The sequence below is a fragment of the Vulpes lagopus genome, chromosome 23 (genome assembly GCF_018345385.1).
Source record: "Vulpes lagopus strain Blue_001 chromosome 23, ASM1834538v1, whole genome shotgun sequence".
Lineage (NCBI taxonomy): Eukaryota > Metazoa > Chordata > Mammalia > Carnivora > Canidae > Vulpes > Vulpes lagopus.
This window is the reverse complement of record NC_054846.1, coordinates 38,772,036-39,060,393: the sequence shown is the minus strand read 5'-3', so window position 1 is coordinate 39,060,393 and position 288,358 is coordinate 38,772,036.

Sequence of the window (288,358 nt, the reverse complement as noted above, 5' to 3'; positions counted from 1 at the left end):
AATTCTGCATATAATAATAATAATAAAGCATATTGTTAAACAAAATGGTATAAAAGCTTACATTTCAGCCGAATATGCTGAAGCTGCAGGAAAGTATTACTACATGTTATGATAAAACAAAATATTATCAAATACCATTTTTTCTCTGGGTATAAAAGTTCTTTATTTTTAACATAGCACACTGTGTGTTTGAGAGCAGGACCTGGTTATGGGTAATCGCGAAGAAGGTACCATTAAAAAAACCAAATTGATTTTGCTTTGTAAAATATTCTTGATTTTGATTTCTGTAATAAATTTATCTTGCTATATTCTTTTCAGGGGTATCATTTCTAACAATATTACATTGTTTGGGCATATGCCAACTGAAATACTTGATTACCCATGGAATGACCAAGTTATGATTCCCGAGTAGGCCTCTTTTCTCACCAAGACCCTTTTTCAGTTCTTCAGCTGAACTCCGTAACTTCTGAGTTACTAACGGCTTTCAAACTTGAGCAAGCATCAAAATCACCTGAGAGCTCGTTAAGACACAGAAGGTGGGGGGCGGACAGCAGGAACAGCTGATTTAGTAGATGAGAGGAAGAGCCCTGTGATTTGACGCTCTCTCAGTTCTCAGGTGATGCTGATAAAGTATCTTTGAGGACCATTGATTTTTGTAGCTTGCTTGGCTTCTAGAATCTGCTTTTTTCTCTCTCTCTTCAGAGCTGAAGGTGCCTGCTTCTGAACCTAATGGTTTGAAGTTTCTTCACATTTCCATCTTCAGGATGAATGTAAATCCAAGCAGAACCAATCCAGTCCTTGGGAAGCCAACAGCAAGTTCACCACACTTCTAAATGTTGCTGAATGGTTCCTATTTCAAAGGTAACTTTAAAATTCTCAATTCCTCTTGAGGGTACTAGCCTTCTTCCTTTGCAGTCTTCTTTTGGTGTCTTTTACTTTGTTTCAAGTAATACAACTCCTACATCTTTTCCCTTCTCTTTCCTTAGATTTTGTAAGTTCTACCCAGACAAGTGTTCCAAAACACTGTTTTGCCTATACCATTCCTTCCTGATGATTAAGTGAAATAACATATATGAATGTTTTAAATGTTTTAAATATTTTAATGTATCATTTAAGTTGCTATTATGCTTACCATCTTGCAATTGTTCCTAATGCCTAGAATATTTCCTAGCTGTTGACCTATAAGCTAGCAAGGTAGCTTCTTCCTTTACAATATCTCTCAGATCTGTGGTAGCTCAGATTCTCCATCACCCTCACATCCATGCTAAGGACTTTAGATTACTTAGTTCTTGAGAGAAGAACTAAGATTTGGAAATGTGGGTGAGAAAAAACCTCCATATCCTAAATATGAAATTTGAGTCTCCATTCATTTTGCCTTTTGCATCTCAATTTGTCTCCTATTTTCTAGAGGCTGGGTCTATGTTCTCTACCAGGCACACTTCTAAATCATTTTGTGCCACATTTCTGCTGCATTAAGTTCATTCTTGAATTTTGTTCCTAATTTGCCTATGTTCCACTCTTCCCTTAAAGTAGGAATTTTACACAGTCTTCTATACCATAGATGATGTGGAGTTTTTCTTGAGCCTCTCCAAACTCCTAACATGTTTCCCTCCACAGCTGTGCTGTGATCTTCTCTCACAATCCTTCAGAATTTCACATTTTAGATATTTCTTTCTATTCTTTGCACCCAGTAGAGTGAAACTTTGCACCCTATCCAAGTTAAAGCTCTGCACGTGCTGTTGTAGTAGACGTGTGTTTACAAATAACTTTGGGGCTATTTTCTTAAAGTTTCCTAAGAAAATAAAGCAGCAAGGATGCAGCAACAAAATTTGGGGTTCCTGTATTTAAAGCTAGTTTTCAATCAGTGCTGCAGTAATTTTGAAATGGAGGAAGTCTAAAAGAGAATAGCCAGTGCCAATAGCCTTTCATCATCTCAGGAGAATGAGTTAATATTAGTGTGGTTGACCATCCTGATAGCAAGGTGGTAATATAGGACACAGCCACGATGTCTTACCACAACTTCCTCCTGATTTTCTCAGCCTGATGTTTTAGGAATTACAATTTATGAAAATATCCTGTGAAACTTCTTGTAATATAACAAAGAGTTTTACTTGAGGTTTGCCTATGGTTTTTCTTATTCTATCCCCGTCCTTCTGATTGGGGAACTGCTAATTTTACTTAAATGAGTATTTTTCATTTTTAGTGCTTACATTCTTAAAAATGTATATATCATTAGGACATTAAAAACTCAATACATATTTACTTAATTTTAAACCAATGTGTAAATCTTAAGATCTTAGTGAATTCTTTTTTCTCCATTTTGCACCTATCCTTTTTATTTTCTTTCAATTTAGCATTGACTCCTTATGTTTTTCATTAGTATTTTCACTATAAAATTTCTCTATTTTTGATAATGGTAAGAATGAGTTGGTTGCTTAAGTGTGGATGATTGTTTTATTACCTTTACCTCATTAAACTGTATTGAGATAGAAGAGGTAGATGAAAGAGAAATTGGGCAATAACTTAGAGTCTGGGCAAATCAAGCTTTAATAGTATATTTTGGGAGGTATCCGTATTGGCAAATGGCTTAAGTAGCTTAATTGACTAGTCAAATTAGTGGTAAAAGAATGAAGCAAGTGGGATCCCTGGGTGGCGCAGCGGTTAAGCGCCTGCCTTTAGCCCAGGGCGCGATCCTGGAGACCCGGGATCGAATCCCACGTCAGGCTCCCGGTGCATGGAGCCTGCTTCTCTCTCTGCCTGTGTCTCTGCCCCTCTCTCTCTCTGTGTGACTATCATAATTAAAAAAAAAAAAGAATGAAGCAAGTTTCAGAAGGGGTTGGTTTGAATATTTTTTCTTGGTCGTCAATCCAAACTGCAAAGCTCAGTGGCTATGGATGCAGCACATTCAGGAATATACATGACCAATATGCACATTCAGAAACATGTGATTGGTGTGGCACCATGACCATATTTATGGGTTTCCTCTTGTATCTCGATGTAAGAAAATCAGTTGTTAGCTAACTTGCCCTCTTGTTCCCATACTAACTCAGTCTCTCAAAAGCATTTCACATTGTGTGGAAAGAATGAGTTTTGGCACCAACTGGCATGATCAATCTGTTATTGGCCTGATTTTTATTCTTCCTGAATCTTGAGCATTCTGAAGGAGTATGTGCCACTCTTAATCAAAGCTCTTAGTCCTGTAAGGGCACTCAGAAAATGACAGAAGTAGTACTGCCAAATTTGCCTCACAACCCAGCATTTTAGAACCTCCTCTTAAAGTCGGCCATAAGCAGAGAAGATGTGATATTCCACAATTCTTTATTTCCTTCGATATAAATAGAAATGCTTAACGTTTTCATGATTGTTTCAAGTGCATTGGAATATCTAAGTAGACTGCAGTAGATCAGTGTTACTTCTTTAACCAGCTGTATCCTTTGAGTACTGTCTGTCCCATTCACCAGGACTGTAACTTCTTGGCGAGTGTTGGTAGGCACAGTATAAAAGGAATGGCCAACATATGACCAGTGTTCATGGACTTAAACTTTGTAGCATCTTTTATAGATAGTTCTGACCTATTAAAACCTGGCTTGCTAGATTCACTGACACCTGCACGTTGAAACAAAATATTAGCTCAAGTTGAAACAAAGTACCAGTGAGCCCATTTTCTATACATCCTTTCTAAGTAATTTCCTACTTTCTACTGTAGATTCTTTTCTTTTCTTTTTCTTTTCTTTTTTTCCTGTATGGCCGCCATACTTCCTATTGAATAAATGAAAATATAGGGAAGAAAATTAGAGGGAAATTCTGGAAAAAGCACAGAGAAGAGGAAAAAGAGAGGGTTATAGGGCTATAAGACTTTCTTTTTGTCCTTTTTATGAACAAAGAGAAGGATTAGAAAATACAATATATTTTTGTTTTCCTATTCTGAAGTTCTGTGATTTTGAGACCTCATATGTCTTGTGAAAGATGTTCTGAATATTAAAAAATCAGCTTTGAAAAAAATTTATTCAAGCAGAAAGACTGATTGACTCATGAATATAAAGAGTGACCTGTGAATGTGAATGGAATTTTGTATTTTCCAGGAGATCTTCAATTCTTAGTTTGAAAATTCAAGTAGTTTTTGATCTTGTTGAATGAATCCATTTCAGTTAACTATAAAGTGAATGCATCTAAATATATTGATATTATTTCTTTACCTTCCTATTGATATAGGAATGAGTTAGGGGCAGATGGGGCTAGACAGGGAAAGATTAGGGAAAGGCCCAGAGTCAGGCTCCTGTTCATCCCAAGAAACAGAGTTAAGACAGTAAAAGCAAAAAATAAACCTGGCTCCCTAGCTCCAAAATGTTGGGAAGTATCCCTTTTAATGGCTACTAAGTAATCACAGAAACCCCAGATGTAGGAAATCTTGTGGAGCAGATATTAACCAGAGAGAAAGGAGCACCTTGTTTGTGCTCATGATATTGACAAAACATCTTCCTTGGTATTATGATGGTGACAAGTCCACCATGTTTGTTCTAAATAGCCACCCTGGTATTGACAAGAAATTTACCAAGTTTACCAATTTACCTGGTCAGTTTCCTACAAAAGACAGACCAAAAAAGCCCTCAGTGGCAACCCTGTCAGGACCCCTCTCCTCTCATTTTTGAGAGCTTTCTCTGTTTCTCTGCTTAATAAACTTCTATCACTTTGCTCACTCTGCTGTTGACAAGATTAATTCTTCAACTTCATGAGACAAGAAGCAAGCTCTCCTGTGTCACTATATTATATGCTTTAGTAAGCTATAAGGATAAACACGCAATAAATATTCACAATACATTTGCTTCTTTTTCCAAATGAGTTTCATTACAATGACAGGAATATTAGTCTGTTCATACAGAAAATATTCCCCAAGGGATTTATCTAAAAATTTCTCTAGACAAAAAAGAATAAATTGACTCATTGACCTGGCATAAGGTTTGGCTGAGTAGCTAAATCATAGGAATACATTTTCTAAACTTCCACCTCCATAAGGTACCCATGTGAATCTGATTTCTTGCTTGGGCCCATAATTCTTTACCTCCTACCTTTGTTCCTTTTCCTTCTGTATTAGTGCTCAGGGTATCAGGAAAAAATACCTTAGACTGGGCAGCTGAAGCAACATACTTGTTTTCTCACTGTTCTAGAGGCTAGAAGTCCAAGACAAAAATTCTTCCTCACTTAGTTTCTGGTGAAAGCTCTCCTCCTGGCTTGCAGAGGGCCAGCTTCTGTGTCCTCCCATGGCTCCTCATTGGAGGATGTGTAGAGGTACAGAGAAAAAGAAAGCAAGAGATATCTGGTGTGTCTTCTTGTAAGGTCACTAATCTTATTTAATGACCTCATTTAACCTTAATTACTTAGAGGCACCATCACTAAAATAACTACACTGGTGGTTAGGAATCCGACATATGAATTTTTTTTGGAGGGGGGGCATAAATCTTCAGTCTATAACCTCTTTATTTCCCCTTTCCAAGATAATAGGTCTTCCTTGTAAGCTGTGACCATTTAATTTCACTTTGCAGTGATACGCGGTATGTTTCTTCTTTCCGTTTAGTGTTTCTGCTATTGCACCAGACTGCAACTCACACTCTAAATGTACATATGTTGCTTTAAATGGCACCTTCAATACCTCTAATGTTCTTAGGAGCCTCCTCTCACTTTTTTTTAAAAAAAGACTTTTGTTTATTTCCAAGAGACACACAGAGAGAAGCAGAGACCTAGGCAGAGGGAGAAGCAGGCTCCCCATGGGGAGGCTGATGCAGGATTCCATCCCAGGACCTGGGATCATGCCAATTCAATGATGGATTCCTCCTCCCCTCCAAGATGTCCAGGTCTCAAGAACGTGTGGCTATGTTATGTTACATGGCAATGGAGAATTAAACTTCAGATGAAATTAAAGTTGTTCATCATCTGACTTTTAAATTAAGGAGATTAACCTGGATTGTCTGGCTGGGATGAGGGTTATCATATGATCCCTTTAAAGTAGAAGAGGGGACAGAAGAGAAGGTCAGAGTCAGATGTGAAGACACTGTGCTGCTGGCTTGTAGATAGCAGAGGAGCCACAGAAGTGTAGATGACCTCTAGAAGTTGGAAGAGTCAAGGGAATTGATAATCCTTTAATATGTTCCCAGAAGGAACATATCCCTATTGAGACCTTCATGTTAGCCCAGTGAGACTCATTTCAGACTTCGGACTTCTAGATCTGTAGAATTAGTTATTTGACATTTTAAGTCCAAAAAATTTGTGGCTTTTTTTTTTCCTACAGAAGAAATAGGAAATAGAGTGGGAAACCTAGCAAGCCAATAGATATAGTTGCTAAATGATGGGGACCTAGATTACTATAAATCTGGATAGGAGCAGCTTCTTAATCTCTAATTCTTAAACACAGAACTTCCCAGAAATATCCCTCTCTTGAGAGCCATATTCCATCCTGCAAGGTAACCGGTTTTATTTTTAACTCTTATTCCTGGTTGTTGACTATCCTTGTCCAGTAGATTCCATTTTCTGCTTCTCAGATGCTCCTTGCAATTTGTTTCAATACAGGACATATATGTAATTATTGCTTTAGTTGAGAATTTCTCATGTGTAGTTCTGGGACTATATTCATGGGAATAACTTGGGGTGCTCCCCCTACGACTTACTGAATCAGTATTTCTGTTTGGGACTCTGACATCAACATATTTAATGAGCATTTCGAGTGCTTTTAATATACACTAACATTTGATATCAGTTGCTATAGTTTACCATGCTGTGTATGAAAAGACTTTTTACAGATTTCTTAGATGCTAAAATATTATGTTTAACAGTAAAATGATTCTATGCAGATGTGTACTGAGCAACAAAAAGTACTTCTAACTTCCAAATGATTGTAAACTAGTAACTACATGCTTCTAAAACTCTTTCCATCAAGCCTTTATCTTTAACCTCAATGAGATCACAGTCTAGCAAGGTGACTGTATATGTAAATAGTTGCCATGTTGTGACAAGTGCTGTACTTAGTAAAGCATAGTTGAGATCCAATGGATGAAAAAGTTAATTATACTTGTTATGGAGATGGTCAGGGGAGGTATACAGAGGAGAAGAATTTACTATGAGTCTTGAAGTATAAACAAAGGCCTAACACTAATTGGATATTTAAGGGAAAAAACAATTTAAGTTGGGGCAATAGTATGTACAAAGCATGAAAAGAGAGCAACATACTAAAGGAAAGATAAGACATTTAGGTTGTCTGCAGTATAGCAGTTGGGGAGATTTGGAAAGGGAGCCTAGATATACAAGCTAAGGATAGCTTATGGAAAAATAAGAGACACAAGAGTTTAGATTTTTGTCCTGTAGGTAATGAGGTATATTGAAAGGTGTTTATTTCTTTAATTGAATTTTACATTGTAGTGTTTTTTAAAGGAATTTTGGAATCCTGTTAGAATTTTTCATGGTAATTGTGACAATAGCTGCAATTATGTTGTTGGCATTCTATATACTCAATCTGAAACTTTACAACACTTCTTATAAATAAGCATTATTTTCCTCTTTGAGCCTCAGCTAACTTAAAGGTCCAAAGTAACACAATCAAGTAAGTGAAAAAGTAAGGACACATACTAAGATTGTTTATTTCAACTTGCTATTTTCATCACTACATGTTGTGCTTTTTCTAAGAATAGTCTATCTTCAATTTATAGGCTAGAAAAGAGATGAGATGGGGGCAATCAGGACAGAGAGCTGTTGAGAAGTTGTTACAATGTCATGAAAAAGAAAGGCTTCTTCTGCCTTCCCATTTCCTCTTTTACCGTCTGCTATTTCCTGGCAGTTAGTGCAGCTGGCAAAAGTATGGGTCAAGGAGGTAGGGTGGTAAAAATATATGAAGAATCAGTCCAAATTTGAGGATCCCCATGGAGACATGAGATGATAGACCTGGAAAAAGATGACATGGGGCCAGGTGGGATTGCAGAGGTAGCCACAGGAAGAGATGGTTTATGTGCTGGGAGATGGGGAGAAACAGACAAGTAAGTAAATTTAGTAAATAAATAAATATGGGTAAAGTTTCTCCACTGGAGGAGATATAATAAAATTATAGATATGGGGAAGACTTCAAAGAATCCTCAGATGTTAGACAATAATATGAAGCAGGAATGTGAACTCATAGATGTAATTGTATAGATGTAATACATATGTTTCCTAGCTCTGAGAGGGCCTAGAAACAATGACGTCTAGAAGCAATGAAGGCCCCAAGTACCCAAAGTTTGCTTTTTAAATATCATCCTTCCTTAAAAGAGAAATGGCTCACTCCAGGAAGAGAGCAGGGAAGGTAGGATAGCAGGATGTGCCATAAACATTTTGTGCAAAAAAGTCCTCAAATAATAAAGATGTCCCTAAAGGACAAAATGTAACCAGTCTGAGTGGACTCCCAATGGACAAATAGAGAGTGGCTTGGGTATCAAATTAATGATTATAATAGATTACCACCCATTTAACAAAATTGAATATATACTAATGTACATTAATAAGTAAGAAATTAAGTAAATAACAGAAATAGGAAAGCTATTCCTCATAGAGTTTCAGTAAATGTTGGAAGTGAAGCATCACCATTTGACAGCCATCAGATGAAGTTGATTCAGTAGGAAATTACCCACAAATGCTAAGGCTAGTAGGTGGAATTGGAGAAATTACTATAATCTTGGAATTCCTCTCCACTAAAAACTAATTATTGGACAAAAAATGTGAGTTTAAGATGTAGAAAGCTGTTAGACACCACCAAAATTAGCAACCAGATCACCAAAATTGATATCCCTAGTGCTGGGATAAGTTGACATTGTGTGAGTCCTGATATGACACAACACAAAGAACATAACATAATTTCTGTGGTTTTCCTGCTAAAAATGCATGATCTGAGTCTGATTATGAGAATTCTTTAGATGAACCCGGGTTAAAAAAACATCCTACATACTCTAAGGCCTGTTTTAGTCAAGATGGTATGAATACAGAAGACAGAAAAAACCCTCAAGAATTGTCCGAGGTTGAAGGAGTCTATAAAAATGATAACCCAATGTAAGCATATTTCTAAGGTACTGAACTAGAAAGAGAAGTGAGACTTTGTGCAGTATTTTGACTATTTCTGGGCAAAATGATACCTCAGTGACACAAAGTAATAGACATTGTAGTAGATCTCATGTTTTTTTAGGTCAGAAACTTGGGCCAGACTTACTTGAAAAATTGCTCTGTGCAGTGTGGTATTAAACATTGGTAAGTGGACAGGTATAGAGAACCCAGTATGGCCTAAACCTCATTTCTAAAGACTTGGCAGGGATGGTTGGGAGTCTGGGTTCAGCTGGGACTGTCAAAGGGAGTGTTTACCTGTGGCCACTCCAGCTTGATGATCTTGGGGAAATCAGACTTCGTGCATTGCAACTCAGTTTCATGCATCATATTGGTAAGCAGTCATTAATGTCAGTCCTGGTTCAAGAGGGGAGACATTTGATACCGCATCTCAATGAAGAGATAGCAAAGCTTTATATCCATCTTTGATCTTGGGTTATATGGTCCTTATGCAGATGTATATTCTAGTTTTGGAGAAATATACACTGGAATTTTTGGAGTATTTGGGAGAATACTGCAGATTACATCTGCAGCTTGTTCTGGAAAGGTTCTGAAAAAAATTAAGAGGTGTGTGTATGTATACATATGTGTATATATATATATACACACATTGTGCATGTGTGTGTGTGTATATATATATATATATGAAGAGACAATGGAGCAATGGGGCAAAAGTCATAAAATGTTAATTAAATATTCTGAAGGGGATATGGGAGTTTTGATTACTTTTCTATGTGTTTGGAATTCAAAATACGAAACATTTAAAAGAAAGGGGGAAATGATGGGAAGCTGAAGTAAAACAGCTGCAGTGGACATGAAAAGCAGAGAATGAATTGATGGTAAGACTTTATCAGTCTAATGTCCATTTAGCCACTAGAGATGGGTTGCTTGGAACACTATCATAAGCACAGAAGTTCCTTTGGCTGCTCATTTACAGAGAGAAGCAAACAAGCAAAACTTGCCAGTAATGCTGTAGCTCTAACATTCTGCTTTGTCCTTTAATGATCACCCTGGAAAACAAACAATCAGCCAAGTTCAATTTTATAAAACATTGAGACCATTTAAGCAATCAGATTTACTCAGACATATAATGGTTTTCTTAGTTCAAAACAAAATCTGTGGCTCTTATTATATGACGGAAAATTATTCTACATAAGCATATTCCAAATGGATAGACTACGTGTGAGTCATGTGGTTTATTTTGTGCATAGTACACACTTTCACAAGAGAAGAAATTATTCTATGATAAAAGTGTATCTTACTGAAATGGAAGTAAAGAATTTTTTAGGATTAAAAAAAATCTTATTGTATCAAATGCAGTGTAAAATGATGATGGTAGACTCTATGAACTACTCAAATGTCAAAAGGAAAAAAGTATAAAGCAATGACTTTTAGAGCAAGGAAATTGAGAACAATGTTATAAAGAAGTACAAATACATGAATAAGTCAAACCATTCTTAAGTGAAAAATATATGTGGTATGAATGTTGCCTCACAATATTTTGAAACCTTAAAAAAGGAAATAGCCCAATAATTTCCAGTATCTCTGCTCAGGTTATAATACTGATATCTATCTCCATGGGAGGTGTTGACATTTTGCTGAAACCTTCCAAGACGGGAACTCCTGCTGTGGATAGGAGATGCCATTTCATTGAAAATGAGAAATCAGAAGTCAAATATACTGTAAGCAAAGTTCTTACCAGCTTTATTAACCTGTAGTCATTTTAACTGACTAAATTCTTAAGATGACAGATATGTAATTATATTTCATAGGTTAAAAAGTAGATGGAATCCTGGCGGGAATTATTTAGATTCATTTTCATAAGCCAGGGTTGTTACAGGAAGCGATCACAAAAGATGGTATTTTTTCCTAAGCTTGAAATTTAATGGAAATCATCTCAAATGCTTCATACAGCACCTAACCTACACCCGACGACAATAGTAAATCTGGCTAGTGGTATAACCTGTTTCTCCAGTGTGTGTGCCCATATGCTCACGGTATCTGCAGTTGGGGGGTGGGGAGCAAAAGTGAAAGTGTAGACCAGAGGGGAATGAACTGAACATGAGAAAAGGTGACCATAACTGGGAATTGGAAAGCCTTATCAGAGTCCACCTGTTTGAATTAATTCTGTTTTGTGTATGTACATGTGCGTCTATATATCAAAATCATAACATTTCTGATGTTGAGTCTTAAGAGCTACACTAGTCTTTTGCATCTTACTTGACAATAGAAAGCACTTACAGTATTAGACAATCATGTTTGCAGCAATCCATTACAGCATACCAAATTACCCCAGAATCTGCCAGCTTAAATCAACAAACTTTCATTATCTCACAGTTTCCGGGGTCAGAAATCTATGCACTTAGCTGTGCACCTCTGACACCGAGAGTCTCACATGGCTGCAGCCAAATGATGGGCTAAGGCTGTAAGTATCCCAGTAGGGGAGTCTCCAAGCTGACTCACATTGCTGTTTGGTGATGGGAGACCTCCATTGTTTGCCAGGAAGGCCTCAGCATACGGCTACTCACAACATTGAAGCTTGTTTCCTCCAAAGTAAGGTAGATGTGTGTGTGAGAGAGGCACAGGGTGACAGAAACTGAAGTCACTCTTTTTTAATCTAATCTTGGAAATGACATGTAACCAATTTTGTAGCACTATTTGTTAGAAGCAAATCACTAGGTCTAGTATACATTCAAAGGGATGCCACTACACAAGAACTTAAATACCGCGAGGTGAGGATCATTGGGAGCCATCTCAGAAGCCTAACACAATGATGTTCAAAGTTTGTTGGTCATCCGTCTATCATGAATTTTTCCCTGTGCAGCTTTAGAGGAGGCTCCAGCCAACCACCAAGTTATGTCACTGCTTCTTCTTACTTCCCTTCTCTCCCCTCTTTTTTTTTTTTTAAGATTCTATCCATTCCTAAAGTTTATGGTCAAATTAGTGGTCATCAAACTGAGAATTCAAAGAGCTACAAAGGTATTTTTACAATGTCAGCTTCCCATGTTCTCTTTCCTAAAATAACCGTGCCTTAGATTTTCCTGGGGGTCACAATGGCACTTTCCCTTTATAAAAGAAGGATGACCCTCAGTCCTCTATTTATTTTGTTGAACCCCAATCTTGCTACGTGGCATTTCTCCTGTGTCAACCTCTGGGATGCCAATAAATGGTAAATATTTTTTATAGTGGTTAATTAAGGATCCTAAAACCTGAGTGCTTCTCGATTTTCCCTTGTCTTGTATATATTTCTTTTTTAAAAGTAAAGCATGATTTTTGAAAATTGGAATCCGTTATCAAAAGCCTCTCAACAAAGAAAAGCTCAGGACTAGATGGCTTCACTAGTCAATTTTGCCAATCCCTCTCAAATTCTTCAAAAAAATGGAGAGGAGGGAGTCATTCCAAACTCATTTTATGAGGCCAGCATTAATTACTCTCATGCTAAAGCCAGACAAAGACATGACTAGAGAACTAACCCTGAAATGCATAGATTCAAAAATTGATCATACACCATGACCACGTGGGATTTATTTCTGGAATACAAAATTGGTTCAACATATGAAAATCAACTGTGATCTACCACCATGAGAGAATAAGAAATAACATTATATAATCATTTCAGCAGATACAGAAAAGGCATCTGACATGATAAAAACTTTCAAACGAGGACTGGAAGGAAATTACTTCACCATAATAAAGGCAATACATGAAAATCCCAATGTTAAAATCATACTCAAGATGAAAAGCTGAGAGCTTTTCTCTAAGATCATGAACAAGACAAGGATATCCTTCTCACCACTTCTATTCAACACAGAACTGATATCCCTAGTCAGAGCAACCAGACAAGAAAAAGAAATAAAAAGCATCCAAATTGAAAAGAAGAGCAATTGTACTATTGGGCATTTACCCAAAGACTACAAAAATACTAATCCAGAGGGATGCATGCACCCTTATTTTTATAGCAGCACTATCTAAAATAGCCAAATTATGGAAACAGCCCAAGTGCCCATCAGTGGAGGTCTCCCATCACCAAAGAGCAAGACCTGAGACCCACCAATAGGCATGTGAGTCAACTTGGAGACTCCTCTACTGGGAGACTTACAGCCTTAACCCATCTCTTGACTGCAGCCATGTGAGAGACTCAGTGTCCGAGGTACATGGCTAAGTGCATAGATTTCTGACACAGAGACTGTGAGATAATAAATAAAGTTTGTTGATTTAAGCTGCTAAATTTTGGGGTAATTTAGTTTGCTATAATGGCTTACTGGAAACATGGTTACCAATCCAAGACATACAAATGGCTTAAAGTTCTATGAAAAAAAAAAAAAAGTTCAACATCATTAGTCAACTGGGAAATACAAATTAAAGGCACAATGAGATATTACCTTATACCTGTCAGGATGGAGGTTATTAGAAAAACACAAGTGTTGGTGAGGATGGGTAATTGGAACCCATGCACACTGTTAGAGATGATTCAAAATGGTGCGACTGCTGTAGAAGGCAGTAAAGAGTCCCCACAAAAGGTTAAAAAGAGAACTACCACACAATTCAGCTATCCCATTTCTATGTATTTATCCAAAAGAATTGAAATTAGGATCCTGAAAAACCCTCGTACTCCCATGTTCACTTCAGCACTATTCAAAAAAAGCCGAGAGACAGAAACAATCTAAATGTCTACAGATAGACTAAAGGATAAAGAAAATCTGGTGTATACATGTAATATCATTCAGTCTTTGAAAGGAAGGAATTCCGATACGTTCCACAACCTTGATGAACCTTGAGGGCATTATGTTAAGTGAAATAAACAAATCCTAGGAAGACAAATACTGCATGATTCCATTTATATGAGATTTGAAAACTAGTCAAATTAATAGAATCAAATAGAATAGTGGTGGTCAGGGGCTGGGTGGAGGGGCAAATCAAGGTGCATAAAGGGTCAGGGAAATAGGAGTAAATTCTAGAGCTTGCAGACAACATTGTATCCATGGTCAACAATAACATATTGTATACTTAAACATTTTAAGAGAATAGATCTCATAAGTGTTTTTACTGCAATAAAATAAAAAAAAAATAGAAAAATACAATCATTTTATAGAATGAAATTGATAATTTTTGTTCTTGTTTCCTTTTAGTTATTCATAAAAGCTGAACTCAAGACTTTTGGGAAATAACGTGTATGTGCAAACAAATACATACTCCAGAGAAATTCCTCATCTCAGAAATAACCTTTATTATTAGTTACTAATTGTATTGACTTATTCTATAACAAGAAGTACAAAATAACATATTGATGTATTATTTTTCTAAATTACAAAAATAGATTCACTATTAGGTCTGTAATACTTTTGACACATAACTTTTAGTAATATATTTTGTTTAGTTGACTATTTATAGTTATCTTGGTGTGTCTTATACAATTCATGACATTAGAATTGAAAACGGAAGTTAGAAATTTTTTTCTGATATAAAGTAAGATTTGATTGATTTGAGATGTGGACTGGTTTTGCTCACTATCTTCTGTGATAAATATTTATTAAAAATGAGCTAAATCTGCCGAGGCAAAGTTATGATTAAAATGTGTTTAAGTTATATTAAAAATAAGGATTCCTATGCAATGCTTGTTTCCTCTGTCAATTGTTAAGTTTATCATGGGTAAGTCGCAATCATTATATTGCTATTTTCAGTGCATAGTATGATATTGAGTACATATTTAGCATTTAATAAATATGTAATGATGGAAATGTAAATACTTGAATATTGCTAAATAGAAGAACATTTTCTTTCTAATTAGAGGTCAAATCAGGATTAAAAAGCTCCTTATGTTGGATTCTTTTGATATTATTTGTTGATAGGGGTCTATGGCCTCAATTTTCTTTTTAAATTAATACACTTTGTTTTTTGAGTTGTTTTAGGCTCACAGCAAAATCAAATGAAAAGTACAGAAGGTTCCCATCTATGCCCTGTCTTCACACACAAATAGCCTACCCCCACTATCACCATGTTACACATCACAGTGGTACCAAGACTTACTTTTTGACCATTTGAGTATTTGTGGCACAGCTAGATTTTGAATCTGTTTGGACTCAGATACGTGTGTGCATTTCAGTACTTTCAGAACTACTAGTGTAAACAGTGAAAATAGAGTGGAAAGGCCGGATCCATCCACATGGGGTGTAGTCATAGTAAACCTCTCAGATCTCAATTCCTGCTTCACAAAGCAGCTATCCTATAACTTTTAAAATCTGGTTTCACCAATTTCCTGGTAAAAGTTACTCTGCTCTGTGATGTTTGAATTTTGTGTATATTTCTATTAATATGCCTGCTATATTTTAGTTAAATTTAACTTGTTTATTGCTGGATGGTATCCCCCAAAGAAGGAACTGTGTTGTCTTCATCTCTAGTGCAAAGCTCAATGCCTGGCAGATTGAAAATATTAATACATTAACTTGGATTTAATAAGTATCTTCTATGTGTGAGACATTTAAATAAGTATTTAATGCATAGTGGTGTTTAGTCCTCCTACCAACCATGTATAGACTATTTAGTCTTATTTTAGAAATGAGAGAATAAGAATTTACACAAGGTCACATATATATCCAAGCCAGTATACCCAATAAACACTATAAATCCCATATTTGGAGCTACAGATTATCAAAGTATCTGAAATGTAAAAAACAAAAAATTGGTGTCCAAAATCTAAAACTCTTCAAAATTAAAACAAATATTTAAATGATCGCTAAATTTAACAGCCTCAGTAAGTGTTATGTTAAGTACTCATAAAAACCTCATTTAGAATTTATGGTGAGGTTTCTCACTTTACACAAAGATTACTGAGAAATTATAGCCAGTGGCAAATTAAATGTGATTCACAACCAAAGGGATCAAAAATAAATTTAAAATTTCAAAATTTTATAGCTAATATATTTAACATGGCATGTCCTCACTTTTAAATATATCTGTTATGATATGAAGGGGATGGGTCTCGATTGTAAGAATGCACAGCACTATTGAGCTAAAATATGACACTGAAGCAAGTGGTAGGCTGACATTCCCAGTTTCATTTTTCTAGTCTGCCTTCTGTGATGACCATGTTTATAGGTTAAATTAATAAGTGTTTTTGTAATTAAAACTATGTGGAATTTAGTGTCAAAATACATTTTTTCTTAGAACACATACATTTGTTCTATTATCCCCATTTACAGCCCACCATTCTTCATAGCTTGGTTAAAATTCAGATATTTCTAATGAGAACATCACTTTACATTGATACTTTCTGTATTTTTAACACTTAACTTTCTATTTAAGATTCTATTTAATTATTAAATGCTGTGATTAAAATGTCTTGATAATTGAATTCATCTGTCTAATAAATATAGCTTTTCATGACTATTAATCTTTATTTGCATTGCCTAGTGATACAGATTATATTGTGATACTAGTAATTTCCATTTTTTACAGCTTTCATAAGACATATTTCATATGCTATAAATTCACCCACTTAAAGTTTGCAGATAGATTTTGTTTTAAGAGTTTTGCAACCATCCCCACAATAGAATTTTAGCCAAATAGAAACCGTACATGCAGCCTAATAGAAAATGTACATTAGTGATTCCCAACCTTACCATCTCCCCACCCTTTGGCAACCACTAATTAACTTCCTGCCTCCATGGAGCTACTTATTCTGGATATTTCAGATAAGTAGAAGGATATCTAGTCTTTTTGAATCACTTCATTCACTCAGCCTAATAATATCAAGGCTCATTCATACTGCAGTATGCACCACCACTTCATTCTCTCTTATTGCTAAATAATAATCCATTGCATGGGTATACCACATATGTTTATTGTTTCAATAGTCAATGGATGTGTAGCTTATTTTTCCATTTTTTAGCTACTGCGACTGATACTGCTCTAAATGCTTGCATATAAGTTTCTGGTGGGAATACGTTGGCTCTTGTCTTGAGTACATAGCTAGGAGTGGAATTGCTGGGTCATATTGTAACTCTATGTCTAAATTTTGGAGGACCTGCCTAAGTGGGGGCATTATTTTACATTTCCAGCAGCAATGTGTGCAAGTTCCAATTTCACCACAATCTCAAAACCTCAACAATGCTTGTTATTGTCTGTATTTTTTTTTTTTTTTTGAGAGAGAGAGAGAATGAGCGAGCTTGGGAGTGGGGCAAGGATGTCAGAGGGAGAGAATCTTAAGCAGGTTCCATGCCCAATGCAGAGCCTGAGTTAGGGCTCAGAGTCACGACTCTGACATCATGACCTGAGCTGAAATCAAGAGTTGGATGCTTAACCCACAGAGTCACCCAGGTGCCCCTTTTTTTTTTCTGTCTATCATTTTTATGTTAGCCATTTCAGTGGGTGTAAAGTGATATCTCATTATAATTTTGATTTTCATTTTCCTAGTGACTAATAATATTTAGCATCTTTTCTTGGAATTATTGGCTATGTATAGATCTTCTTCAGAGAAATGCCTATGCAAATCTTTTGCCCTTCTAAAAATTGGATCACTTGTCTTTTTTAGTGTCAAGTTGTTTAGAATATATATATATTCATACATATATGTATTCATACATATATATACACATATATATATTCTGTATAAAAGTCCCTTATTACATATGATTTGCTAACCTTTTCCCCATTTTATATGCTGTGTTTTCACTCTGTTGATAGTATCCTTTGCACAAAATTTTCATTACAATCATCTCCAATTTGTCTATTCTTTTTTTTGTTGCTTTTACAGTATCATATCATGGTATCACATCCATATGCAAAAGAATGGAGTCAGAAAACTACCTTATATTCACAGATACTAACTTAAAATGAACAATAGATGTAAATGTCACAGGTAAAATTATAAAACTCTTAGAAAACAGAAGTAAACTTGTGACCTGGATATATGTTGGCTTTTCTTTTACCAATCCAAGGTCATTGCCTAATCCAAGGTACTATTGCTGCCTATGAGGATTGGTAATTGATGGTTGTTTACTTACTTTTTTTTTTTACATACATAAAGTTTATGGGATTCTGTCACTGAAACAACCAGAAACCTAGTTTGCCAGATATTATTCTTAGGGACTTGATACACAAGTAGAAAATAAAATTTATTCAAGAATATTGAGTATATATCATATTCAACTCAGTGGTTGCCCAAGGATACAGGAATTACACACACACAATATATATATATATAATATACACATACATATATAATATATATATATATACACATACATACACACACACACATATATATGTGAATTTTAACAAATATTAAAGATTCATTTTATTTAAAGTTTACATTATTTAATTTTTAAATATTAGATTACTTTAAATTAGTCTTTATCTAGCTCACAACCTGATAATCAGTAAGGGATAGTGAGGAAATGGGCAAAATTGGCTGAAAATGTCAAGGTTTCAACTTACATTTATTACTCTTAGGGAGGTTGAAATTCAGATCTATGAATTCTATTATTAATTATACTTTAAAAAGTCTGGATTTCTATAGTATTTCTCTAGAATATAAGGTCCAGTGATACAGCGACTGTGTCTCTCTGGCACTAGTGCCTCCTATATCGTCTAGCAGAGTTGGTATTCAGTGTATTATTCATTGAATGAATTCTTGGGGCTGTCTATCTGAAGCAGGCAGAGTCATTTTTTCTCTCATTAAAGAGCTTGTAAAATGGGGTAATCAGGAATAATGTAGAAGACAACTGAAGTCTTCTTTAAAGTTTTCAATATAATTCACAAATTACTGTGAACATTTTCTGTCCATCCCATATTTTGCAGTACTTATTAGTTTTTTTTTTTTTTAATGTAAAGACCACTTTGAGAGTTTAATGAGTAATGTGTGGAACCTCTCTCCCAAGTGGGTGAAGGAAGAATATGTTTTTATATTTATCCATCCATTTATACATACAGTCTTTGTAAAGCTCTTATTTAAATTTCAGTTACCATACAGTTTAACATTAGTGTCAAGGTGTACAGTATAGTGATTCAGCACTTCCATACAACACCTGATGCTCCTCACAAGTGTCCTTCTTAATCCCATCACCTATTTCACTACCGGCCCCCCCACCTCCTTTCTCACAACCATTAGTTCTCAATAGTTAATAGTCTATTTCTTGGTTGCCTTCCCCCCCCCACCTCTTCCCCACTCCCCACCTCTTTTTTTCCCTTTTATCCCCTTGGTTGCTTTCCGCCCCCCACCTCTTTTTTCCCCCACCTCTTTTTTCCCCTTTGCTCATTTGTTTTGTTTCTTAAATTCCACATGTGAGTGAAGCCATACTGTATTTGTCTTCCTCTCCCTGACAAATTTCACTTAGCATAAGGCAAGATTTCATTCTTTCATTGCAAATGGCAAGATTTCATTCATTCTTTTTTTTTTTTTTAATAAAATTTTTTGGGGATGGAGGAAGGCATTAGTTCAATAACCCATTAAGACAATAGCAGTCCATGAAGGCTAGTTTACCATAGTAATGGAAGTTGCAAAATCAATAAAATAAGCAAGGCTTATCTTGTATTCACATTTATGTTCAGTGTTTATGAATTAGTCACAGCTCTAGTTCTTGTAGCTCTTCACTTAGTGGTTCAGTATGAAGGAACTCTTTCTGTGATGTGTTTGCTATTCATACATGTGGCAGAGGGAAAACAGTATATGTTTGCAAATGGCATAGGTCATATTCACTCACCTGTTGTTGACCAAAGCAAGTCACATAGGCCAGCTTTATTTATTTTTTATTTTTAAAAAATATGTTATGTAATCATGAGAGACACACACAGAGAGAGGCAGAGACACAGGCAGAGGAGAAGAAGGCTCCATGCAGGGAGCCCGATGTGGGACTCGATTCTGGAAAATCGGGATTTCTCTCTGAGCTGAAGGCAGACGCTCAACCACTGAGCCACCCAGGCGTCCCAGGCCAGCTTTATGTTAATTGAGCGGGCAAGCAGAATTCTGCTGTGGGAAAGGATCACACTAGGTACACAGCCACGCCTGATGTTGAAAGCCTTTCCAAAGGGAGAGGTAGCAATAATAGAGATTCCTACAAAGCCTATCCATGACCCCAGTGAAAGAACTATTTTATTATTTCCCTTGTGTGTATTAGTCAGGGTTCCCCAGGGAGATGGAATCAATGGAGTGCATACACACGTGTGTGTGTGGCTTTTAAGGAATTGTTTCATGGAATTATAGACTGACGTATCCAGAATCTGCCATTCAAGTCCAAAGGTCATCACACTGAGCCAGGGAAGAGCCCCTGTTGCAGTTCAAGTTCAAGGGTCCTCTGATGGAGGAATCTTCTCAGGCTTGGAGAAGGTTAGTTTCTTGTTCTACTCAGGTCTTCGACTGATTGGGCGAAGCCCACCACATTATGGAGCACAATATCCTTTATTCAAAGTCCACTGGTTTAAATTTTAATCTCACCTAAAAATATTTGTACCCAAACATCCAGAATAATATCTGGGTACTATAGCCCAAACAAATTGACAAATAAAACTAACTGTTATAGTATGTATATAGATATTTGAGCTCATTTATCTATATCCTATCATGAGCATAAGTCAGCCTTCTCAAAAGATTTATTGAGCATTTACATCACTTACGATATTATACTCAGTACTGAAAGAGGCTCAAGATAAATGAGATGGTCCTCTCTAGTATTTTGTTTCCTGCTGCATTCCTAGTACCTAAAATGGTACCTTGTGGCATAGAACATGTTCATTAACATTTGGTTAATGGGTGAAAAATTAAGAAAAATAGCTGAAATATCCCAAGGAATATGCAAATAGCTGTTTAAGAAAAAAAAACAAACAAAAAACCCCCCTGGGCAATATTAAGTGTCAAAATAAAAGGTCAATCATATTCTGAGGAAAGTAGAAAAAAATACAATTAGAGTGTCAGAGATGAGTAATATTTGAGATACCTTGTATGACATTTAGATAGAAGTTTAATCAGGTAAAGAAGCAAAGGGAAGGAATATTAAGTGTCATGTGCTTAGAAAAGCAGATGCAAGGATATTCACTATAGCATTGTTGATAAACAAGCATTTGAAATGAATCAGTGTCCAGCGATAAGTGAATGATTAACTTTGATATATGCATTCATCCTATGGATTACGATATAAGGGTTGAAAAGAAAGAGGTAATGTGACCAATTTCTAAGACATTATAATTTTTAAAACCTTACATAATAATACTACATATTTTTCTTTGGGCAGATATACAGATGTAAATGTACAGAAATACATACAATATAGTACTTAAAAATAATGATTATACCTGAGGAGTGGAATCAGTAATGACATGAAGGTGACTTTAGCTTTTTCTGTAACACTTCAATTTTTACAAAAATTATATTCACATATTGTATACTTAAAAAGATTAATTGCACAGAAGGAAAACTGGTAACCGGTACAGTAAGAAGAATAATGTTAATCTTGTATGAGCCTTGTAAAACAGGAAAATAAACTGAATTTGAAGCTTTTAGGCTGTTATTAGAGGCAGTCTTTATTGTCACTTTGTATTGAGTGTTTAAAAAAATCATGTGAAAGGGCAGTGATGAAATCAAAATGAAATCAAATTTCAAACAGCGAAGAGAGTTGAAAGAAATGGTAAATTAGTGGCAAATGCAAATGTGAATTTTTGAGTTGTAATTGGGCAGAGTAATTGACTAGTTCAATTAGTTGTCATGGTTTTTGGAAAGAAGAATTATATTATTCATGCTAAGTAAAAAAAAAATCCTACACCTGCCCTTTTTTTGTGGGGGTACATAGAATTAAAAAATCACACAAAAAGATTTAATGATGAGAGAAAAAATTTGTTCCACTGTCTGCCAGGTTTTGCCTTAGGAACTCTATGATTCATGAAACAATTTTAACTTTCTTGGAAACATGTTAATGTTCTTTATATTTGAGACATTGCATTTATTTTTAAATGGAATGAAGGTCAGAAATACAATATTCAAAGTTACTGTATAAGAAAACACATAGGGGTACCTGGGTGGCTCAGTTCGTTAAGTGTCTGTCTCTTGATTTTAGTTCAGGTCATGATCTCAGGGTCATGAGATTGAGCCCTGCTTTGTGGTCTGTACTGGGCATGGAGCCTGCTTAAGATTCTCTCTCTCTCCCTTTGCCCCTCCCCACTGCTCCCCCAAAATACACACATGGCACAGAATCTAGTTTCCTAGGAAAGAGTTAAGCATTTATTATATGAGATATATAACAAAATTGCATACTATAGTTACCCTTTCCCCCCTTTTTTATTTTGTTTTGTTTGTATTAGTGCTGTACTCTTGTGAAAGAAGTAGGGGGCTGTAGAGACAATAGGGATAATTTAATAGAATCACAAACTTGCAGAACAATAGAGGTAACATGCATACATTGGTGACCAACACACGTTGCTACTTTGCTCTTCTTCTCCTTCCACTCTTCCATCTTGGATACTTTGGGTTAATCTGCAGTATATGCTTGAATTGCTCCAGTTAGTCCTGGGGGAATTTAGTCTCAGTTGTGATAGTTCTATCTTTGAATTCTGTCTTCAAGTAATCTATGATGTCATGAGCATTTTATTTAGTTTTCTCATGCCTTGGTTTTTACTGAGGAAATTGTGAGGTAATCTTAATTTTCTTGGAATATTTTTGTAGGCTTTGGTGAATAAGATGTTAAGTAATGATATATATTAAAGATTTTATTTATTTATTCATGAGAGACACTTGTAGAGAAGCAGAGACACAGGCAGAGGGAGAAGCAAGGTCCCCACAAGGAGCCTGATGTGGGACTCAATCCCGGATCTTGGAATCACAACCTAAGCCAAAGGCAGACACTCAACCACTGAGCCACCCAGGTGCCCTTAATATATATAAGCATAATTTCAAGTCCCTGTTGACATTTTAAGTGTAAATAAATCTTTAGGACTAGATGTATTTTATTCAGTATAAAGTCATGCTGAAAACACAAATAAATATGACCTTCTGTTGGGAAGCAAACCTGGTTTTTGTAAAGGAAAAACATGCTTGCCTATTGTAGGTCTTTGAGTGGGTAGCTAAAATAACTAACTAGAGTTGGGGAATATATGTTATCCAGACTTCATTTAGATTTAGGCAAAGTTCCTCATCCAAGGCTATTTTCTAAGTATGTGAATTACTGTGAAATTCAGGTGGGGACAGGGAAGGCTTGTTGAGTCATGAGTAGGGAATGTAGCTTAGTTGTGGAAAACAAAGATGAACAGGCATTTTCCTGCCAAGATAAGAATAAATAGTAGAGTCTTCCTCGGGTGCTACTGGACCCAGATTAGTTTACACTAGTCTGGGAAAAGGGCAACACCAGAAAACCCTCCCAATCTCCATGTGTTCTGGAGTTCCTGCTTAACAAAATGCAATTTAAATAGGTATACAGCTGCAGAAAGAGCTCCCAAGGCAGGTTGTGTATAGACAAGTTATAGCTTTAAATATGAGAAAGGTCAAGAAAAAATAAACTCTGTATGTATTTACAAGAGAGTAGGCCACAAACTAGTTTTATGGTTGGGGGTTGGGATTTGCCCTCCTCCGTGTAGAAACAAAGGCATTGTTCCCTACTCACTGTGGTCATCACGACTGAGGGCATCATCAGCAAGAGTAATGGAAACAAAACAGAGATGAGGGGTCTAAATTTATCTCTAGTAAACTCTATATCCTCCTAAAAAATTGTGAGGGTTTTCACTTCTTTAAAAAAAGCAATCAGAGTTTAAGATTAATAATTTATTTGATCACGGAGACAGATGAGGGAAGATAAATGAGGATAAACTGATAGAACTCATCAATAGCCATAAACATTATGTATAGATTTAAAGCTTACATACTAGGCACCTAAACTTCTCTTGAAGCTTAAAAAACAAGTTGAGGAAGAAAGGAAAAGAAAAAATGGTAGGTAAATTTACAAAACTCACTTTTTTTTTTTTTTTTTAAAGCACAGGTAGAGTGTATTGAGAAACTATTTTCTCCAGACTGCTTGTGGGGCAGGAAGCCAGGGCAATTGTAGATTTGATCATTCATGTTTTCATTAGTATTTCAAAGGAAAATCACGCCTTTATCTAAACTTCCTTTAGTGCAGTTGTTAGACACTTATGGATGACTATTTTTAAAAAATTACATGGAAGCTACTAAGAGAGGAGGAGGAGAAAGGCTCTATAATAAAACAGTTTTGCAGTAGCCTCCATATGGAAAAAAATTATGAAATTTCCACATATGTTATCAGCTGCATATAACATCAGACTTTCAGGGTAAAAAGATACTAGCTTCATTTTGAATTTGAAAAAAAAAAAAACAATACTATTATCTTAAAGCTTCTGCCAAGTGTTGTTACAGAAGATTCTGGTGATGATTTAATTTGTTCTTATAGACAGGCACCACAGCCACAGAGTAGCTTACAAGAAAGTTTATACAAAGTGATGCACTGGGATGAATGGTGTTACCCTCACCCCATCCAATTCATTTCTTCCCCAGAATTTCAGAATGCGCTTTTATTTGAACATAGTTGTTGTAGATATAGTTAAGATGTGGTCCTTCTAGATAGAGTAGGGTGGGCCCTTTATCCAATGCGACAGGTGTCCTTATAAAAGAGGGAAAAAGACACAAAGACAAATGCACACAGAGGGAGGAACACTATGTGACAACAGGGATTGGAGTGGTGAACCTGCAAATCAAGGAATATCAAAGATTGCCAACCACTACCAGAATCTAGGAAGGATCCTTCCCCTAGAACCTCCAGAAAGAGCATCGCCTTGCTCATACCTTGATTTCAGATGTTTAGCTTCTAGAAATTTGAGAGAATAAATCCTGTTGTTTTAAACCACCCAGTCTGTGGTGGTTAGGGCTGCTGCAACAAACCCAGGAGGGTAGCGGTGGCGTCCGACTTCTTCTGTATAACACAATAGCGATATTGCCCTTGTTGCCATTGGTATTCAGGTTTGCTTTCCTTTCCTCTTTAATATAGACCTTGACTGTTTAACCTCTGGAATCTGGGGGAAAATGCTTCTCAGGGCACCTGGGTGGCTCAGTCAGTTAAGTGTCTGCTTTTGGGTCAGGTCATGATCTAGGGTCCTGGGATTGAGCCCCACATCAGGCTCCCTGCTCAGTGGGGAGTCTGCTTCTCCCTCGCCCTCTGTGCCTCTGGCTTATGTGCACATGCTAGCTCTCTCTCAAATAAAATCTGAGAGAGAGACAGAGATTGAGAAAGAGAAATGATTTTCTTTATGAGATATGTGGTGTGTGTATGAAGGAGATAGAGGGAGACAAGGCAGCAGGAAGAGGGAGACAGGGTTCTGGAAGGAAACTAGTTTCAGATTACCAAAGCCCATTCTTCTACCCCTTCTTGTGCCTGTAGACCATATAATGGACTTTGGAAAATGAACTACTTATTATTGACCTACACAAGGGCTGGTGAGATAAGGGGACAGACATCAAACAGTATAAAAGATATGGTTTACTTAGAGGGTAGTAGATATTTGGGCTCAGTGGGTTTGAAGATAATGGGTGAAGAGAGGTGAACAAAGTCAAATAAATGGGGGTATATTCGCATACAATTCCCCTTTGAAAGGCTTCATACTTTTGTCTGCCTGTCCTTTAGATCAAAGCAACCACAGTATCAAGTCTACCATTTTTCCCCCCTTTTCAAGACTATGTGTGATATTTGTGGCAGGACAAATGTATCCTTCTCTGCCCTAACCCCTCAGAAGTAAAAGTACTGTTACTGGATCCAGGGGCTGTAAACAAAAGAAGACCCTAAAGTAGACATGAATTATGTTTTCTGCATATATTAGTGGTGGGTGACATTTTCAAAAGGAAAGAAAGCTGGTATTTGAGTTGAAAATGAATCATTCTTTTATTTTTCAAATGTTTATCGAGTGCCTGCTAATTGCTAGAATTGTTCTAGGCTAAGGGGTGCAGCCAGAATAATACAGGCTAGACTTCTTCCTTTTGGAACTTTAGCTATTTCAACAGCACAGTAACTTACTAAAATTTGCCAAAATGGATATTTTCAAAATGTCTTTTTCCAAGTGGTCTTTAGAGAGGGAACAGAAAAGAGTTATAAAAATAACTGTTTCATGTCAGTCAGAACTTGCTTAATCAACACAGGTTTAAACATTGTGTTAGATCCTGGAGTCAGAAAACAAATCTAGTTAGGAATATACTAACTAGTAGAAGGACAAATGTATGTACACAATTAAATATATTTAAATGGTCTATGTACAATGGTAGAAACCTATGCTAGGTTTAATGTACACACAAGCAGGAATGATGGACTTTATCGAACAGGCTGGAATTTCACAAATTCCTTCATAGATGGAATGACATGAACTTAAAAAATGAACAAAGGGCAAAGGAAGCAGAGATGCTTAGTGGACAAAGTACAGTAGAGTGAAACAGGTAGCTCAATCACTTTCTTTTACTTTTACTTCTGTACTATGGCCCTTCCACATTTGTTCTGGCAAAAATTGTCCATATTGTAGCAAGAACACACTTTTCCAAATGCAAATATAATGGATGGCTTCCCTTAGCCTTAGAATAAAGCCCCAATTCTTTATAATGTTTCCACAGCACTATGAAGTTATGTGAAGTATGCAGTTTAAGATATTTGTGTATCTATGCTGTAGTTTTCTTTAATTATTCTCAACCCTTGAGTAAAGTTTTTGCTCAGTCTTTGTGTAGAGGAATGCTAATTCATGAAATAGAGCTACACGGTCACATAAAGTAAAAATTCCAAGTCAGTTTTTCCCTGAAATACATAAATAATGGGGCAGAAAGATTTACGTTTTTGAGCTTTAGTTATCCAGATAATTACTTCAACTTTCCATTTCATTCTGGCAGCTTTTATGCACAACATTGATTTGATTTAAAAAAAAATTTAGTTGTCAGTTTTTCTACTTGGTTGGTTTTCATTTCCTAAATTCTACTAGTCACTGTCTGTTCCTCCATTATTATCATTTAGAAAATGGCTTTAAAGTTTTTCTTGGCTTAGTTCTATTCATCCTATGGATATGGCTTTTAAGATTCTTTAAGGCAGTTGATGTGATTATTATATACTTCTTGATAGGTTTTGTTAGACAAACATGAGGTTTATTTTCTTAAGGCAATTTTCTGGTATGTTTTGCTTTTATAAGATCAATAACCTTTCTGTATATTTTTGCATACATATTGATATTTTTCTTGCTGTTTAGGTTTAGTCCAAGCTTGGAAACTTTTGACCTCTGACTCTGTTACCATTGTGGAAAGAATTGTTCAAATCCCTCAACTACCAGGGCAGACAATCCAAGAAAAAGAAAACATATACAAGCTGCAAGAAAAATAAATTCCCAATCAACATTTTTTGCCACAGTTACTAAAAAGTCTGAGAGGCTATATTTATATGAACTCTACTAGAGAAAAATATTTCATATAAAAATATGTCTTTATGTGGGACTCTGTGTGTGGGTTGACTTGATTAAAATCCATTCACAATTGGAAAGGATTTCATTTTACATTTTAAAATCAGCGTTTAAGTATGTATAAGGTTCAGTAAACATTAGAGGAAACACATTTGGAATGTATCTATATATATATTTTGTTGTTGCATTTAAGGAAGAAAATTTAGACGTTAGGTAAGCAAACACAATTCCCTTCGTAATCACTGAGAGCTTCACCTATGCATCTTAGGATAGAATATCTCACTAAATTTGTGTTATTTAGAAATCAAGGATTGGAATTATATTAAATGCTTTATATCTAGACCAAACTTCTCACATCTACCTTTGGTATGATACACATTTGCTTTGTTCCCCGCCATAATTTTTTTTTTTTTTTTTTTTTTTTTACTATATGTTATGTACTTTTTTTTGTGGTGGAAAACACCAAGACTTTGTGTTTTGGGCTGTAAGTTACATGGAAAATAGTCCGTGTTGAATTTCATTTTATGCCAAGAATTAGCATAGCATGTTTTGGTTTCATAGTCCTGACAGAAAAACACAATTTGTCTTTGGTGTCCTCTCTCTCTCTTTCTCTCTCTCTCTCTCTCTCTTTTGCTATTTATATCCCATTTTAATATACTAGAACTTAAAAATATTTAGTTTTCTTATCCTGATAGGCTTCAAATATGCCTGTAATGAATATTATTTTTAATTTAAAAATATAGACAAGAGTCGCAAAATTTTACATGGATGTTAGAATTCAGGTCTTGTTTTATCAGTATTAGCTTTCAACACTTCGTAACAAATTACCACAAATGTGTGGCACTAAACAACACACACTCATTATCTCAGTTTCTTTGTGTTGAAGGCCGGGCATGGCTTAAATAGTTCTCATCTGAAGATTCTACTGAGAAATAATCAGATTCCAAGCTCCTTCAGGTTGTTGGTAAAATTCATTTCCTTCTGATTGTAGGATTTGTGTTAGCTTGCTTTTTCAAAACCAAGGACAGGAGGGAGTATCTGAGACTCTAGAGCAAGTGGACCACCAAGACTGAATCTTCTCTGATGTTATCATGGAAGTGATATTTGACCACTTTATCCATATGACATAATCATGGGAATGACATCTCATTACATCTGCCATATTCTATTGGTTAGAAACAAGTCATACTCAAGGGAATGAACACCAAGGATGGAATCATGGGGACCTCTATAAAGTCTGTCCACCACAACACAGCAATTATATTGACTACATTAAGAAAAGTATGTTTTGGCTTGATGCATAGACCCATTTCCTCTTTCTGTTTGATGCTGCATCATAGTCAAAACTGTATGATATATACGCCATTAATTTCTAAGCAAACAAATAAATAGTAGATCTTCTTCCCTCTTCTGTAGTAGAAGACTGACTTGACTTTGAATAAAGCTAGAAAGAAAAAATACTACTTTTATATTTTGCTGCTTATATGACTTTTTTATGCAATAATTATTATAAATATAACTACATGTTCTTGGCAGAATATTCAAATAGAATGGGTGAGTGTAAAATAAATATGAAATTAAATGAAAAATCATGAAGGTAACCACTACTCACTACTCCAGCAATTTTCTATACATATACAAGCTTATGCATATATTGTATATGTACATATACATATACTTTTAGATTCTTAAGTAGCTACATTTTTTTCTAGAACTTTCTTATATCCTTGATGTCTGTCTATAGAAATAACAATAGCTATCTTTTATTCTCCTTAATCGATGTTTAGTATTCCTTTCAAGTATGTATCATAATTTACTATGATTAAAGTTCTCTACAGAGATGACTTTTTTTCATTTGTGTGCTAAAATACCATCTTTCTATTAATTGGGCTTCTTTTGGCTTTAAAATGTCATAAGACCCAATTAAAATCAGCTTATGCAGAAAAGGAAATTTGCCATCACAGTTCAAAAAAATTAGGAATACAACTGATTTCCAGTATGATAGATTCCATGCCCTGAATTAATGTTATCTGAACTGGTTTCTACCCATCTTTGGGCTTGCCTATCCTCTGGCTGATTCTCTCATTAGGCTAGCTTTCCTGTCAAAGATGTCAGAATTGTTGCCAGCAGCTCCAAACTTACAGCTTTGTCTCCGGAAACTAGCAGAAAAAAGTGATCTTGCCTTCTGTTTCCTCATCAAGAGGTATAGGAACAATTCTCATTGAGTCTGGTTGGTTCAAAACTCTTTCTCTTGACCAATTGTTGGGGTCATGGGAGGTGATGTCCTGAGTGTTCAACTTTGGGTCATATGCTACTTTGGAGCATGGGTATCAGCTCTACTGGAATAATGTAAACTAGGAATTGGGAGCTGGGAGGTGGAACATGCTTACTATTTCTTTGTGAACGTATCTTTGTCAATTTGTGTACTTTATTTGCTGTTTGCTAGGTAAATTATTAGAGGTATAAATGCTTCAGCTACTAATGTCTACTTATGTCCATTCTAGACTTAATAAAACTTAATATTTTCTAACCAAATATGAGCAAAATAAAATTCCAGTGTTCAATAGGTATTTCATAATGACTACAGATAAGCATATTTTTATTTTTCTATTTACAATAGAAATATTTGTGTTTTGTGTTTACGATGACCTCCCTGTATATATGGATTTCTAATTGTGTCAGAACAAGTAACATAATGGAAGTACTAAAAATAAGTGTAAATATCTCTAAATTTTATTTAACTTGAAGATAATTTTACCCTTGCAAGGGTGAGATTTATGACTTGGTAAATTGGATGGGGCAAGGAGAAGTTATAGAGGAGGAAATAAGTTATATCTAGGTTCACTTTTTTTTTTTAACATTCCACACAACTCCTAATATATTACTTTATCAAATGAGAACTAAGGAGAGAATGGAGCAATATAATGTTACAGTCTGAGCAGACCTGATGAATCACCAAGAGGCTTAAAGTAAGTTTTTCACGGCATGGCAAAGAGGGAGTGTAGCCAATGTTTTCATACAGCCTGGAGGAAGATAGGTCACGCGATGGACATAAAGCTAAGAGTTCAGTGTTTTGAAGACTGGGAACCTTCAGACCTGTCTAAGGATAGGAGCTGGTCAAAGACAAGCTTCAAAGTAAATACAGAAGAAAACAAAGAATAAGAAAACCCTGTGATCTAATGCCTAAAACATTGTTTTTGCAGAGCTCAAATATGCAGAGGTCAAGAGACAGTGTTGCAATTTCAACAGTGACAGCAGTAACAGAATTTTTGTCTGATAAGTTTTGTTGGCTTTTAAGCTATAATGTTGGTGTCTCCAAAAGTTCAGATGTCATATGGAAGCCTACAAGGAAAGCCTGTGATGCTATGGAAAATGCAAAGCCTCATGTTAAAAGATAAGGTTTTTTGAAGAAAAGAGTAGAGAATAAAGAGAAAATGATCCATCTGGCAACTCATAGCTAAAGTGTTTGTTTAGTAAGAGTGAATTGAGGATTAAAAACAAGAGCCTAGTTATATAGCAAAGTATAATTCTTTACATGTATAGGTATATTAGCAGTGAATGATGAAAACATATGATTAAAGCAATTAATTTCGTTTTTTCCTATAGCTTAAGGAAAAACAATAACTGGATGTATCTTTAAGTAAGAGTTTTTAATCCATTCAAAAATAATTTCTTGATTTAATAGTTTATTGAACATCTACTATGTGCTGGACATTGTATTTGTTCCTGAGTTTACAATGATATAAAAAGAAAACACATATAAATCTACCCTGTTTAACAAAGTTCTTAGTCCTCTAGGGGACACTGACTGCAAACATGAACAGAATCAAGCAAACTGGTACATGAGTAAATGCAAATTATGAAGCACTGTAAAGAAAATTATTAATATTGAGCAAGGGTAGATCAAGGCCAGAACTAGTTCTATGTGTTTGCTCATTAATTAAAATTCTCAATATTCTATGAGATACTATTGGTTTTTGTGCTTAAAAAATGAGGAAATAGGCACCAAAGAAATGAGTTGTCCAGTGTTCTTTGGTAGAAAGAGGCAAAGCGGGGATATGAGCTTGGGTAGAGCCTCTACTCTTAATGCTTAAGCTTATATGACCAGAGAATGGTAGTAGAGTCAGTCATATTGATGAAGTGACTGAGCTTTGAAGGATATGGCAAAGGCAACCATGTTCACAGTCTAGGGAACAACAGCATTTCAGGTAGCATGAAAAACGTGTATTATGTCCTTAAATTGGGACAAAGACTGGCATTATGTAGGATATGAAATGATGTTAATAGTAATTGAGAGAATATAGACATTTGGAGATATAATCAAGAGTCTGACTTTGCAAGGAATTGTAGACGAACACTGGGATATTTGTTCAATGGGGAAACGTTAAAGGATTTGACAAAGAGGCCTTATCTCATGTGGTTCATGCTGTGTGGCAATAGGATGAAGGAAGAACATAGGAAAAGCAAGAACAATTGTGGGCTATCATAGTAACCTGGAAATGGTTTTGACAAAGATGGTGGAAGATGAGATGAAAAGGAGTAGACATATTCCAGATATATTTTTGAGGCAGAAATCATGGATCATGGGATATGCTGAAAAATTGAAGGCGGATGGTGAGGAAGAGGAAGGAATTTTGGATTACTCCCAGTTTTCTAGTAGTGAAACCTATGTGGTATTGCTTTCAGCAATTTGGATATATGATGGTATTCTACATACTGAGAAAAGACTGGGAAAAAACAACTTGTAGAAGGCCAGGAGGTGAGTTCTGTTTGAGACTTATTTAATTTGAGATTCCTGTGAAAGATTAAGTTAATATACTAAATAGGAAACTAGATATGAGTGCCTGGATCCAAGTAGAAGTCTGCGTAGAAGACAGAGTTTTGGAGTTGTCAGTATAGAGATAATACTCAAAGCTCCTGGGAACAGGTACAACATGCAGGTAGAGGGTTCAATACCAAAGACAGGGAAACTCAGTAATGAGAGATGGTAGAGGAGACATAACCACTAAAGGAGAAACAAACAAAAACAAGACAAAAGAGAGAAAATAGAAAATAGAAAACAAGAGGAAAGAGTTATTTCAGGGAGTAGAGATTAGTTATTAGACTCAAACAGTTTTGAGACCTCTCATAGGCTGAGAACACAATAGTCTACATATATTCTTGATACCTACATGGTAATCATCTATCTTATATCTTTTCAAATCATAGATTATAAACCAACATGCAGCAAATTATGGTATGCCCTTGTATTCATATACTTCAGCTTGTTTAATAGCCAATTGGTTATCTGATACATTTAATGTCTTTGTCCTATAATTCACTGTAATTCTCTCTCTCTCTCAAAAAAAAAAGTCAAACCCGCAAAAATTTTGAAGCATTTGTGATCAATGTAAAGCTAATACTATCAAAATGTATTTCATTGAATAGTAAGTCCAAAAGTGCAAATATTTAAAATCCCTTTGAGAAGCGGCCAGAGTATTGGCTTAGAGCCTTAGGATTCACATTCAAGGACGATACTAATGGAATCAAACAAAAGAGGCCCAGCACTTTTGAGCTAATTGTTTAAAACTAGATTTTTGTTCCAATTGCTATGAATTGGAAAATGGATGATGTGAGAATTTGTAACTTAAAACTTCATGAACCATGAAACTTTCTGGAGACTTTGGTCAGTCAGTTGATTTACTAGAAATGATGAGACCACCATTATCCATAAACTGTCTATTTTCCCACCAGCATGGCAATGAAATAGAGGAGAAAAACATGCAAATTGCTCATTTATGGTTTTTTTTTATTTTGCTTTCCTAAATTACTTCTAAGCTCACTGAGTCAGATTTCTATAACATCTTTAATTATGATGAAGTCTTGGCTTAAAAAAAGAAAAGTTGTTTAGTTAGAACTTCATAATTGGCAATGAAACATTTAACCAAAGTGCCAGCTCTCAAATTTATTATGTTGTTTTTATTTGGACTATGGGAACAGCATTATGGAGACTTGCAGAATTTGATATTACTTAAAATGTTAGTGTGGAGATTTGTAAAATAATTCCGAACAAAACCAAGCATTATGCATAACTTGAAAAAAATTATAAAACATGGAAAAAGTTCGAATGTATTTGGATGTTACAACAAATCATAAAATAGAACAGGAACAGATTATACTAGTTCTACTCTCTTAATGGGAGAGACGGTGTGATCGTTGATGGAAAATCAGCTATTTGGTAAGATTCAGAGACTAAGAACTTTCAAGTCTGTCAAGTAAGGGGAATTCAGGGAACTTTTTTTGAGAAACTGAATTAACTAGCACATGGCACACGTGGTCTTAAAGCATTTTCATTTCTGAAATTTTCTAATAGTAGTCTTAAAGATATTAATGAAAAATTAGCATTTCCAATAATGTTCTAGTAGTTAATTTTGATATAATTGATTTTTCTTTACTTTTTTAAAAAAACATACATTAAGAATTTAGGTTCTAGAAGAAATAATTCTGATGAGAAGTCCAATTGTTCAACAGGGGCCATAGTAAAATTAAAAGAATTGTTTCATATTTCTTGTTCAAAATTTGCCCTACAAAGATATACTGGAACTAAGGATTCAAAAGCTGTAAATGAATATTACACTTTGAAATATTCTTGTTCAATCTTCTGTGATTAAAGATGGCATAAATTCCTTATAATTCTTTCTATTTAAGTAGACTTCTTTTCCCCAATCCAAGATGATTCACGCCATGCTGGTTTCTGGAACTTTAATCTTGCTCCCAAGGAGAGTTATGTCAGTGTTTTGATGACTTGGTATTGCCACAGATGATTAGGGGCCAATTTGAGATTCAAAGTAACTTGTGACGCTTTTATTCTCATCTTCTCTCCCTCATTTTTTCTCTCTCTCCTTCATTCCTCCCTGACCCATTCATTCTTGCTGGGTTCTTAAAAATATTTGTTTTATATAAGAGTGCTTGGGCAAGTGTGCACTGGGGGAGGGGCAGGGGGGAGAGAATCTCAAGTAGACTCCCTGCTGAGCATAGAGCCCATCTTGGGGCTCCATCTCATGCTCCCCCTCCATTCCAAACTGAACTGAAACCAAGAGTCAGACACTCGATCCATTAAGCCATGAAGGTGCCCCATCTTCTTACTGTTTTTTTTTTTTTTTAAACAAAACCAATGGTTGATATCTGAATCATAAGCTGAGGGATAGATAGTTCATGGTTTTTAATTACATATTGATAATAAAGGCAGAGTAAATTGTTTTAAAAAGAAATTATTAAGATACATATCAATTGCCTTAGAGGCTTGGCAGCATTAATCTTGTTATTTTAAAAAAGGGTCATGAAATTAATATTCTTTCTCTAAAAAATAGTTTCTTTGACTCCTGGTCTTTCTAAAAGTACCTTTCTTCAAGTACTATCATAACTTGCTGACACAGGAGACCTTTTACAAGAGGTAGTATCTTTGATCTCGTATTTATCAAGGTACAGAACTCTAGGCAGATCCTCTTATCTCGTTTGTACAAGGCCTATAGTTCAAAGCCTAAGAGCTGTTCTGGAAGTAATTTGATTGTAGAGGTAAATCCAGATACAGTCAAACATAACAGTATTTCAAGTTTATACTTAATAAGAGTTTGTAATCTTAGGGAGTTTTTTTTGCTTTTTTAGAAAATCCAGGTTTTATTTTTTTTAGAAAATTATTTAATAGTTCTAGAAATGTTTAACAGAACATCCTTTTGTACCCCGGATGAAAGTTCACTGTAATGCTCTGATTTGTGGGTAAGTGGTAAGTCTTCAGTATGTTTAATTCCTTCCCTGCATACTGACTTTTTAAATCTATTTTTTCTTATTGTTATTTTAATGGTTCATTGGTATTCCCTGAATTGATCTATTCTTCTTTTCATCAATATGACCTCATATAATGAGAATATAAACCTTTCTATCATTTATTGGACTTTATGGTTTTCACAAAGATTAAAATAAATAACAGATTGTATATATACAACAGATATGTATAAAATCTAATATTGTGAATTATAACAGATACCACAATTTTATCTTAAAGGAGATTGGTGGCTTTTTATATATGTCATTTTATGCCACACTCTTATGTAGAAAAGACAGAAAATGATTGCTGGCTGTTTGTAATTAAAAATCAGTAATGAAGAATCCTCAAGACATGCCTGATCTTGGAAAAGTCATGAATGTCGAGTATGGTAAATTACTTTATTCATCCCAAAACTAGGACAAATTACTCTTGAATTATAAAAGGCTTCTGACATATATGGATCTAATAGTTTTAAGTGCATGCTTATAATCTAGAGTGATCAGCGTCAAAATCTAATTTTGTAGTAAAAACAAAATCATTGTAAAAGATGAAAATCAGATGTTTATTATCAGATTTATTGTTTCACAATCTGTACAGATATAGATCTATATTTTGGTAAAATGCAATCATATTTTAGAAATCCTGTGAATGTTGACTTTTAAAATAGATTGAGGTGGCTATCTGAATATGACAAACATGTAAATATAAATAGATGTAAATAAGTAGAATTACATATATAAATATATAAGAAATATATATATTATGTATAGAAATATAATATATATATTTCTCAAACAGTGATTACTAACTTGGAAAGAAGCCAAAATTAATAAAAACAGATTTTACAAATAATGGTTACAGATATTGACTAATCTGAAACCTGGCTCTTTTAAAAGACCCATGACCAAAACAAATCACTTATTAACTTGGTTCATCAGTTATGAAAGAAATGAGAAAGTCTAGGAATGAGCAGAAAAACATAACTCCTGAATACAGAGAAGCTGAGAAGAATTAGATGAGGTTACTACAGAGAAATTTATTTTGTGACCCAGTAGAAATGGGTGATCACACAGCAAGGAAGAAAATGCAAAACTGGTGAAGATGAGGGGCACTTCAGTAAACAGGTCAGTGTGGAAGATAATTGATAGAGGATTCAAGGTCCGTCAACGGAAGGACTAAGTACGTTCACTGCTGAGTTTACCTAACTTTAAGTAACTGAGGAAGTCATTTGTGGGCCCCCACATACCCATGGATAGTCTTAGTGTTCATGTTGTGTATAGTGATTCCAACAAGAGAGCTATGGAATGATGCACACTGGAAAAGTCTCTGGAGAGAGAGATTATTACAGGAAGAGGGAGAGAAGAAATATGAACACGTAAAAATTAACACATAAAAATTCAAGGTAATTTCAGATGGTAATAAAATAAGTAGGGGATCCCCTACTTATTTTACTTAGGGAGTTTTTTTTTTTTTTTGCTTTTTTAGAAAAGTTTATTTATTTATTTTTAGAAAAAAAGGATTATATTCTCATTATATGAGGTCATATTGATGAAAAGAAGAATAGACAAGTTCAGGGAATACCAGTGAACCATTAAGATGATATAACAACAACAAAAATAGATTTAAAAAACTCCTGGGTGGCTCAGCGGTTTAGCGCCTGCCTTTGGCCCAGGGCGTGATCCTGGGGTGCCGGGATCGAGTCCTACGTGGGGCTCCCTGCATGGAGCCTGCTTCTCCCTCTGCCTGTGTCTCTGCCTCTCTCCTTCTGTGTCCTTCATGAATAAATAAATAAAATGTTTAAAAAATAAAATAAAATAAGTACCACACAGACACCAAATGGAAGAGAGAGGAAAAGGTAACACAACATTTGGAAGTAATGTGACTTTTCCTGGCATATGCTTATTTAAAATTATTTTTATGTCCGAGGCTTGTGAACAATGGAAGATAAACAAGGAAAAGCAAGAAGGGAGGACAAAAGGAGTAAACAAAAACATGACTGGAGGAGCACCTCTTTCCCCAGAATACCGCCCACATGAGATTTTCTCTTTTATGGTGTCAAGAGAGCAAAGCAAAAGATGTCCTGTTTTGTAAAGTGATCTCGAGATGTGAAACGTCTGAGATTCACTTGTACATTTGAGCTGATCACATTCTCCCTTTGAGTAGGACTTACCCTCAACTGTTCAAAAGATTACTGGAGGTGATCTGAGTCCTCTGCCTTTTCTAAAATTCCTTTTTTTTTTAAAGTTTTTATTTATTAGAATGAACAAGCACGTGTGCGCAATCAGGGGGAGTGGCAGGCTCACCGCTGAGCAGGGGGTCCAACGTGGGGCTCCATCCTGGGACCCTGAGGTCATTACCTGAGCTGAAGGCAGATGCTTAACCATTGAACTACCCAGGTGCCCCCTAACATTTCCTGATTCACGCTTACACAGGTGGGCATTGGGAAGGAGAATGTATGATTCATGTATGTCACCATAATTCTAACCTGTAGCTCTAGTGACATGGTCCCTTCTCTGGCCTTATGGCTTTCATCCTCTTAAAATTTTGATCTCTAAATCTTCACTGACAATCATGGACAGTCTCATAAAAAGACAAATGTCCATTAAAAATTAATATCTCAAATCAACCATCACAATTTCTTAAATTATAGCATACCTTTAAAGCCAAATTGTATTATAGATTATAACTTGTGAAAGGCGGGCAAAAGTCACTTGTAAGTAAAGATAATGAAGTTTATTTCATACCAGAAGACAGAAAAATATATTTCTGACATTTGGGAATCCCTGCAGGAGAAAAATCTCTAAATAGCCTAAAAATTGTGAATCATACGAATATCTTGTTAATGGATTCTGATCTTAGCATCAAAGAATTCATTTCATTTTGGAGAACATATTGGTGATGAAGTAAGCATAGCAAAAGAAAACTAAGTGAATTAAGAGAGTACCTTATAAGTTTTTTATTTAATATTAAGAGTTTGACATGAGTAGTAGGTTGATTCTGTCTCCTGAGAGCTAATATTGTCACAAAATAATTTGGACAAAATGAACTTTTCCTGGAATTTTGTACACTGTTACTTTTTTTCCTTCATAGCTGATCTTTCAATTGAGAAGACTTGTCCAATGTCACTTGATTGAGGACAAAGTCTTGGATAACCCACTGGTGTTAATGTTTAAATGAAAGCAGTACTTTCATTTCCTCATTTCTGTGAAGGTTAATATAATTTTACATCAATATAGTTTTATACCTTAATAGTAAATTTTCAATTAATTTTTTTTGAGAGGGAGGGGGGAAGAGAGAGAGAGAGAGAGAGAAAGAAAGAGAGACAATGAGTACACACTTGTGTAGGGGTAGAGACAGAGGAAGAGGAAGAGAATTTTAAGCAGGCTCCATGCCCAGCATGGAGACCAATGCAGGGCTCAATCCCAGGACATTGAGATCATGACCCAGCTGAAATCAAGAGTCAGAGGCTTAACTGACTGAGCCACCCAGCTGCCCCTACATAACTATTTTTTTAAATACTCATTACATATAGGCATTGATCTAAGAACTTTATTAACTTATTTAATTCTCATACAACCGTATGAGTTATTACCTATTTTATGGGTGAGGAGACTGAAGTAACTTGCTAGTAAATTACAGGGCTGTAATTAATGTGCAGCCAGAACCAGGCTTTAATCTTATCCTTTCTCTCATCAAAATGATGCTGACATTCCATATGTTATTTAAATACACATGCATTTCTCTAAAAATATGGTCACAGCACTTATATTTAGATGTCAATAGGCAGATAGAGTCATCATTTAACATCTTAAGATGTTTCTCAACTGACTTAGAGTCATGATTCTGGTTTTCTTCCCCCAATGTACTTAAAGGTATTAGAATACCTAAAAAGTGAGTGTGAACAAAAGATGTTTAATTCAACTGTATAGAACGTCAAGGGCTGCTTGTAAATCATATTTAAGGACTGTTAGGATCACAGACATTTCCAAAAGTTTTCAACACTAACAAATGAGTTTAGATCTCAATTCACTAAAAATTTGAATACAGCCTTTTAAACAACCATTTTTAAGTTGAGTTGTTGAATAAAGTAAGAGTTTTGTATATTTTAACTAGATCTTTTTTTTTCTTTTAAAGATTTTAAATATTCTTCGCTCTATCAGCAACAGACCATTTCATGGATGAATTCTAGTATATCACAAGAAATTATGAATAAAAATTATCATTTTGCATTTAAAAAGCACATTTTCCTTGAGTGTGCGTGTGTGTCTATGTGTGACATGCATGTTGTAATGCAGAGAGTTAGTGCCTAAAGGCAAAAATAAATTAGCTATGTCTTTCAAAAAAAAAAGGTCCTCATAGTATATAAGGCAAGGAGAAAAGTTTAATCCAACAGCAGAATTTCTATTAAGGACAGAAATATCACTTAAGAAAAAAAACCTGAGCTACTCTTGCAATATGGCAAAGGGGACAGTTGATTTGGAGTTTTCTGTGACAATTCCAAGAGAAGGGCTAAGGTAATAGAAGAGAAATAGAGCCGTCAGGCAATGTGCAACATCTTTAAAGCAGAGAGGACAGTAGGAACATCCCTCCTCCCAGGTGGGAATGGCCAGTGTCCTCTGTGACAGGGATGGCCATCATTAACTTTGAAATCATTGCTATGTAAGTCATGTTTCTCTCTTCCAATTATGTGTGACTGTTGGGGGGGAGGATGTTAGGAGTGCACTGGGAAGAAAATAAAAGCAGAGGACAAATATAACTGAGATTAAAATTTAGCAGATGCAGTAAATTAGGACTCACAAACTCTGATGGTTCTCAGGAAAGGGTGTGAAGAAAAGGAAAGATCCGAGTTTCTTCCATTACAGATTGGACACAGGCATCTTTTTATGAAAGAATATGTGTTCTATTTATACCCTTAGGGGAAGAATGGTTGTATAGGACTAGTGAAGTTGGGAACATTTGGGGAGTTTCCCATTACAACTTTCTCTTTAATCACAATTTTATATTTGATGAAAAGTATTGTACCCAAACAGACCAATTTGATGAAGCTCAGTTTGAACGGATCATCTGTATGTTTTATAGTTTCAAAATAAGATTGTGATTTTTAAGTACTTATATTAACAGCTAGACCTTTAAAAAGGTGAATGATCTGCCCCCTGCCCCTCTCTGAACTCATCTAGTACCTTTCTCCCCACTGGTCATGTTTTACTCAAATAAGTTGCCAGAACATTCCAAACTAATTCCTACTCCCACAGATACTTTTATTTTTAAATTTTTTTTTATTATTTATTTATGATAGTCACAGAGAGAGAGAGAGAGAGGCAGAGACACAGGCAGAGGGAGAAGCAGGCTCCATGCACCGGGAGCCCGACGTGGGATTCGATCCCGGGTCTCCAGCATCGCGCCCTGGGCCAAAGGCAGGCGCCAAACCGCTGCGCCACCCAGGGATCCCTTATTTTTAAATTTTAATTTAAATACCAGTTAGTTAACCTTACAGTCTAATGCTAGTATCTTACTATAGTGTTACTACAATTCAACGTTTCCATACAGCACCTGGTGGTCATCACAACAAGTGCCCTTCTTAATCCCCATTACCTATTTCCCCCATCCCCCACCCTCCTCCCCTCTGGTAACCCTCAGTTTATTCTCTATGCTTAAGAGTCTGTTTCTTGGTTTGCCTCTCTCTCTCTCTTTCCCCTCTGCTCTTTTTTTTTTTAAATCCCACATATGAGCAAAATCATCTGGTATTTGTCTTTATCTGACTTATTTATTTTGCTTAGTATAATACCCTCTAGCTACATCTATGTCATTGCAAATGACAAGATTTCATTCTTTTTTTTTTAAAGACTAATATTTTATTGTATATATTCCACATCTTCTTTATCCATTTATCAGTCAATGGACATTTAATGAAGCAACAGAAAGAGAAATGAAGGAGTCCATTTTATTTACAATTGCACCAAAATTAGTAAGATACTTAGGAAGAAACCAAAGAGGTGAAAGCCCTGTACTCTGAAAACAGTAAAACACTGATGAAAGAAATTGAAGAGGACACAAAGAAATGGAAAGACCTTCCATGCTCATGGATTGGAAGAACAAATATTGTTAAAATGTCTACACAAAGCAATCTATGCATTTAATGCAATCCCTATTAGAATACCAACAGCATTTTTCTCAGAGCTATTAAAAATGATTCTTAAATTTGTATGGATCCACAAAAGACCTTGAACAGCCCAAAAAACATTGAAAAAAGACAAAGCTGGAGGCATCACAATTTCAGACTATATTCTGCTACTGCACCTTCTTCCTGGAAAGCCTAAATCCTACCGCCTTAGAGAGACCTCCTTTAGACTGATAAGCAGTCTGAAATAGAGTAACCTTCTGCCCATGCAGTCATTTGGACTTTATCACATGACCCTGTTTCACCATTTTAAAGGACCTTGATTTTCAATGTGCTTATTTATTGCTGGTTGCCCATGGCACAAGGCCCTGAACCATGCTGAATAGTACTGTATCCTCAGCCCTTGAAATTGTGAAGACATAAATATTTGTGAAATGAACAGGTTGAGGAGGGTATATACTAATAGAGTAAAAGAAAATTTAAAATATATGTGTGTGTATATATATGTGTGTGTGTATGCAAAGTAATTTATATGTAAAGGCAAATGCAAGTTGTATAATCATAATTATGTTTGTACCATGACATGCTTCAAAGTTTCTTCAGAATTATTTTTAAAAAATGATAGTTAAGTCATGTGTATTTGTCATGTTTTCTAAATTAGACAATCCCGGAGCAGTATTATTTAATATCTGTTTGTGGTAGACAGAATAAGTCCCTGAAATGCCCTGCCCTAATCACTGGAACTGATGGATATGTTATGTTTCATGTCAGAAGGGACTGTGCCAATGTAATTAAGGTTACATACCTAAAGATTATTCTAGATTATCTGGGTGGGTCCAAATTAATCACATGAGCCTTGGAAACAGGTGATTTTCTCTGGCTAGAGACAGAGATGTGGAAGAGAAGGCAGGTAAGATGCTGCAGAAGGGGAGGGCAGAGATTCCAAGGAAGAATTTGATACATCATTGCTGGTTCTGAGACATAAGGGGCCAACCACAAGACCCAGAGAGAACTCTAGGAGACATCAACAACCCATAGCTAGCAGTGAGCAAGAACAGAGAGACTTTTCCTACAGGCACAAAGAGCTGAATTCTGCTAACAGTCTAAGTAAAATTTGATGTGCCTCCAAGATGTGCCTTTAGACAGGAATACAGCCCTGCCAACATCTTGTTTTGGTTCTTGAGATCTGGACCATAGGGAGAAGCTGAGCCACACTGTCCCCACACTTCTGACCCATGGAAACTGTGAGATAATAACTGGATGTTATTTAGCTTCTTAAGTTTGTGCTCATTTGTTGTGGTGAGAGAAAAATAGTATAATATCTAATAATGATTATAAAAACAATGAGTAACATGAATCCTTGCTGTATTTTGCTAAGAATTTTATGAGCGTTTCAATTAATTTTTATGATAATTGATGAAGTGGCCCATTTTGAGTAATCTATTTAACCCAAACCTCTTATCTTTGAGAACCACACCTCCTTACACATAGGAAGGGGCCGTTGGCAATGATGCTAGTATTTTTGTGATCCCGTTCTTTTGGCCCAAGAGGACCAAAGGTGAACATTTAACTTAATATGGCTTAAATAGATCATATCCTGTGGATTCAAAATCGCAGTTGAGAGATCTTACTTTCTTGAACATCAGGTGTGTAAAATCAGAAATTGTGGAGTGGCATTTTACATGGAAAGGAAAAATGGAATAGTGAAAACATAGAGAAAAAAATAGTTGCCAGAGATTATTGGGCCAGAGTGCATGTATGTGTGTGCGTGCATGTGTGTGTGTGTGTGTGTGTGTGTGTGTAAGAAAGAGAGATTTAAAAAGTGACTTCTTAGGTGGCTTTTCTGTTTGTCTCTGTTGCCTCCTGAGGCCCAGATGTGTTTCTGCACTGCTGCTTCATTATGGAAAATTTCTCCATTCAGCTTAGACTAGGTTGAGTGAAGTTTTGCTAGTCCTAACCAAAAGAATGTTAATTGAGGCAGGCAATATTATTAAACTTTCATTTAAAGAGATGTTGTATTCATTAAGCTTTGTTACTGATGTAATAAGCAGGCTGGCTGAGGCTCAAAGACAGTGCACTAGAGTAAAAGTCAAAGAGATGGCTCCTATCTGCCAGAGACTCAGCTCTACTGGTGATTTAAGGAACCCGGCTTCTTTCAGTTTGTTGCCCCACCATTCCTTAGGGTTTTTATTGTTTGCATCCAGTTTGCATTTCAGAAAGGGAATGGAGGAGAAATATTGGCTTCTTAAAATACTTAGCCCCAAAGCAGCATCCATTGCTTTTCCATTCTTGTTCCATTGGCAAAAACTGGTTAAATGGCTACAACTTACTGTAAGAAATGTTGAGAGACAACAATCCAGCCAGGAACCTGGGAGCAGTAAAAGTAGTTGTGATGATCAGCTAGTGGCCTCTGTCAACAGATGTGTAGAAACTTGTTCAATATTACACCACTGATACACTGATTGAAACACAGATCTCTGACTTGGGAAATGGAACCATTTTTCTCTAGTACAGTTTTGCTTTACCAGATGGCTTCCATCTGTTTCATTAGTTGATTTAAAGTTCCACTAAACCTGTTCGCTGGCCAGCTCACATGTTCTATCACTGTCAACTTGCTTTTAATTTAGATAATATCAGAAAGAAGAAATCCAGTACTCAGCGTATTAGGAGAGGGTCAGTGACAAATTACACAAGAGCAGGGGAGACCTCAATTAGGCTGCTCACTGCAAAGCACTGAAATATGACCACCTGCTAGACTATTTAATGACACAATATCCACTCCCCCCACCAAAAAAAAAAAAAAACCTGAGACCCTTTAACCTCTTTCCTATTAGTCTTTGATAGCGTAAAAACAAATGATTTCATGTTATTAAACTATTAGTATGAAAAAAAAAGTGGTAGTAGGTAATCAGCTTAATTTGAATTGGCCTGAAATATGAAAAAGATTGAATATATTCTAGCATTCTTGATTTTGTCCTGCTATTTTTCAGGATTCTTTGCATTGGCGGGATAACCAGGATCAGGGTCTGGCACTAAACCTGTAGGTATGGGGCTTGGGTCGATCATGCAGTAAGACTAGGGGTGATGATGTGAATGATCTGCTTACATGGGGAAGTTTACTTATGCAGGCATTCTGTCGGTATTGGAGTGGATTGCACAACCTATAACTTAGTCATAGTTGAGGTAAAATAACTGGCAAAAAGGTTCCAGGATAAAGAAATGGAGTAGGAAGAAAAGAATCATGGGTAATTGAGATAAGTATAGAGGAGCTTGTTTTGTCTGCTCATGCCAACAAAGAGCGTGCATCTCTTCCAACTCTGCATTCAGTAACAATATATTGGTAGCTTGAACCTGGCCACAGTAGGAGTATTTACAGACATTTTTATAAACTACAATTCATGATGCTCCCCCTCCACCCATGGCAAAGCTGATTGCTGAGCACTTACTTGCTATATTAATCAGGGCTTTTCCTCTCTATAAGGTGTATAAGTAGACATTAAGGGACTTAGTATGAGAGATTGGCTCATATGATTACGGAGACTGGGAAGTCCCATGATCTGCCTTCTGCCAGCTGGAGGCCAAGGAAAGTCTGTGATGTGATTCTAGTCCAATCTCAAAGGCTTAAAGACCCATAGTGCCAATGTCAAAGGACAGGAGAACAGGATGCCCTAGCTCAAGCAGAGAACAAATTTGCCCTTTTTCTGCCTTTTTGTCCTATTCAGGATCTCCATGGATTGGATAATGCCCCCATCCAAATTTGTTGAGGGTAATCCTCTTTGCTCATTCAACCAATTCGAATGTTAATCTCTTCCAAAAACACCCTCATAGATTCACCTAAAAATTGTTTTGCCAGCTATCTGGGCATCCCTGAGCACATAAAATTAACCATCAAACCTGCACATGACTGGTGATACCTATAATCAAGGAAGATTAACACCATCTAAGTAGCCCCCCCCTCCCCACCCCCACCTCCCTAAATAGTTACTGCCTGGGCCAGGGTTCAGTGGCAGACTTGCTGATCTTAGAGTAGGGGCCTGACAAAAGCAAGTCTTAGTGGATGGGTTACTAGAATGCAAACTGATAATCAGCATGGCATTAGAAATTCTCAACCACTGGGGGAGGATGACTTAAGAACCCCATTGTCAGAATGAAGCATCTACAGTGTGTGGTAGAGGAGAAGCACTACATATGGGCAGATGCTACGGGGATCTTAGAACCTGTGATATTCCATTACCCCAGAGGAATGGTGATTTGATGTTAAATTCTATCTTAGGTACGATTTAGAAAATGTATAGAGAAAGTAAATTCACCTGTACATGGTGGCATGAAAAGAAATCTTATTCTAACTAGGAAATTGTCTAAGAGCTGAGTTAGCACTGTCCTCACTAATCTGGGGGGGGGGGGCTTCCATGATACACAGATATAACCTTGCCATTAGTCATGTAAAACCGGTCAGCTCTGTCTCCCTTTCTCCTTCCTTCTTTTTCATAGGTGATTTACACCTCTGCTCACCTTTGAATGTAGTAAATCCTGAGTGAAACCTGAACTGCTTTATAGGCAAAAATAGTACCTCTAAGCTAGAGTTAAATCTCTCCTGCTTCTTAAGCACCAGGTTAGTAGAGGAACAATGTATAGAGATAAAGATTGACTTGATGCTCATATTTTTGATGATAAGATAATGACTATCTGGGAACAGGACCTATGGGATGTGAAAAAAATCATTAAAATACTAATAGACATGGGTACCTTGGATGGGTGTACCAAAGGGTGTGGCTTCTATGCAATTAATTATCTACTTTGTGTGCTAGCCTGCGAACAGAGAGTTTGTTAGGAACTAGTCTGGCATCCAATAAAAATGATCAGGTTTTCTTCCTGATGCATCCTTTAAAAAGGAGAGAGACAGAGACAGAGACAAAGAAATAAAGAGCCTGATGGCCAAATAATGTTGGAGGAGTTAGAAAATACTTTTTTGGCCTCATAAATGTATCTCTACATCAAGACACTTATTTTCTCTTTTACTGGTAGAAACCATTATCAAAAGCTGGGATTATTTTCAGAAAATACTGTGCTAGCATGAGGTCAGGTACCTTCTGAACTGTGACCCAGGTGTCCTACTGAATTGTTGATAGATACAGAAGCATCAGGCCTGAAAACTCTGTACTTGAGTACTCCAGGCCAAGCCACCCAAGTCAGTGACTGTCAGAGTATCCAAATACTTTCAAGTGGGCATTTTGGTGAATAGAGAACTAAAGGGCAGTTTCTACTTTTTCTTTTCTCTCTTCTTTTTATCACCTTCCAGAATGCTAGAGGAAAAGGTACCTTTACAACCTGAAAATCTATGGAATCTGGAAATGAGTTCAAATATTTTTTGGACCAGTTTCAAGTTCAAGCTTTTCTGAGTAAATTGCTCTATCTGTGATTAGAGTATGATTGATTCCCATCTCCTCGCAACTTCTTTTAGTTATTAAAGCTGATCCAAAAAGGGAAAGTAGAAGCTGAAGGTAAGAGAGAATAAAACAATATTCCCCAGAAGGACACAGGAAATGACACTGCCCAAGGTTCAAACCTACTAGTGCCAATGAGATTATATCAAAACAGATATGTTTCAAAAGTAACGTTAAATGCCTTCAGATAGCCTAGGGGAGACACTCAAGGTATGCCACCAGGGTTAGCTGTCATGGACCTAGCAGTGAAGCAATATGGTGACAGGGAGGAAACTGTGGTCTCAGAGAGCAGTGTTAGTTATTTGGCTCTATTTTGTTTCCTTTCTTTCTCTCTTCCTTTCTCCCCCTTTTCCCTTTATCCACCTCCCTTCGCTGCTCCTCTCTCTAATTCCCTTTTGCTTTCTTTCTTTCCCTCCTTCCCCACTCCCTGCCTTTTCTTTCTGCCGAGGTTCTGAAATCTAACCATATCTAGATAACAGTATCACTTAATTGGAATTTTCTTGATGGATAATACCAATATTCAGTAGGTAGATATTGCCACATTTACATGCCTAGATTTGGAAAGAGTTCAGAAAAGTAAACACCTCTGATTGCAATGAATTCTAATATTTTTGAGTTCTGGTTCAAAATTGTCAGCAGCAGATATCCAAAAACTGGATAGCTTTCCTTCTTACTTTCTGTGTACTGATACAAAAGAGACAGATAGGCTAGTCATTATTTCCCTTTCATCGGGGGTGATACCTAGAGTAGTCCCTGTATTAAGGCCTAAAACCCGATTTAGGAGCCTCCTCCATATGTTCAAAGTGGAAGGAAAAATCTGTGGAACACACACACACACACAATGAGTGTGAGGAATAAACTTATAAGAATTTGCTCACAGGGGGATCCCTGGGTGGCGCAGCGGTTTGGCTCCTGCCTTTGGCCCAGGGTGCGATCCTGGAGACCCAGGATCGAATCCCACGTCAGGCTCCCGGTGCCTGGAGCCTGCTTCTCCCTCTGCCTATGTCTCTGCCTTGTCTCTGCCACTCTCTCTCTGTATGACTATCATAAATAAATAATAAAAAAAAATTTAAAAAAAAAAGAATTTGCTCACATATAATATCCATATCAATTCAGATAAAGTTTGGTGATTAATGGCCATGACAGCAACTTTAATTTCAATATTCATTACAGACCATATCTTAGCAAACAAGATTCATATGGCATTTTGTCCTATTATTTGAGAAGAGGGCTCAAGTTATATGTGTACCCACAAAAAAGCAGAATGCTTGTCCTTGTATTCTCAGCAAAGAAAAAAAAAGGGGGAGTCATGATGGAAGAGGCATGTCCAGAAGCAATACCCTGATAGATGTCAATTAAATGGAAGGGGAGAGATGGACCAGAAAGATCAGAGATCCTCCTTCAGCACTGAGCTCACCATGAATGAAGAATACTAGCCACCAAGGCCTTCAGGGCCTGCGTAGTCATCTTCTTCCATTTCTGATTGACATACGATTTGTAAGCCATTATCTTATCCACGAGCTGGATGAAGGAAGCTCCACTGGCATGGCATGCTTGGGTGAGATTGGAAAGGCTCAACACTACCTCACAAAATCGGGCTGAACAGGGTCAGAGGGAGGTGCTCTAAGAGTGGAGGCAGCAGTGTGCACGTAGCTACTGGTACATCCTCCTCCTCGCCAACAACTGTTTTCAAACAAGTGAGCAATCCAGTTCCAAAATACTCTCCCAAGTTTCAGTTTTACATAGCCATTCTGGTCAATGAAGTCTAAAATAAAAATGAAAGTAGTGACAGGTATTTGGGAAGTGCAAGTCCCGAGTACTGATGCTAAGGAAAGTAGAGTCACTAAAAGGAAGGTTTTATGCATTACTGCCTGCTACTGTTTAACAATGAGCTGGAGAGAGAGGCAGCTGGGCACCTGCTGTGCATATCTGCTTGGCAGTCAACTTCAGAAGGTAAGGAGAAACTGCGACTCAGAGTAGTCATCAGGAGGGAAGATCTCCTTTCATTTCCTGTGGTCAATATTTTCTCTTTCTCCCTCCAGGAGTGAAAGTTAAACCAGAAAGCCAGATGCTATAACCCACGGGTGTGATGCTTCATCCAAGTCCAGTGTGGTTCCTATGGGAAGAAGAAGGAGGAAGTTGATGGACCCTGAGAGCATTAAGTAGTATTTGTGTCCCAATACAGGGACCATAAACACATCAATTATCTCAGTGCCCCTAGATCCCAGGGACGTTTGACAACTTTGCATCTACTTGTCCTCATCTGTTTTTATACTGGCCCAGAAATCTTTTGTAAGAGCTTCTGCCCAGAGAAGATCAGTTGTTTCTTAGAAAGGGAAAAAAAGAGTTGGTACAGACGCATCCATGCAAGCTTCAGCACACGCCTAGCAATGAAGATTAAGCAGTATACTCACAGCTCTTGTTTCACTGAGTTACTTGACGTGAAGGGGCAGAAAGGCAATGCAGTGAAGTGGGTAAGGGCAAGAGATCTGGGATCAGAGACCCTTGAGTTTGCATATTGGCATAATTCTTTTTTCTGCCCTTTGATGCCTCAGTTTCTTTAGATGTATAATGAAGAAACTATACCACACAAGTGAGTTTCTGAAAGGATTAGCATGGTGCCTACCCCGTAGGTGTGGGAGAGCAAGACCTCAGCAGGTAAAAAAGCATAAGAACAGGGACACACACAAATGGCAACAGCTCTATGCATGTGGCAAAAGCCACTTATTCCTACCATGGGTCCCTACTGAAGACAGTACGTGCTGAATACAGCAACGGTGGTGGACAGACAGCCAGGCCTGCTGAGGTCAGTTCTCCAATCTCTCGCCGCCCTCCAGTTAATGCTCCCCTGAGGCCCGTGCAGATGGTCACGGATGCAGTTCCCTGCTGCCCCTCTCAGGACTGGTTTCTTGAGCTGTTTTTTCTTCTTGCTTCCACACATTTATGTTCTGTAATAAAACTGAGAGCCAACCCACACTCGGGCTTCCCCTTGGCACCTGCGCTTCTTGGCGATGCCTGATGGTGTAGCTCCTTCATTCCAAGAATATTAGACTCTGAGTAATCATTTTGCCTCTCATCAGAAGGCAGCACGTAGAAATGTTACTTCTTTTAATTTTTATTTATTTATTTTTTTAAGATTATATTTATTTGAGAGAGAGCAAGAAAGAGCACAAGTGAGGTTATGGGGGCAGAGGGAGAGGGAGAAGCAGACTCCCCGCTGAGCAGGGAGCCCATGGGGGTGCTGGATTCCAGGACTCTGAGATCTGACCTGAGCTGAAGGCAGATTCTTAACCGACTGAGCCACCCAGGTGCCCCCAAATTGTTACTTATTTATAAGGAAGGGTCCTAATCCCACTAGAAGATCAAAGGTCGTCTTATTCATTTGCAGTCTCAAACCTTCCAAATTCTGACATTCAGCATCTCCCAAACTTACAGTGGCCCCATCAGAAGCCAAATTATATTTTGCAATGACCAGTGATTATTGTATTTGCCAATATTTGCATTGACTCTCCTCTTGTTTTCCATAAAAGCTTTCTTCCCTGCAATCTGCTTTGTAAAATACTGACTTCCTGCTCTTTACTTGTTAACCACAGAAACGGATTCGCTCTGCTGACTCTGTTCTCTGTCACTGAGTAGCAAAGGAAAGCTTTTATTTTTGCTTTTTCTCAAGGAAGAGAAATTTCTTTGGAGCCCAGAGGCAGAAAGCATGCCTCCTACGGAGCTGCACGGGCACGCTTCTGCACCGTTTTGAATGTTCCCTAGGTAGCAGTAGCTCAGGAATGTTACTTTTTGAGTATATTAAGCTTGCTGTTAGGTGTAGTACCCTAAGACCACATAAAATCAAAGGTTTAATCAATTAAGATTCTAATAACAGTCAATAGCAAGGGTTCAAAGTAAAATGGCCCAGAACCTCAGCAAGGAGTATAAATGAATGAAATTGGAAAAAAAGATTTCTTTTTCTTCTTTCAGAAAAATAACAGCATGACTGATGGTAGATGGCAACTTATGCCCATGAAAGAGGTTCAGTGTTCATTGCAGAGCTGGCCAGTAAGAGCTTCTTAGTGGGAAAAGTGAAAAACGTGTTTCCCTGAGAGAAAATGTGTCTAGCATTGCCAGAGAGACACATTTTTTAGAAACAAGGCAGAATAATAAAAAACAACCAGAAGTCTATCATGTTATGTAAAATCTGTCTTTCTATGTGAAATAGCTAATTGTAGAGAAACTAATTGTAATAATTAGGATAGATTAGAGAAAAATGAATAGCCCTACAACTGTATGGATCTATGGTTCCTAACTGGTCAGCAGTTAATAAGCTTATGAGTAGTAAATAAGATTTATAGTTGAGAAAGGTCTCACTTCCTTTGTGAAGATTTCATTAACCATCACTATATATATATTTTTAAAACTTTATTTTGTCTGTTAAATTTGTTATATTTTGGCATGATTTCTCTCGCATTTTCACAGATATATTGAGGTATAGCTCACATACAACAAACTGCACACATTTCGAGCATGTAATTTGATTAAATTGACATGTACACAGATCTAAAATCATCACCACAATCAACATAGTGCCCCCATCCCCCTAAAAATTTTCTTCATTCACCCTTGTGAACCCTTCCTAATGCACCTGCTCTCCACTATTCCTATCCTCTGGCAACTGTTGATCTGCTTCACTTTCTGTCCATATATTAATTAATATTCCCTTATCCTTTTAGTCTCTCTAGTATTGGTAGTTATGTCATCTCTCTCTTTCCTGATATTTTTATTTCCTGGTTAGTCTAGTGAGATTTTGCTCACTTGTACTGATATTTTCAGTATTCAAGTTTGTTTGTTTGTTTCTTTTTTAGTATTCAAGTTTCATTGATTTTTCTCTTTTTTCATTTTCACTTGCATTGATTTGTTTCCTTTTTTTTTTCTGCTGACTTTGGGTTTAGTATGATCTTGTGTTTGTTTGTTTTTTCAGTATTTTAAGGTAAAAACTGAGGTAATTGATTTGAAATTTCTTTTTTTTTTTTTTACATAGTCACTTAGTGCTAGAAATTTGCCAGCAAATTGTACTTAGCAACATCCCCCAAATTAAGATGTTGTGTTTTTATTTTCATTTAGCTCAAAATAGCTTCTAATTTCCTTTGTGATTTCTTCCTTGCCACATGGGTTATTTAGAAATGAGTTATTAGTCTCCAAATATTTAGGGGTTTTCCAGATGTCCCTCTGTTATGGATTTTAAATTTAATTATACTGTGGTAAAAAAACACATTTTGTAAAAATGGATCATTTTACATTTTGAGACTTTTTTATGGTGTAGAATGTGGTCTATAATGTTCTGTATGCACATGAAAAGAGGGTGCATACTGTTTTTTTTGTGGGTGGAGCATTCTATAAATATCAAATGAGATCCAGTTGGTTGATACTGTTGTTGAAATCTTGTATGTTCTTAAAGGTTTTTGTCTACTTGTTCTATCATTTATTGAGGGAGCAGTATTAAAGTCTCCAACTATAATTCCAGATTTTTTTTTTTTTCTCCTTGAAGTTCTAGTTCATGCTTCCTACATTTCAAAGCTCTGTTGCTGGGTACATAAATATTTAGTATTGTTAAGTTCTTCTGATGAACTGACCCCTTTTCCATTTTGAAATGACTTTCTTTATCCTTGATAATATCCTTAGCTCTGATCTACTGAGCTAATATTGAGACTCTACTTTATTGGATTATTTTATCTTGTTATAATTGTATACATTCTTATACTTTTAACCTATATGTGTCTTTATGTTTAAAGAGGATTATGTATAGTTGGATTTTTTCTTTTATCCAGCCTGACAATCTCTGCCTTTATTTGGAGATACTTAGATCACTTAGTTTAATGTGATAATGATATGTCTATGGTTTTTCCTGCCATTTTACGGTTTTAGTTAATCCATGAAATTCAACATACTATTAGTTAAAATATAATCCACATACTCATAAATAAAGTATAAGATATCATGTTCTTCATAAGGACCTTCAAAATTCAGTGAATATTTCACAGCTCTGATACGTGCAACTAGGAAATTAAGTTTGATCAGATATACCACAGATGTACTTAAATTTCATAGGTTTTACAGCTGTAAGAAAAGATTTAATCAAGTTGCCCGAACTTTCTTTAAAATTTTTCCAATAACTTAAGTAACCAGTCCTATTTTTTTATTAACTTTTTTAAAAAAGATTTTATATATTTATTCATGAGAGACATGGGCAGAGGGAGAAGAAGGCTCCATGCAGGGAGCCCGATGCAGGACTTGATCCCAGGGCCCCAGCATCATGACCTGAGCCAAAGGCAGATGCTCGACCTCTGAGCCACCCAGGTGTCCTTTTTTTAATTAACTTTTGAAATAAAAATTATATTTAAGATGTACAACATGTTATATATATAATTGAAACAAATGAAATTGCTATAGTCAAACTAGTTAGCATATTCTCTTCACGTAGTTGTCATTTGTGTGCATGTGTGTGTCTGATGAAAGCACCTGCAATCTACTCTCTTGTCAGATTTCTAATATTCAGTTCAGTATAATTAACCATAGTTACCACACTGTATATTAGATACCTCCACTTATTCACCCTACATAACTGCCACTTTGTACTCTGACCAGTATCTATTTTCTCCTCCTCACTATCCCTTTAGCCCCCATTCTACTCTCTGCTTCTATGTAATCAACTTTTTTAGGTTTCATATACAAGACCATGCAGCTTTTTTCCCTTTTTCTTTCTGAATTCTTAGGATAATATCTTCCAGATTCACTCACATTATTGCAAATGGCAGGTCTCCTACTATTTTTTTTTAAAGGCTGAGTGACACACACACATATATGTATATACCTACACACACACACACACACACACACAATTTCTTTATCCATTAGTCCATCAACAGACACTTAGGTTGTTTCTTTATCTTTACTATTGTGAATAATGCTGCAATAAACATGGGAATGCAGGTTCCTCTTCAAGGTACCAATCTTACTTCCTTTGGGAATGTTCCCAGAAGAGAGATTGCTGGATTGTATAGTAGTTCTACTTTTGGTTTGTTGACCTCTGTATTATTTTACATAATGTCTGTACCAATTAATATTCCCAGTAACAGTGCAAGAGGGTTCCTTTTTTCTCCACATTCTGTCCAATGCTAGTTATCTTTTTTTTTTAAATAGTAATAGCCATTCTGACAGGCATGGGGTGATATCATCTCCTTGCGGTTTTGATTTGTTTTTTCCCTGATGACAAGTGATATTGATTTGCATATCCTTGATGACTGGTGACATTGAGCATTCTTCTCATGTACCTGTGGGCCATCTGTATGTCTTTGGAGAAATGTCTATTTAGGTCCTTTGCGTTTTTGAAATCAAGTTGTTTGTTTTTTCCTGTTGAATGGTACATGGTCTTTACATATTTTGAAAATTAACCTGTTATCAGGTATATTATTTGCACGTATTTTCTCCTATTTGCTAGGTTGCCTTTTCACTCTGTTGATCATTTTTTTTGTTGTATGGAAGATTTGCAGTCTGATTTAGCCCTACTTATTTATTTTTACTTTTGTTTGTTTTAAAGAATTTATTTATTCATGAGACACACACACACACACACACACACACACACACACAGAGAGAGAGAGAGAGAGGCAGAGACATAGGCAGAGGGAGGAGAAACAGGCTCCATGCAAGGAGCCTGATGGGGGACTTGATGCTGGGACTCTGAGATCATGCCCTGAGCCAAAGGCAAACACTCAACCACTGAGCCACGCAGGTGTCCCTTTTTTGACTTTTGTTAATTCCTTTGGTGTCTGTCCAAGAAATCATTGTCAAGGCCAATGTCAAGGAGCTTTTATTCTGTGTGTTTTTTTTTTTTTTGGAGTTTTATGGATTCAGGTCTTATGTATAAGATGGGTGTTCAACCCACTTTGAGTTGTTTTTTGTGTATGGCATAAGATAAGGGTCCAGTTTCATTATTTTGCATATGTTTATCCAGTTTCTTCAGCATATTTTTACTGAAGATACGGTCCTTTCCACATCATGAACTTTTGTTGGAAATTAGTTGTTGAATACGGTAGGGCTTATTTCTGGGCTCTCTATTCTATTCCATTCTTCTGTGTGTCTATTTTTATGCATCTTGTTTTGATTACTATATTGTTTTGATTACTGTAGCTTTTATTTAATTTTATTTTATTTTATTTTTTACTGTAGCTTTTAAACAATTTGTAATCAGGAAGTATGATTCCTTTATTTCTGTTCTTTCTCAAGATTGCTTTGACTAGTTGGGGTCTTGTGTGGTTCGATACAGATGTTAGAATTATTCTTATATTTCTATGAAAAAAATCCACTGAAATTTTGATAGGAATCACACTGAAGCTATGGTATCACTTTGAGTGGAATGGACATTATAACTGTATTCTTCCAATCCAGGAATATCCAGTCCAAGATGTCTGTCCATTTGTTTGTGTCTTCTTCATTTTTTTTCAATAGTGTTTTGTTGTTTTCAGTGTAGATCTTTTACCTCCTTGGTTACAAGTATTTTATTCTTTTTGATGCTATCATAAATGGTATTGTTTTCTTGATTTCCTTTTTGGGTAGATCATTGTTAATATAAAGAAATGCAAATGATTTTTGTATGTATCTTGCAACTGTTTGAAATTTATTAGTTCTAAAAGATTTTTTAAAAGAGTGTTTAGGATTTTCAACAAATAGGATCATGTTACCTACAAATTGAAATAATTTTACTTCTTTTCTGATTTAGGTGCATTATTATTTCCTTTTCTTGTCTTATTGCTCTTTTAGGATGTATGGTACTATGTTGAGCAGAAGCAGCAGAAGTAGGAATCTTTGTCTTGTATCAGATCCTATAGGAAAAGATTTCAGTTTTTTTCCTCCATTGATTACGCTGCTGTGAACTTTTGATAAGCAACCTTTACTATATTTAGTAAGATTTCTTCTATCTCTGTTTTTTGAAAATTATTTTTGTCATAAATGGATGTTGAACATTGTCAGATTCTTTTTCCTACATCTGTTGAGATGATCATATGGTTTTTCTTTCATTCTATTAACATGGTGTCTTATATTGATTTTGTATATGTTAAACCAGTATTGTATCCTAGGGATAAATCTCACCTGTCCATGGTGTATAATCTCTTCAATGTGTTATTTGATTTGATAGTATTTTGTTAAAATTTCTTGCACCGATGTTCATCAGAGATATTGGCCTGTAGTTTTCTTGTGTCTTTGGCTTTGGTATGAGAGTAATACTGGTCTCATTAAATGAGTTTGGAAGTATTCCCTTTATTTCTCATTTCTCTATCATTGTTTTTAAGTTTTTTCTTTGTCTTTAGTTTTTAGAAGTTTGATTATGATGTGTTAGTATGAATTTCTCTTGGTTTATCTTGGGTTTTGAGGTTTGCTCTGCTTCTTGAAAATGTAGGTTTGTGTCTTTTGCTAAATTTACAGTTGTGTCATTAAATCTTTGGATAATTTTCCAATCTTGCCTTTTTTTTCTCTCTCTCTTTCTGTTGTTTCAGTAACACAGATGTTAGATCTCTCCTTGTAGTCCCACAAGTCCCCTGAGTTTTGTATATAACTTTTTCAGTCTATTTTCTTGTTGTTAATATTAGATAATTTCTATTCTATGTTCAATATCACTGATTCTTTATCAACTTGATTGTTGATCCCATCCATTGAGTTTTTTCTTATTGTATTTTTTTAGTTCTACAATTATTTGCTTTTTTAAAATCTTATGTTGTTTCTATTTTTTTCTGATAATTTTTACATCATTACTGACAATTTCTTTTTCTTCAGTTGTTTTTAAGCATGTTTGCATTTGCCCACTGAAGCATTTTTGTGATGTCTGCTTTAAGTCTTTGACAGATAATTTGAAATTATCTCTTCTATTGGTCTTGACATCCTTTGTCTTTTTTTTTTTAATTCGAATTGAAATTTTCCTGGTTTTTGTGTGATAAGTAATTTTAATTGGAATCTGGATTGTTTTAATGTTATGAGTATCTGAATCTTATTCAGAACTTCCATTTTGGCTTTTTTCTCTAACCCCACTTCAGCAGGTGAGGTTGGCAGGCTTGACATCGCATCGTTACTGCATGGAGGGCCTGAAAGTGAAGGTTCCCTATGCAGCCTCTATTGACACAAAAAAGAATGTCTCCTCATTATTGCTAAGTGGAGTGAGAGTTCTGGCTCCCCATTTGGACTCCACTGATATCACCTTCACTGATGAAACACAAATTTCTTGTTTTTGTCCCCTTGGAAATTTTCATTTATATCACACGGGGTAAGGCTTATTACCACCTAAAAGGGATAAAAGTCCTGGTTTCCTCCTTGGGATTCTCTGATACCACCCTGACAATCATGGAGGGGGCAGATGGGATGACTCATTGCATGCTGGGAGGTTAGATGTCTAAACTCTGAACTCAGCGTCTCCTGGAATCAATGAATATGTGGCTGCAGTTTTGTTTTTGTTTTTGTTTTTCCTGTGGTGTTGGCTGGAGTAAAGCAGTTGCTATATAAGACTTTTCTGTCTGTCTAGGCTGCCCCTTTCCCTGTCCTGTCATTAGAGAACACAGGCTATCTTTGGGTTGTTTGTGTGTGTGTGTGTTTACATGCCTTTGTCACATGATACCTAATATCTAAGAGTCACTCTTTCCTACATTTTGCCCATTTTTCATGTGGTTTTAGGCAGGGGAGTGAATCCAGTACCTGGTACTCCAAATTTGCCAGAGACATGAATCTCATTTTTTTCAAAAATAGTAACTTTCTACATAAATATTCTTTCTGTAGTTTGCTGGCTTCTCTAGCATCATGTTTGTAATAATATAAGGCTAAAAAAAACCCAGCAAAATTACTACCATGTAATTACTTCAATCTCTATTTCCATAGCAAGACTGACTTTTCCTCTCTACTTTTCAAGTCTTTTTATACTTGTTTTATATATGTTCAGAGTTTTTGAACTATATTTAGCAAAATAATAGGGAAAATTACTTCATCTTCTTGAGAGCAAAAGTCCTTTTTTTTAAAAGTAAATTTGGATAATGGGAAAAAGAGAGTTACCAACATAGTATTTCTTATGTTTTTCAATATATTGTTTAGATACAGACATTGTGATTTTTCCCATGTTGGGTGCTGGTATATATATATACATACATACACACACACACACACACACACACACATATACATACCTATAAGTATTCTTGAGCATTGTTCTAGTACATACTTGAGTTACTTGGAAAACTGATAATTTTTAGATTTTTGTTTTTAGTATTTATTAGGTAAGTTCAAAGCAGTGTGTAGTATATGGCTACTTATTTATCCCCCACTCCTGAGGCAAAATTTTCTGAGCACTTTCCCCAATGCCCTATTAATTAGAGGTCATTCTAGCTAAGAGACACACATTATTTCTGTCTGTGTGTGTGCTTTGAACAGTTTCCTCTAATTCTTTTGAGTGGCTTTTTTCTGGCTTTAGGTAATTTCCTCACACCCATGTGTTGCTTAGTACTCTGCTGATTATTGGAGGAGGAACCTCTGCAGATCTCTCGTGTTCTTACCCTCTGCACCCTTTCCTCACTGGTACCATGCTCTGTGAATACCGGCTACTGTGATCTTCCTGGCTCTCACCTCCCCTTCAATTTAGGGAGACTGTGGATTCCATCTGGATCACCTTCGTTTTGTCATGGCCTGGAAAGTCTCTGAAGATGATATATAGCTAAAGTCTCAGGGTTTACCTCATTTATTTAAAAAAAAAATTTTTTTTTTTAGAAATTTATTTATTCATGAGAGACACAGAGAGACAGAGAGAGACAGAGACACAGGCAGAGGGAGAAGCAGGCTCCATGCAGGGAGCCCGACGTGGGACTTGATCCCAGGACTCCAGGATCACGCCCTGGGCCAAAGGCAGGCACTAAACTGCTGAGCCACCCAGGGATCCCAGCTTACCTCATTTATTGCTTGTGACTCAGAAACAGGTGTCCTTTGTTACTTCACATCCAATGTCTTTTCACTGTTTCCTATATTATTCTTGTTTTTCATGTTTTTTTGGGAATGAGGGTGAATATAGTCCTTCATACTTTAAATTAATCAGAAGTATAAATCCCACTTAAAAATAAGTTTCTATGTAAATGTTCTTTCTTCTCGAACTGACTCTATATAATTTGTGAAGTAGCAGCTATTTCTTATAAATTGTCTTGTATGTTATACATACATCAGCAGGTATTTGTTGTTGAACTTGAATATTAGAGGATATTTATTTTTACTTTTTTAGTTTTTTGAATATTAGAGAATACTTATTGACCATTTAAGCATTTAAATAATGCTATGTCAAGATGTTAAAGTCTACTTTTCTATTGGCTCTTTTATTAACTTTTCTCTTGAGAAAATTTTATATTATTTGACTGAAAATATGTTTTAAGAGTTTATTATGTTCAGGGACACTGGGTGGCTCAGTTGGTTAAGGTTTGCCTTAGGCTCAGGTCATGATCCCAGGGTTCTGGGAATGAGCCTCACATTAGGCTCCCTGCTCATCAGGGAGCCTGCTTCTTCCTCTCATTCTGCTGCTCCCCCTGCTTGGGCTCTCTTACTCTCTCTGTCAAATAAATGAATAAAATGTTAAAAAATATTTTATTATGTTCAAAGTATAACATGATGCAAAATTTAAAGTGTAATGAAGGAATTTAACTAATTGAGCCTCAGGACAGTTATGTCTCTGTCATCCTTTTTAAATCTTTGAGAATTCAACTTCTGTGCCATTTTCAAGTATATTTTTATTTTTTATGTAAAAAATAATTTGACCTTCTATAAATCATTATCATTCAATTATTAGGACTTTAACATTTTTCTCTATTATTCTTCTAGGTATGATAGTTCTTTGTTTCTTATTTCTATTTTCCTTCCTTTTTCCTTTCTTCCTTCTCCCCTTCCCCTACTAAGTATCATTTTTGGGGTCCCTTCCAATGCTTATATTCTGTAATTCTCAGAAAGTTGAGAAACTTTTTATAAAATTGTTTACTTATAATTCCTGAAAAAGGACTTAAAATTGGTTAACTTCCAGAAAATTAATACTGGAAAAACACTTTTTCTCCCCTAGATTATTAAGCTAGCTTTAATATGTAATATAAATCAGAGTATACATTTTAATTATTTTACAGTTGTAAAACATTTTAAGACAGATTCTTATCACTCCCTTTTGAGATGGATAGTTTACGATTTCCCTTTTACAAGTGAGGAAATCAGTGCTAACTAAGGAAATTCAGCCAAAGTTGCCTCCAACCCAAGAGCTCATCCTCAACTTCCTGTTAAAGAATACTTTTTCTGTTGCTGGCAAGTGGATATAAAATCAAGGATACATCTTGTCTTTCATTGAAAGATAAATAAGAGAGGGATGGAAAGAATTAAAGAACTGGTTGAGATAAAAGATAAGAAAAAAGAAAAAAAAAGATAAGAGAAAAGCAAGGGATAGAGGGAAAATCACAGAACAGTTGATCTACTTTCCTCCTGTTGATTGAGGAGACTTTCTGAAAAGAGATAAATATTCATGAGAAATGGAATCACAAGGGAAAAGCTATTCATTGGTTGGCCTGTATTATTATTGAAGCTTAAACACATTTAATAGTGAAAGGGAACATGATTAATATTCTGGTAGAGTATTCATTAATTATGATTCAGTTAATTCAGAATGCGTAGTAACAATTGATAACAACCAGGAAGAGTTTGATCTAAGTGAATTAAAGGAGTAGATTTTGCTGTCACTATGGGACTTCACTCATAATCTTTCAAAGGCATTCCTCTGTTGGGAAGACTTAGGTGTAAATAATTTTGGAAAGCCAAGTCAAGAGTGTTCTCTCTCCTCCTCCTTCCTTTCTCCCTCCCAACCTTTCCATCCCCACTGTCTCTTTCTCTCCCTCACTCCCTTCCCTCCTTACTTAAGTAAAAAAAAAAAAAAATATGGAGCACTTATTGGAAAGTCAGTGGAAAAGAATGTGGGTTAATAATTGGCTGCTACCGTGTATTACAGTCATAGGAGAACTAAAGAGTGATCAAGGAATTCGAAAATTCTGAGTACATTGGTGACATATTAGGGACTGATCAAACTATTTTGTAAATGATTCATGAGAAAAGCTATGTTTAACTTCTGATTTTTATTGCTCAACTTTGTGTCAATCACACCAATTGGAAATTTGTCAGATTTTTTTCTTTTCCTTTTCACATTACATACAGTCTCTTTTAGGGGAGAAGAAAATACAATTCCTGTGAATGTTACAAGGGATAATGAGTTAATGAGTTAATGTCAAAAGAATTAATGGCAAAGTCAATACTGTGCCCTAAGAATAGAACAACAGATACAATAATTATTTTCCCTCTTTTAGAAGGTAACTAATGGGTTAAAATCAGTTATGTTCAAATATATGATATCTAGTATTCTCTAGCGTCTACTAGTCCTAAATCATTTATAAAGAATTCTTAACTCCATTTCAAATGTTTATGTTTTTAAATTGAATTTATATAACATCACCCAACTGTGGCATCTTTTCAAAGTAGAGAGTAGAATGGAGGGAATTTCCTTACATATTTAAAAAATAAATACACAATTGTTGATATTAGACCAAGTCAAATAGATAACCACTTCAACACTACATTTTGTTATATGGATATATATATGCTTAAAGGTACTATTCTTTATCAAACAGACCTAAATCATGTTTCAAAAAAAGAATAAATTGGAAAGCTGGATGATTTAATCAATGAAGACAGCCCATCTAAAATTTTTAAACCTCAAACTTCTACTTTTTCTTAATAGTAGTGTTTGGGAATTATTAGCCAGATAATTATCTCAACTCTCCATTTAATTTAGAACTATTCATACAAAGCCTCAATGTTGAAGAATCCGTATATTTCACTTAAAAGCAGAATACACCGAGCAAGGTATTAGTCCAATAATCAAGGATCATGGACAGACACCACTATAATAAAGCTTGCCACATGTACAAAAGGAACATTAAAAACATTTCAACTATTAGGCTGCTCAGTAGAAGTTGCCAAAATCTTGAGCATTCAATATATACACATACACATAGCTTGAGAGACTATAGGAAGAATATTGAAAGCTTTTTATGTTAAGCTGTCCCAAGAGCTATTGTGTAACTAAAACTAGTTCTTGGTTCCAGAAAATCAGAAGAGCAGACGCTTAGGGGAAAAAAGTGGAAGTAAATTTGAAAAAAAAAAAAAAAAAAAAAAAAGCACTTCAGGTGAATTATATTTAAAGTAGCATTATATTTTTCTCATTTTTTAGAAATCTTCATTTCTTTGTTTTTCAAATTCTACAATTTTTAGACACCCCATTTCCATAAGGGTTATCTATTTCTCTGTAAAGATCTATCCCATACTTAGTGGTTTCAAACAACAGTGATTTATTGTTTCTCTGTATTATGGTGAGGTTAGTAAGAGTTTCCTTTGTGGGTTTCCCGTAAGCTCATTATGCAGCTGAAGGTCAGGTGCGCTACAAGGTACAAGGTGGCCTGACTCATAGGTCTCTTAATGGATGCTACTTGTGGACTAGGACATCTTAGTTCTTTTCTTCAGTTACTACTTTGGGCTATCTATATGCCTTACATGTATAATTTACAGCTTTATATACTGATATTCTACAATTACGTATGCCAATATGATCCAGAATGTAAAAATAATTAATAGCATTATTATTAACAAATATAGCCCAGAAACACATTGTTTAAAAAATTATATTTAAGTAGGATTTAACAGAATTCTTTCAAAGTGAATGCAGATTATATACATTTAAATTTTGTTTTTGTTTTGTTTTGTTTAAAGGTGTTATTCATTTATTCATGAGAGACACAGAGAGAGCAGCAAAGACAGGCAGAGGGGAGAAGTAGGCTCCCTCCTAGGAGCCTGATGTGGGACTCAATCCCAGGATGATGGGGATCATGCCCTGAGCTGAAGGCAGACACTCAACCACTGAGCCACCCAGGCGTCCGTACATTTAAATTTTGAACAATAGTAACAAACTATAAATCATAATTTTCGTATCAAGTTAAGGCCTTGTCACTTTAAAGGTATTTTGTATTTTAATTTCAGAATGATCGTTTTAGAAGAAACATAACTATGAATCCCAGTTTATAGGTGAAAAAGAAGACTTTGAGAAGTGAAATAGTTGCCTAAGTTCATGTTACAAGCATTTATACTTAATCCTATATTTTAATTTTGTTCATAGGCAATCATATTTTTATTGCTAATCGTTCATGTAAATAATCTTGGACATTTCTGCTATAACTGTATTGTTTTGATTGCTAGCATATTCTCCTCTTTGGGACAGAGTAACTTCATCTTAACATTAGCTTACAGTTCAAATTGGAACCAACATATTTTCCATGGCATTTGCTCCCTGGCCACAGCAGTTGTTTGAGAATTGGTCACTAACTCCAGCCCAGCCAGGTATACGTACCTCTTTCCTGGGAGATTTTAAACTTTTGGTGGAGGGAGAGCTTCTTCAGTTCTGTTATTAAGCTATGAAAGGTTGAGCCCAGTAGTTATTGATACCATGCCCCAACTAGCAGATCTGTTTTAGCAGCAAGAGGGAATTAGGCCAGCATGCAAAGAAATGTAGAGTTGAGAATGGAAGAGACAGTCTTGATGGTTTCAAGGGCCTGAGGACTGCAAACTTGCCCTAGGCCTCTGCCTTGTCAATATCCAATATTTTGAAATTTTTTATCAAACCAAATCATTACACACCACATATAATTTTATTTTGAGGTATGGCTTTATGTAAAGGTTTAAAATATATGTATTTCAAATTCTCACTTAATTTTTCTAGAATTATTTGAGGCATGATCCTTCTCTTCATGAGCAATGATTTGTAGTAGCTCTTTCTGTATTCAGTTCAAATATATAGTTCAGACTTTCTATTCAGATGCCAAAGTGGATATTTTAACCTAGTTTATACAAAAATGGAAGACAAGTGATAAAGAATTATCGCAAGGCATAAACTGAATTGCTAATGATGGTAGTGGAAAAAAAATGATGGTAGTGGAAATACCTTTCTACAAGATGTGTAAGAACATTAAAATACTAATTTTGGAAGGAAATATCAGGATTAGGTAATGGGTATTTCAGGAAGTCAGGAATGGAAGTAAATTGAAGTTGATGTGTTATGTGTAGATCTCAGACTTTGACAATTGGAGCAAAGCATATTGCATTCTCTGTACTTTTTTCAGGCCTTGTATTTTTCAAAGATAGTCTACTGATTTTTTTTTTCTTTGATAGAAGAACTGAGTGGTTTAACATTGATGATTGATGCACTTGTCTCTTTCTTTTGAATTTTTTCCAGAGTTAAAATCCAAAATTTAAAACATTTCCCTATCAGGATTTTAAAAAGCATTTTGTAATCTTGGATCATTTTACTGTAGCGTTGGTGACTTTTATAAGACTAAATAACATGTTTGCATCACATTGCACAATATCTTTTATTACAGAGTTTTCTAATTCAAACCTCTTAATGACTCCTATAATTACCTCTTGTACAATTTCTCTATTTTAAAAATGAGTATGGTGACTGGCTAAGATCCTTAGAGGGATTAAAAAACATATTTAGAAGAGTTTGAGAATTCTGACATATGCATACATGTTCTGCAAGCAAATACATTTGGTACTATCAATAGAGGTTGGTAACTAAATCCACAATTAGAAACAACACTGATAGAATGGTAGTATCTTTCTTGCTTAATTTAGATATTAAGAATCAAGGGGAAAATTACACATCACAAATAATTACTATATAACATAAAGTTCTGTTTCCCAACATCCCAGTGACTGTGTTGTAATTTTAACAATATATTAAAGGCATAAATGTGCTATATGTAGATGCCTTTTCTTTTTCTCCAAGTACATTTTATAGTTTCAGACAGGTCAGGATCTAAAATCCTGACCTAAAATCCTTACTTCTAAAAATCTCTAATTCACATATTCAATCATTTATTCATTAACACTTTCATTTTTACCATATTCAAGCGATATATATTTACTCCCTTCATGTATCAACTACTGGACTGGGCTCTGAACCAATGTGTTAGATTTCATATTTGAATAAAATATTTTTTTCCTGCATAGTGCTCAGATAAAGTTAAAATAATTATTCTAGAATTTATAAATTGTCCTAAGCTTATTAGCATTTGAATGAAAATGCCTCATGTAAAATACATTTTCTTTGTTCCTTAGGATAACAGGAAACTCTCTTTTTCCCCTTAAAAATATAAATATCTCAAATTGTTTCAGCATGCTAACATTTTTGCAAAATCTATGGTTAAAGGCAAGGAGAGAAATTATATAAGATGTGGTTTTAATTTTAAATGGAATCTATAATTTATAATTAATTTTTCTTATCAGTGTTCTAAATGTTCTTAGCACAATAGTATTTTGTAGTCTTTTATATATGATAGGTACAAAAGATTCCGCATGAAAATAGGTGGAAAATTGTACTCAACAGTACTTCATCCCACATGGTTACTCATGTTGGCCCAATATAAGTTGAAGTTGACCAGTAATTTTGAGGATTCAGTTAAAATTATAATCACAATAACTTGGTTGGTACCAGATGTCTAGGTATTCAAAGGGTCCAAATTCAGAAAAAAAAATGATAATGAGATGATTTTTAGCACATGCACATCAGAGACCATTCGAAGTTAATGTTTTTAAGCTAACCCTTTCTGGGTGACCGAAGGCTGTGGGAAATCATGTTAACAGCAAAGTGAAGCAATTTTACCTACATTATGATAAATCAACATCTTAACAATTGTTCTTGATTTTTATAGTAGACCATAATAATAGTTTCTAAACAGAGTCATTTACTTGTCTAAATGGCAAAGTCCTTCAAACCAATATAGAAGGATCACAGCTTCCTGGGGTATTTAGCTTTCAGAGTTCAACTTTTATATCCATACAAAAATTGAGCTGAACTTGTTGACAAGTTACAAAGAATGATGGCTTTGGGGAATGTCACATTTGTTTTGGAATAGGAATACCCCTGTGATTTTCTTTGCCTTTGAGGGCTTTAGTGAACTAGAATAAGAATCATAAGACCTGAAATAGCCAAATTTACTAGAATAAAAACCAAATAAATACTTTGATGTATGTTGAGAAAAAGCTGATATCTTTTCGTATTATTTTTTAAGATTTTATTTATTTATTCACAAGAGACATAGAGAAAGAGAGGCAGAGAGACATAGGCAGGGGTAGAATCAGGCTTCCAGCAGAGGGCCTGATGTGGGACTCGATCCTGAGACTCCAGGATCACGCCCTGAACAGAATGGCAGACGCTTAACCACTGAGCCACCCAGGAGTTCCTCATATTAAACTGATAAGAAAAAAACTGGGAATGTAGTATGTTTTTCTTTTGTTAAAATATAGGCAAAATGTGGATTTATCTATACATGTTATTTCATTTAAGAAATATCTTAGTAAATCTTTTACCTTGCTTAAAATATAACTCAAGTGTTTAAATATTAAATAATTATTTTCATAAATATTTCCTGACAGCTTATTGTGTGTAGGGCACAGTGTTCTGTTCTGTGGGGGACACATAGGTTTGCAAAGCTTGGATCTTGCCTTAAGGAGAGATTTATTGGGATCCCTGGGTGGCGCAGCGGTTTGGCGCCTGCCTTTGGCCCAGGGCGCGATCCTGGAGACCGGGGATCGAATCCCACATCGGGCTCCCGGTGCATGGAGCCTGCTTCTCCTTCCGCCTGTGTCTCTGCCTCTCTCTCTCTCTCTCTGTGACTATCATAAATAAATAAATAAATAAATAAAAAGGAGAGATTTATTTCTCTGGTGAATTAACCAATATCACCTCATCTCTTTGAAAATACGCTGATTTATGTCTGAGATGTACTAGTTGCCCATGGTGACTCTTAAATATCCATGTACATTTGCTCTCACTAATTGACGAGTATGCTTCCTAAAAATCAGTTAAATATGTTCCAAAATTTGCTTTAATGACATGGCATTTTTATTTAGAATCATGTTGTGTGCTGGGTCCCCAAGATTGCTCTCACACTGGGTGTTTTTCCAGAAGGACTCATTATAGTTGTAATCACACTTAGTTGTAATCACAACTAAGATTTATTACAGTGAAAGTATATAAAGCAAAGTCAGCAAATGGAAAAGGTATATAGCAAAAAGTTAGGAGGAGGCCTGGCACAAATTTCCAAGAGTCTTCTCCCAATAGAACCACACAGGATACACTCAATTCCACTAACAGTTATGACAACTCATGTAAAGTGTTGTCTGCCAGAGAAGTTCAGGAGAACCAGGGACAACAGGGTTTTTGAGAGTCAATCACCTTGGCATTCTCGACCTAGCACATAACAAAATTCCAGACCCTTAGAAGGACAGCAGGTACTCGATTTATACTGTTTGCACAGATTTGGCACAGGGAGCCATGTTTACCATTTAGAGACAACTTTATACCAGTCTTAGGAAGTTGCCTATCAAGTTTCCTAACACCAGCCAACGGCCAACTTTGCAAGTATAATTTTCTGAGAATAATAGTCTCAGGCTGCTAGGATAAGTGTTTTCCGCATATACATGTATCACTGAAACATAAAATGGGTGAAGAAGAAAGATCAAGTGAAAAAATTGTTGTTTAAATGAAAATGGAGTTCAATATTTTGAAGAGACAAAAAAAAAATAATTGCAGGGGCACCTGGGTGGCTCTGTGGTTGAGCATCTCCCTTTGGGTCAGGTCATGATCCCGGGGTCCTGGGTTTGAGTGTGGCATCAGGCTCCCCACAGGGAGCCTGCTTCTCTCTCTGCCTATGTCTCTGTCTCTCTCTCGTGTCTCTCATGAATAAACAAAATCCTTAAAAAATAAAATAACTGCAGTTGAATTAGTTATGTGCTAGATCATTATTTATCCAATTTTTATGTTTACAAGAATCACTTGGAGATTTTATTAAAGTGTGAATTCATACTGAATTAACTCTGGTATAGAGCCTAAGGCTATATTTCTAATTAGTTCCAAGGTATAATGATGAAGATGATGGTCCATCAATTATACCTTGAGAAGCAAGATTCTAGAGGAGACCAAAAGACAACAAAATAATTTAAAAATCAAGAATTTTTACCTTGACATTTATCACTGTACAGGTTTCTGTAAGTTGCTGCTCAATATTTATTAAATTGAGATCAGTAGGCAAAGTATTATGAGCATGGTTTAGTGGAGACCATTATGCAGAGTCTAATCAATAGACTCACACTCAAAAGATCTTGGCTCTATACTAAAATATTCATGAATGTATAATTACATATTTTAATTTAATATAAAATATTCATGATGTGAATTTCTCAGTGTTAACAATTCTCCATTTTTATATATATCTTTTCAAGTATTTGATTAACTGGACAGTTGTGTTGAATAGCAGGGCTTCTAGGGAATAACAGAAATAAAGACTCAGAGAGAGAACAAAAGGATATAGAGATTAAGGATGGAGAAATTGCTCCAAGCAGAAATGCTCTTTTGTAAAAGAGGTGGCATTTGAACCTTGGAGGCCTTGAAAGATAAGTAGATTTGATAAGCAGTGACAGAAGTACTTGGAAATAATGACAATCCAGATCTTTTCCTAGAGAATTCAGATTTACGGAAAAATGTAGATAAGTCTGGAAGGTAGATTGATTGGTTCCAGATTGTAGAGCTTTGATGGACAGAGAAAAAAACATGCATTAATAATAATAATGGGCTAACTATTATTCTCTTAGACCCTTATTCCAAACTTCCCATGGCTTTTCCTAACACTTAGGATCAAATCCCAAATTTTGACAAGGCCTCTGATGGATTCCCTACTTGATCTGGATGCAGACTACTCTGATAGACTGGTCTTCTTTGTATTCTTAAATAGGTCAAACATACTAGCACTTTAAAGCTTTTGTATCTGCTGTTATCTCTGCCTTGGTAGAGTCTTTCCCTAGATATTTTCTTGATTTTTTTTCTCTCCCTTTAAAATTTTTACTTTGCTCAGGTATCCTCTCATCAAAGACATCATCCTCAATAGCCCTACTACCTAAAATAGCATCTACCTATCCCAGTTTATTCTTTCAGTCTGCTTAACCTTATCTACATAGCATATTTATACTAGTAACTTGGTGTTATTTTTTGTGTGTTTTCTTGTTTGTAACTACTACTCAAACATGAGTGCAGTGAAGTATCTCTAGAGCCTAGAAGAGTGAATGAAACATAATAGGCACTCAATAAATATTAGATGAATAAACAAGTATCATAATTTATTATGCATTGAATTTTCCTTATGTCAGAGCTGATTTAATGTGATATAATGAAAAGTCCCATGAAATGGATGGTTTTAGTGAGATAAGGTTTCTCCTTAGAGCTAGAATAATCCTTGTTGTATAGTAAGTGCTCAATAAATATTAGATGAATGAATATATATTCTCACTTATTATGCATTGACCTTTCCATTTCCATGCCATAGCTAATTTTATGCATTAAGATGTGGCCACATGATCCAAGAGTTATGCATCTCTCCAGTGATATTCTGGGCTTTCATATCTCAGATCATTGAACTGTTCCTTGGAGTGTTGAGTATCAGAAGATGTGGTCTACCAGAAGAGGTGAAGACATTGGTTGTTTTTAAAAGAAGGTAGAATCAGAGAGTAAAGAAGGAGGTTGTATTAAGGAGCCAACATTTTAGTTTACCAGTATGTAGAGCAAATATGTATGTTGTGTGTTCCTATGTATATACCTAAATATCTTCACCTCAGTGCCCATTAAAAGACATTTTATTTCTATCACTGTTAAACATATGCACCAGTCATTTCCTTGGGCACCCTTTAGACTCTCTAGGTCTTGGCTTGAGATAGCATCCTGAAAGCCCACAATTGCTGTTGAAAGAAGGAACTCCAGGTTGAAGACATAAATGAAAAATGTAAAAATCCTGCAGTTGTTGCATTTGTGGGTGGTAGACCAGGGCTTCCTTTAGCTTTCCAGTGGGTATGATCGGTGGACAAGTATCTTCAGATGTGAAGATGAATGCCTGCCCACTCTATTTCTGCGCTCAATTATGTGATTTATTTTGGCCAATAGAATGAAGTAGAAACAAAGCTGTTCAGTTTCAAGCCCAGGCTTCAAGAAGCCTTAGGTATTTTTAATTGCCCTCTTGTATCTCTGGCATTGACATAAAGAGAACGTGTTGGGTGCACCTACTGATTCCAAGAGGAAAATGAGAGACATGTGGAGCAAAACTCACCCACAGATACATGAGTAAATAAGCAATGATCAGTTAAGTTCTGTACAGATTAACCAAATGGCACAGTTATAAGAAATGCATACTTACTGTTTTAAGTCCTTGCCAGCTAGGGTGATCTATTCAGTGAAGGCCAAATAAAGGGGAAAAGAGAATGAGTGGGAAATATCAGAAAGGGAGACAGAACATGAGAAACTCCTAACTATGAGAAATGAACTAGGGGTGGTAGAAGGGGAGGTGGGCGGAGGTGGGGATGACTGGGTGATGGGCACTGAGGGGGGCACTTGATGGGATGAGCACTGGGTGTTATTCTATATGTTGGCAAATTGAACACTAATAAAAAATAAATTTATAAAAAAAAGCCAATTGGTACAGGCATCATACTACTAAATACCCTCTTCATGTTGAAATTTCTTATTCCTTTTATATTTATCGTCCTTCTGTCTCTCTACTTCAGTTATGTACACAACTTCTTTTTGTTTTATTTTCAATTCATGTAACTATCACCTTCAATTTAGGTATTTTCTCAATTTTATGCCTTTATTTTTTCTTCTGCCTCTTTCTTCTTACTGTTTTATAAGATGCTGGAAGGAACATAGTAATATAGTGTTCTAAAAAAATAAAATAGTTTGACTTAAATAAAAAAAATTAAATTTTATTCTCTAGTGGTATTCCAAAAGATTTTAATATGCCATGATGGGTTGAATTGTGTCCCCTAAAAATTTATTTGTTGATACTCTATGCCCCAGTACCTCAGAATGCCCTTATTTGGAAATAGGGTCATTGCAGATGTAATTAAATAAATGGAATATGGTTACCATAAAGCAGTAAGGATCCCTAATCCAGTATGACTGGTGACCTTGTAAAAGAGAAATTTTGGACACAGCCATCCATCATGTGAGGACTGGAGTTACACTATCACTAGCCATGGGACTCCCAAAAGCTAGGAAAGAGGCCTGAAACAGCCACAGCTGTACACCTTCAGAAATAATAGGGCCTTGACCACACCCTGATTTCAGACTTCTGGACTTTTGAACTGTGAGACAATACATCTCTATTGTACTAAGACACTCAGCTTGTGGTACTCTGTAATAGCAGCTCTAGCAAAGTAATACCTTTGCAAATAAGCATTTCGGTCTTGAGGAAAGAAGTGTGAAATTTCTTAAGCTTATTTCATCAGCTACTGGTCCCCCTACAATGCTCTTTTAATAGTATCTTCAGGAGAAGTATTAAGTAGAATTCCAAGTTCAGCAAAGATGGCCTAGAAACCTAGCTCTCTTTCCCAAGATTTTCCATTAAATGTTTGCTTGATGGTATATATAGTTCCTTGTGATAATTCTTGAGTGATATTTGGCAAAAACCATGATTCTGGGACCAAGATTAAAGAGTGGTTAAGAGTGAAGCATTTTTCCAAAACTCTTTTAATATTAAATATCTGTCCTCTGTTTTTTTTTTTTTAATATAAAAACATATTCGATGCCTTTCAAAAATTAATCACAAAGTTCAAAGTCTTTCACATAATGTTTTTTTCATGGCACTCTCAGAAAAATTATCTTTTATTTGAGCTAAATTTCTCACCATCATTCCCCATTGATGCCTTGGTGCATGCAGCCTATTAGGAAAGAGAAAATAGATGCGACTCTTGGCCTTTCTATAAAGGGAGAATTTTATTAGCTTTACCCCTGCTTGGCTGAAAATGAATTTTAGAGAGTGGGATAAAGTCCCCTGTAGTGTATTTTATATAACTTTTTTTCTTTATCATTAACCATGAAGCCTATGCTGATAGAACACCCAGAATTTATACTGTCCTTTGTGTTTAATAGGATTCCATGTAGGTATGACCAGTAACTGACAATCGTTTTAAGTTATTATTCTACAGAAATTGTTTGTATAACACTAATATATTCTTTTCAAGCATGCAGTGTTTGGAGATAATCATAAATTTCAATGCTTGATATTCAATTGTCCATGAGACTGTGGTTCTCAAGGGCTGAGGCAGCTTTTTATACATTCCCATTTTTCCTGTAGCCCAACCACAGAGAAAGCATCCAATAGTATCTTTCAAAGCTTGTTTCAAGGCCTTGAATATTTTTATTTGGAAGATTCTGCATGTGTTATTTGGAAAGATAATTTCTGGAGGCAAAGGTAAAATAATTTTAAAAGGATTAAAAGTAAGTTGGTAGAGTCTTATGGGAAGATAAATGGATTACAAGTTGGGAATGCATGTGCTCCAATTCTGACACTAGAGTAAACTTTGAACATCTCAACCTTTAGTTTTCTTATCTGTAAAAAAAAAAAAAAATGAGGATCAGACAAGATAATTTCCAGCTGTAAAATGTTACAGTTTGAGCCTAAGTGAAGCCTGTGGTTAAGTCTGAGGCATGTCTGAATATATCTAACAAAGAGGTAACACAAGCCCATTAAAAATATATCACCCGAGCTTATTCAATGGGTTGGGGCAGAGTCCTCATGGGAAATGTTTGAATACAGAACCTTAAGGAAAAGACAGTTGGTGAACACTGTGCCATCTAGTCCTCAGGTCAATTGAATAAACTGGTTTTCAATGCTTTGTGAGAGGTGCAGTAGGCACAACTTAAAGATATTGTTTTTAGAAGATATTGCAATATCTCTTTCATCTTAAGAAGCCATTCTTCATTACATGCACCATCAATAACAGATTTTCACAGAAAACAATGTAAAAGGATGCACTGTATTAAATTTACCTGGCAATGTAATATACATCTTGATTTCAGGAGACTTAAAATATGAAGGCTTCTTGTGACTCAGATTGAAAGAAATAAGGCATTTGAAATATGGAGCACAGGCTGTGCTTATTACTATTAAAAATCATAAATTTGTCGAATACTTATCATCTCCCCTCCCACCTACATGTAAATGCCTTAAGAGATACCTCTGCTCTCTTGGTCATTGTTTTAAGTTTACTATTTTGGTCCTTATTTGATCTCCAGTGGCTTGAAAGTACTTAGCACAAAAAAGACTTTCAACACATATTTGTTAATGGAATAGATGAATTAATGAGGACAATGTTCGTATTGGGAGATAATATAGTCCCCCTTTTTACAGAAAACAGTGTTGCAAATGAACAATATTAACTGTAGGGAACCCAGGACTGCTTTGGCAGCTCAAGGTACAGCTTTGGGAAATTAATGCCCTAAGTAAGAAGACTGTCATTGTAAATGGTATTCAGAGCTACTAAGAATATGTGGCTTCCATCTCGAATAGTTTTGCAGAGAAGGCAACAGCAGCACCGTTTATGAGCCCATGTAAGTCTCCACCATATATAATCACACTCCATAACACAAAGCTGGAATTCCTGTAGTATGTGAGTAAATAAAGCAGGTCAGTGGCATTTGGGTTCTGACCCTGAATGCAATCTAACTGGGGAGAGCCAGGTTAAAATCCTACCATTTTATAAAATAATTTGTTAAGTATTGAGAATACAAAATGAACAAGAAATAATTTCTGTACATTGTACTTCACCTACCCCTGCCAAAATTTCAGTTTCCTTTGCGAAAGGATAAATTTCTTTTAAAAATAATATTTAAAAAAATATACACAATGTTTTATTGAACCATAGAGAGATAGGGACTTTATCTTATCTTTTAGGCAGAAAAAAAAAAAGGCAAAGAAAAACTGGCTTTCTTGCTACTCAAAGAATGTATGTGTTCAATTACCTTCCAAAAGTTAAGCCTGAGTAGATTATCTATTAGAAAACTGACTAGTGAAGCTCACAGTCCTCAGGAAAAGTAAAATATTGGTATTACATGTAACTATAAACTATATGTGTGTGTATAAGTATGTATGTGTATATATATTATATATATTTTTCTGAAATGAGAAATACATTAAAATGATTATAAAAAGAAACTGCAACTCCTAGAGGCAAAAACTCTTCAACAGGGCCTATCGTGCCACAGCTTCTGTGTAATCTTCAGGAGTAAGGAGGTGCATCTTTGATGGCACAGTATTTGAGGAATCTCATAAGTGCACTATTATTGAGAACCAACCTAATATGTATTAGAAAAAGCAAGAGAAATTTGAGAGAACATAGTGCATGCAAATGTGAGTCAGTTCCACTAATAATTTCCTTACTTTGATATAAAAAATGGATACTGGCTTCAAGGAATTACTAAATTTGAAAAGAAAATAATTTAGTTATGTTTCTAAATGTAGTAGAAATGACAATGCTTTGTATTCTTTTCTTAGTTGGTATAAAGTTTGTTCCTGATTCTAAAAGCATTTATTTTCATCTGCACTGAGGAAAGAAAAGAGGTGTCAAAACACATACATCAAGATTAGCTTAAATGTTCTGCAATGGAAATGTGATGAATGAAGGATGACATAATTGACTAAACCCTGGGAAATTTCTATATGATTAGAGCCCTTGTTTTAGAAAGCCACTGAGTGGTACAGCAAGCAATCTCATAATAATATATGCTTAACTGGGAAAACCTGAAATAGACCAATAGTCCTGCTGAAGAGGAATGAAACAAAGATAATTATCTACTGGTTTGTATAACGCACCTCTTCTCTATCATTGTATTACTTTTATATATCAGAGTACAGTTGACCCTTGAACAATGTGAAGGTTAGGGACACTGACCCCTGCATTGTTGAAAATCCACATGCAACTTCTGATTCCTCAAAATCTTTACTAATAGCCGACTATTGACTGAAAACCTTGCTGATCACAGTTAACACGTATTTTGCATGCAATATGTATTATATACTCTTTAAGTTAGAGAAAAAGTTAAAATCACAAGGAAGAGAAAAAATTCGTTTATAGTACCAAAAAATCTGAATGTAAGTAGACTCACGTAGTTCAAACCTGTGTGCTCAAGGGTAAGATGCATAGTGTCAAATAGCAGATTTCTTTACAAAAGGTTAGGTTTCCAATAACATAATTAATTTCTAAAAATTGTCATTATAATAAAATACCAATCAATAGATGGTAAGTATCAAATAATAAGCATGAAGAGGGGAGCTAGGGGAGCTTCTCTCTAATGTGGGAACTTTTGGGGTACATATACTCAAGAGCTGTGACCAAATAAACATATTTTGTGCATCGTACCTTCCTATGTCCAAATATATAAGAAAACAGGGTTTATCCCAGAGGTAAGCCTAGCTATACCCTTCTCCATTTCTTCTCTTTCACATGTGGCTAAACATACTCAACCCTCTCTACTTGGAAACTAGTTGAAGGGTTGGCTTCATAATTTGTGGAGTCCAGTACAAAATTAAAATGCAGAGCCCTGTGTTCGAAAAGGAGGAAAAATATCATTAAAGATTACAAAATGTAAAGCTTTTTCCTTTCTCCCACACTCTCGCTCAATTTGCCACTGTTTTCTGCTTGTTATTTAATGTCATAATAAGAAAAATGTAAGTATTAGCATAAATTTTACTATTCATGTTTATATCACGCAACACCAGTTTATAATGCAAATATAGGAACATTTCACTCGTATGCATAACTACCCAAATTAATTTATGTTTCATACATATGGAAGTGCTGCACAAAACCACCTCAGCTATTCCTAGTTCACATCTTGATATGCATACATTCTACCAACACCCTACCTTCAGCACTCAGATGAGTAAGGAAACGAAAAGGAACTCTAGGTTGCTCTTTGTTTTCCTTTCCTTCTATGTCATCATGTTCGGTGTAAGTGCTTAGCTAACGTAGGAAAGTAATGCAAATATGAAAGCATATGGTAGGATTCCTTGGTTGCTCATGTCTCTTAGAATGCCTTTACCTTCTGTTTGCATTCGAAGCAACTTCTGGTTCTCTAGAAAGTGTGACCTCTCAGAGCTGGCATGTTCTGCTTATTCGGTTGCAGACGAACACATTTACTTTTTGCTCACTCTGCATCTCATAGGACCCACATGCATGTGCCCTCCAGAATTCTGTTTTCAAAAGGTATCGCAAACACTGTATGGGAGTGGGGTGATGGGCAGCAGTGATCAACAAGCATATTGTGCCTATCTTTTCTACTATCATGCACGCTTCATTGTCCCGTTAGTCTTCATCAGGAAAATGCAAGTTAAAAAATAAAATTATTAAGAATTTGAAGAAGGCAGGGGCACCTAGGTGGCTAGGTTGGTTAAGCGTCTGCCTTCAGCTGGGGTCATGATCTCAGGGTTCTGAGACTGAGTCCCACATCAGGCTTCCTACCAATGGGGAATCCGCTCCTCCTTCTGCTCCTTTCCCTTGATCATGAACTTTCTCTCTCACTCACCCTCTCTCTCAAATAAATAAATAAAATCTTAAAAAAAAATTAAAGAAGGCAACATGAGCATTAAACCAAGCTGAGGCCCTTAAGAGGATAAGACTGTGTGATGTCCCAGATCACATACTATGAAGCTAGCCCTGATTGGTTGTGTATATTATTTTTACCTAGGGAAATGTGAGGCTCTGTTGTGTCTTGAGCCCAAGTCAGTCATACCTTGTTTTAGTTGTCATCATAACATACATAATTTGAACATTGTATATCTTTAACGAAGAGGCATGGCTATACCGGCATTTTTTCCTGAACCGTAGGCTGTATAATAAGATCCCAGCCTATACCATTAATAACATTCAGTTCATAAATGACTTCAATAGCTCCAGTACTTTGTTGCTGTTGATATACACATGAGAATCACCAGAAACCATAGCCCACTTGAGAAATAAATGTGCTAGCATATGCTAAAGCTTTCTAACAGGTCAATTAAAAATCATAGAGGCCCAGAATTTATTTTGCTGCTGCTATGTGTGTTCATCTTTCCCTGTTTTATAATAATGAATATTTTTTGCCAGTTATCTTGGCCCCATCCATTTATGGGGATTTGGAAGTATGTTTTGCTTTGTGTGTTCTTTTGGCATATTTTAGCTGATCCTCCAGAGAAATATGATGAGAATTTGATTGAAATGTATGTCTGTGATAAAGAGGTTGACAAAATAACTGGGTGAAATAGAGAGTTGAGGATAATAGAAATAAGTAGAGGGATGAGGCATCATGGTGAAGACCAGATTCTGTAACACTGAAGAATTGGTAAAGGGGAAAGACAAGAATTTGTGCTTGAAAGAGGAAAAAGAGGTTACAGGAGTTCACCGTGAAGATGTGATGGGAGATGTGACAATGTGGGTGTGTTGGCTGACCTGGACCAAAAGGTTGAACATGAATAGGACAAAAAAGTTTTATTGTGTTTGATTATTAGAGAATTGAGAATGCTTGTCAGAGGTTTTAATAATCACGACCGGTTCTTCAAATCTTGAAATGTTTTTCTTCAAGCACTCCAAAGGTAATTTCATGCTTAAAAGCTGCCCCATTAAGGGAGCTATTATTTTACCTTCTCAATGCCCTAATCACCCATAAATTAAATTAAAAGCACTGGTTGCCAGGTTTTCTTTTGGATTAATCATAATTACCCAGCAAATAGTTTTCAGAAATCATCATGCTGCAAAAAAAATAGTATTTGGTTCATACAGTTTGCTTTAATCTCATCTACATTTATCAAGTAGTCCTATCCCCTGCTGACCCCTTTTGTATTTTAGAGAAACCTTATATAATTAGACATAGATCAAGAACATCTCACAGCATCACTGTGCCCATGTTTTTGTGACATCATAGGAACTGTGTAGAAAAGGTAAAAAAAAAAAATCCACTCTTGTTTGAACGTTAAGTTTTCAAATAATCAATTTTCTTGATTGTTCTAATCTAGCAGTTCTTTTATTTATGATTTTCCCTGGAAATAATTTTCTATGAAGGCTAATAGGACAGCAAATATTATAAATGGAGTGTTTTGTCTTACTGGGTTGGTCTGCTTCTATTTCAGTGGTAAACTTTCAGATTTTTTTTTGTTTTTTGGAACATAACATTTTTTTTTTCTCCCTGAAGGATCAATTCAGGAAAAATAAAGGTGTTTGCTGGACACACTTTAAAAGTTCACATACAATTATATTTTAGTGAATCTCATGGAAAATGCAAGAATGTAACATAAAAATTTACATAGATTCATAGAATCATTGTTTACTGAATAGAGGAATGTCATTTTGAAAGGTAGCATTATATTTGAGCCACTAACATTTTTAATATCTGGGCCAATTTGATAAATAATATTAGAGCTATTTTCTAATTTGGAGTCATTTGTATTTTTTAACACCTTAAAATAATTTTTAAAGAATCTGTTCACCTAGGGCATTTCAGTTCAACTTTGCAATAACCCTAAAATGCTGATATTGTTTTCAATCCTAGGTGAATAAATTAATTAGAATAGCAAAATAACTTCACTTAAAATAGTTTGAAATAGACTTAAAATAGTTGATTTCATTACATGATTTTGTCGGGAAGGGATACTGAGCCAGAGATATAAATTTAGGAGTTAGGAAGACATAGATGTTATAAAATCCTGGAACAAGAGGTGCCCAGAAGGTACACCCAGGGGAACTCCAAAATTTAGAGTTTGAAAAGATAAGGAGAATCCCACAGATTAAACTCTCAAGGACTCTCTGTGAAGTAGAAGTTGAACCATGAGGAGGTGACATCAGGGAGGCTAAGTGGAGGGACTATTATTAGGAGACTGTGATTAAACGGTATCAAGTGCTGCTGTCAAGACAAATAGGAAGATGACTGAAAGAAAAAAAAAAGCCATAGCATTTAGCAACAATGGAGATAACTATTGTCAACTCTTGTTTTGGTGGAATAGCAAAGATGAAAGCCTGACTAGGAAGTAAAACAGAGATGAACATCATGTTTTGGTTTTGCCCGTTTGTTTGCTAAAAGAGGTGCTCAGGTATTGGATGCAAGCTGAAGACTAATGTGAACATCACAGGAGAGTTTTTGTTTTGTTTTGAGATGGGAGATATTTTAGGCTGTTTGTCTGATGGGATGATTCCAGACAGAGGAAGCATTTATGAACAAGAAGAGAGAACACATGAATGCAGGAAGGTGTGGAAGTAAAATACAGCATAAAGGTGTGGCATAGGCACTCCAATGTTTGTAGAAGCTGGTGGGCCCTGTGATTATCTGGGCTTGAGCAGGGGACAGATGATGGGGGTGATGGGAAAGTGTAGTGTGGCAAACAGGATCAACACAACTCCATGTAGAATTTACTCAATGTTTTGACTTGATCGTGACTGTATTCTGGAGTGGCATTTTGCCACTGATGAGGAAGCAGCACTACCTGGTACACTGTCATCTGTATCTGTTGTGCTTTTCCTGCTGAACCTCTCCTGGATGACACTGGAGCTCAGGAGCCTTTATGTAGAGTCCTTGTGTTCTGTCCATGCCAGCTCATCGTGTGTAAATTTAGCTAGCTCTAAGTTGAAGTGAGACTCTTTGATCAGAGGATTTTCCCAAATTCTTGTCATTCTCTATTTTGGGGGATATACATTTTTCTGTTATTTTCATTGCCTGGCGTACATGAGATGGGTAAGGGAAATGTCTGAAGAAGGTGACCTTTTGTGATTCATCTGAGGCTGCCAGTATGATTTTTTTTATTTCAGGTTTTTTAGCTTACTGAAGTCTGTGTCCTTTGTCACAGGAGCCTGTGTTGCCTTGAACTAACACATGCTCCAGGCCCTAACGATGACCTTGATGGCGATAGGGTCTGGGTCTACATGTGTGACTTCATGCACATTAAGGCCAACTTCATGGAAGAGTAATTTCCAAGACAAAGATTATTTGGTGTATGGTTCTGGGTCAGTGGGATGGTGGGTATGGGAGATGGTGGTATCACATGGTGTTGGGGGATTTGGTTAGTTTTGCCTACAATTTGCCCAGCAGGGTGGGAATGAGGGGAAGAAGAGCAAATCAAGCTGATGAAATCATACAGATCTGCAGTCACTGATAAGACCAGGTCTGTGCCCCACCCTCACCCCTCCTCCTTGAGTGAAGTATTTTTCTGGGGGAAGTCTGATTACAAAAATCAAAATAGATAAATATGGAACGGATTGATGCCATCCTGTATCAGTTACACTATCATAATAAATTATTAGAAAATGAAGATGTTATATTCTGAGGCTTACCCAGAACTTCTGATATTTTATTGAGCCTCAGAAGCCTGCATGACCTCAGAGTCCTCAAGCCCACATTTCATCCACACTGAGGTGAAGGAAATGTTGCAGTATGCCATCAAGGACTTCTTGGGTAGGGTCTGTGGGGGGATATTGCATCTCAGGTACCTATTATCCCTGAGTGTAAATGAGGTGAATTCATTCAGTTTAGCTCCCTAAGTTAAATTTGTGAGAATTCCTCCCCAGCATCTTGCTCATTTCCATGAGTCACTTTAGGGATTACAGTTTCTCTAAAGGCATTTTAGAAAAGTTTGAGTTAGGATGAATAATATAGGGTCAGAACAAAGTTTCACGACATGACACAGCATTTTCCCTATTGGGTGGATATGAAAAAGTGTGTGAGGAAGGGGCCAATTTCCTTTCTCCATGAAGACCAAAAGTTCTACCTCTCCTGAATATAACCATAACCGGTGACAGAGTCTCACCCAAGTAGAGTTGAGCTGTCAGCTGCTAAGAACTTTGATGCAATGTGTTTTCCAGCATGGTGTTCGTTATGAGGGACCTTCTCTGAGTCAATGCCATCACATCTAGGCTCAAATTCCTTTTTTCCATTATAAGCACAAACACATACACAGATACACACTGACACCTTCCAGACAATACCTCTTAGATTCCTTCCCGTTGCTCCCCTATATCTGGAATGCCAGCTAGTAACCCTTCCGCTAGGTCCTCCTAACTCTGATATTACCCAAGATCCTTTTTATCCCTCTACAAAGATCTTAGCCTCAATTTTTTTTTATTATTGATCTTAATAAATCAGTAATCCAGAGCCCGAACTATTAGCAACCAAAACCAAGTTTCTTCTTCTTTGAGGGCAAGAGGCAAATCTCCAAATTTTCAAATATTTGCTAGAAGCGCGATGACGTATTTTCATATCATTTTACAACAAGTCATGTAGGGATTGGCTATTCACCTTGTCCTTTCTTCCTTTCAGAACGGGTTTAGCCATCCTAAGGCAGTCTGACAAAACACAAATGGTTAAATTCCATACATCTAAACCAGCTGCATATTTACAGCTTGCTCTATTTTTGTCACCCATCTAGAACAGGAGATTTCAGATGCCGTTCTGGGTGACCGACAAAGTATTGCTCAAACCAGATGCACCTTGATGCAACCAAACATATTTAAAATTGTTTGAAAAAACCTGCACCCACTCAGGTCTAATAAAAAGAAATGGAAGCAGGTAGAGGAGACGATAGAGGAGGAATGGAGGGAAAGAGGGAGAAAGAGAAGAAGGCAGAAAGGTGAGAAGGGACGGGATAGACACAAAAGTCAACACAACCTTTTGTACTCCAGGGACCTTGTGGTAAGGAATCAAGGGGTGCACTCACAGTATAAGACCTTGAAATCTCTGGCAAAAGAGAAGTTCTCTCATTTGCTCAAGTTGCCATTTTACAATGGGCACAAGGGCTTCTATGGGGGAAGGTCTGGTGAACCCCTGATGAAAGGTACTGACAGAGGTTAAATACCTTAGGTCGGAGAGTAATCTTGTTCAGGAGGAATGAGACTCTCTTACCAGAGAGGTTAGGTGGTAATGCTAGGCTTCCCCAGCTGCAAACACTTTAGGCTGGATAGCCTATTAGCCTGTGATTTCATGCAGCTGGGGTGTCACATTTGGGTAAATGGCAGCAGGAGGAAAGGGACAGCCTGTATAGCTGAAACCAGGTGTACAAAAGAAGTGTTCTTTTTTTTTTTTTTTTTTTTTTTATGAGGAGGGTGGAACATATGTCTGCAACCAAGAAAGGGAGAACACTGGGAAACCGAGTGAGAGACCGTAGGAAGGGTCAACAAGCTCAGAAAAGGAAGAATAAAACCTAATGATCCTGACAATACGTGGATAATCATAGCAATAATGATATCAGCTCCCATAATGCATGCTTACTAGATTCAGGTTACCTGCATTATTGTGATCTTTACAAAAATCTGAGTGAGGACACTGTCAGGATCCCTATTGTATGGAGAAGGGAACCAAGGCTGGGTGAGGTTGTTTGCTCAAAATTAAAGTGATGGAGCTGGGCCTCAGGTGTTTAATTCCAAACCTGTGGTCCCAGCAGCTGCTTTCAACTGTGGAAGCCAGGAAAAATAGTGATGCCATTAAGACAAACTGAAAAATAAATGACCACTCTGTGTGGGGAGGCTAGAAAAATGGGAGGAGGGGGCCTACGTTGTTTTTGTCATTACCAGAGTGATGCATGCACCTTTTACAGACCACTGCCTTCATGTTAAAAATAAGATTTGAATATGCCTTTGCAAGTACTTTTATATATACAGAATAACCAGCAATCCTTCCAAGAAAGCTTAAACACCAAACCTAAAAGTCCTTCAACTAAAACCATCCATTCTTATTTATTTCTCTGAGCATAAATTAGTGGCCAGCCATAGCTGACATCTGTAGAAAATCACTATGAAGAAATGTCTTGTCCTCTGTGTGATTTGGTAGTATTTGTTACTTTTCCTAACACATTGGCAAAATATGTTTTTCCACGTGGCATATCTTTACTTTTTCCTTTGATGCTTATTTTTATAGTACATTGTTTTGCTCTACACCTAACCCATTGTTCTTTTCCTTCAGTGTTTCTTCCAAATAAACAATATCGCTTTTCTGAAATAGTAGTTTCAAATCTAAAAATAACCTTCCATGTGTTTAAAAGGGGTACCCTTTAAAAAATATGCCTCCTTTGAGATATTTTCAGCAGATGCTTATTTGGTTGTCTAGTTCTTTATCTTTTGACTGTCACTAAAATGGATAGGGAGACCTGTGCTGGTCATAGTCCTATGTTTAAGTGATTTAAGAAAAAAAAATAACATAGAAGCATCTGGAAAAGTTGAAATAGTGATTAAGGGGGATCCCTGGGTGGCTCAGTGGTTTGGTGCCTGCCTTTGGCTCAGGGCGCGATCCTGGAGTCCCAGGATCGAGTCCCGCGTCGGGCTCCCTGCATGGAGTCTGCTTCTCCCTCTGCCTGTGTCTCTGCTTCTCTCTCTCTCTCTCTCTCTATCATGAATAAATAAATAAATCTTTAAAAAAGAAAAAAAAGTGATTAGGATAGTATCCTGGGTTAACTATTATGAAAGCAAGGCCCACATTTCATTAGTAGAATTTATTCTGTGTCATCTCCTAGAATAAAAATTAAAATAATTATTTTGAACTTTTAATTTAAAAGATAGAGCCATTTGGTTAAAAAATAATGCCCAAAATAGACTTGAAATGATCCACATAGTCCCATATGAACATTATATTTTTATCAGGACCATAATTATATCTTGATTGTCATTGAAAAATCACACTGAATCTGTTGCAATGACCATATTTCTAATTGTGTTTAAAAAGTAATGAGCAATATTTTATCCTCCCTCACTCCCCATCCAGCTACACATTACTACTTGAAGCACACCTATGGTTTCTACCATTTTGTGACATGTGTCATGCTTGTTATGAACTGTTCAGTGCTTCCTGAAAGCAGTGAACACTTATGTCTAGTTCATTATTGTTGACCTACTATTGGTTAGAACAATGTCAGAAATGTAAGTAACTATTCAGAATATGTGTAGAATGTATTAATGAATGTGAGGCATTATTTGAGAAGGACATATATATAAACACAGTGGCTTTGAGTGCAGTTAAATAGAAGATAAAACTCCTATAAGCCACTTAAGCTGTGGGCTTGAAATATATGGTTATGTTTCTCATAGAAGTTAGAGCTTAACAGGAAATGAAGTTTCCATTCTGAATTACTTGGTGTTTATTTTGACACAAAACCTTGCTAAATCTTCTAACAGATATTTTTTAAGAAAGGGGTCATGACCAATATTTCATGACAATTTAATATTGAGGATAGTTTATGGATTTGAGTTTGTGATTTATGATTACAAGTATTTTCTACCTCTAATAACCACAATTTACTTTTTAAAATAATTTTAATACAGCATTTCTAGGAGTTGCTCTTCCATGTATGGAAATTGAACTGCATGTCCTTCTGGTTCTTTCTGCACAGGAAAATATTATTTAAGACAAATATCAAAATTTCTCTGTATATTCATGTGATTGGTCACAATAGGGCTATTAGAATTCATTTTATTTCTTGTTTAATAAATATAAACTAGTATGCTTAATAAATTCTGATTTACACAAATGGCAATTTCATCAGTCTAGTATTATATCACTTTGAACACAGAGTTGTATAATTTTACTAAATACCAGGGGTCTACCATTGTCTGAAATTTGGGTTCAGATGGGTTTCAGAATTCATAGGATCTTTAGATTTTTTATTTGGATTTTTGGACGTAATTGAGCACATATTATATATATATATATATGTATATATGTGGCTCTGGATTATATATATATATATATTATATATATATATATATATATCTGTGGCTCTGGATTACAAAGCTCTCTGATTTATATATTGGGAGTACCTTTGGTTATGAAAAAAGCTGTTTTAATTTTAATGGCAGCTATGATTTCTGGCTTAGAATTGCATTTCATAGAGAAATTTCAGTCGTCTGATGAAACTTCTAGGTAATAGGTGAACAATAGATGGAAGATACACCATATTCTGGCCAACACATCTTTGTAACTCAGCAATGTTATATCCTCATAAGACGTCCTTCATAAATTTATTTCATTTCACACCGCCTTAACAATTGATCCCACCCTCCAATATGTGAACACACTGAATTATAAAGTTGTAAGAAATTGTGTTAGATTTTAGAGGCTTAATATTAAAGTAAAATGAGCAAGGATATTTCATAGTTTTCAATCTGCCCCTCATTTGTTACTAGGAATTTTGATCACTAAAGTCCTATTTGAATTTTTTAGCTGCTACACCTAGATTTTCCTCTAACTATAGGAAATAGTGCTAGTTTCTTGTGCTAGCTTAATCTCTCTCAAATTGTAGTACACAGAATCATTACACTATAGAAGTGCACACAGAGGATATGTATGTTGTTAATTCATGGCTGAGTGAATTAAAAAAATGCAGGGTAATTTTGACCTACATGTGGTTTTCACTTAAGGCTTCAATTTAGAAAATGACCCCTGTCCATACCTAAGAGTTGGCGTGACAGTGACAGGACCCCTAAGTGCAATACAATTAAAGATTGATTAGTGAGGACTTGAATGGCAATTCCTCTTTGTTAAGTAGATCTAAGCAGCTGCTTCTCACTGACCTGTAGCTTGTCCTGTGGGTGTACTCTAAGCAAGACCACCCGTTCAGCTGTATCTCATTACACTTGGCGTTGTAGGACTTCACTTAACCTACTTTCTTCTTTATACTTTCTGTAAACAGAAACTATATAAACTTTGGAAACTCTTTAATATGGGAGCAGGTGATCCATGGACAAAAGACCATTGTCAGGCATTTAAGAAGCCAGTTTCATGTGTCTACCACTGTTTGTGGTCAGATCTTGAGCAAATCACTTAAAGGTGCTCTGCCTTTTTTCCAGAAAATGGAGCTAACTGAAAGCAATGGTAATGGCTTAGATTTGTATGGTGTTTTGCTTCTAAGAATTACATTCACTAAACTTTATTTGATTCTCATAGTATCCCTGTGAGATAAAAACCTGAACAGAATTATCCATATTTGGCAGGCAGAGCTAATATACAAAAAGGTGAGATATCTCACCCAAAGCCATACAACGTGTTTGGACAGTTCTCGCAATATGTTCTGGATTTACATCTAGAATCTAGATTTTAAACTCCAAATACAGTTGTTTTCATCCCATTCCCTCACTCCAGTTACAGCAATTTTTTTTAAACTTCAGTCAGATGGTATCATAAGTTACTTTTTTTTTAGTCTGTATTTCAATTGTTCTTATTTCCTAAATATGTTTTAATTGACTCCCTTTCAAACTAAATTTATATAAAGTAAAATGATATGGTTATTACAAATGGATAATCAGTAACATTTGCCATAAATGAGAGGTGTCTATAAAACACATGCACAGAACAAAACCCAAACTAAATCAATGTCATTAAATTCTAGCAAGAAAATCTAGCTAAGGATTGAATCCTGAGGTTTTGCTCTTTCTTTGTAAAAAAAAAAAAAAAAAAAAAATAGCAAGCCATAGACAGAGGTTGAAGATATACTGGTATCAGACTGAGAACTTTCCTTAATGAAATCAAAAGCTTTGAAACAGGACAATTTTCTCTCTTTTTTTTTTTTCAGGACAATTTTCTCATTGTGTGATTCAACATTATGTAAGGTCATGTCTATAGGCCACCTGAAATCAATTTGTGTGCCACCAGTGAATATTTGTCCCATGTTGTGGAGAACACCACACTATGTCTCACATAGCATGACTTCCTCTTAGGGTTTATAGCGAATTTCAGATAATACATGTAAAAGCACTTCAATAACAGCTAATTCTGGAGAGTTTGCATATGAACACAATGCTGTGTATATGGTTCACGTTTACTATTACATGAAAACTAAAAACACATTGTGCTTTCATTTTGTTTTTTTTTACACTGGTGGATAGATTTTTATTATCTGAACACAACCATTGAGCAGATCAAGAAAGAGATGATTGGTAGCACCCTAGAAACTCCCTCCTGTCCCTTGCTGTTTCCTACCTTCCTGAGAGTAACTCATAGGTTGACTTCTAACAACTCAGGTTAAGTTGTACCTGCAACTAGTTTGCAGTTTGGTACTCTTTAGTATCTTGCTTCTTTAAACAAATTATTTGTGAAATTCACCTGTTATTTCATGTAGTGTTTACCCATTTTACTATTAATGGACATTTAGGTAATTTCCAGTATTTCCTAACCAAAAATATTACTCTGTATATTCTGTACATATCTTTTAGGAATCTATATGTGTATATGCATTTTGTTTTTGGTGACTATCTAGGAGTGGTATTGTTGGGTAGTGAGTTTAGGGGAAAAATTGTTTTATTTACTTTTCTCATTGTTTGCCAACCAACAGTGATTTATAACAGCATCTTGATTTCCTTTTGGGGAAATTTTGATGTAATATATCAAGTTTTTCTACTCCACAAGCAGAAGGGTCCTTGGAGGCTTCTTTTACTAGAACCTTCCTAGAATTCTCCTTTCTCCAGCAAGAATATAGAGGCCTAAGATCTATTCAGTCAGATTCCCTTTTGGGGGGAAAGGGGTTGGGATTTGAAACTTGAATAGAACAATTCAAAACAGAACAAATGATTAGCATTCAGTCTTGGTAGCAGTAGAGGTGACTTGGAAAGCCTAGTAAGATGTGTGTTGCCTGTTTCTTATCAGACTTAAGCCTGGTTGTTTTGCCTTCCCTGCATCCTATGAGTTCCTATATCCCCTTCTAACCCATTCCTTATTTGATTAAAATATCCATGCTGGTATCCATTGCTTGCAACCTAAGAAACCTGTGTCATGGATAAACTCATATACCATACACATCAATAACTTCTCTCTTGCTATGCTACAATGTTCCACTGTACTTTGTTGAATGGGATAAACTTCTAAATAAGCTTGATGTCTACATATAGATGAAGATATCTCTTAAAAAGTAGGCATTCATGGCTTCTGAACAGAGTGGAAATGCTTCCTACAAATGAGGTGTAGAGGAAAACAGCCCTTCTTCCTTAACTGCGTGGGAGAGGTGAATATTTGAAAAGATGGGATTTGGTGGCACAGAAAATTTTGTGTCCTATAGTTGATATTTACCAATTCTAATAATAATTATACATTTTTATGAATATTGTATTACAGTTCAGACTAAGTGCATTAAATGGTAATGTTCACAGTATCAGTTTTCATCTGGAGTGATGAGAAGAGGTATCACTTGCCATGAAATTAATGGCTTGGGAAGAATTTCTAGTATTTCACTTGTCCAAATTATCTTACATCTGCTTAAGGATATCATGTTGTATGTTTTACTTAATTATTCAGTTTTAACCCTGACTACTAAAATTTGGAGTTGATTGTACACAAACTGGTATTGTGAGACTCTGCCCTTGGTTTGCAGTTGTTTGTAAGCTTCGGTTTCTTTGGAGTGTGCATTTATGGAGCTGGGTAAAGCTTGCTTCAATTCCTGTGTTGAATCTTGGGTTTCAGAAGAAAAGGAATTTCAGGTCACATTTCACAGGATTATAAGGACAGAGATGATGACTACTTGAGTCGACCTAGTTTAAACTGTTTCTCGGCTGACTAACCGTGCCATCAATTGCCAGTACTCTTCTGTTCTGCTTTCCCTAATTCTGTCTCAGTTCACAAAGAAAAGGGCTTATTTGAAAAACCCTAGGGATTTTTATATATTATATATATATACATATATTATATATATAATATATATATTATATATATAATTTTTATAAATTTATTTTATTTTATTTTTATTTTTATTTTTTATAATTTTTATTTTTATTTTATTTATTTTATTTATTTATTTTTTTGAGATTTGTATCCTAGGGCTGTGGGTGTTAGCCCTGGAGTTCTAGGCCATGCAGCATAAATCAAAGCCAAGCCTTTGAAAGCAACATAAACAATGACTGAAAGCATAGGTACTAGAGGAAGACTGCTGGAGTCCAATTCTGCTATAATATCTCTGCTTTGTCTTCTTTGGCGAGTTGCTCAGCCCATCGGGATTCAGTTCCTGAGAAGTAAAAGGGAGACCAGAGTAGTGTCTACTTGGCTGTGATTTAAATGTGTAAAACACTTAGTTAGTTACATTGGATATTAACCATTATTACAGGTTCCTCCATTATAGTCCTAAAATGCCTCAAAGAATCTGGATTCCTGATTACAAAATCAGACAAGATCTTTCTGGTGTGCTCTTTTAGAGCCTCTTGTACCTCTTCCTTAATGGACCTATCACAATGTTTACACTTAAAATGTTGTGAGGGTTATTTGTTTTGACGTATGTTTCCCTGATTGAGGTTTAAATTTCATTAGAGCATTATGTTTCTTTTGATAATGAATTTATTTGTAAAACCTGGGCAAATACCTGGTATCTATTAAGTGCCAAATAAATATTTGTAGAAGGAATGAATGGATGAGCTGATAGATGGATTGAAAATAGTCATCCAGGGGATCTATAGAGATACTAAAAGACCATTAAAACAGAAGAGGATTAATTTACTTACAGACTCTAATTTTCTTCACATTATATCCTCAGTGTCTATCTCAAACACAGAAATGATTGAATAAACATTAAGTCGAACAATATGAAACTGCCAATATCCAATTACTTCTGCCCTACAAAAATGGCAATTTCACATAGATCAATGTGATATTTGTTGAACAGATTAGTAAATAAATGTTTGAATACTACAGTAATTGCCCATTGTGGCTTTAATTTAAAATATATGCTTATGTGTATTTGTGTGTCTTTGTTTTGCAGCACAAACAATTGGGAGTTGTATAATACACATTAAAGAGCTCCATCCCATATTTATAACTTTAACATTTCTAGTATTAAATGCTAAAAATTGATATTTTAAGTAAAGCTTTCTAAGAAAAATCATCAGATACTTGTCAAATATGGGAACTACTAATACTAATTTTGTAATTTGTGGATCAAAACATAATCAAGCCTCCTTAAGATGGTCTTCTTAGAGTGTATCGCTTTTTTATTTTTATTCCTTTAAGGCCAGGCTGTATTTTGGAACAGATAATCTAGCTCATGGAATTATGTATAGCAACATTTGAAGAGTATATATATTTTTTCTTTTTAAGCTTAGAGTTTATTAAAGATGCCAAAAAGATTTGTTGGCAATGACTGACCCCATTAAGAAATGAGCAATATGCACGTTTTCTACTCTGTCATAATGATGAACAACTATGCATTTATGGATTGGGTTTCTGATAGCAACTTCAGTTTCCTCTCACCTAGAAAGCACTCGCTATTATTAATCTTAGCTCTAAGAGACTAGTCCCTCTTCTAGTGTGTTGAGATTATTCTTCTAAATTTTACTTTTCCTCCTCTAAGTCTCCTACTTTTTACTTTTTGCTCCTCTAAGTCTCAACAACAATGATTTTCTGGACTGGGATATCTGCTTTTGAATTTGGTCCATTGTTAATAATTATGTGTAATTTTTTAAATCTTATGTATTTGAAAATATAGTCATAAAATAATGAGACATTATTTATGATTTATATGGAAGACTTTGTGTCCCTCCATCAATATGCATGTCACAAAGGCTGAGAGCTGGGTTTTTTTAAGTGTTTAAATGTGTATGTATATATTTTTAATAAGGGTAATGGAGGGATCCCTGGGTGGCGCAACGGTTTGGCGCCTGCCTTTGGCCCAGGGCGTGATCCTGGAGACCCGGGATCGAATCCCACATCAGGCTCCCGGTGCATGGAGCCTGCTTCTTCCTCAGCCTGTGTCTCTGCCTCTCTCTCTCTCTCTCTGTGACTATCATAAATAAATTTAAAAAAAAAAAAAGGGTAATGGATGTAGTTTCTTGGATGTGTATGTGTATATGTATGTATCCTTATTCTCCTTATTCTTTCTTCTCACTAACAAATAACCTTATTTCTTGATACTGTGACCATGTGGAGTGAGAAGAAACACTAAGTCAGCTAGAATTCAGAATTAGTTTCTTATTTTAAATCTTGGGGGTTTTTTTTTGTTTTGTTTTGTTTTGTTTTGTTTTTGAATTCTAAGACATATTCTGATCTCATTGAAACTGGCCAACTACAATTTAAAATAGATAATAGTCAAAAGAGTTTTTATTAAGTGCCAACTAGAGTGTCTGGTTTATTTTTTAATAATTATGTTTGGGAGATTACCTTATAGTGAGCATCTAGTGAACATCTTAGTGAAGCCCTAGCCTGTGTTAAAAACTCTCTAAGCAAATAACTTCACAACTTTCCTAAAGTCAGTCTGATATTTACCCATTTTTATTGTCAAAGTATTTGACTTTATGATTAAGCTTATCTTGTGTTGCTCCTTAATCTTCTATCTTGTTCAATCTGCAACATACTTTGGGAATAATCATTCATGATTTTTCTGATATTAAGAGTTTCTAGTATCCCAAACTCTTATTCTAGATCTTTCCTCTGATTCCTTCCTAACCCTTGCATATCTTTCTTCACTTAGGTAATTTAGAAAGCTTCATTTTTCATCTGTCTGCTATTCTAATATAAAAGCACCATAGTAACTCATTAGCTTTAATAGCAGAATCGCACCACTGATTTAAATTTATTTAGCATGTTAATCAGCATGACCTTCAGTTTGCAATTTCATTTTGGGAGACTTACAACACAGTATTCACCTTAATTATTTGCTTGACTGTTGTATTTTTATTCATTCATTTTCATTCCTATTGTTTATTTGTACCTTGTTTGTTAGTCCAGTTAAAGTACAAAATGCCTGCATTTTCACACTATAATTTAGCACTATTATGGTATTAAATCTTAGCATAAAATATATGACTTTTTATTTTATTTTTATTTACTTTTTATTTACTTTAAATTTTATTCTTTTCACTCTTAATACTTACATTACCTTTTTGACCTTCCAACTTATAAATATGTAAACAAGTTTAAAATTTAGAGACAGGCATCAGTGGGCATTTTATATATTAGAATGGATATGCTAAAATCAAGGTTTTTTTTTTTAATTTTCAAGTAATATGCTCAAACATAAGAAAATAGCTGAGCATATTTATTGCTTATTTATAATCTTGTTCTAACTGAATGTTTTAAATCAGTCCAATAAGATAGAGTTGTTGAACTTCAAGAGTAGCAATAAAAATATATTTTGGAACACTGCATTTTTAATTTAGTAAATGATCTATAACTATTTGTTTTGATTCTAAGAATTTAAATCAAGAAGTGTAACATAATACTTTCTACTATGTTATGGGATGAACTAGTTAGTTCCTGTGAATAACTGCCCTCTCATAAAATAGTTTTGAAATATAAAATAAAACTCATTTTAATAGAAAAATCAATTTGATTAAGTCATGTAGATTATTCATTGTATTCAATAAAGATCATTAGTTTCAGAGATCTATAGAGAAATAAAATATATGTAAAGAGGAAAAAATTATCTGAAAAGTAAGGAAAACTAACAATATGGATGTTTACATGAGTTTAAATTCAGTGATTATTCTCTCGACTAAGTCCCCACAAGGACAAGGAGCATAAATTTAAAAATATATATGCTAAGTATGGCAGATTAATCTATAAAAATAAATATGTAAACTTGTAATGAAATAGTCAGAAATGGGTTAGGATCAGACAATAGCAACCAGAAATAAAACTTACAAATTTGTTGCAGAGAGATAAAGGTATCAGATTTAAGAGGTATAAAGATCTGTCAAGTGGCAGGCAGTGCTATTTGACTATCAAATAAGAAGTTAAGAGAGAGGAAGGTAGGCAAATTCTGGGAGGGTACCTAGATAGGGAGAGACTTGCAGATCTCTGAAGTCTGGGAAGACAAGCAGAACTCAGAATCTGAGGGTCAGATATTCATGAGTAATATCATGACTAAGTAGGGCAGGTAAGTTCTCATCTTAGAACGCCTGACTCTAAAAGCAAAAAACAAAAAAATCTTGTTTACCACATATGTTCACAAAATAATTTATAGTGAGAACAAAATCAATGTTCCTAGAAATATTTTACCTTTTGTTAAGTCAAGGACAAAGCAGTTAGTACTTTCTGAAGTTCACAGAGGAGCTGACAATTTTTAAGTGGAAGTTGGGAAGCAGGTACCATATGCTTTACATGAGAAGTGTTATAATCAGATTTTTAAAAAATTGAATCACCCCAGCCTCTGTAGAGGTAATGCCTTAGACTAAGGTGCTAGCATTGAAGGTAAAGACAAGTAGTCAGACTGATATATTTTAAAGCAGAGCATAATATAATTGCTCATGATTTAGGATTTGAAGTTTGGATGTTAAAAAAAAAGAATATTTCAAATGTTTTAGCCTGTACAATTGGATGAATGGTGGTACCAGTTTTGATGGGATAGAAATAATCATTTTAGAAACACCTAATGTTAAATGTCAGTGTCTATTAAGGATCCAAATGAGGATAGAGATTTGGCAATCAGATCAACAGTCAAGAGACAGTGGGGGTGTTCTAAGATAAGCATACAAATTTATGTAGATGGTTTCCAAAGCCTTAAGACTGGATGGCATTGGCTAAGAATCAGGATGGATAGAGAAAGCAGAGAGGTAATGACTGAGTTCTGGGTCATTCCAGTACTTAATCAGGAAGAGGAAAGAAATGCAGAAAATGAATTTGAAAGGAAATATTAAAATAAAATCCAAGAATAGGTAGTGTCTTAGAATTGAAAAGAAGAAAATGTTTCTAGAAGTAGGGAATGTCTGTGTCAAATGCTGCTTGGAAGTTGAGTAAATTAGGACTAAATATAGACCATATAACCATAGAATTTACCAACATGGAAATTGTCATTATCCTTGAGTAAAACAATTTCAAAGGAATGGTTGTGATCAAAGCCCTAAGAAATCAAATGGAGGCAGCACACATAAACAAACCCTTTGAGGAATTTTGCCAAAATGCAAACAGAGAAATTGGGCAGTAACTAAGCACATAAGGTATAGTTTTCTTTTTTCTTTACTGAAAGCTATTATAGAATGTTATATCCAAATGGGAATAGAAATGATCTGATAATCAGAAAAAAAATGAAATTCATTTTGAAAAAGAAAAATGGAAAAACAAAATTCTTGAGATAGAGAGGAGGATGAAATGCATATAAGTGTATGGGTTTGCCTTAGGTAGATGTAGGGACTTTTCATTCACTGTAGCAGAAAGGAAATTCTGTACACAGGTACAGATGCAAACATGATGGTAGATGATGCGAAAAGAGAAGTTCTATTTTGGTTCTCTCAGTTTGCTCAGTGAACTAATAATATGGTCATCATTTGAGAGTGAGGTGGGGAGGTGAGAGCTGGAAATTTGAGAAAATTCAAGATAGTGTGAAATAATATTCTTTGTAATTGGGAGACTAAACTCCCTCTGATGTGTATTATCATAGAGCACTGCTGAGGTCCCAATTGAGATAAGTGGTCCCAAATGTAAAGTGAGAGTAGCTAGCATGGTTATGTGTACCTTCACCATCCTGTTGAAAGTGTGGGTGCATGGTGTGATAAGATATTTGGATTTAATTAGGATTGAGTATTATGTTTTGTTTGTTCAAATAAGTTCAATAAATGAAAGTTGTGGGCCGGAATCTAAACGGATATTTTAAATTAGTAATTAAGGGGCTGACTGTCAATATGAAAGTGACAGATTAATGGATTAGTGGTCTTAATGGTTTGAAGAGTTATTAGAGTAGGACTAATGCTTTGAGTCAGAAGTTGGAAAGATAGGAACTGGCATTTAGACATCTGACCCTATCTAAGATATTTAAAATAAAAAGAGAATGTTAGCTATTATAGGCTACTGAAGTCACAAGCAGCTGGACTTGTAAAGAATAATTTAGAAAGATGAATATGTAATTCACATGTCATATGACCTACAATTCACATGTCATAGGGAAAAATTGAACCTCGTTTTTGAAACGGTGTTTGTACACCCCAAAATAATAAAGGTAGAATTAACACTCTTGTGCTAATCATCAGGGAAATACAAATCAAAACCACAATGAGGTACCATCATACACCTTCCATAATGGCTAGCATCAAAAAGACAAGAAATAACAAGTGTTGGCAAGGATATGGACAAAAAGAGAACCCTTATGCTCTGTTGGTGGGAATGGAAATTGGTGAAGCTACTGTGGAAAGCTTCAGTCTGGAGTCCCTCAAAATATTAAATCTAGAATTAACATATGTTCTAGTAATTCCACTAAAGGATATTTATCAAAAGAAAACAAAAAACACTAATTCAAAAAGATATATACCCCTCTATGTTTATTGAAGCATTATTCACAATAGTCAATATATGGAAGCATCTGAAGGGTCCATCCATAGATGAATGCATAAAGATTTTATATATATATATATATATATATATATATATATATATATATATGATGAAATATTACTTAGATGTAGAGAAGAGTAAGATGCTACCATTTTCAACAACATGGATGGACCTAGAGGGTATAATGCTAAGTGAAATAAATTAGAGAAAGACAAATACCTTATGATTTTACTCATGTGGAATTTGAGAAAAAAAAAAAAGAACAAAAAATAAAGAGATAAACAAAAAAAATACCAGATTCTTAAATATAAGCTGATAGTTGTCAGGTGGGAGGTAGGTGAGGTATGAATGAAATAAAGGGGAGTAAGAGTACACTTACTTGATAAACACTGAGTAATAGATAGAATTGTTAAATTATTATATTGTACATCTGAAATTAATATAATGCTATGCTAATTATACTTAAAAGATAACACTCCTGTAAATCACCCTTTCTTGAGATTCCGTATTAATGTGATTTTTAAAAAAAATCTCTGTAACTTAATTCTGAATTATTTTTACTGAAGTTATAAAAATTTGGAGGATATTATACAATGTAGCAAAGTTGTCTTTGTATATCGGACCACACAAAATAATTGACACACCTGAATTCAATGCAGTGAGAGATGATTTAACAAATTTCTATAATTTTGAGACAATGGTTTAGTCAGTATCTTATCAATACAAAATTATTCTTGTAGTCTGATTTCTTCTACTTTATATAATCTTCGTGATTTTCATAAATTACCCTTTGCCCTGGGATATAATTTTTAGGCATTTTTAAACTCCAAAAGTAGTACATTAAAAATATATTTGCTGTATCTCTTGAGTTTTTTCTCTAAAATACGTTCTTAGTACATGGAAATACTAAATTATTGATGAAATATTAAGTTATAGGAGTTTGATAAACATGTTAGAGTGTTATCACTTATTTTACCTATATGTGCATACATACATAAACATAATATAGTGGTACTTTTTTTGCAGAAACTAAGTGGCAAATTCATTGAACTTAGTTATTTTGGAAAAAGGCTATATACATCTCTTTTTGATACTAAACAAAATGGCTTATTTCTATTCCAGAGATTTAAAAACAAACATTTAATATAAATACACATTTATTACAATTTCCAAAAAGGCATGTACTTTGTTTAAAATAATTTTAAATATTTGAGAATCATAACAAGTTCTTGGCACTAGATTGCCCTTGTGATTTAAAACATATTTTTTATACAAGTAATGTATCGGATGTTTTTGTGTGATTGCTTTCCTAGCAATCATATGGTTGGATATAGTTTATCAAGTAAATCAAATCTTAACATTGGCAACTAGTACCTTGTGAATGCCTTTTGACTTCAATGGATTCTAAGATAGTTTCCAGAATGTGTGTGTGTGTGTGTGTGTGTACACATACATTTAATATATATCCACACTTACATATACAAATTAAATCTTTTCTTTCTGACATTCTCAATGATAGTCTCACATGAAAATTTGAGGCCCAAATGGCACATCTGGGGAATTTGGAATGAGATTATTGGTACAGAAGCCTACATTTCTCTTCTATGAGGACATTGGCATTCTTTTCAATCCTGATTTGTTTAGGTAACCTACTATTAGTGCTTCTGTATACTTCTTAGTATTAAGAATTTTGTGTTTGAATCACAGAATTTTAAAGGTTGAAGGATGAAATTAGAATCCTTCTGCTTTCCAGCAGGAAAACTGTAGCCCAGATAGATTGAAACTTGCTCAAGGGCCACAGAACTAACAAGAGGCAGATTCTGAATTCGAGTTTTCTGACTTTAAATCCTGTGCACTTTTCATGTTGGGCTGGAGCAGGCCTCAAAGGAATTAAGAGTATTGTGAAGTAGCCTAAGCCAAAGGAAGTTATTCTGGGAGAAGAAAGCAAGATTTTTAAGATGTTCTGTTAGGGAAAAGCAAAATAAAATGCAGTTGTTACTTGAGGTTTGGAGGGAAAAAAAGAATGAATAAAATATGGATAACTTTAAAAGAACATCATATAAGCTGTTAGTACATCAATCCAGTGTTTATTTTGAGCAGTTGGTGACATTTAGAAAGAAGTGAGGTTTCCAGACATTTTCAGTAGGTGGTCAGTTTGACATTTCTATATAATGCCTCTCTGGGCTAACAAAACTTGTCTATTCCTGCTGGTTCCATTTTCATTTTATTCTTTCTGTTCATTTAAAGCAACAATTTAGTAAATCACAGTAAATAGGCAAATGCTGAAAGTCAAGTGTTTATACATGCTAAAATTTTTTTTTAAGCCTGGACTTTTTCTTTCTTTCTTTTTATTTTTTAAATTTTTTTGCATAACAGATGGGAGAAATTTCACTGAATTCTGTAGCCTTATTTAAAAAAATCATTTAGTGGCATTTAAATATTCAGTTTATGTCTAATAAAACAAATCATATTTTTAAATAAGCCCCACAATTATTATCAAAACAGATTCATGTGGCTTGGCAACTGCAAATAACATGGACATCTGTTACTGAGAAAATAAGTTAAACCAAAATAAATTGAACCATAGTGAATGTTGCTGTAATTTGGTAATTATTATTTTAAACTACAAATTTATCCTACCTACCATCAGCTGGACTTTTATAATAATGTCCTATTTACAGTGTGTCACACCATCCATAAATCTGTTTCAAAAATTGCCCAAATTTCCCAAACCCTAAAACATAGACCCACTACTGTACCCAGTACCATATTCTCATAAATGATCTAGTCTCCTATATTTATGTGAATATCATTACAATCCAGAGAGTTCCCTCGCTTATCTTATTTTCTCCCCTATATTTTAATTCACCTTGATTCCTTCTCACCTCCAAAGCAGAAAGTGTTCCCACTTCCTGTTATGAGACTGGGCATATATCTTTGCTCTTCGGTACACTGTGTCTCCTAAGACTCGCGCAGAGGAAGAAGCTCCGCGCGGAGGGGGCTGCGCGGCTCCGGGAACAGCTCGGAGGGGCTCGGGCGGCGGCTCCGCGGAGGGGGCTGCGCGGCTCCGGGAACAGCTCGGAGGGGCTCGGGCGGAGGCTCCGCGGAGGGGGCTGCGCGGCTCCGGGAACAGCTCGGAGGGGCTCGGGCGGCGGCTCCGCGGAGGGGGCTGCGCGGCTCCGGGAACAGCTCAGCGGCGGCGGCTTGCGCAGAGGAAGAAGCTCCGCGCGGAGGGGGCTGCGCGGCTCCGGGAACAGCTCGGAGGGGCTCGGGCGGCGGCTCCGCGGAGGGGGCTGCGCGGCTCCGGGAACAGCTCGGAGGGGCTCGGGCGGCGGCTCCGCGGAGGGGGCTGCGCGGCTCCGGGAACAGCTCGGAGGGGCTCGGGCGGCGGCTCCGCGGAGGGGGCTGCGCGGCTCCGGGAACAGCTCGGAGGGGCTCGGGCGGCGGCTCCGCGGAGGGGGCTGCGCGGCTCCGGGAACAGCTCGGAGGGGCTCGGGCGGCGGCTCCGCGGAGGGGGCTGCGCGGCTCCGGGAACAGCTCAGCGGCGGCGGCTCGCGCAGAGGAAGAAGCTCCGCGCGGAGGGGGCTGCGCGGCTCCGGGAACAGCTCGGAGGGGCTCGGGCGGCGGCTCCGCGGAGGGGGCTGCGCGGCTCCGGGAACAGCTCAGCGGCGGCGGCTCGCGCAGAGGAAGAAGCTCCGCGCGGAGGGGGCTGCGCGGCTCCGGGAACAGCTCAGCGGCGGCGGCTCGCGCAGAGGAAGAAGCTCCGCGCGGAGGGGGCTGCGCGGCTCCGGGAACAGCTCGGAGGGGCTCGGGCGGCGGCTCCGCGGAGGGGGCTGCGCGGCTCCGGGAACAGCTCAGCGGCGGCGGCTCGCGCAGAGGAAGAAGCTCCGCGCGGAGGGGGCTGCGCGGCTCCGGGAACAGCTCGGAGGGGCTCGGGCGGCGGCTCCGCGGAGGGGGCTGCGCGGCTCCGGGAACAGCTCAGCGGCGGCGGCTCGCGCAGAGGAAGAAGCTCCGCGCGGAGGGGGCTGCGCGGCTCCGGGAACAGCTCAGCGGCGGCGGCTCGCGCAGAGGAAGAAGCTCCGCGCGGAGGGGGCTGCGCGGCTCCGGGAACAGCGCGGAGGGGCTCGGGCGGCGGCTCCGCGGAGGGGGCTGCGCGGCTCCGGGAACAGCTCGGAGGGGCTCGGGCGGCGGCTCCGCGGAGGGGGCTGCGCGGCTCCGGGAACAGCTCGGAGGGGCTCGGGCGGCGGCTCCGCGGAGGGGGCTGCGCGGCTCCGGGAACAGCTCGGAGGGGCTCGGGCGGCGGCTCCGCGGAGGGGGCTGCGCGGCTCCGGGAACAGCTCAGCGGCGGCGGCTCGCGCAGAGGAAGAAGCTCCGCGCGGAGGGGGCTGCGCGGCTCCGGGAACAGCTCGGAGGGGCTCGGGCGGCGGCTCCGCGGAGGGGGCTGCGCGGCTCCGGGAACAGCTCGGAGGGGCTCGGGCGGCGGCTCCGCGGAGGGGGCTGCGCGGCTCCGGGAACAGCTCAGCGGCGGCGGCTCGCGCAGAGGAAGAAGCTCCGCGCGGAGGGGGCTGCGCGGCTCCGGGAACAGCTCGGAGGGGCTCGGGCGGCGGCTCCGCGGAGGGGGCTGCGCGGCTCCGGGAACAGCTCAGCGGCGGCGGCTCGCGCAGAGGAAGAAGCTCCGCGCGGAGGGGGCTGCGCGGCTCCGGGAACAGCTCGGAGGGGCTCGGGCGGCGGCTCCGCGGAGGGGGCTGCGCGGCTCCGGGAACAGCTCAGCGGCGGCGGCTCGCGCAGAGGAAGAAGCTCCGCGCGGAGGGGGCTGCGCGGCTCCGGGAACAGCTCGGAGGGGCTCGGGCGGCGGCTCCGCGGAGGGGGCTGCGCGGCTCCGGGAACAGCTCAGCGGCGGCGGCTCGCGCAGAGGAAGAAGCTCCGCGCGGAGGGGGCTGCGCGGCTCCGGGAACAGCTCGGAGGGGCGGGGGGCTCGGGCGCGGCTCCGCGGAGGGGGCTGCGGGGCTCCGGGAACAGCTCAGCGGCGGCGGCTCGCGCAGAGGAAGAAGCTCCGCGCGGAGGGGGCTGCGCGGCTCCGGGAACAGCTCGGAGGGGCTCGGGCGGCGGCTCCGCGGAGGGGGCTGCGCGGCTCCGGGAACAGCTCAGCGGCGGCGGCTCGCGCAGAGGAAGAAGCTCCGCGCGGAGCGGAGGGGGCTGCGCGGCTCCGGGAACAGCTCGGAGAGGCTCGGGCGGCGGCTCCGCGGAGGGGGCTGCACCGCCGGGAGCGCGAATCCAACAGCGCAGGCCCCGGAGCACAGGGCGCCGGAACACAGCCCAGGATCCGGCCTCCCCCGGGACAGGCAGAGGCCGGGAGGGCCCAGGACAGCGAGGACGCTCCTGCCTGGAACTGAGCAGATCAGCGGCCCCGCCCCGGAGCCCCCAGGCCCTGCAGAAGGAGAGCCCCGGAGCTACTGCGGGGGCTGGATCCAGGGTCCCAGAGCTGCCCCCGCCACTGTGGCTTCCTCCCGGGGCCTCACGGGGTCAACAACCCCCACCGAGCCCTGCACCAGGCAGGGGCAGAGCAGCTCCCCCAAGTGCCAACACCTGAGAATCAGCACAGCAGGCCCCTCCCCCAGAAGACCAGCGAGACGGACCAGTTCCAAGGGAAGTCAAGGGACTTAAACTACACAGAATCGGAAGATACTCCCCCGTGGTTTTTTTTGTTTTTTGTTTTTTTGTTTTTGTTTTTTTTTTTTTTTTTTTTTTTTGTTTTGTGCTTTTTTTTTTTCTCTCTTTCTTCTTGATTTCTGATTGCTTCCCCCACCCCCCCTTTTTTCTTTTTTCTCCTTTCTTTCTTTTTCTTTCTTTTTCTTCTCTTTTTCCCCTATTTTTTTCTTCTTTCTCTTTTTTCTTTTTCTCTTTTCTTTCCTTCTCTCTCTTTTTCTCCTTTTCCCAATACAACTTGTTTTTGGCCACTCTGCACTGAGCAAAATGACTAGAAGGAAAACCCCTCAAAAAAAAGAATCAGAAACAGCCCACTCTCCCACAGAGTTACAAAATATGGATTACAATTCAATGTCAGAAAGCCAATTCAGAAGCACTATTTTACAGCTACTGGTGGCTCTAGAAAAAACCATAAAGGACTCAAGAGACTTCATGACTGCAGAATTTAGATCTAATCAGGCAGAAATTAAAAATCAATTAAATGAGATGCAATCCAAGCTAGAAGTCCTAACGACGAGGCTTGACGAGGTGGAAGAACGAGTGAGTGACATAGAAGACAAGTTGATGGCAAAGAGGGAAACTGAGGAAAAAAGAGACAGGCAATTAAAAGACCATGAGGATAGATTAAGGGAAATAAATGATAGCCTGAGGAAGAAAAACCTACGTTTAATTGGGGTTCCCGAGGGCGCGGAAAGGGCCAGAGGGCCAGAATATGTATTTGAACAAATCCTAGCTGAAAACTTTCCGAATCTGGGAAGGGAAACAGGCATTCAGATCCAGGAAATAGAGAGATCCCCCCCTAAAATCAACAAAAACCGTTCAACACCTCGACATTTAATAGTGAAGCTTGCAAATTCCAAAGATAAGGAGAAGATCCTTAAAGCAGCAAGAGAAAAAAAGTCCCTGACTTTTATGGGGAGGAATATTAGGGTAACAGCAGACCTCTCCACAGAGACCTGGCAGGCCAGAAAGGGCTGGCAGGATATATTCAGGGTCCTAAATGAAAAGAACATGCAACCAAGAATACTTTACCCCGCAAGGCTTTCATTCAAAATGGAAGGAGAGATAAAGAGCTTCCAAGACAGGCAGGAACTGAAAGAATATGTAACCTCCAAACCAGCTCTGCAAGAAATTTTAAGGGGGACTCTTAAAATTCCCCTTTAAGAAGAAGTTCAGTGGAACAATCCACAAAAACAAGGACTGAATAGATATGATGACACTAAACTCATATCTATCAATAGTAACTCTGAATGTGAACGGGCTTAATGACCCCATCAAAAGGCGCAGGGTTTCAGACTGGATAAAAAAGCAGGACCCATCTATTTGCTGTCTACAAGAGACTCATTTTAGACAGAAGGACACTTACAACCTGAAAATAAAAGGTTGGAGAACCATTTACCATTCAAATGGTCCTCAAAAGAAAGCAGGGGTTGCCATCCTTATATCAGATAAATTAAAATTTACCCCGAAGACTATAGTGAGAGATGAAGAGGGACACTATCTCATACTCAAAGGATCTATCCAACAAGAGGACTTAACACTCCTCAATATATATGCCCCGAATGTGGGAGCTGCCAAATATTTAAACCAATTAATAACCAAACTCAAGAAATACCTTGATAATAATACACTTATACTTGGTGACTTCAATCTAGCTCTTTCTACCCTGGATAGGTCTTCTAAGCATAATATCTCCAAAGAAACGAGAGCTTTAAATGATACACTGGACCAGATGGATTTCACAGATATCTACAGAACTTTACATCCAAACTCAACTGAATACACATTCTTCTCAAGTGCACATGGAACTTTCTCCAGAATAGACCACATACTGGGTCACAAATCGGGTCTGAACCGATACCAAAAGATCGGGATAGTCCCCTGTATATTCTCAGACCATAATGCCTTGAAATTAGAACTTAATCACAACAAGAAATATGGAAGGACCACAAACACGTGGAGGTTAAGGACCATCCTGCTAAAAGATGAAAAGGTCAACCAGGAAATTAAGGAAGAATTAAAAAGATTCATGGAAACTAATGAAAATGAAGATACAACCGTTCAAAATCTTTGGGATGCAGCAAAAGCAGTCCTGAGGGGGAAATACATCGCAATACAAGCATACATTCAAAAACTGGAAAGATCTCAAATTCAAAAGCTCACCTTACACATAAAGGAACTAGAGAAAAAGCAACAAATAGACCCCACCCCCAGCAGAAGACGAGAGTTAATTAAAATTCGAGCAGAACTCAATGATATCGAGACCAAAAGAACTGTGGAACAGATCAACAGAACCAGGAGTTGGTTCTTTGAAAGAATTAATAAGATAGATAAACCATTAGCCAACCTTATTAAAAAGAAGAGAGAGAAGACTCAAATTAATAAAATCATGAATGAGAAAGGGGACATCACTACCAACACCAAGGAAATACAAACGATTTTAAAAACATATTATGAACAGCTGTACGCCAATAAATTAGGAAATCTAGAAGAAATGGACGCATTCCTGGAAAGCCACAAACTACCAAAACTGGAGCAGGAAGAAATAGAAAACCTGAACAGGCCAATAACCAGGGAGGAAATTGAAGCAGTCATCAAAAACCTCCCAAGACACAAGAGTCCAGGGCCAGATGGCTTCCCAGGGGAATTCTATCAAACGTTTAAAGAAGAAATCATACCTATTCTACTAAAGCTGTTTGGAAAGATAGAAAGAGATGGAGTACTTCCAAATTCGTTCTATGAGGCCAGCATCACCTTAATTCCGAAACCAGACAAAGACCCCACCAAAAAGGAGAATTACAGACCAATATCCCTGATGAACATGGATGCAAAAATTCTCAACAAGATATTAGCCAATAGGATCCAACAACACATTAAGAAAATTATTCACCATGACCAAGTAGGATTTATCCCTGGGACACAAGGCTGGTTCAACACTCGTAAAACCATCAATGTGATTCATCATATCAGCAAGAGAAAAACCAAGAACCATATGATACTCTCATTAGATGCAGAGAAAGCATTTGACAAAATACAGCATCCATTCCTGATCAAAACCCTTCAGAGTGTTGGGATAGAGGGAACTTTCCTCGACATCTTAAAAGCCATCTACGAAAAGCCCACAGCAAATATCATTCTCAATGGGGAAGCACTGGGAGCCTTTCCCCTAAGATCAGGAACAAGACAGGGATGTCCACTCTCACCACTGCTGTTCAACATAGTTCTGGAAGTCCTCGCCTCAGCAATCAGACAACAAAAAGACATTAAAGGCATTCAAATTGGCAAAGAAGAAGTCAAACTCTCCCTCTTCGCCGATGACATGATACTCTACATAGAAAACCCAAAAGCCTCCACTCCCAGATTGCTAGAACTCATACAGCAATTTGGTAGCGTGGCAGGATACAAAATCAATGCCCAGAAATCAATGGCATTTCTATACACTAACAATGAGACTGAAGAAAGAGAAATTAAGGAGTCAATCCCATTTACAATTGCACCCAAAAGCATAAGATACCTAGGAATAAACCTAACCAAAGAGGTAAAAGATCTATACCCTAAAAACTATAGAACACTTCTGAAAGAAATTGAGGAAGACACAAAGAGATGGAAAAATATTCCATGCTCATGGATTGGCAGAATTAATATTGTAAAAATGTCAATGTTACCCAGGGCAATTTATACGTTTAATGCAATCCCTATCAAAATACCATGGACTTTCTTCAGAGAGTTAGAACAAATTATTTTAAGATTTGTGTGGAATCAGAAAAGACCCCGAATAGCCAGGGGAATTTTAAAAAAGAAAACCTTAGCTGGGGGCATCACAATGCCAGATTTCAGGTTGTATTACAAAGCTGTGGTCATCAAGACAGTGTGGTACTGGCACAAAAACAGACACATAGATCAATGGAACAGAATAGAGAACCCAGAAGTGGACCCTGAAATGTACGGCCATCTAATATTCGATAAAGGAGGAAAGACTATCCATTGGAAGAAAGACAGTCTCTTCAATAAATGGTGCTGGGAAAATTGGACATCCACATGCAGAAGAATGAAACTGGACCACTCTCTTTCACCATACACAAAGATAAACTCAAAATGGATGAGAGATCTAAATGTGAGACAAGATTCCATCAAAATCCTAGAGGAGAACACAGGCAACACCCTTTTTGAACTTGGCCACAGTAACTTCTTGCAAGATACATCCACGAAGGCAAAAGAAACAAAAGCAAAAATGAACTATTGGGACTTCATCAAGATAAGAAGCTTTTGCACAGCAAAGGATACAGTCAACAAAACTAAAAGACAACCTACAGAATGGGAGAAGATATTTGCAAATGACATATCAGATAAAGGGCTAGTTTCCAAAATCTATAAAGAACTTATTAAACTCAACACCAAAGAAACAAACAATCCAATCATGAAATGGGCAAAAGACATGAAGAGAAATCTCACAGAGGAAGACATGGACATGGCCAACATGCACATGAGAAAATGCTCTGCATCACTTGCCATCAGGGAAATACAAATCAAAACCACAATGAGATACCACCTCACACCAGTGAGAATGGGGAAAATTAACAAGGCAGGAAACAACAAATGTTGGAGAGGATGCGGAGAAAAGGGAACCCTCTTACACTGTTGGTGGGAATGTGAACTGGTGCAGCCACTCTGGAAAACTGTGTGGAGGTTCCTCAAAGAGTTAAAAATAGACCTGCCCTACGACCCAGCAATTGCACTGTTGGGGATTTACCCCAAAGATTCAGATGCAATGAAACGTCGGGACACCTGCACCCCGATGTTTCTATCAGCAATGGCCACAATAGCCAAACTGTGGAAGGAGCCTCGGTGTCCATCGAAAGATGAATGGATAAAGAAGATGTGGTTTATGTATACAATGGAATATTACTCAGCAATTAGAAACGACAAATACCCACCATTTGCTTCTACGTGGATGGAACTGGAGGGTATTATGCTGAGTGAAATAAGTCAATCGGAGAAGGACAAACAGTGTATGTTCTCATTCATTTGGGGAATATGAATAATAGTGAAAGGGAATATAAAGGAAGGGAAAAGAAATGTTGGGAAATATCAGGAAGGGAGACAGAACATAAAGACTCCTAACTCGGGGAAACGAACTAGGGGTGGTGGAAGGGGAGGAGGAGGGCGGGTGTTGGAGGGGAATGGGTGACGGGCACTGAGGTGGTCACTTGACGGGATGAGCACTGGGTGTTTTTCTGTATGTTGGTAAATTAAACACCAATAAAAGTTAATTAAAAAAAAAAAAAAATAAATGTCACTGCAATAATAGGTGTGACTTTTCTCTGAATTCATCTATCACCATTTCTGCAAGGAAACATTCAAATCCATTCACACTGAAATGTTCCCTATGCAGGTGAGTTATTTCTCCTAGTCAAGGTTAATTTCTGCATTTATCCTTTGGCTCCCATGACCAGTACCCTTTCTTCTCCATCTCCAAGACATTCCTGAATCAATGATTGTTTTTTTTTTTTTTTTTTCTCTTCATTATCAAACTCTTTGGCCCTCTCTGCTGGTTCATTAGTTTTGTCTCCTTTCCTGTCTGTTGTTTTGTTGGACCCCCAAATAGTAGTGTTCCCCAAATTTCTCCTCTCACTGCTGTTCTCACCTTGCTTTTTCAGTCTAAGAGTTTACAGTTGCTTTCAAGGCTTCAATAACCACTTTCTTAGTTGGTTACTCCCAAATCTAAATCTAAAATAATAATATTTCAATGATATTATTTTACCATTACTTTAGTAGTTATACTAAAGTGTCTATAGATGTTAAGAGATCATAAAGAAAGTACACCCAAAACCCATATATTATGCAAAATTTATTTTCTCCCTTGGAGCAAAATAATTTGCTGAGGCACTCAGTAGCACAATGTTTTAATTTTGCATTTATGTTTTTGTATTCTCTAGTTTGAAAATCAAGCACACGTTAACTCTGGATTTTAATATGACTTACAGTAATATGTGGTATAAAATGCTTCTTGAGCTGTTTCTGAGCACAGCATGAAAGTTTGTTATTGACTTTTTGCTCACTATGAATGAGACAGACCTTTCTAAATTATTAAAGTGCAAGTGATTTCTTCAAGGTACTATTTTAGGATATTTCTTGACTTGGGACTATTTTCTTTTTACCTCATTCTTTTCACACAAAGTTAGATCTAGAGTTTTCTTACTTGTGGAATTGGTGTAACGAATCTCATTATTATTTTTAATTCAAGCATTAGAATGTGAAAAAATAAATTTCATATCTTTACACGCATAGGAGAAATAATTTTTACTCTTGGACTATTGAATAAGTGTTAAGTATTTTCCAGCACTGAGAAAAGCAAATATATTTCTGATTTGCGTAATGTTTTCCAGGGCCTAACTTAATTATGATTTCAACGATATCAAAACTGTTAAGTTAATCTTTTTATTAATTGAAAATATTGAAATTGAGGTAAATAGATATGAACTAACTCACCTTAATTTTAATGGGATTTGTAGGCTTCAATTGTTGCATATGTAGGAACATGGGTAGGATTGTCAGATGAGAGAGCAAATTGTAAAATTCTCTTCATGAGAGAATATGAATTGTTTAACTTTGAAAAGCATACCAACTTCCTAAGTTAAATATTAAAATTTCCCCTACTTATTTCTCTTAAAAATAATAATAATTTGGCAACTATTTCAAGAAGGAATAATTATTAAGCAATATGCTAGATTCAGTTTGCTTAATTTCCTCTAAGGGAAAGAATAGTTACTCAAAGTTCTGTCTATAGATGTGCAATGAGCTAATGTCAAGAATTTTACTGCACAAAGACAACAGTTTTGTCAATAGAATTACACATTTTACAATATGCTCTTCAAAATACAAGGGATGATAAGAATGAAAACATTTCAGAGTACATATTTCTTTGTCTTCTATGTTTCTAGCAATGTTTAGTTAAAAAATTTATAGTTTTTTTTAAACTTTTTTGTTTCCATGTATTATTCCTAGAAGAAACAAACTAAGTCATAAATTTAATTATAATTATAAAACTTTATTTGATTTTGGGGGAAGTGGGGAGGTAAAAGCAAAACAATGAAATAAGCAATTTTCACACGAAAACTGTTTGGTGCTTTTAGAGAAAACAACATTCATCTCTCAAACAACAGACAAAAGGACCGTTAGCAGGAATTGAATGGCAGGAACTTTGAGACAGAGCTGGTAAATTGAATGAATGTTTGAAAATGCACATTTAAAACCATAGTAATTTCTTAAAATAAAAAATTGCTGTTTTAAAAAAACTCTATTCCAACAAAACAACAAAAAAAGGATTTTATTTTTTTAAAAGATTTTATTTATTCATGAGAGACAGAAAGAGAGGCAGAGACACAGGCAGAGGGAGAAGCAGGTTCCATGCAGGGAGCCCAATGTGGGACTGGATCCTGGGACTCCAGGATCACACCCTGGGCTGAAGGTGGTGCTAAACCGCTGAGCCACCCAGGGATCCCCCAAAAAAAGGATTTTAAAAGTAAAATCAGGCTATTGTTCCATACCCTAGAAATCAGTTTAAATTATTTAAATTGATGGGGGAAATATAAAATCTCTATAACAATAGGAAACAGTATTCTGAATCCCACAGACTAAGGAATCTATTGTTGACACTAGGGGTTGCTCAGAAATTAAGCCACATTATTTGATACTTGGCTACATCAGCATCAGTAGATCATGGATCCTTTTATATCTATGGTGGCAATATCTCAGGTATTGGTTTCTAGAGGACCACATTCACAGGTTCTGATTCAGTAGCTGCAATGTACACATAAAAATTCCTCAAGGAGGGACTATTCCCCAGGTGATAGTAGTTTTCATTGGGGCCAATGATGACATATATATATTATACATTTATTATGAATTTAGATTACAGGATGTCCATAAGTATATATTCACATATAGTTTACTTTTTAGTATAAATTCATTTAGCAATTCACAAGTGGGTTTGCTATGTTTTAGGTGATTTACTAGATGATACAGGTAGTAGAGTGTTGAGTAGATCATAAGAATTTTGTAATATAAGAGGAACTGGACAGCAACAATATATCCATAAATAGAACACAATAGTCATTTTGTTCAACATTTTTTTCATTATTGACTGAAACAATGTCTATCATATAGTAGTACACATAGAGTAGTACAGTGTGTGTGTGTGTGTGTGTGTGTCTATATATGTGTGTGTTGGATGAGTGGATATGATAAATATCATGAGAATATAAGTGTTCCAGGTGTTCAAAACATGGGAAGTAGTGTATGATATTTCCAGAGTGCTTTATGAGTCACATTCTTGGATATTGCTCAATGCTGTGTTGGGTGGTGCTGGACCTGAAACCTTGTGATGCATAGTAAGCAGAAGTGAGGCACTGCATTTCTTTCTTTCCTTCCATTCATTTATTCATTCATCATTCAGTAGTTTACTGAACATCTCTCAGTGACAAGACCAGAACACGGAAATAACACAGATCTAATATCAGTGAGATCACTGGGTATTGGAGGTGACAGTCAAATAAATAGGCAATTAGAATAGTTCATGATAGGGACACCTGGGTGGCTTAGCTGTTGAGCGTCTGCCTTCAGCTCAGGGTGTGATCCGGGGGATTGAGTCCCACATGGGGCTCCCTTCAAAAAGCCTACTTCTCCCTCTGTCTATGTCTCTGCCTCTATCTCTGTATCTCTTATAAATAAATAAAATATTAAAAAATTAAAATAGTTCATGACAAATGCTATGATAGGTTCTATGGGAGAGAGAAAGAGGGGGAGAGAGAGTATATGTAATGTGTCAGGGTTGGTGCATCTGATTTTTTCTGTCTTCAGAACTGAATTAGGATGAATAAGAACTAGTCTGTTTAAATTCATCTCTCAGAGTAACGTTAATCCTGAGTTGAGTTCCAATTTCCCTCTTACCTTCTCAGATTACATCATTAACCATTATACATTCCATGTTGATTGGATACAATTGTCTACAATACACTTCATAATTTGATTTCTCATCGGCTGCGACAACCCCATTAACACTCCATTCTATCCTCTGTACTTTTTGATTGGACCTGTAATTTCTTCATGTTATTGTGTGTCTATCCTACTAATAAATATGGAGCTTACCTTGCTAATCCACCTTGTGTATCTTTTTAAGTCACATTATAAATGCCTGTTTCCTTTGGGCTTCTGCTTTGATACGTGGTGGGAAATTGATTCAATTTTCATCTTGCTTGGCATTTCTTTATGTTGTTCTCTTTTCACTTGTGAGGCCCACCTTAAAGTTTTCCTTTATGTGTTGTGTTATCTGCCTCAAAAGTATGGGTCAAACTCCTGTACTGACCCTGTAGACCCATCTATTTCATTCCAAGCAAGCAGTTTTCCACAGTCTTCAGCATCTATACTTCCTGTGTAATTATTTGAAATAGTTATTTGACAATTTCTCAAACTAAGGTAAAGTGTTAGGCCTTATGTTTAGCTTTGAGAATAATATAAGAAGCTGAACCTCGTAGGGATTCCTAACATGCCATAGAGAATCAGACTGCCTGTGGTCAGATCACATCCGCTATTCACTTTCTGTGTAAATTAAGGCCATTGACTTCTGTGGGTTTCGCTTTCCTCATCTGAGAGATAGTGATGATGATAATACTTACACAATAAGGTCCATGCAAAACTCAAATGTGTTCATATCTGTAAAATGCTTAGAATTGCATTTGCGAATATTTGTTACTTATCCATATTTTCTAACCAGATCACTACCCTCTGCAAGTTATAGAGATGTGACTGACAATAATAAAGGCTAATATCAGAGGTGGATTGATATGAATATCACAAAGCTTAGGCTTTAGGATCTCTCACTTGGAGAGGTCATGCATTTTTGGTAAACCATCCAAAGGCAGTATGGAACTGCAATCAGTGAGACCATTGTGTCTTCCCTCCATGACTCCCCCACCCCCCAGAAGAATGCCTGTGGATTGGCCACGGGCATTATTTGAACAGTTAAGGGGAAGTTGAGCTGCGAATATTTGTACGTTAGTTTTCATGGGATGTAGTTGAATAGCTTACAGCACCTTTAATTTATAGCTAAGACTGACAGAGCTAGTTATGAAGAACTTTCAGGAATCCTTCTACTGTCCATGATGCAAAGCCACCATGGCATCCTTACAGTACTAGAGGTTTTAATGAAATGTGAGCACATTCTATGAATCTCAACACTAAAAATATGTGTAGTAGAGGAGATAGAGTGTGAAATGTGTGAAGCCAGTAACTTGTTTGTGGACAACCTTTTATTATAGAACATTTAAAATTGTGAGGGGGATTTTATGTCAAATTTAACGATATCTTGTTAAAAACCATCAATAGTAACAACATATATATATGTACATATATATAATAACAATAATATATTAAAATATATTTCAAACATCTTTCTATTTTTTTAAGATTTTATTTATTTATTTGTGAGAGACACATAGAGACAGAGACACAGGCAGAGGGAGAAGCAGGCTCCATGCAGGGGGCCCGATGTGGGACTGAATCCCAGGACCCCAAGATCACGACCTGAGCCAAAGGCAGATGTTCAACCACTGAGCCACCCAGGCATCTCAATAGAAATCTTTCTATTCTTTACTGAAAATATCTCAAAATAATCTTCATGTCAAAGGACAATTGAAGAACATGCAGCCAAAAATGTAGAAAAAAATTGTGTTAAGAAATTCATAAAATATGATTTTAGATTTTGTGATGTGGATATTTACAGCATTTTTTTCTGTGTGATTATTTTCACATTCTAAATAAATGACTGAAATGTATTTAATTTTGAATTTGCAATCATATTTTATTTTTCAGGATAATCCTCCAAATTATACAAACTTTAGTACTCCAAAATCTGGGTCCACCCAAGCTAACATGTAATGGATGATTTTATGTTCCAGGTATTTTTTTTTCTTCATCTTTACTGAGATATAGTTGACATACAGCACCATGTAAGTTTACACTGTACTGCACAGTGATTTCACTTACATATATTGTGAAAGGATCATCACAATAAATTTAATCAACATCCATCAACTCATACAGACACAAAAAAGGTTTTTCTTTGTGATGAAAAATTTTAGGATCTACTCTCTCACCAACTTTCAAATATACCATATAGCACATTAACTATAACCATCATGTTGTGCGTTACATACCCAGTACTTATTTACCTTATAACTGGAAGTTTGTATCTCTTGACTAGCTTCATCCAGTTCCTGCACCCTCTACCCACCATCTCTGGCAACCACAAACATGATCTTTTTTCTATGAGTTTATGTGTTTTAGATTCCACATGTAAGTGAAATCACACAATATTTGTCTTTCTCTGTCTGACTTATTTCACTTAGCATAATGCCTGCAAGGTCTATCTGTGTTGTTGCATACAGCAAAATTTCCTTATTTTTTTATAGCTGAATAACATTCTTTTTTTTTTTTTTAATTAACTTTTATTGGTGTTTAATTTACCAACATACAGAAAAACACCCAGTGCTCATCCCGTCAAGTGTCCACCTCAGTGCCCGTCACCCATTCCCCTCCAACACCCGCCCTCCTCCCCTTCCACCACCCCTAGTTCGTTTCCCCGAGTTAGGAGTCTTTATGTTCTGTCTCCCTTCCTGATATTTCCCAACATTTCTTTTCCCTTCCTTTATATTCCCTTTCACTATTATTCATATTCCCCAAATGAATGAGAACATACACTGTTTGTCCTTCTCCGATTGACTTATTTCACTCAGCATAATACCCTCCAGTTCCATCCACGTTGAAGCAAATGGTGGGTATTTGTCGTTTCTAATTGCTGAGTAATATTCCATTGTATACATAAACCACATCTTCTTTATCCATTCATCTTTCGATGGACACCGAGGCTCCTTCCACAGTTTGGCTATTGTGGCCATTGCTGATAGAAACATCGGGGTGCAGGTGTCCCGACGTTTCATTGCATCTGAATCTTTGGGGTAAATCCCCAACAGTGCAATTGCTGGGTCGTAGGGCAGGTCTATTTTTAACTCTTTGAGGAACCTCCACACAGTTTTCCAGAGTGGCTGCACCAGTTCACATTCCCACCAACAGTGTAAGAGGGTTCCCTTTTCTCCGCATCCTCTCCAACATTTGTTGTTTCCTGCCTTGTTAATTTTCCCCATTCTCACTGGTGTGAGGTGGTATCTCATTGTGGTTTTGATTTGTATTTCCCTGATGGCAAGTGATGCAGAGCATTTTCTCATGTGCTTGTTGGCCATGTCCATGTCTTCCTCTGTGAGATTTCTCTTCATGTCTTTTGCCCATTTCATGATTGGATTGTTTGTTTCTTTGGGGTTGAGTTTAATAAGTTCTTTATAGATTTTGGAAACTAGCCCTTTATCTGATATGTCATTTGCAAATATCTTCTCCCATTCTGTAGGTTGTCTTTTAGTTTTGTTGACTGTATCCTTTGCTGTGCAAAAGCTTCTTATCTTGATGAAGTCCCAATAGTTCATTTTTGCTTTTGTTTCTTTTGCCTTCGTGGATGTATCTTGCAAGAAGTTACTGTGGCCAAGTTCAAAAAGGGTGTTGCCTGTGTTCTCCTCTAGGATTTTGATGGAATCTTGTCTCACATTTAGATCTCTCATCCATTTTGAGTTTATCTTTGTGTATGGTGAAAGAGAGTGGTCCAGTTTCATTCTTCTGCATGTGGATGTCCAATTTTCCCAGCACCATTTATTGAAGAGACTGTCTTTCTTCCAATGGATAGTCTTTCCTCCTTTATCGAATATTAGATGACCGTACATTTCAGGGTCCACTTCTGGGTTCTCTATTCTGTTCCATTGATCTATGTGTCTGTTTTTGTGCCAGTACCACACTGTCTTGATGACCACAGCTTTGTAATACAACCTGAAATCTGGCATTGTGATGCCCCCAGCTAAGGTTTTCTTTTTTAAAATTGCCCTGGCTATTCGGGGTCTTTTCTGATTCCACACAAATCTTAAAATAATTTGTTCTAACTCTCTGAAGAAAGCCCATGGTATTTTGATAGGGATTGCATTAAACGTATAAATTGCCCTGGGTAACATTGACATTTTTACAATATTAATTCTGCCAATCCATGAGCATGGAATATTTTTCCATCTCTTTGTGTCTTCCTCAATTTCTTTCAGAAGTGTTCTATAGTTTTTAGGGTATAGATCTTTTACCTCTTTGGTTAGGTTTATTCCTAGGTATCTTATGCTTTTGGATGCAATTGTAAATGGGATTGACTCCTTAATTTCTCTTTCTTCAGTCTCATTGTTAGTGTATAGAAATGCCATTGATTTCTGGGCATTGATTTTGTATCCTGCCACGCTACCAAATTGCTGTATGAGTTCTAGCAATCTGGGGGTGGAGGCTTTTGGGTTTTCTATGTAGAGTATCATGTCATCGGCGAAGAGGGAGAGTTTGACTTCTTCTTTGCCAATTTGAATGCCTTTAATGTCTTTTTGTTGTCTGATTGCTGAGGCAAGGACTTCCAGAACTATGTTGAACAGCAGTGGTGAGAGTGGACATCCCTGTCTTGTTCCTGATCTTAGGGGAAAGGCTCCCAGTGCTTCCCCATTGAGAATGATATTTGCTGTGGGCTTTTCGTAGATGGCTTTTAAGATGTCGAGGAAAGTTCCCTCTATCCCAACACTCTGAAGGGTCTTGATCAGGAATGGATGCTGTATTTTGTCAAATGCTTTCTCTGCATCTAATGAGAGTATCATATGGTTCTTGGTTTTTCTCTTGCTGATATGATGAATCACATTGATGGTTTTACGAGTGTTGAACCAGCCTTGTGTCCCCGGGATAAATCCTACTTGGTCATGGTGAATAATTTTCTTAATGTGTTGTTGGATCCTATTGGCTAGTATCTTGTTGAGAATTTTTGCATCCATGTTCATCAGGGATATTGGTCTGTAATTCTCCTTTTTGGTGGGGTCTTTGTCTGGTTTCGGAATTAAGGTGATGCTGGCCTCATAGAATGAATTTGGAAGTACTCCATCTCTTTCTATCTTTCCAAACAGCTTTAGTAGAATAGGTATGATTTCTTCTTTAAACGTTTGATAGAATTCCCCTGGGAAGCCATCTGGCCCTGGACTCTTGTGTCTTGGGAGGTTTTTGATGACTGCTTCAATTTCCTCCCTGGTTATTGGCCTGTTCAGGTTTTCTATTTCTTCCTGCTCCAGTTTTGGTAGTTTGTGGCTTTCCAGGAATGCGTCCATTTCTTCTAGATTTCCTAATTTATTGGCGTACAGCTGTTCATAATATGTTTTTAAAATCGTTTGTATTTCCTTGGTGTTGGTAGTGATGTCCCCTTTCTCATCATGATTTATTAATTGAGTCTTCTCTCTCTTCTTTTTAATAAGGTTGGCTAATGGTTTATCTATCTTATTAATTCTTTCAAAGAACCAACTCCTGGTTCTGTTGATCTGTTCCACAGTTCTTTTGGTCTCGATATCATTGAGTTCTGCTCGAATTTTAATTAACTCTCTTCTTCTGCTGGGGGTGGGGTCTATTTGTTGCTTTTTCTCTAGTTCCTTTATGTGTAAGGTGAGCTTTTGAATTTGAGATCTTTCCAGTTTTTGAATGTATGCTTGTATTGCGATGTATTTCCCCCTCAGGACTGCTTTTGCTGCATCCCAAAGATTTTGAACGGTTGTATCTTCATTTTCATTAGTTTCCATGAATCTTTTTAATTCTTCCTTAATTTCCTGGTTGACCTTTTCATCTTTTAGCAGGATGGTCCTTAACCTCCACGTGTTTATGGTCCTTCCATATTTCTTGTTGTGATTAAGTTCTAATTTCAAGGCATTATGGTCTGAGAATATACAGGGGACTATCCCGATCTTTTGGTATCGGTTCAGACCCGATTTGTGACCCAGTATGTGGTCTATTCTGGAGAAAGTTCCATGTGCACTTGAGAAGAATGTGTATTCAGTTGAGTTTGGATGTAAAGTTCTGTAGATATCTGTGAAATCCATCTGGTCCAGTGTATCATTTAAAGCTCTCGTTTCTTTGGAGATGTTGTGCTTAGAAGACCTATCCAGGGTAGAAAGAGCTAGATTGAAGTCACCAAGTATAAGTGTATTATTATCAAGGTATTTCTTGAGTTTGGTTATTAATTGGTTTAAATATTTGGCAGCTCCCACATTCGGGGCATATATATCGAGGAGTGTTAAGTCCTCTTGTTGGATAGATCCTTTGAGTATGAGATAGTGTCCCTCTTCATCTCTCACTATAGTCTTCGGGGTAAATTTTAATTTATCTGATATAAGGATGGCAACCCCTGCTTTCTTTTGAGGACCATTTGAATGGTAAATGGTTCTCCAACCTTTTATTTTCAGGTTGTAGGTGTCCTTCTGTCTAAAATGAGTCTCTTGTAGACAGCAAATAGATGGGTCCTGCTTTTTTATCCAGTCTGAGACCCTGCGCCTTTTGATGGGGTCATTAAGCCCGTTCACATTCAGAGTTACTATTGAGAGATATGAGTTTAGTGTCATCATATCTATTCAGTCCTTGTTTTTGTGGATTGTTCCACTGAACTTCTTCTTAAAGGGGAATTTTAAGAGTCCCCCTTAAAATTTCTTGCAGAGCTTGTCTGGAGGTCACATATTCTTTCAGTTCCTGCCTGTCTTGGAAGCTCTTTATCTCTCCTTCCATTTTGAATAAGAGCCTTGCTGGATATAGTATTCTTGGTTGCATGTTCTTCTCATTTAGCACCCTGAATATATCCTGCCAGCCCTTTCTGGCCTGCCAGGTCTCTGTGGAGAGGTCTGCTGTTACCCTGATAATCCTCCCCATAAAAGTCAGGGATTTCTTGTCTCTTGCTGCTTTAAGGATCTTCTCTTTATCTTTGGAATTTGCAAGCTTCACTATTAAATGTCGAGGTGTTGAACGGTTTTTATTGATTTTAGGGGGGGGATCTCTCTATTTCCTGTATCTGAATGCCTGTTTCCCTTCCCAGATTAGGAAAGTTTTCAGCTGTGATTTGTTCAAATACATATTCTGGCCCTCTGTCCCTTTTGGCACCCTCAGGAACCCCAATTAAATGTAGGTTTTTCTTCCTCAGACTGTCGTTTATTTCCCTTAATCTGTCTTTTAATTGTCTGTCTCTTTTTTCCTCAGTTTCCCTCTTTGCCATCAACTTGTCTTCTATGTCACTCACTCGTTCTTCCACCTCGTTAACCCTCGTCGTTAGGACTTCTAGTTTGGATTGCATCTCATTCAATTGATTTTTAATTTCTGCCTGATTGGTTCTAAATTCTGCACTCATGAAGTCTCTTGAGTCCTTTATGCTTTTTTCTAGAGCCCCCAGTAGCTGTATAATAGTGCTTCTGAATTGGCTTTCTGACATTGAATTGTGATCCAGATTTTGTGACTCTGTGGGAGAGAGGACTGTTTCTGTTTCTTTCTTTTGAGGTGAGGTTTTCCTTCTAGTCATTTTGCTCAGTGCAGAGTGGCCAAAAACCAGTTGTATTGGGAAAAGGAGAAAAAGAGAGAGAGAGAAGGAAAGAAAAGAGAAAAAGAAAAAAGAAAAAAGGAAGAAAAAAAAGAGAAGAAAAAGAAAGAAAGGAAAAAGAAAGAAAGGAAAAAAAAGGGTGGGGGAAGCAATCAGAAATCAAAAAGCAAAAACAAACAAACAAACAAACAAACAAACAAACAAAAAAACACGAGGGAGTATCCTCTGATTCTGTATACTTTAAGTCCCTTGACTTCCCCTGGAACTTGTCTGTCTAGCTGGTCTTCTGGGGGAGGGGACTGTTGTGCTGATTTTCAGGTGTTAGCACTTGGGGGAGCTGCTCTGCCCCCTGCCTGGTGCAGGGCTCAGTGGGGGTTATTTACCCCGTGAGGCCCCAGGAGGAACAACCCCAGTGGCGGGGCCAGCTCTGGAGCCCTGGAGTCAGCTCCCGCAGTAACTCCGGGGCTCTCCGTCTGCAGGCCTGGATGCTCCGGGGCGGGGCCGCTGATCCTTGCGGTCCTGGGCCTTCCTGGCCTCTGCCTGTCCGGGGGGAGGCCGGATCCTGGGCTGTGTCCCTGCGCCCTGTGCCCCGGGGCCTGCGCTGGTGGATTCGCGCTCCCGCCCCGCAGCCCCCTCCGCGGAGCCGCCGCCCGAGCCCTTCCGAGCTGCTCCGGGTCCCGCCGAGCGCTGCAGCCCTTAGGGAGCTCGGCACACTCTCCAGGGGGCAGGTCCCTGTTAGTGCTGTTCCCGGAGCCGCGCCGCCCCCTCCGCGGAGCTTCTTCCTCCGCCCGAGCCGCCGCCGCTGAGCTGTTCCCGGAGCCCCGCAGCCCCCTCCGCGGAGCCGCCGCCCGAGCCCCTCCGAGCTGCTCCGGGCCCCGCCGAGCGCTGCAGCCCTTAGGGAGCTCGGCGCACTCTCCGGGGCGCGGTTCCTCTGTTACTGTCCCAGGGAGCCCGAGGGCGTCCCCGCCTTTCTGGGGATCCTGCTCCAATTCCCGGGGAGCCCCTTTCCGCGGGGAAGGTCGGTGCAGCTCCTGCTCCTCCGGGACGGGGCTCTCCTGTCCTGGGGACACTCGCCCCGGCCTCAGCCCGGCTCCTCGCGGGCCCCTCCCCCTTGGAGGCCTTTTGTGTCTTTATTTCTTTTTCCCCGTCTTCCTACCTTGATAGAAGCGCGAACTCTTCTCACTGTAGCGTTCCAGCTGGTCTCTCTTTAAATCTCAGGCCGAATTCGTAGGTTTTCAGGATGATTGGATGGTTTTCTAGGTAATTTGCTGAGGACAGGTGACCTGGAGACCCTATTCCTCCGCCATCTTGCCCCTCCCCCGCTGAATAACATTCTATCATATATACCATGATTTCTCCATTCATTCATTCATGGATGGACACTTCAGTTGTTTCCAGTTCCCGGCTATTGTAAATAATGTTGCAATGAACAAGTGGGTTCAAAAATCTCATAGACATAGTGTCTCAACACTAAATTTTTACCCCCTGAATCCCTTCCCCTTCTCTGCCACCCAGACTTCGATCCATCTCTTTTTCTCTCATCTAGTATAATGATAGATTTATAAATCTTCATGAGACATTTTTTCCCTTTAACACTTTGTTCCTTCAAAGTAACATATTTTGAGAAAATAATGATAGATTTATAAATCTTCATGAGACATTTTTTTCCCTCTAACAGTTTGTTCCTTCAAAGTAACATATTTTGAGAAAACTATTTATAATTTAATCTCTTAATTTGTCTCTGATCCTAGTATTTTTTTAATTGAAAGCATAGTTGACACACAATGTATATTGATTGCTGGTTTTCAACATAGTGATTCAACAACCCTATATGTATTTTATATCCATCATAAGTGTAGCTACCATCTGTCACCATACAACACTATAGTGCCATTGACTATATTCCCTATGCTTTACTTTTTATTCCCATGATTTATTACTCCATAACTTGAAGTCTGTATTTCCTACTCCCCTCTACCCATTTGCCTCTTCTTCTATGCCCCCTTCTCTATGGCAGCCATCAGTTTGTTCTACTTTGGATCTGTTTCTGTCCTTTTTTTTTTTTTTTTTTTGCTTCCTTTATTCATTTGTATTGTGCAATAGATTCCACAGGTTTGTGAAATCATACAGTATGATTTTGACTTATTTTTGACTTTCAACTTATTTCACTTAGCATCATACTCTCTATGTCCATCCATGTTGTCAAAAATGACAAGATCTTATTCTTTTTTGTGGTCGAGTAATATTAACATTCCTGTGTGTGTGTATGTGTGTGTATACATATATGTATATTTGAAATAGTGATTTAATTTTCTTTGGGTAGGTAGTGAAATTGCTGGATTATAGAGCATTTATATTTTTAATTTTTAAGGAATCTCCGTGGCTATATTAATTTACATTCCTACCAACAATACATGAGAGTTCCTTTTCTTCTCCACATCCTTGTCAACACATTTTTTGTCTTCTTGACTCTAGCCATTTTGACAGGTATAAGTGATACACACTATGGTTTTGACTTGAATTTCTCTGATGACTAGTGATTTTGAGCATCTTTACATGTATTTGTTGACCATTTGTACATCTTCTTTGGGAAAGAAAAATGTATATTCAGGTCCTCTCCCCATTTTTAAACCAATGGTGATGATGATTTTGGTTTTGACTTTTTATATTTTGGATATTAATGCCTTATACAGATATATAATTTGTAAATATCTTCTCCCATTCAGTAGGTTGCCTTTTTGATTTGTTTATAGTTTTTTCCCCCTGTGCATTGCTTTTTATTTTGGTGTTGTCCCAGTTATTTATTTATTTTTGCTATCCTTTCCCATGCCTCAGGAGACATACCTAGAAAAATGTTGCTAAGGCTTATGTCCAAGAAATTACCACCTATGTATTCTCCTAGAAGTTTCATGATTTCATGGTATGTCTCATATCTTTAGGTTTGATCTATGTATCTATGTCTGTGCCAGTTCCATACTGTGTAGATTACCACAGCTTTGTAGTGTAACTTGAAATCTGGACTTGTAAAACCTCTAGTTAATGTTCTTTCTCAAGATTCCATTGGCTATTCAGGGTTTTTTGTGATTCCATACAAATTTTAGGATTGTTCTAGTTCTGTGAAAAATGCTCTTCGTATTTTGATAGTGATTACATTAAATCTCGATTGCTTTGGGTGGTATGGACATTTTAACAATATTCTTTTAATCCACAAACATGAAATATATTTCCATTTCTTTGTGTCATCTTCAATTTCTTTCATCAGAGATTTATAATTTTCAGAGTACAGATCTTTCACCTCCTTGGTTCAGTTTATTCCTAGGTCTTTTATTATTTTTGGTGCCATGGTGAACAGAATTGCTTTCTTAATTTCTCTTTCTGTTGCTTCATTATTAGTGTACAGAAATAAAACAGATTTCTAAATATTGGTTTTGTATCCTGTGACCTTACTAAATTTGTCAGTTCTAGCAGTTTTTTGGTGCAGTCCTTCAGGTTTTATATATAGAGTATCATATAGGATATTGGCTGTGTTGAGGGATTTTATCATGAATAGCTGTAATTTGTCAAATGCTTCTTCTGCATCTATTGAAATGATCATGCTTTTAAAATCTTTTCTCTTATTGATGTGATGTACCACATTGATTGATTTGTGAATATTGAGCCATGGTTATATCCCAGAAATAAATACCACTTGATTGTGGTGAATGATTTTTTAATGTATTATTGAATTTGGTTTGCTAATTTTTGTTGAGGATTTTTACATCTGTGTTCATCAGATGTATATCGGCTTGGAGTTCTCATTTTTTTGCCATGTGTTTGTCTAGTTTTGTTATCAGAGTAATGTTGGCCTCATAGAATGAATTTGGAAGATTTCCCTTCATTTCTATTTTTTTGGGATAGCTTGAGTAGGTATTAACTCTTCTTTAAATGTTTGGTAGACTTTGCCTGTGAAGCCATCTGGCCCTGGACTTTTGTTTGTTGGGAGCTTTTTAAATTACTGATTCAATTTTATTGCTAGTAATTGGCCTGTTCAAATTTTCTATTTCTTTCTCATTCAGTTTTGGGAGGTTACATGATTCTAGGAATATAGACATTCCTCTAGGTTGTCCAATCTGTTGGCATATCATTTTTCATAATATTCTCTTAAAATCCTTTGTATTTCTGTGGTGTCAGTTTTTATTTCTCTGCTTTCTTTTCTGATTCTGAGTCTCCCCTCCCTTTTTGATAAATCTAGCTAAAGATTTATCAATTTTATTGATATTTTCAAAGAACTACCTCCAGGTTTTTTTTCCTTTCTTTTTTTTTTTTTTTTTGATCCAATCTATTGTGTTTTTAGTCTCTATTTCGTTTATTTCTACTCAGTCTTTATTATTTCCTTCCTTCTCCTGGTTTGGGGTTTTATTTGTTCTCTCTCTCTCTCTCTTTTAGATCCTTTAGGTGTAATATTAGGTTGTTTATTTCAGATTTTTCTTGCTTATTGAGGTAGGCCTGTATTGCTATACATTTCCTTTTTAGAGTGGCTTTTGCTGTATCTCAAAGATTTTAGACTATGGTGTTTTAATTTTCATGTCTGCACATAACTTTTGATTTCCTCTGAGCTCTTGGCTGACCCAATTATTGTTTAAATATCATGTTATTTAACCTCCATGTATTTGTGTTCTTTCCAGTTTTTTTTTTTTTTTCTTGTGGTTGATTTTTAGTTTCATAGCATTCAGGTTGGAAAAGTTGCATGAAATGACTTTAATTTTTTTTAATTCATTGAGACCTGTTTTGCCTCCTACTATTTGATCTATTCTGGAGAATGTTCCATATGCGTTTGAAAAGGATGTGTATTTTCCTGTTTAGAATGGAATATTTTGAATATATCTGTTCAGTCTGTTTTGAATGTGTCATTCAAAACCACTGTCACTTTTTAAAATTTCCCACCTGCATGATCTGTCCATTGATTTAAATGGGGTATTAAAGTCCCATACTGTACTACTGTATTACTATGAATTACTTCCTTCCTTTTTTTTTTTTAACTTTTTTTTTTTTTTAATTTATGATAGTCACACACACACAGAGAGAGAGAGAGGCAGACACATAGGCAGAGGGAGAAGCAGGCTCCATGCACTGGGAGCCTGATGTGGGATTCGATCCTGAGTCTCCAGGATCGCGCCCTGGGCCAAAGGCAGGCGCCAATCCGCTGCGCCACCCAGGGATCCCGAATTATTTCCTTCCTATTTGCTGTTAAGTGTTTTATGTATTTGAGTGTCTCAAGTTGGGTGCATAAATAATTGCAACTGCTTTATCTTATGTCTGATGGCCCCCCTTTATTATTGTATAGTGTCTTTGTCTCTTTTTACAGTCTTTGTTTTAAAATACATATTTTCCATTATAAGTATTTCCATTATAAGCAGCTAACCCTGCTTTCTTTCTCCATCTATTTGCATGATAAATGTTTTTCCATCCCTTCTCTATCAATCTGCATGCATTAGGTATGAAATTAATCTCTTGTAGGCAGGACATAGATGGGTCTTGTTGTTATTGTTGTTGTTTTTCAACCATTCTGTAACCCTATGTCTTTTTTTTTTTTTTTTAATTAATTTTTATTGGTGTTCAATTTACCAACATACAGAAAAACACCCAGTGCTCATCCGGTCAAGTGTCCACCTCAGTGCCCGTCACCCATTCCCCTCCAACACCCGCCCTCCTCCCCTTCCACCACCCCTAGTTCGTTTCCCAGGGTTAGGAGTCTTTATGTTCTGTCTCCCTTCCTGATATTTCCCAACATTGGAGCATATAGTCCATTTATAGTCAAAGTAAATATTGATAGGTATCTATTGTCATTTTGTTACTTGCTTTATGTTTGTATTTGTAGTTCTTCTCTCTGTTCCTTTCTTCCCATGCTTCAGTCACAATAAGTTGACTTTTTTTAGTGACAAACTTGGATTCTTTTCTCTTTAGTTTTTGCATATCACTGGTTTTTGAGTTGTGGTTACCATTCGGTTTGTATATAACCTCTTATGCATATAGCAGTCTATATTTATCACTCAATTTGAAACTATTCTTTACTCTTTTCCCCTCCATGTTTTAGCTATATGGGGTCATATCTTACATTCTTTTGTTTTGTGAGTCCTTTGACTGATTTTTATAAATATACTTATTTTTACTGCTTTTGTGTTTCCAACTTTTCTTACACTTATGGACTTTGCTTTACATTCAAAGAATCCCCTTTACCATTTCTTACAGGCCTGGTTTAGTGGTTATTAATTCCTTTAACTTTTGTTTGTCTGGGCAACTCTTTATCTCCCCTTCTGTTCTGAGTGATAGCCTTGTCAGATAGAATATTCTTGGCTGGGGGATCCCTGGGTGGCGCAGTGGTTTGGCGCCTGCCTTTGGCCCAGGGCGCCATCCTGGAGACTCAGGATCGAATCCCACATCAGGCTCCCAGTGCATGGAGCCTGCTTCTCCCTCTGCCTATGTCTCTGCCTCTCTCTCTCTCTCTCTCTCTCTCTCTGTGACTATCATAAATAAATTTTAAAAAATTAAAAAATAATATTCTTGGCTGCAGATTTTTTTTTCATTTTATCACTTTGAATATATCATGGTATTCTCTTCTGGCCTACAGAGTTTCTGCTAAGAAATCGGCTGCTCACCTTATGGAATTCCCTTTGTACACAACTGTCTTCTCTTGCTGCTTTAGCATTATCTCTTTAGGGGCACCTGGGTTGCTCAGTTGGTTAAGCCTCTACTTTCAGCTCAGGTCATGTCCTGGAGTCTTGGGATCAAGTCCCATATCAGGCTCCCTGTTCAGCGGGGAGTCTGCTTCTCCCTCTCCCTCTGCTCCTCTCCCTGCTCATGTTCTCTCTCTCTCCTCTCTCTCAATAAATAAATAAAATCTTTAAAAAGTAAAAAATAATAAAATTCTCTCTTTATCATTACTTTTTGATTTTTATGTGTCTTGGTACAGACCTCCTTAGGTCAATTTTGTTTGGGGCTCCCTATGCATCCTAAATCTAGATTCCTGTTTTCCTGCCAGATTCAGGGAGTTTTCAGCTATTATTTCTTCAAATAAATTTTCTGCCTCCTTTTCTCTCTGTTTCTTGCTTCGGGGACCCATATAATATAAATGTTCCCTCTGGAACCCATATAGTATAAATGTTATCATATTTGATGATATTGCAGAGTTCCCTGAGTCTATTTTCATTTTGCATAATTTTTTTTTTTTTGTCTTACCTGTTAAGCATGTTTACTTTCCATTACTTTGTCCTCCAGGTCACTGCCTCATTCTTCTGTTTCCTCTAGTCTACTACTTATGCCATCTAGTGTATTTTTAATTTCATTTATTGTGTTTTTCATCTCTGATTTTTTTCTCTTTGTTAAGTGTCTCACTAATGTCCTCCCTCCTTCTCAAGTCCAGTGAGTGTCTTCATGATCATTACTTTAAATTCTCTATCCAGCATATGACTTACATCCATTTTGCTTTGGTCTTTTGTTGTGATTTTTTTCCATTTCTACTCATTTGGAACATATTCCTCTGTTTCCTTATTTTGTCAAACTCTGTCAGGGAAGTCAGTTTTGTCTCCTGCCCTTGAAAACAGTGGCCTTATGAAGAGGTCCTGTTGTACTCTGTAGTGTCGTGTCCTTTTTTACTGAGAACAAGCATTTCAGGAGTGTCTTCTATGTGTGCAGTGGCCCTTTTTGCCTGTTGTGGGCTGTGTTTGGTCTTTGTGGGGTTAAGTCAGTCTGGGGCCACTTTGGGCTTGAGCTCAATCAGCAAAGGTGTTTGTCAGAGATTTAGTAGCATCGAACTGCAGGGTTCTCTCCCTGTTTTGTCCATCAGGAACTTTTTCTTGGTGTGTGAGGCCTGCAATCATACCAGCTGTCTGCTCCCCAGCACACTGCTGGAGTTTTAGTCTGAATGGTGTTTCTTTCCCTCTCCCCTTGGTCAGGGCACTTTCTATACTGCTAGGTTTATGGTACCACCTTCAATGTGATCAAACCCTGAGTACCATTACCACTACTGCGACTGAGGTTGGCCAGGTTGAAAGGGGTGGATCTATAAAGTATGAGGATTAGGAGACACAGTGTTAGTAAGATTTGCACTGGTCTTCTGGGGGAGGGAACCCACAGTGCTGGGACTGAGACAGGCCTGGCTGGCAGGGTGCAGTGTGCACATATGTGCTGAAGTGAGGGGAGGCAGTGTGTGCTGTAAGCAAGTTAGGAAGGGTCCATGCTGATTCCTGAAGGTGATCATATGTTTATGCTGGAGGAGTCGGGGAGGGAAATGGTGGTGGTCAGCTCCTTTGTTCCTGGAGGTAATCTCTGTCCCTCTAGGATATGTTCTCAGATTAGTAAATAATTCTCCCTCCCAAATACCACAGGTGTTTTTCAAACTGCTGCTTTTATGTTGTATCTCCGTAGGCTATTTATTGTGCTGTTTCTTTAAAGGTGGGGATTCAGTTTCCTCTTGTTCCCCTGGCTCTTCCAGAATTGAGCTGGCTGATTTTTTAAAAATTCGGTGTTTTAAGTGCCACTAGGTTGTAAGAACTCATACAAATTTCACCTCTTAGGTTTTCAAAGCCAAATGTTACGGGGCTTAGTCTCTCCTGTGCAGGCTCCTCTGTGTGATAGTCTGTTTCTCTCCCCAATCTGGAACAGCAGCTTCATCTGTCCCATGGACAGTCCTACACATCTGTTACAGTGAGGTTCATAAATAACATCCTAAGTATACCTAAGTATATAGCAGTCTATATTAAGTATATATGTATGGCCACTTAAGTCAAACACATTTTATGAGAATATTTTTTTTAACTCCCCCTCCCTGTTTTATGTATATGTTATAATAATTTGCATCTTTGTATTCATACTTTTATTACTCCTAATTATGGCCCTTTTTTCCCATGTGAAGAAGTCCCATTGACATTCCTTATAAAGCAGGTTTACTAGTAATGAATTCCTTTAACTTTTGTTTGGGAAATTTTTTTTCACTCCCGTTGTGAATGATGACCTTTCCAGGTAAAGTATTCCTGGTTGTAGTTTCATTTTGTTTTGTTTTTCTTTCTCTTTCAGCTCTTTGATTATATCATGCCACTCTTTTGTGGCCTGCAAAGTTTCTCCGCAAAAATCATCGATAGTCCTATAGGGTTTCCTTTGTACCTAATTTTTGCCTCTCTGTTGCTGCTGTTAAAATACTCTCTGTAGCCTTTAACATTTTAATTATTTTGTGTCATGACCTGATCTTGGGTTCATCCTGTTTGCAATTCTCTGTGCCTGCTGAACCTAATAAGCCATCTGGAGTTAAAATGGTGTGGGTCTAGAATATTCTGGGGTGCTTTGCATGTGGTCACTCTGGTGCAATGGCTAGAACTGTAGTGAGAATTGTTCAAGGGGTCCCAGTTGCACTATCCTGGAGGTACCTTGGTAAGATGGCCAGTACTGGTATGGATTAGGGGCCTTGTCTTCACTGAAGCGGTAGGCCAGTTACGGTGTCTGGACCCTGCTCCCATACATGCTATGAAGGTGGAGGGAGAATGTAAACCATGGTGCTTGACAGCTCATCAGACCTGGAGAGTATTCCAGCAGTTACCCCACCATTTGGTAGGATTCTAGGGGGCTAGATCCTCTATATTCTAGTTACTATTTTTGTTTAAGATTTTATTTATTTATTCATAGAGACACAGAGAGAGAATGAGAGGCAGAGACACAGGCAGAGGGAGAAGCAGGCTTCATGCAGGGAGCCCGATGTGGGACTCGGTCCCGGGTCTCCAGGATCACACCCTGGGCTGCAGGCGGCGCTAAACCGCTGCGCCACCGGGGCTGCTCTCTAGTTACTTTTTTTATTTTAACCTGTGGCTTTTCTTTTTTTCTGTGCCCCATGGTGTCCATGGAACACCTGGTATGGGCTAGGGATCCAGGGCTCACTGAGACAGTGATGCCAGCTGTGGCACCTGCACATTGCTCCTATCTGTGCTATCAAGCTGAATGGGGAACATAAACCATGGTGTTTGCCAACCTTTTTGATCTGGAAAGAGTTCCAGCAACTCCCCTGCCATTTGGGGCATTCTAGGACTAGATCTTTTATATGCTAGTTGTTCTGTTAAACCAATACTTTTTTTTCCCCTTGCCCCAGGGCAAACAAATTCATGGTCTTTCAGTACTATCTTTTCCCAGCACTGCAGTTGGCAGCATCACTGGTGGGAATTCCCTTCATTACTGTGTCTCTGCCTCTTTTCTCATTCTCTGTGTGTTCTCTCTATCTTTCATTGTGTAGCTGTTCAGTCAGTCTTCATTCTTCTTCAGGAGAATTGCTGGTGTGTTAGTGCAAGAGGTGAGTTCAGGGTCTTCTTCTGTTGCCATCTTGGAATGGCACAACTCTCTGATCCCTGTTTTAAGCACTGACCCAAGCAATCAATTATATGTTAGTTTATTCATTCTAAACCTTCACAATATATTCAATGCACATGGGGAGCTTTAAAAAATTCCAATACCCAGTATACCTGGGTATACTGGGCAATATTCCAGTATTCCAGGGAATAATCCAGACTAATTAAATCAGAATTTCTGGTGGTAGGACTGAGGTATCAATATATTTTAAGGGTGTAGCCTGAGAACCAATGGCTTGGCTGAAGAATTTCTTTTTAGGGTAAAAATAAGGATTCCCTAGGAAGGAAGAAAGCACCCAGGAATTTTTTTTTAACGTACAAAGTACATAATCTAGAGATTTCCAAAAAGGGAACTCTGCTTTGTAATAGTGGAGTGAATAAAAGTAGAACTGTGAATTCTGGGCCTCTTACTCTACTATTTGTGTAAATGTACAGAAGTTATTAAATTCTGTGTAATCTCAAGATCTTTATTTATGAGTTAAATATATACCTTGTGGTTTGTTATCAAGACAGTGATAACAAATGTAAAGTAACTGTTAAATTAATAGTTATTAGACTATTGTTAATTATAGAGGCTTATGCCACTTAGTGGTTGCTTCAAGGCAGTTGTAACTCTTAATTGCATACAATTGTATAATACTCTCTAATTGTGGAATTCTCTAAGGGATGGGCCACTTTTGCCTTGTCAACTACTAGAATCATAGCCCTCCAAAAAGAACCTGATACAGACTATTACTTTAAGTATTAAATGAGTGAATGAATGGAAGCATTATATAGCTTAATCTCATTGGTGCAAAACAGAATGGCACCATGTCATATATTTCTTTTGTCTTTCCTATAATCTCTTTATTTCTTACTTGATAACACTAATAGCCTTCTAGTATGCAGGTACTGTTATAAGAATTTTAAAGCATTAGTACTTGCAGTCCTATGAACTAGGTATTACATTATTTTACAGGTAAGAAAGGTGAAGAACAGAAAGGTTAAGTCATTTGTCCATGTCAGACAGCTAGAAAGCTGTTGCTCTGGGATTTGAGTTTAAGAAAATAGACTTAGGACAAATTCTAATTACCACTTCAGCTGTGCAAAAGTAGCCATTGCCATTTCTATGAACCACTAGAAGTCCTTGAATCAATTATTAACCTCTTAAAGCTCCATACAAGTTTCATCCTCTAGGTTTCTTGAGAACTGGTCCTAATTCTGAGGGGAAACAAACAAAAAGACATCGTTTAAAAATATATAATCATTATATTCATTTGAAAAAATACTTTTTACTTTGTAAAATGATGTTATTTTTATTTGGTTTGGACAAAAACACATGGGCTCAATACAGCTATTATTTCTTTTATATTAGGATACTTTATTGCTGGAAGCAATGATGAATTTAGACTTTTCCTCTTTAATATTATGTCACAGTTCATTAGAGATTTAACAATCATATTTAAGAGTCTTTACATTGGAACATTAGGTTTTATTTTAAAAAATGCTCATTACTTGTACTGCATTCACTAAATAAGAGCTCACAGAGTTTGATTTTCTCCTAAAAAGCAGTGATAGAAGATATATGAAATGGTTTAGGCAATTTGATTTTCCTTAAAACTTTTTAAAAGATAAAAATCAGGTTAAGATAAAACTTCTCTGGACAACCACCAAACTCAAGAAAACACCAGATGTATTTCTTACCTTTAATATATAATGAGAAAAATATCTTCCAAGTCTGTAGTTATTTTCAGATGGATATGTTAAAAGGTTGATTGCCTTTCAAATTGTAGGTATTTTTTCCATTACTATATTTATAATAATTTTTAACTGGGTTATAAGTCTATCTCAGCTTTATTAGTTTTGGGTTGTACGAATATAAAAATAAAAAGATTATAGAATTGCCAAAATATTTTCATGTATCTTAGCAGAACACAACTAGAATTACAGGAAATGTTGAGGACATTATTGCCATTTCCAATAATAAAATATGTTTGTCCAAGATCGATGGTACATGATTTTGGTATGAGCCACTGGCCTATGTCAGATTTGAAGGAAAAAAAAATGGCCAATCTCCTTTCAATAGCAGATGTTTCTCTGCTAATATTGAAACAAACATTTCCCTTGGAAACATCTGTCTGAGTAACAGGTCTATAATCAAACATTGAGGATATTAGAATGTGCCAATTTAAAAAAAATGCTCATTTGCTGAAAAAAAAAGATTTAGAAAATAAAAGACTTTGAGGCACATTTAAATGTATAAATCTCAACTATAAATCCCAGTTAACAACATGTATCATGAAATGTGTAGAGTATTGTATAATGTTATATCCAAGCAACTGCTTTTATGTGATACTTAACTTGAAATACTGAATATATCTGCTTATTGTTTCTGTTCATACACCTTGCCAAACGAGATGGCTAGTTTTTTAATATGCATAGTTTTGATTTAATCCAACAAAGAACTAAAACATTTGTGAAGAAAGTGTAAGAGAGAGATATTCAATACTGTGGAAAGTAGGATTTAAAATGAATAGTTCTGGGGCGCCTGGGTGGCTCAGTCAGTGAAGTGTCTGCCTTTGGCTCTGATCAATCATGATCCTAGGGGCTAGGATGGATCATCAGGCTCTGCTCAGTGGGGAGCCTGTTCCTCCCTCTCCCTCCCTCTGCCTACTGCTCCCTCTGCTTGTGCCCTCTCTCTGTGTCAAATAAAATCTTTTAAAAAATGAATAGTCCTTTTGTGAGGTATAACAAGGGGCTGTTATCTCCACAGAGGCCCAAACTAGAAATAAATATAATTTTCCAGAAGAAAAACAATAAAAAAACTAAACACTGTATGTTTTCTTAGACGTTGAATTAAATAATGGGTAAAACCAAAGAACTTGATCTCTTCAGTCAATGTTTTGATCTCATTCAACCTCTCAGCAAAAATCCTTAGTGACTAGGATTCATATTTACAAAGATTAACTTAATATTGATATACTTGAAAAAATTACATCTACTCTTTCTCTGTAAGTACCACAGCACTGTGAGATATAATTTGAAACTTTATCTTTTTCACATACACCTGCATCATCAAGTTTTTGTGGTCACCTCTATGCTGCTGCCTGGGTTCACATCCTAATCCCTCACCTCTCGACAAAGCAAAATGTGACGCAGAATCTGTGTATTTAAATACCTTTTACTCTAAGGCATACAAGTAGACTGTATTTTCCAGCCTCCTTACAGTTTTATAAGCAATGTGGACAAGGTGATTAATGAATGTCACTTCAAAGCTCAGCTTCCAAAAAGCTTCTATACACAGTACTTGACACCGCTAATCTTTATTCAATAAATGAATGGAGATACTGCATGAGGTCTGAGCAACAAGATGCAAAGAACCTGCTTCTTGAATAATCACTTCAAGTGCTTGCCAACAGGAATATATGCATTGGAGCGAGGAATGCACTTATTATATGTTACTACTAAGACGTTCAGATTTGTTATTACAGCAGCTAGCATTATTTACTCTCTTTCAGGCCCACCAGGAAAATAATTAGAAAATATCACCTCAATCTTTATCTGCAAAATATGTCATTTCAAATTCTAAAGTCTCAGAACAGAATCTTAATATTTGCTTCCAATCAGTTCTCCTTTGCAATATTCTGGTTTTTCTGTTAATGGCAACATCATTCTAGAAGCTAGTTGTCAAAAAGAAAATATGATGCAACCTCTAGTTTGGGATTTTAGTGAGATTGAAAACAGAGGCATTTCAAAATCTGACCATAGAAGAATGAATTCTTCTATAGATATTTGATACATTCAATTGTTATACTTCAGGAGATATGATTTGGCAACAAATTAAATTCTTTATCCTATTTATACTATAGTATATCACTTTAGAACTTGGAAAGCCAGCTTGGTAAGTAAGACTAGAACAAGCAACTCTATATTCTAGCGCAACATAATTTGAAATTGTTGAGATTATTGTATTAATTCATGCACATCAGAATTCATTAGAATAATTTATCATCAGTATCATCATGAAAACTATCCAGATACTTAGTTCCTGAGTTCGTGGCAATGATGACTCATATGGCTATCATTGGGGAGTAAGACATGTAAGAAAAACATCCAATCACATATGAGTCATGCTACATCTCCACATGTAGATGATGTGCCTAATTCTTTTTTTGTTCCTCTCTCTCACTCTTGAAAATAATCAAAAGAATAGCTCCAGACATGTGTATTAGAAAGAATTAGTAACAAAAAAAAGTATTAGTAAGTTTCTGCCACTGTGGCAAGGCTGGCAGCTGGACTACAGTTGTTAGAATGCCAAATCCCAGACGTGGCATGATTAAGTCCAGTATCTAATCATTTCGTTACAGTAAATTCACAAAGCAGTCTGATTATAGCATGCCCTGTCTTCCTGGCAGTACACATGTTATACATTTGCTATAAAATTACTAGTGTGAATTTATAACCAAAATGTATTATTTACAAAAGAATTGTTTCCTTTACATTTTTAAAAAACTGATCTGTATATTATAATCCTGTTGGTAAATACCCATGATATTAATTGAACTTCTTCTTACTATTTTACCATTACTTTTTTGCTTCCTTATTTAACTGTAATTTCATTTTTCTGGGTTTTTCTTTACGCTTATAATAAAATTTTCTAAGATGCAATAGTCAGCTATTTAAACTTACAATCTTCAAATAACATTTAGGAGAAATATTCATTAATTTATTTTCTGGAATACAAATGTTAGAGTTGTTTAATATGTACATATTAACAAGTTTACAAAAATAGATTATGTGGTTTTAGGATATAATAGAAGAAATATTTAGACTTACAAGTTGTTTTAATATCTTGGCCAAGAAAATATATAGAAACATTTTAAGAAAATATATCAAATCATTTTATTTGTTTCTACATACCAAATTAATGGGCAGAACACATTTATCAAACTCTATTGACGTGTAATACATTAAATGAATCATTAAAATTTGGCTGTGAATATACTGTTTTTATAGTGCTCTTTCTTCTGAATAATAGTGTATTTGCTATAAATATTGTTAGCCTTTTTCTACATAAGAAAAATACATCTAAAATTTGACTTCTATTTTTCCTTTGAGACAGTTTTCCTTCCTTATTTTCTCTTCGTATTTAAATGTAATCAACCCTGATTAATTGGTAGAAATAATCTGTGAATTTTTGCAGTTCACTGAGAGGTGATCACGGAATGGAAATTTGGGGTCCTATTTACCAAATCAGCCAGAAACATATCTGTGAACAGTCTGTTTTAAACTCTCAATACACGCTTTAATGGATGTTTACCCCAAATCCTGCCTTTTAGTTTCTAGGTGGACATTGCTCTTTATACCTAGAAAGTTGTGTATTTGGCTCCTTATTGCAAACACATTCCTGCTCTCACTCCTATGGATTGTGTTGTCTTCATAACTATTCTGTCTCTTAAATCATTAATTCTTCCTGATTTTTCTCACCAGGCTTGCTTCTCTCCTCTACCCTAGCATGGAATGTGCAACTCTCTACTCATACTTAAATAAAAAGATTAACATGCCAAAGTTGACCTCAGTGTCCCCTTCCAAGCCGACTGCTGCCACACTGATCCCCGTTTCAATAAAAAGCATTATTATCAGGTATTCAGTTTTTCAGTCTACAAACCTAAAAGTCATCCTTGTGTCTTTATTCTATCATACTTCACATCTATTCCATTTGTTAATTCTGTTGGTTGTACCTCTAAAAAATGTCCATAATCTGACATCCCTTTTTGCTGTCACTCTCACCCAAATTACCATGTACTTGTTTTGACCTTTACCCTAGACACCTAAGTGGTCTTACCTTTTTCTACTCTTGCCATATAGTTAGCCTCTTCACATAGAAGCTGAGCAAATTGCGTCAATCCCCACATTGGAAAAACTTCCACTGAGTTCATACGTTTGGAATAAAATCCAACCTTCTGGAATTGTCCTCAAGGTTCTACATAATTTGGCCATCGTTTCTGTTTTATCTCCTACCCTTCTTTTTGCTAATTCTGCTGCAGCTACTCTGGCCTTCCTGCTGTTCTTTGAAATGTTCAAGCTTGGTCCACCCCAAGGAATTTGCATTTATATGTTCTCTTGGCTAGAATGTTATCTTCAAATTAGAGACTTCTTCCTAAATTTCATTCATTTTTTTTTCTGTTTAAATATTCCCCTTTCTGGCTCATCTCATTTTCCAACTCCAGTCCTTACTTAACCCCTTACACAGACTTTCTTTTCTTGTAGCTCTTACCACTATCTGGAATTATACAATATTTAATTTCTATTGTCTGTCTTTTCTGTGAAGGCACTCAGAACATGTAACTCTAAAATATGCCCTTCTGACATATTATTTTGAGTCAAAGCCACTTGAGAAATTCGGGTGCAAGAAGGGCCATCTGACCCACCTCTTTCTTCCTGAAAGCAGGAGATAATATTCCTCCCCTATATCACAAGAAAGGAGGACATTCTCATCATCAGAGATGGGGAATGAAGGCTGAGAAATCTGTACAAACCAACTGTGTGAAGTCAACTCTTACTTTCTATTCAGTTCTCAACAATATATTGCCACTAACCCAAATCTTTTGTCTAGTCAATTCTTCACCAATTTATTGTTTCTTTATCTAAGATATAAAAGCTTTCTGCTTGAGTCACTTCTTTAAGTATTTTTCTCCTGTGAAGGTTTCCATGTATATGTTAAAATTTACTAAAATTTGTGTGCTTTTCTCCTGTTTCTCTCTATTGTGTCAGTTTAATTCTTAGGCTCACCTGGAGACTCAGAGAGGTAGGAGAAGATTTTTCCTCCTGTACTTCTATTAGAATTTAGCTCTAACAGGTAGGGTCTCTGTCTTGTTGACTGTAGTTATGTTCATTGTCTACAAAAGCTTCAATAAATGCTGAATAAACAACAGAGACCATAAATTAAAATTCGTATCTTTTAATCATTAGTTGATAATGATCCTTTTACTTATTCTGATTAAAGTACAAATTATTCTTCTACCACTGAGCCACTTAAACACCAGGAAAGCACCTATAGTACAGGGCTCTAGTTTCTTCATGGTTTCTCTTTTAATTAACTGTGTTGATCTATTTTTAGCTCACCCCTTTGCCTTATCTACTAACTAGCTTTCTTACATGGGAGTGTTAACTTCTTTGAGCATCATCCATGGCAATAATTCTTAAACTAGCATGTATCAAAATCACCTGAGAGCTTATTAAAACAAAAATGGCAAGGCCTGAACTCTCCCCTAGTAGATCCCGGGATGTGCTTAGAAAATTTGTATTCCTAATTAGTCCTCAAGTATTGCTGATTTTGCCAATCTGGGACCACACAATTTGAGAATCACATAGCTATAAGAATAGGCGATGGTCTTCTCCTTTTGTTGACATCCTTCCAGATGGACCTGGGCAAACTGGTGTGAAAGTTTTCTATAGAACAGGATAAGGAATGGAGTCTGAGGCTCTGCTACCTTGGGTATACTTGCTAGAAAAATAGGCAGCCGTGAGAGGAAATGTCTTGAAGAGTTTTCTGGGCAGTATTCAAAATTAAAGTTTGACAAAATTAGGAAGAAGAGGGTATGATGAAAAAGGCAGAGAAAAGATAAAGATAGAAGAACAGGAAGGCAGAGTAAAAAGAAGTGGGAGGGGATTGAGAAAAATTGGGATCCTGACCTATGTAGAGATTCTGAAAATATAGAGAATACCTGAAATGCCTGAAAGAACTAGCTGTAACTAATTTGGAGAAGTTTGTGTTTACTATATTTAATTCAGATTTAGAATTGTACAGAGGCCTGAGAGAGGCAATAAAGAAACAAAGCAGAGATTCTTCCTCTCCTTCATATTTAGACTTTCATATGATTGGCAAATTCCTATAACCAAAATCTGTTATAAGGTGTCTAGGGTTGTCTTAATAAAGTACCATAGACTTGGTGCCTAAAACAACAGAAAATTGTTGTCACAGTTATGTAGGCTAGAAGCACAAAATCAAGGTGTCAGGAAAGCCATACTTTCACTAAAGATTCTAGGGGAGGATCCTTTGCCTTTTCCTAGCTTTGAGTGGTGGCCTGCAGTCCTTGGTGTTTCCTGGCTGCAACAGATTGTTGTCCAGTCTCTGTCTCTATGATCACATGGAATTCTCCTTGTGTCATCCATTTTTTTTTTCATGTTGTTTCTGCATCTTAAAATTGGTGTTTTCATGAAAGTTAAGTTTAAAAGCAAAAATATTTGGTAAAATGTTTTAAGTAGAAGAGGAATTCAGTCTTCCTTTCCTCTTGGTTGGGATTCCCCCAAATACTTCTCTTTGCAAATAATCATTTGTGAACCACTTGTTACTATCCTCATGTTGTCTCACTTGTCTTCTTTGTGTTCTTCATCCTTTTGTTAACCTGAAATTTGAGAGCTTCTAATTCTTTATCACAACTCTTCAGTCAAGTATAAAGTCTCAGTGAGCAAAAGTATTAAATTAGTGGATTTTTGTGGGAATATATAACCTCCCAGGAATTAATAATAACCCCAAACTTTATAGATAGATAGATAGATAGATAACAATTTCTAGGTGTTTGTTATAAGTCTGAATGTCTTATACCTTAGGAAGCTGATTTAATTTTTTATCTTTTTTTAATTATTATTTTTTTAATTTTTTATTTATTTATGATAGGCACACAGTGAGAGAGAGAGAGACAGAGACATAGGCAGAGGGAGAAGCAGGCTCCATGCACCGGGAGCCTGACGTGGGATTCGATCCCAGGTCTCCAGGATTGTGCCCTGGGCCAAAGGCAGGCGCTAAACCGCTGCGCCACCCAGGGATCCCAATTTTTTATCTTTTTGAAAAAAAATGAAATAATGCTTCTTACTCCAGCTTTACTATTGTAATTCCACTGTGTTTTTTTAATAGCTATATGGAAGGATTAGAAAATCAATTAGTCAATAAATGGAAAGAGCAAATATAATTCTACATCTGAGAGATGTTTTGGTATTCTTTAAACAGCCCTATGTAGGTGGTTGTCTACTCACTGCCTACCTTGCTTATCACTTTTATTTCTATCCTCCTTATGTAGTCTAATTCATATAAAATAGGATATAATTTTTATTTTGCTAAAATATGACTTAATCTTCCAAATTCTGCATGTAGATGTGTATATATGTGTGTAAAGAAAGGCATATCTGTCTATGAAAATACCTGAGTTTAATGAAATTATTTATAATGGGCAAAAAGTCATTTTTAATATTAGACTTTTATCATTATGGCAATAAAATCAGTATAAGGTATTTTGAATGGCTCCTGGTTTCTACCAAATTTTACTGATTTTTTTTTTTTTAGCTCAATGAAAATGCTTTAAATTTTGCTGAAGCTTTTCTAAGCAGGGCCATTTGAGTGCTACAGCATGCCCCTCATATGTCAAAGCTTCTTTATAGCCATATATAGTAATAACAGGTTTATTGGAGAGTCTGAGCTTTATGGAGTACACACTTGAAAAGGATTTATTTTCTCTAATCAATGCCCCCAACTGTGCAATGTCAGTTTTCCTTCCCTGCTGGGTAGCAGATCTCTTAATGATGTCTTGGGCAGATTCCATAACATCTCTCTACTTTATTAAAAAGTCTAGTTTGTAACTGCAATCTCATATCCCCTCCACATCATAAGACAAGCCTGGTTTGGGGCCTAGGAACTTAAAAAGAAGTGTGATCTGCTCTCTCATTTCCTCACTATCACCAGGAGTCAAATGGAAGGTCATAGTATGTCTCTCTGGGGCCTATCCCTAACTTCTGTCAGAGGCTTTGATGTTTTCTAGCTGCTCTGGGAAGAGATATAGAGTAAAGGGACAAAAGTCTTTTTGTTTTATTTGGCTTGAAAGAACAATATTGTTTCTTTTCCTGTCAACTGCCTTATTCTCCAAGACAATGCTGATAGGCCATCAAAGTCCTGGATGACACACCTCTAACTTACAAGTCCTGTTGGGAATATCTGCACTGAAAATTTTCCTTATCTTTTATTAGATATATTCATTTAACACTTATATAACTCTTACCCTATACTATAATATGTTCTGCATGGTTTATAAACACCCATTAATTATCCAAAAACCATTTGAAGTAGGTACTGCTACTATTTCAATAGGGAGTCTGAACCACAGTGAAACAGTGCTAATTGTGCAAGATTACATATCTGGTGATTAACTGACTTTGGATTTGAACCCAGGCAGTCTAACTCCAATACTCTTAACTAGTATATTAGGCTGCTTTCATGTAGTTGTCTCTGGCTTGAGACAAATCTTATATAGAACATTGGTAATAATGGTTTGTAGCCAAAAATTTCCAGAGTAAAGATATAATTTTATAGGTTTTGGAGTCATCCATATATATTTTTTATTTTTGAATTAAGAGAGTAGGTGAGATCTCTGAGGTGGAGGACTCAACTAGGGAAGACAATACTATTAACAAAAATGAAGGACACCAGGGAAGAAGATTTTAAGGGACCACAGAAATCAGAAGATTTAATGTCTACACATACAGAGACATGACACCCCCAGACAAGCCAATACCAGGTGTCCATTCTAACCTCATTATCTTCCTTTATTTGAGGAAGAGGCTAAACATTTGCACGGGGAGGGGCAGGTTATGTTAGAATGTTGGAAAAAGACATCAGTTTGCATAAACCTCAGTAAAACAAAAGATGTAGAGTTAATAAAATGCACCTCCATAAAACATTGTCATTGCAGGGTGAGTCAGAGGAGACTTTCAGACTCAAGCATTTTCATCAATCATATACCTAGGAATAGTCTTAGAAATTCATTTTTCTTCACATGCTCAATGACATTTTACTGTTCTTTCTGTATTGCCATCCTGAGCAAGTAACTGTCTACCTGGTCTAAGTCTCCATTGAACTCTGAAATCACTGGAGCCAAAGATGGAAGAGAGTTTCAAGTAGAAATGAACAGCTGCAAAATGTTCAAATATGTCCAGTAGATCAAGAATTGGGAAATTAGATTCCTTAATTAGAAGGTCATTCTGGTTTTGCAAGAGAAAATTAGGGTCTTGCATTTCCCAGCTGCACTACATGCCATTGTTAAAATTTGACATTTCAATATTTGATTCATTTTTTGGATTTTTTCTAATGTATGATATGGCATACAGTTCCAAATATATTTTTGTATTGATGGTTACCAAGTTTTCCCAAAATCTTGCATAGAATAGGCTTCTTTTCTCTAATTTGAGGTCCAAACATTTTCATAAAGTATTACGCATGTATGTGTTTATGTGTGTGCGTGTGTATATATATATATACACACGCACACACAGAGTTTATATATATGTGTGTGTATATATAAAAATATCTTTATATGTGATGTTTTCTTCTATTCCAGTGGTCTTGTATCCATTATGGAAGCTTTATAGCATATTTTAATAGTAACAGGCTAGTTACCCTCATTGCCCTTCCTGTAAAAAATTTCCTTGCCTGTTTGTTTATTTTCCATATTGACCATTAGAATAATCTTTCGTTCAAAACATTTTTAAAATTGTCATCCCATTACATTATAAATTTTTTTAGTCTTCTTCCTTTATGAATATTTTAAAGTTTCTCATCAAAGACCTTAGTTTTTCTTCATTAAGCTTATTTGTATATCTTTCCTCTTATAAATAGGTTATTTTCTTCTATTATAATTTTATATCTTTTCTGCTGGTTGCTGTTGGTGTTGGTGAATTGAATGGCTGATTCTTTATGGATTTTGACCAACAAAATAATCCTTCTATGTGGTTTAAACTATTCTATTTGAAACCTAATCATGTATGCTTATTAATATTTTATCCTGGACTCTGTCATTTTCATATACAATAAATTTTGTTGATCATCTTGGGTTTTACAGATATGTAATCATATCATCTAGAAATAGTAAGACAGCCTTGTCCAAATTTTATGATATTAGTTTCTTTTTTGTATCAAACTATTTTGGCCAGTAACTTAAGTATTGTTTTAAATACTAATGTGATAGAGGTTACCTTTATCTTGTCTCACATTTTGCTAGGGAATATTTTTAGTGGTTCTGAGCGGAGATAAATATATTTTGTCAGGTTAAGAAGATATCTATAAATTCTTATATGTTGAGTATATTTATAATTAATATCGATATTATGACATTTCTCCTTAGTCTTGTTGATATGATAAATTATATTAATAGCTTATTTAATTTGAACAGTCTTTATATTTGGAATAAAAATCTCTTGAAAATGATATATTACTTCTGCAAAGATCTGCCAAATTCTGTTTGCAAATATTTTATGACTGATATCTCATTGTAATTTATAAATGATTTGGATCTGTAGTGGTTTTATATGGTACTTGGTAGCTTTGGGTAACTGTGTAATGCTGGCTTTAAAAAAAATAGTATTTTCTTTATAATGTAAGGTCTAGGCGAGGTTACATAGTTTTGAAATGATCTAGTAGTTAAGGACTTTGTTTCCCATGTAAAAGCACCTAGGCATACCACTTTTGTGGTGAGATTTCATTTTACCAACATTATTTCTTATGCGGGAATTGCCATGTTGAGGGTTTTATTGTAAATGTAGTTTCCATTTTTCTAAATGTTTTTTCATTTGATCCAAGTTTTATTTGTTTAAAAAGACTGGGGGCTCAATCCCAGGACCCTGAGATCATGACCTGACCCCAAGGCAGATCCTTAACGGACTGAGCCCCCTTGGTAGCCCTTGGTCCATGTTTTTTTTTTTTTTTTCTTCAAGATTTTATTTATTTATTCATGAGAGACACAGGCAGAGGGAGAAGCAGGCCCCATACAGGGAGCCTGACGTGGGACTCGATTCCGGGACTCCAGGATTACATCCTGGGCGGAGGGCAGCGCTAAACCACTAAACCACCCTGGATGTCCCCAAGTTTAATTTTTTAATAAAGAATTTTTTTTAATTTTCTTACTTCTTCCTTTTTATTCCATGTTTTAAAATTGTATGTATTCTATATTCTTTCGTTCATAACTAGGTTGGCTAGTAGTTTGTTCACAATATGGTTCTTTTAAAACTAGCTTTTAGCTTTTATGTTTTCAAGTTTATAAATAATTTCTTCTTTAATCTTTAGTAATTATTCCCTATTTTTCCCCATGGCTTAATTAGTGCCTTGTCTTTTTTTAACATTTTCAATCGAACAATTTGTTGTAATTCCTTTTTTTATGGACATAAAATTTATAGCTTTGATTTTTTTAATACAGCTTTAGTTATATTCTATAGGTTTAAATATAGAATGTCCTTATTTAAACATCTTCTAGATTTTATAACATTTTAGTTTGATTTGCTTCTTTACTAGAAAATTAAGGAAGAATTTATTAATTTTTATTTGGTAGGATATTTTGGTTTTCTGATTTTGATATTAAAATTTCTAGTTTTCAGTTTCTTTAATCAGATGATAAATTCTGGACAATATATTTTGGGATTTTTGGGGTTTTGTGGGTTTCTTGTAGTGGATTTTCTGGCCGTGTTTATTATTTTATGAGAATGTAAGGAGCATCTTTTTACATGTAGAGTTAAAGATATTTCAGTGAGACCTAGCACATTTGTTGTTTCTTTGCTGTGTTTACTTTTGATTATTATTTTCATCAGTATTATTTACCCACTGACTTTCTGTGCTAACAAAATGGATTGTTTCTTCACACTAGAGGTCTTCTAATGTTCTTTACTTCCATAGTTTTCTAATACTTGTTATTCTTAGTGTATAAATATTCCAAACTACTATAACTTTTTTTGACATAAATTCAACTTTTTTTCTAAATTTATTGAGGAATATCTGACAAATATAACTATATATTTAAGGTACAATGATGATGATTTGATATATCTGTATGATTGATTACCAGGATCAGAGTAATTAACACATCCATTATCTCATATAGTAAACTTTTTTTTTTCTGTGATGTGAACACTTAAGATCTATTCTCAGCAACATTCAGGTATACCGTATTAACTGTAGTCACCATGCTGTACATTAGATCCCAGAATTTATTCCTCTTATATTTGAAAATGTGTACCATTGAACCAAGTCTCTCTATTTTTCCCTCCAACCACCATCCTATTCTATGTTTCTATGACCTTGGCTTTTTATTTTTTTATTTTTTTAGATTTAACATATAAGTGATATCATACAGTATTTGTCTTTTTCTGTATAGCTTATTTCACTTAGCATAATGCCCATGGGGTTGCAAGTGGCAGGATTTCCTTTTTTTTTTAATGACTGGATAATATTTCATTGTATAAATGCCCTAATATCTTTATCCATTTCTCTGAAGGACATTTAAGTTTGTTTCCATTTCTTGACTATTGTGAATAACGTTGCAATGAACATGGGAATGGAGATATTTCTGAAATAGTTTTTTAATTTCCTTTGACTATGTTCACAGGAGTGGGATTGCTGGATACTAAGATAGTTTTAATTTTTTGAAGAAATTTCATGCTGTTTTTCATAATGGTTGTACCAATTAACATCACCACCAATCATATATAAAGATTCCTTTCATCCATATTGTTGTCTTCTCTTGACTTTTTAAGAATAGACATCTTAACAGGTTTGTATTGGCATCAAATTGTTTTCATTTGCATTTCCCTGATATTAATGATATTGAGAACCTTTTCATATACCTGTTGGCCATCTGTATGTTTCCTTTGGAAAAATACCTATTTGGGTCCTTTGCCCAACTCTTTAATTGCGTTATTTGCTTTCTTGCTATTGAATTGTATAAGTTCTTTATGAAATTTGGATTTTAACCACCAAGTCAGATATGACATGCAAATATTTTTCCTATTCCATATATTGCCTTTTCATTTTATTAATAGTTTCTTTTGCTGTGCAGAAGCTCCTGAGTTTGATATACTCACTTATTTTAGCTTTTGTTGCCCTTGCTTTTGTCTTATTCAAAAAATTATTTGTAAGACCAATGTCAAGGATCATTTTTTCTATGATTTCTTTTAAGAATTTTGTGGTTTTAGGTCTTATGTTCAAGTCACCCATCTATCTTGAGTTAATTTTTGCCCGTGCTGTAAGAGTCCAGTTTTATTCTTTGACTTTTGAATAACCAAATTTCCCAACACAATCTATTGAGAGACTATTATTTACCCATTGTGTATTCTCAGTAACCTTGTCAAAAATTAGTTCACTGTATATATGTGAGTTTATTTTGTTCTTCTTGTCTATGTGCCTGTTTTTATGCCAGTACAATAGTGTTTTTGATTTCTATACTTCATAATACAGAAGTGTGATGCCTCCAGCTTTGTTCTTTTTTTCTTAAAATTGCTTTGGTTATTCAGAGTCTTTTTTTGTTCCTTATAAATTTTAGGGTAGTTTTTTCCATTTCTGTGAAAACTAAAACTGGAAGTTTGATAGGGATTGCATTAAGTATGTAGATTACTTTGGATAGTATAGATGTCTTCACAGAATTCTTCTAATCCAGGAACCACAGTATATCTTTCCTTTTATTTGTGTCTTCTTTAATTTCATTCAGTGTCTTATAGTCTTCAGTATACAGGTTTTTCATCTCCTTGGTTAATTTATTCCTAAATATTTTATTGGTTTTGATGTAATTGTAAATGAGATAGCTTTTTAATTTCTCTTTTAGGTGGTTGTTAGTGTATAGAAATGCAACTGATTTTTATACGTTGATTTTGAATGCTGTAACTTTACTGAATTCATTTATTCTAACAGTTTTCTAAGGGCATGTTTAATAATTTCTATATATAATATGTCATTTGCACACAAAGATAATTTTATTCTTTCCTTCTGATTTGGGGGCTTTTGTTTTGCTTGCCAATTGTTTTTTATTTATTTATTTATGAGAGAGAGAGAGAGGCAGAGACACAGGTAGAGGGGGAAGCAGGCTCCATTCAGGAAGCCCCATACAGGACTCGGTCCTGGGTCTCCAGGATCAGGTCCTGGGCCAAAGGTGGCGCTAAACTGCTGAGCCACCCAGGTTGCCCCAGTATGTTGTCATATAATTGTTGATAGTAGTCTTTTAAAATCTTTGTATTTCCTAATAGCAATGATTTCTATATCATATTTTTATGATATTGTAATGCCTCCTTTTTCTAGTTTTATTTGAGTCTTCTCTTTTTCTTGGTAAGTATAGGTAACCATTTGCCAATTTTATCCTTTCAAAATATCAACTCTGTTTAATTGATCTTTTTTATTGCTTTTAATCTCCAATTTATTTCCACTCTAGTCTTTATTTCCTTCCTTCTACTAACTGTGGAGTTAGTTTGTTCCTTTTTTTCTAATTCCTTGAGGTAATTAAGTTACCTGTTTATTGCTATGAACATTCCTCTAAGAACTACTTTTACTGCATCCCATAAACTTGATGTTTTATCATTTTCATTTGTCTTAAGGTTTTTTTCCTTTGCTCTCCTCTTTAATCCATTTATTGTTCAGTAGCACATTTAATTGCTATGTATTTATTTGTAAGTTTTCCAATTTTCTTCTTATAATTGACTCCTAGTATAAGATGTTGAAAAAAATGCTTCTTATGATTTCAGTTTTCTTACATTTGTTAAGACTTGTTTTGTGGCCTAACATATGATCTACACTGGAGAATGTGCCATATGCACTTGAAAAAGAATGTGTATTATTTTTTATTAAGTTTTAAAATTTAATTTCAGGATATAGTGACTCAACAATTCTCTAGATCGTTACTCAATGATCATAAGTGTACTCTTAATTCTTTTCACCTGTTTAACCCATCCCCTGCACACACACACACCTCCCCTCTGATATGCTTTATTTTAAAAGAGTACCCTCAGTTAAAGTTATTTTTTTCAACAGGAACATTTTTTACTTGAAGAATACTTGATATATATATATCAAGTATACACATACACAAACACACACATATAAAACAATCCATCCGAGAAAAGTAAAATATGCATTTTCTTCAAATACACACAGAAGAATTCCCTGGTTAAATCACATAAAAAGATACAACAAATACTACAAATTTAATAAGACTGAAATCATACTAAGTATACTTTTCTGACTACAATTGTGCAAAACTAAAGATCAACAATAAAACAAATCTGGAAAATCTACAATGTAAATATTAAATATTTAATGCACAAATATCATACAACACACTATTGCATAAGTAGTGGGCCAAATAAATCAAATGGCAAATCAAAATATGTTTCAAAACAAAATAAAAAGAGAATGTTTTTTGGTGGAATGCTCTATAAATGTCTCAGTCCATCTGGTCTAGTGTGTGGTCAAGCTTCAATGTTTCCATGTTATTTTCCTGTCTGGATGATCTATCCATTGATTAAATAGAAATATTGAAGTTCCCGGCTATTTTTGTTACTCAAGTCTATTTCTCCACTTACTTTCCATATTAGGTTCTTCTGTGTTGGGGGCGTAAATATTTATAAATATTAAATACTCTTGTTGGATGGACACCTTTATCATTATATAATTTCCTTATTTGTCTCTTATTATAGTACTTGTCTTTATGTCTAATTTGTCTGATATAATTACTCCAGTTTTCCTTTGGTTTCCATTTGCAATGAACACATTTTTCAATTCTTTCACTTTCAGTCTTTGTGTGCTTACATCTGAAGTGAAACTCTTGTAGGCAGGAAATATTTGGTGTTTTTAATCCTTTCAGCCATCCTATTTATTTTAATTGGGTATGATAAATATGGACTTACTACAATTATATTTATTATTTTCCAGTTGTTTTATAATATCTTTCTTCCTCTTTTTCTTGTGTTCTTCTAATTTGTTGATTTTCTTAGTTGATAAACTTAGATTTTTGTATGTTTTGTGTATTTACTATATATTTTTGCTTTGTGGTTACCATGAGAACTACACAGACCACCTTAGAGTTATAACAGTGTATTTTAAGCTGTTAATAATTTATATTTAAATGCATTCTAACGATACATTTTTATTCTCCCATTTAGGTTTTATATCAATTTACATTTTGCTTGTGTATCCATTAATAACTTGTTGTGGTTACAGTTACTTTTACTATCTTTGTCTTTAAACCTTTATATTGATTTGTAAGTGATTAACCTATCCCCCAGGCTGTCATTAGACCATTCTAAATTAACTATGTATTTGGCTTTATCAGTGAGGTTTATACTTTTATGTTTCCCTCTACTGATTAGTGCTGATTTCAGTTTCAGAAGTCTCTTTATCATTTCCTGTAACGTTAGTCTAATGGTGATGAACTCCGTTAGCTTCTCCTTATTTGCTTATTTTACCCCTTTATTGTGATTGACAACTTTTTCCAGTAGTTTGGTTTTTTTTTTTTTTTTTCCTTTCAGCACTTTGAGTATATTGTGCCACTCTCTTCTGGACTAAAAATTTCTGCTAAAGAAAATCTGTCAAGTTGTTTTTCTCTTGCTGATTTTAAGATTCTCTGTTTGTGCTCAACTTTTGACATTTTAATTATAATGTATCTTGGTCTTTAGATTTATCTTATTTGAAATACTATGGGCTTCCTGGACCTGATACCTGTTTTTCTTCTGCAGGTTAGGAAAGTGTTTAGCAATTATTTCTTCAAATAAGCTTTATGACCCTTTTCCTCTCCTCCTTCTTGGATCCCTATAATGTGATTATTGGTCCATCTGATGTTGTGATCTCCTTTAAGTTCTTTAAGGTATCTTCACTCATTTTCATTCTTTTTTCTTCTTCAATTTTTTTTTCTTTTTTCTTTGGATTATTCCACTGTCCTGTCTTCAAGTTCACTGATCATTTCTAGTCTACTCTTAAAACCTTCGTTGAATTTCTCAGTTTTTATATCCTTCATCTCTGTGATTTCTGTTGGATACTTCCTTGTATTTTCTCTTTGTTGAAATTCTCATTTTGTTTATGCATTGTTCTCCTGATCTTGGTGAGCATTTTTATAACCATTATTTTGAACTATTTTTTTCAGGGAATCACTTACCTTCATTTCATCAGTGTTTTGTTGTTGTTGTTTTCATCCTAGGGTTTTATCTAATTTTTTCATTTGGAATATAACTGTTTTTTCATTTTCATTGACTCTCTGTACATTAAACATTCACCTTTCTTGGTCTTAAATTTGTAGCCCTCTATAGATGAACCTTATTGTTGAATTCTGTCCTTGCTCTTGGCTTTCTCTCAAGTCTGTGATTTTCCAAGCAACTTTTTTACTCTTGGTGGTTTCCATAGTTCAGTGTGTGCCAAAATATCTCAATGCAGCAAGGGTGAGCATCTCAGCATCTAAATGCAGGCTGATTGTAATTTAGCACCAGCTTTTGAAGGATGCAAATATACCTCTTTCAGGGGAAGACTGGGAGATTAGCATTCTTTCTGCCCATCTGCTCTGGGCTCTGGGGGAGGCAGGGAGGGAGCCAGTTAAGAACTGTTTCTTGGTTTGCTACTGTCTCACCGAATACAAACATGAGTCCTGTTGGCCACTGGGCACAAAAACTGGGTGACAGACATGTGAGCAAACTCCTTTCACACATGGAGATACATGCAATCTGAGGTGGGGCAGAGGGAGAGAACAAAATTGGTAAAAGCTGTCCCTCCCAGTTTCTGGGGGAAGACTATAGTCAGTGCCTAGATATGTGTTAAATGAGAAGCCTGTTCCTGAGTCTGAAGCTTTTAAGATTTGCAAATAGGCTTCTTCCATGAAAAATCTTAAGAGTTTCATTGTGCTGTTTCTGTGCTTTACACTAAAATGATAGCCAATTAAGAATAGTTTCTCTATTTGATACACTCCTGTGGGATCCATGAATACACCCCCCCTGGCCACTAGAGCCAGGTGATCAAGCAAGACATCCTCTGGTGGTCCTAGTAAAAGCCAGGATACCACGAGGTGCATATGATCCTTTCTAGGAGGTAATGGCCATCTGGAGTGTGGCAGAGTCAAAGTATAAAGTGTGCATGTTGGCCTCCACTCTCTCTGCAAGATGTGTTTTATTTTTTAATGTGTTTTAAATTATAAGCATGTTCCTCAGGTTGCAGCTTTTAAGATCAGCAAAGAGGTTTCCTTCAAGGAAAGAGTGGGTATTTGCTGCCTCTCATTGAACCCTGGGGAAAAGCCAAGATGATTCCTTATGAGCCTTTTAAAAGTCTCTCTCTTCCTTTCCCTCCCCTTCTCACCCCCCACGTCCAGGCCCTCCCCTTCCTTCTTTTCTTTTTTTCCTTTAATTCCAATATAATTAACATAGAGTATTAAATTAGTTCCAGGTGTACAATATAGTAATTCAACAATTCTATACATTACTCAGCGCTCATTATGATAAATGTACTCTTAATCCACTTCACCTTTATTACCCATCTCTCTAATCACCTCTCCTCTGTCACCCATCAATTTGGTTTCCATATTTGAGAGTCTGGTTTTTGTCTATTTTTCCCCCTCATTGTTCATTTATTTCCCAAATTTCATATATGAGTGAAATCATATGGTATTTCTCTTCCTCTGATTTATTTCACTTAATGTTATATTCTCTAGATCCATCCATTTTGCTGAAAATGGCAAGATTTTTTACAACTACATAATATTCCATTATTCCATATATAGTGTGTGTGTGTGTGTGTATATAGCTTTTTATTTTGATGTAGTCACAATTGTTCATTTCTGCTTTTGTTTCCCTTGCTTTGGGGAACCTGTCTAGAAAAATGTTGCTATGGCCATACATACATACATACATACATACATACATACATATCATTTATTTAGTCACTCATCAGTCAGTGAATATTTGGTCTGCTTCCATAATTTGGCTATTGTAAATAATGCTGCTATAAACTTGGGGGTGCATGTATCCCTTTGGCTTAGTACTTTGGCATTCTTTGGGTAAATACTCAATAGTACAAGTGGTGGATTGTAGGATAGTTCCATTAACTTTGAGGAAACTCCATACGGTTTTCCACAGTGTTTGCACCAGTTTGCATTCTCACAAAACATGCAAGAGGGTTCCTTTTCCTCCACATCCTCACCAACACCTGTTGTTTTTCGTGTTTTTTATTTTAGCCATTTTGAAAGGTGTGAGGTGATATGCCATTGTGATTCTGATTTGTGATTTTGATGATTAGTGATGATGAGTATCTTTTCATGTATCTATTGGCCATCTGGATGTCTTCTTTGGATAAATATCTATTCCAGTCTTCTCATTTTTAAATTGGATTGTTTTTGGGGTGTTGAGTTTTGTAAGTTTCTTTATATATTTTGGACATTAACCCTTAATCATATATGTTACTTGCAAACACCTTCTCCTATTCAGTAGGTTGCTTTTTAGACTTGTTTATTGTTTCCCTTGCTATGCAGAACCTTTTTATTTTGATGTAGTCACAATAGTTCATTTCTACTTTTGTTTCTCTTGCTTTAGGGAACCTGCCTAGAAAAATGTTGCTATGGCCAAGGTCAGAAAAATTACTGCCTCTGCTACTTGTAGGATTTTTATGGTTTCAGGTCTCACATTTAGGATTTATTTTTGTGTATGGTGTAAGTAAGTGGTCTAGTCTCATTCTTTTGCATGAAAATGTCCAGTTTTCCTAACACCATTTGTTGAACAGACTATTTTTTCTCTATTGGATATTCTTTGCTGTTTTGTTGATGATTAATTAGCCATATAACTGTGGGTTTATTTATGGATTTTCTATTCTGTTAATCTATTTTTGTGCCAGTACCTTACTGTTTTGATTACAAATTTGTAATATGAATTGAGGTCCAGAATCATGATGCCTCCAGCTTTGCTCTTCTTTTCAAAGATTGGTTTTTCTATTTGAGTTTGTTTTTGTGGTTCTATACAAATTTTAGCATTGTTTGTTCTGGTTCTGTTAAAATTGCTGTTGTTATTGTGATAGGGATTGCATTAAATCTGTAGATTCCTTTGGGTAGTATAGACATTTTGGTAATATTTGTCCTTTTAATCCATGAGCATGGAATATCTTTCCATTTCTTTCTATTGTCTTCAATTTCTTTCATCAATGCTTTATAATTTTCAGAGTGCAGATCTTTTACCTCCACGGGTAAGTTTATTCTTAGGTATTTTATTATTTTTGGTGCAATTATAAATGGAGTGGTCTTCTCTTTCTACTGTTTCATTATTAGGATATAGAAATGCAACAGATTTCTATGTATTTTGTATTCTGTGAATGTCCTGAATTCATTTATCAATTCTAGTAGTTTTTTGGTGAGGTCTTTAGGGTCTTTTTTTAAATAGTATCACATCATCTGCAAAGAGTGAAAATTTATTTCTTAGGAACTTGGGAGACTTTTATTCATTTAAATTTTCTTCTTGCTGTGGCTAGAATTCCGTACTATGTTAAGTAAAAGTGGTAAGAGTGGACATCCTGGTCTTGTTCCTGACCATAGGAGAAAAGTTCTCAGTATATTTTCATGACTGATATGATGTCAGCTGTGGATTTTTCATATATAACCTCTATTATGTTGAGGAACATTCCCTCTAAACCTCCTTTGTTGAGGGTTTTTATCATGTGTGGATTTGTAGAATATTTTTTCTTCATCTATGAAATAATCATACAAATTTTATCCTTTCTTTTGTTGATGTGACATATTGATTTGTGAGTATTAAACCACCCTGCACCCCAGGAAAAAATTCCACTTAGTTGTGATGAACGATTTTTTAATATATTGTTGGATTTGGTTTGCTTATATTTTGTTGAGTATTTTTGCATCTATGTTCATCAGAGATATTGGCTGGTAGTTCTTTTTTGCAGTGTGTTTATTTTTGATATCAGAGTAATGCTGGTCTCATAGAATGAATTTGGAAGTTTTCGTTTCTTTTCTATGTTTTGGAGTGGCTGGAGAATAGGTATTAACTCTTTAAATGTTTGGTAGATTTCACCTGTGAATACATCTAGTCCTGGACTTCTATTTGTTGGGAGTGTTCTGATTACTGATTCAATATCATTGCTGATAATTGGTCTGTTCAAATTCTTTAGTTCTTGTTAGTTCAGTTTTGGGAAATTACATGTTTCTAGGAATTTATCCATTTCTTCTAGGTTGTCCACTTTTATTAGCTTGTGATTTTTACAATATTCTCTTACAACACTCTATTTCTATGGTGTCAGTTATTTCTCCTCTGTCATTTCTGATTTTGATTCCTCTTTTTTTTTTTTTTTTTGATAGGTCTGACTAAAGTTTCCAATTTTATTGATCTTTTTGAAGAACCACCTTCTGGTTTCACTTATTTGTTCCAAAGTGTTTTTAGCCTATATTTCATGTATTTCTGCTCTGGTCTTATTTCCTTCCTCCTACTGGTTTTGGGTTTTGTTTGTTCATTTTCTAGCTCACTTAGGTGTAAAGTTTGATTGTTCATTTGAGATTTTTCTTGCTTTTTGAGGTAGGCCTCTGTTGCTATAAAGTTCCCCCTTAACACAACCTTTCCTGCATCCCAAAGATTTTGGACCATTGCGTTTTAATTTTCACGTGTCTTCATATATTTTTTTTTTTATTTCTTCTTTGAGTCCTTGATTGACCCATTCGTTGTCTACTAGCATGCTATTTTACCTCCATGCAATTGTGTTCTTTTCAGATTTTTTCTTGGGTTGATTTCTAATTTCATATTGCTATTGGGAAAGATGCATGATATGACTTCAATCTTTTTGAATTTGATGAGACTTGTTTTGTGGCCTAACATGTGATCCACTTTGGAGAATTTTGAAAAGAATCTATATTTTTTCTTTTTAGGATAAATGTTCTGCATAGATCCATCTGGCCCAATATGTCATTCAAAGCTACAGTTTTGTCATTGATTTTCTGGATAATCTATCTATTGATGGAAGTGGGGTGTTAAAGTCTCCTACTCTTACTATATTACTCTCAATTACTTTATGTTTGTTAATAGGTGCTTTATGTATTTGGGTATTCCCATGTTGAGTAATGAATATTTACAATTGCTATATGTTCTTGGTGGGTTTTTTACTTTAGGATTATGTAGGGTATGTAGGTCTCTTGTTACAGTCTTTGTTTTAAAGTCTCTTTTGTCTGATACAAGTATCTTTACCCTGGCTTTCTTTTCACTTCCATTTACATGATAAATGCTTTTTGATCCCTTCACCCTTAATCTTCATGTATTGTTAGGTCTGCAAGAAGTCTCTTGTACATGGTATATAGGTGGGTCTTACTTTTTAAATCCATTCTGACACCCTGTCTTTTTTTTTTTTAATTAACTTTTATTGGTGTTTAATTTACCAACATACAGAAAAACACCCAGTGCTCATCCCGTCAAGTGTCCACCTCAGTGCCCGTCACCCATTCCCCTCCAACACCCGCCCTCCTCCCCTTCCACCACCCCTAGTTCGTTTCCCCGAGTTAGGAGTCTTTATGTTCTGTCTCCCTTCCTGATATTTCCCAACATTTCTTTTCCCTTCCTTTATATTCCCTTTCACTATTATTCATATTCCCCAAATGAATGAGAACATACACTGTTTGTCCTTCTCCGATTGACTTATTTCACTCAGCATAATACCCTCCAGTTCCATCCACGTTGAAGCAAATGGTGGGTATTTGTCGTTTCTAATTGCTGAGTAATATTCCATTGTATACACCCTGTCTTTTGATTGGAGTGTTTAGTGTATTTACATTCAAAGTAATTATTTATATATATGTATTTACTGATATTTTCTTATTTTTTATGGTTGTTTTTATAGTTTTCTGTTTCTTGCTTTTTCTCTCATGGTTTGCTTGCTTTCTTTAGGATATACTGAAATTCCTTTCTGTTTATTTTTTTCATATGTATTGTCAGTTTTTGTTTTGTGGTTACCATTATGTTTATATACATATATATATACATATATAGCAGTCCATGTTAAGTCGGTGGTTGCTTAAGTTTGAACCTACTCTTCACATCTTTGTCATCCATGTTTCAGGTATATGGTGTCATACTCTAGATTTTTTTTTATTTTATGCATCCCTGGACTGATTTGTATAGATATATTTAATTTTACTACTTTTGTGCTTCCTCCTTTTCTTCCTCCTTTCCACTCAAAGTCTCTTTAACATTCCTTGTACAGCTGGTTTAGCAATCATGAATTCCTTCAAGTATTATTTAGGAAAGTCTATCTGTCCTATTCTGAGTGATAGCTTTGTTGGATATTGTTCTTAGCTGTTTTTTTCCCCCCTTCCCTTTCTGCAGTTTGAATATATCATGCCACTCACTCTGGCCTGCCAAGTTTCTGCTGAAAAATCATCTGGTAGCTTTATAGTATTCCCCTTGTATGTAACTGTTCTTTTATTTTTCTCTTGCTGCTTTTAAAATTTTCTCTTTATTGCAACTTTTTTGGCATTTTAACTAGTATGTGTATTGTTGTGGACCAGTCTGGGATAATTTTGTGGGGGTCTCTCTCTGCCTCCTGGATGTGGATTTCTGTTTTCTTCCCCAGATTCAGGAAATTTTCAGCTATTATTTATTCAAATAAATTTTCTGCCTTTCTTCTTTCTACTCTTTCTGGGATCCATATAATGCAAATGTTACCACATATCATGGTGTCACTGAATTCCCAAAGTCTATTTTCATTTTTACCATATTTTTTCTCACTCCTGTTCAACTCAATTGCTTTCCATGACCTTGTCTTTCAGAACATTGATCCTTTCTTCTGCTTTCTCTATTATTTATTCCATCTAATGTGCTTTTAATTTCAGTTATTAAGTTCTTCATCTCTGGTTCTTATTTATGTTTTCTATCTCTTTGTTGAGGGTCTCACTGAGGTCTTTCATTTTTTCTCAAGTATAGTGAGTATCTTTATGACCATTGCTTTTAAATACTCTAGCAGGCATATTGCTTATCTCTGTTTTATTTAGCTCTCTTGATATGATTTTGCCATGTTCTTTCATTTGGGGTATATTCTCCTGTCTCCTTGCTTTGTCTAATGCTCTGAGGCTGAGTTACATGTGCCTTCAGTCCAGTCGTATGCAGTGACTCTTTGCCTGTTTTGGGTAGGGTTCAGTCCCTGTGTTGTTAGTAGACCAGTCTGGGATCTCATTGGGCTTGAAGTGAGTCAGATGAGGTACTTGCCAGAGATGCAGTTGCACCAAAATGTAGGGCACTTTTCCTGTGTTGTTCCCTGAAAAGCTTTCATTGGTGGGAGAAGCCTCCTATTAGACCAGATATCTGCTTCCAGCCCACTGCTTGGGTCATAGTTGGTTCATATGTGGTTATCTTTTCCCTTCCCTAGGTCAGGAGTCACTTTAGAGTGCCAGACTCACCCTGTCATGGTTGCTTGAACACTGCTAGACTTGTGGCACTGCTTGGATGGACTCTGGCCAAGGAGTATTTGTAGGGGCACTTCCACAGGAAAAATCAAGGGCACCCAGTGTTAGAAAGGTTGTTCAGGTCTGCTATAGGAGGGGACTTGGAGCTGCTTTAGGAAACTTTTGTAGGGCTGGAGGGGATGAATTTGCAACAGAGTAAGGGGGCAAGAGGAGTGGTGCCAGTGAGGTCCACTTTGGAAGGTGACCTGTAACCACTCAAACTAACCCCACTGGGTTGGAAGGAGCAAATTAGCATAAGTGTGCAGGATTGGGTTCTGCTGTTATCAAACTAAGTAAAGAGTATTGGCATTGAACTGGTTTTTGCAGGTGTCCGTGTATCTTGGCCAATGGACAGGGATGGGAAATAACACTAGCCAGATCCTTTGTTCCTGGAGAAGTCTCTCGGCAATCTCTTTCAGCACATGCTCTGAGATTAGTTAACAAATATCCCTCCTGTATACCTCAGGTATTTTTCAAACTACTGCATGTATGCTTTACTTCTGAGGGCTGTTTATTATGTTGTCTCTTTAAGGGTGGGGACTCAGTTTCCTCTTGTCCTCTTGGCTCTCCCAGAGCTAAGCTTGCTAGTTTCTAAAGTTCCAGGTGTTAAGCCCAGCTGAATATAAGAACTCACAAAATTAGGTCTGGTTTTCAAGCCAAACATTATGAGGGTTTGTTTTCCTTGTTGGGTTCCCCATGCCTGGTGTGCCTGGTGTGAAGGTCTGTTTCTCTCCACCCTCTGCATCCATGGAATTCCTCTTCATAAGGACAGTCCCTTAAGTTCCTTTAGCTCCTGACAGCATCTCAGCCCTTCCTACTCCCTTGATCTAGCCTCTTTTGTACATTTATGGTGTCTGTTCCACCCATCTTTGGGTAGTTTTCTGGGTTATTTACAGTGATGTGAGTGCTATGTAAATGTATCCATGGGATGAGGTGAGCTTAGGATTCTCCAACTCCACCATCTCCCTAAAAGGTGTTTCTTAGTTCACTGTAATATTATGGTTTCATGGACACAATCCACATCAGCTTTCAGAGTTAGATGTTTTGAGGTTCATCTCTCAAGTGGGAGCCTTAAAAACTGGAGAACCAGATGGTGGGATCCAAATCTTTTATTGCTCAAGAAGAAGTTGGGAGTTATATATTTCCTCCTGAGTGTGTGTCTCAGCCTCTTCTAACCATTTCAATATGGGTTTCTCTTATTCATTTGATGTATAGCAGAGGCTCAGCTAGTTTGGATTTCTTTCAGAGGTAATTGTTCCTTACGTAGCGACAGATTCAGTGTGTTTGGAGGAGGTGATTTAAGGAGCCTCCAATATTGCCATGTTGAAGTGGAACCCACTTATCTTCCTTCTCATTTTCTCTTCTCTGACTGGATAATATCAAAAAAGCTATCTTCAGTTTTGGAGATTCTTTCCTTTGCCTCATAAAGCCTGCTGTTAAAGTTCTGTATTATGTTTTTAATTTCATTTATTGTATGCTTCATATCCAGAATTTTTTAAATGATTTCTGTTTATTAAACTTCTCATCTTGTTCATGCATTGTTTTCCTGTTTATTGAGTTGTCTTTATTATCTTGAATTTCACTGAATTTCCTTAAAATAAATATTTTGAATTCTTCTTTCAGGCAATTACCGGATTGCCATTTTTTTTTTTTTTTTGGTGTTTAGTTACTAAAAATTGTTTTGCTTGGTAGTATATTTCCCCGTTTTCATTTCATGTTTCTAATAGTTTTGCATTGATGTCTGTACATTTGAGGATGTGTTACTTCTTGTCTTTTCAGACTGTCTTCAGACCTACCTAAAGGTGGCTGTGAGGGCGCCAGTCATGTGAAGTGCAGCATCTTGATTCCTAGAAGGACAGTTGGTAAGTCTGTGTATTGTTACTTGAGGTAACATCAGCAAGATGTTAAGATCACAGATCTTCTGGGGTCAAGAATGTGAAAGTCCTGTGGGTAGCACTGCTGGCTACTACTATCGAAGGTCCTCAGAAGTTAAGGCTTCTGGTATCTTGTTCTCCCTTTTTCCTTTGGGAGAAAGTCTGGCCAATGGAATTACTTTTGGGACCTAAAGATATGGCATCCTTGCACTCACATTAGAAGAATGTGAAGAAGAAGAAACACAGTAGAAACAGGATCCAATTAGACACACACAGAGAATACCAAAGCTTCTCAGTTTTGGAGCACAGATCCACTACTGCCAGTATCTTAAGTGTGAGAGTGTACAGATCTCCTGTGGAACTAGGTTCTGTCTATGGGGCTCAATGCAGTGACTGAGGCCCTGGGGACAAAAAGAACAGAAATATTAGATCTGAGATGACAGGGTGCAGCAGTGGCACACCCTGGGGATAGTGGGTTAAAGTCTGAACTCTTGCCCCAGGAGACAGGGCACAGAGAAGGAGCAATGCAGCCTGGTGATGGTGGAAGGAAGCCTTGACTTAGGACCAAGCATGGGATGTAGAGCAGTGGAAGTTTAGCCTGGTAACAACCTATGAAAGTGAAAATTTGGGACCTGGGGTTGAGTGCAGAATAGCAACATCAGCAGCTGTCATCTCATGGATAGTTACCTGCTAGTGGAGTGGAGCACAGTAGCAACTAGGGCACCTGGGAGCAGGTCTCATGTAGCCACAGCTCCATCCAGGGAAGAGACATACCAACAAAGACTCTGTAGCACTGTCAGCTGGGTTCATTGTTGATAAAGACTGTGGGGTTCCTCAGTAGCAAAGGTTTCAAGTGCCCATGGCCCTGAGGCTTGCTGGGGATTCTACTGGTCTCCTTCTCCCATAAGGTAAAATCCCTCTGAGAGGATCCTTCTTAGAATTGAGCTGTTCTGGCCTAGGGAATGGATGACACATGTAAAATGTTTCCTATGCTTTTCTATGTGGCCATTTTCAGGTTTGAGATTCAAAAAATTACTGTTGATGCTTGCTTTTAGTCCAAAGTTTTTTCAGAGCTATTTTCATCAGTTTTTGGTTGGTTGTTTATTGTATTTATGGGGAAGACAAGTGTTGGGACCTCCTAGCCCTCCATCTGCTCAAAATTTACTCCGTTTTATAGATTCCTGACCCCTTCTTTGTTTAAATAGCATTATAATATATTGCACTTATTTTTTTAATCTCTGAGCCACTTAGTTTGATAGATATTTTACAGAATTGGATTTTGATTTTTTAAATCTCCAAAGGGAAATCTCTCTCTCATCTCCCTCCCCAACCTCTCCCCCAATTTTAAAGAGTTCTGTTGAGTTCATTTATAGTTTTATTTGTATTAGTTCTGAAATACTTTTACAAATATACATTTTCTCTATTTTAAGATTTTTATGACATAGAAATATTAATTTTTTTTTCAAAGGTTAGAAAAAAGATTGGTAGCCAAGAGAAAGACATCCTTCCCTTTATCTGGTGAGTATTTACTGAATATAAATTATGTGCCCAGTACTCTTTACTGAACAAATGTGGAAAAATCCTTTTGTGGAGGAGCTCACGTTTTCTTAGTAGGGCTAATATTAAACCTAGTGAATAAATAAACTATGTAGTTAGCTTGTGGATAATATATGGTATGAAACACAAATAGATTATAGTAAGAGAAAATCTTGAAGATTTTTTTTTTTGATTTTTTTTTTTTGTTTTTTTTTTTTTTTTTTTTTTTTTTTTTTTTGAAGATTATTTGAATGAATGAGTTAGGGTTTCAGTTTTAAATAGGAGGGTCCAGGTAGACTTCATTGAAAAGATGACATTTGCACAAAAATGTGAATGGGATGAGAAGTTAGCTGTATAGCTATTAAGGGAAGGGCATTCCAAGCAGAGGGATTCTTCTGAAGAAGGCAAGTGAAGATGGGTAAAAATATAGATGGAACTTTGAGGTGGAATGTGCATACCCAGTTTTATTAGAAGAATGGAATATGAACATATCATTTGAGGATGAGTTGAAGACATATGCAGGTTGGCAAAATATGGGAGAGTCATTGTGGGAAAAGCAAAGAGTACAAACTAGAGAGGAGTAAGAGTTTTGTCCAGGAACCACTAGGCTGACAAGAGAATGGATGTTATTCATTTTCAGTAGAGTCATTCAGGGAAAATAGGCAATTTTCTGTGAAATGCTGTTTGGACTAGATGTGGTTGTTGTTTGTTCATGCTATATGCCAGCCTTTTTAAGGCTGCTTTATATATTTCAATACTATTGCAAAAATTATTAATTTTAAGTATGAGGTTTTTTGGACTCAAACAGAATAAACTATACAATGTTAAAATGTAGCCAACATCCAAGCTATCATTAGAAGATGGGATTGCTTTGGAGAAGGAATAAACAACAACAAAAATACATACTGGTTAATCTTTAGGTGATGGTTTTATTTTATAAGGTAAAAACTCAAAAGAGCCATTCTGATGAAAAGTGATAATTTATACCCACTAGGCACAAAGGCAAGTGTGCCAACAGGTACTGGACCTGGAAATAGGGGACAGGCAAGGAGTAGAAGCAAGTCATTTCTTTTTCAGTTGTTTTTATCATTAGGGTTTCAGATTTTATAATGGTTAACAATATATACTTTGTGAAATGAAATGTTCAGACATCTTTCAGTCACTTATTTTTGTATTGTAGTATGAAAAAAACCCAGAGTTGTTACAAAGTATGTTTATGTGTAATTCCTCCTTTTTCATTCACTCTTTGCTAATATATTATTTTCACTAAGGCACAGCATTAATGTGAAAATCCAGTACTTTATTTGTGGATTTTTTTTAGGGTTGATATCATACTTGCAGATGAAAATGCTTTCAAAATTATTTATTTCAAACATTATCTTTGTGCGTTTTCTCATGCATTGCTATGTTGCAAATGCCATTACAGATACCTTGCAGTGGCTATAAAGCATTTTGAATGGCATCTTAAAAGTAATACCAAATATAAGTGATATAATTGAATAAAATTTAATATTGTGGGAGTTTAGTATTTTGTAGTGGGAATGTGATAATATTCTAATCATTCGCTCTTGTTGAAAGCAATTCTGATTGAGATAACAAATCATGTATCATTTGGTCTGTAATATTAATGACTCATCCTTGAATTTTTGTATCATTATCAATAACCACACATACTATTTATGTGGTACAGTGATGTTTCAGTTTTCACAGCTAGGTTTTTAATTTTTTATGTCGATATAGTGGCATATTTTATAGAGATGCTTCAACAACTATCTAGACATATTGTAGGCTGATAAATAGAAATTATCTTAAATTCATTTGCAATGAAATTGAATAGCTGACCCGAGGGCTTAGGTTAAGAGAGGCAAGTGAATGTATTGTACAACATCATTTTTTATTTCTTTTGGGTTTGATTTTTCTCTGTGATTTGTAATGAAATAGATTAATGGGCCCAATTCTATTACTGATTAAATGGATTTGACTGGGACCTTTAACAGAAAAGGCACAATAGCAGTCAGCTTCAGATCAAAAGCTTTAAAATAAAAATGAAGGACTGTTTCAGGGAGAAAAAGAACTAGGCAGTAATATAGAGGGAGACTTATTTAAATTCAAATGGATCATTTGATTAAATGCAAGGATCACACTGCTACATGTTGTTAATAAGCTGGCATATACAAACTAGGTACTATTAAATTATGAAAATACTTCATATGCAGACCAATTTTTTCCATTTTTCAAATATGTTTTGAATAGTTACTATGTACCAAGCATTATTAACTTTTGTTACGAATTGAATTGTGTCCTCCCCATAAAAGTTATGTTGAAGTCCAAACTTAACTTACTCATGGAGTATGGCCTTATTTGAAAATAGGGTATTTGCAGATAATGCCAAGTTAAGATGAGATCAGTAGGGTAGCCTCTGATTCAAAATGACTGTCGTCCTTATAAGAAGAGAAAAATTTGAATATGGATTCAAACAAAGGAGAAAATGGCCCATGTAAAGACAGAAAAGACCAGAAGAAAACCATGTGACAACACAGGCAGAGGTTATAGTAATGCAGTTGTGAATCCAGCAAGTCTAAGGATGGGTGGCCATCACCAGAAGTTAGGAAAGGAAGGAGTTCTCCCTTAAACATTTCAGGGAAAGCATGGCCCTACTGACCCCTTGATTTTGGAATTCTTGTTTCCAGAACTATGAGAAAATAAACTTCTGTACTTTTAAGCCATCCATTTTGTGGTACTTAGGCATAGCAGCCCTAAAAATACAGAATTATGCATTCTAATATTAAAATATAGGCTATATATTTTAATAGGCTCTGGAAAAAGCTAAAGGATGTGATCAATTTGTGAAATAAACTGTTACAATATCTCATTCAGATATAATTATATATACATACAAGCATCACTAAAGTAAGACATTTTACTAGTGACGCAAGACTCAATCACAATAAAGACATTTAAAGAACTTAAAAAAGGAAGACATATACCTCTACCCCCCAAAAAGTCTATAAAATAATTTTTCCAGTCGATGACACTGTTATAGATATGATGCCCTAATAATTTCTGGTGAAGAAGAGACTTCATTTGATTGGAAATACTTCAGGGAAGAGGCATGAGATTAGGATAGTTTGGATTTGATAGTTTGAAATACAAATTTAGAGGGAAGGACTTGAATAGGTAACCATGTGGACAGAACCACAGAAATAAAAAGCACATGAGAGTGGGATATTCAACACCCATGCTCTTGTCTATGCTAAAATTCTTCAGTAGTGGCAGTTGTGACATTGAAACCGTATATTTCTACTTCTTTCTAATGCACTCAGCCTCTGAAGCAACAGGGAGGGGTTTCTACAAACTTCATCCTCTGGACAGACAAGGTAAGAGTTAAAAGGGAAAAAAAAACAAGGAGTCAAATACTTCACCTTGAATATCTGTAAACTTATAAACTTTCACTTTCAAGAAACTCATACTTGAGAGAAAAGTGTATTTGTTTTCCTTTCCCTTCTGCAAAGATTTCATTCAAATATGAAGAGCCAGACCCTGTTAGAATTTAAGCCAAACATTGGTATTTTAGAATAGGAAACTGAGGTTTAGACTGATTATCATATGGGAAGAGAGATCACAAAGGAATGTAACTAGACATTAAAAAAAAATATGGTTCTTTGGGAAGTGCCCATCTCCAGTGTTTTAGATTAAGCCCAAAGATTGGTGGAGATAAAGTAAACCCCTAGAAATGAAGAGAAAAGACTAATCACTTGGCTTCCCACAGTATAATATAAAAAGTGCCAAGCCTTATGGGAAAACCCACTATCCAAAATGGCAGCTGGGAGATTCTTAGTCAGATGGGTATGAGGTCAACCATACAAAGTCATGAATTCCCAGGGTAGTGTGGGAAGATAACCAATGTTCCTGAGTATCCTGTCCCCACCAAAGGTTCAGAATTGACGAGAGCATCAAAGTGCTAGAAAAAGAATGAGAGTTGGGACAAAGAGGATGCACTGTTTAATTATGACAGTTAAAACCTGATATGGGGACATGCACTGGATCAGTAAAAGCAATGAAAATAGTGAGGGCCAGATGGAGGTGAACTACATTTTGATGCAGACTAGTCAGAAAGTGGCATGAGGAGATGTCCCCCTTCTAATATTGAGATGTTATAACTCCACCTTAGGATTTAGATAACTCAGAGAGAAATTAAGGAGAACCATGTCTGTGTATATTTGTGTGTGCCTGATGGTGGTATATGTGTGGGACGTAGAATTCTAAGAGTCTTGTAAAACAGAAGTAATTTTTAAGATTTTATTTATATATTCATGAAAGACACATTGAAAGGCAGAGACGTAGGCAGAGGGAGAAGCAAGCTCCAGGCAGGGAGCCTGATGTAGGACTCGATCCTGAGACCGGGGATCACGCCCTGAGCCGGGGGCAGGTGCTCAACCGCTGAACCACCCAGGTGTCCCCAGAAGTAATTTATTTACCATGAATTAGTAGAGTTGAGCATTTTTTATCTCCATAGAATTGGGATCTTAAGAACAATAAACGCAGTTACAAAGTTCTATTTTACACACCCAATTTTGTGGACTGTTTTCACTCTATAGTTGATATCTATTGAAAGAAATTGAGACATGGGAGTGCCATAAATGATAACTTACCCTATGTCCTGATGAAGAGTCACATTTATGAAATACTGTGATTATGCCATTTAATATTAATCTTTTATACTCTTAAAAGATTTTTTACTGAAGCATAGTTGATACACAATGGTGCATTAGTTTCAGGTGTAGAACATAGTGATTCAACAAGTCTATAGGTTGTGCTGATCACAAGTGAGCAGAAGTACCACAAACTGGATGGCTTAACTGTACTTTTTATCCTCATGACTTTTTCGTTCCATAACTTTAAGTCAGCGTCTCCCCTCTGGCAGCTAAGAGTTTGTTCTCTGTACTAATGGATCCGTTTCTGCTTTTTGTTTTTCAGATCCTACATGTAAGTAAAATCAATGGTTTTTGTCTTTCTCTGACTTCCATTAGCATGATACCTTCTGTATCAATTCATTTGTCATATGGCAAGATCTCATCTTTTTATGGCTAAATAGTGTTCCATTGTGTGTGTGTGTGTGTGTGTATACACCACCTTTTCTTATTCATCTATCAATGGACATATGGGTTGTTTTCAGATCTTGGCTATTGTAAATAATGTTCAATAAACATAGAGGTGCATATATCTTTTTAAGCGAGTGTTCTAATTTTCTTCTTTTTTTAATTTATGATAGTCACAGAGAGAGAGAGGCAGAGACACAGGCAGAGGGAGAAGCAGGTTCCATGCACCGGGAGCCCGACTTGGGATTGGATCCCGGGTTTCCAGGATCGCGCCCTGGGCCAAAGGCAGGTGCCAAACCAGTGCGCCACCCAGGGATCCCTGTTCTCATTTTCTTTTACAAATACCCAGTAGTGGAATTACTGAATTGTATAGTATTTCTATTTTTATTTTTCCACAGTGGCTGTGCCAATTTCCACTCTCACCAATAGTGCACAACTATTCCTTGACTCCACCATCCTTACGCACTTGTTATTTCTTGTCCTTTTGACACTAGCCATTCTGACAGGTATGAGGTGATATCTCATTGTGGTTTTGATTTTGATTTCCCTGATGATTAGTGACACTGAACATCCTCTCATGCATCTGTTGGCCATCTGTAGGTCTTCTCTGGAAAAAATGTATATTCAGATCCTCTGCCCATTTTTTAATTGGAATTTTTTCTTAGTACTGAGTTGGATAACTTCTTTCTATATTTTGGATATTAACACTTTGTTGGATATATCGTTTGTAAATATCTTTTCCCATTCAGTAGATTGCCTTTTCTGTGTGATCTGGTTTCCTTTGCTGTGCAAAACTTCTTAGAGGAGTTCCAATTGTTTATTTTTGCTTTTGTTTCCCTTGCCTCAGGAGACCTGTCCACAAATAAGTTGCTAAGGCCAATGTCTAAGACTACTACCTCTGTTTTTGTTAGGACTTTTATGGTTTCAGGACTCACATTTATGCCTTTAATCCATTTTCAACTTATTTTTGTGTTCGGTATGAGAAAGTAGTCCATTTTTCTTTTGCAGGTAGCTGTCCAGTTTTGCCAGCACTATTGAAAAGACTATCTTTTCCTCATTATATAATTCTTGCCTCCTGCATTGTAGATTGACCATATGAGTCTATTTCTGAGCCCTTTATCATGTTTCATTATGTGTCTATTTTTATACTACTACCATACTGATTTTATTACTGTGGATTTATAGTTTAAGATTTTTTATTTATTTACTCATGAGACACACACACACAGAGGCAGAGACACAGGCAGAGGGAGAAGCAGGCTCCATGCAGGGAGCCTGACATTGGACTCAATCCTGGGACCCCAGGATCCCACCCTGGGCTGAAGGCAGAGCTAAACCGCTGAGCCACCTGGGCTGCCCTATAGTTTATCTTGAAAGGCATTGTGATACCTTCAGCTTTGTTCTTCTTTCTCAAGATTGCTTTGGTCAGCCATAAGGTTTTGATGATTCTGTCAAAATCATTGAGTTTGACTTAGACATAATGAACCCGCTTAATGTGAATAGTCATGTGATTAGCTCAAACTAAATCTATTAGTACTAATTACAAAGATGGCCAAAATATAACAGTCCCTAAACTATTTCCTATCAATTCTATCTTTTGAACTATAGGCCCAGTTATGTGTCCATAGCATATTTAGAATATTTTCCAAAATAAATCAATCCTTGAGTAAAGTTTAAAATATGATAAAATACTGTAGGTGTTCCTCAGGAGAAAAATAAAAGCTACAATGCCTTATGTTTTCATTACATATAAAATAATTTAAGAGACTGATATTTTGAAAAATGGAATCAGGATAGGTTTTCTCACATTATACATATACTTATGGTAAAATATGAATAGTTTTATATTTTACAGCAAAATTATATTGATATCTATGATGTTACTTTAAACTCTTCTGTTTCTGCTTGGTACACAACTCTTATTTTACATGAAGGAAATTCTGAAATGACTTTTGTGTCTTTTTTTTTAAGAATATGAAACATTTGGTGGTAATAATACAAAACAATTTGAAAAGTACCCATAAGAGGTTATAGGTCCAGTTTGCTCTGCTCAGTACATCTAAAACATTGATTTGAATGTTCTTTTTGAAATTTTGTATCTAGTCTTCAGTCTTCATAACTTTTTGCTCAAGTTATGCATTAATGAATAATATTTACATAGTCTTAGATCAGATCTATTAGAATAATGAAGTTTGCAAACTCCTACGAAGTCATTTTTTTAAAACGTGCATTTTGCTGCTTTAGGTAAATATCTAACTTTGATTTTCAAGTATTAATACTTAAATCAGTATGTTCAAAAACTGGGAGAAGAGTAATTTACCAGAAATGTACTCATATTCAAAACTCTCTATTCCTTGTTTTTAAAATTGTCTGATCTTTATTCATCAGCTAGAGTGAGGGGCCATAGCAGGCATAGTTCAAGGCAGCAGCATGAGTCAAATTTCAAAAAGTAAGGTCAGTACTAGTGAAGTAACGTTTAATGTCAGATCTCAAAGGTGTGTATAGGACAGTCAATAATACATGAAGCAAAAGATAGGGAGTTGATTAGAAATTTCAAAAGCTCAAAGGAAAAGGGAAAACAGACCATTTTATTTTGAAGCAAGTATCCATGTCCACCAGGTGATAGAAGAAAGAAGAAATACTTAGTAAAGGAATTTTCAAAAGGCTATATATAGCCTTCGATTCTTTTTTTTTTTTTTTTTTTTTTTTTTTTTTTTAAATTTTATTTATTTATGATAATCACAGAGAGAGAGAGAGGGAGAGAGAGAGGCAGAGACACAGGCAGAGGGAGAAGCAGGCTCCATGCACCGGGAGCCCGATGTGGGATTCGATCCCGGATCTCCAGGATCGTGCCCTGGGCCAAAGGCAGGCGCCAAACCGCTGCGCCACCCAGGGATCCCTAGCCTTCGATTCTATACCAATAAGGGATGATTATTTTTAGATGTTCATATTACTATTTTCTTAAAAATTTTGATTCTGCATTTTCCTTTGCAAAGTTGTCTAGAAAGAAAGACAAAAGGGTGTAATATACAAAGTGGGAAGTATTCAGTGCATTTCACAGCAGTAAGTTATAGTCTGTTGGCCTGATTATTCTGTGCCCAGCTGTTTGAAATGGAGTCAGAAAGTTAGCTCTTGTTCACTAATCCATTTGTTTTGTTTGGGAAAAGCAAAATCTTCTAAGTTGTTCAATTATAACATTTTTAAGAATCAGATTATTGGAGACAATTAGAAAATATGCTGTGAACTCCTAAGCCCACTTCAGATTATATAAAATAAGGACACCAATGTATTTTTTATTCCACTTATTCTTTGTTCAGTAAATTCTCTGCTATTTTTAGCGACCACAGTGTGTCACAAATTATGTATTTGGGGCTATTCATAATATGTTTAACACCCAAGTATTTCATGCAAACACAGCTAGAAAATTTAATAGAATCTCTTTTAAAAATGAAAACTGGACTTTTTATTGAAAACATAACTAATTTAAAGGACTGGCTAATGCTTTATGATTATCCTATTAATAAAAGTAGATTTTTGGTTAAGATATATTCAAATGCCCATAAAATGTAATTTATATCTCTTCAAGGAATTTTCATTGCTAGTATTTGCAATAAAGTTAATTTCTTTAGCAAACAGTAAAAAAAAAAAAATGCGGTATAAGTGCATAACAACCCAGAGAGATACTTTTCATTACTTTTGTAACACACAGGAAGATGTTTTTCTCAATGCTCAAACTGCTCCTGGTATCATAGAGGTATCATAGATCCCAAATGCGACGTGTTGAAATTTATTCTTTAGTATATCTATTTATTTAATTATTTAGTTTTTATTGAACAATTATAAGCATTGGAGAAATGATAACATATTGATGCTATAAGAACAAATGACAGAAGGTCTTTGGTTCCAAAGAATTTAGAGTATAGTGGAGTGGGTCATCATGATCCTTGTGTTAATAGCTAATACCATTAAGGGCTTTACATGCATTAGCTTATTCTTTACAACAATTCAAGGTAGTGACCCTTTTAAATGTGATCTTCACTGTACAGAGGGTGAAAAGTGAGTCACAGAAACAAAGTGATTAGCTTAAAGGCACACAGCTAATCAATATCAGAGCCAATATTTGGCACCAGGTCATTTAGCTCCAGTGCCTGGGCTTTAACCCACTACATAAGAAAAAATACACAGGATGCTGTCGGAGTGTAGAGAAAATCCTCATCCATCAGATTCAAGAAAATCTTTAGTTTTGATGAAGGAATAGAATTCCCCGAACAGTGGGGACTCTCTGTGTTTATGTGGACGTGTTCGTTCATGTGGAAAAAAGGAAGGAAATAGAGCTAGGATTTTAGAGCAAGCATCAGGACCCAATAGATCTTGGATAATAATCTGAGAAATCTGAACTTTATAGGGCAGTAAGCAAGGCAACAATATAATAATTACATTTTGGAAAGTTCATCTTGGCAACCGTGAGGTAAATGAAGGGGCCAGCTGAAGTAAACCATGAAAAATTGCTAAAAAAATGCAAACATAAAAATTGACAGTGGAAGAAAAAGACAAAGAATGTCCATTTTTATTAAATGACATTTAAAATAGTAAACATTTTTGTGTGCTAGGCATTTTACTTGTCACTTTCTATGTGTAACCTCCCTAATTCCCAAGCAGTTCTATGAGAGATTTTATTAGTGATGTTTTATATTGAGGCAATCAGGGCTTAGAGAAGTTAAATCACTTGCTCAAGGTTTACAGTTAGTCTGTGGCAGATTTGGGATTCAACTCCATGGCTTACATTCTTTCTAGTCTACGATGCTGGTTGCCATCAGTCTTTATGAACAAAACTGCAGATCTCAAGCCAAAGTGGTAGTACAATGGTAAATTAGAAGTCTGAATTTATATTAACACTAGGCCTCTAATATGGCTGTGAATTTTGCATCATTTCACCAAAATGTGAAAAAAGGAAATTCAAATAATTTTATCAAAAGGATTTCTAATTGCTCCATTCACCTGCTATCTCTTACTCAAACTCTGAGTTGGCATCAGGCATCTCATCTGGTGGTATAATATCAGCGAACATCTTCCTGTCTCTAAGTCCAGAGAATGCTTTTAGTGCTCTTCTTAGCCTGCTTCTCAGTAACATCCATCTGTTTTCCAAGTTCTTGCTTTGACACATTCTCACACCATTTGAATTTCTGACAACAGTATTTGACTTTTTCTTATCCCACTGTATCTTTGTCAAGCTCATCACGGTGGGCCATTACATATTAGAATTGGTTAAGCTTAATGACAACATCTCTTGTATTCTAATCTCATACTTTCTTTCATTTATAGGATTTCAATTGGTACCTATTTAGAGATAACATGCACTTACCTAGGTCCCTTCTTTAATATACCTTCTTGGCAATCTTAAAAGCACCTCAAATATAGGAATCAGGCAAACAAAAAAAATTATATTACTCTTCCATTATACTTTTTTTCTCAGCTTTCCCGATCTTTACTGATAGCACTACCAGCCACAAAATTCTTTTTTAATAATAATTTAGTAATCATCTAGGACACAGCCTTCTTCCTCACCTTCCATATCTAAAGCAGTACCATTTCCTGTCAATTGCACTTCCTAAAAATTTCACATTTTTCATATTCATGAAACACAGTCATGTAAGTACAGCAGGGAATATTGTGATTCTCAATAGCCTGCAAACTGATCTCTTCAATCTTCTCTAACCTCTCCTTTAATCCATTCTCCATATAACATTGAAAGGTGATCTGTCAAAGTACATTTCTGGTCATGTTCCTCTTATGCTTAATACCCTTTAATGATACATAATGCTCTTAAGATAATGGTTGGAACTCTTACCATGATCTCAGAACCCTGCGCATCATGCAACCCCTACTTGCTGCTCTAACTTCATCGTGTACCAATCTTACTCTACACTTTCTCATCCAGTCTCACTGTCATCTAATCCTTTATTATTTGTATATATTTCTTTTGGTTGGAGCATCTTTTTCCTTTTAACTATAGCTTTGAAGTTCACATATCACTTCCTCAAGAAATTTTTCTCTATTCAGATCTTTTAAGAACCTTAGAAGTCTCTATCTGTTATAATTTTAGTTGTCCAGCTGGCAAATTAATATAAAATGTCAGTGGAATACATTTGTAGATCGTTTTCTTGAACATGTGATTGTTTAAAGCTAAAAAGTGTGGTGGTTTTCCACTAAGTGTGTCTACTCTTTTAGGATGGAGTTTTGTAGTTTTGCACAGTGGCAGTATCCTAGCCAGTGAGGTTTATCTGAGGCACAGTTATTCCTAAAAGTTATTCCAAATTCCTAAACTTGTACCATTTACCAACACATGTGTGGTGTGTGTGTGGAGGGAGTTTGTATAATTATATGTGCATATTTATGCTTAAATATAATGCATCACTTTGTTATATCTTATGGGTCAAATCAGTGGCAGAAAAATATGATAACTATACCCTCTTATATTTGGGGAAGGATATGTTTTTGTCCAACAGATTTGGAAAAGACCAACTTGGGCAACTGAGGAGGAAAAAGACACACACAAAAATGAAGTTGAAGTAATGAAAAGGAGAATTCCAATCCTATTCAATTTCAAATGAAACATTTTAAGTCTGTTGGACTAGATATGTAATTTGTTACAATTATATTTAGGCTTGATTTGGTGAAGGGAGGTCTTCCTAAGTAATGGTTCTTTGGTGCCCTACCTTGTGAGTTTGAATTGCCTAGCTAACTTCACAGAAATGTCCTAAACTTGCTTTCCCTCTCTATTAATTTAAATTTTATGTGGTTTTTATAAGAAAAATTGTTTTCCTTTGGCTTGCCAAAAATTCTAGAAACAATAAACTCAACCAGACATCTTCCTCAAAACTCAGACAGAAACCAAATAAACTTTGGTTTATTTTTTTTTTTTTAGGAGTGTAAAAGAAGATATAAGTATGTGTAACTTCCAGCACCATATAGAAAGATCAAAATATGTTTCATTCAAACTTCAACTCTGTTTTAATAATTTATGTTTCCTAAATAGCATGGTTAATTTTCACAGAACACTTAGTTTGCTTCCCAATTAAAATTATGATATAGGTCATACTCAGATGAGACTCATGGCTCCTATCAGATAAGTACATTTGAATTGTTATCAAATTCCAACAGTTTTAACTTTGCAAGTCTCCTGACTGCTATGCCAACAGGGTTTCCTTCAAACTATGGAGAATGTAACTTGGATTAGGAGGGAACATGCAAGTCCTGGGACACCAAGGTGAAACATATCACCAGCAAGATGTATTATCTGCTTACTTTTTGAAAATAAAATTGTATGCTAATAGAAATATAGACATGTATAAAATGAAAGTCCACATGCACTTTTAAGATTAAACATCAATTTGAAAATATTTGGTACTTGTAGGTCCTGGATTTACCTTTTTACTGTCCTCTGAGGTCTCAATGTTTTGATGGAAAAGTTTAAGAAACCACCAATAGGCAATATCCCAGGTTTCCTTAACATTTAGCACATAATTTGTTTAAATATTTTTAATAGAACAACAAAAAGTATAAATATGGCTGTGGTAATTCACACACACTTTCTGAATTCATGACTCCTTCCTGATTCAACTACAAGGCATCTCTTCTTGTGAATGCAGATTCACATTCTAATTTTTTTACATTTATTCAAATTCAACTTGCCAACTTATAGTATTAACACCCAATGCTCATTACACCATAAAAGAGCAATATGGCAAGTAAAGAACGTAGGTTGAGATCAGAGAGATCTGACTCCAAATCTTCATTCCATTACTTCACATCCTGGATAGTTACTTAACTTCTAGGCCTCTTCCTTTGTCCATTAAATGCAGACAGACTTACCATATTTTATGTTGTGATGAGAGACAAAATATGTACATTGTAAAGGAAACAGCTGTTGCTACACATGTGAGATGGGCCATCATCCTAAATATGTGTTCTCTCTCTTCTGAGTGAATTGAAATTCTATTGATAATAATTGTACCTTATTTATCTAGGTGTCCTTAAGATGTAAAACATTTATAAATTGTGTTCAACACAGTCTTTGAAATAGTCTCTGTTTATGCCATTTGCTTTGTTCCATTTTAAAGATTTGATTTGATTTGATATGATCTTCATGAAAAGAAAATCCATGCCTTAATTGTTTTTATGTAGCATTCTGCTAGGGCCATCCTGGGTATCCGATCAATATTTGTTGAATCTCCCTTTTAAACAGCCCCATGTCCAATTTTCCCATTTGGGTTAGTGAGCATTTTGTAACAAATCGGTAACCAAAATGGGGAAATTAGAGGTGGAGCTATTTGAAGAAAGATTCAACAAGTATTCATTGAATAATCCAGGATGACTAAAATAGTATGCTAGGGGCAAAAACATATAAAGACAACCAAAGGATAAATTATTCCTCATTCTCATCTTATTCAAAATCCAATCCCACTTCAAGCTGTAATTGGTTTCTCGCATCTTTTCCAGTTCCATTTGCTCTCCCCTTCCTCTAGCTGCTTACTCCCCAAGAATCACAATTTTGTAATTATTTTTATTTTACCTCCTTACTCTTTTCCCGTTACATGGTTTTGCTTTTCACTCACATATCAATCTTTAGTAGCCTTCTGGAGCAAGACTTTATCTTCAATTCTCTATTTTACTCATCACTTCTGAGTTTCTCTGGATATATATCTGCTCTACAGAGCCAACATTTCCTGTGGCTATTTTAAGATTGATGAGACTTGAACAAAAAGCCAGTCAACCCATAGAAGGCTCAAGTTCTTTGTGTTCTTCAACAAATTTGTCATAAAGAAGAAAATATGTTGAATTTTATCATAGTTCTCTCAGTTGGTTCTGAAAAAGGGTATTTGTTATCCCCAACATGTGGTGCGTTCAGTACATTTTTGAAAGAGAAGAGATAAAATGTGGAGATAAAATAACACCTGGAAATAAATGCTTTCTTTAGAACTACAGATAGTAAATTTATAAGAATGGATATGTTTGGATATTTTACATTTATGCTTTTTTTTTCTACTTTCTAGATTTAGAGTTTGTTACAAAAGAATGTTTTTTTAAGGATAAATGAACAGCTAGATTAAGAAATACATAGGGCAAGGCCTAGATAGCTCCTGAACACAAGAGTTTCTGTCCCTGTAGAATTTGGGTATGCCACCCTCCTGGCACATGAATATGTTTTGTGGTAAAATACAATGAACATAAAATTTACCATCTTAACCTTTTAAAATGCATAGTTCAGTGGTATTAAATATATTTTCATTATGCAACCATAACTACCATTCATCTTATAAAACTGAAACACTATACCATGAAGCAATAACTCTCCATTATCCTCTCCCACCAGACTCTGGCAAGTAGCATTGTGCTTTGTCTTTTAATACCTATATAAGTGGAATAAGAGAGCATTTGCCTTTTAGTGACTTATTTCACTAAGCATGGTGTCCTTAAGGTTCATTCATGTTGTAGCATATTGAAAAATTTCCTTTTAAAGCTACATAATATTCTATTATAAGTATATGCCAAGTTTTGCTTATCCATTCATCTGTCCATGGAAACTTGGGTTGCTTCCATGTTTTAGCAATTATGAATAATACTGCTGTGAACATGGCTGTGCAGTAGCTCTTTGAGATCCTTTCAATTCTTTTGACCCAGAAGTGGAATTGATAGTTTATGATAATTCTATTATTAACTGTTTTTGAGGAACTACCATAGTGTTTTCCACAGTGGCTATACTATTTTTCATTTCCATCAACAGTGCATGGTTCCCATTCTTCTACATCTTCAACATGTTTTTTTCTTTTTAATGTTAGTAGTTATCCTAATAGGTGTAAGATGGTAACTCATTGTATTTTGCTGTTTTTAAGTGTTTCTCTTGTTTTATTGAGAAATTATTGATATATATTACAAGTTGAAGGCCTATAGAATGGTTTGATTTATAGATGTTGTGAAACAGTTACCACAATAGGCTTAGTTGACATCTGTCATCTCATACAAATTTTTAAAAATGTGGTTTAGATGTGCATTTCTTGAATGATTAGTGATATTGAGCATCTTAGAAGCTTATTGTTAATTTATATAACTTCTTTATAGAGAATATGTCCAAGTCCTTTACATATTTTTGAAATGATTTTGTTGTTGAGTTTTAGGAGATCCCTACATATTATACACATTAATCTCTTACCAGATATATGAATTGCAAACATTTTCTCCTATTCTGTGAGTTGCTTTTTTACTCTTCGCAATTTTGTGGTTTTTATGCCAATTTAATTTTTTTTTCATGAAGTTCAATTTGTCTGTGTTATATTCAAGAAATCATTGACAAATCCCATATTGTAAGGCTTTCATACTTGCTTTCTTCCTAGAGTTGTATGGTTGTTGGATAGTTTCTTAAATTTATGTCCTTGATCAATTTTGAGCTAATTCTTACATGGTATTACATAGGGTCCAACTTTATTCTTTTGCTATCCAATTTTTCCCAGCACCATTTGTTGAAAAGATGGTCATTTCTCCACTGAATAGTTTGAGTACTCTTGTAAAAAATTATTTGACCATATATGTGAGAATTCATTTCTGGTCTCTCTTCTATCCCATTGCTTTATATATCTGTCTTTATGCCAATACCAGACTGTTTTGACTACTGTAGCATGGTAATAGGGTTTGAAATAAGGATGTGAGTCATCTGGTTTATTCTTCTTTATCAAGATTATTTGGCAATTTGAGTTCTCTTAAGATTTCTTGTAGAATAACCAATCCTAAAATTCGTTATCTCCAAGAAATGTCATTGGGATGGCATATGTTTTGATTTATTTATATCTTATTCTTTCAGCAATGTTTTGTAATTATCATTTTGTAAGTCTGTGACTTCAAGTTTATTTCTATTTTCTTTTTGATACTGTTTTTATAATTTCATTTTAGGACTGTTCATGTCTAAAAGTGTTACTGATTTTTGCATTTTGACTTTGTATCCTACTAGTCTTCTAAATTCATTTATTCTGATATTTAATTTGTAAATTAATACAAAGCCCTAAGGCTTTCTACATATAAGATAATATAACTTGCAGGGATAAATATACCTCTTCCTTTCCAATTTGAATGTTTTTTTTTTTTCTTGCCTAATTGCCCTAGCTAGAATTTCCAGCACTATGTTGAATAGAAGTGGTGAAAGTGGGAATTCTCACTTTATTCCTGAATTTAATGGTGAAAGGAAAGTTTTTCTTCTAAGTATGGTGTTCACTGTGAGTTTTTCAGATGATTTTTATTATGTTGAGATAGTTTCCTTCTGTTCCTATTTATTGGGTATTTTTGTCATGAAAGGTATTGGATTGTCACTTTTTTTTTTTTTTTTGCAGTAATACTTTTATTCTGCTGATATAGCATATTATAGGGTCAACTTTTGTATGTTAAAATATACTTGTATTCCAGGAATAAATCCCAATTATAGTGTTTAATCATTTTTGTTTTTGTTGTTGTTGTTAATTTTTTTATTTATTTATGATAGTCACACAGAGAGACAGAGAGAGAGAGGGGCAGAGACACAGGCAGAGGGAGAAGCAGGCTCCATGCACCGGGAGCCCGACATGGGATTCGATTCCAGGTCTCCAGGATCGCATCCTGGGCCAAAGGCAGGTGCTAAACCGCTGCGCCACCCAGGGTTCCCCATGTTTAATCTTTTTAATATGCTGCGGAATTCTCCTCGCTGGTATCTTTGTTGAATCTTTTTGTATCTATGTTTATAAGGATATTGGTCTGTTGTGTTTTTTTTTTTTTTTTTTTTTTTTTTTTTGGTATCTTTGTCTGGCTTTGGCATTAGGGTAATTTTGGCCTCATAGAATAAGTTAGGAAGTGTTCATTTTGTTTTTTGGAAAAGTTTGGGAAGGATTGGTATCAGTTCTTTTTTTAACTGTTTGGTAGGGGGTATCTGGATATTTAAGTGTGTGCCTTCAGTTCAGGTCATGATACCTGGGTCCTGGGATCAAGCTTCTTCCTCTGCCTATGTCTCTGCCTCTCTCTGTGTCTCTCATGAATAAATAAAATCTTAAAAAAATAAATAAAATTTTAAAAAGAAAACATCATTGGTAGAATTCACTAGTGAAGCCATCAGATTCAGGGCTTTCCTTATTGGGGAGATTTTTGATTACTGATTCAATGTCCTTGCTAGTTACATGTTTATTCAGATATTCTATTTCTTTATGATTTAATCTTAACAGGATCTGCGTTTTATTGGCATATATTCATAATACTCACTTTTATGTATTACGATTTTAATAATTTGAGTATTACATCTAGCTAAAGTGTTAATTTTGTTCATCTTTTCAAAGAAGTAATTTTTGGTTTCCCTGATTTTCTCCATTTTTTCTACTCTTATCTCTGATCTTTATTTCCTTCCTTCTGCTAGTTTTTGTTTTCTTTTGTTCTTTATCTAGTCTTTAAGTCATATGGTTAGGTTGTTAATTTGAGATATAGATATAAATTTCTCCATTAGCACTGCTTTTGCTGTGTTTTTGTCTATATTTTCTAATTTCCTTTGTGAAAACTTTCCTGATCCATTGGCTTTTAAAAAAAAAATATTTAATTTCCACTATTTTCTAGTTCTTCTGTTTTTTAAATTTCTAATTTCATCCCATTGTGGTCAGAGAAGATATTTTGTATGATATATATAGTTTTTAATATATCATGACAATCTGTGGCCTAATGTAGGGTCAATCCTGGAAAATGTTCTAGGCACAGTTGACAAAAATATGTATTCTGTTGTTGGATTGTTCTCTAAAAATCTGTTAGATCTATTAGGTTTATTGTGTTTTTTAAGTTCTTTCTTGCCTTTATCCGCTGCGGTTCTATTCATTATTTTGAGGGGGATATTTAAGTCTCCGATAACTCTTGTAGAACTGCTTATTTCTCCCTTCAATTCTGTCACTTTTTGTTTCGTATACTTTAATGATCTTTCATTAGGTATGTAAATATTTATAATTGTTACATCTTCTTGCTCTAGTGGAACTTTAATATATAATATCTTTATTCCTTGTAACCATTTTTTATTTAAAGTCTATTTCATGACATCTTTTTCCCATCTTTTCACTTTTAACCTGTTTGCTTCAGACAGCATATTGTTAGATCATCTTTTTTTTAATCCATTCTGCCAATCTCTGTCTTCTGGAGAGTTTAATCCACTTGCATTTAAAGAAATTACTGATTAAAAAAGAACTACTGTCATTGTGCAGTTTGCTTTCTATACACTTTACCACATTTCTGTTCCTAATTTCTTGGTCGATCATTTCTTTAAGCGCTTTGTATATACTGGCCCACTGTCTTGTGGATTCCACAGTTACTGATGAGAAATCTTTTTATCTCATTGAACACCCCTTGTGTAATTTTCTTTGGTCACTTCAAAAGACAGAGTATTTTGAAAGTTTGATTATAATGTGTCTCAATGTGGGTCTCCTTGAGTTCATCTTATAGAAGTTCTTTGAGCTTCTTGGATGCTTATATTCATGTGCTTCATCACATTTTTGGAGTTTTCACCTATTACTTATTCAAATATTCTCTCTGCCCCTTTCTTTGTCTGACACCCTCAGGATGCACATGTGGTGTGCTTTGTGTTGTTTCATAGGTTTCTTATATTTTGTTCACCTTTCCTTTTTTCTTTGTTCCTCAGACTCAAAAATTTCCTTTATTCTATCTCCAAGTTTGTGATTCTTTACCTACTCAAATCTAGTTTTGAGTCATGCTAGTAAAATTTTCGTTCTTGACATTTCACATCCAGATTTCTTTGTTCATGCATGGTTTTCTTGACCGTATCTTACTTTAGTTCTTTGAGCATCTTTAATATGGTTGTTTTAAAGACTTCGTGAAAAAGTAGTGGCAGATATGCTAGGAAGACCATTTTGTTGTTTTTTTTTTTTTTTCCATTTTAGTCATCAATACATTTTTGTATCTTTGTGTGCATTGTGATCTTATTTTATCATTTATTTCCCCCTCCTCTAGGGCCTTTGAATATAGTCATGTGGTAATACCAAATACCAGATTTTGCTTTTCTGGGGTGATTGTTTTTGTTGGCTATACCTATGCCATGGATCCAGGGACATAGAAATATAACATCTTTTCGTGTTTTCTCTGAGACTTTCTTAGGGTATACACAGTTACTTTCTAATTTTCCCTGTATATGAAGTTGTTTTTGAATGTTCTGTCCTTTACTGTCTGGCTCTTCAAAGTGGAAAAAGCATAAAGTGAAGACAGGAGAAAATACCCCGGAAGTTGCTTCTGCCAGTGGAGGGTCTTAACTACGAGGAGTGGCACCTCCTGCTACATCTCCTCACAGAAGGACACACAAACAGTAATCAGAGCAGAGATCACCAATCTTCAGAGGATGGGTACTTTTGCCCACACTGGCTCCTGAATGCTGTGTACAAGCTGCTCAGCTGCCCACCACATAGCTGAATAACTGATACTGTGCTAAGAGATTAAATTGACCAAAATTAATCACAAGTTACCATCCAAGTCTTCCTTTGGAATTAGCAAGCTTTTGACAGATTTCAGAGTTCCAAAATTGTTATATGAAACACATTCTGCCAGCAAAGTATTGTTAAGGTTGGGAGACAGATTACTGGTGCTACAAATTCTGCCAACGTTTGGTATCAGGCTAATCCTGGCCTAATAAAGGGATTTTGGAAGTGATCCCTCCTCTTCTACTTTTTGAAGACATACAGATATCTAACAAGTACATGAAGCCATGTTCAATAATACTGATTAATTAGGGAAATGCAAATCAAAACTACAGTGAGATGGGATCTCTGCCTGGCTCAGAGGTTTGGTGCCTGCCTTCGGCCCAGGACATGATCCTGGAGTCCTGGGATCGAATCCCACATTGGGCTCCCTGCATGGAGCCTGCTCCTCCTCTGTGTATGTCTCTCACAAATAAAATCTTAAAAAAACACACACACACAGTGAGAGATCACCAGTCTGAATGGCTACTATCAAAAAGACAAGAAATAACAAGTATTGGCAAGGATGTGGAGAAAAGGAAATACACACTGTTGGTGGAAATGTAAATTGTTACAGCCATAATGGAAACAGTTGGAGGTTCCATAAAAAATTTAAAAATAGAACTAGATGATCCAGTAAATTTCACTTCTTAGTGTTTATTTTCTTCAGATAGACACCAACTCAACAAGATATATGCAAATCCATGTTTATTGCAGTATTATCTACAAGCCAAGATATGGAAGCAATGATGAATGAATATTTAAAGAAAATATGTTATAGTTACATATACACATGTATATGTACACACATACACAAAATGGACTACATTCAGCCATGGAAAAGAAGGAAATCTTAATCATTTGTGACCATAAGGATGGACCTTGAGGGCATTAGGCTAAGTGAAATACTTCAAAGAAAGATCACTCATATGTGGAATCTAACAAAACAAAAAGCTCATAGGTACAGAAAACAGAATTTTGGTATTGGAGGATATAAAAGAGTGTAGACTTCCAGTTATAAAATGATTGTCATGGGGATATAACATGTAGCATGCTATGTAGTTAATATTAACTTTTAAAAGTTTTAATAAAAACTTTTGCTAGGAGAAAAGTTCTTATCATGAGAAAAAACTTACAACTATGTTGGTAATGGTTGTTAACTGGACTTACTGTAACCATTTGCAACATAAACAAATATCAAATCATTATTGTATATCTGAAATTAATACAATGTTTTATGTCAGTTATTTCTCAATTTAAAAAGATAAAGCTGATTATTCTTAAGTTAGTGTTTTACATGGTGGTAGTTCATGGCCAGACCAGTTGTGACCAGTTCATGGCCAGAAATAAAGAAACTAATGGATGATAAAAGAGCCCTTAAACACTGAACTGGCCTATCACCCAGTTTAATTGTATAAAGGGTAGAGACCTTTCTTGTTCTTTTTATTCCTGATCCGTTTACCCAGAGCAGATGGAATTTATCATGGAACTTTAATGCACATTTATAAGACCTGGGGAAATGCTGGAGAGCTTCCCTCACATTTTACATATGATGCACAGTGCTTGCTAATGCTTCAGTAGTTAACTGAAGATAGAACACTGATAACTCAGATTCAGTTTTAACTTTCCTCAAAATGAATACTCTCAGCTAATGCATAACTCCTATTTTTAAAATCCTTTACTTTTGCCAATTCTATATGGCTAAATTTGGAGGCATATACTGAAATGCTAAGAATACTAGCATGTTTAAGTTTCTAAATAGGGAGCAAGAATACAAATAAGAGAAATCCAAAAGATAAACACTCTTTCCAATGGACAGAAGTAGAATAAATTTGATGAAATTCAGGAGCCTTGGGAAACTGAAGATAGCCATGAATGATTGGATGGGTCAAAACAGTATTTAGTGGGAGTAAATGACTGAGGTTATTCACATTATAAAGTTATGTATGTTGCCAACAGAATTATCTGTTATAAATGTAAATTACTCCACTCTCAGGAGAAATCTGAAGTTTTAGAACAGATAAACCTTGTTCAAGATAGCAGAGTATGGGGCAGCTCAATGGCTCAGTAGGCTGAGCACCTGACTCTTGATTTTGGCTGAGATCATGATTTCAGTGTCATGAGATTGGGCCCCACGTTGGTCTCTATATTCAACAGAGAGCGTCTGCTTGAGTTTCTCCCTCTCCCTCAAATAAATAAATCTTAGAGAGAAAGTCCTATGGTTCTGGAACTTTACTAGGACAGGGGTATCTACCTCATACTTAGAGGATGGGGGAACAAATAGAGTCAATGGGACTTTGTTATTGATACTAGAGTTTTCTTTTATTTTTTTTTTAAAGATTTTATTTATTTATTCATGAGAGAGAGGGGGGGGGGCAGAGACACAGGCAGAGGGAGAAGCAGGCTCCATGCCAGGAGCCTGATGTGGGACTCAATCCTGGGACTCCAGGATCATGCCCTGGGCCAAAGGCAGGTGCTACCTAGGGATCCCTGAGTTTTATTTTCCATGGCTAAAGACATCCTTCCTTTCTAAAACTAAAAAATTTAAGAGTTTGTGAATTCTGGGACTATCCAGCTCAAAGAAGCCAATTTAAATCTGAATGTGGCGCAGTTAGGTTTGTGAGATCATCAGCCTAATAAGAGGAGTCTGAATTAAGAATTATCATAGATTTAGGCAATTGACAAATTGATAGAAGTTGAATTATATCATACCTATTCTCTTGTGCATCCACAATTATTAAATCTCTGGGAAGTTATGAGAGATTTCAGATGAATACTATCTGAAAAAATGCTGAGTCAGGCCCAGTATAACACCCATATAAGTGGAACTCCTAAGAGGTCCTTCAATAAACCACAAACAGTATAGTATATCCTAAGAATTAATAATTAAAGAAGACATACAAAAAAAAAAAGAATGTTATGCTTTGCTTCTGTACTACATATTGACCCAATCTGTACAAAAGCTAGATGGAACAGTAGCAATTTATGGTCAATTTTAGGTAGGGTAATCATAAATCTCAGTTTGCCTGGGACTATCTTGTCTTATTTGTATTGTTTTTATATGACTATATATAGCCATACTTTACTTTCAGAAGGGCCCCTCTCTGGAAAGTACATCATACAGTTATCACACACTTATAGAGGATGTAAAGCAAATATCAAACCCAATTGCTTCCATGGTCGGAGACTTTTATAAAGGAAATTTATAAAAATGTCAAATTTTTAGGATTGAGATTTAGAAAATAAAATTTGGTATGTACCCCTGAAAGAGATATGGCAGTACAAAATTACATTTTGGGGCAAGTTATACAGTAGATATATTCATTATTCTTCAGATTTTCTTAGGCATGTCAGGAAATTTCAATATATGTCTTAGAAGACCATCAAAGGCCACATTAATTAGATTATTGCTTAGGCCAGCAGTGAACTATCTGCCACTGTTTCTGTTTTAGGTTCTGCTAGGAATTTAAATATGATGCAGTTAAATAACTCTGCCTAAAAACTCAGGGTATATATGATACTAAGATTGGACAGTCCATTGTAGAAACATGGAAGGCAGCTTTCTTGGGCAAGTGTATATGCTTTTCAGAACCAAAATATCCCTCAGCTGAGATAGGGGTCCCAATGTCTATTTCTTTAGATGCAGAGGATGTTACAAAAAAAGGCCTTTGGAGAAGCCTTTAAGCTATCTTTCCTCACACTTAACAAAACTGACATTCTGGCCTCTTTTTATATCTTTATCTGAGTTGGTTTTGAGTTTAAAAGGGGGAAATTTGTATATATACTATCTAACATTGGCCCATGTGTATTTTTAAAATGCTGGTCTCTAGAGTACTTTTCATTGCACACACAGTGCCTAGTGCAGGACCTGTGATACAGTAATGGTTACTGGAATAATGCATTTATTTTACTACATTTTAATTAATTAACTTTAATCCTTATAATAGATTTCTAGATAAAAACTCTTAACAAAATGGCAAACTGGTTTCATAAGTCAAGTGACGTAGAATTAAATCCATGTCTGCTCTCAATTTTTATTCCTTTTCTTGATGCCAGGTTTCATCTCCAAAAAGAAAGCAAGCAAGATAATAATCTTGTTAAATAACCCAGCAATTACACTATAATTGGAGATAAACTAAATAGGTTGAGGGACATTTTGGAAAGTCTTTTTAAGTTTTCATTTTAATTCCATTTAGTTAATATACCACTTAGTTAATATATGGTGTTAAATTAGTTTCAGGTGTTTTTTTTTTTTTTTTGGAAAGTCTTTAACACCAGATTAAGTCTGAAATTATGTCGATTAGTTATTTAGTCACTGGCCACACTGAGGTGAATCACATGATTATGTAACTTTGAAGGTGATAGACTGAAGTTTACTGTTCTGCATACTGTTATGGTGCAAGAGATTATAAGAGCCTGAATTAGGTCGGTGACAATAGAAGTCTCACCAATGGTGAGAGGTTTAGGAAATTTTTAAATTAGGAAATATTTAAAATATTGTCAGTTTATTATTAATTTTAGTTTGGATTTACCTTCTGTCCTTGTTACCAAGAAGTCCATCCAAGTAATTATACAGTCCCAGATTACCCATAAAACATCGTAACGGATGCCAGTAAGTGATCCATTTACTCACTATAAATCTGTGAGTGGAAACATGGAGTAGTATCATTTCTCAAAGGCAAACTTAGTGCTCCCATTTCTAAAGTGGTGCCAAGATTATAGTTTAAAAGCAGTTTAAAATTAACATGAACCATTAATCTTCTTTCTCCTTAAGGCACCACTTTGATTTTGCTACTACTCTGCTGGAAAGCCATCCAAGGTCCCTATCATCTTCCAAAACCCATAATTGTTTATCATATATCCCTATTAATTATACTTCCTTTTACAAAGCCGAGAAAACTAAGGGGAAAAAAAGGAATCAACATATTGTATCGTATGCCCAACTTTTATCATCATATCTTTGCTATCAGGGATCCCATTTTTAGTCCTAGATCTGAAGTGGATCTACTCAGGTTTGAGTCTCTGTGACCTTGAACAAGTTCTAGGATTTCCTTGTGCCTTCATTTATTTTTTCTTTATTATTTTTTTTAATTTGTAAAGATTAAATAGGTAACATATAGTGAGACATGATATCTGAATATTAGGCATTCAAATATTACCTATTATCAATACTGTTATTTTTGAGTGATATTTTGACTGATCCAAGAAGTACTTTTTCCTGAAGTACAGAAACTACAGTTTTCCTTTGAAGATTTTGCAATTTATTTAACTAAATTATTACTGATAACATATCTTTCTGTGTGAAGTGTCTGAAACAAGAGACAGACATGGGTAATTCATTTAGTTTCTGAACAGCTAAAGATATCAGATCTGTAAGCAACATGTCAGTGTGTCAGAGGGAATTCCATTCTAATAGCTATTTAAGATATGTGAAGGAGAGGATAATGCTCACTCTTTAAATCTTTATTCCTGTTGTCTGAGGAAGTATAAAGACATGTCCTAGCTGACATAAATTTACTCCTGTTGACTTGACAATTTTATATCAGAAATGAAATTCAGTAGCTCACTCTAATTTTCTTATTGATAACTAAAAACACTAAAGATATTCTATGAGTAGTTCCTAAAGTATGTATGGTAACTAAACCAGGAGATAGATTAGGTAGTCTGATAATAAAAATCCTTAAGAATAACCTATTGAAGGTAACAGATATATCTTGAGCAGGAATGACTGCTAACTGAACAAGGAGGTCTTTTATAAACTACCTTCTGGAATGTAACCTTCCTAAGTAAAAAAAAAAAAAAAAAAAAAAGCTTGTTTAGATTCTTTAATTATTAAGAACAAACTGATGGTTACCAGTGGGGAGGTGGGTAAGAGGATGAGTGGAATACACTTGTTATGAGAAGCACTGGGTGATGTATGCATTGTTGAATCATTATATAGTATAACTGAAACTAATAACACTGTATGTTGACTGTACTGTAATTAAAACTTTAAAAATACAGGATTTTTAAAGAGCTTGCTGTTTCATATGTTAAGTTTGATATTTTCATTCTTATTATACATTAGATCTGTTTAATGCCATCTAGTATGACCTAACTCATACTTTTTGTTAATTTTGTGCCATAGACCAAATTATGTTAGACAGGTTAGGTGCTGTGCAGTCATCATAAGAGACTTGTACTTTAGTCAATAAATTTTACATAAACAAAAATATTTGCATTCCGAAATTAGGTTGGCAAACGATGAATGTGAATATATTTGTTGCATTGGAAGAATATTTTTAAAAGAATAAATACTTTTGAAAACAAAGCATTTATTCATAGTAAGTTTGAAAATATAGAAAGATACTCTCAGCACCTAGATCCTCCCTCTTATACACTTTCAACTATAGAAAGGCAATAAAAATACAGTAGGCTGTTTGGCAATCACAAAAGTTTAAGACACAACCAAAAGCAATAAAGTTCTTCTACATAAGGCCATTTTTTCAAGCCTGGAAGATGTGGCTATTTTTTCTAATGCATAGAAATTAACATAGACAGTCAAAGAAGCAGAGGAAGATGTTTCAGATGAAAAAAGATAAAACCTCAGAAAAAGAACTTAATGAAATGAAGATAAGTGTTCTAAACAGTGGTCAACAGATGATCACTGAGCCTGAGATAATAATGGAAGAATAAGTATAAATTCAACAAAGAGAAAATTTTAAAGTATGAAATAGAAGTCATAGAGTTGAAGAATACAACTGAGCTGAAAAATACAGTAGAGAAGTTCAATAGCAGACTGAATGAAACAGAAGAAAAAAAATCCATGAACTCAAAGACAGGGCAGGGGAACTCACCCAATAAGAGCAGCAAAAAGAAAAATGAAGGAAGAAGTGAAGATAGTATAAGGAATTTTTGAGATAACATCAAGCACACCCCTATTTGCATTATACGGGCCCAAGATGGAGGAAAGAGAAATCAGAATTAAAGTTTACTGGAAGAAATAATGGCTGAAAACTTCCTTAACCTGAGGAGGGAAATAGACATATAGATACAGGAAGCTTAGGGATTTGCAAATGAGATGAACCCAAAGACACTCATTATACTTAAAAACTAAGAAGCTTAATAAATGTTTTCTCTTGTTAATTTTGTAAACAAGGGAACCTCAATAAAACTGTCAGATTATTCAACAAAAACTCCTCAGGTCTGAAGGGATATTGAAATGCTGCAAAACAAAACAAAATAAAACAAAACCTCTGCCAAACAAAATATTCTAACCAGCAAATTGTCCATCAGAATTAAAGGAGAGTTAAATAGTTGCCTAGAAAACAAAAGCTCAAATTGTTCTTCACCACTAGGCTGGCTTTGCAAGACATGTTAAACGGACTTCTTTGAGTTGAAATGAAGGGACAGCACTTAGGAAAACATATGAAAGTATAAATCTCATTGGTAAAACAAAAAAAAAATACAAGGTAAAATTCAGAATAATCTATTGTAAACATGGTACATTAATCACTTATAAAGGTAGTATGAAGAATAAAAACCAAATTTAGTCAAAATAATTATAGCTACATAGTTAAAGGATATACAAGATAAAAATATGTAAATTATGACATCAAAAACTGAAACATGAGGGATGATTAAAAATGTAGAGCTTTAGCATATAATCAATCTCAATTTATTAGAAACAAAACAGACTATTGTAAGTTGTTTATGAAAACCTCATGGCAAGCACAAAGCAGAAACTTAGAGTAGATGCATAAAGAAGTCTAAGCATACAACTACTGAAAATCATCATCACAAAGGAAGAGAGCAGTAGCAGAAGAAAGGAACAAAGTAGCTACACAAAAGCCAGAAAACAATTAACAAAATGGCAGTAAGTCCATACCTTTCAGTAATTACTTTAAATGGATTAAATTCTCCAATCAAAAGACGGAGCCGATGAATGGATTAAAAAACAGAACCCATATGTATGCTTTCTAAAAGAGACTGACTTCAGATGTAAGGACACACACAGAATGAAAGTGAAGGGATAGAAAAATGATGTTCCATGTAAGTGGAAACTAGAAGAGAGCTGGAGTGGTTATAATAATATCAGACAAAATAGACTTTATGACAAAGACTGTAATAAAAGACATAGAACATTATATAATAAGGGATCTAACAAGGAAATATTCATAAATATTTATGTACCAAACCCAGGAGCACCTAAACATATATATTATATACACACCAACAGATCTGAAGAGAGAGATAAACCACAATACACTTATAAAGGACTTCAGTGTCCTCATTTAATCAATGGATAAAATATTCAGATAGAAATTCAGTAAGTAAATATTGGCCTTAAATGGCAGATCAGGTAGACATAATAGTCATATACAGAATGTTTTATTCAAAAGTAAGAGAATACTGGGACACCTGGGTGGCTCAGTGGTTGGGCATCTGCCTTTGGCTCAGGGCTGATCCCAGAGTTCTGGGATTGAGTCCCACATCAGGCTTCCTGCATGGAGCCTGCTTCTCCCTCTGCCTCTCTGTGTCTCTCATGAATAAATAAATCTTAAAACCACAAAGACATTATGAAAAAAGAAAGCTATAGGCAAATATCTCTAATGAACATACACAAAAATCCTCAATAAAATTTTAGCAAACTTGGTTCAGCAATACATCAAAAGGATCACACATCATGACAAAGTAGGATTATTACAGATTTGATGTCTACAAATCAATGTGGTATACCACATTAACAAAGAATGAAAATTATGATCTTAATAGATGTAGAAAAAACATTTGACAAAATTTGGCATCCATTTATGATAAAAACAAGGTAGATATATAGAGAATGTGTCTCAATATTAAAATCCATAAATGACAAGCCTACAGCTAACCTCACACTAAGTGAAAAACTAAAAGCATTTTCTCTAAGAATAGGAATAAGACAAGTAAGCCTGCTTACTTCTATTTTTATGCCACTTTTACTCAATATAGTATTGGAAGTCTTAGCCAGAGCAATTACTCAAGGAAAAGAAATAAATGTAATCCAAATTGGAAAGGATGTAGTAAAACTGTCACTTATTGGCAGATGGCATATATAGAAAACCCTGAAGACTCCATAAAAACAAAAACAACCCAACTTCTTAGAAATAATAAACCAAATTCAGTAAACTTACAGGATATAAAGTCAATGTAAAAATAGTTCATTAAGAGTGTATAGAAATGCAATAGCTATCAGAAATAGAATTTTTAAAAAATCCCATTTACATAGCATCAAAAAAGAAAATATGTAGGACTAGTTTACTGTATAATTTAATCAAAAATGTAAACCAAAGAAACTGAAAACTGTAAGACATTGATGAAAGAAAGTACGAAGATACTAATAAAGGGAGATTTCTCCATTATAAAATTCCACTTTCCTCCTTGTTCTTAAGTAATGCGTAAGGAGATATATACTTTGATTTTGTGCAATTATCCTTTTCATTTAATTTTCACCCTCCTGTTTTAATGTCTACTGCTAATTTTTCTCACAATATTGGTTTTCTTTTTTTCTTTTTTGTTTTTTTGTTTTTTAAATTTGGCATTCAGCTTCAATGAAAAAAAAAATAGACCAATGCTTGCATGTAAATCACTATGGACTTATGCAATATTGTTTCTTGAAGGAGTTAAAATCCATTGTTTTCATTATTTAGATGGTCATAGATTGACCCTTAAAGCTCAAGATGATGATTCCTGTGTCCTTTTCACATGTCCCATAATTCTTAGAGCATTTTTCTTTCTAGCATAACAAAATGCTCCAGGCTCATGTACCTTCCCTTCCTCAGCTTAAAATCAGTCTTTTCTCTAAGGAGCCTTGGTTCCTTTTGGTGACTGTGGTATTCAGGAACCATATTTGACTTCTAGTTGTTGCATTGTTCTTTGTGTGTAATTGCTTATAGAGCTTCTCAACACACTGAGCAAGAAAAAAACCAAACACCCCCTTCCATAGGCATGGTATCTCATTAGGGAGGCCATGCTGAGACCTTCCCCCCAGTTACTGCTCTAGAAATAAGGAAAAGGTGGAGTTGTTAGAATGGCAAGCATGATCTCTCAAGATGCCTTAATCTGAGGACTTTTCATAGGATTCTTGGTTTCGGACAAATCAGTTTCTATATTGCAATAAGCTAAAGGAAAAATAGCTGTGGTTCATAAAGATATGAAGAGATTAAAATGAATTATTTTTCCTCTGGTGTAAAGGCTCTAAAAGAAATTTTCTCCAAGTATTTAGAATCAGAATTTCAGTTGTTACAAATTACAGAAATGACCCTGAAAAATGGTCTTATTTTATATATAATTTTATTTACTAGGGCACAAAAAGTTTTGTCTATGGTCTTGGATTATGAATGGCATACTCCAAAGGAGAATATTTCACATGGTTAAAAGGTATTTGTTTACTCTAGCATATATTTTTGTCATAACAACCATTGTATATTTTATACTGGATGACTGCAGGACTATTCAGCGATACATTTCTTTATATTCTTCATACAGAGGGCAAACATATCCTTTCTGTCCCATAACATTAAGCATTTGACTCTAAAGTCTCATCAAATTCCCACAGAATTAGGGATATATCTATATAACACACTATCTGGTTATCAAAGGAAAATGCAGTTGGCAAGTGTGTTGCCAGTCCACAGCTATATAGATAGGAATATTGTGACTGGGGTAAAGTTTTATTTGGGGGTCATTTTGATCTCCTACATGTTTGCTGCTTTCAGTCTGCACTCATTTTAATGTTACCAGGCAATTTTCTGCCTCCTTTCCAGAAAAATTGATGGCAATGTATTTGTAGTGAAACTACACAAGCCAATTTTATTTTTCACACTCACAAATTCTCTTTCCACAGTTACTTTATAAAGCTTTGTTTTTCCTGTTTATCTAGAATTCTCCGACACCACACTTCACTGAATTCTTTAGTTTTCTTTCTGTTTGGCAGCACTTTTTGCTAGTGGTTCTCCAAGGACCATGAGAATATCTGGGAAATATAACTAGTTTGTGAAGTAGCACAAATTTGGCTCTATACCCATTCGAATAAAGATTTCTAACAGCAAAGTTCATTGGCTCAGAGATATCAGACCGGTATTGTATATTTTTAGAATAAAGTCTACGTATATATTTAGAGTTTAAATAATTGTGATGTGATTTAATGTTTATATAACTTAGATCCTGAAAAAAAAATCTAGTTCCAAGGATAACAATTTGGTCATTCACATATAGAGGGGTATAATGATGTTTGTTTTAGGGTCACTGTGTTTAATGAGTTCAAGCTTGTAAAGATTCTGTATTTGACCCACTCTATGTAGGGATAGAACAACTTCACCCAAACTTTGAATGTTAGAGATACAAGCTAGTAGCACAGAATGATAAATGAGATATTTCTTGTTCCATCTTAACAGAGGAGTAATGCCCTAGCTGAATTACAGAGGTGTTCTAAAGATAGCAACAATTATAGACATGATTAAAATAAGTTATTGGAAAATATAAAAATATTTTGTGTACTGCATTACTGAAGAAAATGCCATTACACAAGTTTTGACTATATATATATATATATATATATATATATATATATATATATATATATATATTTCTATTTGTTAGGAGGCTATACAATAGGTGCTACCACACTCAACTATTAAACGCCATCCCCTTTCTCAACCTGATCATTCTTTGCTGGTTGCAGAGAAAAGGAGAAATAAAAATATAGATCATTTTCTTGCTTACTATTTCAAATTCCTTAAACCATAGATCTTAAGATAGAAAAGGGAATATGTCTGTATATGTGTCTAAATTGGAGACATGCTCTTTTACCATAAAATCCTTCAGTTTGCATGCCTTAAAAACAAAAACATTACATAATGATTGCATAATTATCAAAATCAGGATATTTAACATCAGTACATTATCTAATCCAGACTGCAAATCAAAAATTTTTACCAATTGTGCAAATAAAGTAGAATTTTTTTCTTTCCTTCGTATCTTTACCATTTATAGATGTATGTAAATGTATACCCTATGTGCATACATATGGGAAATATGTATATATTATAATATAGGTCAGCAATCTTGTGAAATACTCCTCAATATGGATTTATCTCATGTCTACTCATAATTAGTTTCAACTATTACATTTTAGGCAGAAACATTACAGAAGGAATGTCATGTCCTATTCAAAGCATTATAAAAGGCACATCTTGTCAGTTTATTGTAACACTGATATTAATTTGATCATGTAGCTAAATATCATCCACAAAGTTTATCTATTGTAAAATCAGTATATTTACTTTCATAATTAATAACTTGTGGGGAAACACTTTGAAGCAAAGTAGATATTACATTTCTTATCACATTGATGCTCTCCATTTTATTGATGATTTTCCAATTTTATCATATCTTCTATAATTATTAGCTGACATTGCACTGCAAAACATAGCCCTTCCTATCTGCTATGCTCCATGGATTTCTATTTTATGGAATTTTAGTTCCTTATCATTACTATTTATTTTTCATGTTCAGAATATCCTAGATTGTCCAGTCTGAGTGTCTTCAATTTTGTTAAACATTTTCTTCATTAATGGCGTAACAAGATATTCCAGAAAAGGTTCACTTTTCCTATATTTAGACTCAGCTTTTTTTTTTTTCCCCCAACAAATTGAATTTTCTTTCTTTACAGATAAGACTCCTAAAGCTGGCAGGATCTAGAATTATCTCAGTTTACAAAGTGGCTTTATACTATCATTAAGATAAATGTTATGGATTTCCACACACAATTTGAAGTTTTTTTAAATATCCTTCTTAAATAGAGGTCTAGTTCAACTCTAGATTTAAAAAAAACAAGACATATTAAGGTCATCAGTTCAACCTTATGACTATCTAACAAGCTCCAACAAAATCTCATTTAGTTTCTCATTAAAATATCACTGGGCACACAGTAAAAGATCAAAAATTGTAGCACAAAAGCCCAGACTGACAGATTAGCTTAATGAGAGACTCTGGAAGGAATGGACATAAATTATAAAGCAGATTGAATTTATTAACAATTAAATCTTCTTATGCTTCAATACAAGATGAACCTTGGGTTTGTTTCATGAAATAGAGTGTAATAGATGTTGCCAATTTATTTATTTATTTATTTATTTATTTTTTTTTTTTTTGCCAATTTATTATCAAATCTTCACTCCCTTTCTATAAGAGAATTAACTGATAGACTTTCCTATTTGACTTTATAGTAGATAGCGCTCACTAGAATGGCCAGTAGGTATAATTTCCCATCCCATTTATTTTGAATTTGACTGTGTAACTTGCTTTGGCCAAAAGATTGTGGACAGATGTGACTGCACCACTTCCAGGCAAAGGTTTTAAGTATACTGTTCCCATTTGCTCCTCTTACACCACCAAATGCCATGAGGAGGGCATGCCATAGGTCTAAGAACAAGGGAGATACTTGGAACAGGCCTGAAACAGAGCTACTCAGATGACCAACAGACCATGATGCCACAAAATAAATGCTACTTTAAATCGCTGAGACCTTGAGGTGGTTTTTTTCATAGCAAAAGAAGGTTAATACACAGGGATTACCTGGAAATAATGCACAAAGCTCAGAACCAATCTCTGACATAGGGATGCAAAGTATTCCCTCCTATCCCTCAACTTCTGTTTGAAGAGGTGTATTCTTTATTTTCAGCTCATATTGCCATCGTTGCTGCATATATGGAGAAAATTCAAATTAAAAAGAGAGACTTCTTGGTTTGAATGGGTAATTGTGAAATGGTACAATAGACTGTTGAGTAGTTCAGAATATTTTACAAATTCAAGTACCAGATGAACATAACCTTAGTTAAGCGCTGTCCCATGAAGACTTTGCTAGCAGAATGTGCTAGTAATAGTAGTTTGTCATACACTAGATCTGTCTAGAAGAGTAGAAAATAATAAGTCAGGACTAAAATGCCACCTGAGTAAAAATAAAGCTGATGAAATCTTTTTAAAGATAAAAAATTACATGGGTTGGGAAGATCAATGTATATTCCAGCTATAGATCTGATAAAAGATCACCACATACATGAAGAGAGATTGAGATCAAGAAAAATGTCTTTATCCTTTCTGTTGGCATGCAGAGATTCTTGACTGATGGTGAATAACAAGCAATACTGTTCTTTTTGACTGATGATGGGTATGGAAAAGACTAATAAAAAAAAAAAAACAGGGCTCATGAACAAATAGTGCTATGTGTATGAGGAAAGGTGTTGGAAAAAGCACTCAGTAAAGAAAAAGAAATCCTCTGAATACACTGCTAAATACAAAAGAATTTCTATGAAAGCATTTGATGAACTCAATAGTATAATACAGAAAGAATAGGAAAAAAAATTTGCAAGAGGGTTATTTACAAGATAAAACTAAAGAACTGAAAAAAGTAACACGATTTTACATCTATATAATGGAATTGGGCAAAAAATATACACCAGTCCCAGAAGGTCCCTTGAAAATCTCTAGGTACTCTCTTGTGCCTCATTTGGTGACTGGAAACTGATACCTATGGCAACATTTAGAGTTACCAGACCACCCAGGTCTACCTCTTGCAGTGAGGCAGAGTTATGGCATGAAAGGAGACAGTTCTTTAATGAAGAGACCTGCTAACCTTCTCTTACTCCTCACTCCCTACACAATACCCCTATATCCCTACCAACCACATATAGGATTCTGGTATCAGAGAAAAATAGTATTTGTGTAAGTCATTGAAATATTGGGATTTATCTTATTTCACTTACCCTAATTTACCATGACCTATTTATCAAATTAAAATCCTTAAAATGGCCTAAATTGCTCTCAGTGCTGTGTGTGTATACACACATACATACATACAGGTAGACACACACATACATACACATATATACACATACATATTTGGCAAAATAAAAATTAGGAAAAATGACATTTAATGCTGGATAATGCCTTTTGGAAGCATATGTCACAATTTAAGGTATTTCTATTATTTACAAATAAATCAGATTTTTATTTATTCATGAGAGAGGCGGAGACACAGGGAGAGGGAGAAGCAAGCTCCATGAGGGGAGCCTGACGTGGGACTCGATCCCAGGTCTCCAAGATCAGGCCCTGGGCTGAAGGCGGCACAAAACCACTGAGCCACCCAGGCTGCCCAGGTATTTCTATTTTTTAATATTCATGTGGTTCCCAATTTTTGAAATTATAAAGGTTTTTATTTTTGAGAATATTAACATTTTTATTTTAGATTATCATTTTCTTGATGGAATTAAAAATATTGATGCTTTTAGATGTCTATAACCTTTTATATGTTTGATTCTGTATAATAGTAATTGTATACTTAAAGCCCTTTCATCTAATGATAAAGTTTATTTCCTCAGATTATATTGCAGAAATTGATTCTTAAATTTAGCGACACCATATGACTTCAAAAGGTTTGTTCATGTTCCATGTAATATACTATTTCACTCTCAAATATTGATAAATTGCATATACTGGTTCTACTAATTTTGTATACTCCCATAAACAATGCTGTTTGTCAGGCTTTGGCTGACACTGAATATTTTAACTGTTTAAGCTTTAGGAATTTAATAACATTACAGTTATCAAGGGACCTTTTCTGAAACTCCTGGGAAAGAGAAGCTCTCTTTTATACTGTGGAATTGGGAGGCTTTAAGCCTGTAGAGGTCAGCACCCCATGGGGAACAAAGTAAAGCTAACACAGAAGAAAAAAAAAAAAGGGAGACACACACACATTTGGTCATTCTGATGGCATCACCTGAATTCTAGTATTTTGTATTACTTCAAGCAGGATCCCAGATTATTTTATTTATATGCCAGTGAATTCCTTTTTCTTAAGATGGTTTGAGTTGGAATTCTGTAATATGCAACAGAATGAGGCATCCTAATATATAGGTAAATGGTTATTATATATAATTTGAATACTTTATTGTAATTGCAACTTGTGTAACAGCATTGTCAATTATATTAAATATGCTCAATTATACACTTGCAATCGGAGTTTTTATCTCAGCCATTTAAAAGTTCTCCAGTGTACTTGAATTTGCCTTCTGTTTTTAATTTTAACTTTGATACCCACATAGAGATTTTTTTTAAAGATTTTGTTTTGTTGTCAATTATACATATAATGCATGAATGTCTTAGTAATGAAGTATGTGTGAATTTTACTTTGTTACTTCTGTTTTTTTACATGCAGAAAAATAAATTATAAACAGTCTCTAAAGAGAGCAAAAATAGATGTTCTACTTCCTTAAACAGCAAGCTTATTTTTTCATTCATCACTAAATTCCTTTTTTGTTGTAAACAATCCTATTCTATCATTTGTTTTAGGAAAATAGTGTACTCCATTCTGAAGCAATTTACTTTTTTAAAAACACTGGCAACTCAAGAAAAATCTCAGATAAAACATTGCAGTTGTGAGATGCAATGCCTTTATTTAGCTATTTTTTTAAACAAAGAAATATGATTGATGTTTCAGAGCTCATTAATTTGACCTCAGATATACTTGCACTTCTCAATTTTTAAAAATTACTCTACTTTTGTATATAATACTTTTAAATAAAATGCCAATATAAATGTGTTTCCACCCTGGAGTCTTGGTCTATAATTATCCATTAAAAAAGGAAGAACTCATACTTGTAACTAACTGGGCTGAAGGGAAACACAGTTTAGCCACAGCAGCAGGGATAACACAGCCATAGGAGATAGCTCTGGAATGCCTAGTTCTGATGAACAGGGCACATAGTGTCACTGGGCACCATGGGACTTTCAGGACCAGGAGACATAGGGGACTTGCCTCATACATATAAAGAAACAAAGACTTAGATAAAAGGAGGAGACAGAAAATGAATCCCAAATGAAAGAGCAAGATATAAAATAACAAACTAAATGAAATAGAGATAAGCAATATGCCTGATAGAGAATTCAAAGCAATGGTCACAAAGATATTTCCTGGACTTGAAAAAAGAGTGGATACTTTCAGTGAGTTTCAATAAAGAAAATATGAAAAAGAACCAATCAGAAATGAAAAATTCAAGAAAACTTTAAAAAATACATTATAGGAAATCAGATTAGAGGATGCAGATTAAATCAGCAATCTGGAATACAGAGTAAGGGAATGCAACCAAGTTGGAGAGCAAAAAGAAAAAAATAAAACAATGAGACTAGGTTAAGGGAACTCAGCAACACCATGAAGAATAATATTTTCATTCCAATAGTGAAAGGGAATAAAGGGGAAAGGAGAGAAAATGAATGGGAAATATCGGTGAGGGTGACAGAACAAGAGAGACACCTAACTCTGGGAAACAAACAAGGGGGACTGGAAAGGGAGGTGGGTGGAGGGTTGGGTTGACTGTGTTACGGGCACTGAGGAGGGCACTTGACAGGATGAGCACTGGGTGTTATGCTATATGTTGGCAAATTGAACTCCAATAAAAAAAATATACAAAAAAAATATGTTCATTCCAACCATTCAAAAAGGAGAAGAGAGAAGGGGGCAGAAAACTTATCTGAGGAAATAATAGCAGAAAAATTCCACAATCTAAGGAAGATAACAGACATCCAGATCCAGGAAGAGGAGAAACCCCCTAGCAAGATGAACCCAAGAAGGCCTACACCAAGACAGATATTAGTTCCAATGGCAAAAAGTAATGATGAAGAGAGAATTGTAAAAGCAGCAAGAGAAAAGAAAATAGTTACATACATGGGAGAACCCATTCAGCTGATTTTTTAGCAGAAACTTTGCAGGCCAGAAGGGAGTGTCATGATATATTCAAAGTACTAAACATATATATTAAAAGAAAACAAAAAACTGCAACCAAGAATACTCTATCTCACAACGTAATTATTCAGAATAGAAAGATAGAGTTTCTTGGAAAAACAAAAGTTGAAAGTGTTCATCACCACTCAATTGGCCTTATGAGAAATGTTAAAGGGGACTCTGAGTACAAAGAAAGGCCATAAAAGTAAGAAAATTATGAAAAGGTATCAGATAAGTACAAATGTATAATAAAGGTAGTAGATTAATCACATATAAAGCCAGTATGGAGATTAAAACTCAGAAGTAGGAAAATCACATATCTATAAAAACTAGTTAAGACATACACAAAACAAATATAAACTATGACATCCTATACATAAAATGTGGAGTGATGGAGAGAGTAAAAAGTTAGTACTTTTATTTTTTATTTTTTTAAGTTATTGCTTTTAGAACTTGTTCAAACTTAAGCAACCATTAACTTAATCTAGACTTCTCTACGCATATATGTAGCTAATGATAACTAAAATTAGAAACCTATAATAGATACATAAAAAGAGCGAGAAGAAGGAAACCAAGCATAAGACTAAAGAATGCCGTCAAACCACAGTAAAAGAGACCAAATGGAGGAGAAAGGAATAGAAAAGAACTACACTAACAAATGGAAAACAAGTAACAAAATGGCAATAAATACATACTTATCAATAAATTACTTTAAATGTACCAAATGCTCCAATAAAAAATAGGGGTGGCTAAAGATATTAAAAAACAAGACTCATCTATATGCTGACTATAAAAGATTCATTTCAGACCTAAAGATACATGCAAACCAGAAGTGAAGGGCTAGAAAAAAACACACATGCAAATGGAATTGGAAGAAAGCTAAGGTACCAATACAAATAGCAAACCAGATAGACTTTAAAATAAAGACTGTAAAAAGAGACAAAGGAAGGCACTACATAATGAAAAGGAATGATCAAGCAAGTAGATAAAACAATTACAAATATCTATGCACCCAACATAGAAACATCCAAATATCTGAAACAATTGTTAACAGACACAGGAAGCAAACGACAGGAATGTAATAATAGCTGGAGACTTTAAGACCCACTTACATCAATAGATAAAGACACAAAACAAAGAAACAGATGGTTTGAGCAACACATTAGACCAGAGCCAACAGATATATCTCAAAACAGCAGAAAGCACTCTTTTCAAGTGGAAATGGAACATTCCCCAGGATATATTACATTCTAGGCCACAAAACAAGACTCAAATTTAAGAAGTCTGAAATCATATTAAGTATCTTTCCTGAACAAAATAGTATAAAATTAAAAATCAGTTACAAGAAAGAATCTGGAAAATACACTTAGAAGCTCAACACATGCCCCTAAACATGTCTGTCAACCCAAAAAATCAATAAGGAAATTAAATTTTATATATATAAAATTATATATTATACACACACACACACACACACACACACAACAAAAAACAAAACCAGCACTCAAAATCTTTGGGATGGAGAAACTGGAGTTTTAAGAGGGAAGTTTATACCAATACAGGCCTACCTCAAAAATAATAAAAATCTCAAATAACCTAACCTTTCACCTGAAAGAGCTAGAAAAAGAATCAAGCTCAAAGCTAGTAGAAGGAAGGAAACATCAGAGGAGAAGTAACTAGAGATGTGTAAAAAAAATAAATAAATAAATAGAAAAGAGCAAGGAAGCCAGTAGCTGATTCTTTGACAAAATTAATAAACCAAAGAAATCAGGGAAAAAAGAAGACTCAAATAAATTAAATCAGGAATGATGAGAAATAATAAACACCACAAAATACAAGGATTATAAGAAAATACTATAATCATATGCCAAAAAGTTGAAACAAGAAATGGATATATAATTTCCAAACTAAATAAGAGGACTTAGAAAATCTGAACAGATTATTAGTAATGAAATAAAATCAGTAATTCAAAAATTTCCAATGAACAAAAGCTCAGGAACAGATAATTTTACTATTGAATTCTACCAAACATTTAAAGAAGAGGTAATATATATTATACTCAAATTATTTCAGAAAATAGGAAGGCAAAATTGAAAATTCATTATATGAGGCCCGCATTTCTCTAATACCAAAACCAAGAGAACTATAAACAAAAAAACACTATAGGCAATCTCTCTAATGAATTTAGATGAAAAAAAGCCCAACAAAATATTAGCAAAAATAATTCAATAATACATTTTAAAAAAATGATTCACCATGACCAAGTAGGATTTTTTCCAGGGATGAGAGGTAAATACTCACAAATTAGTGTGATGAATCACATTAACAGGAAGAAGGAAAAATATCTCAATAGATGCAGAAAAAGCATTTGACAAAATGCAACGTTGTTCATAATATTTAGAGGGAACATACCTCAATATAATAAAGGGCATGTATGAAAAAACCACAGGCAACATCATACTCAATGATGAAAATATAAGAACTTTTTCTCTAAAATCAGGTAGACAAAGATGTCCACTCTCACCACTTTTATTCAACACAGTACTGGAAGTCCTAGCCACAGCAATCAGATAAGAAAAATAAATAAAAGATATCCGAATGGGTAAGGATGAAGTTAAACTGTTATTTTTTGCAGAAGACATGATACTATATATGTATATAAAAAAAACCCTGAGGGCAGCTCTGGTGGCTCACTGGTTTAGCACTGCCTTCGGCCCAGGGCCTGATCCTGGAGACCCGGGATCAAGTCCCATGTTGGGCTCCCTGCATTGGACCTGCTTCTCCCTCTGCCTGTGTTTCTGTCTTTCTCTCTGTCTCTGTGTCTCTCATGAATAAATAAAATCTTTAAAAAAAAAAAAAAACCCTGAAAATATCACCAAAGATCTATTAGAATGGATGAGCGAATTCAATAAAGTTGCAGGATACAAAATTAGTACATAGAAATTGGTTTTATGATAATAAAGTTGCATAAAAGTAGATTAAGAAAACAATCCCATTTATAATTAAACTAAAAATAATATTCTTAGGATAAAGCTTAACTAAGGAGGTGAAAGATCTGTATCTGGAAACTATAAAACATTTATGAAAGAGACTGAAGACAAAACAAAGAAATGAAAAGATATGCTCATGAATTGGAAGAATATTGTTAAAATCTCCATGTTATCCAAAGCAGTGTACAGACTCAATGTAATTTTTATCAAAATTCCAATGGCATTTTTCACAAAACTTAACAAATAATTCTAAAATTTGAATGGAACCACAAGGTTCTCAAAATAGCCAAAGTAATCATGAGACAGAACAAAGTTGTAGGTATCAAAATCCCAAATTTCAAGATATACTACTACAAAGCTGTAGCGATCCAAGCAGTATGGTACTGGTACAAAATAGATCAATAGAATAGAATAGAGAGCTTACGTGGTCATTTAGTCTATGATGAAGGAGGCAAAAATATACAATGGGGAAATGACAGTTTCTTCAACAAATGATGCTGGGAAAACTGGACAGCTAAATGCAAAAGAATGAATCTAAGCCACTTTCTTAGAGCATAAACAAAAATAAACTCAAAATGGAATAAAAACCTAACTGTGAAACATGAAACTATAAAGCTTAGAAAAAAAACAGTAATCGCTTTGACATCGGCCTTTTCTAGATGTGTCTCTTCAGGCAAGGGAAATAAAACAAAAATAAACTATTAGGACTCTACACACACAACAGTTTTTACATACCAAAGGAAACCACCACCAAGATGAAAAGGTAATCCACTAAATGAGAGAAGTTCTTTCCAAATGATATATCTGATAAGGAGTTAATATCCAAAATACAAAAAGAACTGATACAACTCAACAACAAATAATCATCCAATTAAAAAAAGGAGGAGAGGACCTGAATATTTTTCTGAAGATGACATTCAGATGGCCAACAGATACATGAAAATATGTCCAACACCATTAATCATCAGAGTAATGCAAATCAAAAGCACAATGAGATATCACCTTATGCCCATCAGAATGGGTAGAATTAAAAAAACAAGAAATAAGTGTGGGAAGGACATGGAGAAAATGGAATCTCTGTGCACTGTTGGTGGGAATGTAATCAGTGTGGCCACTGTGGAAAACAATACGGAGGATCCTCAAAAAATTAAATATGGAAATACCCTATGATCCTTTAAGTCCACTACTGTGTATTTATCCAAAGAAAATAAAAACACTAAGTCAAAAAGGTACATGTACCCCTACGTTTATTGCAGCATCATTTACAGTAGCCAAGATGTGGAAGTGACCCAAACGTCCATAGATAGTTGAATGGATAAAGAAAAGGTGGTATGTACCCACCTATAGACAGATGTACACATACAATGGAATAGAACTCAGCCATAAAAAAGGGGTGAGATCATGCCATTTTGTGATGTGGATGAACCTAGGTTGTCTTATGCTAAGTAAAATAAGTCAGAAAAAGACACATACCATAGGATTTTGTTTATATGTGGAATCTAAATAACAAACAGAGAAAGACCTATACAGAAACCTGATGGTTGCATGAGGAGATGGTATAGGATTTAGGCCAAATGGGTGAAAAGGAGTAAGGGATACAGGCTTTTAGTTATGGAATGAATAGGTCATGGGGATAAAAAGTGCAGCATAGGGAATCTGGTCAATGGTATTTTAATAGACGTGTATGTTGATGGATGGTATCTATATTTGTAGTGAGCATAGCATAATGTTCAGTCTTGATAAATCACCTGAAATTTTGTACACCTGAAGGTAATGTAACACTGTATGTCAAATATTTGTATTGAATGAAAGTGGCCTTCACTTATTACTTAGAACTGCAGAGCTTAATCAATGATAAACTGATAGAGAACAAAACACAGTAAAGTGTGTCTTGAAGTTACTAAAATTTAAGTACAGAGTCTCATAGCATTTAGTTGTAAGAATTCAGCCGTAGGAAGAAAAAAAAATTTGGCTACAGCTTCTCCTAAAGCAATGAAAAGTGCCAGAAAGTTATAAAATACCTGCTACAGAAGTAGCTATCAGAGTGAGGTCTGTGTTCCTTAGAGTGCTTTAAAAACTTTTAGGTGGTTTCAAGGTTAACTGTTTTCACAGGAATACTGACATATCAATATAATGGAGTTTTTGAGTGACCATGTGATGTATATAATGTTGCAAGATATTGCAGAAGCAGATGGGAGTGTCCATTTTCTATTAATATTCAGTAGATTTGCTAGAATGTAAAATGATGTCAGAAAAGATGTTTGGGACCATGTTAATCTTCTTAAATTTATTAGTATTTGTTTTGTGGTCTAACATACAATCATTTGTTGAGACTATTCCATGTATGCTTGAGAGGGCTTTTTCTTGAATTAATAACCTTGAGGCAGACATTTCAATTTTTTAAACTCTGGTTGCTTTATTTGTAAAATAAGCAATGTGTTATGATTTTAGAATTCCCAAAACCACTCTGTGGTTCTAAGCGGAATTCCCTCTTTTGGCTGTACTATCAGAATTTCTCTTTGTACCTCATTCTCTCAGAGCCTTTTAATGAGGGCCTCAGCAAATTAATGCATTTCGTCTTCTAGTTACATTTGCATTTCAAATCAGGAGTACTGTAGAGATTTATACTTGGTAATCCTTCCTTAACCCCCACACTACCCAGAAACATAGAAAAGGGTGGTCAAATAAGTGGAGAACATTCTGGACATACTTAGTATTTACTATATGGCAGTCACTCTGCTAGATACTGGGGATATCTACAAAGGAGATAGCAAGCAGCTAAACAAAGAGATAGCAAAAGCGTAGCACAGAAGAAAAAGGTGCTTAACAGAATAGGCTAAGATAAATGTTATCAGAAGCATATACAAAAGTAGGTAAAGCTTATTTTGTGGGGTTTCTCAGAGGATCAAACCACTAAAAGTTATGTCCTGATTTCTAATAATAAAAATAATATTTTATCCTAAGGAAGAGAAACATTACAATTCTTTTTTCCAGGATCTAGCTTCTCCAAATAGAGCTCTTTATATATGTGCTTAATATTCCAACAAAATACTGATAGTCTGGTGATTCATTCTTCAAGTACATGAAATATCCAAAGAATATTGAGAAAAGTAGAGCAAAACATCTTTATCTTCAAAAGATCTCAATTATCTGTTTTTCAGACACCTTACTTTTATAGATCTAACATTTCTTTTAGTGAGTAAACGGGCTTGACATTTTGTTTCCTCAACTAGAATTTTCTCTTTTGCTCACTTTGGTAGAATTGACATCAAAGTTCTAAACTCCCACAAACTGCTCCTTATTTTTAAATACTACCCCCACCCATCTTATATATCTTCTCTAGGTATGTTTTAAAGGCTGAACAGCCAGGTTCAAATTCCAGATTTGTCAGCTGCATGCTAGGGAAACATGGACAAGATGTTCAATGATGTTCAATTATTCTGAACATTCATTGCTTTGTAAATTATAGATAGTGTAGTAAATTTTTAGCACAATACATGGTGTGTAGTAGACATAACAATAACTAATTTCTCTATATGTATATGAAAGTTGCCTATGCTCTCATCCCAATACAAGTTAGATACTATGCTCTGCTTCTACAATTCTCAGTCATTGGTAATCTAATGTGGTTGAGGTAAATTCCTGCCAGGTTTTCGCTGTTCCAAACTGAAAGTTGGGGGAAGAATATGAAGTCTGATTCTGCTAACTATGTGTTCTTTTAACCTTTTTTTTTGTTATTACCTCTAGAACTCAACTTCTGAAATTAAAAGTCATAGATGTATTGCCATAGTCAAATATTCTTTGGTTTTGCCACAAACACACACACACACACACACACACCACACACAAACCAAACCAAACCAAACCAAACCAAACGGCTGTTAAGAAAACGGTAGCCTCTTGGGTCTTATGCATGAATTGAAGTTGACCAAGAGACATCAGATAAATATTCATAATATCCTATCTCAAAAGGTCATTTCCTCTCTTTAGCCTTTTTTTGATATCCTCCTATATTAAACATAGGTTCAATTTTAGAGCCATCTTCAAAGATATTCTCAGCACCTTCTTACCTTCCAGGAGAACAACAAACTACAGAGTTTGTGAGTGACACACACTAGCATTTGGGAATTTATCTAAATACCAGTTTGATTTGTGAAACTTTCTCATTTATACAGGGACCATACAGTTCAGGAAATAAAAGTAAGAATTGTTTTCAATATCATATGGATTTGACCATGTAAGCTGAAGATAAAAGCAGCAATGGGTTCATTAGTTAATGAGGCTTAGGATGGTGCACGCCTCCTTTGGCCTGACATGAAATCATGAATTTCCCCTGAGACACGATCAAGTAAGTTTCTGAATAAGGATAAAAGTGTTATTTTTCTATCAGCTCTATTTTATAATTCTAGTAAAAGACTATCAAGTTTTACTCATGATATTTTTAAACCTATTTAATAGTCCCAATACTATTCTATGTTAATGACATAGTTTTACTAGGAATTGAAGTTGGGCTCAAAGGAGCATAATTTCCAGGGGCATATTTCATAGTACTTCGTAAGTTATTTTATTCGTACAGTCTCACTTTATTGGCCTCTTTAATATATTGGCTGTATTATACTGCAAGGCTCACAGTAGATTCTAAGTCTTCTCACAAAGACCCTGTGTTTATATTTACTATGCTCTAATTCAAGGTACCTAAAACATTTTAAGGGTTCTGGTGGTTCAAATGACAATATGAAAATTCCAAGGTTATTCGAGAAGGTGATTGATGTTACTACAGTGAAGAATAGCAGATGCAAATAGATATTATTATACATTTATTTAAAAATTATTTGAGACCAGTTCCACAACGACTTGTCTACATTTACAATTCCATAAACCTCTAAAAACTAAAGGGCTTTCTCTTATTTTTCAATTTTTTTGTTAGTTTGATGCCAAAATTCATTTAGCAGCTCAATCTGACACAAATGAAAGTGAAGCTATTTATTTATCCTTAATGTGAATGTTTGTATGTTTTGCTAAAGATATATGAATGTAGTTAGAGAGTATTGTCCAATACTTTGCTAAGTATTACATAGTAAGTGATATCATAGGTCATAAGCAGCTTAAAAATTAGTGTAGCATAGTGTGCATAAAGAATAATACCCCTGTGTATTAGTTTGCTAGGGCTGTCTTAACAAAATAGACTGGTGGCTTAAAAAACAGAAGGTTATCTTCTCACAACCCTGGAAACTAGAATCTAAGACCAAGGTGTTACCAGGTTTAGTTTCTTCTGAGATGGCTCTCCTTGGCTTGCAGATGACTGTCCTCTGACTGTACCCTCACATGGTCTCTCTTCTGGACATATTTTCCCTGTTTTCTATATGACCTAACCTCCTCTTCATTTAAGGATATCAGTCAGATTGGATTAGGGCCCATCCTAGGGGCCTAATTTTAACTTAATCACTTCTTTAAAGACCTATTCTCCAAATACATTAGCATTCTTAGGTCCTAGGTGATAGGGCTTCAACATATACATTTTGAGGGGACACAATTCGGTCCATAACAACCTATACAGGTTGATAAAAATTTTCACATGCACACACATATGCTAGTAGCATATGTGTTTTTGTGGCACCACAAAAACCCCTCTTGTGTTCCCCTCTAGTCACTATCCCTACACCACCAGGGGACATCTATACTGATTCCTATCTGCATAAATAATTCTTCCCTTATATTTTGTATTAATGGAATCATATATACTTTATATTTAGCTTCTTTCAAATAGCTTCACCTATAATGACATTTTAGCTCTAGATAATTCAAATTATAATAATTGATTTTATTGGTAAATCAATTTGTTTATTTTAGTACTAATGAGCATTTGGATAGTTTCCATTTTGGAGCTATTGCAAATAATACTGTTATGAACTTTCTTTGACAGGTCATCTAATGAGCATTGTCAAGGAACAGAATTATTGGTCATAGGGTACACTTAGGTTCAGCTTCAGTAAATCCACTATGCTGCATTTCAAAGTTGCCAGACCAATTGAAACTACTAGTTGAACGATATCGTATGTGTGGTGTCTGTTTCATAATGAAAGATACTATAATTTAAACTGCAAGAAATCAAAGATGTTATAGGCAAAACACTAGATAGGAAATGGGAGTCTCCAGAATATTTATTGATGATTTTAAGATGTGACACATACATCAGACAAGAATGCCAAGTACTATTGTACTAACACTAAGAAGTCAGGATGAAAATGAACGTTGTTATGTTTTATAAGTACTTTCCTTAATGAACAAAAACAATAGCTATTGGTTTTAAATGATCAGAGATCAGCAATGAAATAAATAAATTCCTCAAGGAACAACAATCAGACCATATTATAACTGATTACCAAAGAAAGTTTAAAGGTAATCTTTCTTTCAGAACAAGATGTTTTAAAAAAAATGTTTTTAAATGTTATGATGATTTCCTAATAACTCAGATACCTTACTACACTCCAATCTTCAAAGTGTGGTCATGAAAATGAGTATGCTTATCACTTCTCCATTTATTCTCAATCCATTCATTCCCTGAACTTCTCCAACCTAATTTGCAGTGATGGGGACTGAACCCCTTGAATGATCATTCCAGGGATCATTTACCTAGAGGATTCTAGTTGGATCCAGCCAATAGAAACACAATATAGAGTTCAGAGGATTCAAGGAAGGGAAATAATCAGCACTTTGTTTCTATTTCATTTTTCCAACTCCCATCAGGCAGCCTCCACCATAGTTTCAATTTCCACTGATTGGGCATGACTCTAGTCATATTGTTAGGTAGTAGCTAGACAGGAGCAGTGGAAAGAATGCCTGGGGGCAAAGTCCCAAGTCCTTCAAGGTGAATAAGAGAGGCATGAGCTGGAGGCAAGAACAGTGATTAAAAACAACAACAACAACAATCAAAAAACCCAAAAACCTACATATTATAAACCTGAGAGCTCAACATCCTAATTTTGTGGTTTCCAAGACCTTGAGCCTGACAAATCAAGAGCCACAGGTGCAAAATTTATATTCTCTCCCACCTCTGCCCCAGGGTAACCCATAGACTCCTTACAATGCATTTGCATTGCGGGACAACACCTAATGGAGAAAGGCTGACATGAGGATTCCTGTACAAATCTTGTAGGGTCAAACCCCCTCTCCAACCTGTGGGAAGAGTTTCCCAAAAGGTTGCAAACAGCATCCATTAGCGACCACCCTACCACTCCTCCAAGCCCAGAGAGGCCCAATATATTCACTTCTAAAACAACCTAAGGGCCAGTTCCATTTTAGGAACCTGCCTACTTTCCCACCTTGAGTTTATACTTTTGCTTTAATAGACTTCTTTGTGCTTGCTACTTTTCTTCTGGCTGTCTTTATTCTCAGTATGGATCTTTACATAAATCTGAGGAATCCAAGGCCCCAGGCCTCCATTCACACAATGAAGATTCTCTCACCTGTAACAATACCATCATCTTCCTTGTTTTTTTCAAATCCAAAAAAAAGTGATCATGGTCATCTGTTAGTAATTTTTGGTGGCCTCATCATCCCTTTGTTTGGCTTCCTAGCTCTTCTATTTCCTTGTTACTAATTCAATCCATTGAACTACCTAGGATGAGCTGTTTTGCTAATTAAATCCTTACCTTTATAGTCTCAGTACCAGGAGTGGTTCCATAAAAGACTCTCAACATGGAATTCTGGGTTGTATTACTCTCCTCTTGGAGCTTGATCATGTAACAGTCTTTTTTTTTTTTTTCTAAAGGAAAATGTAATGCTAGTAATCTATGATATGTAAATGCATCAAGATTTTTATATTATCCCATATTACTTTTGAGATAAAATGCCAATTTAAGGAAAAACTTTGAGATCTCAAGTATTTGCTTGCTGCTTCTAACAATTGTGAAGAGCTTTATAAAAGTCAGATAGACTCATATTTTTAAACTGTCATATAAAGAAATCAGAGAATGATAGAGTTCTCATTAGGCATCTTATTGAGCATCTTATTTTGTAATAGTTATAAAGTAGGCATAGCATCTTATTTTGTAATAGTTATAAAGTAGGCATAGCTAAACGTGTGACCCCAAATCTAATTAGGCTGACTGTAGAATCAAAACAAATCAATTCATAACATTGCCATGTTTTTTTAATGTTAGGATTTGGGCATTGCTTTGGAAGGAGTAGAATTGGGGATGAGAAAAACAGAAAAAAGGTGAACTTGAAGAAAGTCGAACCTTCAAGTGTGCTCAACCTTACTCACCAGAAGAACTAATCCTCCAATTTCTGAGAATATTAGCCTTCCTTTTAAAAAAAATTTTGCAATGAGTTCATTTAAGGTGTTTGTTTAAAAGAAAATAACTATCATGCTCAGTTCTATACCTTTTGTTGCTTGAAGACTACCAATTAGAGGTATATTAGAAGAGATTTCAGTGAAAGAATGACTCATAACTCTTTTTTTCTTTTTGGATTAGATATCAAAATATAGTCATTTGGTTCAAATCTGTAGAGTTGATAAATGCAAATCATAGTGAGGTATTAATCTTAGGCTTGCAGAAAGTATATATAAAAAAAGTACCAGCTATTTTCTTGCTTATGACACAAACTATTAATCTAAGAATGTGGGTTTTTTTTAAAGCTAATTAAGAACAAAATCTTGTCTTTTACTTGATATTTTATAAAAAAATTTTGAACATTTAAAAAAGTATTTCTTTTTGAAAGTTGGAATTATTGTTATAAATATTGTACTTTGTCTTAATAACTTTAAATCTAACTTACACTAAGGAGATTGCAAAAAACAGAGAGGTTGAAGGATTCAACAAGGGACATGATCAATGATCGTTAAGTCTCATTTTCCATAATGCTCTACATTTTATATTCTGCAGTTTCTGTATGCCTATATTATGATGAAAATGCATACGATTCATCTATGAATCCTGTTCCAACAAAATTGACCTACTCCTCTAAGATTTGTGACATTGTTTATATCTTTTATTTATTTATTTATTTGAAAGAGAAAGATCACAAGGGGAGGTGGAAGGATAGAAGGAGAAGCAGACTCGCTGCTGATCAGGGAGCCCAAAGGGGGATTGGAATCATGACCTGACACCAAGGAAGATGCTTAACTGACTGAACCACCCAGGCGCCCCTATATCTTCCATTTCATTCAGCGTTCTTTCTTACAGAACATTGACAATTTGTATTCTGAGAAATCCAGTTTTCCTCCACCATGACACAGAGTAGGAGTAATTTTTTTACTCCTTGAGGTTAGGCATGACTTTGATTTGCTTGGATGATGAAAAGTCAGGAAATGCATCCAATAGTATTGCCCCTGGGACCTCTAACTTTTTCTCTGCCAGAGTAAACAGAGATGCCATACATGGTCCCTAAATATGAACATAATGAAGCATAGCCCTTTCTTGAATATATAGCACAGTTTAAAGCCCCTGGGATTTTGGGGTTGTCTTATTTTTGGGGTTGCTCAGGGTCTACCTGTCCATCCACTCCCATGAGCTGAACTGTCTAGGGACATCTCTGTGGCTCCACCAAAACTCAGTTGAACGCAGTTTAAAAATTGAGTCAGAAGTCAGGACACTTTGGTCTTAATCACATCTAATAACTGACAATACATACACATTCTTTATTCTTAAATATTTTTTATTCAAAAATATCTCTATTTTCCTACACACAGGATATATGTACTATAGGAGTAATTCTTAAATCCTATCTCATATTGGTTGTAGAATAAGATCTGAAATGCGGGTTGAAAAATATTTGGTTTGGCATTATGCCTGTGTGGGTGTGTATATGTGTTTTTAGAAATGCTATAGAACACTAAAAATATATAATGAGATGGTACCTTTATGGCTTCTGATCAAATGGATTTTCTGAATCATAAAGCACTATGAGAATATAAGGTTATTATTTTAATTAAGATAATGCATTTAAAGAAAACAAATTCAAGCACTATTTTTTAAGATGATGGGTTCTGAGCTCTTAGTTCCAGTCTGGGGAAAAAGACACTGAATGATTTGGCTTTTTTCCCCACTTGATGTGCACAAAAAGACGGAAATGGCTGGGCAGCATTAGGAAGGGTAGGAAACGAACACAAAACATAAGCTTATCCTACTGTGAAATTATTGCAAGGCCCCATCTGCAATATTCTGTAGTGTGATTGCTAGAGAAATGAAAGATATAATGTAGATGGAAAAAGCTCAGGAAGAGGTAATTTAAATGGCCAAGATGATGGAATGCCTCCACGAAAAACTAGAAGATTAGAACTCTTCAGTTTGAGAAAATGAATGTGAGGACAATAGTGATAAAAATGAATAAACTGACCTCTGAGGCTCATTCTTGCACAAGGAAATCCTGAGGGAAATGACTAAATAATAATGGTAGCTAACTTTATTGCATACTAACAATTTACCAGATTCTGTACTGAAGGCATTATATATGCTTATGCAATCCTCAAAATAATTATATAAACAGAAACTATTATCTTCCCCATACTGTAGATGAGGAGACTACAGGTGACCTAGTTAACTTACAAAACACCACTTTAAAAAAAACTTGGGCTAACATCTGAATTCTTATGGTGAAATTAAGTGAATGGTTTTCAATAATATGTAAGATTCTTCTGGATTGTTTATTAAAAATATGGATTCCCGGTCCATCCCAAGCAACTTCAATTTAGTGTATATCTGTGGTTAAGCCCAGAAATATGTATTTTAAAAATATCACAGGTACTAATATAAGTATGTTCATGATCCACATTTGGAGAAATATCAGGCCAGTAGATACTTTCAAAATCCATTTATCTACTATTTAGTTATTTTTAAGTATTTGGTCTTTTATTTTAAAGATTTTATTTATTTGACATTGAGAGTGAGCCAGAGAGCACAAGTATGGGGAGGGGCAGAGGGAGAAACTCAGCAGGGAATCTGATTTGGGGCTCAATCCCAGGACCCTGAGATCATGACCCAAGCTGAAGTCAGATACTTAACCGACAGAACCACCCAGGCACCCCAATCATTCATTATTCCAAAGTTATTTGTGTGCTCACAATAAATCAGGTTTTACCAATAGCTTGGAATACACTCATGCAGAAAGCAGAAAATCCTCTGCCTTTATACAGCTAACATTTTCTTGGAATGTGGTCTCTCATTCTTTGTCTTCATTTTGAGCTCCTTGCTGGCAGCAGCCATGGATAGACTGTCAGTTGCAAGATTTCTCAAGCAGAGCTGCCTAAAAACATATTTTTTAAGAGAGAGAAAGGGAGGGAGGGGCAAAGGAAGAGAGAGAGGAAAAGAGAGAGAGAGAGAGAGAGAGACTCCACATCCAGCAAGGAGCTCTACGTGGGGCTGAATCTCTCAACCCTGAAATCATGACCTGAGCCAAAAGCAAGACTCGGATGCTAAACCAATTGAGCCACCCAGGTGCCCCAAGTATACTTTTTTAACTGAATAAACTTGTAGTAGATTAACTCAAAGAATAAGAGCACATTATTTATTAGGGCAAGTTAGTAATTAGTTTTTACTCTATCCCAGCACTTGTAATAATCTCTTTTTCCAGATTGCCCCAGAGTGAACACCACAGAATTTCCTGAAGAGTTTTTCCTTACTACTAAGGGAAGTATTTATCTGGGGATCCCTGGGTGGCTTAGCAGTTTAGCACCTGCCTTCGGCCCAGGGCATGATCCTGGAGTCCTGGGATGGAGTCCCACGTCGGGCTCCCTGCATGGAGCCTGCTTCTCCCTCTGCCTGTGTCTCTGCCTCTCTCTCTCTCTGTGTCTCTCTCATGAATAAATAAAATCTTTTAGAAAAAAAAAAAGAAAAAAACTACCTCATTGTATTACAATCAGTTGTCTTTTTTTTAAATCGAGCTTTAAGGGCTAGCTTCAATTAAAAAAAAACATTCATGGTAATATATATCTAGCTAACAGCAGAAAGTAAACACATTTCTGGGAGACCTGAGGAGCTCAGTTGGTTGAGCTGCCAACTCCTGCTTTTTTTGGCTTGGGTCAGGGTTGTGAAATCGAGCCCCACATCAGGCTCCCCACTCAGTGTGGAGTTGGCTTGAGATTCTCTATCCCTCTCCCTACTCTGCCAATGCTTATGGACTCTCTAAAACAAATGCATCTTTAAAAAATAATAATAAACCAATTTCTGTTGGAGAAAAATATCTCACCTAGTAATCTTGTAAGTGTATGACATTTTCAGAAAGAAATATACAAAGCACATATATGAATCAGTAAATTGATCAATTCACACAACAAGAACAACAATCCCTTCTAAGGCATGAGTAGTCAGAGGGCTTAAGCTTACAGTTTCAACTCTTTATATGATCTGAGACAAATTTAACCTAAGCCTAAAATGTGTTATCTATAGAACTCATGAGATTAGTCTTAAAACCAAAATGAGACAATATATGTGTAATTATAGATACACCACTGTATGTGAAAGTAGCAAGATATAATAAAATCTTCTCTTGGGTCATCAATATACTCATATAACAAGTATTATACTTTAGTGATTTAGAAAACTCTCAAATCCAAAGACAAATTAAAATCCAACTCTAGCACTTTATAGGAGTGTCATCTTAGACCTATTTTTAATATCTTTAAGCTTCAGCTTCCTCAATTCAAAGAGAAAATTTTATTACTTGTACATCACTATGAATAATGTTGTGATGATTGAGGAAAAATAAAGTTATTAACATAGTGCTTTGAAATGAGGAAGCCACAAATAGTCCAATATCTCATTTTCACAAAGGTATACAATTAAATTTTACACATGTTCTGACCCCATGCTAAAAATACATGAAAGACACTAAAAAATTTCCCTTGGGCCTTCTGAGTGACTCAGTTGGTTAGGTGTCGGACTTGGTTTTGGCTCAGGTTATGACCTCCTGGTCATGAGATCAAACCTCATGTTGGGCTCTGTGCTCAGCACAGAGTCTGCTTCAGATTCTCTCTTCCTAGCCCCCTCTGCTTCTCCCCCTCTTGCACTAAAATAAAAATCTTTTAAAAAAATTTCCCACATTTTGTCATAATATGTGATTGTTATATAGCTGTTGCTCCAGAGGAGCTGTATTTGCTTTTTCTATTTGATTTTGTATTAGCAGATTTTAAAAAATAAAGTCACTAACCTAACTCAAATGTTAGTTGAATGATTTTTCTTGCCTCATGAAAATGATTAAAAAATATTGCTTTACTATTTACTTATATTTAGAATTTGAACAAAAGTGAGATCAAGGCTTTGAATCCAATGCTTTTCTCGCTCTTTTTAAATAGGCTAAGCCATGTAAAATCTGCATTTGGTTTCCCTTACACATCTTGAATGTATTTCATGTATTTTTAAAAATGTTTTCTTATGATCTATTTTCTCACCAATCTCCACATGCTTGAGGGAAGATGTAAAAAAGCTCTTCCATATGCTTTGTGTAAAATAGGTTAGAGAAAATTGGGCATAAAACAGTTTACTTAGGAAAAAAAATAGAACAATTGCATGATTTTTCCATCAGAAAAGGCAAATTATATTTAATTGGTCCTTTTGGCTTTAAATTTCCAGATTCAAAATTCAGGTGATTTAAAATTTAGTGAACAATTAGATAACTGGTATTTTACTATTAGCTTATAAAGATAAGCATGAGTCACTAAAGGTGCACTTTCTAAGGTAATTTATATCACAGCTATGACAAATTAAGATTCATGCAAAACCAGGAGCAAGATTTTATCTAATTCATTAGTTTGAAATGTATGCACCAAAAGGCTCCTATAAAGAATTTAAAGCAGCTTAAAAGAAACATATTCAGTAAGTTTTAATAAGCATATATTAATGAAGCAAACCCATACACCAAATGCTTTGGTTAATTGAATTGCACTGATACTGGATTAAATTTAGATCCTAATCTTTCTGTAAAGAGAATTAAAAATCAAAATAATATTTCCCATAAGATATAGTATTAGTGTTGCTCACAATTCTCTAGACTTTATAATAAGGGGTTAATGAATTGTATCTTACTTGATAATCCTCACAACCCAAGAGAAGTTTTAATTATTACATTTCGGGCAGGTTGGGTGGCTCAGCTGTTTAGCACTTCCTTCAGCCCAGGGCTTGATCAAGTCCCACGTTGGGCTCCCTGCATGGAGCCTGCTTCTCCCTCTGCCTGTGTCTCTACCCCTCTGTGTGTGTGTGTGTGTGTGTGTGTGTGTGTGTGTGTGTGTGTGTCTCATGAATAACTAAATAAAATCTTTAAAAAATATATTACATTTCTACAGGTGAGAAAATTAAGGTGGAAAACAATGAAAGCCATACAGGATTTTACAACAGTAGGCAGCCAAAATTAGGATTTAAATTCTGATCTAATTCAAAAGTAAAGTCCTTTCCACTACTTATTAATGTCTCTCTCTAGGATCTCTACTGGAATACATCACTCACATTATCAAGTCCTCTAAGTAATACACACATGCACAAAGAGAAGAAAGACTAATGATATATAAAATATAATAAATAAGACCTTTAGTGGAATATCTATTATATGTTCAAATATAACCAAAATAACTTTATCTAGGTAAACTTATTACAGGATATTGGTCTAAGAAGTTACCTGAAGAATAAATGAATTATGTATTACTTATAGTCAACAGGAACCCTTCCTTTATAGAAGTGAATCAATTACTACTCCCTCTTGCCTGACTAAACTCATGGTAATGATTATAATTTTACACAACCAAAATGGTCTCTTAGATATTTTTCTCTCCTTTTGTTAAAATTAACAAACATAGGAGTCAGAAGCTTTCATATTTATATTTGTTTCCAATTCCACCTATTAATGTATGTTTTTTGGCTATTTTCATACAGAAGTGTTCTGCTAGCAATTAGTTGATAGATTCCATCAACTCTTCAGCTTGTAAGCATTAATAAATGTAATTCAATGAGAAAAATGTAAGGAGAAATTTAGGATACTGGTGTTTAAGGCTTCATAATTTCAAAACAATTGCTTTTGTAGACTCAGATTTATCTTTGAAAAATATTTGCAAATTAGTATAACAGGTTTAATATGATGTTATCTTTTGAACACTAAGAAGAGACATTAGGTTAAGAAAAATAATTTAAATAAGTTTAATTACATTTGCAGAGAATGAAGATTACAACAAGGAATCAACTTTTTTTTGAAGTCTTTTTTTTTTTTTTTAGTATATTTTGAGTTACTTTTATCTTCTTCACCTATGTACAATTTAAGTAGTTTTTTGCTCTGAAACTATCTCAAACATATCATGAAAAAAAAGTAAAGTTACCTTTAAGTCATATATAACTGAAGTCTATAGAAATAAAGTTTCAATCAGAATTGAAAGTTATAATTTATTATCCAACTGAGAGTTGTTTCAATATGGCAAAAAAAAAAAATTCACAGAAAGCTTTCTGTGAATTCCTCAAGTATGTGGGTATGTGTGCATGTATATACATACATATAGATTTTAGTGTTTGCACATGTGATTAAAGTGAGTATATAAAATATTATGCTGAGTGAAATGAGTCAATCGGAGAAGGACAAACATTATATGTTCTCATTCATTTGGGGAATATAAATAATAGTGAAAGGGAATAGAGGGGAAGGGAGAAGAAATGGGTAGGAAATATCAGAAAGGGAGACAGAACATGGAAGACTCCTAACTCTGGGAAACGAACTAGGGGTGGTGGAAGGGGAGGAGGGTGGGGGGTGGGGGTGACTGGGTGGCGGGCACTGAGGGGGGCACTTGATGGGATGAGCACTGGGTGTTGTTCTGTTTGTTGTAAATTGAACACCAATAAAAAATAAATTTATTATTTAAAAATTGGGTAAAAGCAAATAAATAAATAAATAAATAAATAAAATATTTACCATATTATCAGTAAAAATTAAAACAAATCCATGTCTTTGTGCTTGGGCTTTTAAGTTTGAATGAATAACACCTCTTTTCTTCCTTTCTTGAGTTGGGAATTAAATTGAGACATAAGGCATAAGAAACAAAGACAATGTGATGAAAATAACAGCTTTATGAAGGGAAGGCTGTTTAGAGAATTGCTTTAAACCTTCAGCATAGAGTGCTTGCTAATACTCCAAACTAGAATTAAACATACATAAATAGACCTAAAAATTCAAAGCTTCCCCTGGCAAGCTTCAGACTAAAGGCACAAAAAATTGTGATTGTTGAAGTTGGCACCAAAATAGAGAGGGAAAAGGGAGATGAATTAAATGCGCATAATTCGTTCTACAAAATCTAACAAATAATTCAGTTCTTGGTCTATGGAGATGAGCATGTGAATAATGAGGAAAGAGGCCAACTAATGCTCTAAGCCAGAAAGTCCTTTTGCTTGGAAATCTGAGCAAATGAGAAAGATAGTTCCCCCACTCAATAGCATGCATTGATAAAATACACTTAAATTAATTCAAAAAAATTATATGTGAATCAAATATATCAGAATTTCGAGTTCAGTAGTTCCTTACATTATATATTTTTTAAAAAAGACTAAGTTCTTTTACTCTGGGGTGGGGGGAGAATTTAACTAGTAACAAAGACTAATAAGACTTTTATTGATACAATGAACTTAAATCTCAGCATGTTCATGTAACCAATGAGAAAAAGGTACCAAAATAATAGTAGTAATACATTTGCAACATGAAGAATGATTATATGAGGAAATAGGCAGATACTTTTTAACAAATTTCACATATACCAAAAGAAGTGTATGTATATATCAAGATGGCCTATGTGGATATAGTTGTTAGATTTTATTTATATTAAGTATCTATGTATTATATATAATGATTTCCATTTTTATGATCTTATTGATATATACACATATATCTTTAGCAAATGTCAAAATTAAATTAGGTATCATCAAAATGACAATGGTTATCTACCATTTGTCGTTTCAATGACATTTGCTAACTTTAATGTTAGCCTGTTGACAGGTTAATAATGATGTTAATATGGCCTATAAATTGCATCCTAATCATATTTATCCAATATCTGGCAAATTCCTCTAATATAAAGTCACTCTAAATGGGGAGAATAATTCCCATCTTAACTGCTTTTAGTTTCCACTATGACATCTGCTACAAAAAGAAGCCACTCAATTCTTGCTTTTTCTTTACACCTTTGGCCTCTCCTTTTCTTCGCCAATGTCATTTCAGGCATCTCAAAACATGAACCAGGAGTACTCCACTGATACTCCATGGAGAATCCATGGGCCAGTTTCAGTCCAACCAGAAAAAAACAATCAAGATTTGATTTTTTCCTTATTACGATGGACTCCAAATATCAGAAACTAGAAAGAAAATGAGAATGGAAACATGAGAGACAGAAATAACAGCTAGTTGAAATCTCAAGGCCACTTTACCAGTATAACAACCAAATCTAGACAGGATTCTGGCTTCCTTGCCAACTTGTACTTAGAGGCACCTTCTCCCACCTCAGACAGTCACTGGCATGGTCCCTGCCACACTCTCACTTTATCATCCATTGGGGCTACTTATTTCTTTTATGGCAACAGAAAAATGACTGAGAACACTGTGCAGAAGTTCAGCAGTTTCCCAGAGCTCTTTTTCACATCTATCCCTTTCAGTGTAATAAGGACAGGAACAACCTCAAAGCCAATGAAATTATATATAATAGCTTTAATTTTTCCACCCATGAATATGTTGGCAGGTTGCACAGGTTCACAGAAGACAGTATAAATTCTATTAGAAAGGGAACTTGTCTTGTGTGGTACTACATTCCCATTGTCTGGACACGTAGTGGTTGCTAACATGGTATCTGTGAGACAGAAAGAGAGGGAATAAGACACTGGTATAAAATCGTGGTAAAATACAGAAGGGAGAGTTAGAAGATGAAGCTTAGAATTTATTTTCTAGCTGCCTGAATCTCCAAGAGACCTTATGTGTGTGGAGAATAATCAGAGGTGGTTTGCTTGATGAGAAGGATGCATCAAACTCACTGATTTTTGGCTGCTGCGGTCTATGAAGTCTTTGCTTGGAAAACAAGCTGATTACAGGTCAGCAGAGATACACACTAGCCTTTTCAAAAGTAGACCAATGTGCAAGAAATTTTACATGAAGCATTTCCTCCATACTTCCCTACTGCCCTACTCAGTCCCTTCTTTCAGCTGCTTAGCCACACTGAAAGCTAGGGATGATCTTCTGAAGTGCAGGGTCTCATATCTTTAGTACAGGAGCCTCTGCCTCAATCTGCTTCTTCTCTCCAGGTATTAGGTGATCAGGTCTGTAAGCCTCCCAGCCAAAAATAAAAAAAAAATAAAGATTTTATTTATTTGTGAGAATAATAAATAGAAAATGGCAGACACATAGGCAGAGGGAGAAGCAGAGGGAGCAGCAGGCTTCCTGTGTGGAGCCTGATGTGGGACTGGATCCTTGGACCCTGGGATCATGCCCTGAGCTGAAGGCAGATGGTCAACCACTAGCCACCCCAGGCGTCATCAAAAATCAAGAATTTAATGGAGAATCTCTCAGCCTTCTGGAAATGCTTTCCAGGAGTAGATTTATTCAACCTCATACCCTGAGTGAAGAAATATAGTATCCCATCAACAACCACTGGCTCAGTTCATCTAAATGTGTTAACTTCCCACTTGGTAGGAACACCATAATTTGCTTCAGTTTTAGCAAGATGCCTGCTATTGCTAGATAGAATGGAGCTATACCACATGTGAGCTTTCTCATCTTTCTGCCATCAAACTTTTACTCATGCATTCAAAGGTATTTTGGTTCAATGTTGAGCACAATGCTAGAGAGACAGCTGTAAATTTGGCTGGCATTACCCTTCCCCATAGAGTTCCTCCAGTGGAGGAGATAAATTTAAAATTCTTGAACAGAAAATATTTCAAAATTCTAGTAAATGCCATAAAGAAACAAAATGTAGGCTAAGATAGAAGATACCTGAAACCATTGAGGACCTACTTTAAATAGAATATTACCAAATATTTCCTTGGGACAGAAACATTTAGTCTGAAAAGTGAAAGAAGAATGAAATTGCTGACTAAGAGCAGAATTGGGAACAGAGTATTTTAGCATGTACCCTGATGTAGTCATGGGAAAGTACTGTGTTCCATAAAGAGCCAAGAGTCATACATGGAGAACTTTTTGATAGATTTCTAACTAAAAGAGCCAAGTAAGGTGTTTTTTTTTTTTTTTTTTTTTTTTCATACTGCAGACCATTTACACTGGGAGTCTTTCGACGTCTCAGACTTTTCCCATCTGACTCTTAAGCTAAAGCCTATTCCCACAAAGCCTTGTTTTCAGCCAGCTGTCAATCCACCAATAGCTTCAAACAATTCTTACTGAGAAACTAGACGGCATTGACCTATCACTTTGTGGTATTTCTGCTTTAAACGTGGACACAAGAAGACAATAAATCCATTCAGGTGCAAAGGAATCAATCTCTAATGGATCACTTGGTAGAAGAGTGAATTGAGTAGGTAATATCCACCCATTGTTACAGGAGCTAATTTCATAAATCTTTTCCCATTAGGGTTCATATAAATTGAGACTTACATGCTGAAGGAAGTAGAGAACTGCTTATTATTTGTATTAAAATTTGTTTGGTTCTAATTACACACACACACAAACACAGATCGATGTTGCATTGTGACCAGGTCACATTCTCAAAATTGTTTCCTTTACCCTTTAGTCAATTCAAGCTATTAAGTCATTTTAATGCATACTAATTCATTAAATTTGAGAACAAGTTTTTGTTTTCTGAAATAATTATCTATGATATTTATCTGGAAAAAATAATTCTATGCCTGTGCTGTTCTGTGGCTATTAGCTTCAACAGGGAACATTTTGTTTAGCTCTGTCAATCCCTGACCACTGCTAAATTATCAAACAGTTTACATTAATGCTCTGAATAGTTTGACACATTGCCTCATAATCACTTAATTTGTACCAATACAATATGGCTTATGATTCAATAAGTAAACACAGATTTTTAAGGAATGTGTATACTCAGTAGCATTTCGATTCAATAAAATGTTTTAAAACTATTTTTCAAACATTTGGGGTTTGGCAAAACATAAAATGCCTTGGCCAAGCACTCTTTCTCCCTCTTTCTAAGCCCAATGCCTTTCAAGGGAAATTTAATTCATATGTTTCCACTATATTTACACTTAGTTTATTTAAATGGTGTTTTGTAAGAGCTCTGTGAGGTCCAAGAAGTCAATAACCAGTTTATAAAGTGTTTTAAATTTCCTGTACATTGAACCAGGTGAGCAAATTTTGTTTAAAATAATAAAAATTCATGAATATATTTTAAAATGTAATATTATATAACAATAATATTCAAACTGTAACAGTTACATGTTATTCCCAAATAGGTCTCAATAATATGGCATTAGCTGCCACCCAAGTATACCTTGTATAGGGCTGGGCTGGAAGAGAGTTGAGGGAGCCAGTTGAGATCAATCCAGGGTGTAAAGGAGGTGGTATGTGGCTTGATGAGAAAACTAGCTAAAGAAGGCAAACTTCAACTCTGGTGGGAGTGACTGGCTTTGCTAACCACCACCTCATCTTCCCATTTACTAACTGTAACTTTGGACAAACCACTTAACTTCTCTCAGCCACTCTCATTTTCTTTTAGTCTAAAAAAGGCGATAATATAGAACTAATTTCATGGGCCTATAGTGAGGAATAAGTGAAAACAGAAGGGTAAAGTTATAAGTCTTTATGAAGCTGGGTGGCCTACAGTAAGTGTTCAATAATAAAAATGATAGTCATGTACATTTGACTTAAGATTACCTACACTAACTACCTTCGGCTATACTGCCTTTACTTAGATGCCCATTAGCTGAAGACTTTTTAAAAGAAACTATTTAGGTGATGCTGACTTACATGAGAAAATGAATAGGGCAACAGAAAATAAGTTCAACTCAGAGCAAAATGTCTATGGTGTTGGTTAATGAAAGGAATATCGGACTAGGAAGGACAAAAGTTCCCATTCTCTGCACTGCTATTAGCTGTATCATTACAGGTAGGTTACATAATGGTGGGCTTCCAGATTCAGCTGCAAATGATGGGGCTAGACTAGGTAACTTTAGGTTTCTTGCAACTTTGAAATGGGATTGTTCTATTGTTTACTTCAGCATTAAAATAATCTCAAAATTTATCATAAGAGTTAGCTAATGATAATTAGTTTTTCAAACATATTAGTTCAGAGACATTATAACAAGCTTTAGAAAGATTCCTACTATGTCATATCATGAAGGTGTGGAACAGATTATTCTCCATTTTCTAAAAAATATTGGGATAAGTAAAAAAAAAAGTGCATCTAAACATCTAAACTGATCCATATATGCATGTATGCTTTACATTTATATTTTCGAAAATTGGAACTGTAGAAAGATAATACATAAAATATAAATGTAATCCTAGGTGTCTGACAAGGAGTTGCTTGGAGGGATTTATATCATATAAATCCATTTTGCTTGTTCTAAACTTTAATTCAGAAAAACTGAAAGTAAAGATAGATTTTTGTTATCTAGGGGGGTATAAGCATTTTTAAAACATACTTTTATTATCTATTTATTATTTCTTGTCATATAGTATACTCACTTCCCCCACGTATAGTTTGGTCACTTTGCAATTGGAGTTAGTCTAATATGAAGCAGAACGTTCAGGCCACAGCCAAAATTAGAGCCCTAAAGCTTCATTAATCTATCAACCACATCCATAATCCATGTCAGAGCTAATCATTACTCAAATTAAGAATGAATTATAAATGAAAACAAAATCTTACATGAAAAGAGACAGCAAATTGTCAGGGATCTAAGAACAGCTAAGTGCAGAGCTAAATAGTGCCTAAATCATCTCTTTCTTAGCCCAGAAATATTTCTACTTCTATCTCAAACATCTGTCTTTTAGGGTCTTTCTTTTTCTCACACTATTGCCAAGACAAATTTAGAAAGAGCAGATATTCTCAGCCAGATTGAGCCAAGCATGTAATTATTTTTAGATTAAGGCACAAATGCTTTGTTCTCTTTGCAAACACCTTTCTATATATTCCCCTTTTTGAACTTTCTCCTCAAGTTAATAAAATAATCAGAAGCTAATGCATGTGGAATGGCTTTGTCACTGTATCACATCTGTGAAAATAAATTATCTTTATTGTTGTCACCTTAAAATATACCCATAATTCTATATAAGTTACATAGCTTTTGTCTCTCCCTTTCCTAAATACTAAAGGACATAAAAGTGTAAGAAATTATCTGCTTTCCATATGCTAACATTCTTGTTGAATGGAGATTACCATATATGATATGCTGAAAGGCAGGCTTCTGACCATACATGCAACCAGGACTTGAAGCAGAGAGAGATTTCTATGCATTCGAGTACCCAAATCCACTTTTGGATGGCCCTAATAGATGCCACACATGAACCTACAAACCTCCCCAGTCCTTCATATCACAACTCGGATTTTGTCCTGAGATGGTTCCTCCATCTATGGTCTCACTTATTCGTATCTGCTACCTGAGGTGCTTGCTAAAGAAGCTTCATTACCATCAGGGCACATTAGGAGAATTCTGACATCTAGACTATGGTTGTTGGGATCAGTAGTCCCCAGATTTCTATTCTTTGAGGTATCAAAAGAGTGACATGCATGCAAAAGTAGAGCGGGAAGGTCTCCTCTGTGTCCATGCTCCTCATGGGCCCCAAGCTTCTCTGTGCCTAGATCTAGCAAAGTTTTTAATGTTCTATTAAGTTCTGCCTCTAAACATTCTTAATCCCCTTTTCTCCCATTCAAAAACCTGCCTAAAAAACCTGGTGGTGGGTAGGACTATTGTATAAATTGTGTCCTTCTACTCTTCTGACCATATCAATCCCTCTCTTGATAACACCTCTCTAAAAGTCAAATAAAAAAAAAATCACAGTTATAAATGGACTAGGAAAACAAAGGCAGGCAGGGGAGGAAGGTATTGACAAAACTGGCAATTTCCCAAAAGTCATGAGATGCATTTCATTGCAAAACTGAATATTGAAAGTTAGATAAATTTAAGTGATATCCTGAAATGAAACTTCAGCTAAGGGATAAAACAACGCTTAGAACCAAGTCCACTTATAGTCAATACTGCCTTCCTCAATTAAGTTAGAAAGAATTCTTCAAAATATGAGTGCTAATCCAGTAATGCCCAATAGAATTATTTGGGACTCAAGTCAATATTTTTAAACCAACTTAACTCATTGGACACACCAAAGACAGAACACCAAATTGGTCAGAATCAACACAATATTATTTGTTCTGTTACAATGATAGGAGTTACTTAATTTTGTATTCATTCATTTTTCAATTTGCATGTGTTTTCTTTTAGAACAGTTTTTATTTCAGAAAATAATGTATATCAGCTAGTTTTTAAATGTATATGCAGAAATTTTAAATATTTTTAAGACAAATCAGTTTATAAGGGATATTTTCTTTCTGAGCCTTTCTTTAGTTAGAAAGGGGTTGTTTTAGATGACCTCTAAGAACTCTTTTATATTTAATACCTAAGAATTCCATAAAATTTATCTTTAAAGTATATATACACAAGAACATATAATGAATGTTATTTCTCATATTTTATAACACACATTTTGAGATAAAAATTTGCTACCAGAAAAATAAAAATAAAATATGTTGGAGAGAAAAATATACTATAGCTTTTCCAGAACATTTCTAACCCTTAATGTACAAACTTACATATTCTTTGCAATTATACAATTACAGAATTCTGCCAATAAAATTTGATGGTTTAAAATTAATCAGATAAAAAAATAAACTTGTATCAATTCCTTTAACATTACAATCATTAGAATTATAATTCATTTTTTAAATTGCAAAATTACTAATGCTATGAGTTCCCTTTTGATAGATCCATTTATTTTTCGGGACATTAGGAAAACATTAATTTTAGCTATATTGTAAAATGTCACTAAAATATGCCACCTCCCCCCAAAAAGTCATAGCAAACACAGATTTAAAGCTTTGCTTCAAGCACTATATTTCTTTTAAGCTTCATGTTATTGCAGAACAAAATGTCACGTGCTGTATTTGAAAGGAGAAAGAGAACAAAAAGAAACTAAACTTTGTGATGGATTATTATGTTGCTTTTATATTTAGGAATTTTAAATGCTTTCACACCAAGGTTTCTCACTTGGTTTTCTTTAAACATTATCAGTGACTATTCTTTCTTCCTACCTTTACTACATTTCACACATGAAAAAGATTAATACAAATGTACCATGCCACTCTGTATGTTAGCTACTTTTGTGTGCTTCTACTTTTGATGCCTTTATTAAAAAAAAATCAAAAACAGTTTAAAATACTTGGTTTGGGAGAAATCAAGGTGAGAAATTCTAGGCTGTCAGTGGACTTCAGCCCAGAAATAGAAATCACTGTGACTCATTTCAAAAGGCAATTTTCACTGCCTCATAAATATCTGGTTATAAAAGATAATCTGGATACTACAGTTAAGCCCATTTTCAGTGTTCAAAGAGACACTTTTTTTTAATGCATTTATTTTAGAGAGAAAAAGTGCAGCCATGAAGGGGGGCGGTCACAGAGGTAGAGAATCTTTAAGCCGATACCCCACTGAGCTGGGAGCCTGACACTGGGCTTAGTCCCACAACCCACAAGATTATGACCTGAACCAAAACCAAGAGTCAATCACTTAACTGACTGAGCCACCTAGGTGCCCCCTTTTTTGCCTATTTTTTTCAATCAAATTATCCTTATACAAATTAAATTCAACTCAACAAACACTTACTGAATCCTGGCAGAGAGAGTACTATGGATACATAGCAAACTAAACTCTGATCTCAAAACACACAAAATCAAGCATAGAGAATAGAAAGGGGAGTGAATATCAATTTCTTCTTGCTCACCAGGCCCATACCTTCATTTTCTTTCCTAGACAATAAAATGCAACACTATTTCCACTCTTAACATTCTATATCCTGGTCTTGTAAGACAGAAGACTATGTTTTCTAACTTAGATGATTCTATTTTTTCACTTCTAAATATGGGCTCTGAATGATGTTATAGAACTATATTACAATCCTGGAGACTGGAGGCACCGTGATCACCGATTCTATGATATTTGCTAAGCCCAGCACCTCTCAAATACTAGAACTCAAGTATTATTAGCAACTGGGCATTCACCTTTCAAAAAATCATTTTTAGCACATGAATTTTATGTCTTCTAGATAAAAATTTCTTATCTCCACAAATTCTCTATAGTGCCTCACCTCTTAGAACTATGGCTATTCAATTGCACTTAAATTGCTGTCCTCTAAACTGTACCTACCCTCACTGCCTTTCCCCTCAACCTTGGAAGACTAGGTACATCTTCTGTTATTTAAGGATTTTAATTCCACCCCTACTTTTTCCGGCACACTCTCCCAATTATTTTCAATTCTTTTTTTCAATAATAGCCTAAGTTCTTTGAGAAGAAGACCATGTTTGAGTCATGGTAAGTATTCAAAAATAAATGTTCAAAAATATTACTGCAGAAGTGGCTATTTTATGTTTGGCATTAATTATGGAATGGTAAAAGATGGTATGTTTCATAAAATTTATTTTTTCAATATTGTACAGCAAATTAATATTTAATCAGAAATAATCTGCACCAGACACATAACAATGAAGAATAAACTATAAAAATGGAAAGCCAATAGGACAGGTCTGGGCTTAAAATACAATTGTTATTTCCATCTTACTTAATGATAAAATTTTAGAAGCCAGCTATTTAAATTCTGGATAAATCACCCCCTTTTATTAAACTTTATATTAGAAGTTCTAGCCTTAAATAGGGCACATGATGAGTACTGAATGTTATACACAACTGATGAATTATTGAACACTACACTGGAAAGTAAGTATGTACTATATGTTGGCTAATTGAATTTAATTTTAAAAAGTTCTAGCCAAGTTGGTAAAGAAAAATAAAATTATAAGAATTGGAAGGGAAAAGAAAAAGCTATCTTTATTTGGAATAATGTAAATATACATAAAACAAAAGAATCTAAGAAAAACAATAAAAAATTTAGTTCAGTAAGATTGTTGAATACAGGGACAGGAAAAAGAATGTCCTATAACAGAGTAAGACTAATTAAATAGGGGCACCTGAGTAGCTCAGTTGGTTAAATGGCTGCCTTCGGCTCAGGTTATGACTTCAGGGTACTGCCATCAAGCCCTGCTCCTCCCTCTCCACCTCCACCCCTCCACTGCTCATTCATGCTCTTTCTCTCAAATTTAAAAAAATATATCTCATTTATAATAGAAATCAAACACAAGGGATCCCTGGGTGGCGCAGCGGTTTGGCGCCTGCCTTTGGCCCAGGGCGCGATCCTGGAGACCCGGGATCGAATCCCACGTCGGGCTCCCGGTGCATGGAGCCTGCTTCTTCCTCTGCCTGTGTCTCTGCCTCTCTCTCTCTCTCTCTCTCTCTCTCTCTCTCTGTGACTATCATAAATTAAAAAAAAAAAAAAAAAGAAAAGAAATCAAACACAAATATCTGTGTATATGCATGTGCTCACACAAACTCAAAATACCCAAATTATTTAACAAACAGTTCATAGATAAGGAAGTCTAAAATCCTAATACATATTGAAAATATGTACCTCACTACCTCACTTTTGGTCAAGGAAAATAATTAAAATATTTTGATAGTATTAACTAACCAAAATTTTCAAAAGTATTAAAAGTTGATAGGGGCACCTGTGTGTCTCTGTAGTTGAGGGTCTCCTTTTGGCTCAGGTCATGATCCTGGGGTCTTGGGATTGAGTCCCACCATTAGTATCCTCCAGGGAGCCTGCTTCTTCCTCTGCTTATGTCTCTACCTCTCTTTCTCTCAGAATAAATAAAATCTTTTTAAAAGTCTATTTATAAAAAAATAATGTTCAGAATATGACAAAAATTCTAATAAACTGGTGGAAACAAATGGATAGAGCCATTAAAAAATAACTTAGCAATAAGTTCAAGATGTACATACTCTGACTTATCAATTTGAAGTACAATATTTTAATAATGTGTAATTATACCAGGAGACATGCACAAAAACGTTTATGATAACATTTATAATAGCAAATATAAAGCGAGTCAACCAAAATCATTTTTTAATGGAAATTTAAAAAAAATGTTCAATGTGTAAATGGATTAAATAATTGGCACTTATTCATACAATAGAATAGTACATAGCAGCTAAAATGAATGAAACTTAACTGTATACAGAAAAATATTTTAGGATAAAAGAATTTGTAGAATACTAAAAATATATTTCTATAAAGATAAGAAAAGTAGAGGTGTAAAATGTTTTAAGTACATACTCCTATCTGATCAATGAGTACACATGCATGAAAAAGTGAAACATTAATTTCAAGAGTATGATTCACTATGGGAAAGTAGAGATGACAATGGAATGAATAGTAAAGAATTAAATAGTTTCAACTGTCTCTGGAATGCTTGATTTATTAAAAAAATAATTTCTGTGGCAGATGGAAAAATATTGTTTTGCTAAATATCCACTATCAGTGGATAGTACATTGGTTTTAATGTTATTTTCTATTTTGTCTCTTAAAAATATTGAACAATTAAAAAACAAACCACAGCCAAAGTGCCTTTGAGACAGATTTTATTTTTTGCCAATATTCATTCTCCTATTCTTCATGAAAAAAATATCCTTCCAACCAAATGATGTGCGACTTGGTCATTAGATTTGTTTGGCCAGTAGAATATGGACAGAAGTGACAAGGTGCCAATTTTGAATAAAGGCTGTGAGAGGCATGTTAAATTTCTGTCCCGGTTTTTGTGTTCCTGTACTTTCCCATGAAAACATCACATCCCAGATGGGGTGCTGCATCATGCTGGCCTTGGAATGAGAGGACACACTGGAGCAGACCTACATCTGACATTGTACTTGGATACGAGTCAGCATCTAACCCACAGGCAGTGACATAAAATGTGAGTGAGAAATAAATCCATAGTTACATAAGCCACTGAAAATCAAAAGTTATTGGTTACAGAGCCTTTTTATGGCAAAAGCTGTCAAACAGGGTCCAATATTATTATAATATAGAATATTAATGCAAAACATCATTAAATTGCACATTAGTACATAAAACTGCCTCATGTATTCAATATCAGAGGCATGTTCATAAAATGTATCAAATAACCTTTTTTTTTTTTTTGGTATCAAATAACCTTGATTTGAAGTTGGTTCATGTTCACTACCCCAACCCAATATACAACACATGCACCATAGAAACTTCTAGAATAATCAGCAAAAATTAATCTTATAATTAACATATAGAATTCATTCTAAAGAAGAACTGAATGTGGCTTAAGTATCATAAACTATTATGCATATTTAAAATTGAAAACCAGAAAAAAATAGATGATGATTTTGAAGTTAGTACTGTAAGACTTGTCTCATTTTGGGAACAAATCTTTGAGGCTAATTTTCATCAGCCAAATGCCACCCATATTCTGTCACGTAAGTTTACTTGTAGAGAAAATAATCTTTGAAGTATAGGGATTCTTACAGTAAAATATGATAATGGGAAATTTCTAAGCTATCAAGCAAGAGTGTCAACATATAGTTTTTGCTTCTTACACCTAGAACAAAGGAAGAAATTCTGAATTCTCTTTAGTGGAGCTAAGAGCAGGGAGGAAGTAGCAAAGATTTGGACTCTACTCAATCACTGAGTCACACAATTGAACAGTTGGAGATCTACCAATCCATTCTACTCCCAGATATTGACAATGTGATAAAGTATCATCCTGTTCTTGGCAAACTTCAGACTTCCTATTCAGAATCCTCCCTCTGACATCAGTTACAATGCTAATTAAAATATTTTTAAGAAATTATTTTAAAGCCTTCAATGAATTAAGGTAAAATGAATTAAGGATCAAAATCCTGGGATGGAATTACCCAGAAAGTTAAACAGAGCTCATATGCTCACTTTTCCCCTAAAGACATTTGCCAATGTTGGCAAATGTACTGGATATTGTACTGATATTTTCTGATCTTATAAGGTGTAGAAACAGAACCCAAATCCCTCAGCATTCCCATGATTGAGAGTCTAACAGGAGACCATCTTCATCCTTCCATCAAGAAAGCTAGGACTCCAAAAGCTCAATGTAAAGGTGAGTCAACAGTAAACCTTTCTCTACTCCCCATTCCCAAGAGACTAAGTGATTTGGCAATAGCGAATTTGCAAGTATGTAGTATGTATAATAAATCTGTCTCAGTTGTGACTACAATACTCTATCAATACAAACACAAAAGTGCTGACTGCCACTAGGGAAAGACATCATATCTAATCAACATCATCCTACTATGGTTGCTTAATTTGCATATACATAAAACTGGAGCCAGATGGCTAGGGTACCAGAGCCAGATGTACTTAAATCACAAGAAGAATCAACACTTTAGAGTTGTCTAATTTAGATACAGGTGAATTTCACAGCCAGTTGTGTGGGAATAGCTGGTTTATCATAGTGCACATATTATAATTAGGACCACCTTATTATGGTTCACTAAGTATATAAACCCCAAACCTTCATGGCTTAATAATACCTGTTCCCATGGCAAGGATTTCTTCACTTTCTCAAGAGTAGAGATTCACATCTTCAACCAGTCTGAACCTCCCTCTGCCAATTTATTAAGAAGTCCATACCACAATGATAAGTTTTGGGCAAGAACTTGGAGTGGGGGAGACAGATTTAGAGAGAGGATTAAGAGAGAGTTGAGTGAGAGAGAGAGAACATGCATGCAAGTGAAAGCAAGGAAAATTTTTTATCTGCTAGTTGACTAATGGACCGTTAGAGATACCCCATCTGGATAAGGTGTTTTACCCTTACCCCAATGAAACATATATATGCATTGATAGGAAGGCCTAATTTAAATGAATGAGATAGGTTTGTATTGGATAGTCTTGTTATATAGAATAATTCCATAATAAATATAACTAACTTGAAAAAACTAACTCTGTTTGGTCACATATTATTTTATTAGATAGCGGAGTGAAATACAGTTTGTTGCAGATCTTATACACTCCTCTCCCTTGCTCCACTATAGCTTTAACAACTTATGACAAAAACCATCCCTTAGAAATTGAAACCACATTTAAGCCTTCTCAAATTCACATCACCTAAGTAGTCAAAAAGATTTCAAGTTTCAATTGCCCCTAGTAACTTAGCAAAAGCAAATTTTCCCTGAAAGTTTTTCACTTCATCTGAGTCACAGAGAATTCCCACCATTTTCCAAGCAAAAAAAAAGCTCCCAGTTGAAATAAACTGACCATGAAAAGAGACAAGCATATTCAAGAACCAGCTTATACAGAATACAGAAAATGACCCACAATGAGTTGATATTTTCAAGTGTAGATTATAAATTAACAGTGATATTAAGCTGTATACATATATAAAAGGCAAGATTGACAATTATCTGTAAGGAATAGAACACTACAAGAATGATTTAAATCTGGAGAAACAACAGATAGAAATTTCTGAAAATATAATAAGAACTCAGTGGATTAGACACAGATAAAGAAAATAAGTCAGAACAAACTAGACAATATGTAGAGAAAGAATGAAATATAGGAATCAAATAAAACATGTCTAAATCAGAGCTCTAGAAGGAGGGGAAAAGGAATGGGTTAGAGTCTGAGAACATTCTAAAATTGATAAAATTTTACCAAGTCCAAACAATCCAGTGTAAGATAAACACAAAAGACTCACACCTGGATTCATCATAGTAAAATTGTGGAAAACCAATGGCAAACAGAGAATGTAAAAAAGAGAGGGGAATAGATATACTAGCAGAAGCCAGAGTGCAATGGAATGATAACTTTAACAGACTGAAAGGAAATAGAAGGTAGCCTTAGAAATTCTATCAAGAGAAAACTTATTTTCAAGAATGAAGGCAAAACAAAGACACTTTCAGACAAAACTATGAGAAATTATCACAGGCAAAATTGCACTGAAGTCTACAGGATATTCTCTATGCAAATAAAATGTCTCAAAGCGGTTGGAATGAATGAAAGAAAAAAAGCACAGGAAGTGATAAATATGTGAATAAATTTAAGCAAATATTGAAACAGATAATATAATGTTTAATGGAGTTAAATATGTAGAATTATAATACAGCAGAATAATAACTTACCAAGAGAAGAGTATATTAATCTGTGGGTCTTACATTGTCTTGAAAGAATGATATTGATTAAATTTAGAATATTGAAAGTATAAATATTTTAAATTCCAGATAAACCCTATAGCGTTAGAAAAGTAAATATTTCACAACTAGTAGCAGGAAAAAATAATGTATCATAAGACAAAATCAGTTGCAAAAAAAAGGCCACAAAGAAAAAATGCTAGCATCAGCAAGAAAACAATATGTAAAAATAAATCAAGCTACATCAGAAATCACTATAACTAGCCTAAATCCTCTAGTGAAAAGACCAAAGATTGTTCAGACTCAATGTAAAAGTAAATATAGAAAGTAAAAGAATAGAGAAAAATCCAAGAAAATACTTCCCTAAAATAATAGAGTTGTTATACAACTTACTGAGAAAACAAGATATAAGTAAAGGCATTAACAAAAATAAGGATTTTTAATTTATAATAAATATTCAATTTTTGAGGAAGATCTTGCAGTACGAAATTTCTATTCACCCTAATAACAGCTGTGTGTATCAGCATTAATGACTATTACATTTATAATGTTGAGCAAAATAAGTCACTGAGATAAACCTACACTGTGATTCCAGTTATAAGTTTTAAAAACAGGCAAAGGTAAATGACTTTTTTGGGGGATATATATGTCATAAAAAGAAATCGGAAAATGAAGTAACACAAAATGCAGGGGAATGCTCTTACTGGGAGAAATGGAAGGAGATGGAGTAAAAGAAGATCATCTCAGAAGTCCTAAGTGGACGGCAATATTTTCATTGTTAAATTGAGTGGCAGTAACAGGGGTGCTTGTTATATTATTTTTCTTTAAGGTGTATGTATATTTGTCTATTTCTATTATATATTTGTCATAATTTTAATATCTTTTAAAATTGTAAAAGAGGAACAAATGATGGATTTAAGGTTAACACAGCTAGTAATGATAGCTATAATCTCTTCTTTTTCTTTTACAATGTGCCTTAACTTTCTTAATAACATCTGTTTCTCTACATTCTTCAGTGACCCCTGTTATCAAGATATATATTTATATATACTTGATAGATTTGGGGGGAATATATGTAACTTTCCTATTTTATCAACTCATAGTAGCTCAAGTAAATACACATCTCCAAGAAACTGTGTAGTTCCCTTGTGTTTTATCTTAAATTTGTAATTGTTGTTGAACAACTGTCATTTTGCCTGACCTAGATCTCTTTTCCCTTCTTCTGTTCACAAAATTCTTATCATTGACATATTGTTCCAGGAGTTTTAGATCAAGTTAACTCTTCTTGTTCGTGCCAGAGTCGAGATGATCTAGGACCGGGACCTGGTTGATGAGACCACCACACCTCCTCTAGGAAGAGTGCTTGCATAGGTTAGGCACGTGATCTTACACAGGCCAATAAAAGCCCACCAAGATGTTACATTAGAATTGTTGAGATACTCCCCCTTTATCTAGAATTATGGGCATTGAAGACTGTGTTAGCCTGGAGGGACCAGTGGCTTCTGTCATCCCACTGCTAAACTCAGACTGAGAATGTGGCCCACAGAGAGCATAATGGCATTAGAAGATTGAAAAGAGAAGTAGATTTCTGATTACATCGTTTTGTCTCCCTGGAGTAAGTAGGCCAATAACTGCTTACTTTTCATTTGTTTATGAAAAATTGAGTTGGTTTCTGCCACCTGTGACCTAGAAGTGTTGACTATCAATCTTTACAAAAACCTTAAATTAAGGATTGAAACTTAAAGGACTAAAGGAGCCAGGCAAGCAAAGGAGTTAAGCAAGCCATTTAAGTAGTTATCACTTTCTTTCTCCTTTGTTTCCCAAAAGAATAAAACATCAGCTTTTAATTAATTAATTTATTTTTTTAAATTTTTATTTATTTATGATAGTCACAGAGAGAGAGAGAGGCAGAGACACAGGCAGAGGGAGAAGCAGGCTCCATGCACCGGGAGCCCGACGTGGGATTCGATCCCAGGTCTCCAGGATCACGCCCTGGGCCAAAGGCAAGCGCCAAACCACTGCGCCACCCAGGGATCCCCAAAACATCAGCTTTTAAAAAAGGAATTTGTAAGTTTTGGGGGGAAGGGTTTCTGTGTTGGGGTTTTTTTTTTTTCTTCTTTTTTGTTTTAGCCAAATGCTATAAGCAATAGAATACTTGATATTGATGGATTTGGAACGTTCATCCACCATCCTATAGTTAGGCCACTATAGATTTATTTTATTTATTTATTTAAACACAAAGGCCTAGTGCAGAGTATTTCCTAATTTTTCAAGGGGCTGGGGTTTAAAATTATTTTGGAAAAATCCTCCAATTCTTTTTTTTTTTTTTTAATTTTTTTTTTTTTTTTTTTATGATAGTCACAGAGAGAGAGAGAGGCAGAGACACAGGCAGAGGGAGAAGCAGGCTCCATGCACCGGGAGCCTGATGTGGGATTCGATCCCGGGTCTCCAGGATCGCGCCCTGGGCCAAAGGCAGGCGCCAAACCGCTGCGCCACCCAGGGATCCCTCCTCCAATTCTTAGATGTGGCAGTTAACTCAAGTTTGTTTTAAAGACTGTGCATGCCAAATAAAACATTTCTTCAGATAAAATTCATCTTGGGAGCCAGCAATTTGGAACGTTTCCCTCATGGTAATTACCTCAGTATGATTTTTTTTCTTCTCAGTGTGATCTTTGATAGTTCTTTTTATATATATCATTCTTTCCCTCTCTTCCCTGCCCCCCAACATCAAAATATTTCTTCTACTCTTCTTGAAGTCAGCTTGACCAAGTCTACTTGGTAGATAGAAAAACTCTAATGTGGTTAGTGAATTTAATTGGGAAAAATTGTGAGTTTGTTCATGCTATACGGAAAAGATGTATTCAGGTTTTATATCAGCTAATGACTATTAATTGCTAGAACTTTTGATTAAATTAAGAAAAACAAAGTAGACAAGCAACAGGAAGTATTTTTAAACATTAGAAATGTGTTACTAGATATACAGAAAACATCTTAACAGGTAATGTAGGTAAAAAGTATTAATTATAATACGTTGTCAGGCATATTTTTGGAAGACATACACACATGCAGATCATAGCTTTTGAAATAAGGAAACGTTGCACTGAATTAAGATTGTTTTATGTAGTCCACAGAGGGAATCGCTTTGTTGAGGAAGATAGATGAAGGTTCCAACAGGGCATGGATATCTTGATATTCTATCGGATATTTGACCTTCTTAATATCATAAAACAGAAAGGAAGTCTAGAAGAGAGTTTAGAAATAGTTTAAGGAGAAAAATGTCTGAGTTTATTTGGCTAAAGAACATTAATAATGGATAGAAGTGATGCATGAGCCTGTTAGTCAATACTTTGGCAAAAGCATATGCTTCTCTTTTCCCCAATAGCATAAAAGATTGTAATTAAAATAAGCTTATGTAAGTACATTTAATATTGTCCCATTAACAGTTAAAGCAAAGGACTTTATCATTACAGAATTATAAATTGGCTTGGATTGCTAGATATAACCCACCAGCAGAAAAACGTGAGTCCATTATAAGCGCTACAACTAGGAGCAACCAAGTAAACCAAGAAGTTATGATTCATGGAATCTGAAACATTGTTTAGGATACAACCAGCCTATAAAATCACAGTCATAACCTCCTTTGTGAAGGTGCTGAGATCATACATCTACACTTTTGGTCCATAAATAATTTTTATCAGTCAGCTATTGCTACCTTACAAACCACCTCAAAACTTGATAGCTTAAAATGGTATCTGTGCCTTATTGCTTACAAGTCAGCACCATGCTAGCCAGTCTTCTGGTCTTATCTGGGATTCTTCATGCATCTGTAGTTAACTGTGGGAAGATTTGCAACTCTGCTCATTTTGCCTGGACTCATTCACATATTTGGAATTTGTCTTCCACTGACTGTGGCAAATCAGCTCCCATCCTTGTGCTCACATCTCTCTCATCCTCCATCAACGTTATTCTTATAGTAAAGGCTGACGCATAAAAGGGAGAATAAAAGTGTGCGAAGATTCTTAAGTCTTAGTCCCTGAACTGGTACACAGTCACTTCTGCTGCAATCTGCTGGCCAAAAAAGGCACAGCCCAGATTCAAGGACCAGGGACATAAACTCTAGTCTGTAAGGGAAGGAATCACAAAGTCTTATGGCAAAATGTGTGACTACAGGGAGGGTTGGAAAATTTGTACCATTGTCGTACTTAGTCCACCTACAGACATCCAGCAGAGATAATGAACATGGAAGGCCTTTGAATTTAGTTTAAAAGACGAAATCCAATTGATAAGCACCTTACATAGGTCCATTGCCCACACACATGAAACACACACACCTCCTCTTATTCCTCTTAAGACTATAGCTCCAAAAGCCAAATGAGAAAAAGCTTTAGCTAAATGCTATTTTTTTATTACAACATGAAAAGGAAAGTACAGAATGGTGGGGATTAGTTATGAAAAACTGCTTCCTGTGTGCTAAAGCTCTAAAGATGGCACATTGCCTAAGGCACGAGCATCCCATGGCAAAGAGCGTGCCAGGACGCGGCTTTGGGAGGATTTTAGAAATCCAAATCTCCATCACAACCAGACTGGTTTCAAATACAGAAAATAAGGCGTCCTTTTTGGGTGATGTAATCTTAGTACATGTGACTTCTTATTAGACAGTATTACCTGATGGTTGGTCAGGGAAATACCAGGTTTCAGAGATGCAGATTCCACATCAAGCTTTATTTCGACAATATTAATGTTCAATTTTGAGAGATCTTTAAATGCTAACTTTCATTTCATTGACTATGTTATCTGAATAATTGAGTCAAACAAATATCTTTCTAACGTTTCAGGATATCATTTATTTATTAAGACCGTAAGACTCAGACTTTTTTTTTTTTTTAACATTGGTTTTTAGTGTTTTGAAATTTACTTAAAACTTACCTAAAAGAGGGGATCCCTGGGTGGCTCAATGGTTTAGCACCTGCCTTTGGCCCAGGGTGTGGTCCTGGAGTCCTGGGATCGAGTCCCACGTTGGGCTCCCTGCATGGAGCCTGCTTCTCCCTCTGCCTGTGTCTCTGCCTCTCTCTCTCTCTCTCATGAATAAATAAATCTTTTTTAAAAAAAAAACTTACCTAAAAGAAGGCCATCATTATATATCCATTATCCCTACTCTCAAACCTTGGTGCCATTTTTATATCCCTCAACCGACCCTTATTCCCACCTATTTCTTTCACAGAATCAGTCTTTGTGTCCTGTATAATTATTTTTGTTCTAATCCATCCTCTTATCTCACTGCAAAGGTCACAACCTACAAAACAATCACATTTTTCAGAATGTTTCCTAAAATAGGATTTGTATTTAATCCTCTCCAATTTACCTACATAAATTTATTCACATGTATGTTTAAAACACAAATCTGAACAGGTCATTTCACTATTTTGCATCCTTCCAAGGCTCCCAGAAAACACTGGGAAAAGTGGTAACTTTATGCTAGGGAAGCTGTGGGTGTCTTAACTGTCTATATCTATATTTTCACTTCTTGCCTCTATCTTTCATCTGGATTTAAATCCTTATAGATCTATAGAATTTATATCCAGCATTCCCTATGCTGCAAATAGCCTTGTGTGTGTGTTTTTTTTTTTCGATTAATTCTAATATATCCTCCTGATTTCATCTTCAGAGTCATTTCTTCAAAGAAACTTTCCCTGACTCAATCTATATTAGGACAGGTCTTCTACTTGTATATCTCTCATAACACTATCTATTATGGCTCTCCCAGTCACAAAATGACTATATATTGCTTGAGGAAATGTTTGTGTTTGATGTGTAGTTTTAATAAATATTTGTAAAATGATTGTCATTTAACCAACAGAAGCCAAAGACAGAATCCAAGATTTCCTTTATCTTGTATTTTACTCACAAAAAGTGATTCATAAATATCTCAAATGTTATTCAAAGAGTATTCAGCTTCCAAAGTGTAGAAACTAATAGATGGATGGTTCTGGGGCACCTGGGTGGCTCAGTTAAGTGTCTGCCTTTGGCTCAGGTCATGATCTCAGGTTCTTGGGATCAAGCCCCCAGTCAGAGCTCCCTGCTCAGCGTGGAGCCTGCTTCTCCCTCTCTCCTTACCCCTGCGCTCCCTGATTGTGCTCTTTCACTATCCCTCAAATAAATAAAATCTTCTTAAAAATGGATGGTTCTAAGGGAAGACAACATAATTCTAAGTTTAATAAAGTGAAGAGAATCAAGAAGTTGGAGGAAACCCAAATTCATCTAGTAAAATGAATCTACTGCAATAACAACCCTAATAATGTCTTCATGTCTATTCTAAGTGTGTTCTCAGTTGTGTTTTATAAAGAACCATTTAGAGAGTTGTTCAATATGTCTGTCTTTACTAGAAAATTATCCTTATACTGTTTAAGGAATGATTATTTTTAGGGCTTCCTTGAAGTTTTTTTTTTTTTTTAACCTTCACTATAAACAAGGCTGAAACCAAAATGTCTTGAACAAGCTTATGCTATTTAACAGATTGCAAAATGTTTTCAAAATGAACTTTATTAATAGAAAAGGCATGATTAGCCACTTGAATGTGATGGAAATAAAAAGAAACCATAAAAGAAGTGAAGTAGCTTATTTTATTATATATTTGACATTATAAAAACTCATTTCTGTTTACTACTTTTGTTAGAATACTATGAATTGAATCCTAGCCTTAATCCATGTAACATTAACAATGATTTCCAGGGTAATTCAATCATAGACCAAGGGCAAATGATAGCCACTCAACTTTTAATCACTTTAGAAAGCTATATACACAGATGGTACTGAAATATAAATAGTGCCTATAAAATAATAACAGCTTTTTCTATCATTAAAGTAATTTCCATTCACAGTCTTAGGAGATATTTCAATGGAAATTAATTTATTGTGATTAATATTACAGACAGTAACTCTGAGCTTGGAATTTTATTTTTTCCTCGTGCAGATTTTATGATTCCTGGCAATTTATTTTTAGAAAAGGTTATTTTCCTATTTACACATAAATACGGACAGATTTTTTGTTGGTGTGCATATACTTACTCTTCCTCTTATCTCTCAACTATATGCTCCGCTATCTCATAGAACACCGTGTCCTTGTCTTCTAATCTCCCCTGTGTATCTCCATTTTCTTAAGAGATTATGGGAAATGCTACGTGGGGGATTTGGTGCATTCTCCAAATAGAAATTGTCAAAAGTCAGATTGGCTCACATTCTCCCCAGTAACTGCACACGACAAAGAAGCATTTTTAGAGATTTTTGCAGCACAGACTGTAATAGATATAGTCCTTACAAAAAAAAACAAAGAATATTCTTGAGTAGGGACAGGGATCACAGAAAGTATATAGTCAGAAGAGCTGCACAGGTGGAGTATAGGCACCCCTATATGATCTTTGAGCACAGTACCTGTTGGATTTATTTTCTGTCATATCCGTGAAACAACCTCACTCAAGACGTACTTGGTTTGTTGCTACATTTGCTGGTAGCAGAAAATTGTTTAAAATTGGCTTAAGCAGGGCACAGTCATGATCCCACGGTTCTGGGATTGAGTCTGGAATTAGGCTTACTGCTCAGTGGGGGGTCTGCTTCTCCATCTCCCTCTGCCCTTTCCCCAGGTTGAGTGACCACTCTTTCTCACTCACACTCTCAAATAAATAGAATCTTAAAAAAAAAATAAAAATTGGCTTAAGAAGGAAATGTATGAATTCAAATATAAAAGAGAAGACAGTTGATGGAGCTCTAGGCAGGGTCTTTTGGTCACTGTTTCCACTTCTCAAGTGCTCCCTGGTCCTGTACTTTGTTGACTGCCATTTTATCTGATTGCGAGATGCTCACAGAACTTTCTAGCTTAACATCTTTATTTGTGTCATTCTGAGGAAAATGTGTCCATCTTTTTCACCTCTCCATTTCAGAAGCATGTAAACTTTTCTCAGAAGCCCCTAGATTTCTCCTTAGTTCTCATTGATCAGTGTCATATCATGTGTCCAACTTAGTTGGGTCAGGTTTAATCACTGATAATAAAATAGCCATGACAAGATGGGCTTAGACCAATCGTTGATAATGAAATGAATATTGGGAAATCAAGCAAGAACATGGTATAGTGACATACACAGTAATTCTGTGAGCCAGTTTAGGAGACTGAACTTCAAAGGCAAGGAATTTGCCTTTGTTGCTTATGATTTTTTAATTTTTAATTCCAGTTAACATACAGTGATATTAGTTTCAGATGTACAATATAGTGATTCAACACCTCCATACATCACTCAGTGCTCACCACAAGTAAACTCCTTAATTCCCAACTTCTATTTAACCCATATTCCCACTGCCTCCCCTCTGGTAACCAACAGTTTGTTTCTCTATAGTTAAGAGTCTGTTTCCTGATTTCTCTCTTCTCTTTCTCTATCTCATTTTTTCCCTTTGCTCATTTGTTTTGTTTCATAAATTCCACATATGAATAAAATCATAGTATTTGTCTTTTTCTGACTTATTCTGTTTAGCATTATATGCTCTAGCTCTTTGCATATCTTTGCAAATGGCAAGATTTCATTATTTTTATGGCTGAATAATATTCCATTCCGTGTGTGTGTGTGTGTGTGTGTGTGTATCATTCTTTATCCATTTGTTAATTGATGAATGCATGGGCTGCTTCCATATCTCTAATTATAAATAATGCTTCTAGATGTTGCTTATCATTGAATGTTTACCATGGGAACTATATTTTGCTTTGTTTTCCTAAATGATTAAGAGAATGGACATTGCAAAAGAACTGCATTTTTCTTCAACATCTGTAAGTATACATACAACCCATTACCCATGTGGTAGGAAAGAAAGGTTTTTCACATTCAGTATTTGAGATTTACCTTTAAGACATTTCCCCAAAACAGCGATATTTAGCATAAATACAGATATTTCTTTGTAAAGATAAAAACAAATGAAGGAATACATCTAAAAGTAGGAGTACATTTTATATTCCTATTGATCTAGGTTAGGTAGAGGTGACCTCAGAGTCATGAAAGTGAGAGAGGAGAAAACATGATGACCCAAGGGTGGGCTGGACACTCTATCAATGATGTCAGTATCCTTTCTGAAATTGATTCAAACACCAGATGATTTTTGGATTTTTTTAAGTGCAAATGTCTGTTGGCAAGCTCAAGTGTTATTTATAACTTCAAGTGCATTTTGAGTTCTTAATTATATTCTATTTGTCCTACGAGGAAAGGCACCTATATTTAAACCAGAAAACCAGGTTTTCTGAAGCTTGCTGTCCTCACCAATGAAAGTTGAATTATTTCCTTGGTCACTGAAAGTTCTTCTGATATAATGCTGATAGAATTACACCATGGCCATGACATTGCTACCATGCCTCTTGTGTATATACTTCTTCAATGCTTCCGGGCACACTGACTCTAACGCACTATATTCATCACAAGAACAAGATCTGTGTTACATACTTTTTCATATCTTGGTTGAATTATCCTTGTTGAATTACCTTCCTCATAAAAATGCAGAGCAAATAATTTTAGAATGTATATAAGATAGCTGTTGAAAAATTTCTTCAATATTACATCTATTAGTATCGATATCTGGCTTTGAAGTCAAACAGCTGGCATTATATCCTAAATTCCCATTTACAATCTAACCAAAAACAAGTTCATCTCTTCAACCATCAGTTCCAGAGGACAAAATTGTCACAATTAGTACCTAACAATGGATACATAACAATAGAATTATATGACAATCAAGTTAGGCAATAAATAAATTTGGAATGTGCTTGGCATATAGGATACATTCAATATATCTTATATAACTTATATAAATTCTAAGTGGTAAAAGCCTGATTAAAAGGTCTTGGAAAATAATTTTACTATTACAATATAGACAAATCTTTCCTGTAATAAACATACATATGTTTCTTCTTAAGATTTTATTTGTGGCGAGGAAGGAGTGTGCACAAGTGGGAGGTGTGGGATTAAAGGGAAGCAGACTCCCCAGTTAGAGGGAGCCAGACCCTGAGGTCATGACCTGAGCCAAAAGCAGCCACTTAGCTGGCTGAGCCACCCAGCACCCCATAATAGATTTCTTAACTGTAGAAATGTATAAATGCCAAGAAGTCATCTAAATTGACAGTGCATGGTGTATAGTACCCTTCTTACAGTGCTCTGCACCCTATTAAACTCTGCTTCGTGAGGCATATTTGTAAGAACCAATTTTTCAAGTTCCCGTGTGCTTGGGATTCAGGTTGAATTTGGCCAATAGGAAACCCTAATAGGAGAACAAAGGAAGATAGAACAAAGTAGCCAGGTTATTTTTCCCCTGCATTCTTTTTTGCAAGGAGACTTGAGCTGATGATGTCTTTTGGCTGAAGGTACACACTAATTGTATAGAATTTTTTTTAAGATTTTATTTATTCATGAGAGACCCAGTTAGAGAGAGGCAGAGACATAGAAGCAGCAGCAGGCTCCTCACAGGGAGCCTAATGTGGGACTTGATCCCCAGACCCAGGATCACGCCCTGAGCTGAAGGCAGGTGCTCAACCACTGAGCCACCCAGGCGTCCTATAGAATTATTTCTGTGTTCCTGTTAACTACCAAATTTACCCCCTTTTCCATTAGAACTAAGAGTGGTAAGAGGTTTGATGCTACTTAAGCCCCAAAGTATCTCTCATGGTTCTACTGCATGTACAATTTCACAAATGTTCTTTTTGTTTATAAACTGTCTTCAAATGCAAGTATATTGATTTGTATATATGATAAAGGAAGCTATCTAAATGTCAAAGTATTCAATAACCAACTGCTACAATAATTTCAGAAGCTGAAGAGATTATAGGGACTGGAAAGAGTCTAAATTTCCTGGAAAGTGTAATACACAAATGTAAAGGTCCGTACAGTCAGTATGATCATGCCTGCTGGCTTCTCTGCTAACCATCACACAAATGCTGCCTTTGGTCTTCCATTTACTAGGGGGATGGCAGAAGGGTAAAAAAAAAAATAAGCATCAGATTTCAATATAAATTCCTTAAAAAGTGGACTAATGGGAAGGTTTTTCTCTTGGCTAATTTCTGTTTTCAAACTTACGGTTTCCTTTAAAAAACCAACAAAACAGAACTCACCTCCCTCTTACTAATTTACCCAGCAGCTCTTCTCTTTCCCTTCTTTAAACAGTCATTCTTTGGGGCTCCTGGGTGGCTCAGTAGGTTAAAAGCATCTGCCTTGGTTCGGGTCATGATCCCAGAGTCATGGGATGGAGCCCTCTGGCCCTGCTCCCTGCTCAGCAGGGAGCCTACTTCTCCCTTTCCCTCTGCTGCTCCTCCTGCTTGTGCTGTCAAATAAATAAAATCTTAAAAATAAAGAGATAGTCCCTCTTCAAGTTGAATGAAGGTATCTACTGTTTCATTATTCTCAATCTGCAATCTCACTCCAATTTCCCATAAAGTGCCTTCTTGAAATCACCCAGGAACTTTTGTCTGTCAAGTCCAATAGCCTTTCCAATACTCATTGTACTCCTTCGTATAATATGATACCATTACCCAAATCCATCTGTTTTTGCTTCTCTTTCCTTTCACGTGGTTATCTTCCTCCTTTTGTCATCCTAGCTGTGGACATTCCCTTGATGTACTCTTGAATATTTTCTATTCACTCCTATTCTTTTATCCTGAAAAGAGCTTATTTTCTCTGCTCGAGGCTCCAACATTGCAGGTGACTTCTGTATAGTTAATTCCCTGGTTACTTATTCAGAACTGTAACAATGAATCTTGTTTTATACTCCAAATAGGCGCTACAATTTTGAGTTGGGAGTGTTGCCATAGCTTCCAATTTCCTGTTCAAAAATCAGTGAAATATATGTTTTTCCTCTCTGGACAGAGCAACTGGATTACGTGATTTTGTTATTCAAAAGGTTTCCCTTAATCTGCCTCTTTCCATTCCCTTTGACAATCACTTTCAATTCACTAGGATTAATACAGTAACCCCCTTACAGATCTGCTTGTTTTCAGTCTCCTCTTACTCCACGTCTATAACATATGGCCACTTGATCATCTTCCAAAAACACCGATTTTATTGAAGGATGCCTCTGTACATAAACACGCCCTCAGGATAAAATTTGATCTTGAGTGTGGCTTTAAAGTCTTTCCTCCTCAAATTCTCCCCACCACCTTATCTAATCACTGTTGCATACAAATATTCTAGTCATTTTATTCTTTTGGTTTCAGCATCTTATGTTCAGTTCTGGAGACTATATCTTTCATAACTGTTCTATATACCACAGTATCACTGCTTGCCATCTGATAACTTTATACTTTCTCAAGATTAAGAAATAAATTATATAGACATATATTGTACTTCTATGAAGATAAATGGATTATTTAATAAGAAAATACTCCTAGTTCATTGGTAATTTTTCAAAATATAAAATGTAAATTATGCACAGATATTACAATATGTTATATTGATATACATTTATATTCTTAAAGGTAGAGCTTCACTTTTTTCTTTTTCTTTTTTTAGAGAGAGCATGAGGGGTAAGGAGCAGCAGAGGGAGAGAATTTTTTTTTTTTTTTTCATGAAAGACAGAGATAGAAAGAGGCAGAGACACAGGCAGAGGGAGAAGCACTCCATGCAGGGAGCCTGATGTAGGACTCGATCCCAGGACTTCAGGATCACGCCCTGGGCCAAAGGCGGCACTAAACTGCCGAGCCACTGGGGTTGCCCAGAGGGAGAGAATCTCAAGCACCTCCACCCCACAGGGGAAATCTTACAACCCAGAGATCGAGACCTGACCTGAGGTCAAGAGTTAGACAATTAACCAACTGAGCCGCCCAAGTGCCCCTATAGCTTCACTTTCAGTATTGGGATGATGAGGGACTAATTTACAAGTTATTTGTAAAATAATAAAGGATTGGTAAAAAAAAAAAAATACAGGTCACATCTTAGATATATTAGAATATTTCTGGAATAAAATTTTTTGAAAGTTTTCATAATTGTATTTTTATTGTTCATTATATATATGTTACATTTTCTTAATATACATATTATTAATGAGTCTCAGTTCTGTGATTTCCACCCTGAGGTTTCATCTTGGTGTTATAATCAAAATCTGGCTTCAAGGTAGGTATTATGTGGAATATTAGAAAAGGTTTTCTGCTCTCTGCTATAAACACTCTAGGTTATTACATTGACATTTTTTGAGGAAACAGTGTTTAAAATTTTTCTGTAGATGGTCTCTGGGTCTCTGATTCCTAACCCTTGAATTGATCATCAAATGTCTAGTTACAAAAAAAGGAATCAAAGCTGATATTTTCCTTCAGTGGTTACTTTGATACTTGAAATAAAAAATCCTGTTATATCTTCAAAAAAATCTACATTTTGTTTAACAAAAAGAGCAACTGGAAAAGTAAGCCTAAAGGACTGTACAATATATAAGTAAATTCTCATTATTGCACTGTCCAGTGTACAATTTAGCTCAAAAAACCCCCAAGAAGGAGGAAGACAAGATGCAGTCTCTAAATCTAATCAACTAAAGGATGTTTACTGAATACATGCTATATATTCAGCATGAGATTCTCCCCCCCTTTATTCTCATAGAAGTATTTTTCCATGCTATTTGTTTGAAAGTGTTGTTTAATTTGTAGTCCTAAAATAATAGTAACAATGCCAATCTCGTCTTGAGTAATGCTATTTTCTGGAGTATTTTGATTATGAAATTATACTTCTATTGCCTTTTTTTCATATTGAGAGCCATATTTCAAAGTACCTGGCTATCTCCAAGTCGCCTCAGAGTTAACAAAAACTAAAATGAACTCAATTACCGTCTCCAAAAGTTTGTGCTTTTTCCTGGTTTCTATCTCTGTGAATGAGATCAAAACAGTCTACTTCTCCAAGCTTCAATGTCAACATCAAGCATGATCTCTCCCATTTCTTCCCAAGCCATCACTCAAGTCCCAGTAATTTTATATGATAATTGTATTTCAAAATACTTTTTTCCAGCTAGTGTTATTGTTTTATATCTACCTTTCCATAAACTCCCACATCCCAAGTGACTCCATTCTACCCTCAACAATCTTTTTAGTCTAAAATTATCTTCATAAAAAAAATGAAAAGACAGACATTTTAAAAGTCACTCTCTGGCTTAGTATGTTTATCCAACTCTCCAATGATTATTTTGAAAAGTCAAATTTCTGAACATAAACTCTACAATCAGATTTTTCAATCAGATTTCTCATCTATCCATCTTACTCCTAGTATGCAAGTCAACAGTCTCTCAAGGAACCCCTATCTGAATCTCCAGCCAAAAGCCAGCACCAATTGTTACTTTCATGAGTAAGTAATTTTGAATAGTCCAGCCCTGGGCAGGCCACAAGATGAGAGCAGTCCAGCTAGCACCACATGGAGCAAACAAGACTAGTCCAGCTAAGCCCAGTTAACTTTAGACAACTGACAAAAATAAATGAAGTTGTTAAATGACACACGAAGATTATTGGAATAGTTAATGCACAAAGGTTAGCTATGCATTCATATATAATGCATTTATGTTCAATCCATGCGTTCTCACTTCATTCAAAATTCTACCCCCTGGGCAGCCCCGGTGGCTCAGCGGTTTAGCGCCACCTGCAGCCCAGGGCGTGATCTTGGAGACCCTGGATCGAGTCCCACGTCAGGCTCTCTGTATGACGCCTGCTTCTCCCTCTGCCTGTGTCTCTCTGTGCCTCTCTCTTTCTCTGTCTCTACGAATAAATAAAAATAAAAAAATCTTTTACAAAATTCTACCCCTAAACATCTATTTTACATTTTTCTGTTTCCAAATATCTCTTAACATTTAGAATAGAAAGAATATCTTCTAATCTCTTTTGCTTTAGAATCTCAAAACCTAGATTCTAAACTTGTATCATGAAGTAGAACTAAGATTGATTCTGTTAAAGGAAGCAAGTCTTGGGGATCCCCAGGTGGCTCAGTGGTTTAGCGCCGCCTTCAGCCCAGGGCATGGTCCTGGGGACCCGGGATCAAGTCCCACGTTGGACTCCTTGCGTAGAGCCTGCTTCTCCCTCTGTCTGTGACTCTCTGGGTCTCTCATGAATGTGTCTCTGACTCTCTGTGTCTCTCATGAAGAGACACTCTCTGTGTCCCTCTGTGTCTGACTCTGTCTCTCTCATGAATAAATGAATAGAATCTTAAAAAATTTTCAAAAAGGAAGCAAGTCTTCCAAGTATTCTCTTGCCAAATATTGTTTTTCTATTTATAAAAGAAAAAAGACAAGAGTAATGTAAGCAAACAAAAACAGCAAATATTAACACTAAGTCCAAGGAATACATATTCTACACAGGTATGCAGACAAGTGAATAAATGATTATGGTAGTATTAATCCTATTGAACTATATACATGGGCTGCTATAGGAGCAAAGTAGGCAAGCAGTAAACTCCTAAAGAAAGGATTAGTAATAGAAAAACTTTCCTATGAGATTGAAAGTATTTTAGTCTGAAAGTCAAGGAAGAAATATCCAGGAGGGAAAACAAGAATAGGTGTATTTCCTGACAGAGCATTAATATATAAAACTATGAAAAATTCAATGCATGGTGGATATGCATGGTTGAAAAGTTCAAACAAATCTGAATATATGCATGGACTAAGCCCTGGCCATGACAAGGATCAGAAACATAGGGGCAAGGTGACAAGGTATGTGTGTCCTCAGGAAGAGTTTCAACTGCATCGATGCAGGTCATCGATGAGGACGAGAGAAATTGTATGTTAATTATTGGTTTATCAGGTTTCTATTTTACAAAGATCTGACAGAAAAATAGGAAATTGGTATTAATAAGAGGATGGAGGTTGGTATATCAACTAAGGAAATCATGTACACATATGTATATATCTAAACAGACATTGGGGATGAAAATAAAGGGACATATGTAGGACAGGTTTAGACAAGTAGAATATAAAGGGTTTGGTGACTGGAATTGTGAGTGAGAAGTTAATAATGGCTCCTAAGTTTCTAGGCATTCTCAAGAAATTAGATTTAGAAGGAGCCATCATGGTATAAATAGAAATCGAGGAGTTGAAGTGTCTATAGGATAGCTGGTAGAGATTTTAAATAGAAAAATCAAGGTGGTATAGTAGTAATCTTTATCTTTTTTCCATTTCATTATCAATAAAAAATGTTAGTATTTATATTAGATGAAATGTTCTGTTTGGGTTAAAAATATTATACACTTATTTTTGCCCTCCTGGAATTGTGTCCAAAATGTCTTTACCTCCACAGTTTAACATTGGGGAAAAATTAATTAGCCATAGATTGTACTATGCTTTCTCTTTCAGAGGGATATTGATAAAAGGAATACAATCAGTTGCACAAAATTGCATGTGTCTGTTGAATAGATGCAATTGAGGCATCTTTTCATATTAGTATTATGTTAGGTGGCTGTGAGAAAAGGCATGTCTGTTTCATAAATAGCATCTATCCAAAGTTCTACCACTTTGTTGTGGACTATATTGTGTCCCCTACCACCTCCACCAAATTCATATGTCTAGGTTCTCATTCCCAGTATCTTAAGACAATGATTGTATTTAAACAGACATTTGCAAGATGTAATTAAGGTTAAATGAGGTCAGATGTATGAGCTTTAATTCAATTTGACTTGTGTCCTTATATAAAGTTGAAGAGATACCAAGGATGTCCTCACACAGGGAAAAGGCCATATGAAGTCAGAAAAAGCAGTCATCTTAAAGCCTCAGAAGAAACTAAAACTGTCAACACCTTGATCTTGAACTTATAGTCTCCAGAACTGTGTTTAAGTGACCCACTCTGTGGCATTTTGTTATGGTCCTAGCAAATTATTATAACTCTTCTCATTTAGAGGAAATAATGGGGGGGGGGGACAAAAACAACAACAACAACAACAACAACAACAAAACCTTTGGATGTTCTATCCATCACTAACCCCCAGGAAATAAGTTGATGAATTTGTTTGTCATCAATTTCCATATATTCATCATTCCGTGTTTTACTAGTAGGCCATATTACTAGTCATGCAGTCTTCTCCTTCCCCCATAAGTATTTATCCCTTAAAGCAGTTTGGTCATACTTGTTCATGCTATTGCTCATAAAAATGAATTCAAGCCAGTCTTCCAGATGGATCTGTTCTCTCTCATTTAGGCCTCTAACTTGAACTGTTTTCCTTGATTCCAGGAGGTATCAGGAAGCTGCACTTGAAATATTGGGTATTAATACTTTTATGAATCACCAAGCAAATTACAATCTTATTTACTTTTCTTATTGACTCAAATCTGGAGGGAGAGGTATACAAAGTAGGATCTGGGCTTCAATAACTTACCTCAACCCTCTAAAAAGAAATATCTTATTTCTTATCAATGCTTTCTACTAAAGCATTTACTACTGTAAAAATATAGCATCTATTTTCCATGTACTCATGCATAAAGAAAAATGCGTGTCTAGACAGAATTTAGGATATCTTACAAACATAACTGAGAAATGCTTAAAACTGAGTTTATTAAAATACCGAGAAGATTTTTTAGTATGGCCAGTTACCTGATTGTCTTATTTACCAGAAAATTTTATTGTCAAATTAAAGATCATACTTTTAAAAACTGAAAGTGATAAATATTATCTAGTATGGTCCTCAAGGGTAGGCTTCAAAATTAGAAACTATTAGACTGATATTCCCATAGGTCGAGAAATTGTGTTTTATTTAAGTCATTTACTCAATATACAATATTTATATGGTTAAGACAAAACTGAAGGACTTTATTGTATTTGAAGTAAATTGTAAGTATAGGAAAATTAACAAAAGAAACATGGCATTATCAAGTTCTTGAGTTCCTAAATTTAAAATATTATAATTTTAATGATGGGGGCTGGGGCAGGGAAACCATATGCTAAAATAAGCTTTAAAAAATCAGAGTACCCTAAAATACAGAAGTTTAATTACTTCTAATATAATGGATTTTACTAGTGCAAGAAAAGTATATTTATTGATAAGTACACCATTTGAATGCAAAAAGTATTCATTTTGAGAAAGATTTTTTTTTTAGGTAAGTGCATTTTATTGCCTTTTTAAAGGAAAAATGGATCACGTGGATATTTAGTGAAAAATTAGCAGATTGTACACATTCATATAACTCCATTCATTGCCACAACCCTAATAAATCACAGTAAAGAATTTGTAAAACCTTACAAGCCCATTAGGAGTAATGAGACATAAGATATAATGACAGAAATGGAGCAAACAAACCAGAATCTGTAGAAGGAGCCCAGAAAAAGTTAAGTTGTCCTATAAAACACACATGCTAAATTGACAAAATTTAAAAAAGTTTGGGCCAAGGTGGGTAAAAACTGGAATTCATTCATATATTGCTTGTGAAAGTATATATTTATACAAACCCTATGGAAAATGGTTTAATCCCTCCACTATTTCTGAATTTATGCATATTCTATGACCCAGAAATGCTATCCCCATTGTATTTAACACAAATGTGTACCTGTGTGCACATAAGATTTTTGCGAGAATATTCATAATGCTGTTATTCATCTTTGCTCTCACCTTGAAACAAGCAACTTCCATCAATAGCTGAATGGATAAAATGAGGTGTATTTTATATAACAGAATATTACACATAATGAAAATGACCCACATTGTACAACATGGATTAATCTGAAACACAATGCTGGCCAAAAGAAGTCAGATACTCAAAAGATACTGTTTAATAATATTTATATAAAGTTCAAAACAAAATTCATTTATGGACTTCTGGGGAAGAAGGCAGAGTAAAAGGATCCTAAGGTCATCTCATTCCATGAATACTAGATAACACCCACATCAGTGTAAATAACTCAGAAAACTACCCAAAGACTGGCATAACAGACCCTCCGCAGCTAAATATAAAGAAGAGGCCACAAAGAAGATAGGAAGGGAAGAGACAAGGTCAGGAGCCAAATAGACCCAGAGGACTCTCCATGAGAGGGACACAGTAGATGTGGAGAGGGGCAGAGGACCAGATGCTCCAGGCATGGGGAACCCACATGAGGAAGGCAAATCCCCATAACATTTCTTAGCCCTTCTGGTTTTCAAAGCTAATCAGTGGGACCTAAGACCTGGAACTTTAAAAAACAATGGACTATTCTATATGTTAGCAAGTTGAACACCAATAAATAAATTTATAAAAAAAATAAAAAATAAAATTCCATATTAAAAAAACAAAAGAAAACAAAACAACAACAAAAACACAATGGACTTAGTTTTGAGACACCCCGTAAGGCAGAGGCGCCACCCACAAAGACAACACAACAAATAGCCCCCTGAGATACAGCGTGGAAGCAGCAGTTGAAAAACAGCTGGGGTGTATGGGAAGATTTACTAATCTCAGAGCCTGTACTGGGGGGGGGGGGGGGAGACAGCAATCTTTGGATTGCTGTTTATGTCTCTGTCTTTCATGAATAAATAAAATCTTTAAAAAATTATATGCCAACAAGTTGGACAACCTAGAAGGAATGGAACATAACATATAACATAGGAAACCTAACTAAATCAGGAATAGAAAATTTGAACAAATTACCAGCAATGATATTGAATCAAAAAACTCCTAACAAAAAGTCTAGAACCAGATGGCTTCCTGGGTGAATCCTGCCAAACATTTTTTTAAAGATCTTATTATTTATTCATGAGAGATACAGAGAGAGGCCGAGACACAGGCAGAGGGAGAAGCAGGCTCCATGCAGGGAGCCTGATGTGGGACTCGATCCTGGGACTCCAGGATCTCGCCCTGGGCCGAGGGCAGGCCCTTAACTGCTGAACCACCCTGGCATCCCCTACCAAACATTTAAAGAAAAGTTAATACCTATTCTTCTGAAACCATTCCAAGAAATATAGAAGGAAAGCTTACAAGTTCATTCTATGAAGCTAGCATTATCCTGATACTAAGACCAGATCAAGACAATACAAAGAGAAGGAAGAGAAAAAGAAAAAGAAAGGCCAGTACCTCTGATGAACAGAGATGCAAAAGTTCTCAACAAAATAGCTGAAAAATGAATTTGACAATACATTAAAAATTCATTTACCACAGTCTAGTGGGATTTATTCCTGGGATGCAAGTGCCGTTCAGTATTCACACATCAATAAATATGATACATCAACAAGAGAAAGGATAAAAACCATATGATCATTTCAATAGAGGCATAAGAAACATTTGACAAAATACAATATCCATTCATGATAAAAACCCTCAACATAGTAGGCTCAGCTGAAACATTCCACTTTGTAAAGAAAGCTATATGTGAAGAACCCACAGGTAACATATCCAATGATGAAAAACAGAGCTTTTCCCTTAAGGTCAGGAACAAGAGAAAAATATACACTCCCACCACTTTTATTCAATTCAGCATTGGAAGACCGAGAGATGGTAATCAGAAAAGAAACAAATATAAAAAGGCATCCAAATTGGTATGGGAGAAGTAAAACTCACTCTCTGATGCTATGATACTATATATAGAAAACCCTAAAGACTCCACCAAAAAACTACTAGAACTGATAATTCAGTACATTCACAGGATACAAAAATCAATACAGAAATCTGTAGCATTTCTATACACTAATAATGAGGTATTAGAAAAAGAAATTAAACAATCCTATTAATTATACTGGAACTAAAATAACAAAACAAAAACAAAAGAAAAAAATCCACTTACAACTCCACAAAAAAAAAAAAAAAAAAAAAAAAACACACAACCCAAAAACAAAAAAACAAAAACAAAACAAACTTAGGAATACATTTAACAAAGGAGTTGAAAAACCTGTACCCTGAAAACTATAAAACATTGATTAAAAAGATTAAAGATATCAAAAATGGTAAGACATTTCATGCTCATGGATTACGAGAACAAATATTTGTTAAAGTACCCATACTACTCAAACCAATCTATTGATTAATTGCAAGACCTCTCAAAATACCAATAGCATTTTTAACAGAATTAGAAAAAAATTAAAATTTGCATGGATGGAGCTACAAAAGATTTCAAATAGCCAAAGCGACCTTAAAAAAAGAACAAAATTAAAAAAAAAAAGAACAAAATTGGAAATACCACAATCCCAGCTTTCAAGACATACTACAAAGCTACAGTAACCAATGCAGTATGATAATGACACAAACGACACATAAATCAATGAAACAGAAGAGAGAGCCCCCAAATAAACCCACAACACAGTCAATCTTCAACAAAGGGGGCAAGAATATGCAAGGAGGAAAATAGTCTCTTCGGGAAATAATGTTGGGAAAACTGGACAGCTTCATGCAAAAGGAAGAAACTGGACTACTTTCTTAGACCAAACACAAATAAATTAAAAATGGGTTAGGGACCTAAATATGAGACCTGAAATCATAAAAATCCTAGAGTACAAGCAGTAATTTCTTGACATCAGCTGTACTAACATTTTTCTAGATAGGTTTCCTTTGGCCAGAGAAATAAAAGCAAAAATAAAATATTGGAACTACATCAAAATAAGAAGCTTTTGTATAGCAAAGGAATCAGTCAAGAAAAGGACAACCTACTGAATGGGAGAAAATATTTGCAAATGATACATCCATCAAGGTGATAATACTCAGAATATATAAAAGACTTATAGAATTCAACACCAAAAAAAAAAAAATCCAATTAAAAATGGCCAGAATATATGAACAAGTATTTCTCCAAGGAAGACATACAGTGGCCAAGAGATAGATGAAAAGATGTTCAACCTCACTAATCATTAGGGAAATGCAAATCAAAAGCACAATGACATCAGTCAGAATGCTAAAATCAAAACCACAAAAAGGAACCACATGCACTGTTGGTGGGAATGCAAACTGGTGCAGCCACTGTGCAGAAACAGTATGACCGTTCCTCAAAAAGTGAAAACTAGGATTACCATACAGTCCAGTAATTCCATTATTAGGTATTTATCCAAAGAAAGTAGAAGCATGAATTCAAAAAGCTATAAGCACCCCTGTATTTATTGCTGCATTATTTACAATAGCCAAGATATCCATATCTTGGTAGTCCCAGTGTTAATTGAGAGATGAAGAGGTGGCATATGGAGTGACATTCAGCCATTATAGAGAATGAAATCTAGGCATTTTCAACAAAGTGGATGGATTTAGAGGTTATAATGCTAAGTGAAATAAGATACAGAAGAGGGGGCAGCCCTCATGATTCAGAGGTTTAGCACCTGCCTTCGGCCCAGGGTGTGACCCTGGAGAACCGGGATCGAGTCCCATGTCGGGCTCTCTGCGTGGAGCCTGCTTCTCCCTCTGCCTGTGTCTCTGCCTCATTCTGTGTCTCTCATGAATAAATAAATAAAATCTTAAAAAAATAAAATACAGAAGAAATACCATATGATTTAACTCATATATGGAATTCAAAATATAAGACAAACGAACCATGAAAAAAAAAAAAAAAAGGACAAAAAAGCCCCAAGCTGTTAAATATAGAGAATTGATGGTTGCCAGAGGGAAGGGGGATGAGTGAAATAGGTAAAGAAGATTAAGAATACACTTATCGAGATGAGCACTGAGTAATGTATAAGATTGTTGAGTCACTATATCATACTGCAAATATAACAATGTAGGTTATCTATACTGGAACTAAAAATTTAACAACTGATTTATGATTTTAGGAGGTAGACTAGTGACTTTGGAAAGAAATAGTTTTAGTGATTGGGCATAAGAAGAATTCTGCATTGCTGATTATATTTTACCTCTTTACTTGGGTGAAAACACAAGTGTGTTAAGTTTATGATAATGTATTAAGTTATACAATGATAGTTTTACATGCATTTTCTAAAAATTTCAGTATTTTATCGAATAATAATTAAATAGGAATAGTTTCTACAAAAGAGGCGATTTTGGTCAAGCAAACACAGTACATTATGCTACGCAAGATAAATCATGGATAGTCATTAGATTTAGCAGTAAGATAAGAATGTTAATGATATCCATGACAAGAACAGTTCTGTAGAATGATGGAAATAAAACCTCATAGCATTTGATGTAGAAAATGTGAATTTAAGAGGTAGAAATATTAATTGTAGTTAGCATTTTCAAAAAGTTTTACCATGAAAGGGGAAGATTTGAAAAATAAAGGTCAAAGTTCTACAGCATGTTCAGAGGCAGATGGGAATACACAATGGAGAAGGGAAAAAATCCATAAAACAAGGAGAGCACTGGTGTAGAGACAAGAGAATGTGAGGGAAGGGAATCAAGCCTTGGTGAATAGTACTTCCCTGGCAACAGATGGTAGGCAAGGAGTTTCAGCACATATATTGCTAGGATAGATTTAGTACAGTGAAGACCAGGGAGTTTATAGCTGCTTCCTTACCTGGGAGTTCAGAGGAATGAGAGTAAAGGAAGTATCAAGAGAGAAGAGAGGGTTTGATATAGTCATTTTGGAAAAAGGAGAAGGGACAGCAGCAGTGATGCTCAGTAATATGGTTTTATCATTACTGTATAAATTCAAACATTAATTTTTAAAGATTTAAAAAGAACAGAAGACACTGTCCTTGTTTCTAAGAAGTTACCAATTTAGAAGTGTTAATTTTTTTTTAAAAAAGATTTATTTGAAAGAGACAAAAGAACACATGCCAAGCGTGGGGGAAGGAGGGAGGGCCAAAGGAAGAGGGAGAAGCTGACACCCCTTTGAGCTATTCCTTAAATGGAACTAAACAAATATCTAGAAGATCAGGTTGTGCTATTATCAAAGCATGAAACCATTTTCATGATCTTAAAAAAAAAAGGCACATGTTGCTGAGATTAAATGGAACTGGTATCACCAGTTATACATACAATGTAGCTATTGATTATTAGAATAGGATTAGAGATTTCAAAAGTTATGATTAGGAAAGAAGTAAAAGATGAACCTATCTTTAGGATGTTTTCTGTCAAGCAGGGGAGATACACTTGGAATGAGATTATAAAAATCATTATAAACATCACAAAATAAATAGATACAAATAGTTGTGGCAAAGTAATTAACTCTTTCTGGAGGCAGCTACAGAGTCCAGAGGCTTAACACAAAGAAGGCAAGCACCATGCCTCTCTCAGTAGATTTCTAATTCATCCATTCAACAGTATTTATTGAGCACCAGTTACAAATTAGGTGGAGTTTTTAGATGATGGGGATAGAACAGTGAATGAGATAAGACATTATCCTTGTCCCGAAGTGGCTTACTTTCCAGTACTGGGGAGGAATAATGAACAACCAAATTATATCATCTATTATATATTTATGTTATAAAGATGTTACAATCTGACACACAAAACTAGAGAGACAAGGCAGCCAAGGCGGATTCACTATGATCAAAGAAAACAATGGCAATCAACGTCAAGGAAAAAGAAGGGAAAGGGAATAAGATTAAACACCAATAGGGTAAAGTCATAAACCTTCTGAATGTTGTATGAAAAGTGAGTTTTGTCCCCAAGCCTTTGTGAAACTATTGAAGGGTGTCAGGCAAAGAAATAACTTAGACTTATTTTAAAATGATTGCTTGGATAGTAGTGTAGTATTTGAATTACCGTAGAGAGAGACTAAAGACAGCGTTTTAGTAAACAACAACAAAAAGAATAAAAAGGAAAGATGATGAAAGTGAGAGATAGGCAGAAAGAAGGGGAGAATGGAGGAAACACAATAAAAATTAAGGTGAAACAGCAAAAAAGTTAATATTTTGTGAAGGAAATAGGGGGTGAATTCAAGAGATAAGAGTACAGCATAATTATTTAATCATAGACTCCACATCCAGGCTCCGTGCCTCCTAATCCTATTTTGTCTCCTTATTCCTGTGTGACGTTGGGTAATGTCTTCCTTCGTCTCAAATTATGTGTAAAATGAGGGTGATAATAGATCATAACTCATGATTGTCATTAATATTGAATACATGTGTTTTGCTTTGAGTAGTAACTAGTAATAGTATCACATAAGTGATCCATAAATATTAGGAAAGAAAATTAGAAGGCAGGATATGCCTGTTTGGAGGATATGAAGATGGAAAAATGCATTGAAGATGACCTCAAATTTCTCATTCTATTAATTGTACTGATAGTGGCAGCAATTTGGAGAGGGATTGCAAGGGGAAGCAGATTTGAAAGATAATAAGTTCAATGTTTAACATGTTGATTTTGAATTACCTAAGGGGCATCTTATTAAGTTTGCTCATTAAGCAATTGCATTTTTAATCAGGACTTCAGTGAGGAATTCTGTATTGAAGATAAATATTTGTGGATCATTTCTGTGTAGGAGCAGATGAAGTCATTTATTGTACATGCTATTATCTAGGGAAACTATGTAGATTTACAAACGAAAGATGCATCTAATATATACAGAATGAACAAAGAAGAAAAGTGTGAAGGCATAGTTAGGAAACACGTAAAGATACTAAGGGAGGAAAGATTTTCAAGAGTCTTCAAAATTACAAAATGCTGATAGAGCAAATAGGACAAGAACATAAAATGGCCTCGAAGTCTTTCTGAATCATTACTAGCAGAATCATTAACATCCACATTTCTCCTAATGCTCTGCTAAACACAATCCAGGCTTTTTCTGTCATGCTTCTCAAAATCTGAGAATGAATTGGTCAACCTAAGAGTCACTTCCACACTTTTAGGCATTTGTTACAGCAGCTCCTCACTTTCATAATCCAAGATTTATATTAGTTTCCTTTTGCTGTGATAACAATTCCTCACAGATACAGTAACTTAAAGCACAAATTTATCATCTTACACTTTTGGAGGTGAGAAGTCCCCGGTGAGTTTCATTGGATTAAAATCATGGGGTTTCCGGGGCTGCATTCCGTTATGGAGATTACAGAGGAAATTTGATTTTCTTGCCTTTAACCAATTTCCAGTGATTGCCTGAATTCTTTGACTTGTGGCTCCCCCTCTCATCTTTAAAATCTGAATGGCTACTCAAGTTAGTTCATGATGCCATCTCTCTGGTCCTAATCCTGGTCTCCTCTCCCCCTTGGAGGAGTCTTGTGATTATACTGGCTCCACTCATTTATTCAAGGATAATCTGTTTTCAGGTCAGCTGAATAGCAACCTTGATTTCATCTGCCATTTTAATTTCTTGCCACGTAACATACTGACAAGTTCTAAGGGTTAGGACATGAACATCTTTGGGGGGACATTGCCCTACCTACCCAATCATCCATAGCATAATTGGATATAGTTCTAGTAATGTGATAGTGACAGATTACATTGTGTTGAGAATGAATGGATGTTCAAGAGAAGACATGGTTCTAAGAAATATAGTTAAAAGCATAAACATTAAAATGGAAGAAAAAAATTAACTTCCTTTTTGTTGCTTGTTATTAAGAGGAGTGATACTTCAACACGTTCATAGGGTGGCAGGTAGCAGCTTGTGGAAGTCTTGTGAATATGAGTGACATGCAAAATTTTAACAAAGTGATTAAATTTTTTGAATATGATAACAAGAATATATGTACCATATAGCAGATCAGCCAGATCCCTTGCCTTTATTTTAATCCGGTTTCTTTTCTTCTATGGATTAGAATTGAACATGGTAAATTGAACATGATCTCATGATATAAGATCCTGATGCATGTTGAACAAGAGAAAACTAATATAGTGCAGCAGTTGAGAGAACAGTCTCTTCAGTAAGGTTTTTTCCCTTTTTCTTTTTTTTAAGATAGAGAGAGAGAGAATATGAGTGTGTGCACGAAGCAGCCGTAGCAGCAAGCAGAGGGAGAGGGAGAAGCAGGCTTCCTGCTGAGCAAGGAGCCTGATCCAGGACTTGATCCCAGAACTTCTGGGATCATGACCTGAGCCAGAGGCAGAGGTTTAACCAACTGAGCCTCCCAGGTGGTCCCAGTAAGATTTTTTTCTAAAGTGGTATTATAATATTCATAAGAATATTTTTTAAAACCTGATATTAAGTGTCATGCAAATATGGAGCTACTAGAACCCTCACACACTACTGATAGGACAAAAAAAAGCAATGCAACCATATTTGATAACAAGTTGGAACTCAAAGATTTGAAAAAAAAAATTGCTGAACAAATGTAGCACCTGTGAAGAGCTCCACTCCCAGCTATATAACATAAATGCATATAAATGTCTACCAAACAGTTTCTTTATAATAGCTCAGTCTGGAAATAAAATGTACAAAGGAAGATAAATTGTTTTTCATACCATAGAATACTATACATCATTAATTACTATACATAACGGGTGAATCTCACAATGTTGAGTGAAAGTAGTCAGATTCAGAATAATACCTATTTTAAAATTCCATTTATATAGAGCTATTAAAATTAATGAAGTCTGAATTGTGGAAAACTTTGGGAGGGAAAGAAATAGTGACAGGGATGGAATACAAGAGGACTTTCATGAAATAGTTTCTTAATATGGGTGATAATGACATGAGTATAGTCATGTGAAATTTGTCAAGGATTATATGGATGATTCTTATACTTTATGTATTTGCTACATAAATAAGTGACATGAAGTAGGATAAATAAATTCTTAAGTAGCAAGGGAGTAAGATTGTGGAAGCTTGATGCCAAAATACTCAAGGTATTTGTTTGGTAAAATGGGTACTGATAACCACTTATTTGAGGAAAAGTCCCAAATTCAAGGTTCAAAAAAACTGGCAACATTCAAAGAACTATTTCAAACATCAATCTGTAGCTGACTGATCATATGCTTTCTTGAAATTAGAGAATATGAACGAGAAAAAAATCAATTTGCTTGGAAAAATTGTTATCTAGCCTAATTAAGAAAATTTCAGAACAGTCATTGGACTCCCGAAGCAGTTTTGATGCAACTAAATATAAGTTGTCATGGACAGATGTTACTACAGTTTACTCTATATTAAGTATAATTTTAGCTTGTGATATTTCTTTTCTTCATGCAAAGGCTATGATCCCAAATGAATTGCCAGATGGCAAAAAGGTTGTAGTATACACTCTGGGAATAAAATTTAAAAAAAAAAAAGAAGTTGAGGGGTCTGGTTCAATAAGCCATTGTTATATTTGACCTAGATTATTTAAATATTAAGCAGGATGTAAAGCCCAGACAAGAACTTCTTAAAATATGACTTTTATACATGCAATCATTTTTTTTCTAATTCCCCAAGTTGTTTCCCTTTTAATTTACTGTGATTACCACATAACCACTCATTTCATCTCTTTCTCCAGACATAAATGCTGAAATATTGAGTGTCGTTCTGGATCATTTTATATCTATATACTTTTGACTTCATGCGGGTCTAGAAAGTATTTTGTTTTAAGTATATTTTGTTAAGGAATTTGGCAACTGAAGAACATCAAAATTTTATGGAATCTCTATAAAGCCAGTTTTTAGTTCTGCCAAATAAAAATGAATTAATTTTTAAATTTAAGGAAGAATGCAATTTAACATACTATTTCCTAGCCAGGGGAACTGACGTTTTATAAAGACTTTGGTAACTGCTAACACATACAAGTGGAATATGCTCAATACAAGACTAGAGTGCTTATTTTTACTGAAGGTGTATCACAGAAAACCACCCCAAACAACATTTTCTCCTGTAAATTCAAAGTAAAGAAACTCAACTGCAAGTGTTTTGCTTACAAAAAGTTTCTCTGTACAAGTAAAGATGAAAAATAGTAAAACTGGCATGGATTAAAACCAGCTCATGATTTCTGGAAGTACTGTATTTGGGAAAGAATATCATTGAAAATTTGGGTCCTTATCCTTAATTTACTTAAATTAATTCTGTGATCTTGAACAAGACAGTTAAAATTGAGTTTTCCCTTTCCTCCTCTGGTATACATTTGCATTGAAGTTAATTATCCTCATGACCATATTTATTTTTAAAAGTCCATAAATTAACATGAAAACTCAAGTGTGTTTCTGTATTTTTTAAAAACTTCTCCTTTATGCTGATACATTGTAAATAACCACTTCATTAGTTTTCCAATATTTAGCATCAGATACCAACTTTCAAATGAAATCTTAGAACACCTCTAAGAAATGAAAGAAATAAAAGTTGAACTCCTACTAAAAGTGTTGGGGAACTATCAGTCTAAATATCTGATTAGGAGTCAGAAAACTCAAATTGCTACACCAGACAATCCCTAATAATACATGTTTTAGACTCTAGGGTTGTGGTGTGGAAACTGGGAATATGAGCTGCTATTACCTATTTTATACTTTATAATTTCTTGAGAATATATGCTTTTCTTGTTCTTATCAACATAAAATAATTACCCCTCATATTAAGTAATCTTAATAATTTCACAAATGAGATGTCTAAATTAGATTTCAGTTTAATTAACTTCAAATCACATTATCAAATATGCTGTTTTAGCTTTTCAAAAATGTAACATCATAGACTGTTAGGACATATATTATCAATGCAGAAAAATTTAACCTATTATGCAAATAGAGGAGGGAACAAGTATTTTTTATAGTAATGAGCATACAAAGGCCTCATTTCTGCCTCTATATTATTACCCTTTACATAAAATTTCTATGATTAACCATCATTAAATAATAGAATATAATCTGGCATATTTAGAATAGTGATAAAGACAATAAAGATAGGAATCTAAGCAATACAAAGGTTTTGGAATATGTGACACCTCACTTTGTGACAGGATCCGTGCTTACTTTTGAATGAAAAAATTAGTTACATAGAGAAGGATTGAATAAAATTCACTAAACAGAATTTCTAATTAATCTGACAGGGAATTTACAATTTTGTGTATTTTGGGTCCAAAAATTATTCTTTACAGTTTCAAGTAAAATCATTAAAATTTATGAAAAATATGTTTCATATAAAGATATGAATTAAGTTACATTCAAAGATAAAGGACTATAAAATACAGTGTGCAATATCAGAGTTATACAATTTAAGAGAAAGCAATGATTGCAAAGGCCCCAAAATAAAGTCTAAATTTATGTAAAATGAAAAAAATCATTTCTTAAACACCTATTACATAATGGAATTTTAAAATTTTAAGCTTATAAATTCTTTTCTTTAGCATTCCACAGCTTACTTGAAACAAGGTAAAAATTTATCAAATGATTGATGAAATACCATAGTGAGGATTTCTTATTTCATTTATCCTCATAATAAAATATTGTTATATACTGTGAGTGAAAACCTAGGTGGAATACTGTTAAACATTGGGGAGTCATTTTTTTTTTAAAGGAATAGATGGCTTTGTGTGTACTCAGTACCATAACTTGGTGGCTTAAAATACAAACATTTGATTTCTTACAGTTCTGGAAGATGCAGTCTGAGATCAAAATATCAGAAGGGTTGGTTTCTTTTGAGAGCTATGAGGGAGAAATCTATCTAATATCTTTCTTCTAGCGTCTGGTGGGTTGCCCCCAGTCATTGGCTTTTTTTTTTTCCCTGCTGCTAAATCACCCTGATCTCTGCCTTCACCTTCACATCATATTTTCTGTGTATACCTGTGTCCAAATTTTCTTTTGTTCCTGAGGACATTGGTCATGTTGGGCTAGGGACTCATCCTACTCCTATAGGATCTGCTTTTAATGAGCTACATCTGCTAAGACCCTGTTTCCAAACAAGGTTACATTTTAAGGTACTGAGTGTTAAGAACTAACAATTTTTTTGGAGGGGGACATAATTCAACCTATCGTAGTGGCAGAGCTTTAGTCAGAAAAAGCAATAGAAGAAGTGAATATTAATATTTTATAAACTTTATCTCCTGGGTTGAAGTCTTCCTGCTTGCAATTACAAGTCACAAGAATGATGTACTTGGAAAAGATACAGTATAGTGATATACTGCTCTGAAGAGAAAAAAAAAATTAAAAGTAGGCCTCAGAGAGGAGCCTGCAAGAATTGAACACAACTTGAACAGAAGTATTTACATCATCTGTTATGGCCAGTGAAAGGGAGCTGGATGACTCAACTGTATTGTTTAACAAGCTCACCCAGAAAGGCGTTGATGTGGAAAACAAAGGCAGAAGAAAAATTATTAAATTTCCTTAATATCTATAGCCCACTGACAAGTCCTTGAAACAGGCAGAATGATGTTCCTCTAAGGACTCAACTGCCTTGATGTTAATACCTTGCAAAGGCAATCTTAGCCCAAACCCAGGATCTTATAGGTCTACTTCAACATATAAAAACTCCTTTGGAAACTTCCTTTATCTCCACACCTCAAGATACATGTTGGCACTCATCCTGTAAGCATTTGACCCACTTCTATACATCTGAAGGGTCTGATGACTAAGGTTTTATTAGACAGTAATAAATGACCTTTTTCCAAGGTCCTGGAAACCTGGTTTCCAAATTCCTTAGAATCCCTTAGAGACTTATCTATCCCTAACCCTTTCCCAACTTGAAAGTATAGAAAAGGCTATTCTTCATACTCCCAAGTGAAGCTTTTTCTGCCCACAGGTCCTGTCCTCATGCTTTAATAAAACCACCTTTTTATGCCAAAGATATCTCAAGAATTCTTTCTTGGCGGTCAACTTTGAACCCTAATGTCTTCCCTATATCAGGTGTGAGCAGTGAAATCACTACCTCTTGGCCATGGGACCACAGGGGAACTCCAAAAATGACTCAGTAAACCAAGACTTAACCATTTAGGGAAGCAAATTGTTAAGTAAAAGTTTAAGCTTGACCAGAGAGATCTAACCAACCCACAAAATGAATACCTTATAATAAGTTTTCCCTGATTTCAATCAAGATATGCAATAAATGTATAGTCTTATCAGAACGGTTTAATAGCTATAAAAAATTACAAACTCACTTGTGTCAGTTATGAGTTCACAGAACAATCCATATGGTAGTTGAAATTGCATATTTAGTTCAGCTTGTAGTAATTGATTATACTCACATATATTTTATATTTGAGTCATTTTCTCTTCATTAATTAGTGTAGTTAGTTTTTCAATATGGAGAGTTGATAATCTTTGTGTATCACCACTTATAAGAAGAGAGTTCCTTTCTTCAAATGTTTATAGTCTGGTGCTTACACTGAACAATGAACAAAGGGTTTCAGAAAGCCTAGGGAAAAAAAAAAACCAGCTAAAAAAATAAAACTTAGTTCCCCTAATGAACATGAAAAATTTTCAAGCCAGGGTTGCCTGGGTGGCTCAGCGGTTGAGCGCCTGCCTTCACCTCAGGTTATGATCCTGGGGGTCCCGGGATCGAGTCCCATATCAGGCTCCCTCTGAGGAACCTGCTTCTTCCTCTGCCTGTCTCTGCCTCTGTGTGTGTGTCTGTAATGAATAAATAAAACCTTGAAAAAAAATTTAAGCCAAAGTAGAAAAGACTCCTTCAGCTGCTGGAGACCCAACATCTTACAGATGATCTATCTGTGCCTCCTGAAGAGAATAGTAGCAAACTAAGATAACTGTGTATGTACATCCTGTTGCTAAGTCTGACAGTTTATGGATCATGTAAATAATGTATTTAACCAAGTGTCCAAAAAGGCATCTAGCCTCGATCAGGAATAGCAATTTACAAAGCATTTAAAATTTACACAGGGTACATTTTTCCCAGATGTAGTGAACAATCTCATCACTTACATAGAAGCAATTTCTGTGGACAAATTCGTCAGGAGAATATTTATATTAAGCCAGTAATGCTCTTAGATAAGCCAAAAAACTACTTCTACAGACTGAAGGAGAGACCAGGAAGCACCGCCAGTTACATAAACTAAATGTGCTATGTTGTATTCCTTGATGTCTAGGCTTTCTTTGATAATGAAAATTTAAGTGGTTATTTCCTTCCTATTATCAGGAGTAGATGGAAGTGAAGGCTATTAAAGCTAATGCTGTTGCACTGGCTTCTAGACCCTACATATTCAAATAGCATGTGGGCTAATTCTCAGCCTAAAACACTCCATGGGATCCCTGGGTGGCTCAGCGGTTGAGCATCTGCCTTCGGCCCAGGGCTTGATCCTGGAGTCCCAGGATGGAGTCCCGCATCGGGCTCCCTGCATGGAGCCTGCTTCTCCCTCTACCTATGTCTCTGCCTTTCATGAATAAATAAATAAAATCTTGAAAAAAAAAAAAAGAATAAAACCACTATTTCCACATTGATCTATAAAATGTGAATGATAGTATAACGTGATACAAAACATTACTATGAAAATTAAATAAAGATTTCGAACAGTGCCTGGCACCAAGGAAACCTGTAGAAGTATCAACTTTTATTATAATTTCTTGAAATTCCTACATAAATGATATTCTATACTAATGGACAAAGATCAAAGCCTGATTATCAACTTCAAAAATATTATGCTAAAAGTGATAATCAGGGTAGCATACATGGACATGAAAACTTTAATTTGGAATCATGATTAGTTCAATTTCATTTTGGTCACTTGGTCACAGTCTGGATATTTAAAATTGGATATTTAAGTGTTGTTTAAATACCAGTAGCAAGTATATCAGATTCATAACCAAACTAAAAAAAAAACTTTAAAGTCTTTTAATATATAATGTACATAGTAAAACCAATATTATTAGGTAAAAGGCAAACATGGCCATAAATCTTAACTAATGGTAGGTCAATTTTGTTATTTTTTTTAAACTATGAGCATGAAGTTACCTCATCTGACACAGAAAAACAGTATTCACTAAGAACATCCTATACTGCGGATCCCTGGGTGGCTCAGCAGTTTAGCGCCTGCCTTTGGCCCAGGGTGTGATCCTGGAGACCCGGGATCGAGTCCCGCATCGGGCTCCCTGCATGGAGCCTGCTTCTCCCTCTGCCTGTGTCTCTGCCTGTGTGTGTGTCTATCACGAATAAATAAAATCTTAAAAAAAGAACATCCTACACTTAATACAAATCAATTTATATATTAATTATATATTCAGGATGCCTCAGTGGTTCAGTGCTTGAGCGTCTGCCTTCGCTCAGGGCATGATCCCAGGGCCCTGGGATCAAGTCCAACATAGGGACCCCCGCAGGGAGCCTTCTTCTGCCTCTGCCTGTTTCTGACTCTGTCTTTCATGAATAAATAAAACCTTAAAAAAATTATGTATTTGGAATCAAGGCGGTTAATTTTTTTTTTTTTTTAAAGATTTGAGAGAGAGAGAGAGAGAGAAGACAAGCAGTGGAGGGGGAAGGAAGGGCAGAGGAAGAGGGAGAAGCAGATTTCCCATTGAGCAGGGAACCCAATGTGGGGTTCCAGGATCCTGATATCACCACCTAAGCCAAAGGCAGATACTTAACTGAGCCATTGAGGTTCCCTGATTTAATACATTAAGAAGTTCTACTGTTCAAAAAGCTTTAAAAGTTGGTCTTTGCCTTTTGTTAGTCTTTTAACTTCAGAATTTAACTTCTCTGAAGTTTTTACAGCAATAAAAAAAATACTGAAAGTAAGGGAAATAACAGTACCTTGCTTAGGAAGTTACTGTGGGAGTTGAGAGAATTCAGGTTAATTATCACTGAGTAAATATTACCTTTGTTCATCATTATTGAAAGGTTAAAAGAATAAATGATAAATTATCACCATCTTCATGGAGCTTACAAGAAGTATTAGTAAAAAAGGTGTGGTTTTTTTCCTCCTTAATGAATAAAAAAGTTAAACCTACAGCACTTACGCAAAGCACGTACAATTTTCAGTAGGATTCATGTACAAAATTCTTATTAAAGTTGTGAATTATACAATGAAAAATATCTATGCACACAGATATGGGAAAAAGAAAAATTATTAAATTTCCTTAGTATCTACAGCCCACTGACAAATCCTTGAAACAGGCAGAGTGACATTCCTCTAAGGACTCAACCACCTCGATGTTAACCCTTTGCTAGGGGCTAAAGGCAATCTTAGCCTGACCCCCCAGGATCCTATAGGTCTACTTTAACATATAAACACTCCTTCGGAAACTTCATCTCCACACCTCAAGACACATGTTGGCAGTCATCTTGCAAGCATTTGACTCACCTCTACATATCTGAAGGATCTCACTACTCAGGTTTTATTGGACGATAATAAATGAGTTTTTCTTAACAACAGCTAGCCCCCTCAAGGTCCTGGAAACCTTGCTTCCAAAATTTCTTAGAGACTTTTATTCCTAACCCTTTCCCAACTTGGAAGTATATAATGCGCTATACCTCATGACCAAGTGAAGCTCTTTCTGCCCATGGATCCTGTCCCTATGCTTTAATCAAACCACCTTTTTTTTTTTTTTTTTTCCTTTTTCCACCAGAGGCAGTCTCAAGAATCCTTTCTTGGCTGTCAGATTTGAACCCTAACGTCCTTCCTATTATCACATACTTCAAAATTTGCCCTCTGAAAAATTCTCAAATATTTTTGGCTTGAGTTTGAAAAAAGATTAATATTAGAAATATAATTATCTCCATGGGAAATTTTCTTGTATACTGAAGTTAATGTTTATTATAAAAACAGGAGTTATTTTATTATCATAGGTCTTCCAGATTTTTACATTTCATCCAAAATCTATAAGACAGGATTAATTTCTTCCTCTTCCAAATATGGCCAAAATTTTTAAATACTTTGAATCCAAAGAATATTCAAACTAAAAGCAATTAAATATGTAATTTAATGCTCAAGGTAAAAAAGGATGGCTGCCTATCACAAGTCGTAGGATTTTTTTTCCTTAATGAAATTTTATTGAATATTGGATGAATAGTATTGCAGTATAGTTATTTTGCTTCACAAACTATCTTTTGATATTTCATAAGCTCTCTGATTTTTTTTAAAGATTTTATTCATTCATGAGACACACACACACACACACAGAGAGAGAGAGAGAGAGAGAGAGAGAGAGAGGGGCAGAGACACAGGCAGAGGGAGAAACAGGCTCCATACAGGGAACCCAACGTGGGACTTGATCCTGAGACCCCAGGATCATGACCGGGGCTAAATGCAGGCACTCAACTGCTGAGCCACCCAGGGATCCCCAGTTCTTTGGATTTTTAAAACAATTCTAGTACATCAAGAATGTTAAAACTTAAGGGCTGTTGGATGCTAGTTTCCTTCCCTCTCCCATGGACAGAGAGAACAACATAGTAGAGTGCTTGCTTCAGCTTATGGGATTACTTTAACTTCATGAACACCATCTGGAGGAAGGTAAACCTGAACATTTGCATACATCAGGACCCAAACAACATGTTGCTACAAAACTGATTAAAAATTGTATTTAGGAGGCCGCGATTAGCTATACTTACCTCCTGGTGCCAGTGGGACAGAGGAAAATGAGTATTTATCATCCCTCCCTTGTCTTAATTTTAAAAGGCTATTAAGCAATGTGATAACCTGTGTGAAAGGTATTTCTGTTAAGTTTTTTTTTTTAATATTTTATTTATTCATGAGACAGAATGAGAGAGAGAGAGAGAGAGAGAGAGAAAGAGGCAGAGACACAGGCAGAGGGAGAAGCAGGCTCCATGCAGGGAGCCTGACGTGGGACTTGATGCCGCGTCTCCAGGATCACACCCTGGGCCCAAGGCAGACGCTCAACCACTGAGCCACCCAGGGATCCCAATATTTATGAAAAGTTTAATGTAAAAAATGGATGCTTTTCATTTTCTGTAGTACAGGTTATACAAGCACACTGTAGGATCACAAAAATGCCTTCAATCCTGTTTTCATGTGTATATTTTCAATAAAAATTAATGTTTTTAGGGTGAAAGTATGTTTTCTGTTAATATTTAAAATAGTCTCAAGGCTGTGTAGATCTTAAGTTTTCGGAAATATAATTGTGTGAGCTTTTTTTTTTTTTTTTTTTTGTAATTCTATACAAGTCTAAACAAAGTGTGAATACTTTGCTTTAAATAATTTATCCATACCAGGGTCGTCAGGAGAAAACTTGATTTCACACATCTAGCAAAATAGATAAATGATTTTTTTCCAATTTCTATAGGTGAAATTTTAAAGGGAAAACATTATTCGCTAACCCTTTTTCTAGAGGGAATAATTAGAGTCAAAACAATTCCTTTTTAACCAATTATGGAGACTCTTTTCTCTTTACCTCCTTTCTTCCTTCCTTTCTCTTCCTCCCTCTTACAGAGACCAAACCCCTAAGCTGTAAAACTGTAAAGTCAATAATAATGGATCAATAAGAACGTCTTTAAACAAATCCATTTCTCTAATACCACATTTTTTCTCTGTTCATCTTTCTTTTAGTATAATTAGAACAGCACTTAAAAAAATTAGAACAGCACTTAGGTCACACTGTATGTAAATATAGTGATGTTTTATATAACTGACAATACTTTTCAAAATTTAATGTACATACGTATCACCTGGGGATATATTTTTTTTTTAATTACACATTTCTGATCCAGCAGGTCTATAGAGAGATCATGCCAACAAGCTCCTAGTGCTGTGGTCTGAGGATTGTTAGAACAGGAAAGTAGTGAACCACTTACTCCTTCCAGTATCCCTCAGAGTAGGTACAACTAACATTTCCATCTTAGAGGAACTTCAAGCCAGACAGTTTGAGCAATTTTCCCAGAGCTTAAAAATAAATAAAGAATTGTCAAGGACTGTAATGTGTATCTATCTTTAGGCTCCCACACTTTTCAACCCAACCCTATATGTCTGACAATTAAGGTGAAAGGTCCCAATGTGTATTCACATGGGTAAGGGAAAGGGAGGGAATGAGAAAGAGAAGGAAACCCAGGAAAGAGGAAGAAAGATGAAGAGGCAGAGGAGAGCTAGAGAGGAGGGTACTTGAGGGGAATAGGACAGGCAAAACAGAAGACCAGGTTTATGAGAAAATGGGTGCTAATTATTTCCTTTCCACTTTAAGAAGTCAAACTTTAGTACAATTACCTGAAAATTACATGTAGTGAAATTTGTGTGGTAATCTCTGAAAGACAATGACTAGTAAACCAAATTTAGGTCTCATTTAATTAGGTTTGTCCTACTTCTGGTACCCAGAAGATATTATTGACGGACTCTCAGTTATGGACTATTTGGACTTCATTTGAGCTCAGGTTAAGGAAAGACACCTGAAATAAAATGATCACATTGAGGGATGCCTGAGCAGGTCAGCAGTTGAGCATCTGCATTTGGCTCAGGCCCTGATCCCCGGGATCGAATCCCACACCAGGCTCCTTGTGGGGACCCTGCTTCTCCCTCTATCTCTCTGCCCCTCTCTATCTCTCATGAATATATAAATAAAATCTTTATTTAAAAAAAATTTTTTTAAATAAAATCTTTAAAAAAATGATCTCATTGAGAGGAATTTTCAGCCTATAATGCGTTTGGTTCACCATGGTGAATCTTTAAAATTATTTTCAAATATATTTTATTATAATCCTTTTTATTTCATTATTGTCACAGACCTAATTTGCTTTTGATGTTATAAATATAAAGTTCTACATTAAGTCTCTGTTAAAGATAAAACAAAACATGGGGTTGATACAGGAGTATTAGATTTTTTCATATCGTCAACAATCATTGAGGGTTTTTGATGTGTCAGATACTATTATAAACATATGCTGGGTCTACAGTGGTGAAAGAAAAAGACAAAACAATCCCTTGCCTGATGATGCTTATACTCTAGCAGGAGCAAAAACAATTAACAGATAATAAGATGCCAGATAATGATAAGCACTAAGAAGGAAAAAATAAAGACACGAAAGAAAAAAATAATGGGAGAGAGGATGTTATTTTAGACTGGGTGGTCAGGGAAGACTCTAATAATAGGGAACATTGGAACAGGAGCCAGAATGAAGTAAGGGAGGAAGCCAGATACAGATCTAGAGAGAAAGCATTCTGTGCTTAGTGATGAAAGTGGAAGAAAGCAACATAGGAAAGAGTTTACAGTTTCTAAAAAACCATCAAAGTGGTTAGCACGGCTGGGAGCAGTAAAAGAGTGGGAGGAAATAAGATGACAGGGGTAGGACTACAATAAACATTACGCAGAAGAGTTTCATTCAGTTGAGAAGTAATACGAACTATACCAATTCCAGAGTTTTAGACTCTGCTTTTGGAGAAATCCATGAAAGCAGTTTATTCCTCCCCAAACCCCCACCTTATTGAACCAGATATTGGTGCGTGATGGTGAGGACAGAATGAGGAGAAAGATTAAATTAATCAGGTAGGATTATTAATCTCATCAGAAATATTTCCATGCATGATATATACATGTTTGCATATACATACAAACTTAGCCAACAGAAGTGCTTATTTCTAGAGAAATGCCGTTAGAAATTGCTGTATTTCTTCAAGTGCAGATTTTGATTTAGAAATGATTTTTAAAAGTCATCAGCATTTTCTATATGTCAAATAGTTCTTGGTGCTGGGGACACAGCTATAAACAAAAAGACAAAAAAAAAAATAGGGGCACCCAGGTGTCTTAGTCGGTTGAGAGCAAGACTCTGGATTTCAGCTCAAGTCATGATCTCCGTGTCCTGGGATCAAGCCCCCTGGTCAGGCTCTGCACTCATCAAGGAGTCTGCTTGAGATTCTCTCTCCCCTTCTCCCCCAACTCAGGTGCTAATTCTTGCTCTCTTCTCCCTCTCTAAAATAAGCTTAAAAAAAAAAAAAAGTCAGTGCTTGGGTGGTTCAGTAGGTTAAGCATCTACCTTCAGCTCATATCATGATCCCAGAATCCTGGGAGGAGCCCTACCTGTGGCTCCCTGCTCCGTGCACAGTCTGCTTCTCCCTCTCCCTCTGCCCCTCCCCCACTCATGCTTACTCTCTCAAATAAAATCTTTAAAACAAAAATAAAAATAATATTTGCCCTTATATGCTTATAGGCTTACTCCAACAAAACTAAATTATGCACACACATGAACATTAATAAACACTGCAGAAAAAAAACGTAGATGTTCTTAAATATTTAATAAAATAATGCTGCCTAATAAAATAAGTGGGAATGGGAGGGAGAAATTTTTCAAAAACACTGCTGAAAAATTAAGATTGCTACATGAAAAATAGCAAAAGGGGTTAAGCAGGACAGAATTAAAAACTTGACAAAAGGAAATTGTTATTAAAGGAAATAACGTAGGGGATCCCTGGGTGGCGCAGTGGTTTGGCGCCTGCCTTTGGCCCAGGGCGCGATCCTGGAGACCCGGGATCGAATCCCACATCGGGCTCCCGGTGCATGGAGCCTGCTTCTCCCTCTGCCTGTGTCTCTGCCTCTCTCTCTGTGACTATCATAAATAAATAAAGATTTAAAAAAAAATAAAAAATAAAGGAAATAACGTAAAGAGTAGAAGTCCATCATTTATTTTAAATGCACCCTGAAAGCTCACATGCTTGTTACTTCTTTACTCCACCTTTTTTTTTTTTTTTTTATCTTCTCTGCTAATTCTCCAATACCCTTCTAGTATCCCATGAGTGCTTATGGCCAATTGCGCTATTTCCTTAAAAATCCCATTAATGTGTTTGTGTATAATAACCATGTCCCAAAAGCAAAGGCAAGACAGTCTACTTAGATAAATGTAAAGTGCCTCCATCTGCAAAGGTTTTAGGTCTACCTTCTTAATCAGTATGTTTTTATTTCCTTTTCTCTTACTGAATTATCAAGAGTTTCCAGTAAGATGCTGTAAAGGAATGGTTAGGAGTGACATCCTTATACTATGTGTAATCTTGGTGGTAGAGCGTTCAGTTTCTCCCCACATAAATTATGAGTTTAGTTGTAGGGTTTTTTTTTTTTTTTTTTTTTTTTTGCAGATAGCCTTATCAAGATGAGTTGGGCTTCTCCATTCTCAGGTTTATGAAAAACTTTATCATGAGTGAGTGTTGGATTGTCAAATAATTTTTCTGCATCTGTTAATATAATCATGTAATTTTCTTTTAGTTTGCTAATGTGATAATACTGATTTTCAAATGTTGAACTGGACATGTGTACCTGAGATAAATCCACTTGGTCATAGTTGAATTTTTTTTTTAATGAATTGTTGGATTTGACTAATGTTTCACTGAGGATTTTTTTTTGCCTTTATGGTCATGAGAACTATCTGTAGTTTTTTTGTTTTTTTTTTTTTGTCTGTCCGCTTTTGGTGGTCAGAGGAATACTAGCCTCACAGAATGAATTAGGTATTCCCTCTGCTTCTATCTTCTAAAGGAGATTAAAGAGTAGATATAATTTCTTTATAATAGCTGAATCCACCAATGAACCCATTTGGGCTTGGTGCTATTTTGAAAGGTTAATTACAGATTCAATTTCTTTGATATTGGACTGTACAGATTATCTATTTCCTGGGAGTTTTAGCAAATGCTTTCAAGGTCTCTTTCATATAACTTATCAAATTTGTGGTCATAATTATTCATAGTATTCCTTTATCACCCTTTTAATTTCACTAAAACTTGAATAATTGATTTTATGCTCTTCTTTCTAATATAAACATATGCTATAAATTTCTCTAAGTGTTCCTTTCACTGCATCCTACAAGTTGATAATTTGTTTTTATTTCGAAAAATGCGGTTTCTCTTGAGATTTCTACTTTGATTCATGTATTATTCAGAAGCATGTGGTTTAATCTCCACATATTTGGGGATTTTTCTACTAGTTTTATTGATTTATGGGTTTTTTTTTATTTCTAGTTTTATCCCACTTGGTCTTAGACACTAGGTTTCTAATTCTTTAAAGGTGTTCAAGTATGCTTTATGAACTAGAATGTGATCAGTCTTGAACACTTGAGAAGTGTTTTCTGCTGTTGTTGGGTAGAGTCCAAATTTACATCTGTTCGGTTGATGTGTGTTGAGCTCAACTATGTCCGTATTTTCTACTAGATCTACCCGTTTCTGAGAGAGGGGTATTAGAAGAATTCCTTTTCACAGTTGGCAACTATTTCTTCTACTAATTCATCAGGATTTTTCTTCCACATAGTTTGATGCTCTGTTGCTAGACATATGTTAAAAATTATGTTTTTGAGAATTGACCCTTTTGTCATCATGTAATATCTGTCTTAGAGAGCTCTTACTTTGAAGTCAGTTCTGTGTGAGAAATCTATCCACTCTTGTTTTTCCTTTGACTAATATCAGAAAATTGAGAAAAATACTTTTAATCTATGAAATCCACTTTAGATATAAAGATCTATAGATACAACATATAATTGCATCTTGTTTTTTGATCTACTCTAACAGTCTTTAAATTGGTACATCTAAAACATTGCATTAAAAGTGGTCAATATAGGTGGATTAATATCTACCATATTTATTGCTGTTTTCTATGTGTCGCTCTTATTTTTGTCTTTTATGCTTTTTGCCTTTTATGGTTTTAATTGAGCATTTTGTAGGATTCCATCTTGTCTTTCTTGGCATATTACTTTTATTGATCATCCCAAGCATACATTTACAACAAATTTACATATACTTTTAAATAACACCATACCATTTCATGGGTAGTTGGAGTACCTTCTAACAAAGCAATTCTAACTCCTTCCCTCCACTTCTTATATCATTGCTGCCACTTTATTTAAATATAAGCACACATCATGTGAATACACACATATATATGTATCTAATTAAATAATTGTTGCGGTTTTTTGAAGAAATTTTTTTATTAGGTCAGTTACATGAAAACCAAGTTATTTTACCTTCACTTATTTCATCTTTGATGTCTTCCTTCCTTTATGGAGAACCAAGTTTCTGATCTATGTTTTGTCCATCATTCTAATGTACTTTAAAATTTTTTGTAAGATGCTTCAGCTAGCAGTGAAATCCCTCAATTTTTGTTTGCTGTACAAGTATTTTTTCTACTTTGAAGGAGAACTTTGCAGTGTACAGGATTCTAGGTTGGCGAGGTTTTTTTCTTAAAATGTTAAGTATTTAGTTATATTCTCTTCATGTTTGCATGGTCTTGGAAGACAAGCTGGATTCTTTCCTCTATAGTTAAGATTTTTACCATTTGAATTGTTTTAGGATTTTTTATGTTTATCGGTAGTTTGAAGAGGATAGGCCTAGGTAGTTTGGCATCTTTCCTGCTTGGTGTTGAGCTTCCTGGATCTGTGGTTAGTGTTGGACTACAATTTGGGAAAATTCTCAGGCATTGTTTCAAATATTTCTTCTGTTTGTTTTCTTCTCATTTCATGTATATTACACCTTTAGTTTCCTATGGTCCTTAGATACTGTTTTCTCCCTCCAGTCTTTGCCTTTTAGTTCGAATTTTTTTTTTTTTTATCCTCTATACCATAGATTCTTTCCTAGGCCAGTGTTCACTGTTGACGAATTAAAAGGTATTCTTCATTCCTGCTATAATACTTACTCTAGCATTTCTTATTTTTTTAGGATTTTCATCTCTGCTTTCATTGCCCATCTGTACTTGTATGCCGTCTAATTTATCCAGAGCCCTTAGCATATTAGTTGTTTTAAATTTCTGGTCTGAAAAATCCAACATTCTCTACCATGCCTGGTGATAATGCTTGTTTTCTTTGTGGTTTTGTTTTTTGGAATGCTTTGGAATTTTTTCTTGATAGCTGGACGGGATAGTGTGGGTAAAAGGAGCTATTGTAAATAAGCTTTTAATAATGTGGTGGTGACAAAGGGTTGCAGAAGGGGAGGGTGGGATGGGGTGACAGGCACTAAGGAGGGCACTTGAGGAGATGAACAGCGGGGGTTATATGCTGGAAAATTGAATTTTTTTGCAAATTCAATTTAAGTTTAAAAAATGTAATGGTGGAAAAAAAATAATGGTGAGGTGTTGGAAGGAGGTGTCCTGTATGTCCTATGATTAGGTCCTAGTCTCTTATAGAACCTATGTCCCTGGACTATATACTTGTCTTTTTCTCTCCCTCCCTTAGGTAGGTAGGATGGCTAGAATGGTCTGGAGTTGGTATTGCTCTTTCTGAGGTCAGTTAGGCTCTGATAATACTCCAGTGGGTTAAGTTCTAGTTAAACGAGTTAAACTCTTGAGGCAAGCCTTGTTAAGGCAGAGTGCCTTGGTATATTTCAAAATTGTTCTCTGCCCCCACCACTACCACTAGAAGCCTGAGGGTATTTTTTTCTTGTATTATGGGAATCGGGTTGAAGCCCTGGAAGTAAATCTCACAATATTGTGGATTCTGACTGGGTCCCCACAGAGTTTTTAACTTTCGCTGTTGTCTTCACTGAGCCTCCAGCAATTCATCAAAAACAGTTCAGGTTTTCCTACCCCAGCATTCGTTCCCTGGGCCATTTCCAATCATGAGTCTCTGTTCTAGTAAGCCAGATTATCTATACAATCCTGAGGTAGTGGTTTGCCCTGTGACCTCACTTCTGTTATGGATCTAAGAAGATTTGATTTTTTCAACCTACCTTTTACCTATTCAAACAGAGTGTCAATTTCCAAGTTCCTTAGATACAGGACCCTAAAAATCAGAAGTTTTTAAATCACTTTTTCCAAGTAGTTATCTTGTTTTAAAACTCAATCTAAGAAGTTAGCTTAATGTCAGCTCAATATAAGAAATAACTGTAGTCAAATACTCTACCACTGAGCTATACCCTCTAAATCAGGGGGCTTAGAGGTTACTCTCAACCAATGGGACCATGAACAGGTCCTCTTGCTGATCCATGCTTCCATTGCCCCATCTGTAACATAAGGATAATAGTAATATTTAACTCAATAGGTAGATAGGAGTCTTGTCAATGAAGACAAAAAGTCACAAAGGATAGGTGAAAAGTTGCCAAGAGAGTGGATCTTAGATATTCTCACCACACACACACGCACACACAGGATTAAGGGAGTATATTTTTTAAAGTACGCAAGAAGACCATGAGCTAATATATTTTAAAATAAAAGATCAGCAGCTCAAAGATATCCTCAAGGACAAGATTTCTTTCTCTGTTCTGTCATCCTCTCTGTGAGCTTCAAAGTCTGGCTCCCCTTGGTGTCAGGATGACTGCCCATGGCATGCAGGGCTGTATGCTATCCTACACACATCCAATAGTGGGTGCCAGGGAAGGAAGGGAAGAGGGGAAGAGAGATTCTTTAAAAAGAACTGCAATTGGAGCTATAAGGCAGGCAGGTTACTCTATATTAGTGGTGGTTTATCTCCAGAGTTTCTCAATCAAAAGCTATCTTCCATGGAATCACCAACATGTAGTTATTACTGACATGTGAGAGAAGGGAAGACAGGACATTCACATAAAGTGACCACACATAGTTTATCAAAATGTGAAAAGTGAAAAAGTAAATGTGGCACAATAATCATCTGGACTACCTCAGGCAAAAAAAAAAAAAAAAGGATGTTTGGATACCCAAACAAGTCCCTTTTAGGATTTATGGATTGAGACATGGAAATACATAGCAAGACTATTTTCGGGAAGTTTTATGTAAATTGGTTATAACATGCATTTTCCCCCCTCTGATAGACAAGTCATGGCTTTCACCACAAAAATTTAAATTCAAAGATGGTCTTTAGATTTACTTTATTTGACTCAAACAACTCTGGAACTATCTTTGATGACAATACAGAAGACCAAAAAGCCAATACTGAAAAATAACATACTTAGGTTAGAACACAGCAATGTTGAAGAAAATTAAAACCAGCCCAAAGGCTGTATTACAAATTGCAAAGCATATCCAGAATTCAATAATAAATTAGCATAGTTGTAGATGATCCTTCTAAATATGTGCGGGGGGCAGGAATCAAATCTCTGTAACTAAAAAACAAGTATGTAGGAGTACTGACAACTGACTCCCACCTTTGGCCCTCCATTTTGTTCATGGCTGCCCAATGACCTCCCTCAGGGTTATGTGTTCCAGGAGCCTTTGAAGTTAAGATATGCCCTTACTGGAATGCAGAAAGACTTATTGTGATCTTCTCTAAAATGGCACATAGAAGGTGTTACTTCAGTAACTAGTAGAGATGAGTGGTACACAGATGGCACCACTTTACATAACCACACTTTAACCTCACCACAATGCTTCCTTGCTCTATAAAAGCTATGGGTTAAGGCCCAGACAGGAGTGGAGAATAGCTGTGTAGTGTCTGGTTTATCTGTCCACTCAATCCCCAATGTAAGTTTTCCCTAAATAAAACTCAGTAAATGGTATAGACTGGTTTGCTTCATTTCTCAATGTGCCTTCCCAATCTGGAGGATATTTTCCTGTTTGTCCTGTACTTTCTAACACACATATAATTTATATACAGTAGAAAATAGAGGAACTAATAGGAAAAAAAAATGCCAAGAATCAGAAGGTTCTAATTGCTTAAGATAAATTTTTACTTTGTGTCGTCAGCTAGAATGAGCTACAGGGTACCCATTTTCTCTTTGATTCACTGGCCTCAGGAAGTAATGGTATTTATTGTTCTACTTCAGAAGATGCAGGCTTATGAAGCGGAGATCCCTTTAGCCCAGTCCCAGAGTTGTGCTGCATTCCAGGAAACACCTAGCAGAAAGGCACACCCTATTGAAGCTTTTCTAAAATACCTAGGGGGCAGAGAAGAGGCAGAAATGGAAAGATATCAAAAAAGGATATTAAAAAAAAGAAAGGAATCTTTTATATAGCTATCCTTTTCATTTTAATAAGATGGTAGGATCAAAAATCAAGGCTTTTTAGTATGTTAGTCATGAGTAACAGCCGAGAGAAGGTTTAACCTTTTTATTCTTAGAGGTTCTGAATTTAAACACTTCAAAAATCTTCTACCTTCTTTGAAAAGTGTTTTATTTGCTTCCATGAAAACTGGTAGTCTGTGTGATAGTACTACGAAAAAGACTTACGCAGTAGCTAATTATTTCAGGCATCTAGATGGCTCAATAGGTTAATGTTTGCCTTCAGCTTGTGATCTTCTCTAAAATGGCACATAGAAGGTGTTACTTCAGTAACTAGTAGAGATGAGTGGTACACAGATGGCACCACTTTACATAACCACACTTTAACCTCACCACAATGCTTCCTTGCTCTATAAAAGCTATGGGTCCCAGGGTCCTGGAATCAAATCCCACATCAGGCTCCCTGCTCAGTGGGAAGTCTGCTTCTCCTCCTTCCACCCCCCCCCACTCATGTATTCTCTCCCTCTCAAATATTTAAGAAATATTTGAGATTATAGGATCTGAAATACATAGTATTTATCATAAGCATTTGCAATAACCTGGTGATTATACAAAATACTGGTAATATTTTGTATAAGGCTATTTGTAGTAATATTTTGTAAAAGGCTGGTATCAACCAAATAATCCTATTTCTTACTTCTATTTACTTCTATAAGCAAAGGAGAATTCTATATCCCTAACTCTTACTCAATAAGTTCTAGTCGTTTTTCATAAACTCCCCAATTTCATTTTACATCTCTGACATTTCTTCTGGCTGCTTGATTTTTTCACATCTTAACTGCAGCTGAGGACATTAGGCTTTGGCTTATAAGGTCAACTGTGAATTCTTACTGTGTCTTCTCCGGAGCAAGGATTACAGAATTCACTAATGATATACCTTTACCTACATAATAACCCAGATCAGTCATGACATTGCTTGCTTCTCCATGCCTTCATTAACCTAATGCCAGTCATTTGGCCTTTGTCTTTAAGAGACAAGAGATCTTCTACTCATCGACATTTCTGTTTAGACAAAAAAAAAAAAAAAATTAAAATAAAAAAAATTGGCAGATGCATACAGGGAGTCTCTTCAGCTCTGATTCCTACATAAGTCACAAACAAGCAATCTTAGATTGTACTTTAAACTCTTCATTCCACACTGTCAAATTCTGGCCTTGATGGTAGAAGTGGAGCAGAGTATAAGTCGTAGGAGTAGTTCTTTGCTCCCTTAACGGACAGCCTCAGCATGAAGAGTAATACCAAGTATGTTGGGGCCTCCGATCATTCACTCATTCATTCAAGTATTAATTCAGCACACATTATGCAGAGGCATAATAAAAAATATGTAACAGGCATCAGACCAGGCCCCAAGAGGAGGCAAAGAACGAAACACTATCCTACCTTCATGAAGATTACCCTCCAGTGAGGGTGAAGATATTAAATGATTACATACATAGTTTAAATTCTAATCTAATTGCATAAGTAGTATTCTGAGGAAAGGACTTTTAGAGTGCAATGTGGGATAAGTTGATACTAACTAAATGCAGAGAGACTATAGAGAATCTTAGCAAAAAACACTCCAAGATAGGGGTAGACAGTGAAGGATATACACATAACAAAGGTCAGGGTGGCAATTTGTATGTTTGGGTTGTTACTCATGTACCCCTATTACCTCTATTATGTTTTACGTGTTTTTAAAAGGAAAGGTTTTGTGTTTTAGTTCCTTTTACCTCCATATTTTTTCCTGCTGTTTTGAGCAAGGTGCCCATATTTTCATCTTGTACTCCTCTGCAATTTATGTAAACCAGCCCTGACTCCTGAGCTATAAAGAGAATGAATTAGCTGAATTTAAGTGTAGAGGCAGAAGAAATATCTGAACAATCTTAACATCGCCTCTTTCCAGTAGAAAGTCAGAATCTCTAATTTCCCCCCAACTTGGGCTGCTGCCTTCTAGAGCCATATGTATGTTAGCAAGAGTGTTCGGGCACTGCTAGTTCTAGAACATTAGATTACATATGCATCCATATTTCAGTTGGTGTGGTCTTTTATTTGAATAATTCTCAATTCTCAAAATGATTCTCAAAGATATTTCAGTAAGTCTTATTTTTTATAGAATATGTAGATTACTCAAATTGGATACAGCTGAATTTTAAGATTAAAAGATTTTTAAGAGATTATAGTTTATAATATGGAAATAGATACCACATGTTCACAATCCACTTGCAAGTTTTATAAACATATGAAGGGACCAGAGAGAGGTGAAAACTAAATCTTTATAGTGCTTTAATTTAGGACTCTGCAAAGATTTCAGTAATGTTTCAAGGTGAATATTTGAATACCAGATCTATTTGGCAGATCTTTGTATGAATCTCATCACTTTCCAGAAGAGAAGGGTAAGAAAGGTGTTTCTAGGATTTAGAAGCCAGATATTTTGGTTTCTATTATAGATTAATGTTTAATATCTCTTACAAGTTGCTTTTGGATCTCCAATCTAGAGTAGGAGAAAATGCTTTTAATTAAACATGCATTTGCTTTACTCATAATCACCTCTAAGTTTATAAATATTGAGTTACCTTATAGAATGTTTCCCCCCTACTCTCCCACCCCCCAAAAAAGCATGTTTCTAGAAAAGAATTCCTTCCCAGATTATGGACCACAAAGAAAAACACATGTAGGATGCATTATAAATTTATGTTCACAAAAAATATCCTTTTCCTATTCTTACTCCACAAGCCAAGGTATATTATCTTTTTCAGAGCAGAACAAGGTGGAACAACTACTGTGTGATCGAAATTTAAAGTTATTAATGATATGATATGTAGGAAAAAGGGAAGAAAGGAGAAAAAAATATCATAGGATTTTTTCTATTTTGCTTTATCCACCATTTTTCACTGCCTACATTAGTTATCTTTGGAATAGGCACTTATGAAATAAGCACAAATAAAATATTGATCCTACCCTCTAGGCTTCCTGTTTGGTCTGAAGATTGTGTGACAGGCCTTACAACACATTTTGAACAGTAGCATAGCTCATGCAGAGCACAAATCTCTCAGTTGTCAATCCATTCCAACAAACATTTCTCCACAGAAGCAAAAACTCAGTAGGACTTCAAAGGAATCTGATTCAGAATTAAGTAAAATGCATTTATTTACAACTAGAGTAATCTAAATTTCAAAATATGAAATCAATCTTTACTTTTAAGACTTCTAAAATGTAAGTAACATTTTCAGATGGAAATCTCAATAAACACTTTTAATTCATTTCCCTGACACACTAGTGAACCCTGTTTATGCTCTTTCTGATACATATGGATGTTCCTCCAGGGCCTTGAGTAGACCCATAGATCCTCCAAACTATCCACAAATTCTGCTGCCTCTAAGTTGACATAAATGTAATTAAGAGATAGTTGTGGGTGTTCCCCAAACTCTTATATTAGTTGAACTTGTTATTTTAATTACATAATGTAATCAGGTATTACTTAAGCTGAAAAGAAAAATGTGGCATTTCTATGGTAACTCAAGTGAAGGTTTTGGAAAAGTTTAATAAAAAAATGAGCTAATGTAAAAAATGCTAAGTGTGGATGAGGTAACAGTAAAAGTCTGAAAAATTAAATATTTAAATAACTCCATATGTGCTCTCTTTAGCAGCAGCATTAGCCTAAAACTGGAACAATTCAAAGAATAGCATGGTCCCTATACAAGGGGGACACACAAATTTATGAAATGTCCCATTAAAAATATAATTCTTTGTGCAAGTTGTTTTATAAGTTCCTGGGTCCACTGTAGAAAATAAAGAAGAATACATGGTGAGTATAGTTTGCAGGACAAACTGGACAATATTTTTTTTATAACAAAGATGACTACTATAAAAAAATGAAACAAGCTTTGACTAACGATATACAAATGCACATTTAAGATTATAAAATTTGATCATGAATCGTTTATCCCCATTTTAATCTTTTCAAAATTGATCATTTTCACCCTAATAGCATGAGAGAAGAATACATTTTAATAGAAATAATTTAGTTCTAGGCTCATATACAAAGATGAAATATTAAAAGGAACACACTACATTTAAAGAGACTGGGTGGGTGCATTGCTCTTTCCCTCTCTTGCCTAGAAAGCCATATGGTTGTGGGGGGACAGAACCACCACTCTCTACCTACCTTGATGGCAACACATGCTCCACCACATATTCTTCTATGAACCTGGCCCATCTAACCTGTGCACCTGGCCAGGCATCACTCCAAAGTAGCTACTGCCCTCCTACAACCTACAGGCAGCCCTGACAGGGACCAGTGCCATTCCAAAGTCACTCCTGCCATGGGGAGGTTGGGGGGAAAATAACCCCTCACATCAGTGTACCTTCCAGCAGCCCAGCCTCTCAGTTGGCCACACAGAGACCTGTGCCCTCTAATACCCATAACTATGGCTGAGAGGTTAATTGCAGGTAGGTAGGCTGACTGCTGGGTCTGTCCATCACATAGCAGCAGGTAGCCTCAAAAAGGTCTCTCAACAGCTCAGGGACCAAGCCCTTTCTTGGGGCTTTGCCCACAGTAGGCAAAGGGAGTTATCAAAGCCAGCTAGGCTGAAGGTAATCATGACTCAACCACAAGAGTAGGGTACATGCAATCCATGCAGGAGACATCCCTGGAGTGCCTGGTTCTGTGCTAAAAGAACACCGTAGGACCTCTTCCATACAAGGCCACTATTTAAGACCAGGAGACATGACTGCCCTCCTAATACATAGAAACAAATGGTTAGACAAAGTAAGGAAACGGAAGAACATGCCCCAAATGAAAGAACAGGACAAAATCAGCTAAGTGAGACAGATATAAACAGTATATCTGATAAATAATTCAAAGTAACAGTCCTAAAGAGACCCACTGGACTTAAGCATAAGTAAACTCCTTGAGAACTTCAGATAGATTATATACACACATGCACACATACACATATATAATGACCAGTTAGAGGTTAAGAATTTTAAAAAGATTTATTCATTCACGAGAGACAGAGTGTGCATGAGCACGTGGCAGAGACACAGGCAGAGGGAGAAGAAGGCTCCATGCAAGGAGCCCAATGTGGACCAATTCTGGGTCTCCAGAATCACCCCTGGAGCCGAAGGCAGACGCCCAACCACTGAACCATCAGGCATCCTGAGATGAAGAATTTAATATCAAAAATATACTAGAGGGATTTGATAGCTACTTAGAGACTGCAGAAGAATAATCAGTAATCTGGAAGACATGGTATTGGAAAAGCACCAAGGTGAACAAAACTATAAGAAATGAAAATAGGATAAGAAAACTCCATGACATTATCAAGTACAACAACATTTGCATTATAGGGATCCCAGAGGGATAAGAGAAGGAGAAGACAGAAAACTTATTTAAGAAATAGCTGAAAACTTCCTTAACCTGAGGAAGGAAACAAATACCCAGGACAAGTAGAGAGCCCCCTAACAAGATGAAACCAAGGAGGTCCATACCAAGACATAATAATTCAAAGGCCAAAGAGTAATGATAAAAAGTAAATTAGAAGTATCAAGAGAAGGGATCCCTGGGTGGCACAGCGGTTTAGCGCCTGCCTTTGGCCCAGGGCACGATCCTAGAGACCCGGGATCGAATCCCACGTTGGGCTCCCGGTGCATGGAGCCTGCTTCTCCCTCTGCCTATGTCTCTGCCTCTTTCTCTCTCTGTGTGTGTGACTATCATAAATAAATAAAAAAAAATTAAAAAAGAAGTATCAAGAGAAAAGAAGACTTATACATAAGGGAAACCCCATAAGGCTGTCCATGAATATTTCAGTAGAAACTTTGCAGGCCAGAAGGGAGTGACAGGATATACTCAAAGTGCTGAAAGGGAAACAAACAGCAGCAAACCAAAATCAATACAAAAACACCTACAACCAAGAATACACAGTAAGGTTATCATTCAGAATAGGAAGGACAGAGTTCCCCAACAACAACAACAAAGGGGGAGTTTATTACCACAAATCCAGCTTTACAAGAAATGTAAAAGGAAATTTATGTGGAAAGAGGCCATATCTAGAATAATACAAATAATTTTCACAAATAAAAGCAAACATATAGTAAGAATAGATTAGTCACTTAAAAGTCAGTATGGAGATTAATTCACAAAAGTAGAAAAAAATCAGTTCAATCTATTAAAAAAAAAATCAGTCCAGGCATACACAAAATAAACAGATGTAGAATATGACATTACATATATAAAGTGTGAAGGAGGAATAAAAATTTAGTGTTTTTAAGTGATTGAACTTAAGCAACCATCAGCTTAATACGCTGATATATATGTATGAACCCAGTAGTAACCACCAAAGACCTATAATAGGTACACAAAACAATTAAGAGAAAGGAATCCAAGCGTAACACTAAAGAAAGCCATTAAGGGAAGAAACACACACACACACACACACACACACACACACACACACCAGAAAACGTGGAAGTACATAGCTATCAATAATTATTTTTTTTCAATAATTACTTTAAATGGAAGTGGAGTAAGTGTTCCAATCAAAAGCCACAGGGTGAGTGATGGGATTAAAACACAGGCACATGCACACAGATTCACGAAAGACCCATCTATGTGCTACCTACGAGAGACTCACTTCAGACCTAAAAGACACATATAGACTAAAAGTGAAAGGGTGGATAAAAACAGATCATGGAAATGGGAGGAAAAAGAAAGCTGGAGTTGCAAGACTTCTATCAAACAAAATAGACTTTAAAACAAAGATTGTAGCAAGGAACATTGAAGGGTGCTAGATAGTGACAAAGGAATCAATCTTATAAGAATATATAATTGTAAATATCCGTGCACTCAACAAAGGGGCACCTAAACACAAAGTACTAACAGACATAAAGGGAGAATTTGATAGTATAATACAAAATTAATAGCAAATATTAACATCCCACTTACATGAATGGATCCAGACAGAAAAATCAGGGAGAAAACAATGGATTTGAGTGATGCTTTACATTAGAAAAAAACATTTAGAACATTCCATCTATATACAGTGGACTATCCACTCTTAAGTGCACATGCAACAGTTTCCAGGATAGATCACAAGAGGCCCAACAAGTCTCAATAGATTTAAGAGAACTGCAATTATAACAATTATCTTTTCCAACCACAATGGAATGAAGTTAGAATTACAACAAATCTGGAAAACACACACTTGGAGGCTAAACATGCTACTGAATGAATAGGTCAACTAAAACAAGAGGAAATAAAAAAAATACATGGAGAGAATTAAGAAGAAAATAGTCCAAAATGCTTGGACATAGCAAAAACATTTCTGAGAGGAAGTTTTATAGTGATATAGACCTACCTCAAGAAAAATATCAACTAAACTTTATACCTAAAGGAGCTAAAAAAAAAAAAAAAAAAAAAACCCAAAAGTAGGAGGGGAATAATAAAATAGACCAGAAATAAGAGGAAAAAAACTCCAAACCCAAACATCAATAAAACCAAGGTTGAGTCCTTGAAAAGGTAAAATTGATAAACATTTATAAGAACATTAATAAAAATCAGCAATGGAGGAGAAATAACTACCACTACCACAGAAACACAAAGGATCACAGAGATTATAAAAAAATATATGGGAATGGGAAAAACTAGAAGAAATGCATAAATTTCTAGAAACAGAATCTTCTAAAACCAAATCAGGAATAGAAAATTCAAACAGACCAATTACTAGTAATGATATTAGGTAATAAAAACTCCCGAAGTCCAGGACCAGATGGCTTCACAGGTGAGGTGTACCAAATAGTTAAAGAATTAATACCTATTAATACCTCAAACTATTCCAAAAAAAGGAAAAATTACAAAATTTATTCTATAAAGTCAATATTACTATGATACCAAAAACTATACTAAGCCATTACACCAAAAGAATACTGCAGGCCAATCTCACTCATGAACATAATTGAACATGCAAAAATCCTCAAAATACTAGCAAACCGAATTCAATACATTTTAAAAAGTCATTCACCACAATCAAGTGGGATTTATTCAAAGGGCACAAGGGTAGTTCAATATTTGCAAACTCAAAAATGCGATAGATCACAATATAAATAACATAAATCTCTCAGTTGATGCAGAAAAAGCATTTGATAAAATACAACATTCGTTAGTGATAAAAACTCCAAATGGGTTGAGAGGAAACACGATCAAATTAAGGTCATTTATAGAAAACCTACAGCTAATGTATTATTTGGTGAAAACCAGAATTTCTCCTCTTCAACTAAGAAGACGACAAAGATGCCCATTATCACCACTCTTATTCAACAGAGCTAGAAGTCCTGGCCACAGCAATCAGGCAAGAAAGGCAATAAAAGTCATCCAACTTGGTAAGAAAAGTATCACCATTTGTGGATACCATAATACTATATGTACAACAATCTTAAAGACACCATCAAAAATGATTAGAATTGATAAACGAGTTCAGTAAAGATGTAGGACAGAAATCTTTGTGTTTCTATACTTGCTTGAGTAATGAAGTTTAGGAATAGAAATAAGAAAACAGTCCCATTTACAATTGTTCCAAAATGAATAAATACCTAGGAATAGATTTAACTAGGGAGATAAAAGACCTATACTTTGAAAACTATGAAACACTGATGAAAGGAATTGAAGACCAAAGAAACGGAAGGCCAGGCCATGCTCATGGATTGATTATTAAAATGTCCAGGGGAACCCCAGGTGGCTCAGCGGTTTAGCGTCGCCTTCAGCCCAGGGTGTGATCCTGGAGACCCAGGATCCAGTCCCACATCTGGCTCCCCACATGGAGCCTGCTTCTCCCTCTGCTTGTGTCTCTGCCCCCCCCCCTCTTGGTCTCTCATGAATAATTAAAATATTTAAAAAATAAAATAAAATGTCCATACTGCTCTAGCAATCTAGAGTCCATGCAATCCCTATCAATACCAACAGTATTTTTCACAGAACTAGAGTAAACCTAGTATTTGTATGGAACTACAAAAGACCTTGAATAGCCAAAGCAATCTTGAGAAAGAAGAACAAAGCTGGATGTAGGGCAATGCCATCTTTCAATACCACAAAGCTCTATTAATCAAAACAGTAGGATATCAACACAAACATGAATAGATCAATGTAATAGGACAGAGCCCAGAAGTGAACCTATGCTTATATAGCCAATCGACCTATTATAAAGAAGGCAAAAATATACAATGGGTAAAAAGATAGCCTTTCAATTATGGTGCTGGCAAACTGGACAGCTGTACACAAACTGGACCACTTTCTTGCACCATAAACACAAAAGAAACCTTAAAATGGCTTAAACTTGAGACCTGAAACCACAAAACTCCTAGAAGACGACTTTGACATAAGCCTTAGCAACACTTTTCTAGATATGCCTCCTCAGGCAAGAAAAATTAAAAAAATAAACTATTGGAACTACACCAAAATAAAAATCTTTGCACATCAAAGGAAACCATTACTAAAACATAATGGCAACCTAGTGAATGGGAGAAGATATTTGTAAGTATCTGATAAGGGGTTAACATTCAAAATACATAAGAACCTCTAAGTCAACACTAAAAACAATCTGGTTTAAAATGGGTGGAGAATCTGGACATTTTTTAACCCAAAAAAAAAAAAAAAAAGCCAAAAAAAAAAAAAAACCCAAAACCAAAACCAAAACCATACAGATGGACAACAGAATGAGAAGATAATCAACCTCAACACTTTTCAGGGAAATGCAAATCAAACCACGAGGAGATATCCTCTCACATCTGTCAGATGCCTTGTATCAAATACACAGGAAATAAATGTTGGGAAATATGTAGAGAAAAGTAGCCTTCATACATTGTTGTTGGAGATGCAAATCGGCAGCCACTTTGGAAAACAGCATGGAGGTTCCTCAAAACATTAAAGATAGGAGTACAACATGACCCAGTAATTCTATTAGATAGTTGCCCAAAGAAAACAAAACTAAAGATACACATCCCCTTCTATCACAACTTGGTATATTACAACAGCCAAGATATAGAAGTAACACAAGTGTCTACTGACAAATGAAAAAAAGAGGTTGTGTGTGTGTACAGAAAAGTGGTATAAAAGTAGTCAGCATAGGGAAAATTACACACAGATACACACAATGGGATATTACTGAGAAAAAAAGAATTCCTCTTGCCATTTGAGACAACATGGATGGACCTAGATGGTACGATGCTAAGTGAAAGGAATCAGAGAAAGACAAATACTATATGATTTCACTTACATGTGGAATCTTGAAAAGACAAACAAACCAGACTCCTAAATCCAGAGAACTGGCTGTTGCCACAGGAAGTCGACTGGAGAATGGGTGAAATAGGTGAAGAGTATTAAGAGGTACAAGCTTCCAGTTACGAAAATAAATCAGATGAGAAGTAGCTTAGAGAATGTAGTCAATAATATTGGTATAATGTTGTGTAGTGACAGAGAGTGACACCACAGTGTTAAGCAGGGAGTATTGCATAGAATTGTTGAATATTACATTGTCCACCTGAAACTAATATTGTATGTTAATTATACAATTAAAAATATAGAAAAACATGGAGACATGTGAAACAGCTTAACAAAATCATTTAGAGCTATTGAAAGTTTCCCACCAGTGTAGTATATATACACAATGAAGGTTAGCATTCAATATTCACTATTTCATATTTTAAAAAGTATAAACTAATATCATCCTCTTAAAATTTAAACAAGAATTTAAAAGTACTACATAGGATACACCCGGTCTTTCCCATGAACCAGAAAATTCTCATTTCACTTACATGCATTCTAATCGATTTAACACCAAATTTATACTCTGGTTTCTTAATCTCTGCAGCGCCTCATCTCCTATAACTGCCTTCTCTCTGCTCCATATAAACCTATATGTGTGATAACACAACGGTTCTCACACTTTAGCTGGCATCAGAGTCACCTGAGTTTTTTTTTTTTTTTTTTTTTAAACACAGACTGCTAGTCTCTGTTGACAGAGCTTCTGATTCCTGGGACTCTGATTAGGGCCTAATGATTTGCATTTCTAACAAGTTCCCAGGTGATGCTGATGTTGCTGTTTGAGGCACACTTGCAAAAAAAAAAAAAAAAATCACTGAAATATAAGCCTTTTTCTTGGATTTTCCCCAAATGATTGACAAAATTTTGTTTGGCATGCTCCATTAAAAATGAAAACAGAAGGAGTTTATGTTGTATCATAATGGATAAATACTTTGCATTAAGTTTTTGGATTCCAACAGATCTGGCCACATTATAATGAATTTCTCTAGTCTATCTTCTCCATGGGTTCAAGTTTCTCCTACTGTATCTTGCTAACCTCTTTTTCTTCTTCCCTCTTGTTGCTTGAGCCAGCACCAAAATTCTCAATTTCTTCTAAAGACCACTTTAGCATTGTTTAGCAATCTCTTTATAAACCATCAATACAGGGATCCAAAAATCCCCATTCAAAATAGCCTTTCAAGCTATTTGAAGGGATGAGGAAAAGCCTCAGAAAAAATGATACCAGCTGTTTTAACGTTTTTCCACTGTTCTACACATGGATAAAGAGATCAGATTTGTTCATCTCCAGTTGGAATGCTACTCTTATAATTAATGGCTAAGACAGTAGAAAACTAATACTTGCTTCTTCTTTCTTTGGTTACACAACTCCCAGGTGAGAGAGAATTTTTTTTTTTTTTTTGATAGTTATTACTGTGGTGGCCCAAGCAGGTAGCAGACTTGATTCAGCTGGGTCACTATGGGATTCATTAGCACCAACATATTCATAAAAAGGGGACAGAAATAAAAACGTGCAAAGTCAATTCTGAATACGAATGAGCCAAGGGAAGGGTAACCTACAAAATAAGATGAACAATTCACCACTAAACTGAAGGCTGAACAGTGAAGGTTACATGTACAAACACAGGAGGACGCTGGAGGAGACTGCTCCCTCAGATTGACTGCATTACGCTTGCAGGAAAAGAGGAAAGGTCACACTTGAAAATTTGATGGAAACAAACCATAATCCAGTCTCCCAAGCAAAATAGCATTTTTATTCTAATTTGTGAATGTGTAGGTGCATTTGGAGGTTGATTCCAATTAGGTTTACAGTAATTTCATTTTCCCACTGAAAAAATATTTTAAATAATCTTATAGATAGGCTTCAAATGCTTTAAGCCATAGATCTCTGGCCTTATGCCTCTTACCTGTGTCCACCAGGGTTCCTCAGGGGATGGAGAGAATGAACTCTTGCAGTAGAAATTCTGAGGGCAGCAGCAAGCATAAAAGTCCTTTAAAATGACATTTTATTTCCTAAGTTTTCATAGTGATTTTGCATTCTTCCATATATATATGTATATTTTCCCTTAATATCTAATATCAAGTTACACAGGAAAAGAGAAGTTTGCTCTTACCTGGACATCCATCTTGAAATGGTGTTGTATCAAAATATATGCCTTCCTGTCAGTCTACGTAATGGAAAAACAAGTATTTACTGATCTGAGAGAATGCCAAATAAATATCTCAGCCATGTCACATAAGCAAATTTGCTGAACTAAGTTCCCTCTACTTCTGTAGTTGTCCCCAGAATCCTCCTCCCACCCTCCGAAGCATATATACACTGAAGTTAATTACCCAAGACCATTCAGCTGGTTTGCAGCTTGTAGAAGAGATCAAGCAATGCCCAGCTGTTCTTTCCTTTTGAATAATCCGCTTTGCAACACTACATACAGGGACAATATAAATTTAGAGGCTGGACTTGTATCTTATTTATTATTTTTATTTCCCTGCTAATGCAGTGATTATATTTGAGTTCAAAATTCCTTAATTTTAATCTAGGATGTTCCACTTGCTAGGTGCATAATTTTTGGAAAATCTCATAATTTCTTGAAACTTTGTTTACTCTTATGTGACAACAGTGCTAATGTAATAGGACTCTCAAATTAGCTAATCTGAAAATGTAAGGTAAAATACTAAATAAATGTTATTATTTCTGAATACTATATAGCAATGCAAAGGAAGTCACATAAATATGGATGTATGGAGACAT